Raw genomic sequence first — 288,358 nt, forward strand, 5'->3', positions numbered from 1 at the left:
ATTTCCCAGATGACAGCACTCTCCATGTGGGTGGTTTACCAATTGGGCTCTGAGGCTTTTTTTTCTTTTTTCAACTCCTTACATGGCTCACGTTGAAAATAGCCCTGTTTGTTAGCACAGGGATAAGGGAGGCTGACTGGCAGCCTGCCAATTACCCAAAGAGGAGTGGAATTTCAATCTTTTCCGGCTGTTTTCTTGCAATTCTTCGTTTGGTTGCATTAGTATGCAGTCTTGCATATAATCCCCCTGGCTTTCTAGAAGCGAATGGCAGCAGGGCAAGATGGCTGGAGGAGAGAAGGTTGGGGGTGGGGAGAAGAGCACTTAACCAGATAATGGGAACTGCTTGTCTGCAATGTTATGCTCTTTAGTAAACCTAGCCCACTTTGGATTTTCTTCCTGATTCACTGGGGACCAGAGCTCTCTATGACATCTGGGGACTTGGTGGGGGGACACCAAGTAAGAGTTTAGAAAGGAAAGCAAACTGAGGAGACCGCTTATTGAACTCTAACTGTAAAGTGACTAAGCTGGTTTATTTCAAACCCTGCAATCACAAAACAAACCAACTTCCCCTTTGGGATGGGAACCAGGCCACATTTCAGCTTCCCCACCCGTCGTCCTCGAGCGACTGGAGGAAAGTACAGAACAGAACTGGAGGGGTTAATAGCATACATGTGGAGGTTGCCAATTTGACACCACTTAATGCTGTTTCTTCACCTGCTTTTAATCATTCTGGCTGCTGGCTCTTGTTCTCTTTGTGTAGTTTAAAGTTTTAATAAATGAGAATTGGATTTGTCCTTTTGCCCCGAAGCTGTTTCAAGCCAAGGGAACTATTTCATAAATGTAAATGTAAACCATAGATAGTCCTCAGCCAACATCCCTTGCCTCCCCTGCCTTCCTTCCCTTCACTCCTCCTTGCTTTTCTTTCAGATCTCTTTGTTCTCTTCTACTCTTGCCTCAGTGCTTCTTTTCATACCATCCCTAATATCTACAACAGTCACCCTTTTCCTCTCTTCCAAGCCACTCCCCTCCTCCCTCGACCTCCAGGAAATTGACCCCCTCTCCTTTTTTTAATCATCACATGACTTCCAACAGAAGGCCATACAAATGAGAAAGCTACACACTTTTTTCTCCTTGCCGTAGTTGAGCGTCAAGCCCGAGAGGGATGGGAAGATACCTTTTGGCTGTGCGAAATAGCACCTAGCCCCCTTTAGGGGCTCATGAGATCACCCCTCTAAATGGTCAACTCCTACCTCCAAAGGCAGAAGAAGGCCAGGGCTGAGCTGGGCCTGCCCAAGATGGTGAGGAAGCAGGGAGGGGGGCCATAGACACACCCAGGTCTAGAAGCAGGTTGGTCTAGTGGATAGAGCACAGGCCTGGGAGTCAGAAGGACCTGTGTTCTAATCCCAGCTCCACCACCTGCCTGCCGTGTGACCTTGGGCAAGTCTTTTCACTTCTCTGTGCCTCAGTTACCTCATCTGTAAAAGGGGGATTAAGACTGGAAGCCCCAGGTGGGACAGGGACTGTGTCCAACCTGATTAGCTTATATCTACTCCTGTGCTTTGTACATTTCCTGGCAAATAGTAAGCGCTTAACAAATACCACTAAGGAAAAAAAATAGGTCTGAAATGCTGCTGCAACTATCTGGGTGTTGTCTCTCCTTTCCCCTCCAGAACCTTACCTTCTTCCAACCACCCGACTAGAGTGAGAAGATTGAGAGTCAGGCACTCCAATCCAGATAAGCCAGGGAGAATGGCAAAATAGAAGATGTCTGCCAGAGGTACAGAGAGGATTTGCCAGATGGTCAGACTTTCTGTCTCTGGAGCCTCCATGGAGTTGTTCAGGGATGCACTCCTTCACATTACTGAGAGGCTCTGCTTTCCGATTAGGTTCCCTAAGGGGCGAAGGAGGAAGATTCCCTCCTATCAAGTAAAATCTTCACAATTGGCTTTTAACAATTCCTTTGAGCCTCTCTATCAGCTCTCACCATCTTACACATCAGTAGTCTTCACTCACCACTCCCCAGGCCACACTCTTTGCTCCTCCCAAGATCACCTCATAACTATACCTCCCTCTCTGATCTCTTGCTCACACTTGTTCCACTGGCCTGGAACTCCCTTGCCCTTCCAAAGATTGGCAGACCAAACCCTTCCTCATCTTTAAAACCCTCCTAAAAATGTCACTTCCTCGATTCATTCATAACCCCAAATGGCATGGACCCAACAGCCACCTTTTGCCCTTAGGTATTGAATTTCCATCATCAGCAAGAGAGACTACTTGTTCAATTGTTTCATCCTGACCTAATCATACTTGTTCTCTCTCCTGTTCCCACTATTTGCAAATCATTTCTGTCTGACCATAGACTGTAAGCTCCTTGAAGGCAGGTAAGGTGTACCTTGCTACTGTTGTATTCTACCTAGTCTATACCTAGAAGCAGCTTGGCATAGTGGATAGAGCACGGGCCTGGGAGTCAGAAGGCCATGGGTTCTAATCCAGGATCTGCCATTTGTCTACTCTGTGACCTTGGACAAGTCACTTCACTTCTCTGTGCCTCAGTTACCTCATCTGTAAAATGGGGATTGAGACTGGGAGCTCCATGTGGGACGGGGACTGTGTCCAACCCGATTTGCTTGTATCCACCCCAGGGCTTAGTACAGTGCCTGGCACATAGTAAGTGTTTAACAAATACCATAATAATAACAATAATAATAATAACAATGTTGAGTTGTTGAGTAGAGTGCTTTGCCCTCAATGGGAGCTCCTTGGAAGACAGGAGCCATATTGTCATCATTCGACATGTCAGTGCCTGGGAGTATCGCTCAGGGAATGGACAGTGGAGGCCAAGTCAATGGACCAAGGAGACTGAGAGGCAAGAGATCTGGCTTCCAATTACCCAGTGAACTAGAGCTTCCCTTCCCCTCTCCAGGCTTCATTTTATGGAAAAGACAGAGTAGTAACCACTCACCTGCTCACCGCTCAGTTGGTGAAGCTTCCCAGGGCTATATTTTGCTGTGTAGTAACTCCATAATGGAAGAGCTGTAACAGTGTTGATCGCTGAGAAAGAAAACAAAACAGCCATTGATTTTTTTTTTCTTCACTTTAATCCTGTGAATGATGTCAAAATGGATATTTCAGCATCATAGTCGTTAGTGAACAAGAAAAAGAGAGCTTGCTTGGTGGTAATTGCACAGCGTGTGTTTCCGACACTACCTTTATGTATTTGAGCAGTGAAGAAAACTTTGGGGCAATGTGAGATACTCCTGATCTCACAAAACCCTCCATTTAAAAGCAAAATGACTGGAAGTGAGGGATTCCTCAGGGAGTTGGTGGTTTCTATTACCACAGGGTTACTTTTTCCACAATAAAAAGCAAACCTTCTAACTAGCAGAATTAAACACATTCCACAGGATCCAGCCCAGGATTTCACAAGTAATACTCACGCTCACCACTGAATCTAATCCTATCTGTTGACACCATGAGGCCCCCATGGATAGGGAAGCCAAGGATGTCGACACAAAGTCCTGTATCAGAATGGGATCCCACTCAAACCAGGTTCTTGTGAAATTCCCAAGCAGAGTTCATTCCCCTTCTTTAAGAGGGTAGAGTAGTGTTTTCTCTGTGGGGCACCACAGTGAAAAATGAAGGATAAAATGCTCCCATTTTAACCTTCAAGTGCTGCTTTTCTTGATTATAAAATAATTATTGGATGTTTGACATTAATCACAGTGGTGGATTTGTTAAGCATTTACTCTGTGCCAAGCACTGTACTAAGTGCTGGGGTAGATACAAGATAATCAGGTTGGACATAGTCCCGGGTCCTCATTCATTCATTCAGTCGTATTTATTGAGCGCTTACTATGGGCAGAACACTGTACTAACTGCTTACGAGGCACACAGTTTGAGGGAGGGAGAACAGCTATTTAATCCCCATTAAAGAGAAGTTAAGGTACTCGCCCAAGGTAACACAGCAAGCAGGTGGCAGAGACCAGGTCCTCTGACTCCCAGGTCCATGACCTTTCAACTAGGCCACGCTGCTTCCCAGGAGAAGAAGTTGGTGAGACCACCAGTGTGGTGTTTGTCCAACCCTGTCCACAGCTAATAGAGCAGTAGCTGAAATCAAGGCAGAAAATCAGAGTAGTCCAAATGGTATATGTAGTTTGGGGTCATAAGCATTAGTGAGTTTTTGAAGTACCTCTTGTAGATACTTGTTTCCTTTTCACACTGACAGTATAATATATAGTTATCCTTCATCTTTGAAGAAGGCATCACTGACAATGCTATTCACCTAAGAGTGTGAGCGTGTGACTGAAAAGGCCAATGAGGGACCCACAGTCCTGGCTTCTCTGTGTCTTCACACTGGAGGCTGCCCTTTAAAGTGTTGGCATTCTTAAAGTTCATAACACCTGGCACCATTTTCTCTTTTGTCTCCTTGTCTCTGAAGTTGTTCTTCCAATGGCTCCTTTCTTGATAACAGTATGTCATGCAGCTGACTCCCAGTTTTCAGCTGGGGTGCAGCATTACCTGTGTTTCACTGTATCCTTAAAAAAAAAAAAGGTTTCCTCTGCTTTTCTTGCCTTCAATTTCCCAGTTTCAGCTCTCCATACTGCAGCTGTTACTGTCTCCTGCTGTCATACGTTCTCCTCCCATGTCTCATGTGGCTTAGCTGTGTTAAGGTGATAATACCTACGCTACTAAGAGACTGGACTATGTTCCAGAATTTCATTGTTTGTCACCTTGTTTTGCCATTTGATATTGAGTAAGGCCCGAAAATGACGCTAATGGAATAGCTCAAGGAGTCAAATGTGGCGACTGTGTGTGGTCTGGTTTTCACAGCCATAGACGAGGTTCATTCATTCGTTCACTCTTATTTATTGAGGATTTACTGTGTGCAAAGCACTCTACTAAGCACTTACTAAGAGGTTTGACAGTACTACATATCCCGGCTGGATTATTGTGTCAGCCTTCTCTCTGATCTCCTTTCCTCCTGTCTCTCCCCGCTCCAGTCTATTCTTCATTCCGTTGCCCAGCTCATCTTCCTGCAGAAACGCTTTGGGCATGTCACTCCCCTTCTTAAAAACCTCCAGTGGTTGCCTGTCAACCTTTGCACGAAACAAAAACGTCTCACTCTAGGCTACAGGGCTCTCCATCACCTTGCCCCATCCTACCTCTCCTCCCTTCTCTCTTTCTACTGCCCACCCCGCATGCTCTGCTCCTCTGCCGCCCACCTCCTCACTGTCCCCCATTCTCGCCTATTCCTCCATCGACCCCTGGGCCACGTCCTCCTGCTGTCCTGGAATGCCCTCCCTCCTCACCTCGGCCAAATTAATTCTCTTCCCCTCTTCAAAGCCCTACGGAGAGCTCACCTCCTCCAGGAGGCCTTCCCAGACTGAGCTTCCCCTTTTCCCTCTGCTCCCTCTGCTGCCTCTCTACCCCCCGCTTCACCTCCCCTCAGCTAAGCCCCCTTTCCCCCCCTTTCCCTCTGCTCCTCCCCCTCTCCCTTCCCCTCCTCTCACCACTGTGCTCATCCGCTCATTTGTATATATTTTTATTACCCTATTTATTTTGTTAATGAGATGTACATCCCCTTGATTCTATTTATTGCTATTGTTTTAATGAGATGTACATCTCCTTGTTTCTATTTACTGCTATTGTTTTAATGAGATGTACATCCCCTTGATTCTATTTACTGCTATTGTTTTTGTCTGTCTGTCTCCCCCGATTAGACTGTAAACCCATCAATGGGCAGGGACTGTATCTGTTGCTGATTTGTACATTCCAAGCACTTAGTACAGTGCTCTGCACATAGTAAGCACTCAATAAATACTATTGAATGAATGGATCTTCGCTTTGGTCTGGTGCCCAATATCTTGCTGCCACCACACCCTAACGGTCTCTCCAAGGATGTTCTGGCCACCTTGATTGGGTTTTCTACTTTCTCATTTAGCATTTTGTCATTTGTCACTGTGCTGCCTAGGTGCTGGAATTCTGTGACAGCTTTCTGCTTTGGTTTGTATGTATGGCTCTCCTGGTCCAGGCTAATACATCACCACGGTTCTCTTTAGGCTCATCATCATCATCTCTAAACTGTAAACTCGTCTCTAGACTGGCCTGGTGGATGGAGCACGGGCCTGGGAGTCAGTAGGTCATGGGTTCTAATTCCGACTCCGCCGCTTGTCTGCTGCGTGACCTTGGGCAAGTCACGTCACTTCTCTGTGCCTCAGTTACCTCATCTATAAAATGGGGATTAAGACTATGAGCCCTATCTGGGACAGGGACTGTGTCCAGCCCGATTTGCTTGTATTTCCCCCGGCGCTTAGTACAGTGCCTGACACTTAGTAAGCACTTAGCAAATACCACAGTTATTATTATTATCTACCCCAGTGCTTAGAACAGTGCTTGATATATAGTAAGTGCTTAACAAATACCATAATTATTATCACTATTATTACTCTGAAGGTAGACAGTGATGTGGGTTGAACAATGCTTGGCATATAGGAATCGCTTAACAAATGCCATCATCATTATTGTTATTATTATTATTAGACTGTAAGCTTGTGCTCCAGACTGTAAGGTCGTTGTGGGTAGGCAGTGTGTGTTATACTGTTATATTGTACTCTCCCAAGTGCTTAATACAGTGCTCTGTGCACAGTAAGCACTCAAATAAATACGGTGGACTGACTGACATTATGCCGAGTTGATTCGGTGAGGTGATTTACAATCATCTGCATGTCTCCTTGGATGGAGGTCTCTAGGGCGCAGTCACCTGTATATAACAATTCTTGCATAACATCTTGAGGACTTCAAAGGATGCTCAAAGTCTTTTGAGTTGGGAAATATGACTTGACTCTGGTAAAACACCTATTGCTCCTTACACATCGCTTTTCCCTCCTAAATCCATCAACCCACATCTTTGTCTACATTCAGAGTAGTAATAGTGATAATAATTACAGCATTTGTTAACCACTTACTATATATCAAGCACTGTTCTAAGCACTGGGGTAGATTCAAGATAATCAGGTTGGACACAGTCCCTGTCCCACATAGAGTTCACGATCTAAGTTAGAGGGTGAGGGATTTAATCCCCATTTTACAGATGAGGTTACTAAGGCCCAGAGAAGTTAAGTGACTTGCCCAAAGTCACACAGCAATCAAGGGACAGAGCCGAGATTAGAACCTAAATCCTCTGACTCCTCTGGCCAGTGCTCTGTCCACGTTGCTTCCCTCCTAAAGTCCTCCTAAAAAGCAATCTCCTCTGAGAAGAGTTCCCCAGTGATCCTACTTGCCTGCTCATATCACCTCATCAGTCATCCTTTGAAGTCACAGATAAATCTATTAATTTTTTTATTGAATGACTTTTTTGTTTATATTATTTACATTTACAGTCTATCTCTTTTACCTATTGTTTGTGTTGTTTGTGTTCGACTTCCTACTATTATATTGGGAGGTCCTCAGGGAGCATTTTTTCTGTGGTGGTTGTTAAGTGCTTACTATGTGTCAAACACTGTTCTAAGGGATGGGATAGGTACAAGTTAATTAGATCTAACACAGTCCCTATCCCCCATGAGGCTCACAGTCTAAGTAGGAGGAAGGACAGGTATCTCTGTTTTACAATGAGGAAACTGTGGTACAGAGCAGTTAAGTGACCTGCCCAAGGTCACACGGGAAGCAATTAGGAGAGCAGAGATTAGAACCCAGGTCCTTCTGACTCCCAGGCCTGTGCTCTCTCCACTGGGCCATGCTGCTTTTTTCTTGTCTATTTCTAATATATGTTCTCAACACTAAATTCAAGGTTCTGCCTTACAGTAGGCACTCAATAAATGCTTGTGGTGATGAACTATCTTTCCCAGAGTTTCACGTTATGGCTTGGGTCAGAGGTCACCTCTTCCTGTCCCAGTTTCTGAGACTTTTCCCCAGGAGCACAAGACAGTGGAAAGGTGAGCAGCCTGGGGTGTAGCTTTCTTATTTGGCCATGGACTTGTCCCTTTAAGTGGTAATGTAGAGCAGTCACTTGTGGAATTGTATACCCTTAGGCAGTAATTTGGCTGTTTCTAAAAAATACAGTGTTCAGCACACAGTAAGCACTGAATAAATACCACTGATGATGATGATATTTGCTGCTTCCAGATTTTGGAGGTCACAAGCTTCCAGGGGCTGGGAAGACAAAAGGGATTGGGTAGACAAGCAGAGTGACAGATGAGGATAAATTTCACTATGTTTGATCCCCAGGTTGAACTATACCTCTCTCCCCAAAGGAAATCCTAGCCATTGAGCTTTATATGGTGCCCCTGCACTGAAAACATTTATTTGGGAACTAGAAGGAAGTCTGCCAGTGGGGAATTCATTCATTCATTTGTATTTATTGAGGGCTTACTTTGTGCAGAGCGCTGTACTAAGCACTTGAGAGAGTACAACAATAAACAGACACATTCCCTGCCCACAATGAGGGGGGGGGCAATGAAGAGTCCAGAAAACTCCTTTCAGCTGAAGGAGCTTTTGTTGATTTGAAACTGACACATTTTTTCTTTCCTGGTGTGTCTGTCACCATTTCCTTCCTCCCCTCTCCTGGCTTTTGGACTGTGATCTCTCTCTGAACTCACTGTTACGGACAGCGGTCCATATGTATATTCTTGTATCAGTCTCTAGCGATTAGTACAATGTAAGCTCTTTGAGGTCAGGGGACGTGGCTGTCTCTTTTGTACTCTCCCAAGTACTTAATGCAGTGCTCTGCACACAGTAGGTGTCGAATAAATACTTGGTTGATTGTTCAACAGAAAGGAAGCACCGAGTAGATGCAATAAGTAATAATAATGATTTAAAATTCCACTTGACCTCCAATCCCTTCCTAGCCACTCAGACCATCAATTCTGCCCTCCTCTTCTCTACTTGCTTTCTTGTGTTCCTTAAGGAAGTGGCCCAGTGTCCAAAATTGGATAGCCATTGTGGATTCACACTGCAGCTGCTGTGCCATTTTTCAGTGTCTCTGGCACCTGCACCAAGACATTTCTCAAGGGAAAACAACCACCTCCTTTCTTCTACACACCATTTCCTTTCCTCACTCTCCCTCTTACAGCATATCTATTCCCCCTAACTTTCATTTTTCTCTCTCTTCCCTGTCCTGGGGCTGGGAACCAGAGCAAATCTGTGCTTCTGAGCAGCAGATCCAGGTTTCCAGATTAGTCTAGAATATTCTGATCTTGGAGACCAAGGCTATTCCAGCCACCCTGCATGGGGAGGAGTCCAGATATTGTTTTTGCAGGCCTAGGATGGCCCTTGGGGGTCCCAGTGGCTGGTTCAGATCTTTGTAGTGTGCCTTAGTAGACAGAACATGGTCCTAAGAGTCAAGGGATCTGGGTTCCAGCTTTTGGTTCCATCACTTGCCTGCTGTGTGATCTTGGGGAAGTCACTTATTTGTGCCAGTTTTTTCACCTGTAAAATAGAGATTAAATATCTGTTCTCCCTTCTACTTAGATTGTGCGCCCCATGTGGGAGAGGGTCTGTGAATAACTTGATTATGTTGTATCTACCCCAGTGTTTGGCATATTCTAAGCGCTAAACTAAGATGATGATGAGGGTGATGACTTAGCCTCCTTATTCCTAGGCTGGTTTGATTCCAACCCTGTTCCCAGGGATTTTGGAGGGAATCAGAGAGAGAGAAGAACAGAGAAGTCCTAATTCTGTCTCCATGATACACCCCCCCGCTCCCCGCACCTCTTCATGCTACCATCTCCTCGATGAGTGTTATGGATTGTGGTTCATATCTAGTGCAGCACATTAAGAAGTGCGTGCAAAAGTTTTTATTTTTCTTTTAAATGTAGGGCCCATTTACAGCCTGAGTGACCGCAGCCTAGTGCCACTGCTGTGCCATAGCTCCTTGACTCAGCTGATAGTTACCTTAGAAGCCACTGCAGTCTTCACTGCCCACATTAGCCATCTATTTTTCAAGTTTCCTGCTGAGCATATCTTCCTCACGGAATGCCCAAGGGGGTTCTTTGATCAGAAGTGTTCACTGCCGATGGCGTAACTCCAAAAGGCATTTCTCTACTTGTAGAGCCCTGGACTAGAACCCTGCTCTCCTGAATGCCAGGCCATGCTCTCTCTGTTGGACCACCAGCAGGGCTGAAGCAGTCATTCGTAATGGGAAAACTCATAGATGAGGCTGATCTTGTCCCCTCCGGCGGGCGGTGAAGAATCTGGGTGGCGCTTGTGGGGAGTGAGCGTTGCTGGACGAGGTGAGTTGGACTCGGGATGTAATGCTGTTTGAGGCATGCAGGGCTGGGCTCTGTACATTGTGTGCACACCTCCTCCCCATCACCGCCACTGCTGATCCAGCTGGCCCCCTAGCTGTGCCACCTTGCCATCTGCCTAGCCACTCAGGTACTGGGCCAGTGACCTTGCTCCCCTCCGAGCCCAGCGCTCGTGTTGTTTCTGAGGTGATTGACCTCTTGCTCCCTCCTTTCTCCCTTCTCCCGTCCTCCTCACTGCCTATCACCACAGTCAGGAGCTTGCATAGGAGGAGAAGAAGGGAGGTTCAAGGAGGAGGCAATCAGATGGAGGAGGGACAGGTCCGATGGAGGAAGCCCTGAGACTGGGCTGGCACTTGGTACCTCCCACCTTGTTCACTCAGAGGCAGACTTTGGGTCAGAGTGGGGCAGCCATCAAGGTAGAAATGTTTCTACTTACCCACAGTCTGTTCCCACCAGGCTGGGGTGGGGGGGAGATGAACAATGGGAAAGGTGGAAAGGATTAGAGCCTCCCTGCCTGAGGGGTTTCTATCCCTTTCCGAACAGGTGGGAGGACAGGAAGGGCTGGGAGACCTGGCCTCAACCCCAGCACCCTCTCTCCCATTTTAATTTTGCCCCCAGAGTCACATTATATTGGGTACCTGGCATAACATGGGAGTTCTGTAAAATCTATTTTTAGTTTCACCCCTGATGATTGGGCAAACAATCCCATGCATGGCCACCTGACATAAGTACTTCTGCTCCTTAACCTCCCCCTTTTCCCTTGGTTGAAGCAGGCCCTAAGGAGAAGTGATTTACTAATGCTGGCCATGTATAATTCATATAATCAAGTGAGGCTTTCAACATGAGATTATATGATATTCATTTTGTCATTCTTGGTTAATAGTGATATCTTTTAAAATCCAGGCGCAGAAAGCTATAGGAGAAATGCCATACTGGATCAGACAGTGGTCTACCCACTGTCTCTGATGGCATGATGTTTGCCTTTCCTGCTCTCCAACCACACGGTTAAGGATGCACCTTCTAAGATTCATTCATTCAATCTTATTTATTGAGCGCTTACTGTGTGCAAAGCATTGTACTAAACACTTGGGAGAGTACAGTACAATATCAGGTACATTCCCTGCCCACAAAGAGCTCACAGCTCACAGTCTAGAGGGGGCGAAGTAAGATCCCTAACTTTTCCTTCCAATAACTCACCATGGACCCCTCGGGCTATTGATGTTTTCTGCCTCTGCAACTTCTTGGAGTGATATTTATTAATACGCTTACTATGTGCTAAGCGCTGGGGTAGATATGAGATAATCAGATCGGATACCGTCCCTGTTCCTTTTGGGGCTGACGGTCTAAGAGAGAAGAACAGATATTTTTAATCCCCATTTTACAGATGAGGAAACTGAGGCAAACAGTAGTTAAGTGACCTAAGGTCACACAGAAGGCATAGAAGGGGAGGAGCTGGGAGTCCAACCCAGGTCTCCTGACTGCTCATCTCATGCTCGGCCATGGTTTAGAGAGGTAGATGGGAGGCCGGGATGACCCCCATCCTGCTGCCTGACACCATGGCAGACAAGTCTAGCCCCTCTCTGCCCCTTTTAGATAATTGAGCGGTCATGCCTGTTTTTCACTGAGGATTGTTCACCTGGAGTCATATTGTCCCCGAAGGCCAGCCCCTCCAAATAGCGTTTCACCGACTCCTTGCTATTTTTGAATTTTGACACTTTTTCATTGCTGATTGGATTACATCCTTCTTTTCCTATGTATCCATCCTTGCCCAATTTTATTGTGAGCTACTTGTGGGCCTGTCATTCAGTTGTATTTATTGAGTGCTTACTGTGTGCAGAGCAGTGTACTAAGTGCTTGGGAGAGTACAGTACAATGATAAATACAATTCTGACTGGGACCCTGTCAGAATTTTATGTACGCACAAGTCTCCGTTAAGCCGAGCAGGTTGGCCTAGTGGAAGTCAATCAATCAATCAGTGGTATTTTTTGAATGCTTACTGTGTGCAGAGCACTTTACTAAGTTCTTGGGACAATACAGTACAATAGAGTAGGAGGACACATTCCCTGCCTACAAGGAGCTTACAGTCTACAAGGGGAGACAGACATTAAAATAAATTTATGGAGCTGAACGTAAAAGAATGAGTAGAGAATTCAGGCCTGGGGGTCTGAGGACCTGGGTTCTAATCCCAGATCTTCCTCTTGCCTGATGCGTGACCTTGGGCAAGTCGTTTAACCTTTCTGTGCCTCAGTTTCCTCAGCTGTGAAGCGGGGATTAAATACCTGTCCTCCCTCCTAACTTAGACTGTGAGCCCCATGTGGGACAGGGACTGTGTCCGACCTGATTTATCTTGTGTCTACCCCGTCACTTAGTACGGAATAAGCACTTAACAAATGCCACAGTGATTATTCTCCTTTAACGGCAGCGTTCCGTTCTTGTAGAATTCCGCATTTGTGTTGTAATGCTCACCCATGTCCAATACTGCCTGCCTGCACACAACCTTTTCTTTGGACACTGCGTCACGCGGTATCAAGACCGATGTACATTGTCAGAAGAATGTTCCTTAAATTCTGCTGTTGCTTTCTAGCTAAAATGTGGAATGAAAACTCACGTTCTGGGGGATCTGAGTGTATTTATTCCTGTACTTAATACAGTGCTTGCCTTGCACATGGTAAGCCCTCAATAAATATTACTAAGGATGATAGTAATATGCCAAGCTTTTGCCTCCTGCTCACGTTCTAAATTTATAATGCTCTTTCTTCAGATTTGAGGGCATTGAAAATTAGGGGGAATGGGCTCTTCAAGGATAAGGCACATTTTGGATTGCCTTCCCTCATTTTTTCCTCATTATTTTGAATCTGTTTTTATTGCTTTATTTTAAAAATGGAAAAAAAAACCCTCATTTGCTATGAAGTTAAATAGATGACACATAGAAAACAGGTGTTGTTGTGCTGGATGAGAAGATCTTATTGGCATTTCTACAAGATAACCACATATCTTAATTGTGATTTTGCTTTTTTTGAATCACTCCGAATCATGAGCATAAGATCTTCCATATTACCCTACCTGCTTGAGCCACTCTGGGTCTTTGCTTTTGTATACTGTGTCCTCTAGGAAGGTCATAAAACATAATCTCTCAGATGCCTGAACAAGGTAGCCCCCATTTACTAAGGCTGCTTAGTTCCTTTCTGCCATCCTCGAAACCCTAGAAACCTCAGATTTGGAGGACATGAGGACTAAAGTCAGTTTCTGGCTGGAATCAACATTTCTTGAATTTTGAACTGACAGTCTAGGCACTCAGTCCACATCTTCTTGACTGTCAGGTTGACAAAATACTGATGCAGGTTACCAAGAAAAGCATCACCATCCCTGAACTTACTTGGAAAAAAAGAACAGATCTCCACCTGTCTTGGCTGGCATCAGCAGAAGGGAGAGAGCTGCACCTCATGAGCATTTGAGCATGTTTTTCTCACCTCTTCAAACCCACAAGCCTGGCTTGTGGATAAACACTCTTTATCTCTTAGTCAGATACCATCAAGGGGGAGTTCTAGTTGAAGAGTCTATGTGCTTAATCTAGAATCATGCCTGATTTCCTCTAGACTGTGAGTTTACTGTGGGCAGGGATTGTCTCTATTGCTGCATTGTACTTCCCCAAGCGCTTAGTACAGTGCCCTGCACACAGTAACAATAAATAGGATTGAATGAATTTCCATTTGTCATGAGAAACAGCGTGGCCTAGTGAAAAGAGCACAGGCCTGGAAGTCAGAGGACCTGGGTTCTAATTCCGGTTCTGCCACTTGACTGCTGTGTGACCCTAGGCAAGTCACTTCACTTCTCTGTGCCCCAGTTTCCTCAGCTGTAGAACAAGGATTCAGTGTCTGTTCTTCCTCCTACTTAGAATATGAACCCTAGTTGGGACAGAGACTGTCTCCGACCCGAATGCTTTGTATATACCCCAGCACTTAACTTAGTACAGGACTTGGCACGCAGCGAGCGCTTAACAAATACCACAATTATGACAGACTTGACTGTATTCTAATCGTAGTTCTATTTGGTAAAAAAAAAAAAAGCTTCCAGTGTGGTGTTGCTTCAGCTCAGCCTTAGGCTGCCCATTACAGTTAGCCAGCATTCTTCCCCAACAGATAATCAGTAACCATTTCCAGAGCAAAGATGTCTGAAATTAAAAAAAAAAAAGCTCAAGCAAAGATGTTAATATGGATGAATAAAATGAAGGCTACCACAATTGTTCTTCCAAATGCAGAAAGGGGGGCGGGGGGAAGCTCTTCAGAATGGGTGGGCCCTTCTTTGGGATCAGAGGGTTGATATGCAGAATTCATGGATTTTGATGGAAGCAGGTGTTTGCATGGAGGGGACAAATGAATCCCTATTGTTTTGAAATGATATTGCCCCCTAGTGGCTAGAAACCAGAAAGGTATAACGCTGTAATTATTACCAACTGTTCAGAAAAATCTTTCTTTTGTTCCCAGCTGCAGGCTCACCGGCGGCCGCGCCGTTTCTGAACCGAAGGACAATTCTTTTCTTTTGTTCATCGGATGGTGCCACTGCCTTTAGACCAAAGTGGTTCCTATTGAAAGCCACCCTCTCTGCTGACTCTCTTGGGTGTTTTTTTTTTTTTTTCATTCTGATTCGTTGCCCTTTTTTCCTCTTTTATGGTATTCGTTAAGCCCTTACTATGTGCCAGGCACTGTACTAAGTGCCGGCGTAGGTACAGGCTACTCAGGTGGGACACATGGCTCTCCCAGTCTTCACAGCTCTGTCACTTGTCAGCTGTGTGACTGTGGGCAAGTCACAACTTCTCTGGGCCTCAGTTCCCTCATCTGTAAAATGGGGATTAAGACTGTGAGCCCCATGTGGGACAACCTGATTCCCCCGTGTCTCCCCCAGCGTTTAGAACAGTGCTCTGCCCATAGTAAGCGCTTAACAAATACCAACATTATTATTATTATAGTAAGCGCTTAACAAATACCAACATTATTATTATTATAGTAAGCACTTAACAAATACCAACATTATTATCCCCCTTTTACAGATGAGGGATTAAGACTGCCCCTCATCCTATAACATCTAGTACTGAAAGTAGACATTTCTAGCGGGAACTCTTCCCACCACCCCGAAACACCCTTTCTGGGACATTTTCTTGCATCGGAGTTGTGTTCTGCCGGGTCCCAGCCCCCTTCCAGCCCTGATATCACCCCTTTAACTCTACTCCATATTTACCAAGCCTTCATAACAGTGTAAACCAGAGATGGTGAGGGAGAGGTTTATGTTCCTTGTAGAAAACCCCTCCATGTTTGGGTCTGACACACAGCTCACCGCAGGCATTGTTATTGTGTTCTCAGCTGTGACAGCTCTCTCAAATGAGCTTCCCAGGAGTTCTCTGTACAGATGGACATTTCGTGAATGCTACTCAAGACCCTTGTTTCTCCTTCCCCATGGTTTGCTGTCCTATTTCTCTTTCTAACTGTTCTCATGGGATCAAATATCAATTTCCAAAGTGGATAACCAGACTAAACATTCACTGTACATTGACTCTATATAGGCCCATTTTCCTCACAGGTTGCTTTTACATCCATCTTCTCATTTATTCTTTCCCAACCCTTCGAGCAAGGATGAGGAAGGTCTGTGGTATTTTATAGGTGGGGAAACTGAGGCACAGCAGAGCGTTTACACGATTTACCAATGAGTTACTCAGGGGCAGGGGTGGAAACAAGAAACCCGATTTCTGACTACCGTGCCAGTCCTGTTTCCCCCAGACCCTGACTCGTTGACTTCCCCTCTCGCTCACTGAAATTAAATAAGAAAAACACTCCTTATTGAAGCTCGGAATGCAAAGACATGAATGTTTGCTAATGTTCTGTAGTGATAAATCAAATTGTATTACAGCCCATGAGTGGCCTCCCGCAGACTTTCCCTCTTGTCTGTGGGTTTCACATCGATATCCTGACTTCTGGCCTGATTGAAAAGGTTTGAAAACAGAGATCAAAAAGAGTTTTTTGGAACATTAGCATAAGGCAGATTCATCATCTGAGGTGAGGGTGACCAAATCATATTAGAAAAATAAAGGAGAGAAGCAGCGTGGCTCAGTGGAACGAGCATGGGCTTGGGAGTCAGAGGTCATGGGTTCGAATCCCAGCTCTGCCACTTGTCAGCTCTGTGACTGTGGGCAAGTCACTTAACTTCCCTGTGCCTCAGTTCCCTCATCTGTCAAATGGGGATTAAAACTGTGAGCCTCACGTGGGACAACCTGATTACCCTGTATCTACCCCAGCGCTCAGAACAGTGCTCTGCACATAGTAAGCGCTTAACAATTACCAACATTATTATATTAAAGGAGGACATAGAAGTCCATAATCGAACAATAGCATTTATTGAGCATTTACTCTGTGGGGAGTGCAAAAATAAGCACTTGAGAGTATATAATAGAGTTGGTAGACATGATCCCTGCCCTCGAGGAGCTTACAGTTTAGCTGGGGGGACAGGCGCTAAAATAAATTGATGGTAGGGGGAAGCAACAGAGTTTAAACATATAGACACAAGTGTGATGGGGAGGAGTAGGTGCGATGAGTCCCTAAGGGCTTAGGTGAAGTGGGGGCGGGCAGTTAGAGGATGGGGAGAAGGCTTCCTGGAGATTTTAGTGGGGCTTTGAAGATGGGAAGGTCTGGCGGATATGAAGTGGCAGGGCAAGAGCAAGGAGTCGATGGGGAGATAGATGCGGGATTGAGGCACATTAAGTAGGCTGGTGTTAGAGGAGCAAAACGTATGAGCTGCGGTGGAGTGGGAAAAGAGTGAAGTTAGAGTGCTGACGAGTGCCTTAAGGCCCATGGTGAGGACATTCTGCTTGATGTGGAGATGGTTGGGTAACCACCAGAAGTTTATGAAGTCAGGAGGCACGCACAGAACACTGTTATAGAAAAATGATCTGGGGGGCAGCGGGAAGAATAGACTGGAGGCAGGAAGGTCAGTGAGGAGAAGTGTTCATTGATTTTCTACTCTGAGCAGGGACATACAACTGGACGGAGGGCAGGGGTCCCAGGTACTAAAGCTTGTGGAGGCCCGACCTGCGTGTTCCAGGCCTATGGAGCCAAATTAGACTGCCATAATGCTGTGAACCCAGTTTTGACCCAAGTTTGGATGCCCTTCTGTTGCCCCTACAAAAACAACCTTGACCTCACTCTGAGGGGGCACAGCTCTGCATATGTGGTAATTAATAATAATAATAATAATAATGGTATTTGTTAATTGCTTACTCTGTGCCAAGCACTGTTCTAAGCACTGGGGTAGATACAAGGTATTCAGGTTATCCCAGATGGGGCTCACAGTCTTACTCTCCATTTTACAGATGAGGTCACTGAGGCCCAGAGAAGTTAAGTGACTTGCCTAAAGTCACACAGCTGACAAGCGGAGGAGCCAGGATTAGAACCCACAACCACTGATTCCCAAGCCCATGCTCTTTCCCCTAAACCACGCTGCTTCTCTAATTGAATCGGAATTGGAACTGGGACTCCCAACTCCCAGCAATCCAGAGGCCCAGCAGCAGCCCCTGGAAGTGAGTCCTGGGAGGTTCCCCAATAGCTGGGACCTGGGCCAGATTCAGCTGACAAAGTCAAGGGCCCCAGACGGGTTGGTCAGGCGGGGGTAGGGGCAAAAGTAGAGGCAGAGGCTAGAATGAGGCAGGCTGGATTGGGGCAAGATAGAGATTTCCATCCCATACAGGACTCTCACAGCCCTCTCAGTCCAGTTTATGTCTGCAGGCTCAAAATAGCACCCACCTGCTCAGTCCCCCCTGACACTTCACCACGGCTCTGGCCACCTTCTGCTACATCATTTGGAACAGCTTGTGCCCCTATCTTTAAACCAATGTCCCAAGAATTTGGACTACAGTACTTAAAACCGGGACTGCCCCCACCTGAAGGGAGAGGGGTTTTGTGTCTTTCACTGGGAATGGGGTGCAGATATTGTGTCTTTCCTTGTTTCAATAGAACCGGTAGCAGAAACTAAATAGACCGTAAGCTCCTTGTGGGTAGGGATCGTGTCTTCCAAATCTGTTGTAGTGTACTCTCCCAAGCGCTTAGAACAGTGCTCTGCACATGGCAAGTGCTCCGTAAATTCCACTGATTGACAGATTTACCATCTGAGGGCATCTTAAATTCCAACTGCAGAACCCATTAGGATCACAGCCTAAATTTCACGGTGCCTGCCTGGCCAAGAGACCCCTAAACCTTTCCCTTTTCTTTGATCACCAATCCTCAAATGCAGGATCTCTCCTTCTCCCTCCCCACCTCTCCCTCTCCCTGTTTCCTGTAGTGATGAGGCCTCCCCCAGTGGGGAACTAGCTGGGGTGAAGCAGGAAACTGTCTCTGTCCCATGGATAATCAGAAGGTTTAGATCCCCAAAAGGAAGCCTAAAACATGTCACAATGGAAATTCGTTGTTACAGATTATTCTGTGTGGTAAAACCTCACTTGTCATTGAAGATACCTCCTTAGAAATCACTGGGTTTTAGGAAATCACTTCTTCTGAATCACTGAGTCCATGGGAGAAGGGAGGTTAAGTTCTCAAGGGCTCAGATTATTCCTAAAAATCTTAAAAACTAATTTTTGATCAATGTGTACATCCAGTTCCTGAAATATATGTGAGAGAAAAGAGGTTGGTCACGTATCCTACTTATCTTCTATTCCCCACTTTCTATCTCCTCCTGTTCCCTCACTCCAGTCTTCTTCTGACTCATGGTCTGAATGCTGACCTGCCCAGAAAATACAGAGACACCATTTCCCAGGACACCAGCCACGGAGGGGAGAATGACTCCTAACTCTACCCCTACACCAGCCCCTTGCCCTCCCCCCACCCACACACCCCACCCGCTTCCCAGAGCCAGAGGAATTAGCTCAAGGGCAATGCTTACTATGGCCCAGGACAACTCCCTGGCCCAGTCCAGAGAACAGATTTCCAAGCAAATACTTCCCTTTAGCATTCCTCTTAGGGGTAAATGATTTTCCTTCATTTTTTTCAGGTTTCATAATAATAATTATGGTATTTTTTTAAGCATTTACTCTGTGCCAAGCACTGTTCTAAGCACTAGGATAGATATAAGGTAATCAAGTCAGACACAGTCCGTGTCCCACATGGGGCTCACAGTCTCAATCCCCATTTTCCAGATGAGGTAACTGAGGCACAGATGTTAAGTGACTTGCCCAAATCATTCTCTTCCAGCTGAGGCTTTAAAAGCAGAGCCAGAGTGAATATTGCAGGAGCTCTCTTGCATTAAAATTTTAAAGCACTGATAGAATCAATCAGTGTTATTCATTGAGTGCTTACTGTGTGCAGAGCACTGTTCTAAGCACTTGGGAGAGAACAATACGATAGAGTAGGTAGACATGATCCCTGCCCTCACGGAGCTTTCAGTCTAGAGGAGGCAGACATTATATTACAGATATTATAGATAGGGGAAATGGGAGAGTACTGGGATATGTACACAAGTGCAGTGGGGTTTGGTGTGGGGTAAATATCAGGTGCTTTTTTTTAATACGATGCTTGTTAAGTGCTTACTATGTGCCAGGTTCTATACTAAGCACTGGGGTAGAGATAAACTAATCAGATTGGACACAGTCCATGTCCCACATGGGACTCACAGTAGTAATCCCCATTTTACAGATGAGGTAACCGAGGCACAGAGAAGTTAAGGGGTACAGTTAAAGGTGTAAAGTGATGAAGAAGGGAGAGTAAATAGGAGAAATGAGGGCTTAGTCAGGGGAGGTCTTTTGGAAGAGATGTGATTTTCAGAGGGCTTTAAAGGTGAGGAAAGTGGTGGTCTGTAGGCAATGAAGGGGGAGGGAGTTCCAGGCCAGAGGGAGGATGTGGGCAAGGGGTTCAGGGTGAGATAAATGAGATCAAGTTACAGTGAGTAGGTTGATGTTAGAGGAGTGAAGTGTGTGGGCTGGGTTGTAGTGGATCAGCAAGGAAAGGTATGAGGGGGAGTGTCTCAAAGCTAATTGTAAGGCGTTTTTGATGCAAAGGAGGATGGGCAGCCACTGTAGGTTTTTAAGGAGTGCGAAGATTTGGACTGAGCTCTTAGAAAAATTATCTGGGCAGTGGAATGAAGTATTGACTGGAGAGGGGAGAGACAGAAGGCAGGGAGGTCAGAGAGGAGGCTGATGCAGTAGTCAAGGCGGGTTAGGATAAGTGCTTGAATCATCATGGTAGCAGTTTGGATGGAGAGGGAAGGACAGATTCTAGAGATCTGGGGAAGGTAGAACCAATAGGATTTGGTGACAGACTGAATATGCAGGTTGAACAAGAGATGAGTCAAAGATAATTCCAAGGTTATGGAGGATGGCATTGTCTACTGTGATGGGAAAGTCTGGGGGAGGATAGGGATTGGGTAGGAAGATGAGGAGTTCTATTTTGAACATGTTAAGTTTGAGGAGTCAGTGGGACGTCCAACTCAAGATGTCCTGAAGGCAGGAGGAAATAAGAAACTGCAGGGATGAGAAAGAACAGGGCTGGAGAGGTAGATTTGGGAATCATCCACATAGAGCGGTAGTTGAAGTCGTGGGAACGAATGAGTTCACCAAGGAAGTGGGTGTAGATGGAGAATAAAAGGGACCCATAACTGAGTCATGAGGGACTCCCACAGATAGAGGGTGGGAGGCAGAAGAGGACCCGATGAAAAAGATTGAGAAGGTGAGGCCAGAGAGGTAGGAAAAGAACCAGGAGCGGACAGTGCCAGTGAAGCCAAATGTTAGATAATGTTTCCAGAAGAGGGGAGTAGTTCAGTGTTGAAGGCAGTTAAGAGGTCAAGGAGGATTAGGATGACATAGAGGTCAGTGGTTTTGGCAAGAAGAAGGTCACTGGTGACCTTAGGGCAGTTTCCATGGAGTTGAGGGGGTGGGAACCAGATTGCAGCGGGTCAAGGAGAGAATTGGAGGAGAGAAGGTCAATACAGTGGCTGCAAACAACTCACTCGAGTAGGTTGTAAATGGATGGTAGGAGGGAGGCAGGGCGATAGCTGGATGGTGCCATGGGGTCAAGGGAGAGGTTTTTTTAAATGTAGGGGATACATAGGCATGATTGAAAGCAGTTGGGAAAGAGCCATTAGAAAGTGCCATTTGAAGGTGGCAGTCAGAGAGGAAAGAAGGGAAAAGGCAAGTTTTTTAATAAGGTGCAAAGGGATGGGGTCGGAGGTACAGATGGAGGGGTAGATTTTAAGAGGAGTTAGGAGATCTCTTGACATCCTGTAGAGTTGAAGAGAGGGCAGGAGGAGGGTGGGGCTGGAGAAATTTTAGGGAGATTGTATTTAAGTACTTACTATGTGTCAAACACTATTCTAAGCGCTGGGGTAAGTACAAGTTAATTAGGTCAGGCACAGTCCCTGTTCCACATGGGGCTCAAGGTCTAAGTACGAGGGAGAACAGGTATTTAATCCCCACTTTACAGTTAAGGACTCTGAGGTACCAAAGTTAAGTGACTTGCTCAAGGTCACACAGCAAGCAATTAGGCAGAGCCAGGATTAGAATCCAGTTCTTCTGACTCCTGGGCTCGTGCTCTTTCCACTAGGCTAAACTGCTTCTTTGATTAAATAAGTGCCACGGCCCTTAGAGGCAAGAGATGGGAAAGACAGGGAGATGGGGTTTAAAGAGAGAGTTAAAAGCCTAAAACAGTTTTCACGGGCAATAGACGTGCAAGTCAGTAAGGCTGGAGGCGTATTGTTGCTGGGTGGAGGAGAGGCAGAGTTAAATCAGTGGAGGATGAGGTTGAGGTGAACAAATTCATCCTGATGTCTGGAGTTCCACTAGCAGTGTTCCACAGCTTGAGCCCAGGGAAGCATACTGTGGAGGTGATCCAGGGTGTGGGTTCATTCAGTTGTATTTATTGAGTGTTCACTGTGTGCAGAGCACTGTACTAAGCACTTGGGAGAGTACAATACAACAATAAATAAGACGCATTTCCTCTCCACAATGAGTTTACAGTCTAGAGGTGGGGAGACAGACATCAATACAAATAAATAAATCATCGATCTATACATAAGTGCTATGGAGCTGAGAGGAGGGAAGAATAAAAGGAGCAAGTCCGGGTGACGCAGAAGGGAGTGGAAGAAGAGGAAAAGGGTAGCTTAGTCTGGGAAGGCCTCTTGGAGGAGATGTGCCTTCAATAAGGCTTTGAAGGGGAGGAGAGTAATTGTCTGTTGGCTTTGATGAGGGAGGGCGTTCCAGGCCAGGGGTAGGAGGTGGGCGAGATTGAGGCACAGTGAGAAAGTTAACATTAGAGGAGCGAAGTGTGTGGGCTGGGTTGTAGAAGGAGTAGGTGTATCGAGATCGGTAAGTTCATTTATTTATTTTTTATTATTGATTTATATTGATGTCTGTTTATTTGTATTGCTATCTGTCTCTCCCCAGCCCCCCAGACTGTGAGATCGTTATGGGCGGGGATTGTCACCCTTTATTGTTGTATTGTACAACAATCCAAGCACTTAATACAGTGCTCTGCACACAGTAAGCACTTAATAAATACGATTGAATGAATGAATGAGATGGATGGAGGGTAAGGGAATGAGAGAGTTAAGTTCAGTGAAGAGGCAGAATTGAGGGTTAGTATTTGTGCATCAAGAGAAGGTTGGTAGATAATGTACCTAGGTTCTAATTTCTCTTTCCTGTTCCTTTCCCCCAGATGAATTTTGCAATGAAATCAATTTAAATTTGCCTTTTGGGTATCATACTGCTGAAAGTGATCACCATCTGCATAGTGAGTGAGATCATGAAAAGACCAATAAATGTTAAAAAAACACAATCCCTACCTTAAGGAAGCTTACAGTCTAATGGGGATACAGGCAACACAAACTTATTTACAAATAATTGAAGCAGAAGGGAGAAAGAGATACAGTTTGGTAGTAGCCAGATTATGGAAAAATGAATAAATGGATAAATAAGTGATTAAAACATACATACTAGGGTGGCTGTTGGGATAACCCTATCTTGGGTGGTAGAAAGTTAAACAGTGAATTCTTCCTGTAAGAGGTGAGATGTCAGGAGGATTTTGAAGTTGGGGTGATGTAGAATCTGGTGGATTTGGAAAGGGAGGTAGTTCTGGGTTGGAAGAAAGGTGTGAGTAATGGGCCGGAAGCAAGCAAGTCAAGAATGCGGCACAGTAAGGTCACCTCGGTGGAAGTAAAGAGGGCGAGCTGAGGAGTCATGGGTGAAGGAAGTGGATAAACAACAAGGAGGAAGCTGGTGGGCAACCTTGAAAGATTGGGAATTCTTCTTAATGTTGAATGAAATGGGTAGCCATTAAGGGTTTTTGAGGAGTGCAAAAGGATGTATTGAATGAAGTTTTAGAAAAATCAATCATTGCTATTTACTGAGTGCTTAATGTGTACAGAGCACTGTACTAAGCACTTGGGAGAGCACAGTACAATAGAGTTGGTAGGCATGATCCCTGCCCATATGGAGCTTGTAGTCTATAAGGAGAGACAGACATTAAAATAAATTACAGACAGGGTAAAATGACAGTGTAAGGATATGTACATAAGTTTTGTGGGGCTGGGGTGAATAGCAAAGTGCTTAAAGGGTGCAGACCCAATGCATAGGTGATGCAGAAGGAAGGGCAAATGGGAGAATTGAGGACTTAGTCAAGGAAGGCCCCTTGGAGGAGATGTGATTTTAGTAGGGCTTTCTAAAGACGGGAAGACATGGTCTGTTGGCTATGAAAGAGGAGGGAGTTCCAGGTCAGAGGGAGGTAGACAAGATCGAGGTACAGAGACTAAGTAGGTTAACTTTAGAAGAGCAAAATGTGCGGGGTGGGTTATAGTAGGAGACCAAGTAGGTAAGGTAGGGAGGGGAAGAGCTGGTCACAGGGAGAAAGGGACAGATTCTAGAGATGTTGTGAAGGTAGAACCGACAGGACCTGATGACAGACTGAACATGTAGTTTGAATGAGGGAGATGAGTCAAGAAATAAATGAGCGAGATGATCCAGGTAGAAGAATGTAGAACACACTGAAGAGGGGATGTATGGAACCAAACTGAATTGTCTCCCAGCTGCCAAGTGGGGGTTGGAGTGAGAGAGGGCTCTTGAGCTGGAGCAGAGGGCAGGTGAAAAAGGCAGGGCCTCTGTCAATATTTAGACAGTCAGGGACTTGGCTATTTCTGGACTGGGACGGGGGAGGGAGAGGAGAGAAATGGGTTAATTTTGTTGTTTTAAAGTTATTCTTCTGGGGTTGTCTTCCCTCCTCATGGGCAGGGAATATGTTTTTTGCTGTATTGTGGTACAGTGTTATGCATAAGGTAGGCACTCAGGAAATATTAGTAATAATGATAATAATACTAGCAACTTCTCTGCTTCTGGAATCAAGTGCCTGTTCCAGACTTTGCATTGTCTCAGATGCAGGGAAGCTGAGTTGTGTAAAGGCTCAATAACCGGCAGGAGTAGATTGGTTTTGTCTGTTCCCTTTTTGTGTCAATTTCCACATCAGTGTTCCCAGGGTTCTGCCCACAGATCTTGGAATCGAGCTCTGGCAGAAATTAAATGCTGGTTGAGTTCCACTAGGGGGGTCCTGAAGAGGGGTTTTTTTATGGTATTTGTTAAGTGCTTACCATGTGCCAAGCACTGTTCTAAGCACTGGGGTAGATACAAGCTTATCAGGTTGGACACAGTCCATGTCCCATATGAGGCTCACAGTCTTAATCCCCATTTTAAAGATGAGGTAACTGAGGCCCAGAGAAGTGAAGTGATTTGCCCAAGGTTGCACAGCAGACAAGTGGCAGAGCCAGGATGAGAACTTGGGTCCTTCTTACTTCCAAGCCCATGCTCTATCCACTAAGTCATGTTGCTTCCCCAAGTGCTCCAAAGAAGTCACAGTGACTGGAATTCTGAACAACTGTGTGGTGGCAGCCTTGTACTGTGGGTTTGTCAACAAGGTGAGCTGACCTTTTCCCCCTGGATGGCCTTTAGACCATTAAGATATTTGGTGATGCCAAGGATAATATAGGGAAGGGGGAGGGTGCACTCAGAGGCTCACTGGGCAATTGCCCTGGACTCATCACCCTCAGGATACTCCCCATGGTCACTGGGGTGAACCACTGTGGCCTGGCCAAAAGTCTCTTCTCAGCACTTTCCCTCACCATGGCCCCACCCCAGACTTTTACAATCGCCCTAGTCAACATGGAGTTACAGGCACAAGCCATCCAAGGATGGGGAACAGAAGGTGAACCTTACTTTCCACTGCTCAGGGCCTCACTAGTCCTGTTTAGGGGAGAGTCATTGCCCCAAGCAAAAGTTCCAATGCACTCGACTCCTTTTGCTCATTTAACTGGCCCTCAAAATGCCAAAAGCTCTTTCCCTCTAGATAGTAAACTCCTGTGGACAGGAATGTGTCTACCAGCTGTGTTATATTGTACTCTCCCAAGTGCTTACTACAGTGCTCTGCACACAGTAAGGACTCTATCAATGCCATCGATTGATTGGTAGAAGAGAAGCCTTCATTGCCCTGCCAGGGCTGGATTCTGGAATCCTAATCCTAGGTCAGCAGAGCTCTAAGCTATATTCTACGACCCCTTAAAAGGCACGAAAGAGGAGAAAAAAGGAGGAGGAAATCTGAGGCCTTGGGGAATTACTTATATTCCATTCTGGGGTGTATCTTATCCTGACTGCTCTGAAAAGAAGTTGCTCGGCAAAACTGTCCTCAGCAGCTATTGTCGGCAAGCCCGAGCTGTCCTCACAAGTGGCACTTGGCAGTATAGCTCTTATATTCTGCTACTTAAGTTTGGCCCTAGATCCCACCCAGTCCATTTACCTTGACCTTCATCTCCTTGACATGGAGGCAAAGCCCACGTCACTCCAGGCAGAGCCCACTTCACTCCTGGGTTAGTGTGGGGCAGAAGACCCAGGAAAACAACCAATGGAACCAATTATCATTCATCGAATAAAATAACCTCACTTTTAAAATCCATTTCCTCTGAGCTTGTAATGATTTCCAGAAGGGACCAGAATGTTTTTACCCATAGAGCAGCAAAAGCTATTTTCCTAGTTGTTTTCTCTGTGTACCGACCACTGAATTTAAACCAAAAAATTGACCCTGGAATTTGACTCTTTTCTATACTTTCCGCTCCAATTCTCTCCCACCTGTGAATGCCTTACCCACATCCCCCTGTATATATGCATATATATATATATTCAAATGTACAGTCAATTATTTATTCTGCTCTTTCTATTTGTAAATACTTCTGTTTATCTCCCCTGTTTAGAGTTTAAGCTCCTAGAGGTCAGAAATTGTGCTTAGTATATTGCTCTGCACACAGTAAGTACTCTGTAAATACCACTGATTGATAGATTGATCAATCAATCTATCTTTCTGCCAAACTTTCCCAAGTACTTAGTACAGTGCATTATACTCAAAAATACTGTTACTACTACTTCTACCTTTTGTATCAACCTCCAAGTCTCCTGGCTCCCCTCCAGTGAGAGTGCCTTTAGCAGCTGGGCCCAGTTCAGAAAGAATGCTCAGTAGGGTAATTAAAATTACCCACATCCCTCCTGCATTTGTTTCCATGTTGGTCTCAAAATAAAGGAAAAGCTCAGGAAGGAATACAAATGACTTATATTTGTGCTTAGTATTGTATGACCCCAATATGTGTTATTAAATAAAAACACAACAGGACCGACACTACTTTTCCACTGCATCTCTTTGCTCAAGACCAAAGTTCTCCCTAGGGTCATGATTTTCAAAGAAGCTTGACTAAGTAAGACATCTGCTTTTTACTCAGGCCCCAAAGAAGAGCTCCCATTTTGATGTCCAGCTTTAGCCCTACAATTAGATGGGGGATGGCCTGGGTAGCAGCGCCTTACTGGCTCTTCTGCTAGAAATCAATCCTATCACTGCAGTAGATTCTCTAGAAAACAAAGGCCAAGGAGGAGTGATATTTTGGTACTTACCACCCCCATAGGAAACAGGGCTGTCTCCCATTCAACACTGATGTCATCATTCCCCTGACCTCACTGTCAATTTACAGCCACATTAAAAAGGGTAACATGTGACACATCTTAATGCCAAAAAAATGTTGACTACAATGTACTCACTTCTTTGGATTTTCTCTTTTCTCCAAGATCAGTTCTGTTTCACTACTGTGAGCCCATTGTTGGGTAGGGATTGTCTCTATTTGTTGCTAAATTGTACTTTCCAAGCGCTTAGTACAATGCTCTGCACAGAGTAAGCGCTCAGTAAATACAATTGAATGAATGAATACTGTCATGGCTTTGCAAACATTGTTTTTTTTTACTTGTATTTGGTTCACTGTGGAAGGAATTGTTTATTCTCAGTCATTCATTCAATCGTATTTATTGAGCGCTTACTGTGTGCAGATCACTGTACTAACCACTTACAGTCCTTTTCAAGTGTCACCTTGTCATCCCTGTGTCCTTGATTTGCCCAAACCTTTTTAAAGCAACAGATTTTTTTTTTCTAGCATGGTTGTGGCTTGGTCTTTTTTCAGGCAGGTTCCATTGTTTTCCTTATCTTCCCTATTAGAGTGTAAAATCTGCTAGACTACACACTCCCGGAGGGCAGGGATGGTGTCTTCTAACTCTCTCATGCCCTCCCAAACTCTGCACACGGTAGACACTCGGTACATGCTGTTGATGATAATAGTGATACACTTCTTGAGCCTGAAACCCTCCCGTATGTTTCCCAAGCACCTTGAACAATGCAATGCTCTGCATAAAGTAAGCGCTCAATGAAAACCGCTGATGTTATTGATACAGGCAGTCCCGGAGTTAAGATCTTTCAGTGAGGATGAATGAAACTTTCAGCACTTCTAAATTTACATACTGCTTTGATTTAACAGCACCACACTCCTTTATGTCACTAGTCTTGGAGGTGAGGGTGGTGGTCGAGGTGACATACAGGAGCTTCAGGTAAATGGGGAAACGATTTTAAAAGATGTGCTGGGAGGAGGGAGAGAGGGGGAAAAGTTTAAAGAGAGCAGGGGAAGTAGAGCAGGAGACGCCAGGGTGACGGAAAGGGGAGTCACCTTATCCGCTAGGCAGAGTCACCAGGGAGGGTCCACACGTCCATTTTACAACCGATGAAGTCAAAGTTGGCTACCCTTACCTTGGAACTTTTCTGACTCAAAATAAATACATTAATGAATTGATGTAGCTGTATTATTCATCTAGAATTGAGCACTCAATTCTGGGTAATTTTAGTCAAAATGGCATATCCAACCTTGGTTCAGGAATCAATCTCCTATTTGTACCATTATCTCTATGGGTAAATTGATTCCAATGTTCATTTTTTTATGGTATTTGTTAAGCACTTATTATGTGCCAGGCACTGTACTAAGTTCTGGGTCGATACAAACTAATCAGGTTGGACACAGTCCATGTCCCACCTGAGGCTCACAGTCATAGTCCCCAGTTTACCAAATGAGGTAACTGAGACATAGAGAAGTTGTGACTTGCCTAAGGTCACACAGCAGACAAGTGGTGGGGTCGCATTAGAACCCAGGTCCTTCTGACTTCCCAGGCCTATGCTATATCTACTAAGCCATGCTGCTTCTCTAATTTCATCTACATTTCAACTGATACATAGTTTTCAGGAGTCAATTGTGTCATAAGTCCAAGTATTACAAGGACTTCTCTCTTATTTTTTTTTTTGTTTTCACAATGGGGTCCATATTCAAGGACTTTTAAGTTTCTCCCCTTTGTCCTCTCCTTTCTGTATCTTATATTTAAGATGTCATCAAGAATCAAGAACATTGCACACAGATAGTGTGAGAACTGAATGAAAGGCAGCTATTAAAAGTATAAAGTTACCATCTAAATTAGCTCTGGCTCCCAGGCTCATAGGTTCCATAGGCCTACAGCTCTAGTGCCTGAAAGCAATCATGCTGTGGGCAGGGTGGGAGAGAGGACATTATGTCCCAGAGGAGTGAGGTGGATATTATTACTCTAACCTTACTATTGCTTATATTCTTTCGGTATGTTTGTTTCATGCCCAGTATAGTGCAATGGACACAGTAGGTGTTCAGTAAATACCATTGACTGTCAATTGCCCCCTTATTTAAACATGCAATTCAGTCATCTAATATGCACAAAAAAGTACAGACCCTTTGAAAAAACTGATGTTTCTACCACTGATTTTACCCCTGAACAATTAACTATAACGTCAAAAATACTGAGAAGTTGCTAGTCAGTGATTTTGTAGAGTAAAACAATTTTTTAACGGTAAAGAATTATAGTTTCCCAAACGCTTAGTACAGGCACAGAGTACAGACTCATCAAATACCATTGATTAGCAAACTCTTATGAATGCACTGGAAGGCATTAGAGAGGGACTATTGTCCAGTAAATACTTAAATACTTAGTATGAATATTTCATTCATTCAGTCGTATTTATTGAGCACTTATTGTGTGTAGAGCACTGCACTAAGCGCTTGGAAAAGTACAATACAGCAATAAAGAGTGACAGTCCCTGATCACAACGAGCTCATAGTCTTGGGGGCGGGAAGAGAGAAATGATTGAACCTGAGGTTTGCTCAGGTGATACGTCTGCCTGTAACACATTTGCATGCATTACTGTGGTTTGTTTTACTACTAATAATAATGATGGAATTTGTTAAGCGCTTACTATGTGCCAAGCACTGTTCTAAGTGTTTTAGTCTGTAAACTCCTAGTCAGAGGAGAAGGAAAATAGGGTGATCCCATCCCAGCAGCAGAGCGATGGTAGAAGCCAGTGTAGGATAGAGGAGGGGCAAACCAGGCGGAGAGCTGGAATAGAGTTGTGAATACACATCCACAGGTGCTGAGGATGGGACTACATAAATAAACAAGTACTAGAAGTAGCTTTTGCGTTGATATGATTCGGAGTTTGGGGGATTAATCGGGAGAGCCTTGCTGGAAGAGATGCAATTTTAAGAGGGTTTTGAAGATGGGGAGGGTGGAGGTCTGGAGGGAATTCCAGGCCGACTGGATGTGGATTGGCTGCAGTTAGGATAGGAAGTAAAGGATGAGACTCTTCGAGCAGGACTTTACCGACGATCTCCGAGAAGTGTTTTCTTGTTTCTCCAGCCTGCCCTCTGGGCCTCTCCCCAGAGTATCCGAGCAGTCGTACACCCCAGAACCCTCCTTTGTTTTGTATGCACACGGCAGAGAGCTAGGGCGGGGAGAGGAAAGAATATTCTTTTAAGACGATTTCAAACTGCGATGAAAAATATAGTTGTGCGGGGATAAGGGAGGTGGGGAGACGGAGGAAGTGGGGGGAGGCAAAGGGTTTCTCCCACCACTTCCAAGATGGGGGCTGGACTGTCTGGACTGTACAAAAAGTTGAGACAAAGTACCGAACAGTAATTGCTCTTGTCTTTGGAGCAGACGCCTTCCCTCCTCCTCCTCCTTTCCCTCTTCGTCTTTCTCCTCTCAACCCAGTCTCTAGTTGGCTCCCTTTCTTCATCTCCCTCCTTGAAATTCGGGGATCGCAACTCGGGGTTCTCCTTATCGCCCCCCTCCCCGTTCCACCCGCAGCCTCTCGGGCGGGAGGAGACGGCTCCAGTCCCGAGAGCAGAGACGCAGGGAACGGGGGGGTGGGGGAGAGGAGGCAAGGCAGCAAGCCGGGAGGCAAGGGAGAAGGACAGGGACGGAGTCAGAATCCCCCCCTGGGAATTTTAGGAGAAGGGGTGGGAGGTGGCGCCCACGGAAATTCCCAATCTCCCCCCCCTCCCGCACCACCACCCAGATCCTGGATAATCTAGTCCCAACAGAGGAAATGCTACAATGTTGCAAGCTGACGTAAGGAGTTGAGCAGCCGGAGCGAGCGCGGCGCGGCTCTGTGGGCTTGGATGCCAGGACTCCGCTCTCCGCGTTCTGTCATCGGTGCCCGTGCGGGCGGGGACGGGGGGACGGGGGGACGGGGGGGGTCCGTGGCCGCGCGCGCCCCGCCGGACCGGGGACAAACCCCGCACCAGCCAAGCTCTCGCCTCTCCCCGCCTCGGAAAACTTTGTAGTCTTCATAGCCACCCCCTAAGTCGCTTCTGCAGATGCATTTTCCCCTTGCTATTATTATGTTTTTGTTTTTTTCGAAACACTAGGCACGCATTCTTTTCTTGCCCTCGCGTGCTTGAGGTCCGGGCGAGAGTCTATCATAGCAATCTTTAAATCTGGGGATTTAGTCGTCGTTGCCTAAACAAAACCTATCAATCTATCTAGCTCGCTATCAATCTGCAGATCTAGAATATATTTACATCCCTCCCCCTTTTCCAGGGGGCTGGCGAGGGTACGGAAAGCGGGGGGAAGGTTTGTTTGCTTGTGGGTTTTTTCCCTTGCCCTCCCCCCTTTTGGAGGCGAAGAGGAGCGGCGGCGGCGGGGGTAGCGGAGCAACCCGCCTGCCCGGTGGCAGCAGCAACAGCGGCGGCGGTGGCAGCGGCGGCGGCGACGGCCCCAGCCCCTTGTCCGCCGCTGCCCGGGGACCGAGTTGTTGTTTTCGAAAGCGAGAACTGGAGCTGGAGCAAAGAGCGGCGGCAGCAGCGAACAGCGGCGGCAGCAGCAGCAGCAGCGAACAGCAGCAGCAGCAGCAGCGAAAAGCAGCAGTAGCTGCAAGCTCGCAAGCTAGCTAACATGGCGACTGTGCCTGTCTATTGCATCTGCCGGCTTCCCTACGACGTTACCCGGTTCATGATCGAGTGCGACGCCTGCAAGGACTGGTTCCACGGCAGGTAAGCTCGCCCGGCCCGATCCAGCTCGGCTCGACATGGACCCGGGTTACATAGGGACAGAGAGGGTGGTGGAGGGGAGATAAAGGAGGGGGGCCAGGCAGAGGACGGGGGTGACGGCTCTCTCCCGGGACCTAAGCTTCCTCTCCCGATTTTTTTTGTATTCATTGAATTTATCAATTTATGAATTGCGGTGACGTTTAGTATTTGGACGCTGTCCCCGTCCATCCTTTCTCTTTCGTTCCCTTCTACCCTCTTCTCCGATGCCCACATAAAATAGTAATAAATCAATCATCGGTCCGCGATGCTGGGAGCCCGTTCCGATTAGCAGAGCCCCCTCCTCCTTTCACTCGCTCTCCTCCTTTTCTCTGTCCCCCACCGGGCCCATCTCGGAGAGGAGAAAGGGAGGAGTTATTGTCCGCCCCCCGCTCCGCTGGTGTATTTTTTGGAGAGGGGGGATAGAGTCCGAGGAGCCCCAGCCTCCTCCTTCCCTTCTCTTCCCTTCCCCTACGGGTGGGGCTCCCCTTTGTGCCGGGGGCGGCAGGGTTATTGTCTCTCCCGGGGAGGGGGACGGGTCCGTCCGCCCGGCTTGTCTCCTGGTTTTCCCCTTCTTTCTCCTTCTCCCTGGAAAGGGGTGTCCGGGCGCCCACCGGGACTGTGCGGGGGGTGGAGGGAGGAGTAATAGTTGAGGGGGTGAGGAGGTTGCAGCCCCGAGCCCTGCCGCGCACAAAAGCAAGAGGAGGGAGGCGGGGGGAGGAGGGAGGGAGGGAGGGAGGGAAGGCAGGCAGGCAGGCAGGCAGGCCGGGGAGGTGGGTTGGGAGTGAATAGTGTAAACAGCAGGCCGGCCCGGCTCGGCCCGGCCCTCTGGACTTCGGTCCCTCCCCGAGGGCAGTCAGCGCCTCGGCGGCTCCGGGGAGGGCGACCGGAATCCCATCAGATCGGCGGAGCTCTGCGGGGAAAGTTCGGGGGATTTTTCGTCCGCAGAGGCGGGGAAGAGTGGGTTCCCCCGCACCGCGTCCCGAACGGGCTCGGCCCGGCCTCTGGGCGGCTGACAGCTGCGGGAGTGGCGTGGGACCACCTGGGAGCTCGGGGTCAGGGACGGGGGAGGGGGTACCCCGGCAGGGTGGGTAGCCAATAGTTCGGCTCTTCCTTCCCGCTTCCCCTCCCGTCTCCTCCCCCTGTGAAGTTGCCGTAACTTTCCCCGCGCGGGGTTCGGCGGGGGCGGGAGCTAGACAAGTGCGCTGCGAGCGGGGGGGGGGCGGGAAGGCGGGGACTGAGCGGCGTCGGGGACCCCCCCCCCTTGCCCCCTTTGGAGCCCCTAAGGTGGGGGGAGGGCGCCTTCCCGCCCTCCAGCCCTGCCACTCCGGCCTCCCAGTGCCGGTCCTCGACTTCGGGGAGGGAAGGACGAGGGCACAGTCCGCAGCAGGGACAGTGGGGGGGGGGGGGGCGAGGGTGTGTGTGTTTGGAGGGGTGTGTGTGCGCGTGCATGTGTGGATATGTACTGAAGGACCCCCCCCCCCCAGTGAGGTCTCCTCCCCCTTCCCACCCCGGCAAGCCCCACGCTGTCTCTGCCCAAGGTGCCAAGATTCCCCTCCTCTTTAGGCATCAGAGGGTGCCCCTCTTAGCTCAGACCTCTGCCCAGCTGAATGGGAAACAGCCGAACAAAAACCCCCTTGCCTGTTCCCTACCTCAAGGTCAGGTTCTTGGACGGAATCAAGTCCTGGAAGCCCCTTATGGGCAGGGAACGCGTCTGCTAATTCCGTGGCATTGTATTCTCCCAAGCGCTAGCACCGTGCTCTACACTTGCTCAATAAATACCATTGATTGATTACGATTGGTTCTCAATGTTGTCTGTTGCAGTTCCCTCTTCTCTCCCCAGGGGAGGTGCGGTGTCACCTGGTGGGAGCTGAAATCGAGTAGGTTTTGAAGGGGTGTGCTGGAGTGAGGGGGTGGAGAGGGATTCGATCGTGGGCTCGTAGAGTCGTTTTGGTGTTCTTGTTGGTTTCTCACCTCCTCTCTCATTCCTTTCAGCGGGAGTGAATAATTTCATTATGACACTATGGCTGGGTGGCATTTCTGTAGGTTCGCGGGGTCTGGGCAAAGGGATGGGGTCTCTCTGTGGACCAAGGCTGATCACCCAGGTAGCCTAATAGCCTGGAGCAGGAATCTTCCGGGGGCCAGTCTGAGCTGTGCGTACTCAGGATCAGGGCCCCTTCCTGTCTGACGCTTAGCTTTTTTGTTGTTGTTGTTGCTTGGAGCTTCAGGTTTGCCAAACCCTGGGTTCTTTCCAGAGGAGAGCAGTGAGTGTCAGAGTAGCAAGAGGAGGAAGAGGAAGAGGCGGTGGCAGAGTTCTGTGCCCAAACTGCCCAGACTGGTTCTGTATGCAACTCATTCTGCCATCAGGATGTTGTTTGCTGGGGGATGGTAAGAAAGAAGTGGGGGCCGGAGGTGAGGGAAGAGATGAGAGGGGAAGGGCGTAAACCGGGGTGGCCTATTTAATTTATCCCCTTCCTAAATGGGGAGGGTATTAGGAGTGGTGGGGTTAGGATTGTTGAGGCTCATTCATCACCCTGCCTTCTCCTCCAGCGTTTTGGAGAGAAAAAGCCAAAAGTGCGTGGGTGTGGGTGGGGATTCCCAGTGATTTCACTGCCAGTTTGAGCAGTTAAAATTCTTCTTAATAAATTAGGTCCCTCAATGCAGTTATGAGGCTGGGGAGATAATGACCTTCTTTGTTATCTAACTTCCCAATCCCACCAGTTCTCTATCTCATAACCAGACCGATTAAACTAGGGGAGGGTGGGGGATGAATGGGATTAAACTCTTCATTTGTTACCTAATGTTCGATTGAGCCCTGGCTGGGTTCCCAGGGCAGGCCCGAGATGGTGGCAGAAGTGGTGGGGCCCAGATTCTGAAAGACAGTGGTCAAGGGGAAACTGATCTTTCTTTCCATGAAGGTTTGGGTTTTTTCTTTTAGTTGGATTTGCTGTAGGAGTTTATCCAGAAATTTTGGGTGGTCATAAATGCCTAGTCAAGACCCAATCGTCCTTTTCCCCTGCCTCTGGTTATCTGCAGGGAAGATTACATTCCTATGGTTGTACCTTTTGAAGATCACCCTGAAGTCATAGCCACAGCTGCTGCCCATGCCCTAAATGAGAGGTTTACTTATCCTAAACTCCTTGGGCCACCTGACTGTTTCATCCACTTTCGGGTTCTATTCCACAGACTTCTCGTGTTCGAGGGATCCTAGTTTGAGAAGCTAGATTGGACCGGGGAGGCAAGAGGAAAGGGTTTTTATCTGTGGTTTTTAGGATGATCCTCCAAGGAGCAGTGGGAGGGCATTTTTTGGAAAGAATTCTTCCTTGAGAATCTCATTTCTTTGGGGTGGATTGTTCTGAACCGGTAGGCTCTGGACCTCTTCTTCCCTGCCCCCGCCATAGAGAAAAGGTTTGTTTAGCAAAGAAGAAGCAGTGTGCTTAAAGAAGCAGTGTGGCTCAGTGGAAAGAGCACGGGCTTGGGAGTCAGAGGTCGTGGGTTCTAATTCCACTTCTGCCACTTGTCAGCTGTGTGACTTTGGGCAAGTCACTTAACTTCTCTACGCCTCAGTTCCCTCATCTGTAAAATGGGGATGAGGTCTATGAGCCCTATGTGGGACACCCTGATTACCTTGTACTACCCCAGCACTTAGAACGGTGCTTTGCACATAGTAAGCGCTTAACAAATGCCATCATTATTATTGTTATTTAGCTTTCCCAGGAGATGTGGAAGAGCAGAGGTCTCTTTCCATCCGCCCAGTACAGTGTATTGAGCTCATACTTCCAAAGGTGGGTGTTATCGGTAGATGTAGCTGCTCTGTTAATTCTGGGGCTGCCAAGGTGATGGTAGCTGCATTATAAGGTCTGACCCTACAACCAGTTTGATTTTTCCATAGGATTGATGTGTCGTAACACCACCATTGTTGCATCACCAGCAAGTTTGCAAGGAATGCCAATAAAACTATTATGAGTTGGTCAGATATTCATTGCGTTTCTGCCAGAGGAACGTGAGAGATGGAGACGGCATTCTCATACCTCGCTGGTCTGAGTGGGAGTGACTTGAACTACACTCAGGTTGAATATGGAGATCCAGGGTGTAGTTCGTAGAAGCCACTTCTTAGAATGGCTCCTTCCGTGTCCTCTTCTTTTGGTCTTAGATTTGAATTGGGCCTCGAGGGAGGCGTGTTGTAGCACAAAATATTAGCAACAAATATATAATAAACTTTTGTTGTTTTCCCTCCTCTATGGAAAAAGAGGCAACATCATGAAACCAAATTTGACAAGCAGTATCTACGTGCTTTCAAAATGCTATGTAGTCACTCATTCTTTGACCAAGTTTCTAATTCTCGCTTACTATTAGCTTTCCTTTTTACAATTTAAGTAATTTTTGCTCACCTGTTTGCATCCACCCCTCCTTTAGACCCATTCATATATGTTCACATACTCAGACACACACAGATGTGTTTACACATACACTCTTGTGGACGTAGTCCCATACACTCAGATTTGTACATTCAGACACTTAACAGGCAAGCACACGCACAGACATCCTCATGGCCATGTTCGCAAGTAGAGACCTGTTTATACACACAGTCATACACTCACTGTGCCTATGCATGTGTGCTCATACACATTCATGGTCATAAGATCTGCTAGCTTATTTTCAAATCCTTCTAATACAAAAATACACACACATCCATACCGGGTCCTAATGCAGCATGCCTGGGAGTGCCGACCCAGGGATTTTTGTAGAAAAGAGTTGCTAGGGGATCTAAAGGACCGTTTGAATGTGGGTAGCATTGAAGTCTGGCGAGAGACATTTGTTCCCTCTGTGTCTAGCTGCTGACTGCTTCTCCCCAGAACCTCAGTGCCACTGATATGGTTAAGGCTTTCCAGGGGGTGTCTTTCACTCCTTCTTGTGTGCCCAAGTTTCTTTTCAGGGATTTCACCGAGTGTGGTTGCTACTTGGGTGTGAAGGAGGTACACACTCTTTGGGTTTTCTCTGTGCTCAAGCACTGAATTTGACATGCACATTTGACTCAGGATTGGATGTCATAGCCAGGCATTTATTTATTTTAAAAAACAGTAACAATAACAAAAACATTGGCTAGAATTATATGGAGATGAATTTGTTCAACTAGGAAAACTCAGACAGTAAAATCTGTGAGACCAACTACCTTATTAAAATCACATTGCCACAAATCTCCAAAACCTAGAAAAAAGGGAACAAAAAGATGTGGGGAAATTTGGAGCACCTGAATTAGGTAAGTGTCGGGGTATGCTGGTGCTAAAACCTAATATTTAAAAAAAGTGAGTTTTGGTGATTGGAGAGCCAAAAGGAAATGGGAAGTTTTGAAGGAAAATATGGAAACAGTGGAAGGTAAAATAGGCCCTTTGATGACACTGGCAAGCACTTCCCAAATAAAGTGTTTTTTGAACTAAACATTTTGTTCGGGACACATCTTAAACAGTCAAAACATTTGCATCTGTTGAAAATGTTTGTTTTGCTGTCAAACAGATCCATTCTAGAAACATTTTTTGGAACATTTTGGCAGAGAAACAAACACTTATTTTGAAGCTATATAAGGGTAGCCAACATTGTAGCAAATACTTCCACCTTTCACTTCAAAGGGAAAGTGCTGCCCTGTGGAAACATTCACAATGTTGGTGCAATTACGTCAGCCCAAAGATTTGCAAAGGTGTTTGGCAAAAATGTGTCCAGTGAGAACACAACGAACGAGGAACTTGCTACATAGCGCATACTGGGAGTCTCGTCCATCACTGGGCTGTGAAAGAGGAGAAAGAGATAGATCAGAATGATTAAAACGTTTGATGTAATCACCTTAGCAGAAAGCAGTTGGAAGCCATGCAAACTAGGTGACCATCTGAATGTAGCAGAAAGCAATAGTTTGGGTGCCCTCCCCAGGTTTAGACTATTTCCAGGTCCAGGCCTAACCCGCTTGTCTGTAGTGGGGTAACACCATTTCGGCATTTAATAATACTAATTTACCATTGCTCGAGCCTATAGGTGTGGTTCCTGTGTTTTTCACCCTAATCCCGCTCACCAACTGCTTTGGGTGCTAAAGTGGGAGCACAAACCAAAGTAAGTCTGTACTGGGCAGAGCTCTTCCCAGGTGAGAGTTATTAAGGACCCCAGTCCCTATTTGGTTTTCCCTGTAGCAGCATGACGATTGGTAACCTTTGCGACCCGTGTCCTGGAGATGGAGATGCTGGCTCTCTCTTTCTTATGAATTCTTTACCTCTCTATCAGATGACAATCAATTCCTGAAATGACACACTTGCTGTATGCACACTTATTTTGACTCGTGCATTGGAGCTTTTCATTTCTTTTAACCATACCCAGGCTTAGTGGCTAATTTTAAAGTCTAATAGGATTAAATAGGCCTGGTTCTCATTTATTAGCGAATCCTTAGAATTTTTTAAAAAACAACAAAAACCAAACCAAAACAAGAAAACAAGCCTTTGCTGAGAGCCCAAGGAAAGCTCTCCAGGCTTGCCGCTTTTGGTGTTGTTTTGTGGGTTACAATGTGTAACACGTACTCCCTCTCATCTTCAGGCCACAATGAAATGGGGCATTTCCCTGCCCCCCGAGGGTCCATGTCTTCAGACCAGATGGGCTGAGGAGTTTCAAAGATGCCCGGCGGTATTTTCATTCGACCGCCTCTGGTTTTGTTGGGGCCTCTGTGACGCTGCCCTTCCCGGGGCCCTTTTGTCTGAGGATTTACAGGCACTCATTCACCGACTCTCACCCCTTGCCACTGAAGGGAGTGGGTGGCAGACCTTGCTAGTTTCATTTCCCAGAGGGAGAGGGAGACCGAGAGGCGGGACGGAAGCATGACGTGCTGGTGGGTCACAAAGAGGCCAACTGGTGACGGGGCTAGGGACCGGAGAGAGGTATCTCTTTGAATCAGCAGCCGAGTGGTGCAACAAAATGGCTCTACAGTTGGAAATTAGGATTTATGGGAAAAAGGTCTAAAGGAACTGAAATTATTTTGTTTGAGGAAAGGAAGGCCGGGGTCCTGGGGTAGGGGGAGGGGAGAGAAGCCATGACTGAAAAACTGTTTTCAAGTGCATGAGGGTTATTAAACAGAGGGTGGCGAGCAGCTGTTCTCTACTTCCTTGAAGCCCCAACAAAAGGAAATGAACTGAAATAACAGTAGGAGGTGTTTAGGTTAGACTTCAAAAAGAACTTCCTGACAGGGTTGTCAAGCACTGCGATGAATTACCAAAGGGAAGTGGTCAAATCTCTTATTCTGAAGAGCTTAAGACACCCAGGGAAGCCAATCTTCTCAGGGAAGCGGGAGGACTTTGAATTTGAGTTTGGGGTTTAGAGGTCTTTTTCAGCCCTGAGAGTCCCAAATCTGTTGCCTATAAATACACCTCTGAAAGAGAAAGGTGGATCGATTATCTCAAAATAGCCATTTCTGTGTTGGTGTATATTTACACAAACACACATCGAGCTTAGTCTTGCTTGCTTGCTTTTTGGTTCACTGCCCAGGTATCAAGCTGGCCTTCAGTATTTGTTACCAAGGTGCCAAGGGCTCTGAAATCAGAATGCTGACCTTTAAGTAGAGCAGGCTTGCTACTCCTGTGTGATGGTTTCTTTGCTATTTAGGTTCTGGCATGGGCATTTGCTGGGCATCTCTTGGTGTCTCTGTGATTGTCGGTGAAGGTAGGGATGCTCAAGCATCATGTGAAACCGGGCTTTCCTGTTGGAAGGCCTGGAGTTGGAAGTGCAGGTGCCTGAATGTTATATAACCTCCGGCCCATTAGAGGAAGAAATCTTTTAGAACACCTCCAGCCTCCGGTCTGCACCCTGGTAGAGTGACTGTGCTTAGGGTGGCAATAGCTAATGTGCATGAGACATCTGTATTTCAGACTTTGTTGGTTGATAAAGTACCCTGTGGAGGATGGTAATTTGGGGAAAATGCCTACAACTAATGCTTAGCAACGGCTTTTAAATCACATTTTCGGATCATTGTCATTATCATAATAAAGTTCTATATTACAGCACCTTGCTGAGAAACCACTAGGTGCTGGTCACTTTACAAAGTGAAGCTGTGGTCAGGGTTCCTATTCTGGAAGGAGTTTACAGTCTAAACTGGGTACAGACCAGCCTAGCCTCATCCACATGCAGAGTTAGGCTTTCTAGAGTGACAAAATGTAGTGTTTTACAAGTGGACATTTTTCGGCTCCAGGCATCCTAGAGTGATATCTCTTAGGGGTGAGGGAAAGAATTCTGCCACAGTGCAGGTAAAAAATGACCAGCCTGGCCATTTGAGGCATCTTTAAGCCCCTCTGTTTCTCTAGTGGTGAGACTGTTAAGAGACCATTTTTCCCTTCTCAAAAGGAGTGAGCACAATTTGAACCTCATTTGGAGATGGGGAAAAATGAGGAATTGATGCTAGGCTTGGAACTGGCCTCCAAAGGGGTTTAAAATGATAAATAAAAAGGTCCCTTGTTAATTCTTCCAAATTCATTTCTTCCTGCTCGCGCCTCGCCCCGAAACATTCCACGAGTGTGTTGGCCTTGATGAGCTTGTGTGGCATGGCATGCTTGGGATGTGGGGCTTGGTGACTGTTCCCTGTCAGACTGACTGCAAATTCACTTTGGATTATTGAGAATCGAAATTGAGTTGGGATACCTGGAGCATCCAGCCTCTGCTTGTTCCTGATGAAAAGTTGTAGCTTTCACTGAATGAATGCAGTTGGCTGGGCAAGTGCTGGGGAGGGGAGAGCTAAGGAAGGCCAAGGGAAGGTGCAGCAGTATTGTGTGGTTTACGGGGCAAATACACATGTGAATTTTCCAGGAATTATCACTGTAGGTCCCTGTGTGATTTTATTGCAGAAGGTGGATTGGCGATTGAGAGGATGTAGGTACTCTCTCCTGCTTAACTGGGTCTGTAGTAAACTGACTATCTCTTTTTAGGCTGCTGAAATCACATGCTGCTGTTTGTGTAGCCAGAGTGAGTCAATTTATTAGCAAGTTGGAAACCATGCTCAGTGACACCATGTTAAACCAGCTTCAGCAACAGTTTCAAAGAAGTTAGTCTGTTGACATTCGCATCAGCTTCTTCCCAAGGCCTTCTTTTCCAGGCCATTTTGGGATGGCTCCTCCTTGCCGCCTCACACCTTTGGTATGTGCTCAATGAGAAGTAACACGTTGGCCCTGCCTGCATGGCGAGTTGACGGAATTGCACAGAAATTTCACAAAATCTAAGTGTGTCTTAACAATTCCTGTGCTCTCTTACAAGTGGACTAGGTACCCTCAGGTTCATTCGATACTGGTACGTTCGTCACAGTTTGACTTGATGGGACTCCCAAGTGTCAAAATGAGGTGCTTGTGGTTGGGTGTTCTTGCCATGAAATCGCATCCCTGGGTGGGTCTCCTCATCGGCTGCTGAGTTTGCCCAACTGACAACTGCTTTGAGGAGGTGCTGGCCCCAGGAGCTGATTCCAAGAGGGCAGTTTACCCCACGGCCCAAAGGGTGGGTGGGTAAGAGTGCCATTTTGCCCCTTAAATTCCCTCCTGTCCCTTTGGGTGCAGCCCCTGGCTCCTTCCATGCCCTTCCCTACAGAGCTAATTGTTATGCCCAGGTCTGCTCTGAACTGGGCACTTAGGTTCTAAATAAAGTGCTGTAGAGGGGAGGGCATGTGATGAGCTTGGGGGTGGGAGGGAAAGGGCACAGGGTGTGCCCCTGTGGGGACAGATTGCCCCAACAGTCAGCCGGGCAGGGGGTGGTTGAGGCGGGAGGGAATGCCGATGAGAGGTTCATCCCCTAGAATTCATTTGAGCTTACCGTTAAAACTGATGTGCTCCACACAAGTTCTGGCAAAAATGGGCATTTCCTACAGGAGAAGTACTTTAAAAAATGTGTCTGATCCAGGGAGATATGGCTAAGGATGCATATATTTGGAGTTCAAATGTAATAGTAATAGGAATGACGGTGGCATCTGCTGAATGCAATGCCTAGCACTGTTTGGCAAAGTACAACAGAAGCACAGGGTGCTTTCCCTGTCTACAAGGAGCCCTCACTCTAGTGGGGGATGTGGACCTGAAATGAAAAAATAAAATTGAACATTCAATCAGCTACATAGATGCCAAGTGCAAAGGAAAGACATAAATGCATAAGTTCAACATTTTATGTGTGTGTGCGAGTGTTGCTAAAAGGATCCATGTGTGGCCAACATGTGTCTGAAAAATGATCATTTGTAACATTGGCACGTTTTTTACTTGCAGTGCCTGGTGCCTTTTTTGACTCTGCCTTTTGCTGTCACAGTGTTCTCAAAACCCAGGTTTAAGAGAATCACCCTATTTTTAATAGTATTTGCAGGCATACCCCATGGTATAGCTGGGCTATGTTCCTTGAAAGTATGGTTGAATTGAGAATGACTGTTTCGTGGGGTACATTTTCCCGTAGAATTACCTGTTTTAAATTAGGATCCGTCCCAGAACCTCTGGAAAAATAATACGAAATCCTCTCACGTGCTATATACTGTAATGCAAAACATCTCTAAACTATTGTTCAATCTTTGTTAAAGTAATTCAAAGCCTAGCATGCCATTAACACTAGCATTGCATTTTTCAATGGCAAAATTCAAAAATCTTAAAATCCAAAACAAAACAACCTGCCCTCCCCAGCCCCTAATCCAACCTTAGGTTGAAGCACGTTGCTCAGGATGGTGCCTCTAGACAAGGCGATTGGACTGAGGTGGGGGATGTTACCAGTGACTGCCACGCTGGTCCCCTCGAGCCACTGCCACCCCCCATCCCACCCATCCCGCCCCGATCTGTGGCTGCCTCTGTCCCTGAAATCTCGACACGGGGAGGGAGCAAATGGGAAGGGACGGGTTGGGGCAGCAGCAGTGATTGTCTTGGCGGATGCGAGAGCTAGAATGAAAGGTCCCACACAGCATAGTTCACCCCTAAGGGAGCTTGGAGGAGCCTGAATGCTCTGTAATCACTGTCGTGGTGGAGGTGAATCTGTTGGTAGTAAACTTCAGTGACCTGAACAAGTGTAGTACAGCAGTTAGTGTTATTTATTGACTGCTTACGGCGTGCCGAGTACTGTAGACTCTAGACCATGAGCTCCTCGTGGGCAAGGAACATGTCTACTAACTCTGTTATATTGTACTCTCCCAAGCATTTAGTACAGTGTTCTGTACACAGTAAGCATTCAGTAAATATGACCGAGCACTGTCCAGGGCGCTCGGGAGGGCCCTGTATTGTATTCTACCAATACCGTAGAGTTGGTAGAGGAGCTGTCCATGAGGAGCTCACGGTTTAGAGGGGGAACCAGACATTGAAATAAATTACTAATGGAGAGTGGGTGAGTATAGGAATATATACTTCAGTGCTGTGGGGCTGGCGGGGCTTCGGGGGAGTCGGGGTTAATAAGGGGTACAACTCTGAGTGCATAGGTGATGTAGAAGTGGGGGAGGGTGAATGGGAGAAATGAGAGTCTGGTCAGGGAATGTAACAGGAAAAGCATATCAGGAGGGGCTGGACGGGGCAGGTTGCCGAAGCGTCTTGGAGCATAGAACTGCAGTTCTGTTGAGGTTCCTTTCAAAGCTGACAGTTGCTCCTTTACTCAAAGGAGGCAAAGGGGAATCAGTGAGTAATTCTACCTTCCTTTGGAGGAGCTGGCCATGGCAGCAAAACTGTTCAGATTTGATTAGCTTCCCTGCCAGGGTTAACCAAATTTTTATGCATTATGAGGAATTTTCCAGACCTCTTCGCTGGCTGGGCAACCTTTTATTTCCCTGACTGTTTTCAATCAGTTTGGGTTGTTGTGTCAGAGTGTTAACACACTTTCAAATGGCATGGATTAGCACCTGGGTGAGTCCCTGATTTAGCTTTGACCTGGTTAGAGAGATGCTTTTCGGGTCATGGTTGAGAACTCCTAGAATGGGGAAAGCTTCCTGAGGTCTGTCCTGGGGTTGACTTGCACTTTGGCCCAGTGCTTGGAACATATTTCCTTTCCCCAGCTCCTAGTTCATCTAATTTGTTTTAGCTATTAATCCCAAGAATATGTGGCCTTTTTCTGTCAGCCTTCTCATTTTTCTTGCAGTCCTGGGGAACACCCATAAATTCTGCTTTCCATTGCATATAATTTTTAGATGGCCCTCTCTTTCCTTACTCCAAATTTAGAATTGCCTGAAATGTTTCTGATGTGCTTAATGGGCTGGGCAAAAATCGGATGCTTATCTACTTTTAAAATTCCCGGGCAGGGAATTCCTGGGAAAAGATTGTGTCATAGGGCCCTCAAAAATTCGAAGAAATGTACTTAATGCTGGAAGATATAAAATTCCATTGCACTAGCTGGGATTTATTAAGGTTCCCACTTTTTCCACCTCCTGTGGCTTGTGGAATGGTGGACTGATGTTTTTTGGACTTTGGCATCCCTCAAATTTAAGGGTGATCGAGTGGAAACTCCTTATGGGCAGGGAATGTGTCACTTGCTTTACATTTCCCAAGCAATTAGTACAGTGCATTGCACTTCGTGGGCACTCAAGAAATTCTCTTGCCACTCCTTTACTGTTACTACTCCTACTACATGTTTGACAAAATGTTGATTTTTTTTCCAGAACTCAGGGTTTGTTTGTTTTTTCCTTCCCCACTCCTTACAAGAAACCCAGAGTGACCACTACTGGTGAAAGTTTCAGGCTCTAAGTGGTTGCAGGACTATATTTGTCCAGCTAAACTTTCTGAAAATGCCTTTTATTCATAGAAAAAGCATGTAACTGAGCCCATTGCTTTGGTAGGATTTCTACTGACTTCAGCCAGAACTGAATTGACTGAATGACAATGTGGTAACATTGCACCTTGATGATGGCTTGCCTTCAGGCAAGGAGATAGTTCAAGCGAAGCATTGGGGGACCTCCATTACGAGGCTATACTCAGGACAAGTGAAGTGTGGGGAACTTCCCATGCAGTTTTAATGCTCATGGTAGTCATGTGTCTGAGTGCTGGAAAAGTCCCCAGTGTCTTAAATTGTCTTCGTTAGAAATAACAATGCCAAACAGTGTCTCAGATCCTCGTTTAACCTGCAAGCAAGGCACAATCTTCAGAGCTTGGAATTAGGTTCAGCAAAGAGCACAAAAGTATCATTTTAGGGCTAAGTATGGTATTTAGTATGTATGGTATGGTATTCTAAGTATGGTATTCTCTTTCCCTCTTCAAAACCTTACTTAAAAATCACCTCCTCCAAGAGGCGTTCCCAGACTGAGCTCCTCTTCCCCCTCTACTCCCTCTGCCATCCCCCCTTTACCTCTCCGCAGCTAAAGCCTCATTTTCCCCTTTTCCCTCTGCTCCTCCACCTCTCCCTTCCCATCCCCACAGCACTGTACTCGTCCGCTCAACTGTATATATTTTCGTTACCCTATTTATTTTGTTAATGAATTGTACATCGCCCTGATTCTATTTAGTTGCCATTGTTTTTACGAGATGTTCTTCCTCTTGACGCTGTTTAGTGCCATTGTTCTCGTCTGTCCGTCTCCCCCGATTAGACTGTAAGCCCATCAAACGGCAGGGACTGTCTCTATCTGTTGCCGACTTGTTCATCCCAAGCGCTTAGTACAGTGCTCTGCACATAGTAAGCGCTCAATAAATACTATTGAATGAATGAATGAATATTTACTTGCATAATTCCTCCCCCCACCCCACACTTTTTGAGGAGAAAAGTTTATTTTTCTAAGTAGTGATAGCAGCGCTGCCTGGGAAGAAAGAGGAGAAGGGTCAGAATGCCTTCATGCCACATACAGACTTATCCAGGGGAGGAACTTTTTTTTACTGAGGGTGTGAACTTTAGGGTAGGAAGAGGAGAATGGTGCGTGGGAGGTGAGAAGGTGAATTCATTAGTATTTTTTGTATGCAGTCTTTGAGGGGGACTTGTAGAAGTAAGAGATGTAGGCTCAATTGCCCACACAGCATTCTCTTCTTTCTTCCCTCTTTACCTATTTTTATCTTCCCTTTTTTTCCTCTGGCTCCCCTTATTGCTAGTAATTCTTATATCACCCCCAATTCTATGCTAATAGTGGGCCAGTTATGTGAGTAAATATGGTGCACTGTATTGTGAGAGCACAACATCATCAATCAAAGGTATTTATTGAGCACCTACTGTGTGCAGAGCATTGTACTGAGCACTTGAGTACAATACAGTGGAATTGATAGTCACAATCCCTGCCCCCAAGGAGCTTAAAGGCTACAGTGGAAGATCAATATTGAAGAATCCAATGTAAATATTACAGTAACATTTCTATAGTCCAGACAATATTGGTTCTTAATGAGAACAGTTCCCAAACCTCAGTAACAAAACAAATGTTCTGTGGCAGAATATTATGGTATCATGGTGGAAGGATCCTGATGTGAAACTAAATTCCAACTAAAGCTGAAATGCTAAACATTCAGCAAAAAAGACTCGTCTTCCATTCTACCTTTCTTTATTTGCCTTTGTGGCATTGTCTCTAGGTCTCTGTCTCCTGACTTTGTCAGAGTAAATTGGACTTCTTTTTGATAACAAAAGGACAGCACACCTTCCGATTTCTGTCAATTAAAGTTCCCCAGTCTTTATCTAGTGCAGTGCTTGTGGGAGAAACCCTGATAAATCCCACATAACCCAGACCATCCATTTCCTTACCAAAAGGAGATAAACCATTTGATGACTTCCTGGCCTAGGGATGGTAAATAGGAGACCATGTAGCAGACTTGGGAGGTTTTCTACATAGGCTGTTTCAAGGCATGGCAAAAGTTAGGGCACTGAATGGGCAGCACTGCCCACTGGTTTGGGGTTATTTCCCCATCTCTTGGGTCTTAGCCAGGGTTACTGCCAGGATATTTGCTGCCTTGCATTTCAGGGAGTGTGTCTGTTGTATTGTTACATTGTACTCTCCCAAGCACTTAGTACAGTGCTCTGGGCACAGTAAGCGCTCAGTAAATATGATTGACTAACATCAGGCATCTACTTACTGTAAGCCCTTACAAGGAGCCATGGAAAACAAGTGCTAGCCCCATATTTAAGCTGAGCAGTTGCCAGTAGTTCAACACTAATAACACTACTGATCAGGAGGCAAGGAGACACCAAAGCAAAGGTTGTTTTAGATGCTTTTGCTTGGAAGTTCACATTTCCACCATCATTTTCCAGAGAGGAAGTGATATTATGGCCGGCCTCTCTTTTCTAATGAGGTCATAGCCCAAGTTCGGTGAATGCTGCTGCTGATGAGGAGGAACGGAATGCATTCTCTCTGAGTTCATAGCCTTGGTCATTTCACTGATGGAGCTGTATAATTCCACAATGTATACGTATAACGTATAGAAATACCTTGAAGGTGGAACTATTAATCTATTAAGTCCAAGAAAGTACCCACAAACCTTCCTCATTCAAATCCGGGACCAGAGCACTGAGGTGCATGCTGCCTGAAAAAGGCCAGTTATGACATTTCAGCCACTTTTTAGGGCCAGATGCTCAGTTTTTAATGCCAGGGTCACAGAGTCTGTGGCAGTTTGCCATCCTGGTAAGAACTCTCTTGGGGCTGCAAGTTAGTGCACCTGGAAAATGCCCCAGTGGTTTTCCTCCACCATCCCCTGGCCCTTCTGTTTGTCATTCCCAAAAGGCAAAGGAAGCTTTTGGGATTCAACTGCTCTGTTCTGCTCCCCATGGGCTGGTTACTGGGATTTGGAAGGATTCCCTCTGCCCGCCCCCTCCCTTGGTAGTAAGCACTCAATAAATAGCATCGATGATGGCGAGTCTTTCTGATTTAGCAAGTTCCACACACATAGACTACTCAGGCATTCTATTTGGTTAACTGGCATTTCCCTGGGTTAAAAGGTTCCAACACCAGTAGTAGAATAAAATATTTGATAGATGGAGGAACATACACTTATGCCTGATTGGCACTTGTTCCTAACTTCCATCCTGGGGTTGCCTGTCCCCTGAAATCACCGCTGTAGTTTCCTTTACAGCTCCTCTGTGATGTGCAACCACGAGTCTTTCCTTGTTCATTGACCACTGATTTCTTGGTAGTTCCATGCCTGAAAGCAGTGCTCATGATTACCAGGCCAAGGCAGGTATTGGAGAGGCTCTGGAGAGAGGCAGGTGAGGCAAGAGTCATCCTGCGATACATTTTAGAGTCTGAGGATTTCTGTCCAAAGTGCCATATGACATCATTATGTGATATTGTTTAACCTGTGTGGCACATTTTGTAGTGCAAGGCCGTGACTTCTTGGTGGGTAAAGGTGTGTCCTGTATATGGGAGGGCCATCAGTGGCCACTATAGCTGTGAAATGTGAAACCATTTGTGTGTGTGTGTGTGTGTGTGTGTGTGTGTTTTGCTCTGGCCCAACCCATGTGGGTGTCTTGTTTCATTTTGAAAGAAGCTAATGATAGGATCATTTGCCATTGTGCTACTTTCTGTGTTCCAGTACTTACTTTATTTCAAACTGTACTTCTCTCAACATGGCCACAGCATTGGTCCTCTTCATGGGCTGCAGTTTTGCCAAATCTGGATTGTTTCTAATGTGTTCAAGTTACCTTTAGTGAAGGAAACTTGTTTTCTTTTATCTGTAATAGAACAAGATAATTGTTTTTTTTTTTGCTAAACCCTTTTGAGTTTACATGAATGGTAACACATATTCCTAAAATGAAACAAAGATGTTGAACACCATCATTTCAGTTAATACCCTACCATCATTTGGCAGGGCAGATTATCATCAATGGTATTTATTGAGCGCGTATTGTGTGCAGAGCACTGTCCTAAGTACTTGCGAGAGTACAGCAGAGTTGGTAGACACGTCCCCTGCCCATAATTGTGCTCCAAAAGTGTGATAATGCAGGTCCAGGTCTTGGGGTCATACTTCTGCCCACCTCCACCCCAGTAAGGAAGATCACTCTCCTGAGAACCAAGATTCCAGCCCACAGCAACAGTGTAGGAGAAACGAGCTTGGTTAGATGCTTCTTCTGTCAGCCTCACTTCTGCCTTGAGGGCAGGAAATGTGCCTCCCAAATGCTTAGTACAGTGCTTTGCACACAGTAAGTGCTTAGTACCATCAATTGACCCATTTTTTCACTCAGAGCATTTTCCGATCTGATTGATTGATTATCCATGTAGTAATGCCCAAACCAGGGAATATAACCAAAATGATGCTCAAGAAAATCAACTAGTGCCACTGTATCTGCATACAGCTGGAAGACATGGAAAGAGGGTTTAAAATACCTTGATTTAGTTGTGATGGCTTTTCTTTATGTATTTCAAACAATGAATGGTATTTGAGTGCTTACTATGTGCAAAGCTTTGTACTAAGCGTGCTTGGAAGAGTACAGTACAACAGAATTAAGAGACACGTTCCCTACCCATAATGAGCTTATAGTCATTCACCCATTCAGCAGTTTCATCCCAGTGTTCTTGTACTCTTTCATGTGTTGTATTTCTTCCTCCAGCTTTCACAATTGGTAAATAGTTTTTGTCTTTCAGACTAAAAGCTCCATGAAGGCCAGGAATATGTCTTGCTACTGTTGTACTCTTGCAAGAGCTTAGTACAGTGCCCAGCACTTACATGTGCAGTAAATGGCATTGATTAGTTTGAGAGGAAGAATGTCCCCCCCTTCAGTTGTGACCCTAGATTTAGGGGCTTAGAATTTGGACCTCTGACTGGTTCCCATGCAAAGGATGCATTGCTGTTCATTATGGATCCTCTATTTCTTTACTGATTATCAATCAGTAGTACTTGTTGAGCACCTATTGTGTACAGAGCACCGTATTAACCACTTTGGGAGAATATAACAAAAAGTGAGACACATTCCCTGCCCTCAAGGCATATAGGAATCTATCAACTCAAATTTATTATTTTCCATTACTTATTTTAACTGGCAACACAAAGGCTATCTTTTGCTTTCCAGGCTACCAGCTTCAGCAGTGGCTGATGAATGCTTTACTGATTATAATGGTCCTTGGATCCGGGGGCAACTTCTCGAAGATTACAGTTTTAAAAACAACAAACAAAGGAATATGACAAGGGGAGAAAATTATTTCCTGGATCTTGTAGGAGAAGGGCATGGAGATTATAATTTTATATTTGGGGTTGGGGTAATGGTCAAAAAATTAACCAAAATATCGTTATAGTCGATTCTATATAATCACACATTATCAATCAGTAGTATTTACTGAGTGTCTGTTGGGTGCAGGGTACTATATTAGGCGCTTGGGAGAAGACAGTAAAAATAATAGACACGGTTAACTCAAGGAGCTCAAGTTAATCTAGGGGGAGACAGACACTAAATTATATTACAGATCAGAGGAAGTAATAAAGATACTATACATAAGGGGAGCATTGTGGGTGTTTAAGTGCTGACATGGGAGTTGGGGGTTATAAAGTGGGGAGATTAGGAATTGATTGGGGAAGACCTCTTAATAATTATTATAATTAATAATAATCAGCATGGCCTAGTGGCAAGAGCACGGTCTTGGGAGTCAGAAGACATGGGTTCTAATCCCGGCCCTGCCACTTGTCTGCTGTGTGACCTTGGGCAAGTCACTTAACTTCTTTGTGCCTGTTACCTAATCTGTAAAATGGAGTTTAAGACTTTGAGCCCCATGTGGGATAGGGACTGTGTTCAACCTGATTACCTTCTATCTACCCCAGTGCTTAGAACAGTGCTTGGCACATAGTAAGCGCTTAACAAATACCATGATTACTATTATTAGAAGAGAATGGATAAGTAGGCGGGAGAGAGCTGATTGAGTGCCTTAAATTGAGTGCCAGGAATTTCTGCTTCATGCCAGGACCAGCATGGTGGCCATTTGGATGGAGAGCTTAGGGATGGATTCTGGATATGTTGTGGAGGAAGAACCAACAGGATTTAATGATACTCTGAACATGGGGGTTGGAAAAGGTTTTAGTGATAATGCCACAGTTATAGGCTTGTGAGATGAGGAGGAGGGTGGCATTGTTAGCTGTGATGGGAAAGTTATGTGCAAGAGAGGATTTGGGTGGAAAGGTGAGTTCAGATGTAGATATGTTGACTTTGATGTGCCAGGGGGCCATCTGTACAGAGATTTCCTGAAGGCAAGAGAGAATGGGAGATTGTAGAAATGGAGAGAGTGGTCAGGGCTAATGGAAGTAAATTTAGGAGTCAGTCGCATAGGAGTGGTAGTTGAAGCTGTGGGAGGAGATGTGTTCACCAAAGGAGTGAGTGTTGATTGATAATAGTAGGGGACCCAGAGCAGAGCCTTGCGGGACACCCACAGTTAGAGGCTATGAGGGAGAGGAAGAGCAAGTGAAAGTGAAAGCATCAGACAGATGTAGGAGGAGAATCAGGAGGGAAATGTGTTAGGGGAAAAAAAAAGTTAAATAGTCTTTCCAGGAGGAGGGGCTGGTTCACAGTGTTAAAGGCAGCCAAGAGATTAAGGAGGATTGGGATAAAGTCGGTTAGATTTGGGGAGAAGTAGAGCATTGGTGACCTTGGAGAGAGTGGTGAAGAGGGTAGAAACCCGACTGCAAGGGGTTCAAAAAGGAAGTTGGAGTCAGTGATCGTATGCAACCTGTTGGAGAAGCTTGGATGGGAATGCAGGCAGGGAGATGGGGTGGTATCTGAATGTGCAGTGGAGTCCAGAAAAGGCTGTGGCTCTAGAGCTTCAATACTTGGCTCACTGTCGCCAGATCTGGGTTGGAGGGGTGGGGGGCAGGCGGAGAGGCAGGTGGGTAGCTGGTTCCTTCTCATGTGACTTTGGGGTGGGGGTGAGAGGTATGGCTTGAGTCCAGCTTCCATTTACATTCAGTCCTAGCTTCCATATAAAGACCAGAAATTAAACATCAGTGTCCTTAATGTCCTCTTCCTCTCCCTCTCAGCAGGAGGCAAAAGGTAGAGCCCCAATCTTGACTCCCCCTCAGGTCCCTTTCAAGCAGCAAGGGGTGGAGCAGGTTATCCCTGGTAGACCACTCTACCCAAAAAGTTGTGGAGTTGGCATCACTGCAAGGTCATTTCACATGCATAGACGTAGCTCCATATTCTCCTTCTCCTCCTCCTCATGAGTATTTATTGAGCATCTACATTGTGCATTGTGGGAAATTACAAAAGAAGAATAAGCTATGGTCTCTGCCCTCAAAGAACTTTAAAGGCCATGGGGGAGACAACTAAACACCAAGACACTATTAGGTAAAAGAACAAGAGAATAAATGAATCAAATGTGAGAAAATTGAGAGATATATGTAGCTGTTTTTCAGATCTGCAGATGATGCTACTGATTTGGAACTTTAAAAAAAAATCAGTATGTGCTAGAGTAGCTGACAAGATAAATGTGCGACTGATCGTCCCTTCCATGTGACAAGCATTTAAAGATTGTCCTTTGGGGCACTGCTGCAGTTGCTACTCACTATTCCAAGTGCTGTTTTGGTTTCTCCCTCTTGGTTTCAAGATCTTCCTAAAGCCTATGTTCTCCCATTTCTAACTGCTCTATGCCAGTCTAATCTGTCTTCTGCCTCTGTCCCACCTGTCCATGGCTGGTCCACATCATTTGAGGTTTCATTTTACTGTGACTTCTCAGTATTTCTTTCTTCTACCCAGTTTATGGTAACTTTATTTTCAGCTCACTTTAGGGGAGCTGTTTGGATACAGTCTGCTGTTGTCCATATTTTCCTCGCGTTACCTACACAGTGAAGGTAAGTTGTTACGAGCACTGCTTCAATATTTGTAGATTGATGGTGTTCCAGGACCACATTGCTCTGTGTCTTGTTTGCATTGCTACCTTATCATCTGATAGGAAGTAAAGAGAAACGAAGTGACCCTTTCCTAGCCCACAAAGAGCTCACACTCTAAAATGGCAATAATCTTAACACACTCTTCACCATGGAAAATGAGGGCCTTCAAAGGTAAACAGAAGTTGTATACAAAGAATAAAGAACCTGTCATCATGTGAGACAACAGCCTTTATTTCAACCTTTGAGGAACACCCCCCTCCACCCCCACAGTTAGAACCGTGAAGAATGGTGAGGAACTAGTGGCATACTTTTTTTTCTGTTTACAAAGCACTGTACTAAGCACTTGGGAGAGTAAAATATAACAGTATAATGGACGCATTCCTTGCCCACAACGAGCTTACAGTCTAGAGGGAGAGACAAATTGTCACGCGCCCCCAGCTCTTACCTGCCAGGACCTTCCTGGACTCGGGGAGCCTCGGTGATATGTCAAGTCACACCTCTGATCACTAAGGTTACTGTGGAAAGGTTTTTTACGTAGTTTTAGCAATGCGCAAGGGAGTGACACACAAACACACTCCATCAAGGGTCCAATACCAGTCTGCTGGTCAAAGGAACCCGTTCTGTCGATGCTTCTTCTTTCTGCTTCCAAGTGCTGTTGCCTTCTGCTGCTTTCAAGTGCTGCTCCTACCTCTTCTCCGTGCTTCAGTGCTGCTTCTGTGTGGGCCTCTGTACTGCTTCCAGCATGTCCCCTTGCAATGCAAAACGACCACCTTTTATCTGCCTTAGGCGTCGCAGCTGGGGCTCTTCGTGGCAGTCATGGATTGGTCAAGTCCCGCTACCGGGTAGAGCAGGGAGAGAAAGCCACGCCTCCCTCCGTGTTCTGCCCCCACAGGCCAGCAATCACCTGCCTCAGGTAAAGCCCATCAGTGCCTTCATGAGTCTCTTCCTTGTTGTTGTTTGCGGGATCCCAAACAGTAATAAGGCAGCTTGTTGTGGGCTCACCAAATAAAGAAATTACAGTTGCGTACATAAGTGCGGTGGGGCTGGGAGGGGGGTTGAATAAAGGGAGCAATTCAGGCGACACAGAAGGGAATGGAAGAATAGGAAAAGAGTGCTTAGTCCCAGAAGACCTCTTGGAGGAGATGGGCCTTCAGTAAGACTTTGAAACTGGGGAGAGTCATTGTCTGTCAGATACGAAGAGGGAGAGCATTTCAGGCCAGAGGCAGGACATGGGTGAGAGAGGTTGGCTATGCAATAGATGAGATCGAGGTGTAGTGAGTAGGTTAACATTAAAGGAGTGAAATGTGTGGGCTAGGTTGTAGTAGGAGAGTAGCAAGGTGAGGTAGGGGAGGGGGGCAAGGTGATTGAGTGCTTTAAAGCCTATGGTAAGGAGTTTCTGTTTGATGTGGAGGTGGATGAGCAACCACTGGAGGTTCTTGATGAGTGGGGAATCATGGACTGAGTGTTTTTGTAGAAGAATGATCTGGGCAACAGAGTAAAGTATGGACTGGAGTGGAAAGAGACAGGAGGCAGCTAGGGCAGCAAGGAGGCTGATTCAGTAATGAAGGCGGGATAGGATAAATGCTTGGATTAACGTGGTAGCACTGGCATTTGTTAAGCTCTTACTACGTGCCAGGCACTCTTCTAAGTGCTGGGGTAGATAAAAGATAATCAGGTTGGACACAGTCCCTGTCCCACATGGGGCGCACAGTCTTAATCCCCATTTTACAGATGAGGAACCTGAAGCACAGAGAAGTGAAGTGACTTGCTCAAGGCCACACAGAAGACAAGTGCCAGAGCCGGGATTAGAACCCATGTCCTCTGATTCCCAGGCTCATGCTCTTTCCCCTAGGCCAGGCTGCTTCTCTAGAAAACAAAGAGCATAGTTTTGCTCATATTAAACTATGGTACCTGGACTCCTGTAATACCGCATGCAGTTCTGGTCACTGCGTCGTACAGCTGGAGAAAGTGCAGAGAAGAGCAGCCAATATAATCAGAGGAATGGAGTAGTTCTATGAGGATAGGCTGGAGAGATTAAGACATTTTTAGTCTGGAAAGTTGAAGGTTAAGAAGGGACATGATTGAAGTTTACAAAATCATGAAGGGTATGGAAAGGGCAAGGACAGAATTTTACAAAATCCTACAACACCAGGCCTAGGGATAGTTAGGGAAAGTTGAAGTTGTTAGGTTCACAACAAACCAAGGGAAAAACTACTTCTTGCAGCAGGTGACAAACATATGGAAATCATTGCCACAGGAAATTATGAGGGTGAAAAATATAGCTTCATAAAGGATTTTTGAAATTGCAAAGATATAATTGTATAATTAACAGTGTTTGGTGCTCTCAGGAGGAAAAAGGAATTATATCAATTGGAGGTACTATTATATGCCCTAGTTCCCTTTTTTTTGGTAATGATTTTTCAGTATTTGATTTGTTTATTTTGTTTGAGGTGAGTATTTGCCCACTAGGCAGCAGAGCCTGATGGAAAGAGCCTAGAATTGGGAGTCAGGAGACCCAAGGTCTAATCTCAGCTCTGTCACAGGCATGTTGTGTGACCTTGGGCAAGTCACTGAATTGCTCTGTGCCTGTTAGAGTTTGCATTTCAGTGTAGCTTTGCAAGGCAAAATGTGAGAAAAACAGGTGACAGCATGCTAGCCAAGAAATTCTATGGGACTGTCAAAAACCTCAAAGACAGGTGCAATATTTATTTTTATCATATTTTCCCAAGAGTCTGGTGGAGTGTTCTTCATACTTTTGGAACACTGTCATGGGCAGGGAATGTGTCTACCAACTCAGTTATATTGTACTCTCCCAGGTGCTTAGTACAGTGCTCTGCACACACCATAAGCACTCAAATACCATTGATTGATTGGTGACTCTGCATACCTTCCTTCTTGGTTCAGAAAAGACTAAATAGATCACTTCACTGCTGCAAATAACACAAACCTCTTAGCCAGCTTGATGGGCTCTGTTTAGATCTTCCTGCTCCATACCATTTGATCAAATCTTATGTCCATAGTATGGCATCAGAAAAAAACAGTGTTCTGTCCACCAGTTATCACCTTGAAGTAATCAATTTTCTTCTAAGCCTCTATTGAGGACTCTTATGAACTTCCTACAGATCTCTAAGATGGGTAGTATGCCTTGCCGACTAGGTGATCTTTGCCTACTAGATGTTCACAGTGTGAAGTTCAAAACTCAGATGTTGCAGAGCTATGAAGGCGACAAATCCTGGCCACTCCCAAAAGAGAGCATCTTGGGCACACTTTAAAGCAAATCAACAGAGGTCAGAAGCATATTACAAACAGTAGATAGCTGAAACTAAAGATTGGCTACCTAGGTGTAAATGGAACTTCTCTCCCAAAGCATTTCCTCCTCCTACCTCTCCTCCCACTGTTAACAACACACCTTCCTCTGTGTCTCAGAAGTTCGCCATCTTGGTTTCATCTTTGACTCCTCTCATTCTTCTATTTCCACATTGTTATAAATTAATCGTATTTATTGAGCCCCTGTTGTGTGCAGAGCACTGTACTAAGGGCTTGGGAGAGTACAGTATAACAGAGTTGATAGACATGTTCCCTGCTCATGAGGAGTTTACAGTTTAGAAGAGTTGTTCTCTGAAGGCTTGTGGTTCTTCCTCTGCAATATTTCACTGCTCTGCCCCTTTATCTCCATCCTTACCAGCTCCACTCAGGTTCACGACTTCATCTCTTCCAAGCTTGTTACTGCAACAGCTATCTTACTGGTCTCTCCTCTTCAATCTATCCTTTCAACAGCTGCTCAACTGTTGAAGATGACTTGTTCAAACGTTCAAAACACCTCTCTCACATCCTCAAAAAAGTCTAATGCCTACCCATTATTCTCTGTGAGGAAAGCAAGCTCCTAACCATTAGCATCAAGGCTCCCTACCTATCGATCAGTGGAATTTATGTATTAATTGTGTGCAGAGGACTGTACTAAGTCCTTGGGAGAGTGCAAGAATTGGTAGACATAGTCCTTGCTCACCAGTAGCTTCTTCATTCTCTTTTCCCACTACACTTCAGATCACATTCTTCACTTCTCCTAAGGTAAATTTCTAAGTGCAACTCTGCATATATGACCCATAGTTCATCTTTTCCTCTTGCCTGGGACTCTCCTCCCCCACCCCCAATTTGCTTAACCATAGCCCTCTCCACCTTCAGAACGTCTCTGAAAAGTAATCTCATCCAAGAGGCATTCCCTCACTAATCATTTGCATCTTTGGTCTTACTCTTTTACCTATTGTATGTTTCAATTTCTATTTATTTATCTCCCTCACTAGATTATAAACTGATCAAGGGACACTGATTGCAGATGATTAAATTAATTTTTTATTGAGTGGTACAAAATCCACAGTACATATCAGGGTACTCTGGGGGTAAAACTGATTTCAAGTGCCAAGCTAATGTTATTGGGGATTGGCCCATACCAACATTACTGTTATCTCACCTCAGAACCTGTCTCAGACACCCTGACATCAGCATGTCCTACTCATTGCTGGATAGCATTTTGAGGTTTTCCGGTTCCCACTTTTGTCCTCCATCTCCTCTGAATTTTACAGTTGAGGGAAGTAATATCAGGGATTGTCACTCTTTATTGCTGTGTTGTACCTTCCCACGGGCTTAGTACAGTGCTCTGCACATAATAAGTGCTCAATAAATACAATTGAATGAAATTAGCTAGGGAATCAGTGGGGTAAGGGATGCTCTGAGAGAGGAAAAAGAGGGAGCCAGAAGGCCCAGGTTTAGTCCTTACTGAAAGCCAATACACCCAAATTGTTTTTGCAGCAGATAGCTCAGAGGAAGTGAATCAAATTACGGTGACCACATAAGATGTTTTAGACCAAATTGATAAACTAGAGACAAACAAATAATCAGGATGGGTTGATATCCTTTAGAGAATCCTGAAGAAACTTGGAGGGGAGGTTACAGAACCACTGGCAAGAGCATCTAACTGATCTTTAATGTTCTTGTATTTGTGGACATAAGATCAAAAATGATGCCAGAATCCAGCTCAGGATTCTGTCTTGGACCATGGCAGCAGAAAGCTTGGAAGAATCAAGTGAAGATTGCTCTCCTCTTTCCCCTCTATCAAATTCCCAATTTTACCTGTAATACATTAATGTTTATCCAAATCCTGCTCGAATCTGCTATTTTCTTCCTGCACAATGTGCTGGGATAACAGATGACCACCAATTGTGTGAAGAAGTGTTTTATTTGTTTTGAATCTAGCACCTTCAAGCTTCAATGGGTGCCCCCCTCCTCCTGGAGTTCGGGGGTTTAATGAACAACAATTCCCTGTTTGCCCTGTCCATGCACTTCGTAATTTTATCGATTTCAGTCATGTTAGTCTGCGCCTCGAGGGCCCAGCCACTCTATTCATGACATTTGGAACTTTGTTTTATTGTTCCTGTTAAGCAATTATGTCAATACTAATGCAGACCAGTTAGTATATTTTGTAACACTAGAGCCTTCCTTGTTTGAGCCATTTGTACAGATTCCTCTTATTAAATCCTTGCAAAGAGGCATAGAGAAACTGCCAGTTTGTTTTGGAAGACACTAGTGATTTTGAAGGTTAGTGATGTAAAAATTAACCAAGTTGAAAGGTGACTTAGAGAACATACTGTGTTGCCTGTTCCAGATATGATTGAAAAACATCAGATGTAGTTTGCTTGTGCTAATTAGAGCTGTTAATAGATACGCTGTTGTTCTTACATGATTCTGATTTTTATTTCTGGAATTTTAAATAGACTCTTCCCCACCCTGCCCCATCTTCCACCCCCTTTTAAACATGGTGGAGGTTGGGACAACCATATAGCAACTCCAAAATCATGATGAGCCACACTCCTCTTCAGTTTTCACTATTTCCAAGTTTTCCTAATCCTGCAACACTAAATTCTTATCACTGTTTGAAAAACAGCATGCAGTCAGTTCATTAGAATGTCAGGTGCAGATATCTGAATTAAATTAGAAGTAGAGACTAATTATTGTTCTCTTTGTAATTCACCTATGAATTAGACACAGTAAATTTGTTCTTTATAGGAACATTGTGTCACTTAATGTGTCTGAATTAGTCAAGATGCTTGGATGCAAAGCTATAGAATATTATTAGTGCAAATACTAAGAAACTACACTGAATCCAGAACACAGATGGCAATTAGGAAGTGGTAGATGTCCTCTAGGAACAGAAACTGTAGGGATTTTACCAATATGTACATCCATTTCTCTTAGAATAATGCTCTACATGCAGCAAACGGCTCAATAAGTACCATTGATTGACTGATTATAATGCAAGCATTACACTGATGCAAAACCTTGCATTAAGGAAAACTCGTGCTCATAGTACTCACTTGTTCCAATGCTATGCATATGGGCACGAACAGTTTCCTTACTAATGCAGCACACTGAGCCCTTAACAGGTTTGTTTCAACAAACTAGTTCTGTAATCATGGTCTGACCAAAATGATGGAAATGAATATATTGATTGTAAAATTGTACAGATTATTTACCATGGCTTGAGGCAATGAACTCATACTCTTCTTTACCTCCTATCCTCATATGTTCTTGTAGAGGATTCTATTTCCCATAGAAATTACTGTAAGTAATGGAAAAGATTTTAATCCTCTTGGTGTTCAATAGCTTGAACTGGATAGTTTGGTTGTTAACTTGCGGCATATTAGAATTTTAGCATTAATTAGTGACCTAATTTTACCCAGCATTTTTCTTGCTACAAAAAAATCTATGACTCTAAAAGGGAGTTTTTTTTTTATGAAGCTTATGTCGTAGATTTGGTTGCCTGTTTGGCAGTGATGTGGTGTAGGAGATAAATGACGGCATTCTGCGTTTTCTGAGAATGCATCAGAAGATTTAGCATACATATTGTTATTGATTCCAGTGGCAACAACAAATCAGTATTTGGAGTTCTAGGGCATGGTCTCCCTCCTACTGGGACTGTGAGTCCCATAGGGGACAGGAACTGTGTCCAACCTGATTATCTCATATCTACCCCAGTGCTTAGTAGGGTGCTTGGCTCATAGGAAGCTCTTAATGAATACCATGGTGATTTCTATTATTATTATTGTTATTATTATTAACTCACCTATAATCACCTAGACTTAGACTGGGCTAAGGTAGCACAAGATGTTTAACAGGATGTCCAAAAGGCCAAGAGTCAACGAATCAAAGGTATTTATTGAACACTTACTGTTCTAAGAGTTTGGGAGAGTACAATAAAACAGTTGGTAGACACCTTCCCTGCCCATGAGGAATTTACAATGTAAATGGGGAGACAGACATTAAAATAAATTATGCGTACGTTCACAAGTGCTGTGGAGCTAAGGGTAGGGTGAATATCAAGTGCTTACAGGGCACAGAGCCAAGTGCATAGGCAATGCAGAAGACAGAGGGAGTAGGGATAATGAGGACTTAGTCGGGGAAAGCCCCTTGGAGGAGAAGATAGTTTGATTTTTCTTTCCCATTTTATTTAACACATGCAGAGCTGCATACGTGAATAACCACTCAAGGGGAATTCAGTAAATGTTCATCGATGGGGATTTTATATTCATATTTTATAAGATGGAAAGATAGAGTCAGTTCCCCTAGAATGCGAGGGTTACGTTTTGGATGAACCCTGTGTTCAAAGAAGGGTTGTAGTAGAGTACTCATGCTATGACCCACATCATGTACGTTCACTTGGCCTTTTCTTCTGAGTCTGCATTGGCGTACCCAGGCAGACTTGCGTTGCCGGAAGAGCTTCCCTTAATTCTCCCATTGTGTCCTAGCCAAAATATATAGTGAAAACATGTGTTCTAGGAGAACTGACTGTACTTCTCCTAAAGGACTGAGGCAGTTGGTTTTCTGGGGGAGTGAGTTCCTAAATTGCCTTTTTAGGTCTGGGTGTTGTGGAAAAACTGTAGAGTGTGTGCCAGGAACAAAAAGAATTACATGGAAGAGCAAATATATTCAGTCGATTGTTGTGCCTCTAATGGTCATTGAACAACTATGTTTGAGCCCTACTGAGGTACTAAAATCTATTCAGAGTTGGATATCTTCATGAAATCAAATTTGGTTGACGGAGATACAAGAGACATGTCGTTAATTTAGGCAGGCCTTCCTGTTCGGAACTGACGCAGCTATTTTTTTCATGCAACATTATTCATTATTTTTATCTTCAATCTCTTTTCAAAAGCCTTTTGAGGCTCCAAGCTCTCCCCTTTTTGTGTCAATGAAAGAACATTTGTTTTTCCACAGGAGACCAGTTGCAGGATCGATTGAAGCAGTACTTTGGACTCTCATCACTCCCTTTTGCCTGTTGTTTTTTCCAAACCCGAGACTAGCATCCTGATTGGAGTACAGTGAGAAGCATAAGCTTTTCATGATCGAACCTGATTGATTCTTTTTCTCATCCAGGAGGGGTGTTTTAGGTGGGTCAGTTTGGTGGCTCTTGGAATGTGGGGCAATAGTGAGGAGGCAGGAGGAACCCTTGGGTGGGAGCTGCTAGAGGGAGGGAGGGGGAGAGAGAGAGAGAGGGGTCAGAAGTAGCCAGTGCTTCTTGTACTTTTATGGGAAAGTTCCTCAAAGATGAACCTGGTTGCAAGCATGGGAAACTACACGGAGAGGATCTCAAAGGAATTTAAACATTAGCCTGTGCCTCATAGCTGCCTTGGGGCTGAGGTTAGGGTTGGAGTTCTGTTTGGTTGAGAGTGTTTAAGCTTTTTTTTTTTGTGGCATTTGTTAAGCTCTTACTGTGAGCCAGGCACTGAACTAAGCACTTGGGAATAGATACAAGCTAATCAGGTTGGACACATTCCCTGTCTCACATGAGGCTCATAGTCTTAATCCCCATTTTACAGATGAGGTAACTGAGGCACAAAGGAGTGGAGCGATTTGCCCAAGGTCACATAGCAGACAAGTGGCAGAGCTGGGATTAGAACCCAGGTCCTTCTGATTCCCAAGCCCGAATTCTATCCGTTAGGCCAAGTTGCTTCCCTTATCCAGAGCTAGACAGCTCCTAGGCAACTCTAGAAGTAACACCCAACATCCTGATTTCTAATTCACTGCTTTGCTTCTTAGATGCAAACTTCCTTAAGGATAGGTACTATGGTTTTCTCCGTGCCCTATAAACTCCTGGAACCCCTAGTGTAGTGCCAGGCATGGTGGGGGGCAGCGGGACCCTCAGAAGTGAATTTGGGTAAATGCCTCTTGCAGACAGGTTCCAAGAAAATCTCAATCCCCAGTCTCCCTAGACTCCGTCATAATTATGATGTGCGGGTGGCTAGAAGTCCAGTACCAGTGCTGTGATTTGGATCTTCACTTGGAGTTCAACTCCTTCCTTACCTCAGATTGGTCCTTGTAGCCAAAGGCTATCATTCGGGCTTGGAGGCCCATGCCAGTCTCTACGGTTGTTTCATTAGGGCTCTTGGTTTGTTCCTAGTTCATTCGAATTCTATTTCAGTGGAAGACAACCTGGGGTTAGTTTAGGAAGGATAAAATCCTGAGCAGTTTTGGACTGATACCCAGCTGGTTCAACAGGAGGAACCCTGAATCCACCAAAATCCAAACATCTCTTAGAATCTGGGTGGTTGTCATGGGGGAGGACATCATTCTGACTCCGAGAGCATTTTGTGTTGGGAATCTGTGTTTACTATGTTTTTGCTCTATTTTTCTCTGGATGTAGTTAGTGCCAATAACCGTATTCACGAGCTGCTCAAACCCTTCCGGACATGCTGTTTTGATGCAGAGCAACACCATAAGCCTTGAAGGATTTGCTTTAAGCTTCAGGATGCTCCGGAAAATTATACTCTTTGGGTAATGTTGGTGCGTTACTTGGATTTTTATTTGCCCCCAAACGTCAATGGAAATCAACCTGAACAAAAATGATAATTACCATTTTTTGCATTTTGAATGAGCTTCATTAGTAATTAATTTACATGAGCAGCACCAGGGACACACAGATGCGGCTTTTGCAGGCCACAGCTGCTTTGCTCCCTCTCTTGTCCATCTGCCTCCTCAGCTGCCTCAGCCTCTATCTTTGTTGCATCGCTTTCCTGCTCCCACTACTTGAATTCAAAATGATCCATTTCAAACACCCGACAGATTTTGTTCTGGCCCTTCCAGCCCCAGGTTCAGGGAGGCTGCAAAAAAGACTATGCAAATATAAACTCCATGAGGTCAGGGGTAGCATCTTGTCCGTCCACCATAACTATCTCAGTGCTTAGCAAAGGGCTTTGCATGCAGTGGGCAGTACATACTACTGGCTTGAGATGTCCTTTCAGACCGAAGGGATTCAATCTCAATTTCATTCATACAGTGTTTATACTGGGGGATCAAGACATCTTCAAGCCTTGAGAGTCTAGGGGCTAAACAAGGAAAAACAGTAAAGGAACTCATAGAAAACATTCAGATTGAAAGGTTAGTCAGTATTTGGAAAGTGCACTGAACATAGATGGAAGAGGTCCTCTATAAATAAAAAGTCTTATGATTTTCCCCTTCTTCCCCCCCCACCCCCCCACAATTAGAATGCCCTACTTCTAGTGCTTTTCCACAATAACACTTGAAATCCTGGAAGCATTCTTTCACTTTGTGATAGCGCTTAGGTTTTGGCATGCATGCACTATGAATACACTATCATATGTGTGTGCTGTGTGTTGGGCACACGTGGGGCTACTTTATAGCAGAATACACAGCTGCTACATTTTGCGTTAATGATGGTGTTTATTAAGCACATATGGTGTGCCAATCACTGTGCTAAGTGCTGGGATAGAAACAAGCAAATCAGTGAAATTAGTTACCTTTAAAATAGATATAGAACCTCCAGGATATCATGGCCTTGAATAATGTTATAGAGTAACATTCTCTAGGAAAGTGTGCCCCAGGTTAAATTATATGTACTGATGTTTCTGGACTTCGACCAGCATCACGTCAATATGCAAAACTTTTGGAGAGGACAATTTTTTAATATATACATATGTTGATATTTAATTAAGTTCATAATTTTTTATTGTTGGTAACATATTTACATTAGTAAGAGTCCAAGAGTCCATTTTTTGACTCTTGGGAACTCATTAATGCACTTTTACATGATTTTCTATGAAAAATTATACTTTCAGTGCTCTTTTATTTATCCATTCTATTTTAATGGAACCAATTAAGAGACCTAACAAGGTTTTTCAGTATTTTTTATGGTATTTGTTAAGCTCTTACTATATGTCAAGCACTGTTCTAAGTACTAGGGTAGGTACAAGTTAATGGTTAGATTCAGTTCCTTTCCTGCATTGGGGCTCACAGTCTAAGTAGGAGGGCAAACAGGCACCCCCATTTTACTTGCTATTTGAGATGATAGTTTTCACCTATAAATATAAACTAAAAACTTGTTGAACACCAAAACTTCTCTGGACTTTGTCCTTGTCAATAATATGAAGAACCATAGTTGGTTTCCTTTTCAGGGTTTCTGTGGCTTTATTAGTACTCAGACTGGCCAGTTTTCCGTATAGTGTGGCATTTAAAAGAGATAGAAAGCGTGTTTTCAGGTGGGCTAAAATAGACCATTGTTGGTGGGAAAACTGTCTTGTTTATATACTGTTTGGCTTTCCAAACTGAATGTGACTAATTTCAGGAACACTAAAACATTACTGCCCATCTGTGGGTTTCGTTTTCTGATGATGACTTTCTTCGAACCCTAAAAAGCCATCGGATTCCAGATAGCACTGATTTTTTTTAGCAATTAAAAATAAGAATTCAGTAACAAGTGCTACAATAGAGACAAACTCTTTTTTTTAGTCATATTTGTTTTTTGTTAAGCGTTTACTATGTGCCAGCCACTGTACTAAGCAGTGAGGTAGGTACAGATAATTTAGTTGGACACAGTCACCCTACACATAGGGCTCACAGTCTTAATCCCCATTTTACAAGTGAGGTAACAAACACAGAGAAGTGAAGTGACCTGCCCAAGGTCACACAGCAGACAAATGTTGGAGCTGGGTTTAGAACCCAGGTCTTCTGACTCCCAGGCCTGGGCTCTTTTCACTTGGCCACTCTGCTTCTCATTCTCAAGGAACTGAAAACTCAAGGGCTAGGGATGTTAAGAATTTGAGACCAGTGATTAATTGAATCCTTTTTGCTGCCTGTGCAACTTTATGTTGCTAGGTTCAAGCACTGAAAGGTGGTGCAGAGACACAAGTTGAAATGGTGTCATTTATGTAGTAGAGAAACTTCCCAGTCCCTAGTGTGTACATATGGAGAGGGTGGAGAGAGGGGAGAGAAGGGACCTTGGAGAGTGGGTCCTTTACGCCTCTCTAAAACACTCAGTATTGAGCTTCCCTTCTGAAGCCGGAGAATACTGTTGATCCAGGTACTTATCCTATCCCGTTCTGATTATTGCATCAGCCTCCTCATTGACCTCCCTGCTTTCTGTCTCTTTCCCTACTCCAGTCTTTACTTCACTCTGCTGCCTCGTTCATTTTTCTAAAAAAAGTTCAGTTTATGTCTCTCCACTCAAGGACCGTCAGTGGTTGCCCATCCACCTCCGTATGAAACAGAAACTCCTTACCCACTGGCTTTAAGGCATTCAATCAACTCGCTCCCTCCTACCTCACCTCCCTGATTTCCTACTACAATCCATCCCACATGTTTCACTCCCCTATTGCCAGTCTACTCACTGTACCTCAATCTCGTCTAGCTCGCAAACCCAGCCCTCATTTCCCCTACTACCTCTCCCTTCTGCGTTACTTATGCACTTGGATCTGTACCCTTTAAGGACTTGATATTTGCCCACCCTCAGCCTCACAACACTTACGTATATATATGTAATTTATTTAAATGTCTGTCTCCCTTTCTAGACTGTAAACTCCTTGTGGGCAGGGAATGTGTCTATCTGTTGTATTATACTCTCCCAAGTGCTGAGTACAGTGCTATCCAGTAAGCCCTCAATAAGTACCGTTGATTGATTGATTAATGAATCACTTTGTTGCCCAGTGAGGGAAAATCAACTCCCAAATGAAAGCAGTAAAGTGGCAATGACCCACATCTCCATAAGATGGTGAGATTTCTTGGCCTGAGCCATTTTGTGGAACCAATCAAAGGAGTAAGTCAAATACCTTTATGATATAGCATGTGCTAAATTGATAACAAATGTATGTATGTGTGTGTGATCTTACCCTGCAGTGCCATTCAGGGGTGAGAGCTCCACACCTGAGCTGAGGATAAAGCTCATCTTAGTCTGCCAAGGTGTCAGGCTATGAAACCTTGACACTCTATCTTCAGTTCTCGGCACAGAACAGAAACCTGCTTGCTTATCGGAAGCATAATTCTTCAAGTGCTTTAAAGCCCTCAGGAAGACCACTCTACTCAGAGCACATTGAACACAGCAAGAGCTGTACATGTAAAACTGTAAAGGTTGTCTGGCAATGTTGATACGGCTGAGAGTGAGATTTAGAATACAACTTGGATCCTTAAGTCGGTTTCAGACCCTGTCAATAACACAATAGCTGTCTTTTGGGGGGTTTCTGAAATCTGTAAGTGAGACTGACTTGGAAAAACGGGATGCCTCATTTCAATTCTGCTCTGCCCTACAGTTGTGAGAGTAGGGCAGAGACTTCTGAGGGGACTAAGTGCCAGATTGGGAAGGGGGCTAGAGTGCAGAAGGAATGGAAGGAATTTTAATAGGGAGCAAGTTTTTTCATGATCTCCTTTCAGGCTCACAAGTTGAAAGGTCAAAATGACAAGTTTTACTTTTTCCTGTCCCAAGTTGTTTTCTGTTTCAGGTATTCTGGTTTGATTCGTCCTCTTCCTCTCCTGGAACTTTGAAACCACGTGAGACTCAAGCGAAAACCTCTTTTATCCCTTTGAGGGCATTCATGATTTCTCATATTTAGTCTCCCAACTCCAATCTGTGGCAGTTTAATCCCCATTCTTTCATGAAAGTGAACAGGCAGGCATAAAACCCTCACATCTGCCAACTCAGCTTTTTGAACATTCCGACACTGTGGTCTTAAGGGAATCAAAGAAGGAGTTTCAAAAGGGTGAATTCAAATTGTGGGCATGAGGCATTTCCTCCAGTTCTGTCCCCGAAGCTGGGTTTACTTACAGAAAACCTTTCAAAACCCCACCATCATAGGAATGAAAATGTCTTGTGCTGTTGGAAAGATTATTCAGTGATAGGGCTACAGAGCACTTTGTTCCTACTCTCGTGCTCTTGAGTGGGAGAAAAGCAAAGGATTAGATAGTTGCAGGTGAATTGGCTACTAGCCATCTTAGTGCTCAGCTACTTACCCCCTCTTTAGGAAGGTGCAAGTGGCTGGTTGTCTCTCTTGGTACCTGCAGGAATTGGGTTCAGAAGGAGCTGCTCCTACAACTGCTTAGTTCACGGAGCTTGATAATATAGTGATATCCCGTTATCACTTCCATGCATTTTGGTGAGGCCAGAGCAATTCCAGCATGTCATTTAAAGCTTGGTGTATTATGATTCTGACCCTGTTCATTTTAACACGGGGCACAGGTTGGCTCCCCATTTGGAGTTGAGAGTTGTAGCCTGGTCTGAAAAATAGGAGGGCCCATGAGGAAGTCCACTGGAAAAGGTAGCATGTGTACTTTGGAACTGTGTGGATGGGTGGAATCTGGACCTCATTGACTACAGCTGGGTGAATGTGTTCCCCATAATAACCAGACTTTAGCATTTTTACTTAGATGTCTTGTTTCTCTCTATGAGACTAAATTAACTTTTAATTCTGTATTCCAGGATTTATGAGAGTGCATGAAAGCTGACCTGAGATATGACAGGATTTATTGTTTCCCTGACGATAGCTTAATAACTTTGTAAATGTGGTATCCTTGTTGAAAGAGCTTTCCTCTGGAAATTCTTATTAACTGTTCCAAATAACGTTGCCCTCGAGCAAGTTTTCCTAGTTCTAAGATAGCAGTGCAGTGGAAGGACTGTTTAAGCACCCCCCGCCACCCCCAAAGAAAAACAAAATAACCCTCTTTAACAAAAGCAGAATGTTTACATTAGATGTTTTAGGAAAATGCCAACTTTACCCTTACCAGAAGTAATCAGGATTGCACATTGAAGGGCTCCAAGAATCCAGGTGTGTGAACAATCAAACATATTCATTGTGTTTGAGACATTTAATCTATATTTCAAAATGTAACATGATTACATTTTTACAATTCTCTGGTAAATGGAAATCTGCTACAGAAATTGCTTGCTGTAAGTGTTTGTCACTTTGCAGGCTTCTGAATCAGTTATAGCAAATAGCAATTTAGTGCAGAGAGGACCAACATCCATAACAATATGTAATCTTGCCAACATCATTCCGTTACTTGTGACAGCTCACGTTACCAGGTATTTTAGGTTGTACTTGAAAATGTGCCTCTGGAATTCAAAGTAATGTCTCATTAAGAAATATTTAGGTATTTGTGTGCCAATGTGGAGGGAGAGAATTTCAGGGATCCAAGAGCAGCAATTTTGGAGGCATTAGCAATAATGTGTGAAGAGTTAAGAATTGTAGCAGGTTAACACAGTGTGTGCTTTAGATTGTAATAAAGTTAATGTATTCTTGATTTTCCAAGATGTTTTGGTTTACTGCAAAAAATGCAAAGGAAATAAACTGGGTTTGGATTGAAATATGGAATGTTTTGCATTGTTTTTTTAGCCAAACAATTCCTCCCCTCCCCCAAAGAAAAACAAAATCCCAAACCTCAGGCACCAGGCAGCACTATCACTTATTCAAATAAAAATTTCAGAGAGGAATTTTGTCCTGTGACAATTAGTTGGGTTTGGGCATGAATCACGGTGAAATGGAAATTCACAGGTGTTTTGAGGAATTGGAGTATTACCCCTTATTTGATTCCTCTTTTTAGCAGTCAGCCAGCACTTTACCACCTAAATCCCCCAGCTCTCCTTTGTGGTAGCTAAATTGTAGTGTCTGACTAGTCCGCAGATGAGGACCATGAGACATTGGAAGGTTAAGTGTTTTGCCCAAAGTCATAGAGGAAATGAGAGGAAGAGCTGAGATTAGAGCTCCGATTTTCTGACTTGACTCCTTGAATATGACACTTCATTATTTAAGTCAATGTATTTGTAACATAAGATATCGTTTTGAACACTTTACAGTGGTGGTAACGAGTCATTTGGGAAATTTTTTGCTAAAATTTCATAACAAATATACATCTTCATTTTGAGCCCTCTGATTCTGTAGAATGCAAGTCGGATTGCCTAGAATATATGCCCTCCCTTTAAATTGCTACTGCCCTAACCCTTTGTGGAAAAAGTTATTTACATGCTCTCCCTGATTTTTCTATAGCACTAATCTTTGAGGGGTTTGGAGTTCTTTCTCAATTGTGTTTCGTGGGTCATCAACTACATCATTTCTGTGGGTGGCTGGAAGTGGGGAAAGGTAGAGACTCCTTGTTGACCTCCCAGCTTCCTGTCTCCGCCTCCTCACCCCCCAGCCCATATTTCACTCTGCTGCCTGGATCATTTTTCTACAAAAATGTTCAGGACATGTCACCCACTCCTCAAAAAACTCCAGTGGTTGCCCATCCACCTCTGCATTAATCAAAAACTCCTCACCACTGGCTTTAAAGCACCCCACCACCTTGACCCCTCTTACCTCACCTTGCCTCTCCTCTTCTACAACCCAGCCCCCACACTTCACTCTTCTAGTGCTAACCTTCTCACTGTGTCTCAGCCTTGCCTGTCTTGCCGCCGACCCCTAACCCACGTCTTGCCTCTGGCCTGGAGCGCCCTCCCTCCTCAGATCCACCAGACAATTACTCACCCCCGCTTCAAAGCCTTATTGAAGGCACATCTCCTCCAAGAGGCTTTACCAGACTAAGCTCCACTTTTCCTCATCTCCCACTCCCTTCTGCGTTACCCTAACTTGCTCCCTTTGCTCTTCCCCCTCCTGGCCCCATAGCACTTATGTACATATCTGTAATTTTATTTATTTGTATTGATGTCTGTCCCCTCTCTCCCCCACCCCCCCAGATTGTAAACTCGTTGTGGGCAGGGAATGTGACTGTTTACTGCTGTATTGTACTTTCCCAAGCACTTAGTACAGTGCTGTGCACACAGTAAGTGCTCAATAAATATGATTGAATAAATGAATGAATGACTGAGACAGCTCCATTTTGCAGACGGGGAAAATTGAGACACAGAACAGTTCTCTGAGGCTCTCCCAAGGCTCTGCAGCAGAGCCAGTGTCCTTTTGTTGCATAGTTCTGGTCTTGGCCCACTAGGTTGGACAGCAGCTCACAAGCCAATCAAACTGAGACTCCTCTCATGTTGAGAGGTATGAGATTTTGGCCTAACCAACTTTTGATTATCCCTGATGCCAAGTGAGAATGAAAATCCCAAAGTTGCATTTTAGACAATATGTAGTTTCAGTCCCCTACCTTCTGCTCATGATAAGCAAAGGGAACTGGGTTGAGTGTCTTCAGGGTTTTTTTTTTTTTTTTTTGCTTGTCTTCCATATGATGGAGGGGCTTATGAGCAGGGACTTAGCCAAAAGAACAATTGGGTTTGGGCATTTCCAGCGCTTGGGGCACAGTAAGGATTGTATGACCTGGTTTTGCCTTAACATTAAGTTGGGGGTGGGGAGGGCTGTTGGATCATCTGTTGATTTTGTAGGGCACTACTAACTAGCTGGTTGGAGAGATGTTCTGTGTTGGGAAAGGGAGGGATGATGACTGGGGTAGACCTTGTGCCCCTACCACCCATATATGTACCCTTTTCTTTATCTCAAATGTATAACTCCAGAGTAGCAGGGGAGGGGATAACCTTTTATGCCCCTAATGATGTGGTAAGTGGTAAGAGGGTGAAGCCAATGGGCTGGACAGTCAATCAGTGATATTTATTGAGTACTTACTTTGTGCAGAGTACTTGGGAGAGAGTATAACACAATAGAGTAAGTAGACATGATTTCTGCCCACAGGGAATTTACAGAGTAGAGGAGGAGACATATGATAAAATAAATTACAGATAGGGAAAATGGGAGAGAATGTACACTATCCCACATCATTCAGCAGAAGATTCCATGATGACAAGCAGTGTGGCCCTGTGAAAAGAGCACAGGCCTGAGAGTCAGAGGACCTAAATTGTAATCCTGGCTCTGCCACTTGTCTGCTGGGTGACCTTAGGCAAGTTATTTAACTTTTCTGTGCCTCAGTTTCCTCAGCTGGAAAATGGAGATTAAACCCTTCTCCCTCCTATTTAGACTGGGAGCCCAGTTTGGGGCAGGGACTGTGTCCAACATGATTATTTTGTGTCTGCCTCAGCACTTAGGACAGTGCTCGGCACATAGTAAGTGCTTTATACGTACCATAATATTTATTGTTTGCCAGGAAATGTGGTAGCATCATCACAAGCGCAGGATGGATTAGGATTATGGAATGCTTAGCTTCTATCTCAGCAGTTTAGATCCCTGTGTCAGACGTAGTTATCTGTTATCTACCCCAGAACTTAGTACATAGTAAGCACTTAACAAATATTATTATTTTTTATTAACTTGGCGAATGTGAGACATTTATTGATTTGGGTCTCAGTTTATCTGTTTGTTATGTGGAGACAGTGAAGCCCCTTTGTCATGCTTACCTGGGTTAGAAAAAAGGAAAAGAAATCCCAAACAGTTGTTTTTACTCATTCGATTTACCTAGGACTTTGTAGCCCTGGTCTAAAAGATGCCAGAAGAAAAACATACCAGTTTCTTTAATCTGCCTAATTTGTTGGGAATCAGTGCTGGTAAACATGCTGGGAGCTCTTCAGATGAAAAGACTCTAATTAATCATAAATACAATCTGTTATTTTAAGGCTCTCCCTAAACAGATATGGGGTGGTTGTTGTTTTTTGGGCAAGGGGGAGCCAATTATATTTCACGAGTGCATGCATGTTATATAAAATACAACTGCTATTTACTCATTTTGAAGCTCAGTGTATTTTAACGCCTTGTTCTCATCTCTCCAACCACTGACCACTTGCTCACGCCCTCCCATCTGCCAGAAACCCTTCCCCTTCACATCCGGCAGACCATTGTTCTCCCCATCTTCAAGGTCTTCTTGAAATCATCAAGAGGCATCTCCCGATTAATCTCTCATCTCCACCCTCTATATCCTCCCCTCCATCTGCCACTTCACTTCTCCATCACCTAAGTGCTTCAGTAGTCCCTCCCACCCCTTAGTATTTATGTACATCTCTGTATATTCTTCGGCTTTCCCCCCACCTGTAATTTGTTGTAGCATCTGTCTCCCCTGCTAGACTGTAAACTCCTTGAGGGCAGGAATCCTGCTACTCACTTTATTGTAGCCACCCAGCGGTTTAGTACAGTGCTCTGCCCAGAATGAACGTCAGTAAATATTATCGATTGGCCTTGATCTTAGTCTTTATTTCTCTGGCACTTACAAACCTACTTGGAAGTCACTGTGGATGCTCACACTCCTCTCTCCCAGCTAATTTGGCCATCAGGCACATTGAAATGGTGGGAGTTATTACAATGACTTCACACTTCACAATACCACAAAGTGACAGTAGTGAGCACAGAAGCATGAGGTACAGAAGGTTGGGGAGGAAATGGGTCAGTCAGCAAGAAGACATGCACAGAGGGTTCAAAACAAGGAGGTGAAGCTGAGTGATATTTGATTTTTCTCCGTGTGTCACCTGCTCATTAAGGGCCCTGGTATCGGCTTGCTTATCACATGGCATAAAATCAGCTGCATTGTCCGGGGGCCAAGCTGATACCACTGGCAGTCTCCGAGGCAGCAATGATTTGTGCAGGTGTTTTTACCAGCTTATTAGTTGGTTTCATTCACACCATCTGGTTGTACTGTTTTAGGGGGAAAAATATTTGCAGTGTTTTTAAAGATCAGCATCCATCATAAAGTGGCCCATTGGTTTGTCTTTAAATTACTCGGGCTGCAGATCGGGTTCTTCCCTGAAATAATTAGCCTCTTTCATGTACTTTCATGACACAGCCTGGAAACATTAGGGTCACCCTGCCCAAGATGAGAGTCATCTCTATTGCTAGTCAATTATCATCTAGCTGTCTGGCACAGCTCTCACCTAGCTCCTGTTGAATTAAAAAAAAAGGGAAAGAAAACCTTTTTTTAAAAAAATTATATATATATGTGTGTGCATTAATATATACTGTGTGTGTATATGTGTGTGTATAAGCTATTGTTCCCCTTCCCCCCAGCAATCCCTGACCATGATCCCTCCTTGGGGCTCCTAAACCCCAACCCTTGGCTCCCTGGAGTCAGGGATCAATCAGTCATATTTCTTGAGCGCTTACTGTACATAGAGAACTGTATCAAGCACTTGTGAGAGTACAGTATAATATAGCAGAGTTGGTAGACATGTTCTCTTCCCAAAAAAAGGTGTGGTTGGGAATTGCCAAAGCCTGGGGAAAGATGCAAGGATGGACAACACCTGGATCCCAGAAGCTCCTGGGATCAGTCAGACAATCGCATTTATTAAGCACTTACTGTGTGCAGAGTACTTTACTAAGCGCTTGGGAGAGTACAGTAAAACAGACACATTCCCTGCCCACAACAAGCTCATAGTCTAGACGGGGAGATGGACATTAATATAAATAAGTTGCAGATATGTACATAAGTGCTGGGAGGCTGGGAGGGAGGCAATAAAGTAAGCATGTCAGGGAGACACAGAGGGGAGTGGGAGAAGAGGAAAGAAGGGTTTAGTCAGGGAAGGCCTCTTGGAGGAGATGTGCCTTCAATAATAATAATAATTATGGTGTTAAGCGCTTACTATGTGCAGAGCACTGTACTAAGCGCTTGGAGTGTACAATTCGGCAACAGATAGAGACAATCCATGCCCAACAACGGGCTCACAGGCCAAACGGGGGAGACAGACAACAACCCCCCCCACTTAATAATAATAATAATAATAATAATGGTGATAGCATTTGTTAAGTGCTTACTATGTGCCAAGCACTGTTCTAAGCGCTGGGGGGATACACGGTAATCAGTTTGTGGGGCTCACAGTCTTAATCCCCATTTTACAGATGAAGTAACTGAGGCACAGAGAAGTTAAGTGGCTTGCCCAAGGTCACACAGCGGACAGTTGGCGGAGCCAGGATTAGAAGGCTTTGAAGGTGGGGAGAGTAATTGTCTGTCATATATGAGGCGGGAGAGTGGGGTTGAGAGGTTGACAGCGAGATAGATGAGAACGAGGTCCAGTGAGAAGGTTAGAATTAGAGGGGTGAAGTAGGCGGGCTGGGTTGTAGTAAGAGAGTAGCAAGCTGAGGTAAGAGGAGGCAAGGTGAGTGAGTGCTTTAAAGCCAATGGTGAGGAGTTTCTGTTGGATGTGGACGTGGATGGGTAACCACTGGAGGTTCTTGAGTGGGGAAACGTGGCTTGAACGATTTTGTAGAAAAATGACCTGGGCAGCAGAGTGTAGTATGGACTGGAGTGGGGAGAGACAGGAGGTAGGGAGGTCAGCAAAGATACTGATACAATAATCAAGGTGGGATAGGATAAGTGATTGGATTAATGTGATAGTTTGGAGAGGAAAGGGTGGATTTTAGTGATGTTGTGAAGGTCAAGTGTTACCTGGACCCTGTTCTTTCCCCTGAAACCTGGGGAAAGAAAAGGAAAGGCAGAGCCAGGGGCTGAGGGAAGAAATGGGGTTGGAAGGATCCTAACACCCAAATCCCTGATCCTTGCTCCTTTTGCCCTGTTTCTCCCCTGCTTCTTTGACTACAGGGGGAGTGTGTTTCTGATGGTCATCCTGTCAGCTGCCAAAATGGCCTTCAAATGAAAATGGTACAGTTTGCCCCCAGCCCCTCCCCTCACTGGTCACCCAATTGATTGGGCTAATTGAACCCTTCTGCTGGGAACGGTAAATATTGGGTGGCCTTCTTGAACTCAGAGGTACTCTTCCTCATGTTTTCTCAATTTCCTCAGCTGTAATAATGGGAATAACACCTCTACTTTTGGGCTAGATAACCCTTACAGTAGAATCTTGCCATCAACCGTGTCATTTTTGAACATGAAGGACAGCTGAACAGACTGGTGATCATTCTAGGAGGTACTTCGGATGTAAAAGAAATGATATCCTTTATTTCAGTGTTGGGTTAGGTGAGCAAATGGACTATTTCCCACATGCCTTAAGGGTTAGTTTGTTTCCATCTGGCTCCACACAGAAGTACTCCTGGGGTCTTTTCTGGGGAAAAAAACAAGTCTCTAACAACTATTCACATTCCTTTTAATCACCAGGATGGGGACAATGGTTGCTCTCAGGAAGATTAGTCATCCTACTCCCCTGAGCATGAGATGTTTAACAGATTTAGGTTCTTAAGCACTTCTGTTTAGCAGGCCTGAAGGAAGATACACACACATACACGCACGCATGTGTGCGCATATATATATATATATATATATATATATATATATATATATATATATATATATATCCCCCACTGTAAGCTTATTGTGGGCAGGGAATGTCTCTATTTATTGTTATATTGTACTCTCCCAAGTGCGTAGTACAGTACTCTGCACACAGTTAAGTGCTCAATAAATATGAATGAATGAATATATATCTATAGGTAGATAGCTAGATATGAATATCTATCTCTCTATGTATATCTATGATAGATAGATATACATATGTGCCCACAGGGTAATTTAGTACTTTACAGAGTAGGATGGAGTCTGTGGGGAACCACATCGCCCCCCACTTCCCTTGCCTTTAATTCACATTTTATGAAGCAAACTATGTCCCTGAGATTGATTAATGGTGATATTAAAAATAAAGGAAGAAATCTAATCTATATTTTGGGCATATCCAGAAACCCTCTTTCCTTATGTTTTTATATTATCAGTCAGTTGTGTTCTTTATTACTTTTAATAACATATCTTTAGATTTATTTAGTACAAGGGCTGTGGTGCATTTTTAGGATACAGTTTTGGAATTGCTTTGCAGTGTTCTGGACACAATTCTCAATCAGTGGTATGCATTGAGCACCTTGTGCAGAGCACTGTACTTAGCACTTGCGAGAGTACAGTGCAACAGAATTAGCAGTCACATTCCCTGTCCAGAATGAGTTTACAGTCTAGAGTCAGTAAATACCATTGATTGATTTTCTCTGAAGGTGTCTAGCTTGAACGTGACTTTTTGGCGACTTTGAGCCTGTTAAAAATCAGAGCTTTAGAAAAGGTTCGGTTTCTGGACATCGGATCTGTCAGGGAAGTTAAATGTCTTCATAGTGGCTGGTCCTAAACCTGGGGAACCAATTAGTCAAACAAGAGCGACTATAATCAGCTTTTTATCTCTTGGGAAGTAGGCTCTGGCTATTTGGAAAGGGAAAATATCTTTAGAAGCCTTTTTTCACCTTCTCCCTTCCCATGTTGCATTTCCCTTCTGGATTTTCTCCCTCCAGCAGCCGATCTCTGGCAGAAATGAAAGCCTCCATTGTGACATGATTCTTGCATTGTCAAGAAGAGAGAAGGAGCTACCTCTGCAGGAGAAGCAGCACGTGACCCCAGCCAAGAGGCAGCCATTAACAAGTAGTTTGGGATGGCTGTCAGGAATTCAGAGACCTGTCAGTGACAAACCTATCCAGTCAAGAGTGGGTAAACTCTTTCAGTAGGCTAAGATGTGGTAATAAATAAAGGGAGTTGGTTTGCAATTACTTGCTTGTCACTGAATCTGCTTCTCACAGCTAAACATCGGCATTTTTTTCCCCGCCTGAGCCATGAGAGTGCCTGAAAAGAATGATTAAGTCCAGAAAGTATTTAGATTGCAAATAAAATCAAGTTCCATTCTGAGTCTTTCTCTTCAACTCCTATTTTATTCTCATGCCTGGTATAAATATTGGACTTAAAAGATATATAAAGAGGATCCGGGGAAGAAAAGGGTGCATTGTAAATTAGAAATCTTGAGGCATTGCTCATTTATTGAACTTGCTTTTTCCAGAAATATCTGGAACAAGAAGAAGGCCTCTCAGAATTTCCACTGTCTCCCTTTCATTTTCAAGGACCTGGAAAATCATCAGCTATCTGAATATCTACCGATGAAACAGGTGCCTGGGAGTCACTTCAGAAAGGTTGAGCAGATAGGGTTAAGCAAAATAGGAGAAAATCATCATTGTGATGAGGCCTTCAGTTTCTAGAGCATTTTTCTTGCAAAATGTCCATCGGATTGTACGTAGTCTCTCATGTCTTTACACAGAATCCTTGCACATTTGGGAACTGGGCATATTTCCCTGAATTTTACAGCTGGAAGGGCTGAAAGGGAGGTTAAGGAGTTTGCTCAGATCTAGAACCCAGGACTCTAAATTCCCACAGCCCTTAGAAATTTTTTAATGGTATTTATTAATAAGGGTAATAATAATGAGGATAGTACTTGTCAAGTGCCTACTGTGTGCCAAGCACTGTTCAAAACGCTGGGATAGATACCAGTTAATCAGACTGGACACAGTCCCTGTCCCATATGGGGCTCACAGTCCAAGTAGGAGGGAGTAGGATTTAATCCCCATTTTACAGATGGGGTAACCGAGACCCAGAGAAGTGAAGTAACTTGCCCAAAGTCACTCAGCAGACAAGTGGAGAGCCGGGATTAGAACCCAAGTCCTCTGACTCCCAGGCCTGTGCTCTTTCCATAGTTCACACTTCTTCTCAGATGTCCTGAATCCAAATTGAGGATGAAATTTGGGAACTTTGTGTTCTTGTGTTTTTAGAGGGGAGGTTGGGGTAAAGTCTAGAATGTTGATGAGAAAATAGCTTGTTAATTCATATGTTCATCAGTGACATCCCTGCTTGCTTAGTGATTCAGGGACAAGACACATTGAGGAGAAGCTGTTGAGAGGAAATGCTGAAGTTCCAAATCAATCAAGCCATCAATCAGTAGCGTTGATTGAGTACCTACTATGTATAATGCACTCTGCTAAGCACTTGGGGAAGTACAATAGAATTAATAGACATAATCCCTGCTCTCAAGCACCATGCAATTTAGTGGTGGTCAGAGTCTAAAACAAATGACAGATAGGAGTAAGCAGTAGAGTTCAAGCAAAGTAGCATGGCCTAGTGGAAAGAGCATGGGCCTGGGAGTCAGATGACCTGGGTTCTGATCCTGGCTTTGCTACTTGCCTCCTGTGACCTTGGGCAGTCACTTAACTTCTCTGTCCCTCAGTTTCCTTATGTGGATTCAGTGGGGATTGGGGATTCAAGGGGGATTGAATGGGGATTCAATACCTATTCTCCCTCCTACTTAGATTATGAGCCCCCGGTGGGACAGAGGCTTATCCAACCTGATTATCTTTGAATCTGTCCCAGCACTTAGTGCAGCACTTGGCACAAACTAGCGATTAACAAGTACCATTAAAAAAAATGTAACTCTGAGAGGCAAAGTGACTAGGCATTTTTAGGAAGCATTTACTCAGAAAGAGATCAGGCCAGTGTAGCGACTGTTTTTTAATAGCACCAGACAGGTTTTCCATTGTATTTTATTCCCATTACCATTCTGGGTATAGCAGAGTATGACCTTTGGCTTTCTTTTTCCTTCTTTTTTTGACTTCATTGTAAATGAACTGAAAAGCTCAGGAGTGAGGCACAACCTATGATAGGACAGAACATTGATTTTTACACACTGGAATTATGAATTCACGGGAATACACTATGGGATCTGGCAGACTGTGGGTAAGGGCCAAAGGTCTATTTGGCTTCTAACACTTGAGAGGGTTTTTATTTATCTTTCCCTTCCCCCTTTCTCTTCCAGAAGAGTTAGTGCACAGGTCCCAGACAAAAAGCTGTTCCCCTGGTTTTAAGACCCCGGGCAGATTCCTGTTGACAAATCCTTCTCCATCCCAGCTCTTAATACTGCGTGCACATTAACTCTATGATATCCACTTGTTATAATAAAAGCATTTAATTAGAGAAGCCAAAATTTGGAAGAGTGGAAGTGAATGGCTAATTAATGGTCAAACTACATGTAGGGCTTTGGATTCTTTTAGTAGTTGCTAGTATGTTAGGAAAACCTTATAAAACACTGAAATTGGGCTAACACAGTCCTGACTCATTCACTTTGAGGGCCTCTTCAAATGGAGTCATGCTAAGAAAGCTTGGCTATTCCTTGTTGACTCGGGCTACTCATCATCATTCAAACAGACATTCAAATAGGGAAACACTGTGGCGTTGTGGAAAGAGCACAGGCCTAGGAGTCAGAGGAGCTGGGTTCTAATCTTGGCTCTTTCACTCTCCTTTATTTTTTTTTATGATATTTGCTAAGCGCTTACTGTGTACCGAGCACCATACTAAGCACTGGGGTTAGATAATAATAATAATAATGACATCTGTTAAGCGCTTACTATGTGCAAAGCACTGTTCTAAGCGCTGGGGAGGAGACAAGGTGGTCAGGTTGTCTCACGTGGTGCTCATAGTCTTAATCCCCATTTTACAGATGAGGTAACTGAGGCACAGAGAAGTTAAGTGACTTGCCCAGAGTCACACAGCTGACAAGCAGCTGAACCTGAATTTGAACCCATGACTTCTGACTCCCAAGCCTGTGCTCTTTCCACTAGGCCACGCTAAGCGAATCAGGTTGGACACAGTCCCTGTCACACACAGGGCTTACAGTCTTAATCCCTGTTTCACAGATGAGGTAACTGAGGCACAGAGAAGTGATTTGCCCAAGGTCAAACAGCAGACATGTGGCAGACCCAGGTCTTTCTGACTCCCAGGCCTGTGCTCTATCCAGTAGGCCATGCTGCTTCTCCTGCTGTGTGGCCTTGGGCAAGTCATTTAACTACTCTATGCCTCATCTGTAAAATGGGGGTTCAATACCTGTTCTCCTTCCCACTTAGACTGTGAGCCCCATGAAGGACAGTAACTACATCCAACCCGATTAACTTTTATCTACTCCAGCACTTAGAACAGTGCTCCGAACATAGTAAGCACTTAACAAATTCCACTATCATTATTATTATTATTATTGTTATTATTGTTAATACTGTTCTGGCCATCAACCAATTTAAATATTTTGGTGATGGCAGTGATTGTGTCTGTGGCCTGAAGCTTTTTAAAGCAATGTATGCAATTTCAAAATGCAGCAAATAGAAACTGTCCAGAAGGGAAATATATCTTCCTAACCTGATTAATAGTACTTTGAAAGGATGACTGGGGTTTGCTTTTTCACCCACGAGACAGATAGGTGCCATTTTGTACATAAACGGGAGGCTAGATTCCAGACACTCCCTTTCCAGTCATCTTAATGGACTTGTCACTTGCAAAGCAGAAGAAAGGGTGAGTTGTTTAGATGATTAGAAGCCTCGTAACATAAAAAAAGCTGCTTGTTTTTAGATCATCAGTCCATGTCCAACTGTCATTGAAAAGAGTTGAGAGCTGATAGGAAAGTTGGATTGGTAGGAGATTCAGCCCTCTCTGGTGAGGAGAGAATATAAGGGGCGCAGAGATGGCTTGAAAGACCCACCTCTGTTTTACAGTGTCTCTTGAAAGTGTTGCTGTTCAGAGGGCCTGGAGGTGGACAGGAGCAGAGTAGCCTATTTCCCTTTTCCCAGAGAGAGAGAAAACAAGTTAAGGCATCTTCAGCCCGATGGAAGGGGGGAGAACGAATCAACTGTCCAGTAAATCTAGGACTGTATGGACAGTTAATCCAATCATTCTGGCCATCAACTCTGCTTTCTGCTTGTGTGTTGTAAGTTGGGCTGCTTACATAGACTTGAGTTCTCTTTCTTCTTTTGGCCCGGACTGTATAAGTCTACCTTAAGGCTTTCAGCTTTAGAATACTCTCGTGCTGGTTCTGAGTGCTTTTGTGAAGGTTAGAAGATACACTAAAGATTTTAGGTTGCATTACTCTGCTTGAACCTTTTTCCCTTTGGAAGGTTTTAAACAATGTCTTGGTTGAGATTTAACTGATCATTTTTCTAGAATATCTGTTACATCTCAGGCTTTAGAGGCCTACAGTTTTCACCAGTTTATTCTGGTTTCACCTAAGAATGGCTAGTAAAAGACACAGATAGCAAGAAGCTGGTTTCAGTATTGCCTTTCTCCAGTTTATCTGGTGTATTTTGGTTCTATAAAGACACATCGCCAACTCCTGTAGCAGGGCACTGCCTTGTCCAAAATGTGGCTTCTTGTTGAGCCCAGCCAGGTTGGTAGTAGCAGGCTGCCATAGACTGAAATGTCTCTAGTTTCCCGTGTTCTGTACAGAGTTCAGTAATTGCTGGTTTCTGACTGACTGACTGAAGATACAGTATGTCATTTAGTCTCCCAGATGGCAAGATATAATCTTGGAGCCTGGAAATTCAAATTCAGCAATAAAAACCCAAATACAAGATCAGTTCTTAACAGGGCTATGGGATACACCATTTTTGGCACTCATATACTTTTGTAAATGGATCTAGGCTCCTCAAAACAAAATGTATTTTCTAGTTTCTGTCTCTGAGTGAAATTCAAGGAACCTAACATTTCCTACAACCTTGGACCCTGGATGAGTTAACAGGCCAAAAATAGCCCCCTTCCTTCCAACTCAGAGAATGTAATGATCCAATGAGACCTGTCTGAACTAGGCAGATTCCAGCATTCCTACCTCCTCTGCAACAGTTACTTTAGGGTGGAGGTGGTCCCCAAAGCTCTTTCAAGTACCAATGGAGCTGCAGGGGACTGAGTCTCTCTAGCTGGATGTCCTGCCAAAACCCCAAAATCAACATGTCTAGAACTCAACTTATCTTTCTTCCCCAAATCTCTCCTTCTTGTGACTTTCCCATCACGGTTGAAAACAACACCATCCTCCCTGTTTCACAGTACCACACTTCTGCATTATCCTCTCCATCCAAACTGCTACAATGCTGATCCAAGTATTTTACCGTATCCTGCCTTGACTACTGCGTAAGCCTCCTCGTTGACCTCCCTGCCTCCTGTGTCTCCCTCAAGTCCTTACTTCATGCTGCTGCCCAGATCATTTTTCTAAAAAAGCAGTTCAGTCCGCCTCTCTCCACTTTTCAAGAACCCCAAGTAGTTGTCCATCCACTGCTGCATAAAATAGCAACCCCTTACTATCAACTTTAAAGCACTCAATCAGCTCTTCCCCACCTGCTTTACCTCACTGATTTCCTACTACAACCCAGTCTGCACACTTCACTCCTCTAATGTCAACTTAATTTCTGTACCTCGATCTCATCTGTCTCACCACTCTCCCCTTATCCACATCCTCCACCTGGACTGTAACTCCCTGCACCTCCATATTCATCAGACAGCCATTTGCCCCACCTTCAAAACCTTATTAAAGTCACATCTCCTCCAGGAGGCTTTACCTAAGTCAACATCTCCCCTACCTTCTGCATTGCCTATGCTCTTGGATCAAATGCCCTTTAAGCATTTGGTATTTACCCTACCAATAACCCCACAGTACATATCCTTATTCTCTCCCACTTCCTCTGTCTATTATTTAATATCTCTCTGTCCAAACTGCAAGCTTCTTGAGGCCAGGGATCTTGTCTACCAACTCTATTGTATTGCACTCTCCCAAGCACTTAGTACAGTCCTCTGAACACAGTAAGCACTCATTAAAAATAATTGATTTATCGATTGATTGATTGTTACAGGACAAACTCATCAGAGATGCAGTCCCCTCGTAAAAGAGGAAAACTGCTAGTTCCTTCAGCACCTGGGATGACAACTGCACAGGAAGCTGTTTTCCCATCTCATGAAAGAGAATGCTTTAAATGAGAATAACTGCTCTTTGTAGTTTCTCCTTGGAATTCATTCCTGCCAAAATTTGAGTGTAAGCAGTGATTACTGATCAAAATGGCATTCTTTGTAGCATAGAGATCCATTTCTCAAAGCAATCAAATTACTGTCCTCATTGATGAAGGGGGCAAAGGGAGGAAGAGGAAACAGAAGGACTAGGAAAAGGGTTTTGTATAGGCTCTTGCTCTGTGCCAGCACTGCCCGATGGAAGTTAGGAAGGGAGTTGGCAATTAGAGAGGTTGGAGATGTAAGTGAGAGAAGCTGCCACCGAAATGTTAACTCTGCTAGGCTACACTTTTGCTCCTAAGTCTCATTCATTCATTCAGTAGTATTTATTGAGCGCTTACTATGTGCAGAGCACTGTACACTTGTCAGCTGTGTGACTATGGGCAAGTCACTTATCTTCTCCGTGCCTCAGTTACCTCATCTGTAAAATGGGGATTAAGACTGTGAGCCTCATGTGGGACAACCTGATGACCCCAGCGCTTAGAACAGTGCTCTGCACATAGTAAGCGCTTAACAAATACCAACATTATTATTATTACTGCTAAGTGCTTGGAATGTACAAATCAGTAACAGATAGAGACAGTCCCTGCCCTTTGACGGGCTTACAGTCTAATCGGGGGAGACAGACAAGAACAATGGCAATACAGAGAGTCAAGGGGAAGAACATCTCATTAAAACAATAGCAAATAAATAGAATCAGGGTGATGTACATCTCATTAAACAAAATAAATAGGGTGGTGAAGATATATATAGTTGCGTGGATGAGTACAGTGCTGAGGGGATGGGACGGGAGAAGGGGAGGAGCAGAGGGATAGGAAGGAGGCCACATTTATTTTTCTGTATTTAGGTTTTCCTATGGTCTGAGTCACAACAGTGAGCAAAGACCAGTATTGAACAAAACAGATATCTAAGGATGTGGATTTGCTGTGTAATTAGGAAGATGAGACCATTTATCATTTCTGAGAGATGTGGAGACAGAGGTGATTGTAATTTCTTTGAACTTTCAAACCTTGTCTGGTATGAATATCCAACAGTTTGGGTAGAGTTGCATTACAGGCAATATTTATTTCTGTTTCAAATCTTCTGGGCAGGCATGATTGGCTGACAAAATAATGATAATAATTTTTTTTAAATTTTCTCTAGTGGTCCTTAATGCTGCAGGGACATTGGGCTGGTCCTTGTCTTTGAAGAGATAAATAACACCAGCTTTTAGGCTCAACTTCATTTAAAACACACAAAAAGAAACTGAAGGTATTGGCAGATTGTATTTCACAATGACTGGTTAGGATGGAGATGCAATTTTTAAAGAAGCCTGCGTAAGGTTGATCTGGACCAGAATGAATGCAAATTCAAAGGGTGTTTGAATGGAGTGTATTTTTTAAGATGGTTTCCTTTTGAAATATTCTCTTCCTTGTATAGCTAAATTACTTTGTGTCTATCATCCCTGATAAGTCCTTGAGGGTATGGATGGTGTCTTCTATAGCTATTGTATTCTCCTAAGTGCTTAGTGCAGTGCTCTGAACACAATAGGAGCTCTATAAATACCATTAATTGATTGATAGTGCTCAGTTTGAATTCTTATGATTTAAGAAGAATATTCTTCAGTGGGTGGAAAATACCACAGACTAGATTTTAGTTTTAGCTAAAAATATTAGGACATGTTTTGAATTGTTTTACATATAATATATATGTATACACACACACACATATATTTTCCTTTTTCCCTCAGACTACATTTAAAATTTTTTAAAATGACTCCTTGGAAGTTTTTTTTAAAAAAGTGCTTTCTTCCTTACCCCATCAAACCCCCCACACCTCTGATTGTTGCCCACGGCGATGGATGGCTTAAACAGGCACAGGTTTTGGACTTAATTCTTCCTTTTTAAAAGGAGAAAGGCACATGATACATTCAGAGGAAAACAAGGATATTTGATGAAGGGGAATTGTTTTGCCAGTAGTGTGGACTCAAGTTAAAAGAGCGAGGGCTCTTGGTAGTTAACTGAAGATGAGTCAGGACTTGTGAGGGTGGCAGTGAGATTGTGGCAGCAAGGTATAGCTGTGTCCTGTAAACCTTCCCATTCAGACCCCCCAAGACGTTTTACTGTGACCAGCTAGAGTCGTTTTACACATTTTCCATCTGCTACCTCTGAAGTGTTGTCAGACTTCGTTTTGAACATATTCCAACTTGGATTTCTTGTGAGGATGGAGCCTATTATTCTTTGGCTCTAATGATGCCTGTTAATTGATCTTGCATCTTTATCTGGGGAGCAGTCATTTTGATGCAAAATTTTAAGTGGCAACAGCCCCCTGTGATCCATGTGATTATTGCACTGTTTACATTTCCATGTTGCTTCCTGTTGTTCCCATCTGCAAGGCTGGACAGACATGTAGGCAAAATGTTTTTTTTTCTGTATCTTGGGGGGTCTAGGGACCGTTTTTGGGGTAGGTTTTTTTTTTTGTTTGTTTAGTCTGATCTTGGCTATTTAAAAATTAGAGAAGAGAAGCTTTTTTAAACATACAAAAGAAGCTTTAAAGGTGCTGTTAGGTAGATCTCATAAAAATAGAGGCTTTTATAAAGTGAAGAGGTTTTTTAATTTTAGAACTATAGTGGGGCCCTCTTTGTAATTTTTATATTTTATAGTGTATAGTGTCCTTTATTTTGGGGCATGCATTTCTCTTGAGTATGTTGAGGAAGTGTCCATGCCAAAGGCCATCAGTTAAGCAAGTTTTCTCATAATGGCAAATAAGTGCCAACATGTCATTAGAAGTACACATGCTTAGACAGCGTGGCTAAGTGGAAAGAGCATGCTTTGGAGTCAGGGCTCATGAGTTCGAATCCCAGCTCTGCCACTTGTCGGCTGTGTGACTGTGGGCAAGTCACTTAACTTCTCTGTGCCTCAGTTCCCTCATCTGTAAAATGGGGATTAAGACTGTGAGCCCCACGTGGGACAACCTGATTCCCCTATGTCTACCCCAGCGCTTAGAACAGTGCTCGGCACATAGTAAGCGCTTAACAAATACCAACATTATTATTATTATTATTAGACCAGTAATCAAGCACGTAATGTGTGCAGAGCATTGTACTAAATGCTTGGGAGAGTGCAATACAGCAGAGTTGATAAGCACCTTATCTACCTGCAAGGAGTTTAAAGCCTAGAGGGGGAGACAGACAATAATATGAATACATTATGGATTTGTAGGTAAGTGCTGGGAGGCTGAGAGGTGGGGGTGAGTAAAAGGTGCAAATCCAAGGGTGATACAGAAGGGAGTGGGAGAAGAGGAAATGAGGGTTTAGTGAGGAAAGTCCTCTTGGAGGAGATGGACTTTTGAAATGGTTTTGAAGGTGGGGATGGTGATCGTCTGTTGGATATAAAGAGGGAGGGTATCCCAGGTCAAAGGTAGGATGTGGGTGAGAGGTGGACGATGAGATAGATGAGATCGAGGTACAGTGAGTAGGTTGGCATTAGAGGACTGAAGTGTGCAGGCTGGGATGTAGTAGGAAATCAGGGAGGTAAGGTAGGAGTGGGCAAGGTGATTGAGTATTTAAAAGCAGTAGTAAGGAGTTTCTGTTTGATGTGGAGGTGGATGGGCAACCACTGGCAGTTCTTGAGTGGAGAAACATGGATTTAATGTTTTTGTGGAAAAATGATTTGGACAGCAAAGTGAAGTATGGACTGGAATGGGGAGAGACAGGAGGCAGGGAGGTCAGCAAGGATGCTGATGGAGTAATCAAGGAGGGATAGGATAAATGCTTGGATTAACATGGACATGGTAGCAGGTTGGATGGGGAGGAAAGGGTGGATTTTAGCGATGTTGTGAAGATTCAACTGACAGGATTTGGTGACAGAATGAATATGTGGGTTGAATGAGAGCTATGAGTCAATGATAACCAAGGTTAAGGGCTTGTGAGACAGGGAAGATAGTGAAGGGAAAGTCATGGGGAGGCCAGGGTTTGGGCGGGGAAAATAAGAAGTTCTGTTTCGGATATGTTAATTTTGAGGTGTCACTGGGACACTAGGACATAGAGATATCCTAAAGTCACGAAGAGGTGTGAGACTGAAGAAAAGGAGAGAGATCAGGGATGGAGATGTAGATTTGGGAATCATCTGCATGGAGATGGTAGTTGAAGCCATGGGAGCAAATGAGTTCTCCAAGGGAGTGGTTATAGATAGAGAATGGAAGGGGATCCAGAACTGTGCCTTGAGGGACTCCCACATGTAGGGGGTGGGAAGCAGAGAAGGAGCCTGCAAAAGAGACTGAGAATGAGTGGCCAGAGAGAGAAGAGGAGAACCAGGAGAAAACTGTCAGAAAAGCCAAGGTTGGGTAATGTTTCCAGGACCAAGAAATGGTTGACAGTGTCAAAGGCAGTTGAGAGGTCTAGGGGGACTGGAATAGAGTAGAGGCTTTTGGATTTGGCAAGAAGGAGATCATTAGTGACATTTTAGAAGGCAGTTTCTGTGGAGTAAAGGGGGTGGAAGTCAGATTGGAGGGGATCAAGGAGAGAATTGGAGGAGATTAACTAGGCACAGCAGATGTAGGCAATTTGCTCAAGGAGTTTGGAGAGGAATGGTAGGAGGAAGATGGGACGGTACCTGGAGAAGGCTGTGGGGTCTAGGGAGAGTTTTTTTTAGAATAGAGGAGACATGGGCATGTGTGAAATAATAATAATGATAATAATGTTGGTATTTGTTAAGCGCTTACTATGTGCAGAGCACTGTTCTAAGCGCTGGGGTAGACACAGGGGAATCAGGTTGTCCCACGTGGGGCTCACAGTCTTAATCCCCATTTTACAGATGAGGTAACTGAGGCACAGAGAAGTTAAGTGACTTGCCCACAGTCACACAGCTGACAAATGGCAGAGCTGGGATTCGAACTCATGACCTCTGATTCCAAAGCCCGTGCTCTTTCCACTGAACCACGCTGCTTCTCTAAGCAATGGAGAAGTCATTGGGGAGTGAAGTAAATGCAGTTTTCAGTAAATACAGTTCCAGAAAATACAGTTTTCCAGTGATTGTGCAGTCAGTTCTGTAAGTGTTCCTCAGAGAAACTCCTGTGAGGGTGTAAACTCCTTGTAGGCAGGGAATGTGTCTTGTGCTTCTGTTGTAATTGTCCATAGAGCATGGGCCTGGGATTCAGAAGGTCCAGGGTTCTAATCCTGGATCCATCACATGTCTGCTCCGTGGCCTTGGGCAAGTCGCTTAGCTTCTCTGTGTCTCAGTTCCTTCATCTGGAAAAAAATGGAGATTAAGAGTGTGAGCCCGATGTAGGACAGGGACTGTGTCCAACCTGATTAACTTGTATCTACCTCAGTGCTTAGAACAGTGCTTGGCGTATAATGGTACTTATTAAGTGCTTACTATTATTATGAGCTTAGTACTCATAATACTCAGGCACTCAATAAATGCCATTAGTGCAACTAAAAGAAACCTGCACCAACATTGGGATAATGTTCAAAAATGATAGAAAAAGGGTGTGAGAGAAAAGCTAAGATTTTCTTGATGTTTGGAGAAAAATATAAGGATGTGGGATAAACTAAGAATTAAGTATGAGTGCATGTGTTACTCCAGGCGAAGAGTTGTAGTGTACCCCCTTATAAACAGTAATATCTTACTCCCATTGACTTTCAATAGATTGCTACAGGGTTAAATGGAACTTAGGAAGATGTGGAATAATTGACACCCCAGTGCACACGTCTCTCCATTCACTTGTCAGCTGTGTGACTGTGGGCAAGTCACTTAAGTCACTCTAGGCTTCAAGGCTCTACATCACCTTGCCCCTTCCTACCTCTCCTCCCTTCTCTCTTTCTACTGCCCACCCCGCACGCTCCGCTCCTCTGCCGCCCACCTCCTCACAGTCCCTCGGTCTCGCCTATCCCGCCGTCGACCCCTGGGCCACGTCCTCCCGCGATCCTGGAATGCCCTCCCTCCTCACCTCCGCCAAACCGATTCTCTTCCCCTCTTCAAAACCCTACTTAAAACTCACCTCCTCCAAGAGGCCTTCCCAGACTGAGCTCCTCTTCTCCCTCTACCACCCCCCTTCACCTCTCCGCAGCTTAACCCTCTTTTCCCCCCATTTCCCTCTGCTCCTCCCCCTCTCCCTTCCCATCCCCTCAGCACTGTACTCGTCTGCTCAACTGTATATATTTTCATTACCCTATTTATTTTGTTAATGAAATGTACATCGCCTTGATTCTATTTAGTTGCCATTGTTTTTACAAGATGTTCTTCCCCTTGACTCTATTTATTGCCATTGTTCTTGTCTGTCCGTCTCCCCCGATTAGACTGTAAGCCCGTCAAACGGCAGGGATTGTCTCTATCTGTTGCCGACTTGTTCATTCCAAGCGCTTAGTACAGTGCTCTGCACATAGTAAGCGCTCAATAAATACTATTGAATGAATGAATGAACTTAACTTCTCTGTGTCTCAGTTACCTCATCTGTAAAATGGGGATTAACTGTGAGCTTCACATGGGACAACCTGATTACCCTGTATCTACCCCAGCGCTTAGAACAGTGCTCTGCACATAGTAAGCGCTTAACAAATACCAACATTATTACTTATCTCAACTTACTTAACTTGCTATGGTTAGCTCATTTGTTGCAAATTTCTGTATCCTTCCATTTCCTTGGTGTAGAAGTCAAGACAAGATAGGAGCTAGACATACAAAGCAACAAGAAAGTTCCTAAGCGTTTTTTTTTTTCAACCAGGAAAAAAGGACTTTTCTTGTTCTTAGTTGTGAACTCTTTCTGCAAATTGTCTGGAAATGTCTACACATGAGAGAGTTTATTTTCCAGTAGTAGAAGGGTCTGAGGAGCAGGTTGAGTGGAAGTACAAATCACTGAAAATTGGAGCAAAATCTCCTCACCATTGGCTTCAAAGCTCTCCATCACCTTGCCCCCTCCTACCTCACCTCCCTTCTCTCCTTCTACAACCCAGCCTGCACACTCCGCTTATCTGCTGCTAACCTCCTCACTGTGCCTTGTTCTCACCTGTCCTGCCGTCGACCCCTGGCCCGGGTCCTACCTCTGGCCTGGAATGCCCTCCCTCCTCACATCCGCCAAACTGGCTCTCTTCACCACTTCAAAGCCCTACTGAGAGCTCACTTCCTCCAGGAGGCCTTCCCAGACTAAGACCTCCTTTTCCTCTGCTCCTCCTCCCCTCCCCATCACCCCTACTCCCTCCCTCCCTCTGCTCTATACCCTTCCCCTCCCCACAGCACGTGTGTATATTTGTACATATTTACTATTCTATTTATTTTATTAATGATGGGTATATATATCTATAATTCTATTTATTTTGATGCTATAGATGCCTGTCTACTTGTTTTGTTGTCTGTCTCCCCCCTTCTACACTGTGAGCCCCTTGTTGGGTAGGGATTGTCTCTATCTGTTGTCGAATTGTACTTTCCAAACACTTAGTACAGTGCTCTGCACACAGTAAGCACTCAGTAAATATGATTGAATGAATGAATGGTGCAAAGGAGATGGCAATTTTAACCTCACTCATGGAGTTTGGAGAAGAATAGTAGGAGGGAGGTGGGGTGGTAACTGGAGAGAGTTGTGGGGTCAAAGGAGGGTTTTTTAAGGATGGGAAGACATGGACATGTTTGAAAGCAGTGGGGAAGAAGCTATTGGAGAGCAAACAGTTGAAAATGGTGCTTGGGGAGGGGACAAGTGCTTTGATAAGCAGCAAAAGGATGGGTCAGATGCGCAGGTGGAGGGGGAGGATTGAGAGAGGGCATGAGATCTCTTCTTGAGATACTACCGGGAAAGATGGGAGAATTGAATAAAGGGCAGTAGGAGGGAGGGATGGGAGAGGAGCAGGGGAGATTTTAGGGAGATCATGCCTGATAATTTCAATTTTCTCAATAAAGTAGGTAGCCAGGTCATTAGGGGAAAGAGATGGGGGAGGTGGGGGAACATGGGAACAGAGGATTTGAAGAAGAAGTTAAAGAACAATTAGTGAGGGCAATGGGCATGGTTATCAATAAAGATGGAGAAATCGTTTTACTGGGCAGAGGAGAGTGCAGAGTTAAAGCACACAAAGATAAACTTAAAGTGGACAAGGTTGGCCTGCTATCTAGATTTCCACCAGCAGCACTCTGTGGCTTGTATGCAAGAACAAAGGAGGCGGACTGTGGTGGTGAACCAGGGCTGTGGGTTAGTGGCATGAAAATGATGAAGGGATAGGGGAGTGAGTTGAGTTCAATAGAGAGGGTGGTGTTAAAGATATCGATTTGGACATTAGGGGAAGGTAGTTTGGATATGGAGGCTAAATGGGTCATGACTTCTCTACCTCCTGTCTCTCCCCACTCCAGTCTGTTCTTCACTCTGCTGCCCGGCTCGTTTTTCTAAAAAAAGTTTAGTTCATTAGCTCACCACTCCTAAAGAACCTCCAGTGGTTACCCATCCACTTCCACATCAAACAGAAAGTCCTTATCAATCAGCTTGCTCCTTCCTACCTTACTTCACTCATCTCCTACTATAATCCAGCCTTCACACTTCACTCCTCCAGCTCCAGCTTGCTCATTGTGCCCCCATCTCATCGTTGACCTCTTTTTTAAATCCTTTCTTAGGCCTGGAACTTCCTCCCCCTCCTTATATGTCACATCACCACTTTCCCCACCTTTAAAGCCTTACTAAGGTCATATCTTCTCCAAGAGACCTTCCCCAATTAAACTCTTTTCCCCAGTTCCCTCTCTGCATTGTTTATGCGCTTGGATCTGTGACTGTTTGGCATTTGATATTTGCCCCCCTCCCCCCCAGTCCCACAACATTTAAGTACATATCTATAAATGATTCATTATAAAGTATTTATTCATGTTAATATCTATCTGCCCCTCTAGACTGTAAGCTTGTTGTGGGCAAGGAAGGTGTTTACTAAATCTGAGGTATTGAATTCTCCCAAGTGCTTAGTAAGGGCTCTGCTCACAGTAAGCATTCAATAAATACCATTGATTGTTTGATAAATCACCCAGAATCTAGCAGAGCATCAGGCTCTGGAGAGTTCTAACTGAATGTTTGTGGTGGGGAAGTGCTGTGTGGGATTCTTGCAGTGCACTTGCTTCTGTTGAAATGTGGACTGGCTAGGCACGTCAGCTGTCATGCTTTTTAGGAAATTTAATCGCTGACTTTTCCCAGGTTGCAGCTACCCTTTTAAGAACAAAGCCAGAAAGACGTTGCATTAAGGTGGTGTGAATCAGGGTACTTGTGGACAGAAAGAGAGAAATAAAGAATGGGGGATCATTACAAATCCCTGTTCTGGAGAAAGAAGAAAGAAGGCAGAACATGAAAGGAGTCCCCAGTGGATCACTCCCAGAAGCTGTTTGTGGGTGAAGTGGATCGTTTTAAGTTGCTTTAGGTCACACTATATGAATTCAGATTGGAATATTTTATTTCCATTTCAAACCTTTAATAATTGCCCCTCAAATCTTGATGAAATTTGGGCCCCAAAATATCCCTTCTGGTGCCCTCAGCCAGGAGGTCCTTTGCAGGTCTGGAAGGTGAGGCTATCTGGAGAGTCACGTAATGTCAAATCACTTCAATGCTCTCCCACCCTCTCTCTCCCACCATCTCTCTTTCATCCTTTCTACTCCCTCTGTCCCTCCTCCCCACCCCCCACCCCAAAGAACAAATAACTGTGAATTACTGAGATTTAGAATCACACTAGTTGAGAACAGAAATGAAATATTAACTTATCTGTGGTGGAATTGGCCTTCCCAAGGGGTCAGGGATCTTATGTATTGCCATTGTTCTGTGGAGCTAGTTGATAGCCATTATAGCTAATTTACCACTGAGCCATTACAATCAAAGAGAACAGTGTTCTGGAGAAAAGGGATGAGATTCCAAGGAAAGCTAGGAAATGGAACTCACCATGTGATCTTTCAGGATGAGGCTTGAAGCTTGTAGTCATTCTGGCTAGGGAGAAATAAGAAGTGGGCCCTGAGCTCTGAGACCTTCCAGAATCTGACTGAATCATTATGCTGGGTTTCCTTCTCCCTTGTCTCAATCCTGAGGATACTACTTTCTAGCAAAAATGTTGAGAGGAAGGAACTAGGAGGGACTGATTAGCCTCTACATTTTGGTAATCGGAGTGGATTCAGATTGTGTGTTTTAATTGCCTTGAATTTAGACACCCGTGCTTCTGCTTCTTCACTAGGTTAAAGAACAGTAGGAACAGTGACTTGGGACTCATTTGCTGTTGAGCGGTGATGATTATTTAAGAATTCTAAACCTTGTGGCAATGTTGCTTATTTTGAACTTCTCATTCTGAGCATTCATGTGATACTTTTACCCCAAGATCTCAAAGTAGCAGGTTCTTATCTTTCTCCCTTTGACTGCACTAAAAACATGAAGTTTGGGTGTGGTTAGGAGATGACGAATGCAGAGAGTTATGAATATTTGGCCTTGTGTGATTTACCTAAACATGCTTATTCCAATACTCTAGTAATTCCAGTACTTTCCCCCACCTACACTATAAGTCGTCCCCCCCCCCCCCCCGCAGACTGTATGCTCCTTGTGGGCAGGGAGCATGTCTAACTCTGTTATATTGTACTCTCCCAAGCACTTAGTACAGTGATCTGGACATAGTAAGTGCTCAATAAATGATTGATTGATTGATCTGCCTCTTCCTCACTACCCAAAGAGCCACAACCCTAGTTCAAGCACCTGTCAAAGCACGGGTAGAATACTGTATTAGTCTTTACACTGATTTCCCAGCCTCCCTCCCTGAAACATTGCTCAACACACATCTTTCCTCTCCTCAAAATAGCCTGGTAGCTACCCATCTCTGTGCATTAAACAAAAGCTCCTTACTATTGGTCGACTGGTATGAGAAGCAGCGTGGCTCAGTGGAAAGAGCCCGGGCTTGGGAGTCAGAGGTCGTGGGTTCGAATCCCGGCTCCGCCACTTATCGGCTGTGTGACTATGGGCAAGTCACTTCACTTCTCTGGGCCTCAGTTACCTCGTCTGTAAAATGGGGATGGAGACTGTGAGCCCCACGTGGGACAACCTGATCACCCTGTATCTCCCCCAGCGCTTAGAACAGTGCTCAGCACATAGTAAGCGCTTAACAAATACCAACATTATTATTATTATTATTATTGTATTATACTCTCCCAAGTGCTTAGTACAATGCTCTGCATGCAGTAAGCTCTCAATAAATACAATTGATGGGCTTCAGGGCTCTCCACCAGCTTTCTCCATCTTACATATTGTCTCCCTGCACCTGTATCTCTGTAGCTGGAACTCTTTGTTCTCTCAAGCTCATCTACTAACTCCACTTGGCTCTAGACTGTTCCACCTCTGATCCGGCCTGAAATTCTCCTCCCACTCCAAATCCAGCAGACTACAACTCCCCAAAATCATCAGAGCCCTCCAAAATCCCACTTCCTTCAAGAAACTTTCCCCAATTAATTCCCAACACTTCCAAATTGCATTAACCCAACAGTCTTCTTTAGCACTTATGTACTTAAACCATCTTCTACATTTAGGTATGTATATAGACAATTGTACCTTCAATTATTTATTCAGCTAATTCACCCTGTTGCTACTACCTGTTATATTATCATTCTTTCTCTTGCTCCCCCAATTTGTAAGTAATTTGTGTCTGCCAGTCTCCTCCATTAGATAGTAAGCCCCACTGAGTAAGGTCTGAATCATTTGCTCTTGGATTTAGACCTTTGGTTAACTAAAATGAAAGGATGTGTAATATGAGTCCTTACAAGGGTATCCACTTTGTGCAGAAATTGAGGTGCCCTCCCCACCCCCAGCTACTCTTTAGATGGTAAACTCGGTAAATTCTCTGTGGGGTAGGGCTCGGGTGTGATTCACTGTCCTGTGCCCATCTCCTTGTACTGCCCTTAGAACAGAGTAAATGCTTAATAAATGTCCGAAACAAGCACCACGTTAAACAGTTGCCATTCTTCTTGATTTGGCATTCCTAGACCTGTCTAATCACCCTGAAAAATGTATTTTTGTTTTTGAGGTATCCTGTTCTAAACATACTTATCTGAAACTACCAAGCCGCAGGCATCTTTGATTGTGAAATTACATTAAATCAGTACTAGAGCCAAGCTTGACTCTCTGGTTGCTGGAAGCAGGTTTTCCATCCTATGGACCTTTCATTCATGAAACAATAACATTTTTGTTTCGGTTGGGAAAGGGAAATGCCGCACATAACACTTTCTTCTTCTGAATAAGCGATGAGTCAAATGGCACCCTCCCAGCAACTTTCAGATCAAATAGAGAGCACCTGCCTCCCAAACGGTACTTTTTTCTAATTCACTGTAAAGACTAGCATTGTCCATTTCAGGCAAGAGGGAGCAGTCGTATTGATCAACACCTTCTGGTCCCAGTTTTGTGACTGATATGTTGGTGGACTAGTACACCGAACAGAACCTGCCTATCTCCTCTTTGTGGACTGATGAATTCAAATTTGCAGATAGGGTTGAGTTGCCAGTAGAAGCTGACCCCTGTTATGGGGAGAATGTAGAAGCAGAGAGTCCTAAAAGAGAAAGAAATGATTCATTTGTTCAGTTGTATTTATTGAGCACTTACTGTGTGCAAAGCAGTGTAATAATAATAATTATTATTATTATTATTATATTTGTTAAGCATTTACTATGTGCCAAGCACTGTTCTAAGTGCTGGGGTAGATACAAGCTAATCATGTCATCCCACGTGGGGCTCGCAGTCTTAATCCCTATTTTACAGATGATGTAACTGAGGCTCAGAAAAGTTAAGTGGTCTGCCCAAGATCACACAGCAGACAAATGGTGGAGCCAGGATTAGAACCCATGTCCTCTGACCCCCAAGCCCATGCTCTTTCCACTAAGCCATGCTGCCTAAGTGCTTCGGAGAGTACAGTATAACAATGAACAGACACATTCCTTGTCCACAATGAGCTTAGAGTCTAGAGGATGATAATTGTGGTATTTAAGTGCTTGCTATGTGCTAGGCATTGTACTAAGCGCCAGGGTGGATACAAGCAAATCGGTTTGGACACAGTCCCTGTCCCACATGGGGCTCACAGTCTCAATCCCCATTTTAGAGATGAAGTGACTGAGGCACAGGGAAGTGAAATGACTTGCCCAAGGTCATACAGAAGACAAGTAGTCGAGCTGGATTTAGAACGCATGACCTTCTGACTCCCAGGCCTATACTTTATCCACTATTTTGAAGATGAGTCAAGGTATGTTAGTGTCAGTAGACCAACTAAATGCTCAGTATTCTAGAAATCATTTCAGATAACAATAATTTCCACTAACTGGAGTCCCAGTAATTTATTTTCATGGAAAAATCAGCTCACTTTCAAGCAAACCCAAATTCTTATCAAATATCACCTAAATCAGTCATAACTAAGGAAAAAACCTACTATTTTGATGTTTACAGGTTCTTTTCTTGGGACAGAAGCAGCATGGCTTAGTGGATAGAGTGTTGGCCTGGGAGTCAGAAGGACCTGGGTTCTAATCCTGGATCCGCCCACTTGCATGCTGTGGCATTTAGGGCAAGTCACTTTGCTTCAGTTACCTCATTTGTAGAAGAAGGATTAAAACTGTGAGCCCCACGTGGGACATGGACTGCGTCCAACCTGATTAGCCTGTATCTACTCCAGTGCTAAGTACGGTACCTGGCATATAGTAAGTGCTTAACAAATACCATATAAAAAGGAAAACATAAATGAGAAATGCCTGTAAAAAAGTGGTGCATGTATTTCATTTTAGCCAACTAATTTGAACGATGGTATTTATTAAGGATTTATTCTGGGCCAAAGCGCTGTGCAAGATGCTGGGGTAGGTACAAGATAGGATCTAATCCCTGTCCCACAGGGGGCTCACAATTTAAGAGGGAGGGAGTGGAGTTATTTCATCCCCATTTTACAGACGAGGAGACTGAGGTGCAGAAAGGTTCAGTGACTTGTCCATGGTCCCACAGCAGGACAGGGCAAAATTCCTGACTCCCATTCCTGTATTCGCTCCACCAATAATCATAATGATGGTATTCATTCATTCATTCAGTTGTATTTATTGAGAGTGCTTACTGTGTGCAGAGCACTGTACTAAGCACCTGGGAGAGTACAACACAATGTTAACAGACACATTCCCTGCCCACAACAAGCTTAGACTAAAGGGAATTGATTAAGCCCTTCCTATATGCTAAACTCTGGGGCAGAGTCAAGATAAACAGATTGGGCTCAGTCTCTGTCACACGTGAGCCTCCCAGTTTGAGAGAGAGGCAGGGTCCCACATAGAGCTCACAGTCTCATCCCCATTTAACAGCTGAGGAAAGTGAGGCAGAGAGAGGTTAAGTGATTTGCCTAAGGTAAGATAGCAAGCCAGTGGGGAGCTGGGGCTAGGTCCCTTAACTCCCAGGCCCATGCTCTTTGCACTGAGCCATTCTGCCTCAGGCTGCAAATATGTGATAATGAGCATATTTCTGAGCTTTTTAGTGAAACTTCAATCAGCAGTCAGAAGAGCACTATCTGGGTTTCAGCATTAGTGATTTTTAAAGGGTAATCTTTAGCATAGAATGTCGTGTCTCTATTAATGTCTGTCTCCCCCCTAGACTGTAAGCTCGTTGTGGGCAGGGAATGTATCTGTTTATTGTTACATTGTACTCTCCTTAGTACAGTGCTATGCACACAGTAAGCGCTCGATAAATACGATTGAATGAATGAATGAGTCATGGTTCTCCAGGAAGTCACTGCCACAAATAAAGAGGCAGTGGGGATGTGCTTGCTCACCCTACTAGGAATAGACTCCCTTAAATTGAGTTGAAGTTGAATTCTGTTATCATCATTATTCTGATGGGAGGCAAAACAAGCATTCTGGGGAGTATTGGGGCTCACCCAAATGTCTGGGCCTTCTCAAAAACTGAGACAAACATCAACTGTGTCTGTGGGTAAAGTTGCTGGGATTTACAGATGATCTCATCACCCAGTTAAAGACTACAGTTGGTGGATTCTCACACCCACACCCCACCCAGACTAAAGGGGCAGCTGTCTCGATTTCTTCTACCGCTGCAGAATATTTAGGGTGAGTTCATTTTGGTCTTTGTGAGTTTGGGTGTTGAGGCAGAGCTGTGGCAGATGTAGAATTACTTTTATCCTGCCCATTAACACACGTGGGCTTCTTCCTCTTCTTAACTTTGCAGCCTACTCTGAATTATCCAGGGGCTGATTATCCAGCTTCTGGGTAATCCACATGCTTGCTGTCTCCACTTTTGCTCCTCCGCTGCCTGTCCGGCAGTCAGTCTTTCTGCCTGTTACCTGCTCTGGCTGCATGCTGTCACAAAGTCCTCCTGGCGTCCTTTAATTGGTCAGCAACAGTCTCAGAGCAGAAGAGCTCCCTTTCTAACAGGTTTATGCCTTGACAGAGTGGGGAGATGATGCCCGGGAGCCATCTGCACTGACGGCAGCCCCGGGTGGTGTTTTAATAGCCGTTAGTCTGTTGCCTTTCCTTAAAACGCCACTGACACTCAGCTAAATGGTGGCTCTTTCAACTGCAGCTGGAGAATCTCCTCCCAACAGAGAGCTGTGTGTGTTCACCAAGAAAAGGGGACACATGTTTTTGAACAGAGAGAGGGCAAGTGGACTGCCTAGCAACTCACACGCTCCGATAAGCATACCAGGCTAGCGTCAAGGAACATTGTACATCTGGCTGCTAGTTTACTGGGATGGGCCTTTCTGCTTCTGTAAATCGCGAACAAGATGAGAGTCACTGATGCTAAAAAGAAAGTATGCAAGGACCAAACAAAAGAAAAAGTTCTGACATTCTGGTAGACTTAAGGTGTGTTTTGCTGCTAGATTCCAGTGATGAGTGTAGTGGCAGAAGTAAATGAGTTGGCCTTTGTCGAGAGCAGTCATCTTTATTGCAGATGACTGTTCTATTCTAACTGTTCTATTTACAGAGATTCCAAGCAGAGGAGGGTCTCTGTAGCATTCATTCATTCATTCATTCATTCAATAGTATTTATTGAGCGCTTACTATGTGCAGAACACTGTACTAAGCGCTTGGGATGAACTAGTCGGCAACAGATAGAGACGGTCCCTGCCGTTTGACGGGCTTACAGTCTAATCGGGGGAGACGGACAGACAAGAACAATGGCAATAAATAGAGTCAAGGGGAAGAACATCTCGTAAAAACAATGGCAACTAAATAGAATCAAGGCGATGTATAATTCATTAACAAAATAAATAGGGTAATGGAAATATATACAGTTGAGCGGACGAGTACAGTGCTGTGGGGATGGGAAGGGAGAGGTGGAGGAGCAGAGGGAAAAGGGGAAAAAGAGGGTTTAGCTGCGGAGAGGTAAAGGGGGGGTGGCAGAGGGAGTAGAGGGAGAAGAAGAGCTCAGTCTGGGAAGGCCTCTTGGAGGAGGTGAGTTTTAAGTAGGGTTTTGAAGAGGGGAAGAGAATCAGTTTGGCGGAGGTGAGGAGGGAGGGCGTTCCAGGACCGCGGGAGGACGTGGCCTGGGGGTCGACGGCGGGATAGGCGAGACCGAGGGACGGTGAGGAGGTGGGTGGCAGAGGAGCAGAGCGTGCGGGGTGGGTGGTAGAAAGAGAGAAGGGAGGAGAGGTAGGAAGGGGCAAGGTGATGTAGAGCCTTGAAGCCTAGAGTGAAGAGTTTTTGTTTGGAGCGGAGGTTTATAGGCAACCACTGGAGTTGTTTAAGAAGGGGAGTGACATGCCCAGATCGTTTCTGCAGGAAGATGAGCCGGGCAGCGGAGTGAAGAATAGACTGGAGTGGGGCGAGAGAGGAGGAAGGGAGATCAGAGAGAAGGCTGACACAGTAGTCTAGCCGGGATATAACAAGAGCCTGTAGCAGTAAGGTGGCCGTTTGGGTGGAGAGGAAAGAGCGGATCTTGGCGATATTGTAGAGGTGAAACCGGCAGGTCTCGGTAACGGATAGGATGTGTGGGGTGAACGAGAGAGACGAGTCAAGGATGACACCGAGATAGCGGGCCTGAGAGATGGGAAGGATGGTCGTGCCATCCACGGTGATAGAGAAGTCTGGGAGAGGACCGGGTTTGGGAGGGAAGATGAGGAGCTCAGTCTTGCTCATGTTGAGTTTTAGGTGGCGGACCGACATCCAGGTGGAGACGTCCTGGAGGCAGGAGGAGATGCGAGCCTGAAGGGAGGGGGAGAGGACAGGGGCGGAGATGTAGATCTGCGTGTCATCTGCGTAGAGATGGTAGTCAAAGCCGTGAGAGCGAGTTCACCGAGGGAGTGAGTGTAAATGGAGAACAGAAGAGGGCCAAGAACTGACCCTTGAGGAACTCCAACAGTTAAAGGATGGGAGGGGGAGGAGGCGCCAGCGAAGGAGACCGAGAATGACCGGCCAGAGAGGTAAGAGGAGAACCAGGAGAGGACGGAGTCCGTGAAGCCAAGGTGAGATAAGTTATGGAGGAGGAGGGGATGGTCGACAGTGTCAAAGGCAGCAGAGAGGTCAAGGAGGATTAGAATGGAGTAGGAGCCATTGGATTTGGCAAGAAGGAGGTCATGGGTGACTTTAGAGAGAGCAGTCTCGGTAGAGTGGAGGGGACGGAAGCCAGATTGGAGGGGGTCTAGGAGATAATGGGAGTTAAGGAATTCTAAGCATTGATTGTAGATGACTCGTTCTAGGATTTTGGAAAGGAAGGGTAGTAGGGAGATAGGGCGATAACTGGAGGGGGAAGTGGGGTCAAGAGCGGGTTTTTTTAGGATGGGGGAGACATGGGCATGTTTGAAGGCAGCGGGGAAGGAGCCATTGGAGATTGAGTGGTTAAAAATAGAAGTTAAGGAAGGGAGGAGGGCAGGGGCGATGGTTTTAATAAGGTGAGAGGGAATGGGGTCCAAGGCGCAGGTGTGGACAGACTCTGAACAAAAGGTAAAACATATCCCATGGCTACAGAAACTCTTTTATCTAAACCTGCTGGCACTTAGAACCTTCATTCTTATCACTCAGAACAAGACACATTCCCATTTCCTTTAAGCAGCTAAACCTACTTTGTTGTGCCACAGTTTCTCTTGCATTGTTAGTCAGTTAGCAAGATAGTTAGTGGTGGTATAGCCTAGAAAATATGTAGGTGGGCCATCTTCCTGAACATTTGAAGACAAACTGAATAGCTTGCTTAGTTATCGGGCCTTCCAACTCTGAAATCCTCTCTCTGTGGTCATATCACCTCCACGGTAGTCCTTACGCAGGCACTTCAGGCAAGGAGTTAGTGGTTTTCAAGTTGTTAAGATTGCAAGTCAACCGGGGTAGGGGCTAGGTCTAATTCTGTGATTTGTGATTTGTTCCTTCCTGGCACTTGGTGAATGTTTGATTGGGCAAATTATGTCAGTAAGGTGAGAAATTTGAGCCCTGGCTGTATGTTCAGTAAATCGCTGTTCCACTGCACTCAATGGTACTTGATTGGCCTGAGAAAATGCTCTTTTCTAAGGGACCCCATCAAGCCAGAAGGTAGCCTTTTCATCCAGAAAGATGTGGTCCAACAGTCATAAAATATCCATCGATCAATGGTATTTGAGTGCTTACTGTGTGCAGAGCCCTGTACTAAGTACTTGGGAAAGTACAGTACAACAGAGTTGGTAGACATGTTTCTTGTCCACAACAAACTCACAGCCTAGAGAGGGAGACAGACACTAAAATAAGCAAATATATATTCTGTGGGACTTGGGGCAGGGGGAATATCAAGGGCTTAAGGATATAGAAGCAAGTGCAAAGACAACAAGGAAAGGAGAGGGAGTAGGGAAATGAGGGCTCAGTCGGGGAAAACTCTTGATGGAGATGTGATTTGTAATGAGGCTTTGAATAACAATAGTGGTATTTGTTAAGCACTTCCTATGTGCAAAGAACTGTTCTAAGTGTTTGAAGATGGGGAGAGTGGTGGTCTGTCGGAAATGAGGGAGGAGGGAACTCCAGGCTAGGAGGAGAATGTGGACAAGGGGATGACGATGAGGTTAGATGAATGAGACTGAGGTAGGGTGAATGCTTTGGCGTTAGAGGTGCTAAGTGAGCAGGCTGGGTTGTAGTAGGAAATTAGCAAGGCAAGGTTGGTATTTTGTTAAGCGCTTACTATGTGCAGAGCACTGTTCTAAGTGCTGGGGTAGATACAGGGTCATCAGGTTGTCCCACGTGAGGCTCACAGTCTTAATCCCCATTTTACAGATGAGGGAACTGAGGCACAGAGAAGTGAAGTGACTTGCCCAAAGTCACACAGCTGACAAGTGACAGAGCCGGGATTCGAACTCATGACCTCTGACTCCCAAGCCCGTGCTCTTTCCACTGAGCCACGCAAGGTAATAATGTTGGTATTTGTTAAGTGCTTACTATGTGCAGAGCACTGTTCTAAGCGCTGGGGTAGATAGAGGTAGGATGGGGAGAGCTGATTGAGTGCTTTACACTGATGGTAAGGAGTTTCTGTTTGACACAAAGGTGGTTGGGCAATCTGAAGAGATGATGATGATGATGGTATTTGTTGAGCGCTTACTATGTGCCAAGCTCTGTTCTAAGTGCTGGGGTAGATACAAGGTAATCAGGTTGTCCCACGTGGGGGTCACAGTCTTAATCCCCATTTTACAGATGAGGTAACTGAGGTACAGAGAAGTTAAGTGACTTGCCCAAAGTCACACAGCTGGTAAGTGGCAGAGCTGGCATTATAGCTCCCAAGCCCGTGCTCTAGATGTGGACTGAAGGTATTTTTTTTTTTTTAGAAAAAATGATCCAGTCAGCAGAGTGAAATAAGGACTGGAGTTGGAAGAGGCAGAAGACAGGGAGATGAGCAAGAAGGCTGATGTGTTAGCAAAGGCAGGATATGATAAGTACTTGGATCAGCATAGTGGCAGTGTGGATGGAGAGGAAAAGGCAGTTTTAGTGATGTTGTGAAGGTAGAACCTACAGGATTTGGGGTATGGTTATGCGTGTTGAATGAGAGAGAGATGAGTTGAGGATAATGCCAAACGTACAGGTATGTAACATAGGGGGGATTATGGTGTTATCTGTAGTGATGGGAAAGACAAGGGAAGGACAAGGTTTGAGAGGGAAGATGAGGTACTCATTTGTCCTTGGGGAACTAGGAAAATTCCAGTGTGTGGACTCTTCTCTGCAGGCTACTGTTGAAGTGTAGTTCGTGCATTATGACTTGTTTTAGGATTAGGTATCATCCATTCTTTTGATACTGAGGTCATCTCCACAGAGTCTTAATGCTCTCATAATATCCCGACTGTATTATTGTGTCAGCCTCTTCTCTTATCTCCCTTCCTCCTGTCTCTCCCCACTCCAGTCTATTCTTCATTCCGCTGCCTGGATCATCTTCCTACAGAAATCCTCTGGGAATGTCAGTCCCCTCCTCAAAAACCTCCAGTGGTTGCCTATCAACCTTTGCACGAAGCAAAAACTCCTCACTCTTGGCTTCAAAGCTCTCCATCACCTTGCCCCCTCCTACCTCACCTCCCTTCTGTCTTTCTGCTGCCCACCCTGTACACTCTGCTCCTCTGCCGCTCACCTCATTGTCCCCCCGTTCATGCCTATCCCGCCATCGACCCCTGGCCCACGTCCTACCGCTGTCCTGGAATGCCCTCCCTCCTCATATCCGCCAAACTCTCTTCTCCTCTTTAAAGCCCTACTGAGAGCTCACCTCCTCCAGGAGGCCTTCCCAGACTGAGCCCCCCTTTCCTTCTGCACCCCCTCCCTTCCCCCCCACCATCTGCTCCTCCCCCTCTCCCTTCCCCTCCCCTCAGCACTGTGCTCATTTGTATATATTATTTATTACCCTATTTATTTTGTTAATGAGGTGTAATAATAATAATGTTGGTATTTGTTAAGCGCTTACTATGTGCCGAGCACTGTTCTAAGCGCTGGGGTAGACACAGGGGAATCAGGATGTCCCACGTGGGGCTCACAGTCTTAATCCCCATTTTACAGATGAGGTAACTGAGGCACAGAGAAGTTAAGTGACTTGCCCACAGTCACACAGCTGACAAGTGGCAGAGCTGGGATTCGAACTCGTGACCTCTGACTCCAAAGCCCATTCTCTTTCCACTGAGCCACGCTGCTTCTCTCCTTGTATATCTCCTTGATTCTGTTTTGCTTTGTTCTGTTTTGCTTTGCTGTCTGTCTCCCCCGTTTAGACTGTAAGCCCGTCATTGGGCAGGGATTGTCTCTATCTGTTGCCGAATTGTACATTCCAAGCGCTTAGTACAGTGCTCTGCACAGAGTAAGCGCTCAATAAATACTATTGAATGAATGAATGAATAAATGAATGGCTAACCCCTTCCTGTCACCTCAAGCTTAAACATGTCCAAAACGGAACTCCTTATCTCCCCTCCAAAACTCTGTCCTCCCCATGACTTTCTCATCACTGTTAGACAGCACCACCATCTTTCCTGTCATACAAACCCATAACCTTGGAGTTATCCTTGACCCCTCTTTCTCACTCAACCCACATATTCAATCTATCACTAAATCTTGTTGGTTCAACCTTCACAACATCACTAAAATCTTCCCCTTCTTCTCCATCCAAATTGCTACCACATTATTCCAAGCATTTATCCTATCCTGCCTTGATTTCTGTTTCAGCCTCCTTGTTGACCTCCCTGCCTCCTGTTTCTTTTCACTCCAGTCTGTTGCCTGGATCATTTTTCTACAAAAACGTTCAGTCCGTGTTTCCCCACTCTTCAAGAACCTCCAGTGGTTGCCCATCCACCTATGCATCAAACAGAAACTCCTTACTGTCGGCTTTAAAGCACTCAATCATTTTGCCCCCTCCTATCTTACCTCATTTCTCTCCTACTACAACCCAGCCCACACACTCGGGCTCCTCTAATGCCAACCTACTAATTGTACCTCGATCTTGTCTATCTCGCTGCTGACATCCTGGTTCTGGCCTGGAGTGCCCTCCCTCTTTATATCTGACAGACGATTACTCTCCCTACCTTCAAAGCTTTAATTGAAGGACCATCTCCTCCAAGAGACCTTCCCTGACTAAGCCCTCATTTCCTTTTTTCCCCACTCTCTTCTGCGTCACTCTGACTTGCTCTCTTTATTCACTGCCCCACATCCTCAGCCCCATAGCACTTATGTCTTGTCTTATGCCATCGAGTCATCTCCGACCAATAGCGACACCATGGATGCATCTCTCCCAGAAGGCCCCACCTCCATTTGCAATTGTTCTAGTAGCGTATCCATAGAGTTTTCTTGGTAAAAATACGGAAGTGGTTTACCATTGCCTCCTTCTGCACAGTAAACTTGCGTCTCTGCCCTCTACTCTCTCCCATGCCGCTGCTGCCCAGCCCAGGTGAGTTTTGACTTGTAGCAGATTGCCTCCCATTCGCTAGCCACTGCCCAAGCTAGGAATGGAATGGGTATCCCTCTGCTTGACTCTACCTCCTGTAGTCGAGAATGGTAGAGTACTGGAAACTCTCCAGGTGCGACCCTGAAAGGGGCAGTACTTATGCACATATCCGTAATTCATTTATATTAATGTCTGTCTTCCCCCAGACTGTTTTTCATGGGCAGGAAATGTGCCTGTTATTGTTGTCGTACCCTCCCAAAGTGCTCTGTACAGTGCTCTGCACACAGTAAACGCTCATTAAATGTGATCGATTGATTGGTATGAGTAGAAGCACTTGTCATCTTTGACTTGCTTCTGGGCTCCAATGGCTGATCACATCTTTTTACAATGGTTCATTCTCTTCTTTTCTTCCTGTTCGTGATGGTTCTTGAAGTTGTGCTTGTCCTAGGAAGTGCTGGAATGGAGGGCAACAGAATCCACTAGATTGAATCACCCTGTGGGCAGGGATTTTGCATACTATTGTACTCTCCCAAGTGCTTAGTACAGTGCTCTGCTCACAGTAAGCATTCAGTAGGTGTCATTGATTGAAATGGTGGAAGACAAGTGGTTGAACCTCTATGCCGAGTCTGGCTACAGACCCCCATCCATGTGTTTACAGTGACACAGCTATTTCTGGAATTCTTCACCACAGACCAAGCCCATAACAAGTGCTCCCATGAATGCTCTGCTCAGCTCCTTGGAGTTGTTTTTGTGTGAGTAGATTGAACTGCAGATGAAAGCTGACAGAATCCTGTTTAGGTGTATGATGTCATGAGCACAATTGCCAAGAGCCCATGTCCTGACCTTCTCACAAGAAAACAAAATATGATGAGGCTTCTATTTCAGCATTTTATGTGAAGTGGCTTCTTTGTTGCAGGATAAGTTTTCAAAGTGTGTGCAAATTTTGAGCCACTTGACTTGTATAGCAGTGAAAGAGTTGTGTGCCGAAGTCAGCAGAAATCTTTGAAACCTGAACTGTGATTGTTTTTTAAATCAAATCATAGCACTTAACATTTTTTTTAAAAAGTAGTTAAACATTGTGCCATTGACTCCACCACCTGCACCCCATCCAATCCTATAGTGGCTCTTTTGTGTTCTAGTGGCTAGGATGAGGGTGACCCTGTCTTCTGCTTAACCAGAGTGCAATTCTGTCAGGGGATGAACTCCTTGATATGAGATATATAATCCCTGTGGAATGAGGGTGAAGAAAAGGCATGTTTTAAAATAACAAATATGTGAATTGGGTCAAATCTTTCAGGAAATGAGGGCATGTCCTGGGTAAGTCCATGCTTGTGTTATTTGGAGGGAGAAAAAAAGTGGGATTCTTCAATTAAGTTGTTTTCATTTCAGTCTTATTTGCCAATGAGAATAGTTTAATCTTGGATAAGAAAAAGCCTGTAGCAATATGCCAGGCAGTTTTTACTCATTATAACCTAACCTAATGCTGTGTGACCTAGCACCTTCCATAAGAGGATAGTCAATCAGTGATATTTATGGAGTGCTACAATTCTCTGGAAAAGACACTAATGCTAGGAAAAGCCCAGGGAAAATGTGGAAGAAGCAGACCAGCAGCTAGATGGATAGAGACCATAACAACGATAATGGAAGAACCATTAAAAAGGTTGTGGATTATGGTAGAGGACAGGACATTTTGGAGAAAGTATATCCATGCAGTTGCTAGGAATCAGAAATGACTCAACGGCACTTAATAATAATAATAATAATAATTCTGAGTACAGTGCTCTGGGGAGAGTGTACTGGGGTGAGTGCAATACAATAGAGTAGATAGACACGATCCCTGCCCACAAGGAGCTTATTTGGCAACCAAGAACTGATTCATCTTCACAGTGCCTCAGGGGGGAGAAGATCATCATCATTAAGTATTAATCGCTCACTGTGTGCAGAACACTATGTCTCTCTTCCTTAGACTGTGGATGGATAGAGACCATAACAACGATAATGGAAGAACCATTAAAAAGGTTGTGGATTATGGTAGAGGACAGGACATTTTGGAGAAAGTATATCCATGCAGTTGCTATGAATCAGAAATGACTCAATGGCACTTAATAATAATAATAATAATAATAATTCTGAGTACAGTGCTCTGGGGAGAGTGTACTGGGGTGAGTGCAATACAATAGAGTAGATAGACACGATCCCTGCCCACAAGGAGCTTATTTGGCAACCAAGAACTGATTCATCTTCACAGTGCCTCAGGTGGGAAAAGATCATCATCATTAAGTATTAATCGCTCACTGTGTGCAGAGCACTATGTCTCTCTTCCTTAGACTGTGAGCCCCCATGTGGGGAAAGGGACTGAATCTGATCTGATTATATTGTATGCACCCCAATCATTGGCACAGTGCTTAGCATGTAGTAAACACATTATTATTATTAGTAGTAGTAGTAAACAATTATTATTTTTATTATAATTACTGAATAGTTCCAATATCCCTGCTGTCATGGAGCTTACAAATTAAAGGGGGAGATAAGAAGATGCAAATTGCAAACATCAAAGAGAATAAGAGTAAGCATAGATACAATGATACGATCAAAAGTAGATTATTTATAAATAAATAAAACAAATCAATATGTACCTGAGTACTAAAGGTGGCTGTTGAGATGACATGAGTAGGAAGGTGGAAATTAATCTTGGGTGGCTTTTGGAGGAGGTGACTTTATAGGAGTGCTTTGAAGATGGGGAGGGATGTGATTTGGTGGATTTGAAGGGTGAGAGAGTTCCAGGTAGGGCAAAAAAACATAATCAATGGGTCGGAGGCGGGAGAGTCGGAGGATAGAAGGTGAGAACGCCCTTAACTCCTACCTCTGCCCTTTACATACGTATCTTTATTCTCTATTGCTTCCCATTACCCATCCTCTAGGCTGTAAGATTGTTGTGGGCAGGGAATGTGACTGCCAATTCTGCTATATTGTACTCTCCCAAGTGCTTAGTACAGTGCTCTGCACATAGTAAGGGCTTAAAAAATGCAATTGATTCATTCATTCAATAGTATTTATTGAGTGCTTACTATGTGCAGAGCACTGTACTAAGCGCTTGGAATGAACAAGTCGGCAACAGATAGAGACAGTCCCTGCCGTTTGACGGGCTTACAGTCTAATCGACGGGCTTACAGTCTAATGATTATTGGGAAGTTATCTTGGTGTCTGCCTCCACCACTAGATTGTAAGCTTCTTGAAGTTTACAATCCTGGCTCTGCCACCTGTCCGCTGTGTGACTGTGGGCAAGTCACTTCATTTCCCAGTGCCTCAGTGACCTCATCTGTAAAATGGGGATGAAGACTGTGAGTCTCACGTGGGACAACCTGATTACCCTGTATCTCCCCCAGCGCTTAGAACAGTGCTCTGCACATAGTAAGCGCTTAACAAATACCAACATTATTATTATTATTATTGAAGGCAGGGATCCTGTCTTCCAACTCTATTATACTTTCCCAAGCAATCAACCAATGGTATTTATTGAGCAGTATCTGTGTGCAGAGCACTGTACTAAGCACTTGGGAGAGTACAATATAACAGACACATTTCCTGCTCACTTGGGAGAGTGCAATATAACAAACACATTTCCTGCCCACAACAAAGCACTCAGGATAGTGGTCTACATAGAGTAGGCAGTCAGTAAATACTATTAATAATAATAATAACAATAATGTTATTTCTTAAGCACTCACTATGTGCCAGGCTCTGTACTAAGTGCTGGGGTGGGTATAAGTCGATTGGGTTGGACACAATCCCTGTCCCACATGGGGCTCACAGTCTCAATCCCCATTTTACAGATGGGGAAACCAAGGCACGGAGAAGTTAAATGACTTAATTGATTGTTAGCTTGGCAAGACCAAAGAGTGCAAGTTGGGGGAGAGCAGGAGAAGAGAAGGGAGAGGAAAGACCAAGGCAGCTGGTGGCAAGCAGGCCAACGATGGAGATACTTGCTAAAGAAGAATTAAGTACTTTCTTAAAGAAGCAGCATGGCCTAGTGGAAAAAGCACGGGCCTAGGAGTCAGTGGATCTGGGTTCTAATTCAAGTTCCACCACTTGTCTGCTGAGTGACCTTGGGAAAGGCAGTTAACTTCTCTGTGCTTTACTTCCCTCATCTGTAAAATGGGGATTCAATACTTATTCTCCCTCCTACTTAGACTGTGAGCTCCATGTGGGATGTGATTATCTCACATCTACTCCAGAGCTTAGTACAGTGCTTAGACATACAGTAAGCACTTTACCAATGCCATTATTGTTATTTTTATCATTATTACTAATAATAATTATTATTATTGATGATAATAAAGACCACCTATTGAATTGAAAAAGAGTCTAGGAACCAATTCATGAGTTTCCACTCTACTAGATTAGAACCCTAGTGGATAGAGCATGGGCCCGGGAGTCAGAAGGACCTGGGTTCTAATCCCCGCTCCACCACTTGACTGCTGTGTGACCTTAGATAAGTCACTGCACTTCCTCTGTGCTTGTTAACTCATCTGTAAAATGGAGATTAATACTGTGAGTCTCATGTGGGACAAGGACTGTATCCGACCCGATTTGCTTGTATCCACCCCAGTGCTGATTACTATCATCTCTATGCAGATGACACACAAATCTTGATTCTATTTATTTGCTATTGTTTTAATGAGATATTCATCCCTTGAGTCTATTTATTGCTATTGTTCTTGTCTGTCTGTCTCCCCCGATTAGACTGTAAGCCCGTCATAGGGCAGGGACTGTCTCTATCTGTTACCAATTTGTTCATTCCAAGCGCTTAGTACAGTGCTCAATAAATACTATTGAATGAATATTGAATGAATCTCCTCCCCTGTTCTCTCCCCCCTCTTCAGGCTCGTATCTCCTCCTGCCTCCAGGACGTCTCCACCTGGATGTCTGCCCGCCACCTAAAACTCAACATGTCCAAAACTGAGCTCCTTATCTTCCCTCCCAAGCCCTGTCCTCTTCCCGACTTCCCTGTCATTGTGGATGGTATGACCATCCTTCCCGTCTCTCAAGCCTGCAACCTTGGTGTCATCTTTGACTCAGCTCTCTCATTCACCCCACACATCCAATCCGTCACCACTGCCTGCCGGTCTCACCTTTACAATATCGCCAAGATCCGCCCGTTCCTTTCCATCCAAACGGCTATCTTACTGGTACAGGCTCTCAAAATATCCTGGCTGGATTATTGTGTCAGCCTTCTCTCTGATCTCCCTTCCTTCTGTCTCTCCCCGCTCCAGTCTATTCTTCATTCCGCTGCCCGGCTCATCTTCCTGCAGAAATGGTCTGGGCATGTCACTCCCCTCCTTAAAATCCTCCAGTGGTTGCCTATAAACCTCCGCACGAAACAAAAACTTCTCACCCTGGGCTTCAAGGCTCTCCACCACCTTGCCCCCTCCTACCTCTCCTCCCTTCTCTCTTTCTATTGCCCACCCTGCACGCTCTGCTTCTCTGCCGCTCACCTCCTCACCGTCCCCCGTTCACGCCTATCCCGCCGTCGACCCCTGGGCCACATCCTCTCACTGTCCTGGAATGCCTTCCCTCCTCACCTCTGCCAAACTAACTCTTTTCCCCTCTTCAAAGCCCTGCTGAGAGCTCACCTCCAACAAGAGGCCTTCCCAGACTGAGTGTCCCCTTTTCCCTCTGCTCCCTCTGCTACCTCTCTGCCCCCCCTTCACCTCCCCTCAGCTAAGTCCCCTTTCCCCCCCATTTCCCTCTGCTCCTCCCCCTCTTCCTTCCCCTCCCCTCAGCACTATGCTCATTTGTATATATTTGTATTACCCTATTTATTTTGTTAATGAGGTGTACATCCCCTTGATTCTATTTATTGCGATTAAATTGTCTTGTTTTTGTCCATCTGTCTCCCCCGATTAGACTGTAAGCCCGTCGATGGGCAGGAATTGTCTCTATCTGTTGCTGACTTGTACATTCCAAGCGCTTAGTACAGTGCTCTGCACATAGTAAGCGCTCAATAAATACTACTGAATCAATACAGTGCCTGACACATAATAAATGCTTAAATACTACAATTATTATTACTATTATCATTAGGTTTCTAATCAAAGTAGCAAAACTAAGGTTGGGGGTAGGCAGGCTTGATGATCTGTCATCACATGGTTTGTAGTAGCACTTCTGTGATTCCAGAGTGGTCTTGGATCATATTGGTTTGGCTTTCCACACTGTCATCCTCTGAGGTAGGCAGTAGCACCATCTCCCCTTGTATTACAGACAAGACGATCCAAACCCTATGATGAGGGTGACCTGTTAGGAGGTCTGAGAGCAACTTCGTGGGAGATCAGAAATAGAACCTAGAATCCTTCCCCACCTCTCTGACCCAGGTTTGCCCTGTGAATCATACAGCCTATTATTTGGGCTATACCAAAAATGGCATGGCCAAGCTCGCTGTGCTTGGAGAGTTGGCCTTTCCCTCCAGAGACCAAGACCAGGCACTGAATCATTTAGCCAAGTTCAACTTGGGTTCCAGAATGAATTACTTAGGAGTGCACAGGGAGGGAAATTTGGACCTGACATTAATGTTTTTGTTGTGTACAAGTCAGAGGGTACTTGAGAAATACTCGGCTAAATGAGCGGCAGTTCACAAAGGAGGTGAGCCCAAATGTTGAATAATTAATTTTTAATAGGTTGAATTTAGAACCCTTATCTATAGGACATGAAGTTTTCCTTATAATCTGAATAACAAAAAAATCGTCCAGTGATGGGCAGATTTTTTCATTATTCTAAAGTCATAGTGAAGAGATGGGCAGCGATGGAATCTTTTGCAAAGAAGCAGCGTGGCTCAGTGGCAAGAGCCCGGGCTTGGGAGTCAGAGGTCATGGGTTCGAATCCCGGCTTCACCACTTGTCAGCTGTGTGAGTGTGGGTAAGTCACTTCACTTCTCTGTGCCTCAGTTACCTCATCTGTATAATGGGGATTAACTGTGAGCCTCCTATGGGACAACCTGATGACCCTGTATCTACCCCAGCGCTTAGAACAGTGCTCTGCACATAGTAAGCGCTTAACAAATACCAACATTATTAAAGTACAAACTCATTTAAAAGAAAAATAGCCCCATTAAGCTGATACTGCCAGTCAAGGCTCAGAATTTACAAATCCAGTTGCAGCATTAATGGTATATATTGGGAACATACGGTGTGCAGAACACCATGCTAGGTGCTTGGGAAGATATCAAAAAAGTAAATCATAATCCCTACCCTCAAGGAGCTTGAAATCCAGTAGCAGAGGAGTGAGCATAATTGACCTCACTTTATACTCATATACTATACTCATCTTTATCTCATGTTCTCTTTGGGTATTTTTCTGACCCCTGAAATGGAGAGGTTCATCATTTGTTTATTTGCTTCAAGGTTAGTGTAAATGTGGACCATCGCACTAAGCAATGCACTCTTGTATTTATGGTGCTTTGCACTTATACCCTAGATTCAAATCCTCTCCCCTCCCAACTGGGCCCATTCCTTAATACACTAAAGTGGGCATTTTTTTCAAAGCGTGAAGAGATGAAGCTGCATAGCAGAGTGGCTAGAGCATGGGTCTGGGAGCCACTTGTCTGCTGTGTGACCATGGGCAAGGCACTTCATTTCTCTGTGCCTCAATTACCTCATCTGTAAAATGGGGATTGAGCCTGTGAGTCCCATGTGGGACAGGGACTATATCCAACCTGATTTGCTTTTATCCACCCCAGCACTTAATAGAGTGCCTGGCACATGGTAAACTCTTAACAAATACGACAGTTATCATTATTATGATTATTATGAAGCTTTCCAGAAATCTGGAGAGAGGGTTTCTGAATTTGAAATGCAATAGATTACTAATATTAATTTTGTTGGTATTTTTACCAGGCAGTGGTGTTTTTAACCCACTCAAAATGCCTCTGTTGGTACCTGGAAAAAAAAAAAACTTGCCTAATTGACTCATTTTCTTGTTAACACCTCCCACCCTACTTTTTTCCCCCTTTGTTGAATTTCTTTGTTACTTATCTGACAGTGAAACAAGCCCTGTATTTCCTGTTCTCTGTCAACTAGCACTTGCATCAGGCTGCACTCAAGCAGGTCAGAAGCTCAGCACTTTAAGAAAAAACATACCTCCATGTGTTAAGGCTTTTTTTTAATTGTTAGACTAATTAGTGTTGTGTAACAGACAGGCCAACCTCGATTTGTTTATGCTGATGACTCAAAAGGATTTTCTCCCATCAGTGTTCCTGAATCAATGGGTGCTTTTTGACCCCTCTGCAACTTTCCATTGTAGGTGAAGGATGGTGCCTTTCCTTTTTCCTCTTGCTGCCTTTTTAGGTGCTTTTGAGCTCTAGTTGCCATTTGTTGGGATTAGCCTGTGTGTGTGTGTGTGTGTGAGTGTGTGGGTGAGTGTGTGTGTGTGTGTGTGTGTTTTGAGGGTGAGGAGAGAGAGGGCATCCAGGTGGCTGATCATTTGCCCCACGTGGGACAATCTGCTTTCCTTGTATCTACACAGTGCTTAGAACTGTGCTTGGCACATAGTAAGCGCTTAACAAATACAATTATTATTAGCTTGGCTCAGTGGAAAAGGCCCAGGCTTGGGAGTCAGAGGTCATGGGTTCAAATCCAGGCTCAGCCGCTTGTCAGTTGTGTGACTTTGGGCAAATCACTTCACTTCTCTGTGCCTCAGTTACCTCATCTGTAAAATGGGGATGAAGACTGTGAGCCCCACGTGGGGCAACCTGATCACCTTATATCCTCTCCAGCGCTTAGAATACTGCTTTGCACAAAGTAAGCACTTAAATGCCGTCATTATTATTATTTGCCATTTTAACCTGGGCAGGAGTCTGCTGATGACTGAGTAAGCCTGATAACAGATAATCTAAATTAAATTAAGTCTAAATATGAAATGATCATCAGAATTTCTTGAACACTTAGTGTGTGCAGTGCATGGTATTAAGCTCTTAGGAAAGCACTCTAGAAGAATGGGTCCCTCTCTCTAGAAGTTGAGGATCTAATGGGGAATAGAGGCAGATGCAAATTGTAAAGGTACAGTGGGAACAAGAGTAAAAGCAGAGATATAGCTTGATAAAAACAAAAGTAAACCAAAAAAATGACTAAATAAATGGAATAAGTAAAGTAAACTGGAGTTTTGAAATCCTTTAAGACTTCAGAAAGTGAAATGAACCCAATCACAGAACCCAATCACCCAATCCCTTTTAGGGATGAAAAGTCGTGGAGGATATGGTAGAAAGTGTTTTTATGTAAGAGAAAAGTTTCAGGACACTGGACAATTGGAAGTTTTGATCTCAGTCACTTAATATTTGATGATATGTTAGGCACAGTGCTTTGCACACAGATTGACTGACTGACTGACTGACTGGGGGTTGCTACTATCCATGCACCATCAGGTTCTGGACTGTAGATAGTTCTCCTGTCTCCATTGGCACCAGGGGAAGGGGCAGATTTCTGTCTCCTCCAGCTCCTGGGCCAGAGCATCTCTCCCAACTGCAGTCTCAGAAGGAAATGTTTTCCAAACCTAGACCTATCCTGGGGTAGACAGATGTACAATAATACCTTTCTTTGAACTAGTTTTGCAGACAGAAATACTTCTCTTGGGGAGGCTTTTCCATAGTGGTCAAGGGGGCTCACGGTCTACTGTGGTTACCATGAATGAAAAATGAAAGGCTTGGGTCCATTCTCCAGCTCCAGTTTATCCTCAATCCAATTCCCGTTTTTTAGGCAGGTCAGTGGGGATGGAAGAAGCCATTAATCAGTCAGTGGTGTTTATTGAAAACTTACTCTGTGCAGATCATTGTACTAAGCACCCAAGACACTACAGTGGAATTACTAAACATAATCCCTGCCCTCAGTAAGTTTACAATCTAATAGGGAAGAGTGACACTGGATTTACAGATAGGAAGAGGGGAAGGGGAGCTATCAAATGAGTTAGTAAATAAGTAATAAAGGAATGTAAGATATCAGTAATTTTTGAGTGCTTACTACGTGCAGAGCACTGTGCTAAGCACTTGCTAAGCACCTGGTCCTCTCCCAGACTTCCCTATCACCATGGATGGCACGACCATCCTTCCCGTCTCTCGGGCCCGCAGTCTTGGTGTCATCCTTGACTCGTCTCTCTCGTTCACCCCACACATCCTATCCGTTACCAAGACCTGCCGGTTTCACTTAATACTGTTGGTATTTGTTAAGCGCTTACTAGGTGCCGAGCACTGTTCTAAGTGCTGGGGGAGATACAGGGTAATCAGGTTGTCCCACGTGGGGCTCACACACTTTTAATCCCTATTCTACAGATGAGGGAACTGAGGCACAGAGAAGTTAAGTGACTTGCCCACAGTCACACAGCTGACAAGTGGCAGAGCCGGGAGTCGAACTCATGACCTCTGACTCCGAAGCCCAGGCTCTTTCCACTGAGCCACGCTGCTTCTCTTGCCAAGATCCGCCCTTTCCTCTCCACCCAAACGGCTACCTTACTGCTACGGGCTCTCGTTATATCCCGGCTAGACTACTGTATCAGCCTTCTCTCTGATCTCCCTTCCTCCTCTCTCGCCCCACTCCAGTCTATTCTTCACTCCGCTGCCCGGCTCATCTTCCTGCAGAAACGATCTGGGCATGTCACTCCCCTTCTTAAACACCTCCAGTGGTTGCCTATCAGCCTCCGCTCCAAACAAAAACTCCTCACTCTTGGCTTCAAGGCTCTACGTCACCTTGCGCCTTCCTAACTCTCCTCCCTTCTCTCTTTCTACTGCCCACCCCACACGCTCCGCTCCTCTGCCGCCCACCTCCTCACCGTTCCTCGGTCTCGCCTGTCCCGCCGTCGACCCTGGGCCACGTCCTCCCGCGGTCCTGGAACGCCCTCCCTCCTCACCTCCGCCAAACTAATTCTCTTCCCCTCTTCAAAACCCTACTTAAAACTCACCTCCTCCAAGAGGCCTTCCCAGACTGAGCTCCCCATCTCCCTCTACTCCCTCTACTGCCCCCCCTTTACCTCTCTGCAGCTTAACACTCTTTTCCCCCCATTTCCCTCTGCTCCTCCCCCTCTCCCTTCCCATCCCCTCAGCACTGTACTCATCTGCTCAACTGTATATATTTTCATTACCCTATTTATTTTGTTAATGAAATGTACATCGCCTTGATTCTATTTAGTTGCCATTGTTTTTACGAGATGTTCTTCCCCTTGACTCTATTTATTGCCATTGTTCTTGTCTGTCCGTCTCCCCCGATTAGACTGTAAGCCCGTCAAGCGGCAGGGACTGTCTCTATCTGTTGCCGACTTGTTCATTCCAAGCGCTTAGTACAGTGCTCTGCACATAGTAAGCGCTCAATAAATACTATTAAATACTATTGAATGAACTTGGAAGAGTACAGAACGACAGAGTTAGTAGACATGTTCCCTGCCACAAGGAACTCATACCTAGAGGGGGAGATGGACTCTGCACACAGTAATCGCTTAATAAATACGATTGGATGAATTGAATGAATTCATGTAAATACATATATTGTAAATATCATAAGTGCTCTGGCACGGAGGGTGGGGTGATAAAGGACGCAAATTTAACTGCAAGGGTGATGCAGAAGAGGAAATGAGGGCATAGTCAAGGAAGGCCTCTTGGAAGAGATGTGATTTAATAAGGCTTTGAAGGTATCTGTAATTTATCGTGGTTGTTACCGACAGTACTCACCAAAATCCTTTCTGTGTACACATGTACCTATTCTGACTCTATCGCTTCTTTCCACATGTAATTTATTTTAGTGTCAGTCTTTCTCACTAGATTCTAAGCTTCTTGAGGCCAGAGGTCATGTACTCTCCCAAATGCTTATTTCATTGTTTTGTACCCAGTAGGTGTTCAATAAGTGCTACTGATTGATAGATTGATTCGAAAGAGCACAGCTTTGTGAATCAGGAGACCTGGTTTCTAGTCTAGCCTGCTACAGGTGGAACTAAGCAGCATGAAAGGCAGCATGGCATAGTGGATAGAGCATGGGCCTGGGAGTCAGAAGGTCATGGGTCTAATCCTGACTCTGCTGCTTGTCTGCTGTGTGACCTTGGGCAAGTCACTTCACTTCTCTGGGCCTCAGTTACCTCATCTGTAAAATGGGGATTAAGACTGTGAGCCCCACGTGGGACAGGGACTCTGTCCAACTCGATTTGCTTGTATCCACCCCACTGCTTAGTACGGTGCTTGGCACATAGTAAGCGCTTAACAAATACCATCATAATGATTATTGTTATTATTATTAACTAAATGTGGGCAAGGATTGCTTGTGCACTTCATAACGTGCTGCACCCCTGCCTGTTCTAGAAAAGTTCTACATAAGAAGTAATTTATAATTGGAATAGTTTTTTTTTTAATGGTATTTGTTAAGTGCTTACTATGTGCCAGGCACTATGCTAAGCACTGGGGTGGATACAAGCAAATCGGGTTGGCAACCGTCCCTGTCCCGCGTGGGGCTCACAGTCTTCATCTCCATCTTCATCTCCATTGATTACCATTGAACTGAAGCACAGAGAAGTGAAATGACTTGCCCAAGGTCACACAGCGGACAAGTGGCGGAGCCGGGATTAGAACCCATGACCTTCTGACTCCCAGGCCCTTGCTCTATCCACTGCATCATGCTGCTTCCTCCAAGTCCCACCCAGTGTTATGTCCAATTGCTGCAGAAGAGACAATTCCACCCCACCCATTCTTCCCCTCGCCCTGCGTTGTCTCCCCAGTTTGATGCTCTGAACTTCTACTCTTACTACTGGTGCCCAAGCCGACCAGTAACAGCTGGTTTACCTTTGTTGGAAAACAAAGGAGGGAAGTGCGCGCAGGGAGTGTGTGGACAACTAGGGAGCTGGTTCATTCAAAGCTGGCAGAGATCCCCTGCCATTTCTGTCCTGTTCTGATTTTATTCTAGCCTTGGCTGAAATGAAGAAACCCCCACTCAGCCACTCCCCTCTCCCACCTGCCCCTACTCTTCCCCACCACTTTCCAATCCAGCTGCTCCAGTGTCTCCACCCTCAGCCCCCACCCACGTAGTTCTCACCTCTGGTCTCAGTGGTCCCCTACCATTAGAGCCACGGCCATTGTAACCCCTACCTATAGCCCATCCCAAGTGCAGGCAGGTCGATCGATGAATCGATCAGTGGTATTCATTGAGCACTTACTGTGTGCAGAGCACTCTACTAAGGGCTTGGGAGAGTACAACCTCCTTCCTTCAACCCTGTGCCACATATAGCATCCATCCCGCTCAAATCAATCACGTCTGGTGTGGCACGGCCTCCCAGTTTCCACTTGGTGTCTCTCCTCTCCTTCCCGGCCACAGCCGTGGGAGTGGAGCCTGGGGCAGATAGGGGTAGGATGGTGACAGTTGCTGTTGCCATGGACATGGCTACCAGTGCCATCACACTGCCCCCTCCTCTCCTTTCCCTTTCCCTTCATGGCTGAGGACGGGGCTGTGACTGGGCAGTGGGCAGGAGTGGAGCAGCATAAACAATCCAAAAAACTAGAGCTTGAAGGTGAGGAGACAGGGGTAACAGGGGAGGAGGGCTGAGTTCAGGGTAGAGGGGAGCAGAAAATCTCATCGTAACAGGGAACAGGAATAAACAAGGGGAGGGGAGCCATGGGGAGGGAATTGCATACAGGTCACGGTCGTCATATCGATATTGGCTCTGAATTGGAACCTAACAAATTACAGGTAAGTTTATGGAAAACACACCCTCCATGATACACCCATGTTTTTGAGAAACCCACCACAGTAAGTATCATGAGGCACGTCTGTACTCAGTTTGAGGAAAATGGATTCATTCACATCCACTTACCATTAAATTTATGACGACTTGGGGCAGACCTGTTAGAAAAAGTCACTTCCCATGGTAAACTCCTTGAGGGCAGGACCCCTTCTTCTCTATGTGTTGGAGCCTGGACCTGGGAGTCAGAGGAGCTGGATTCTAATCCTGGTCCTGCCACATGCCTGCTTTGTGACCTTGCGCAAGTCACTTAACTTCTCTGTGCCTCAGTTTCCTCATCTGTAAAAAAAATGGGAGTTCAGTACCTGTTCTCCCTCCTACTTAGACTGTGAGCCTCATGTGAGACAGGGACTCTGTCCAGCCTGATTATCTTGGCACACAGTAAGTGCTCAACAAATACATTTATCATTTATTCATTTATTGAGCACTTATTGTGTTCAGAGTACTATACCAAGTATGCTTGGGAGAGTTCAATAGAGTTGGTGGACATGATCCCTGTCCTCAACGAGCTCACAATGTAGAGGAGGAGCTTACAGTCTTTGTATTAGTATGGCTCCAGGTGCTCCTGGGGTGCTTGACAAATATTAATTGATACTCTTGATAAATTTTATGATGTTGATTGATAAAGGAGAGATTTGGGATCTTGTTCAAGAGAAAGTGGAAGGTTGTTGGAAATAATGGGCTTGCGTGAAGGGATCCAGAAGTGGAATATAGGAATGTATTTGTCCCTAGATGGCAGCAAAATCTCAGAGGGGACTGGAGATACACCAGTTCTCCTATAACACATTAAGGAAAACTCACCTTAATATTCATCTGTTCCAACAAAGCATGCAGAAGCAGTTTTTTGCTAGATGGAACTCAGAGCCCAAATAGGTTCACAGTATCGGAAGATCATTCCTTAATTCCCTAAATGCAATTTATCCAAAACCCACAGTGAAAACATGCATTATGACAGATTTGAGTGTACAGGGTGGAGAAATGTAAGCCAACTCGTCCTCTTACTGGCCAAGACCCTTCGTTTCTCTGAACCTCCCTGTCCCTACCTATAAAGTAGTCATTTTCTTCTTGAAGGAAAATCTGATAAAAATATAAAGCACATTGCAAGCTAGAGAGGCACTGGGTAAATGCTCATTTCTGTCTGTAGGCCAAGGTGTGTGGTTGTAGTTTCACCTTGAAATTGATATTAGTCCTCTTTTTAGCACTCTACATATAGGTCATCAGGTGAAAACTGATTTACTAATGAAAAGGAGGGCCAGGATCATGTGTACTAATTCTGTTGTATTCTTCAGAGAGGTTAGTACAGTGCTGTGCAGTAGGTGCCCAATAAATACTATTGATTGATTGGAAGAGTGTCTGTTTTAATAGTATGGTCCAGTGGAAAGAGCATGGTCTAGAAGTCAGGAGCTGGATTCTATTCCCAGCACTGCCATTTGCCTGCTGGTTGACCTTGGGCAAGTCATTTTACTTCTCTGTGCTTCCATTTCTTCATCTATAAAGTGAGAATTCAGTGTCTGTTCTCTTTCCTACTTAGACTGTGAGTTCCTCGTGAGACGGCCTGTCTGCGACCTGATTCACTTGTATCTACTTTCATTCAATAGTATTTATTGAGCACTTACTATGTGCAGAGCACTGTACTAGGCGCTTGGAATGTACAATTCAGCAACAGATAGAGACAATTTCTGCCCAATGATGGGCTTGGCACATAGTAAGCACTAAAAAATACCACAATTATGTATTATTGGTGTTGTAGTTATGTTTCCCTTGAGCTGACTCAGGTTTGAATATTATAAATGATGCTGGACATATTTGCCAGGACATCCCCTATAGATAACTCAAGCCCTCATCAACTTTGCTTTTTCACATCCTGTTGTCTGCATGTTCCCCTTGCATGTTCCAGTGTGTATGTTGGGTTCTGCATATCTGGGCATTTCAAAGTGAGGCGCTGCACAGAGAATCAGGACTCAGAACTGTTTCCTGTGGGTTTGTATTTTCAGGAAATCCCATTTCAGCTCCATTTCCCTTTAAGACCGATTGAACCTCAGCTTGTTGGGTCCGGGGAAGAGAAATCATTTGCCTTTCCAAGTTTGACCCATCAACGTGCAGAGGATTTCTAAGGGTAGTCTGCCTGTACCAGCAGGGGTATTTCTCATAGAACACTCAGCTTGCACCAAATCAGTTGCTCTGGTAAGTTTGACTGGGCTTTGTGGTTCATGTTTCCTCCCTAGGGAGATGAGCTGCATGTCTGCAAGCAGAATACCACAGTGGAACAACACTGAGCCATTTGGAGGGGAGACAGCTAACCACAGAGTCTTATACCTCTAAGAAAATGAAATGTACAGTTGAAGCAAGGGTGAATGTTAGGAACACCATGACATAAAGAGTCATACAAAATGACCTGTGGTGTCTTCCCAGTCTTAACCAGCTTCTATTTTTGTTTTAAAAGTGTTTGAAGTAGCAGCTGTTGGCCCTTATTTTCAAGGTGGTTTGACCTTCGTGTTCGCCCCCTTTCTGTAAGAGCTATCCACAGTTGGGTTGGGGTTTAGGGGAAAGGAGCATTGATGTGGTAGTTAGTCACTTGGAACTGGATTTAGGGCACTCAGTTCCTTTCCAAAAGGGACCCTGAATTTCCATAAGGGAATGGGAATGTTGGGTCAATTCTGGAATTAGGTAGATATACTTTTCCTCCAAGTATTTTGGTCTACCTTGCTGTCATACGCAACCATTATCCTATTTGTCTAGAGGAGGAATTGAGGCTCCGAGATAGTTGCATTGGTGAAGTCATACTCCAGGTCACTAGCAGAGTTGGAAAAGAACCTCCTGGCCTTTGCTGCCTCTCCAAACTCTCAGTCCCTTCAAGTTTCTTTGCCATTTGCAGTTGGTTGGTGGCCACCTCATTGAAGAGGCCATGCCTAATAGTCATTTTTCCCAGTGTTGGGATGTCTGTACGGTCCATTTGAAATTAGTATGCTGGGAAGCCAAGTCCCTCTAATCATATGTTGGGTGGGCTAATGGGTCAAATGAACAATTGTTTAAAAACCGTATCCAGTGTGCCTTTCTCCCAGGCCTTGTTTTATCCAGCTAACTATGCAAGGACTGTTGGTGTGAAACCTATTTGACTTATTTCTACTTTTCATTTCAGTGCTCTTTGTAATTAGACAGCTTGTTCTAATAAAATGATGTCTGAGAAGCAACAGCTGTGTTCAGTACATGTGGTGTGATATTTAAGGTGTTATATAAACAAACACAATGTAATCTTTTTAGCTGAAGAACATCTATTTAGGGAGAATTGCAAGCATGTGATAATGTCTTTTCTTCTTTATCCCAAAGAGTTTATTATATCTAATGATAGTGTAAGTTGTAGTAAGAAAGGAGCTGCTGCCGGATTCATTCTGTCCTATGTCGTCGTTCATAATTGGGACCTATATTTTTTAACCCTTCAGAAAGGCACTATAGTAGCACAAATGGAGTTCCTGTTTATAAGCTGCACCTGCAGTTTCTTGCAGTGCATGTTGTATACAATGAATAATTTACAATTGAGCTAAGTGACCTTGTATGGTAGTCAAGAATCCATTCTCCCTTTGATGTCTTATCACCATCCGTTAGCAGTCTCATTATTAGACCTGATCTGGGACTGTACATTTATTTGAAAAAGTAAATGTAGACCTGGTCCTTATTCTCTAGTGTAGAGATTACCATCCATTTTTGCATCCATTGCCACTAATTGGTGAAATGGGGGGATATTGAGTCTCTACAGTCCTTTTCCTTCCTCTTAACACGAGTACAATACCATGTTTCATGACCATTTAGGTTAGAATCCTCCCCACCACCCCCTTCCCCAATTACAGTAAACTGCCCATAGCCATAGTTAGATATCTGGGGTTGGTAAAATTTGCTTGGCACATAGTAAGAGCTTAACAAATACCATTATTATTATTAAAATGGAAACTTATTAAAATGAAGAGCTAGTTTTGAGGGGTGTGAAATGTAGAGGCAGTGTGGCTTAGTGGAAAGAGCATGGGCTTGGGAGCAAGAGGTCATGAGTTCTAATCCTGGCTCCACCACTTATCAGCTGGGTGACTTTGGGCAAATCACTTAACTTCTCTGTGCCTCAGTTACCTGATCTGTCAGATGGGGATTAAGACTGTGAGCCCCACGTGGGACAACCTGATTACCTTGTATCTACCCCAGCGCTTAGAAAAGTGCTTGGCACATAGTAAGCACTTAACAAATACCATTATTAGTATTATAGTAACTGGCCCCCTTGATAATATCAGAGTCGATATCAAACTGCAAGCATGATAAAAGTCGACATATTGACAATGGAGGGCCTCACCCAAAGCACAGATCCTCTCCAGTGAACAATCTGTGTGGCTTTTTAATTAATTCATTCAGTTGTATTTATTGAGCACTTACTGTGTGCAGAGCACTGTACTAAGCGCTTGGAAAGTACAATTCAGCAACAGAGACAATCCTTGCCCACAATGGGCTCACATTCTAGAAGGGGGGAGACAGACATCAAAACAAGTAAATAGGCATCAATAGCATCAATATAAATAAATAGAATTATAGATATATACACATCATTAATATAAATAAATAGAATTATACATATGTACATATATACACAAGTGCTGTGGGGTGGGGAGTGGGTTAGAGCAAGGGAAGCGAGTTGGGATGATGGGGAGGGGAGGGAGAGCAAAGGAAAAGGGGTCTGCTTAGTCTGGGAAGGCCTCCTGGAGGTGAGCTTCAGTAGGGCTCTGAAGGGGGGGAAGTGTGATTGGTGGATTTGAGGATGGAGGTCATTCCAGGCCAGAGGTAGGAGATGGGCCAGGGGTCGATGGCGGGACAGGCGAGAACGAGGCACAGTGAGAAGGTTAGTACCAGAGGAGCAGAGTGTGCGGGCTGGGCTGTAGAAGGCGAGAAGGGAGGTGAGGTAATAAGGAACAAGGTGATGGAGAGCTTTGAAGCCAATAGTGAGGAGTTTTTTGCTTGATACGGAGGTTGATAGGCAACCACTGGAGATTTTTGAGGAGGTGGGGTGACTTGCCCAGAACGTTTCTGTAGAAAGGTAATCCGGGCAGGAGAGTAAAATGTAGACTGAAGTGGGGAGAGACAGGAGGTTGGGATATCAGAAAGGAAGTAAAGCCTGATCACGTACAAACAAGGTAGGTAGGGAGCAGCCTCTTGGACAGGATTTGGGTACAACAGCTGAACAGTGGCCAGCCAGCATGCTAGAGATATGGGGGGGACACCTGTAGTTTTAGTGAAGTGTGTCCTTGAATCTTTAGGGAGGCAGTATTTCCTCAAGAGCTAATGGCTACTGGCTTCCTTCCTCTTTGCAGGTCCCCCACTTCTGCTTTTGAAACAGACCTACTGGAGTCAATGAATCATGCTTTGGTCATCTCTCAGTCCCTCCCTTTCCCTTCTGTCCCTGTTGCTTTGGTGTGGTGACTGCTGGACCTCATATTTAGATTACTCTTTTTTCAAGACTGGCAAGGCTCAGAGAAGCCATGGCAGTCATTTGAACAGAAGAACACAGCCAGTGCCTTAATGGGTTATACAGATGATTCATCCAACCCACTAGTCTGTCTTCACAACTCTCGCAAGAGGATATTTGGAGGAACCATATGATGGTTCCCTTCCTTGACATCCATCCTAATGTTTTAGGATGCACATTTAATGTCCCCACCTTTTCACTCTGCATCTCTAACTTTCCCTCTAGTAACCCATTTTGGGCCACCAATTCTTGAGTTCATCCAAGCCTTTCAGAACTTCTTCTGGATTCCATGTGCTTATGACCTAATGCATGAAGAGGTTCTTCCTCCTGTTTGTTTTGAACCTGCTGCCCTCAAGCTTCAGCAGGTGTCCCCGTCTCCTGGTGTGGGATTTGGTGTCTATACCAGTCTTGATGTTGTAGACTTCCAATCATTTCCCTTCTCAGCCTTTGTCTTTCTAGATTGAAGAGATCTATTGCTTTTCATCTCTCCTCATTTAAAAGCTTCTAAAGACTCCCCTATTCTGTCAGGACATAGGGTGAGCCATAGAAGGAGGAAATGACTGTGGGCGCTGTATGCAATTTAATGTTTTTCTGATTTTCTAGACAAAAAGGAGTGAAAGGGTCTAGGCTACCAGGACTGGGAAATCTGGGATCTCTTTCACTGTTGAGTTTCTGCTAATGGAGACAAATGCTCTTTCCCTCATCCTCCCTCTGGCCTGGAACTCCCTTCCCCTTCATAGAAGCAGCGTGGCTCAGTGGAAAAGAGCCCAGGCTTGGGAGTCAGAGGTCATGGGTTCGAATACCGGCTCTGCCACTTGTCAGCTGTGTGACTGTGGGCAAGTCACTTAACTTCTCTATGCTTCAGTTACCTCATCTGTAAAATGGTGATTAACTGTGAGCCTCAACTGGGACAACCTGATTACCCTGTATCTATCCAGCACTGAGAACAGTGCTCTGCACATAGTAAGCACTTAACAGATACTGACATTATTATTATTGTTATTACTATTCAAAAGACCATCATTCTCCCCACCATCAAAGCCTTATTAAAATCACATTCCTTACAAGAGGCCTTCCCTGACTAATCTCTCATTTCCCCTAATCCCTCTCCCTTCCATTGCACTTGGCTTTGTACCCTCTAAGCACTTGATGTTCACCCCACCCTCAGCCCCACAGCACTTACGCACAAAGCTCTAATTTATTTTAATGTCTGTCTGCTCCTTTAGACTGTAAGCTCCTAATGGGCAGGGACTGTGTCTACCATCTCTGTATATTGTACTTTCCCAAGTGCTTAGTACAGTGCTCTGCACATAGTAACCTCTCAACAAATACCACTGATTGAAGATTGATTGAAGACAAATCATTTTAACCTGTCTTTCCTTCAGTTTTCTCATCAGCACTGATGGGGAGTTTGTGAGTGTTATCTGTGGTAATGATGAACAGGCATAGCCTGGGTGACTGAAAACTAAATAGAATCCGGATATCTTATTTTAGGTAATAACTTCACCCTTCTTCTCTGTCCCCAATATTTTACTAGAGCAAAATGGAGTAATTTGAAATTTCCCTCCTTTCTCTTGTCTCCCACCCTTTGAGGGAAAAACTAACAAGCCTGGAAGTAGCCAAAGCATGACCTGGTATGAAATCCAGCAGTTGAAAGATCCACTAATTAGGCTTTCATTTCCTGGTCCGTTCCTCTTAAGCACAGTCCTATCCTTGGCCTTCTTTGGTTCCAAAGGCAGATTTCTCAGGGATCTGTCCACTGTTTCTGTCAATCAACCAGTGGATAGGGGCCAGGGGGAGCGATGGTGATGGGCTAAGGGGATGCTCTTTAGCACATACAGCTTTCTCTTCATGGGGATGTGTTGGCATGAGTGACTATATCACCGTTCAGGACAGTCATTTCCAGTGACAGTGCTAATCACACTGCATGGTGTATATTGCTGGAACTCAGTCTTCGGATGGAAGCACGTCCGTTCAGCCACATGGTCACTCTTACAGACTTGCCCATCCTGGAAGAAAGCCCTATTGGTAACTGAGGTGACGGAGTCTCCTGTCAAAATGATGACCCTGAGCCTCAGTCCCATCATGAAGAATTCAAGACTGAGGCCTAGCACAAAGGAATTGATGAGAGTGATTGAGGTTTCTGCAGTGTCACATGAACTCTCTCATCTCTGCCGGTCATGTTCTCGCTGGGGCATAGGGTGTAGTGAGCGAGTAGGTGGTTGGGGGTGAGGTTGCTTAAGACATTGGGGGCCAGGCATGGAGAGAGGACAGTCAGAGAAATGCTTTCAGGCAATGTATTCAAGTCAAAGGCTAGAACCATTGGATATAGACCAGCTTCTTATAATTGCACCATAAAGAACAGAAGATTATGTCACCTTCCTGGAGGATGGAAAAGTAGTGGCAGGAGACTGGCAGGAGAGGCTGCAGGGTCCTCAAGGAACTATTCTAAAACCTGAAATTCTTTAGCCGGTTCTGCAGTAAGTGATTTCTCAGTAATCGGTTACTTCCACAAAAAGGAAGAGTAAAATGCTGGGTGAGTCTGAGAACCTGACTGCCAGCTATAGAGAGGGTCTTAGAATCTGAGATCTCACCCAAAGAATCAAATCACTTCCGCTGCTATGGGCTGGGTTGTCGGTGTTTTCCTCTGTGCCGAATGGATGCAGTTACAGAGCAGCACTACAGGGTGAGGGTGTGAACCGAGAAGCCAAATTGCTTGTTCAGGTTTGAAGAGGAACTACAGGAGTCTTGGCTTTGGCAGAATTTCTGAATTCATGTTTTATTTTTTGCGTTTTCAAAAGCGGAAGTGTGTCTCCACTAGTCAGAAATAATTGCGGTGTTGCGTTACGAAGAAACTGAGGTGAGGTCAGGCAGGCTTCTTTTGGAGCAGTTGAGTTAGGCGAAGTGGCTGAGGCCTGTTGTATCATCCAGCTCCCATAGTAAGCAGCCATTTACATTACCTAGGTGACCGTCTTTAGGAAATACCTACATGCTGATGTGGCCCCCTCAGAAGTTCTAAACCTCATTTTCTCCTTTGAAAAGCTACCTCCACATACAGTATGACCTCATTATAATGAACTTGAATTTTGGAGGGCCTCTTTGATATTGGACCTTCTTTGTTCAGAGGCCTTTGAGAAATATTAAATGGCACAGTCAATTGCCAAGAACAGTGGAAAATGCTCATTCCAAGTTTATTTTGTTAGCGAGGCATTTATTACAATGAGGTTCACCATAGTGCTACTACTAATGCCATTTATAAAGCACTTTATATGTGCCGAAGGACTGTGCTAAACTCTGGGCTAGACAACAGACCGTTGTAGGCAGGGAGTGCTTAGAACAGTGCTCCGCATATAGTAAGCACTCAATAAATACAATTCAATCAATTAATCATATGTATTGAGCACTTATAATTAATTGGTTGATAAATTAATCATATGTATTGAGCACTTATAATTGATTGGTTGATCAGCTTGAACCTGGTCCCTGTTCCACACTGGGCTTCTACTCTAAGAAATGGAGCAAGTGAGCAAGTATTTTATCCCCACTTTTTACAGATGAGGAAACTGAGGCTCAGAAAAGTTAAGTGACTTTTTTTGGTATTTGTTAAGGGTTTACTATGTGCCAGGTGCTGTTCTAAGTGCTGGGTAGATACAGGGTAATCACGTTGGATGCAGTCCCACATGGGGCTTACAGTCTCAATCCTCATTTTATAGATGAGGTAACTGAAGCACAGAGAAGTGAAGTGACTTGACCGAGGTCACTTAGCAGGCAACCGGAGAAGCTGGGACCAGGTCTCCCAACCTTGTCCTCTTTCCACTAGGCCCTGTTGCCTCTCATCATTCCCAGCAACCAGTGTAGAAGTGTAAAAGTACTGTTCCTGAGGATTAGGATTTTCAAGATAGAGATTGGAGATTGATCTGTTGGAACATAGCAGTGTAGAAAGTCACACCCTCATAGAGACTGACTAACTGTTGTCTGGATGTGATTTAGAGCAAAAGAAATCCTAAAAACATTTACAGTGGGCCTCTCTCCCCGCTAACTCTCCAGCTTCGCTCCCTTCTCCCTCTCAACCCAAGCCTCCCTTTGACCTTTCCAGTGTTACATTACACTCTTTGCCCCCTGCTGGTCAGCTCATGAAATATCATTGGACTCATGTACTTCTCAGACAAGCCGCGTGGGCGAGTGGATAGAACGGGGGTTTGGGAGTCAGAAGACCTGGGTTCTAATTCTGGCTCTGCCACTTAGCTGCTGAGTGATCTTGGGTAAGTCACTTAGCTTCTCTGGGCCTCAGTTTCCTCGTGTAAAATGGGGATTAAGATTGTGAGCCCTATGTGGGACATGGACCGTGTACAATCTCCTTAACTTGTATCTACCCCAGCGCTTAGTACAGTGGCTGGCACATCATAGGCACTCAACAAATACCATTTTAGAAAAAACAAGCTGTGGTATTCTTGACATGCTTCTGAGCAGCCACATCCACGTCAGTGGTTGCCCATGCTAACAGACACATGCCAGAAAATACCTTCGACTTGCATATGTCCCCTAGAAGCTAGAGCAAAGGAGAGAGCCAGGAGGTTGCCTTGTGTACCCGTGGACCTTTCTGTAGTTCAAGGGTGACTTTGAGCTGGTTAGGCAATTCTTTGTCTCTCAGGCTACCCAGCAGGAAGGTTGAGTAACTACTCAGTAAGGTCAATGCTGTATCATATTCTGGGAAGGGAGCTAAGTTTGGTTCAAGTGTTCTAGAGAGTGATGGGGCATTGCAGAACCAAGTGAGTGGGTTTGGCTGAAAATGTCACTCCCCTGTCAGGTGGGATGAAAAGGAGAAAAAGCAATTTGATCACAAGGCTGAAACAATGCGGGGAAAGCAGCAGACTGTGGAGGAGCAAATGGACTTCCTTTCCGGGGCTGAGAAATCCTTGTTTTCCTTGCTCTTTCTCAGGATAATGAGAGGATCCTGAAAATGTGGTGTTCCATCAAAAGACTAAGGGACTAGAATGTCCTCTTTTGCAGAGAAGACATAAGGGAGTTTTTCAGAGAATTGGTTGTACTGTGTATAAAACAAGAGTGACCTGCATGGAAACAGTGCGTCTTGGCTTTGCATTCCTCCTAGTGAATGGAAATTTTGGTTATTTTCTGATTTTTGCTTTTATTGTAGGATGACCTTTAATTCTCTCCTCAGGCCCCCTGTTCCTCCCCCTCCCCTATCTCTCACCCCCAACGATCTGGCCACCTACTTCATCACGAAAATTAACACAATCAGGTCTGAGCTCCCCAAAGTCACCCCTCCTCCTTCTGCCTCCCCCCCACCCGCCCCGACCCTCTCGCATACTTTCCCATCTTTCCCTGCAGTATCCTCAGAGGAGATCTCCTCTCTCCTTGCAAGTGCCACCCCCTCCACCTGTGCTTCGGACCCCATTCCCACTCACCTTATAAAAACCATCACCCCTTCCCTCCTCCCCTCCTTAACTTCTGTCTTTAACTGCTCACTCTCCAATGGCTTCTTCCCCTCTGCCTTCAAACATGCCCATGTCTCCCCCATCCTAAAAAAACCCTCTGTCGACCCCACTTCCCCTTCCACTTATCACCCTATCTCCCTTCTACCCTTCCACTCAGTGGAAAGAGCACGGGCTTGGGAGTCAGAGGTCATGAGTTCGAATCCCGGCTCTGCCACTTAGCTGTGTGACTGTGGGCAAGTCACTTAACTTCTCTGTGCCTCAGTTACCTCTGTAAAATGGGGATTAACTGTGAGCCTCACGTGGGACAACCTGATTACCCTGTATCTACCCCAGTGCTTAGAACAGTGCTTGGCACATCGTAAGCGCTTAACAAATACCAACATTATTATTATTATTCCTTTACAAGCTCCTAGAACTAGTCATCTACACTCACTGCCTAGAATTCCTGAACTCCAATTCTCTCCTGGACCCCCTCCAATCTGGCTTCTGTCCCCTCTACTCTACTGAGACTGCTCTCTCAAAGGTCACCCATGACCTCCTTCTTGCCAAATCCAATGGCTCCTACTCTATCCTAATCCTCCTTGACCTCTCAACTGCCTTTGACACTGTAGACCATTCCCTTCTCCTCCATACCTTATCTCACCTTGGCTTCATGGACTCCGTCCTCTCCTGGTTCTCCTCTTATCTTTCTGGCCATTCATTCTCAGTCTTCTTCGCAGGCTTCTCCTCCCCCTCCCATCTTCTAACTGTAGGAGTTCCTCAAGGGTCAGTTCTTGGCCCTCTTCTGTTCTCCATCTACACTCACTCCCTTGGTGAACTCATTCGCTCTCATGACTTCAACTATCATCTCTATGCAGATAACACACAGATCTACATCTCTGCCCCGTCCTCTCCCCCTCCCTTCAGGCTCGTATCTCCTCCTGCCTCCAGGACGTCTCTACCTGGATGTCTGCCTGCCACCTAAAACTCAACATGTCCAAAACTGAGCTCCTTATCTTCCCTCCCAAGCCCTGTCCTCTTCCTGACTTCCCTATCACTGTGAATGGTACCGACCATCCTTCCCGTCTCTCAAGCCCGCAGTCTCGGTGTCATCTTTGACTCGGCTCTCTCCTTTGCCCCACACATCCAATCCGTCACCAAGACCTGCCGGTGTCACCTTTATAATATCGCCAAGATCCGCCCTTTCCTCTCCACTCAAACGGCTATCTTACTGGTACAGGCTCTTATAATATCCTGGCTGGATTATTGTGTCAGCCTTCTGTCTGATCTCCCTTCCTCCTGTCTCTCCCCTCTCCAGTCTATTCTTCATTCCGCCGCCCGGCTCATCTTCCTGCAGGAATGCTCTGGGCATGTCACTCCCCTTCTTAAAAACCTCCAGTGGTTGCCTATCAACCTCTGCATGAAACAAAAACTTATCACTCTAGGCTTCAAGGCTCTCCATCACCTTGCCCCCTCCTACCTCTCCTCGCTCCTCTCTTTCTACTCCCCACCCCATAGGCTCCGCTTCTCTGCCGCCCACCTCCTCACTGTCCCCCGTTCTCGCTTATCCCACCGTCGACCCCTGGTCCACGTCCTCTCGCTGTCCTGGAATGCCCTCCCTCCTCACTTCTGCCAAACTAATTCTCTTCACCTCTTCAAAGCCCTACTGAGAGCTCACCTCCTCCAGGAGGCCTTCCCAGACTGAGCTTCCCCTTTCTCCATCTGCATCCCCTGCTGTCTCACTGCCCCCCCTTCACCTCCCCTCAGCTAAGCCCCCTTTTCCCCCCCCTTCCCTCTGCTCCTCCCCCCTCCCATCCCCTCCCCTCAGCACTATGCTCGTCCGCTCATTTGTATATATTTTTATTACCCTATTTATTTTGTTAATGAGATGTACATCCCCTTGATTCTATTTACTGCTATTGTTTTTGTCTGTCTTTCTCCCCTTATTAGACTGTAAGCCCATCAGTGGGCAGGGATTGTCTCTATCTGTTGCCGAATTGTACATTCCAAGCACTTAGTACAGTCCTCTGCACATAGTAAGCACTCAATAAAGACTATTGAATGAATGAATGAATGAAGTTATAAGCAACATGAGGCTGAAGCTGGCAGTGCTTGTCACTAAAGCAAAAGACAGGGACTCCAGTTCTTGGTAATAGATCCTGGAGCTATGGAAGCAGCATGGCCCAATGGAAAGAGCATGGGCCTGTGTCAGAGGACCTGGGTTCTAATCCCGGCTCTGTAATTAGTGTGCTGTGTGAGCTTGGGCAAGTCATTTCACTTCGCTGTACCTCAGTTTCCTTAACTGTAAAATGGAGATTCAATACCTGTCCTACTTGGACTGTTAGTCCCATGAGGGATAGGGACTATGCTTGACATGATAATAATAATAATAATAATGTTGGTATTTGTTAAGCGCTTACTATGTGCCAAGCACTGTTCTAAGCGCTGGGGTAGACACAGGGGAATCGGGTTGTCCCACGTGAGGCTCACAGTTAATCCCCATTTTACAGATGAGGGAACTGAGGCCCAGAGAAGTTAAGTGACTTGCCCACAGTCACACAGCTGCCAAGTGGCAGAGCCGGGATTCGAACTTATGACCTCTGACTCCCAAGCCCGTGCTCTGATTAACTTGTATCTACCCCCATGCTTAGAACAGTGCTTGTCACATAATAAGTGCTTAACAAATGCCATAATAATGATAATAGATCTGACATCTAGCCTTAATTTGCTTCCATTAATGTGCTGTGTGACTTTGGACAGCTGTTTGCTCTTTGTGTGCCTCAACTTCCCTCAAGACTTGCAAACATCATACCCATTTCCTAATTTCCTACTTATGATCAGCAAAACACTTTGCAAGTCCCAGGCAAAAAGGGGCTGTCGATATGCCTAGCACTATAGAACATAGGTAGTGCCTGTAGAGAAAATGCAGATTTAGCATCACAAAATTCCTCTAAAACAGTCACTTGGGACCAACATCATTTCAAGGCATTTTCAACCTAGAAAAACCCAGGGATATTTAAAGTATCAGCATGCTCGGGGTGACCATGGAAAATAAAGGAAAACTGTAAATTTTCTAGCAGACCTATAAGTACCAATACTGCAGTCTAAGTCATGTTTTGGCTGAAAGTTGGACACAAGCTTAAGTAGTTTGAAATTTTGCTGGTCACTGGGCAACATGTACTTGTAATCTGCCTCTTTTCCTATTGCCATTCCTCCCCGTTACCTTTGCAGAAGTTTGTGTTTCTGGGATCACTGTTCATAAGGAGAAGATATTGTTCCTTGAAGACTGGGGCTGTAAAAACCCTCATCCTGGTTGCAAATTTTAAAATACAGCTCTGCCTTTCTGTTGTCTTCTTTGATTGCTAATATTATTTAGGATTTAGGGGTGTATGTGCGTGTGTGTCAGTGTGTGTGTGTGCTCACATGCGTGTGTGTGTATGGGCATACATTTGTACACATAACCTTCTTATTCTAAGTGCAGTTTACCCACAGGTGTGGGAGAAGCCATAAAGGCCAGCCCAGGACCAACAGTCCCATCCACACCATGCACAGCCAAAGACAGCCCTGTGTTATGCTGATGAATTTGCTGTTTTCAGTTTCTAGTGCATGTTTTCATATTTGCCTCTTGGTTGAATGATCCTCTTGAAACTTCTGCTTGCAAAGAGCCCCATCTTCTTTGATTGTAGCAGATTAAGCTGATCTGTCTGCCTCGCCCAACATTCAGCTGTTACGCTGCATTGTCTGAAGCTCTACAGCTCTTCACGACAGCCTTAAACCATTTCCTCTACCTCCTTATTTTTGGTTGCCCCGTCTCAGCTCCCATGCCGCAGTTTGTTTGGATCTCGTATTGTTGTCAATTCTCCAAACATGTCCTGTGTTGAGGTGAACAGTCTGACTCTGTTCCAGCTCTAGTGTCATCCAACCTTCTGTTTGGTTGTGAGACCTGGACCCATCACATGCCAGATCTGGCTTCTTGAGTAGTTCCCTCAGCATCACCTGTGTACCATGCTCAACAACAAGGGGGACAACAAGACTCAGTTGTAACACGAGTAAACAGAATGAAGTTGGGCAGTAGGATTCTGCTTAACTGTGGGTGGCAAATGAGATGTGATCGAAATGTCCATGTTCTGAGGGCTCTTGTCCTGTGATGGTAGCTTATGTAGCCACCTTCTCTGCAAGAGGCTCAAAGAAACCTGACCCAAGTACAGTTCGTCAACTGCAGAGGCAACGAGCAGGACAATGAGAAACTTGGAGGAAGAACAGATCCACCCGCCTTGGTCACAAGGCACACAAGCTATTCCAGATGTTCCCAGCTTCCCTGAGAACTAAAAACTCGGTGGCAGCACGTCTTTGCTCTCTTGCTTCAAAACAAAACCAAAGAAAAACAATTCCTCCATACTGGAAGAAAGGACACATTCAGGATTCTCAGAGGAGGTGAAAATCTTAAAATCATAAAAATACAGCAGGACCTTGCTTTTTATAGCTCCTGAAACTCCAGATCTCACTCTGGTAGGGACTGGAATTGGAGCCACAGGGGCTTCTGGGACCTGCACCTCTTCTGAAAGTATCCTTGCCACCTTGGAGGTGGCATGGGCGTGGTAGAGTGCTGCCAGGTGCCAAGATAGGCAGCACAGGTTTTCAGATGCTTGAAAATCTCATATGGTCATTTGTTCTTAAGTTACCTGGAATTGATGCATCAGGAATTCTGGAGTGCCCAGCCTTGACCTGTATTCCTCCATCACTGTTCCCTGTCTGCAATCACAGGAGAGCTCTTGGGACTTAAGGAGCTGCACCAGGAACTCGGGTAACCTCCAACTTTCTCCCTCAAAGGAGGCAGTGACATCTCAGGAAGCCAGCAGCTAAGCCTGCTGCTTCTCTAAGGTCCCCTGTTGTTCATGGAAGTAGCACAGGCAGGAGAAAAGGCTTGTGGAGGGAGAGGTGGGTGATGGGGGTGGTTCCTGGATTGCCAGTGTAGAGTTCTTGCTCCTGAGAACTTCCATAAAAACTAGGATCCAGAAGGTCCAGTTTTCTGTTTTTCCGGGTTGGGCACAGTTCCTAGTTTTCCAGAGGATTGCAATCCTCTTGTATTTGTCACTGCCAATGCCAGATGGTCTCACTAGAAGCCAAAAGCCTGGGATTCAAGGGAATGTGTTTTTAAAAGTGTTGTTAGTGGTTGGCAGGGTAGAGCAGAGGGAAGCTTGACTCTAGAGCATTACTTTCACCCAAACCACTAGACCCTCCTCAAGTCATGCGTGGCTGAAGGAATAGTGCTACCCATCAATCACTGCTGTCATTATTTTCCTTCTGCAGATCATTGGAGATCAGAATGCTATTTGAAAAAGGTCCCTTAAATTCACGGTGGGGTGCAAGGCACTGTAACAGGAAATAAACCAGATGGAAGCAGCACCCCACCCCTCCCTCTCAAAGCATTTACCCAGCTTCCCAGTCCCGTGGGCTTTAGTCTTGTGCTTGAGGGATTGATTCTCACACCAAGTCGAAGCTGTAGTAGTTAACCTGCTGTCCCTAAGTACTATCTCACTCTCCATCCTCCTCAGAGATAAGGGAGTGCTGGATGCCCACAGTTTCCAGCTGTTCAGTTGGGGTGAATGTAGAGGCCGAGGCACACTCATATGGAACCTAATCCCCTCCTGTACTAAATTTGTCAAATTTAATCCAGCAGCATAAGGAATTTTTTCTGGCCTTTTTTTTTTGTTGTGTTTTTGTTTTTTGTTTTTATAGAATCTGGGATCCATGATACTTTGCGGGCCATTGTTTCTCATTTTCCTTTTTTTAATTAGCCTGGGCCACTTAATGGCTGAGGCTTGCATAGGGCAAAATAAATGTCTATTTAAAAAATTAGAAAATCCATATTTCTCAGAGGCACAAACATTTTCAGCCTTGTCTTCAACTGAACAAGAGGGAGGTTTGCAGCTAATGCTTTTTGTTGCAGGTTAGCAAGGAATGTCAGAAATTCATTCAGATGAGGCCCTGAGGCTATTTTTTTTTTTCCTGTGAGATTGTGTCCTCAAACAGGACTTCTGATTGTCCTAGGACCATACCTGATTGACAGCTGCTGCTTAGAGGAGCTGATTTCTTGCTCTTTTCTGCTAAGGATTTGTAAGGTTTTGCAGCTTCTATGTTTGATCTGTGCAGCAGTACCATATGGGAACAAGAAAACCCCTTGGGGAAGCATTGTGTTGTTAAACAGAAAACATCTCTGGACATAGCCCCATTGTTTGAAACTAGAGGAAAGAGCAGAAGCCACAGCAGCAGCTTTAGTAACCTGCTTCAACCTCCTACTTTGCCTATTCTCTCCCAATCGGAGGAGGCGGGAGCAGAGCCGCTCCCATTCCTACCCCACTCCCAGTCTTTCTTGGGCTCCAGGTACCCAGCGTGGCAGTGGGGTAAGTGGACAAGGATGGAAAAGGATCAGTGGGATCAAGAAGCCTGAAATTCAGCTTGCCACCCTGGCAGACATCCTTACACCAAGGTTCCTGAAGCAGATTGAGGTGGAGTTAGTAGTGACGGCTGCCAGACACAATACTTTTGTCTGCACGGAGCAACCCTTGCTAATTATAGCTTGGTGTTGATGGGTAGGCTTGTCTTTGGCAGATTTGGGTCAAAGTCTAATTTTTCCACTGGAAAGATTCTTTCAAAAACTATTCATGCTTCATGCAAACTCAGCCGATATGTTTTCTTATTGCTTAGAAATTGTTTAACAGACCAGACTGGTAGTGATTGTGTTTTTATCTTTAGGTTCATTCTTGGGTTTTTAAATCACCAACCTGCTAACCCAGGGAGCTTTGGAGGGCTTTTGGTGAGGAGATGGAGTATTTCAGGGTCACTAGAAGTTCTCTCTGTTAATGCTGCTTCATTTGCTCACTACTCTGATGCTTTTCAACCCTTTCTTTATTTTTTGAGAGTACCCTGCAGGTTGTATGAAGCCTTGCTCTGTGCCCTTGGAAGCCCCCAAGTGAGAGTGAGGGAGGGAGACGAGGCAGATAGCAAACCTTCAAAATACATGGTTCTTTATGTTGAAGAGAGCCAGCAGTTCTCTTGTAAAGCAGACAAGAAGGCCATCAGCTTGGCCATGTCCTCCCTTAATAAAGCAAACCCCATAGTATTTTACTTAAAGAGCTTTCAGGAGGTATTACCTGGGGTACTGTGAAGTACCCCGAGTATTATCAGTTGAAAGCAAAGCACTAGCATTGATATCCCCCTCCTTTCTACTTGGAGGAGAGGCTAAATGGATACGTAGGGATTTCTGAACCCAGAGGACCAAAATGGGGGTCAGTCTGTACTGCTTTGGTTGCACTCTGGAGTTAAGCCCTATCCCTCAGAATTGAGAAACATCTGTAGACTGCCTGAAATGGGGGTTGGCTACCACAGGTTGGAAATCAGCTGTACCTGCCGAGGGAGGGGTGAGACAATGAGAGACAGGCACTAGCCCAACCCTCCTGCAGTGACTTGGTGAGGAGTCTATCAGTCACCATGTCTGGTTCCCACACGAAATAAACTTTCTGGTTTCACTGGGGTCCTGCTCTGCCTCCTGAGACTGTCGGGCGGAGTTTAGGCCAAAAGAGGTGAATTGAGATTCTGCTTCTCCCTCACCAACCAAGTAAGAGTGATGGTGCCTCAACTTGGGACAGGGACAATAGCACCTCTCATTTTTGGCACAGCATTGTTTTTTGTTTAATCTTGGACTCGTTGTTCTCTGGTAATTTAGCTTTGCTCTTCCCCCAGCACCACATCCTACCTCTGCATCCCGTTCACAGAACAGCCTTGCAGCAGCAGCCCTATTGTTGCATATGTTTTAACATACGCACTTGTCTCAGTGGGTGTTCCGAGCATCTGCTGCAAGGCAACCCATCGTCTTGGCAGCCGCTCGGGCTGTGAACTCTTTGTCCTCCCCGCTAGGTCCCCTTACCTTCCTGCATGCCAAACTGGAAGAGAGCTGACATGTCTCCGAGGCTGGGCCAGCCAAGCTCTTGGTGCCACCGGTCCTCCCACCTCTTTGGCAACTGGGGTTCCCATGCCAGTGGGCAGCTGAGGCAGTGGTGAATAGGTCGCCCTGTTCCCTGGGAGCTGCATTCAGTGGTGGAGAGGCGTTCTCTGGCTCTGTGGGAGGCAGCATTTGTCTCCTTTGAATCAGGCACTGTGATGGATGTGGCATGGAAGCAGAGAATTTCTAATGAAACGTCCATTACCCTTTGTGCCTCCGAGAGACCGGCCTGCACAAAATAGGCCAACAGGCTTCTGGGGACCAGCTCTCTCAGCTCAGTAGACAAGCAGGATGCCCATCCAGACTCAGTCCTGGGCCAGGGATGGTTTCTCTTTTGAATTGAGCCCTCCCTAATTAACCCTGCTGAAACTCATGTGGCAGAAAACAAAGTCACTGCCTTCAGCCCTCAGACAGCTGTCTGTTCTCCCCTTTCAAGTCAGGAGTCACAAAGCAGGGTGAGTGATCCAGTGTCTGTTTTTCAATATTCCAGCTGTGTTGGTGTAGAAGAGGAGGAGGCACCAGATATTGACATTTATCATTGTCCAAACTGCGAGAAAACTCACGGGAAGTCTACGTGTAAGTACACCCCCCTGTTATCTCTTTGCCTATCCTAAGTAGATTGTTTAATTGTAAAACCCCCATAATTGAAGCAGTTTTCTCTAATTTAAGTTTCTCGCAAGGTTCTTGGCAAACCAGTGCTTCGGTTCATCCAGTGACTGCATGCACATTTATGCCTGTTTCTACAGAATATTATTTCTGTGCGGTTCTAATCACATCGTACTGAGGGGCCTGATCTTTGAGCAACTGTGTGTGTTAGCTCTGGCCATTCTGGCTCAGTATGCAGACTTTCCCAAATGTTAAAGGGTTAAGACTCCAGAACCGAGTTCTCTGAACTCTAATTATCCTAATATCCTAACCCCCAGATGGTGGTCTTTAAAAGCTTGGGATCTTTTTGTCCCGGGAAAACTAATTAACAAATCATTTTCATTACTGCTTTTAAGTCGACAAAGCAAAAAACATTTGTAGCAATTGATTAAATGGACCATTTTCAAGCCACTTATTCTAAGTGCTGCATCCTAGGAACCAGGCAAGCTCTGATAGACTTTCAGGGATTCGAAAAGCTTTTAATCCATGTTTTCTTCCTTCAGGATTTGAAAAGGGTGTGGGATTCTCATGTTCTCATTTGTGTATTTTTTTTTCTATTTATTAAACACCCACCTGGGCATGTCTAGCAAATGAAACAGCCAATTGAATTCAGGCTGTTGCTTAAGTTAATTGCTCTCTGTTAGAGCAGCTTGGGTGGGTTAAGTCACTTGAAAAGACCCGCAGTATTAATAAAGAGCTTGAGTTAAATTGGGGGGTTAAAGACTGATCCGGGGAGTAGATTGAGATTAAAATCAAACTAATATTGAAGTTGAAGCAAAAAATCTCTCCTACTTTTGCCTCAGATGATTTTCACTACAGGGTCTTAGCCACAACAAAGACTGAAAATAATAGACTGAGTTGCTAACTTGCAGAGGGACGGACAATGTCCCTTTAAGAGAATTACAAGTGTAAAATGCCAATTCTGCCAAGAATGAATTGAAATACTTAACTTACAGCACTGTGTATAGCTTCTTGGTTTATCCTTATTTAACAAGATCTGCCTATGGCAATATGTCTGTCACAGTCATTGTCAAAGGAGAGAAAAAATACAGGTCGCATACCATAAACATTGTGATTGCAGTATTCTTCAGAACATATGCTGTTCAGCAGGATTGAAAATGTGTAGCTCCATTATCACTTTCCGACAGAATGGGGAGGGGAGATTTTTCCACAAGTGTTTTAGCTGGCTTGCTTAGCATTTTGACCTTAAAATGCAGTCATTAGTATAAACTGATATCCTTCTGTTAATTTTTTTGATCAGTTATTGTATTAACACTTGGAGCTATTTCCAAAGCAGCCAGGTACCCCTGTGATACATGTGTTAGAAGTCGATTTATTTCTGGTTGCAGTTTCTCAAAATGCTCCACAAATTCCAAGAAGCCTCTCTGAAAGTAAATAAATGTTCTAGGATCTTATGGTAACACAAGGAATTTAAAATTGGCTGTAGTAATATCAACACAGAAAAGATATTTTCCAGCCAATGTATACTCTGTATTTAAAGAGCCATTCAAAGTCTGCTCTGTTTGCAACCCTTTGATTTTTTTTAATAGGGTGAGGATGGTTATGGAAATCCACTCATTTTGCTTTTTTGTAGGCTATTAGAGCTGTGTTAAAAAAAGTTCAGTTATTTAAAGTGTCAATTGTAAATGAAAAATGAACATGCTCTTCTAGATCAGATCATTTCCAGCCAAGATGTACTTGCTAGGTTAACAAAGAGAGGCTCATATCCTGATTTTCTTTGTTACGCAATTTTTGCAGAATTTTAAAAATATACTTTTGGCTCCTACCTTCTCTGATATATGTCTTCCAGATGTGTAATTAAAAAGCAATTTTCCTCTTTCTTTTATTTTCACTTCACCAGAGTGGCTTGGTGACTCCCGTTTCACACAGCCATTTTTCTTGTGGCATGAAATCTAAAGTCATTTTGTCTTTTCCAAGTCTGGAGAAGGCCTGGGCAGAAATGATAGAATTAGAATGGCTTTCCTGTAATGAGAAAATGTGAGGTGTGCCGGACTGACTCACTTGATATGTATAGTTTCCTTGTATGTCTGGATAGACAAATGTTTAACTAGCCAGTCAGGGTGAGCTGCAATTTAGGCTGAGCAAGTAGAAGAAGTAGAATGCAGGTACCATTCATTGTACCCCCCCGTGTCGCTCTGAGGGGGAGGATGGACTGGATTAAAAAAAAATGAAATGGGAGCTTTTGGGTTCTTATTTACAAAGCTGGTAGAAACATAAAGCTTGGTGTTATTTGTGATCATAAAGGTGAGAAACTTAAGTGCTTTGTGGCCACGGAAATTGGCCTGAAACATTTCCATATCCCTTCTGGGACTCACCGTATTGTGCAAGGCAAAATCTGGAATAGACACAGGTAACCTCCACCATGCATGCCTCTGGCTGCAGAAGATGCACTTATTCCCATGTCACCTACTGTGGCTTCTTGCAGTTCACCCCACAACTTCTGGGTTTTGAGCTGCTGCTACCTAGTTCTTTGTGACAGCTCTGGGTGCCCCTTTCTCTTCCCCTCTCTCAATCCACAGCTTCCTTTTATTGTCCTTTTGTACTATGGTAGGGAAACTTGGGTGGGTAGTAGGGGAACTGTAAGTTTTAGCCTGAAACTGGATTCAGCAAAGGTGGCTGAATCAGGCCTGAAGCCCCAGTATGCTCCCTATACCTGCTGCCCATATCTCCCCAGAGATGTCAGATCACCCCTGGGGGATGCTTTCCCACAGAGATAGTTATGGCTTTGTAGAAGGATATTTTAAGTAATTCTGTTAAGGAGAAGAGTTACTGCCCAGGTAAATCTCAAGGGGAACACAATAGGTGCCATTGGGTAGACACTTAGATAAAGAACACACCCTTCTGAAGAAGATGGGGGCTCTGAGAAGCAGAAGTAGAGCTCAGGAAAAGGTGACGTTTTTGGTGGAGGCTATTGAGGAGGGATCCCCTCTCAGGGTCGCACCTGGAGAGTTTCCAGTACTTCTCACCTGGCGAATTCCAGTACTCTACCAGCCTCAACTACGGGAGAGAGAGTCAAGAAGAGGCCTGTCCATTCCATTACATTCCTAGCTTGGGCAGTGGCTAGTGAGTGAAAGGCAATCTGCTACAAGTCAAAACTCACCTGTGCTGGGCTGTAGCGGCATGGGAGGGAGTCAAGGGCAGAGACTCAAGTTTACTGCGTGGAAGGAGGCAATGGTAAACCACTTCTGGATTTTTACCAAGAAAACGCTATGGATACGCTACCAGAGCGATTGTTGTTGGAGGCTGGGTGTTCTGGGAGAGATGTGTCGGCTGTGGGTCAGAGACAACTTGACGGCATAAGACAAATTAAGGAAGGAAGTCATGGCTCAGTAGTGCATCTTTCCCCTTCCACTCATGACTTTCTATCTCTTTCCTCTTTTGTTCAATCACTCAATGGTATTTGTTGAGTGCTTATTATGTGCAGAGCACTGTACTAAGTGCTTGGGCCAGTGCAATACAATGGACTTGGTAGATGTGCTCCCTGCCCACAAGGAGCTGACAGCCTAGAGGATGGGACAGACTTGAAAATAAATTACAGATAGGAGAAATGGCAGACTGTAAGGCTATGAACATAAGTGCTAGTGGACTGGGGTGGGATGAATATCGAAGTGCTTAAGGGGTGCACACCCAAGAGCATAGGCAATGCAGAGAGGAGAACGAATAGGGGGTGAAATGAGGAAGGCCTCTTGGAGTAGCTATGATTTTATTAAGGCTTTGGAGGTGATGAGAGTGGTGGTCTGTTGCATATGAAGAGGGAGGGAGGATATGAAGACGGAGGGAGGATATGAAGAGGGAGGGAGGATATGAAGAGGGAGGGAGTTCCAGGCCAGAGAGACGATGCGGGCAGCCAAGAAGCAGCATGGCCTCGTGGAAGAACCATAGGCCTGGGAGTCAAAGGACCTAAATTATAATCCCTGCTCCACTATTTGTCTGCTCCGGCAAGTCACTTAACTTCTTGGTGCCTCATTTTCCTCAACAGGGATTGAATACCTGTTCTCCCTCCTACTTAGACTGTGAGCCCCATGAGGGACAGGGACTGTGTCCAACCTAATTAACATGTGTTTACCCCAGTGCTTCGAACAGTGTTTGCACTTAGCACTAAACAAGTACCATAAAAAAGGAAATGTTGGCAAGATAGACAAGATTGAGTTACAATGAGTAGGTTGGGGTCGGAGGAGGAAACTGCACCACCTGGAGTGTAGTAGGAGATCAGCAAGGTAAGATAGGAAAGGGAGAGCCGATTACCTCCTTAAAGCCAATGGTGAGGAGTTTGTTTGGTCTCTCTCTATTCACAGTCAAGGTAGGATGTGGAGAGAAACCAGAAAAATGATGGAAAGGTGTATATGACAAATCAGGCTCAGTTATATTTATGATGGGAGCAAAGCTTTGGGTTGATTCTTATGTTCTAGTTCAAGGGAAAGCAAACATCAAGACCAACGTACTAGGAGGGCTCAGAAATCAACAACATGGGCAGTTGACTCACAGTGGCAGTCTCTACTTCAGAACAAACAGCACTTTTAACAACTCTGACACTGTGGTTTGGTTTTGCTAGAGTGTAACAGAGAGAACTTCACAACAGTGCCAGTTTACCAAGGAGTCATGTCTACCCCTCCCCCCGGCTATTTCCCATAGAGAAGGAGGCAGGCAGTTATGGGAGCGCTTGCTAACTTGTCCCTGTTATAAACAGTCCTTGTCCTCCCGCACAATTGGATTCCTGCATTTTGGGGCCATGGTGATGGAGACCTTTAAGACAGAAAAACATTGGCCCTGAACTTGGTGAAGAGAGTTGTGGCTATTCAGTAGGAGCAAAGATCGAACAAAAGACATTGGTTTAATTTGGCTATGCTTATGATGGTCTACCTCGTCAGCTGTTAGGCTTCGAGAATGTGGGTTGGAGCAGAGTGTTGTGATGTGTGTTTTTCTCGTTAACCAGCATTTGAGCCTGGCTCCTTTCCCAAGGCAAGCTCCCCAGTCTGATTCCACATTAGCCTTTACTGTTTGCCTTCATTACAGGGGTTTAGCTGGGAGCATGTCTTCCTGTATTGGAACATTATGCAGTTAGAGTAGCAGGGACACAGAATAGCCTTTTCATAATTTCTTTACTGTAAATTGGGTCATGAGAAAAATAGCATCTTAGGTTTATAATAAAGATGATGCATGTAGTCTCAGGGAAGCACAGAATGTTATCCAGAGCTGGTGTCGATATTCAACTGGAGATGGCTATGCCAGTCAGCAATTATCCTTCTGCTTGTCCTTCTGCTGCAAAGTGAAGTGCACTCAGCTGGGAGAGGATTGTGTCATTGGCCTACAGCAATTAAAAAAAAATGATATTCAAACCATGGGGTTGAAGTACTGGGATTCACTTTACCTCTGCTTGCAGTTGTCCCCGATCTTTGGTTATGGAAGGGGTAGAGCTGGTCTGAACAATTCTTCAGACTTCTTCATTTTCCTCTGGCCACACCATCCTTGTTAACCTTATGTCCTTCTCATCTCAACCTTTTGCTCTTCTTTGTTGGAAAGACCCACAGTCAGTGAGAGTGGGTGAGCGACACGTCGATTTGGAGATGCAGAATCATCATGGCATCAGGGCCACTTGAGCGGCATGCTGGGTGTGGGGGTTGGGGGATAGGAGGTGTGATAGATACTAGAATTGTAAAGCTTAAAAGCATCTCAAGGAGGTTATGTGGTCCATTCCCCTGTTTACAGGTGGAATTGCACCTCAGCCATTTAGGAAGAAGAGTATCTGCCTTAATCTTATTGTTCTCCTGAGAAGAAGTATTTTAAAAATGGTATTTGCTAAGTGCTTACTACATGCCAGGCATTTTACTAAGCACTGGGGTAGATGCAAACTAATCAGTTTGGACACAGTCCCTCTCCCACATAATAATAATAAATTAATTAATTAGTAATTATGGTATTTGTTAAGTGCTTACTACATGTCGAGCACTCTTCTAAGTGCTGGGGTAGATACAAGTAATCAGGTTGTCCCAAGTGGAGCTCACAGTCTTAATCCCCATTTTACAGATGAGGTACCTGAGACACAGAGAAGTGAAGTGACTTGCCCAAGGTCACACAGCAGACATGTGCAGAGTTGGTATTAGAACCCAGGTCCTTCTGACTTGCAGGCCCATGCTCTATTACTAGGACACACTGATTCTGGATAAATATCTTGTGTGACCTCTTCCAAAAATTAAACAAGCTTTATGTTCCCCTCTGTATAAATCCTGAATCCCTCTTCTTGTAGTTTACCTACAAGTTAGCTACAAGTTTATTTAATTTCCTCATGCCATGTCATTATTGGAGATGGAGAACAATTGGTCACCTTCTTTTGTGTAAAAATTTAACTCTCTTTATTCCTGCGGGGTAACTTCCTAACTGTACCTCACTCTCGACTTGCCTATCTTTGACCCCTTGTGCATTCCCTTCCTCTTGCCTGGAAGTCCTGCTCTCTTCAAGTCCACAGCACTCCCCATTGTCAGAGCCTTCCTGATAATTCACCTCCTTCAGGAGGCATTCCCCAACTAATCCCCAACTCTCTGGTTTTATACTATCCCAAAAGCCACCCATAGCACTCATATGTGTATCAGCTTATTTCTTTTATTCATTCATTTTCCCACACTTGACCCATTAAATCTGCTGTTTTTCCCCTCCAGTTCCTTTTCCTCTCCAGTTCCTACTGTCTCTGTGCAATTTGCATCTGCCTGTCTCCTCAATTAGATTGTAAGCTCTTCAAGGGCAGGGACTATATATTCTTCCTTTATTGTACTCTCTGAAGGGCCTGGTACAATGTTGTGCACACCATAAGTGCTCAACAAATACTCTTGAAATGAATGAGTTCTTATTAAACTACCTCTGTGTCATTTCATCTCCAGCCCAAATAATCTCAATTCCTTTTGCCTTTTATTATGATCCTATCCTGGAGTTCTTTGCTTATTTTTCACTGCCCGTTTCTGGATTGCCCACATTGTCCATATCCTCTTTATAAAATGTGTCAAGCCTAAAGCTCCTCATAGTAGTTTAACAGGTCTAATGCTAAGCATGCTGGGAGAACAAAACCCTAAGCAAAGCAGTTTCACTTGCTGACTCCTGGTCACCTTATGATCCTTCCTGAACCCTCTACGTTTCCTTTCTTTAAATGTATTCTTCATCTTGCATCCAATAGTTTGCTTTTCAGGTGAGTTGTGGCCCCCAAATACTTCATAACTAAATCTTTCAGTTCAGCATTAACCTAACTTTTGTGGTTCATTCCAGGCTGGTAGCGGCATTCTGCCTGTTTAAAATTTCCTAGAAGAGTCCTTTGGGAACATAGTGTCTCCTTCGCTAGACCGTAAGCTCCTTAAGGGTAGAAATTGTGTCTTCTAACTATTTTGTATTCTTCAAAAGACTTAGGGCAGTGCTCTGCACAGAGTAAGGCATTCAGTAAATGTGATTGATTTGGTTAATAAGATTTTCTCTTTCCCTTTCCTTAAATGTTGCTAGAGAATTGCTGTTGCTTGTTTATGATGCAGCAGTAGAGCCTGGAAGTGGAGTGGGGAGGGATGCTTCAATGAAGAGTGAAATGCTTTATGTTTATATACATATTGTTTTTCAAAGCTTTATGATTGCTTTCTGGTGGTTCATTTTGTTGTTGTTATTCTCTTCTACAACAAGTGTGTTTTCTCTCCTTCAGTGAAAAAGAAAAGAAGTTGGCACAAACATGACACTGGGCAGGTGACTGATGTCAAACCTGTGCAGAATGGGAGTCAGATTTTCATTAAAGAGCTACGAAGTCGGACTTTTCCCAGGTAGGTGGGCTGGCCTTGGGGCCAAATGAGGAATGAAGTGACCAGAATTTTAGAAGCCTGCAATTTGACCAAAAAGACAGGAAAAAAAGGCATCAAAGAGGGAGAGGGGAGGGAGAGATTGAGGCTTTCCTTGTTGTGGGCAGGTACCCTGAAACTGACTAGCCCACCTAGTGGGGTATATCTGGTCACTTTCATGTTGGGGACCATGTAAAGTTTAAAGAAGTGTGTAGGTAAATGTTCTGGGGATGACCCCCATCTAGACTGTAAACTCCTTGAGGGTAGGGATTGTATCTGCCAACTCTGTAGACTCCTTGTGGGCAGGGAGTGTGTCTGGTATACTGTTATATTATACTTTCCATGCTTAGTACAGTGCTCTGAACACAGTAAGTGTTCAATAAATAGCATCTAGCATATGGGGATTAAGACTGAGAGTCCCATGTGGGACAACCTAATAACCTTGTATCTCCCCCAGCGCTTAGAACAGTGCTTGGCACATAGTAAGTGCTTAACAAATGCCATCATTATTATTATTATTACCATGGATTGATTGATTGATTGACCAACCCCAGCTATTTTATGTATTTTATGAATGAATTTTTAAATTTACAGAAGGCCTGCCGTCCAGGAGCAATCTTTAGTTTCCAGATTCTATTTTTGTTAGTGGGAAGATTTTTTTTTTTTTACTTCGGATTTATTTCGCACATTTTTTACCCTCTCCACTTTGGGTGAGCAGTCAAGAGTTTAAGGATAGTCAAACAAACTCTGTTACTTGTGGTTAGAACATTAGAATTTTGCATCAGCAGTGTATGCCACCATAGAAGAATTTTGCGTGTAATGTTGAGATATTTGTTTGTGGAAAATTGCATTCGGTCCATGTGACTTTGAAAGAGTTTACATTTAGCAACTTCCAGTTGAGGCTGCAGCATCAATACACTTGACAGAAACATCTACGTATATGAATTTATCTGGGCTTGGAGAGCGAGTCACCAGCACTTTTAGGTTGGCAGGGTGGTGAAAGCTACTAGAGCTGAAGGGGTATCAGCATGAATTATATTCAGTAGATTGTTGGCTATCATGACAGCCATCACAAAAACAGCAGACTGTTAATCAAATTGTTACTCTCAGCAGAGTAGGGTCTAAACTCTTGTTCCACCGAGGCTCCGTGAGATTGGTTTCAATCTCAGGTTAGAATCTGTGAGCCAAAACAGTCTCTGCTGTATTCAATAAATGAAGGGGATGGAATTGATAGAGATTGCTTTTCTCTGGGCCAGTTTTTGAATGCTTGTGCCATAGCCGAGAATTGAGAGGGAGTCCTTTTACATAGTTTGCCATCTTGTGCCTGGTGTGAATGATGTCTCCATGCCATATCATCCTCTGTTGTTGTGCTAAGTCCACATTATGCTGAAACAGTTTCAATATGGTTTCCTGTATTGAGATCCTGAGAGGCTCAAGAAGCTAAACCAACAAGTTTCAACTGCCAACACAGCTCATGGAGTTGACTTGGATTGAGTCAGCAGCCACTTGTAAAATACTTTAATTCTTTTGTCCTGAGCATCTAAAGACTTGAGAGCTGTTCCACTGGGAAAGGCAGCAAATGAGAACTACTTGGTCAGGTGGTCTTGGGATTAAGCAGAAATGTAACATGGCCTAAATTTGGACGGGCCCATTCCGAATAGCACACCAGTTAGGCTGCCATAAGAGAAAACAGGGCAGTTCCTATAAAATTGAAGTACAACAGCACAAGAAAGGACAATCTTTCTGGGTGCCCAATGTGACCGGGATTGTGGATCAAGCATTGGTCTTTACAGCCACACATGCACTCAGAGGTGTCTTTCTTCTAATACAAAGGACAACTACATATAGGCTGCTGTATGTGCCACGGCCCACAGTGGAATAGTTATTACAGATGAAACATTGCGTTCAACAGTCACTTAGCATGAAAACAGAAACAGAAACAGAAGTCCTATTGAGGAGGTAAAGCCAAGCTGGAGACTGACACTTGATAGTCACTTTTTGTGAATGGGGCTCAACCTTTTGTGTGTTAAGTGGTTTCCTGGTTTGGTGTGCACAGAAAATTTCCCTGCATTAACAATGAGCATTGTCCATTGAAGACACTTTCAACATCCTGAACTGAACCTGAAGTTCTGTTTGTCAACTGATGTTTAGTTTCTGACCGGAGCTTTGGAGGTTTCTTTGTGCAATATCTTCATATTTTTCCATTTCAAAGCAAACGGAGCAATAGAAAAACTTGTGAGTAAAGACTGTTTGAATTTCGGGGACTGTGAACCCCGAAATAAGCACCCTGCTTAAAAGGTCACTCCTTGTTCTGACTTAACCTGGATTGACCAGAAATGAAGGCCTCAATTTGGCAGCCTCAAACTCAGGATCTGAAATGCAGTGCCCTATTTCTCCCTCAACTGCCACTTCATCATTTCCATGTCACCTGAGCACTTGAGTTCTCCTCCTTTTCCTCCTCTTCAGAGGACTTATGTTCATATCTTTAAATGCTGTTGCTTTAGCGGCTGTCTCCCCTGCTAGATTTTAAGCTCCTCGAAGGCAGGGATTATGCTTATTAACTCTATTGTATTCTCCCAAGCACTCAGTACAGTGCTGTGCACAGAATAATTGCTTAATAAATACAGTTGATTGATCGATAGTAAGCAGATCGGTCTTCATGGTTCCAGGTTTTCTGAGTGGCCCAAGTCAAAGTACAGTAGTAGCCACTTTTCCCACCCTGGTCCACTGCCTCAAGCTCTAACGGCTGCTGATAGCCTAACCTGTATTCAGGGTTAGTTTGGTCTTTGCCTACAAGGTGCAAGTACGTTTTGTGAAATTAATTTGTCAGTAGAAAAAGCATTTGGGGGCCAGGATCTGCTGGAGATGGACCAAACTTTCAGCTTTTAATGTTAGTAGAGATTTGGCCATGCAGATAAAATTAATATTTTTGGAGTCATGAGCCTTCCCTGGGAACCCTGCCGTTATCACACCTCCCTTATTGACAGGAAACATTTCAGGCTTTTTTTATACTCCAGTCCTGTGCCCTTACTCAACAAAATATCCTGGCGATTCCCAGGGCACTTCCCAGAGTACAGTGGATTTGTGGTGGGGCAAGAGGGGGAATGCACCGGCTCCTCAGGCTCCATCTTCCTCAATGTCATCTGTGTTTATTCAACCCTATTTTGTGCACTAAGCAGTGAGCTGGAATTATAAGGTGAGTGTGAAATGATGTCAATTGCCCTCATGGAACTTCCAATCTAATGTGGATAGCGTAATGGTGACCAGTGCATACAAAATAAATGCATCAAGCTACTGATTACAAATGTGTAGTACAGTATATTGCATATAGTGGGCACTGGATAAATACCATTGGTCTTACTACATAGCTGTCCTTTGAGTTAGAAGGTGATGGGGAGCTTTTATCAGTATGGGTGGATATCATTGACAAGACCAGTGAATGGCTGACAGTCTTTTCTTCATCATGCGCAAGTAAGTCTTGCCCTGTGCTGCACTGTTGCATTTATTACCCACAGTGCCAATCAATCAATCGTATTTATTGAGTGCTTACTGTGTACAGAACACTGTACTAAGCACTTGGGAGAGTGCAGTATAACAGTAAAACAGACACATTCCTTGCCCACAGTGAGCTTACAGTTGAGAGCAGGGAGACAGACATTAATGTAAATCAATAAATTATGGATATAAGTGTTGTGGGGCTAAGGGAGAGGTGGTGGATAAAGGGAGCAGATCAGAGCAACGTAGAAGGGAGTGAGAGAAAAGGAAATGAGGGCCAGTCGGGTAAGGCCTTTTGGAGGAGATGTGCCTTCAATAAGGCTTTGAAGGTAGGGAGAATAATTGTCTGTCCAATATGAAGAGAGGGGGCATTCCTGGCCAGAGGCAGGATGTGGGTGAGAGTTCTATAGCAAGATAGGTGAGATTGAGATACAGTGAGTAGGTTGGTATTAGAGGAGTGAAGTGTGTGGGCTGGGTTGTAGTAGGAGAGTAGTAAGGTGAGGTAGGAGGGGTCAAGGTGATTGAGTGCTTTAAAGCCGATGGTAAGGAGTTTCTGTTTGATGCGGAGGTGGATGGGAAACCACTGAAGGTTCTTGAGGAGTGGGGCAACCTAGACTGAATGTTTTTGTAAAAAAATGATCCGAGCAGCAGAGTGAAGTATGGACTCAAGTAGGGTGAGACAGGAGGCCGAGAGGTCAGCAAGGAGGTTGATACAATAATTAAGGCAGAATAGGATAAGTGCTTGGATTAACATGGTAGTAGTCTGGATGGAGAGGAAAGGGCAGATTTTAATGATGTTGTGAAGGTTGAACTGACGGGAGTTAGTGATAGATTGAATATGTGTGTTGAATGAGAGAGAAGAGTCAAGGATAATGACAAGGTTATGGGCTTGTGAGGCATAGGATGGTGGGACTGTGTACAGTGATGGGAAAGTCAGGGGGAGGGCAGGGTTTGGGTGGAAAGATAAGGAGTTCTGTTTTGGAGTTGTTAAATTTGAGCTATTGATGGGTCATCAAAGTAGAGATGTCTTGAAGGCAGGAGGAAATGCGAGACTGCAGAGACGGAGGGAAATCAGGGCTGAAGATGTTGACTTGGGAATCATCCTCATAGAGGTGTGGTTGAAGCCATGGGAGTGAATGAGTTCTTCAAGGGTGTGTGTGAAAATGGAGAATAAAAGAGGATCCAGAATTGAACCTTCCACAGTTAGGAGGTGGGAGATGGAGGAGGAGCCCTTGAAAGAGACTGAGAATGAGCAAAGAGATAGGAGAATCAGAGAGAAGCAGAAGTTGGATAATGTTTTCAGGAGAAGAGGGTGGTCGACAGCATCCAAGGCAGCTGAGAGGTCGAGGAGGATTAGGGTGGAGTAGAGGCCATTGGATTTGGCAAGAAGGAGCTCATCAGTGCTCAGGGTCATTTTCATTTTTCCCTCTTGGTGTTTGGATCTTCCCAAAACCTCTGCCCTGAGATGGTCAGCATACCGTAGATCAGTTGTGTGGGTATTTTGCTGTTGTGCATTCTCCTCATTCATCCTGTCCAGTGTAGGTGTGATATGACGAGGATTGCTTCGAAGCTGATGGTTTGGCTGTGTTTCAGGACCTCTTTGTTTGTGATCCTGCCTTCTCCACCTGTATGGCATGTAGGTAGCATTTTTGGAACTGCCACATGCTAAGGAAACAGTAACTGAAGTGAGTAGGGTAGAATGGGGAGTAGTAAGGGAATTAATTTGTGTATCTTGTAGTAGTAGTAGCTATCTTAAGGATAGACTCCTGAGCAAATTAGGAGGGACACAGGAGGTGGTTTTCACACTAAAAATACCATTTCTGTGAGTTCATCCTAATGTTTTCCTGCCTTTCCATGCCGAATTTCAACACATATTACTAGTAGTAACCACTGCCCTAATATTATCAGGCTAATGAATGCACCTGTTCATCAGATTGTTAAGATACAGGTGGAATTTGTGACAGCCTTTCAATTTACCAATAGTCTTTCCCCCAAGGAGTTCCAGAAATGCTCTCCTAAGACTTTCTTGGGTGACCATTACCTCTTTTCAAACTCACTTCTTGAAACCTTCTTAGCTGTAGGATCGGGTGAATAATAAGTTTGTCCTTTCCTGCTACGTTAATTCACCCTGTGTTAACTTTCTCACGGCCCTCTTTGAGAATATTTCCTTGTCACCCTTCCTTGAGCCCTCCTTGAAAAAAAGGGAATGATGAAAATTCTGCACCTAGAATAACCTCTTCTTGGACACTTCACCAAATATAGCTTGGTCACAACCACCAAAAAATGAACTTGCCTCAATCTTATTTGCTGAACCAACATTACCATGGTTACTGGATTTCTTCAGAGACGATCAGGAAATTCTCCTCAGGCCATCAGATAAAAGTAAGAGGAGCTTCAACTGTCATCCAGGTGTAAGGTCTTCACCTCCAATTAGGCTGAATTAAAGACCCTTTTTCTTGGTTAGTGATTTGATGGTGGTGTAAACTCGTTTCCCCTGATAGTTCTCAACTCTCCTGGCTGTAGTTTAGAAAAACACTCAGTAGAGGGCAGCCAAGTATTAGTCATAGCTCTTTTTTGAGTTTCTTTCTCAACTACTCTGGCACCTATTCTCTCAGGCTTGTGAGACCTTCCCCCCAACACCCCCCCCCCCCAAATTCTCTTCTCTGTGTTAATGGGAACCACATGCACACTTCTAGAGGACACTCCCTTTGGATTATTACACTTTCTTAAAACAATAGGACCCTGGGAACAAGAAAGTTGCTTTGGAGCCTTCCAGAATCTTCCCATGTGTTTTAATTCAGTCCATTCAGAAAATGGATGTTGCTTTGCTTTGCCCTTTTGAAAGGTCCTTTTAGTCAGTTTTGGTGAGCTAGCCCTCTGAAATGAATTGACCTCTCTGATCACCTTCTTGAGCTTAGTGGTACCCAGCTGTAATAGTAATATCTCTTCATTGATTATGGCTAGACAATTTAACACTTGTGCATTAACAAAAAAAGTGACCCAGTCTCAAAAATAGGTACGTAAAGGTATGTTCTGCTTTCCCAATCCCTTAAGGAAATGTGTACCTTTCCAGACAAGCACTTGAATAATTTTTAACCAATCTCGCTTCAATTTGTTCTGGAGATTTGCAGCACTGAAAATACACTCTAGTAATGTATTGTTTCGCAGCATTTGTTCTTCCTGTTTGTTGCTCAGCTTTGAAATAAGTCACTCTCTTTCACTGTGTGATTAGGAAGATGTACGCTCTGAGAACATATTCAATAGTGTTTCCCTTTCTAGTGCTGAAGATGTGGTGGTGAAGGTGACTGGAAATCAACTCACGACAGAATACATGGAAGAAAATGGATTCACAGAACCCATCCTGGTTCCCAAGAAAGATGGCTTGGGCTTAGCTGTTCCAGCCCCTACATTTTATGTCAGTGATGTTGAAAACTATGTTGGTATGTATTGCATTTACTGATACCATAATGCCTGATTGTCTGGTCAGCACACACACACACACACACACACACACGTGTGTGTGTACCATGATTTTACATGTACCATGATTTTTTTAGTCAGAAGGAACAGACTAGAATTGTTAGATTCCCTTTATGTATTTCCAACTGAAAATAAGCACCAACTCATCTTTTTGGCACTCTTGGTCGTTTTTGTGAAGTGTAAATGATCCAAATTTTGTTTTTGTTCTGGGTGCAAGTCAGTTTGCTGAGGAACTCTTATTTCATGCTGCACTAAAGTCAGAAATAAGCTTTTTTTCTGATTGCTGAAATTTGAGTCACATGTGGTGTAATATTGCCTGAGAACGTTTTAAGCATGAACATGAGCTAAGGTGATGGAGAATCCACTGAAATGCATCCAAAGAAAATACAGCTTTCCTAGAAATAGCTTTAGGGCATCAAAAGGATGAAACTTGAATAGGTAATTGGAGCCTACTAAATGTGTTCAGAGAAAAAGGGAAAACTGGGGGCAGGGGCAGTAGTGGGGCATGGGGAATAATCTTGTGCTGGATCTAGATTGCATTTTTTAAAATTTCAATAAATACAGAGTCATACTTTCGCCAAAGAAAAATTGCTCTTTCTGTTGTCCTGGGAAAAAGCCAGTTGGGGTTTCCTTCAGGATTTAGAAGGTGTTGAAATTTAGAAGAAGGAGAATGCAGACCTGTCCCTCTAAATTGATCTCCTGTGAGTTGGTGTTGAAGATCAACACTTAATGATGTCTGTTATTCACTTTTTACTATTGTTCATGTATTGTCACATCTGTGCATCCTGAGTAGTTTTTCAAAAAGGGTTATGTTTTTAAAAAGGGAAATAGTAGAATGTAGCAAGAATTCTCTTCAGTACTTCATTTAAAAAATCTGGTAGGGCAAAATGTACAGATTCAGACTATGATAGTGATGGTGGAGTGGGGTGGGGAGAGGGTGGGCAGGGCCTCCAGGGGGTGGGGCTAGAAAAAGTTACAAAGGTGTAGAGAAAGCGGGAGAGAAAGAGGGCAAGAGGGAAAAGAAACAGGGAGAAAGTGTAAATGAGAAGGAAAAGAGGAGAAAGAAAATAGGGGAGGGAGGGGGAAAGGAGAATAATAGGGAAGAAGAGGGGCGGGAAAATGGGTGAAAAGAGACAGGAAAAAGATGGGCGGAGAAATTGCCTCCTTTCCCACTGCTGCCACCACTGCTGTCTTACACCCCCCACTTTGCCACTACCTAGCTTAAAAAAAAGCAAACTGCCATGCCAGTGGTTGCAGCAGCAGGTGATAATGGTAGCCATGTCAGAACTGACCCTTCCAGGTAGATGATGGGAGTTTCTGGTGCAACAACTTGACATGTATAGCATAGTGGATAGAGCCCGGGCCTGGATGTCAGAAGGTCATGGGTTCTAATGCCGGCTCTGCCACTTGTCTGCTGTGTGACGTTGAACAAGTCACTTCACTTCCCTGTGCCTCAGTTCCCTCATCTGTAAAATGGGGAATGAGACTGTGAGCCCCTTGTGGGACAGGGACTATGTCCAACCCAATTTGCTTGTATCCACCCCAGCGTTAAGTACAGTGCCTGGCACAGTATTAGCGCTTAACAAATACCATTTTTATTATTGTTATTATTATTATCGTCTTTCTGGCCATTCCTGAAACTTCCATCAATGGCCGCACGAGCCAGTTCAGCCATGGAGGTGATGACAGCTGAAGCAACAGCTGCTATTGCTGCCACTGAAGAGGAGCCAGAAGAGTCTGTTCCTTCACTTCTTTTTTCTGCTGCCCTACCGTTACCCTCACTACTGAAGCTCTGGAGGGTCTCAGGACCATAGTAATGGGGGATGAGGGTAGGACAAGGAGGGGACCTCCAGTGCTGCCTTACAAAGGGACTTAGACTTGACCAGAATTTTTGGGACATTCAGAAAGTGCAACACTGGGCCCATTTGTCATAGCTCAAAAGGTACTTCATATGATGTGCAGAAGTAGAGAATAGCAGGTGATCTTCCCATTAGTGCCCCCACCTCCCGCTTCAGACCTGAAACACCCTTTATTGCAGTCCCTGGACGGAGACTACTGGACAGAGGCTCACTCCTCCTTTGGAGCATATTTCCCCCTAGACACAACATCAGAACTTCGTCTCCCTTTCAACTCTTCGGCTTTTTTCCTCTTTTGCATCCTGGTATCGTGTACTCCCTCCATCACTCTGAGGGCTGCAGAGCTCCCCATTCAGGGTTCCTTGTAGCATGGTGAAGTCCAGGAAAAAACATTTTGAGGGTTATTTTCCTCATCATTTTGGGGCCTGTTTTCCTCAGTGTAAGTTTCCTTTAAACTCATTTTTACTGGTTACTCTTGACAAGAGCCCCATATATTAACTTCATAGAATCACAGCTGAAAGAGGCCCAAAATATACCTGACCTCAGCCAGGTCAATGTCTGAACCATCCAGAAAATATGACTGGCTATTTTAAAGGTTGACTGTTATTATTGTGCCCATTTTCCTGTTGAAGAGACTAAGGCAAGAGAGATTAAATAACTTGAAAAAATTGACTTCGTCCTACCATACCAATATACACATGCCCAAATTGGTTTATTTCATGTAAGCGATACGGGTTGCTTAATTTATATATTTTTTCCTAGGGAACACAGGAGGCCAGAAACTTTATTTTTTGTCCTGTTGATCCTGTCAGTGAGAGAGTCAGATTTAAAAAGTAGAGCCATAGAATCCTCTGTTGCTCAACTAAATCTTAGTACTTCTCTTTTGAAGCAAACACATTCTTGGCTTTTGGGGGGAAAGAATGCTGGTGACCACATCAGGCGGGGCAATGCTCCCCTTCTGAATGCAGTTTCAGTCTTGACTCCATTGGCCCAGGCCTCCCAAATAGAGAAGTAGCTAATCTTTTTCTTGTCTGGATCCCATAGGACCAGAGAGGAGCGTAGATGTCACTGATGTCACCAAACAGAAAGACTGTAAGATGAAGCTAAAGGAATTTGTTGATTATTACTACAGCACGAACAGGAAGAGAGTCCTGAATGTCACCAACTTGGAGTTTTCGGACACAAGGTAAGAGAGAATTGACATTTAGAAATGCATTTTTGAAGGAAATGTGTTTTATTTTCTCTGGCAATCTTCTGTTGGCTGTTTCTTCATTTAAAAAAGAAAAGACACAAAAAGGACGATCAGTGGGGAGTTTAACCAGGGGCCATTTTCTGCTGGACTATGCCACGTCTATCTGGAACCCTGTGAACTGTGCCAATCACATCTTGTTTTGGTTGTATCGCTTGTCTATTTATAAGTGCATTGCCAACCAGGAACCTTCTTCCTTTTCTTTTATAGAAAATTCTTCCTGATTATAGCAAATTGACATATTCTTTGGAGAGAAATTACTGTCAGAAATTGCTTAATTTTTTTTCCAGTTCCTACCATGAAACCTCACAGCAGTATGAGCTAGATGATCAACCTCTCCAAATCATTCACACCCATTCTAGCTTAAGAGTTTCAATGAAGAGACATCACTTGTAATGATAAGTGTTTAATTGGTTCCTCTTTATCTGTCATGTCCAGACTGGGGCATAACACTAGCCACAGTGTACATATTGTTTGGACCCAGAATAATGTAACTATAATCTCAAATACTTCACATGAGTCGACAGACTAATAAAGGTGGAAAAAGAGTGACTGGATATACGCTCAGGCCAAGCTGCTGAAATTATAATGATAAAAAGGGCAAGATTAAGGAAATGCCCAGGTAGTTCTCCTTAGGGCATGAAGCCCAAGGAGAATCAGTTAGACTCACTTGAGTGTGGAAGTTAGAGATAGCTCCATCATGCAATCTTTGGTTGTGCTCCACTCTATTTGATTGATTGAATATTTAGTAAGTGCTTGCTCGGTAGTACATGATGGACCCAAAACACTTGTATTTTGGGAGAGGTTTTAAAAACATAATATATTTGATTGACTTAGAGGGAGGGTAGGCCAAATCCAATTGGAATTGCGACTTGAATTTCAATATAGTAAAATGAGAGGAGGAAATCTTCCCCCTTCTTCCTATAGCCTGGTGAGCACAGTCAATCCAGGAAGTCTCAGGATGGGCCCTTAGACTTTGAAGAGTAGGTGGTGGTTAGCACCAAATAATTTTATTTTGGCCAAGGACACTAAAGTCTCCCAACTCCTTTCCCGTTCCCTGGTCAGCCTTCTTGCTGATTTTCATGCCTTCTGTCTCTCTCCCCACTTCAGTGCATACTTCATCCTGCTCCCTGGATCATTTTTCTTCAAAACCATTCAGTCCATGTTTCCCCAGCCCTGAAGAACCTCCAGTTGTTGCCCATCCACCTCCACATACATCAAACAGGAACTCCTTACCCTTGGCTTTAAAGCACTCAATCCCTTTTCCCCTTTCTACCTTACCTCTCTGATTTCTTACAGCAAACCAGCCCACACACGTCACTCCTCTAATGCCAACCTACTCACTGTACCTCGATCTCATCTATCTCGCTCCGATGCCTCGCCCACATCCTGCCTCGGGTTTGGAACTCCGTCCCCCTTCATATTCAAAAGACTATCACTCTCCACCTTCAAAGTCATATTTAAAGCACATCACCTCCAAGAGGCTTTCCTGACTAAGCCCTTATTTCCTCTTCTCCCACTCCCTTCTGTATCACGCTTACACTTGGATTTGCATCCTTTATTCACCCCCACCATCTGCCCCGTGGCTCTTAAGCACATATCCATAATTTACTTATTTATATTAATGTCTGTTTCCCCCTCCTGACTGTAAGCTCCTTGTGGACAGGGAACATGTCTTCCAGCTCTTGTTATATTGCACTCTCCCAAGTGCTTAGTACAGTGCTTTGCACACAGCGCTCAGTAAATGCAATTGATTGACTGATTGGTACTGTGTCTTGCTCCAGGGATGGCTTGGGCCTGAAGTCTCTTTCTGTCTCTAGATGCCCACCATCCCCCACCTGCATTCAGCCAGAGGCCAAAGGAAGCTGGAACACCTAATGGGGACTCCAGCCTAGCCCAGGTGCAGCTTACCTTGTATTATGTGACTTGAGCATGGCCTATGGAGGACCTGGTCAAATGCAGGCCTCTGATTGGTGGCATTCCAATTAATTTGAAACTCCAGGCTGGTTTATGGAGTAAATCCTACCTGAATTGGGATTTTAAGGGCAAGCATTGAGAGTGAGTCGGGAATGGATTTGCGATATTCTGATACAAAATGTAACCAAACTAATTTGGGAGATTTGCCTTCCTGATCTCCTGGGTAATCATTGCATCTGCGGAAGGAATGATTTCTGCAATAAAGACCTTTTTATCAGCATTCCATGGCCATGGCTAAGCTGGAATAGAAAAATAAACACTGGGTGTTGCAAAAAGAATTCTGTCTTTCCAAGAAAAAAAAGAAATTTTAATTAATAGAGTCTGAAATAAGGTCAAAGGATAATTGCGACTCCCTTTCTATTCATAGGTTTGAGATTGGTGCTTACTTGTATTTATTGTTTTAGTGGTGTCTGTCCGTTTCCACATAAAGAATCGACCACAATTTCAGAGTTCGATGATTATGAGTATTTTCAAATAGGGATTTTATAGCTTTTCTTTTTTCCAGAGACAATAATAATGAGAAATCTTTATTCTTAGTGATAGTTGAAACTGCCATTCATATGCTGCTGAGTTCATGATTTGCTACAAAATATTTTACATCTTAACAATGACATTTTAATTGAATAAAAGGTTCTCCCTTTCCTTGCTCATTTTAATTGGAAATATATTAACCAGATTTGACATTAAACAGAAATGGCACATTGTAACTGGGTTCCTTTCATTTCAGCTGGAAGAACAGATGCTTTCGTTTAAGAGACATTGAAAAAGGCCCCATGTTGTGGAAGAAAAAATATTTATTCCCAGTCCCACATTGGTTCAAAACCAAACATTAACTTAGTCCAAGAAGGAAATTGTTGCCTTGCAAGTCTCCAAGAGAGCAGATAACTAGAGCGTTGATTCTCTATCAAAAGACCTAAGGATCTAATCCTCAACTTGGGCACCTTCCTCTGAATGACTTTTCTAAAACATGACTTCCTTTCCCTCTCACTAGAATGTCCAGTTTTGTGGAGCCTCCTGAGATCGTTAAAAAGCTCTCTTGGGTGGAAAATTATTGGCCGGATGATGCCTTGCTGGCCAAACCCAAAGTGAACAAGTACTGCCTGATCTGCGTGAAGGACAGTTACACTGACTTCCATATAGACTCTGGAGGGGCCTCAGCCTGGTACCATGTTCTGAAAGTAAGAGTTCGGTTCTCTGTTCTTGTCAAACTTGTCCTACGCTTCTGGATGCACTTCTCGAATAATCCAAGTTTTCTTTTTAAAATTCCCTCTCCTCCTGCCCTTATCGTTGTGGGCAGGGAGATGTGTCTACCAACTCCGTTGAATTGTATGCTCCTGAGTGCTCAGTACAGTGCTCTGCACACTGTAAGTGCTCAATAAATGCCATTAATTGCCCAATTAGCGAGCTCAGAATTGGGTCCTGGCTTTTGAAGTTGTTGGATTAAAAATGTGAGCTCTTTCTCTGTTTCATTAAGATATTTAGTTGTCCACTGTGTTAGAAGAAGACACCAGTGATGGTGAATTTCTTCTCTGAGTGCACACGAAAAGGCTGATCCTTGTTGTGCACATTAAATGGATTCCTCATGTTCTCCCAGGCCAAAGATCATTCAGAGTATCTTCCAAAGACATAAACCGACAGTTCTTCTTGTTTGCCGGTGAGCCAATCAGTGGTGCTTATTGAATGCCCACTTTTGGTAAAGCACTGCTGCTAGATGTGACAAAGGAGAAAACACAGCCCTTGACCTCTAGGTGTTGTCAGTCTAACTGGGAGTCAGCATTATAGTAACTCATTGAATGCAAGTGCAATTCAAACGCAAGTGACTCCAAATTAAACACATGTGTACAGGGAGATCTTTACAGGTGCTGGGCAATTATTGGAGTGATTGAAGGGCTTGGAGCGAGGTAGGGTTAATCACTGGAATGGTTCATGGACATGCTCAGCACCTTTAATTGTACCTTTTCTAATTCAGGGAGAAAAGATCTTTTATCTCATCAAACCAGCCTCAGCAAATATTTCTCTCTATGAGCGTTGGCAATCTGCAGCGAACCACAGTGAGATGTTTTTTGCAGACCAGGTGGATAAATGCTACAAGTGCATGGTTAAACAAGGACAAACTCTCTTCATTCCATCAGGTAAGTCATCCACAGGGGACATTTCCCTGAGGCCTAAAATGAAAATAAAGTGTCTATTTTGACTTCATTCATGCTGCCTTGTTGTTTAGGATTCTCTTGTTTTGGGGTTGATCCTTCAGTCTCACGGTACACCATGAACCTGCTCTGCTGTCATTCACATGCTCTATACGTGTCATTTGCATACCACACACATGCTGCATATGGTCTTATCATATGTGGGAGTAGTTAAGACAGGGCAGGCATAGTGCTGGTCTTTTTAGGTTAAGCAGTGGAAAAAGTTGGGTCATACCTTTTGCCAGGTCCTTTTTTTTTTTTTTGACCAAACAAGGGGAGGGCAGAAAAAATTCACTTTAAAGGGTATTTCTGTATCTACTCTGCTTTCTAAATTGAACTGGGAACAGTTTAGGTGCGGAGATACTCTAGCTCATAATTTTTTTCATTTCCTTGGGCACACTTAATATTCTCCCTCAGAGAACCTCAAAGGGCCAGGTGAGCGTTACCATCTCCCACTGGGAAATTAGTCATGACCCCCTGCTGACAGGCCTGTGAGATTTGGGCCTTCCTGAGCACTGACCTCTCTTCTCTGGGAATGCAGTTGGGGTGTTTCTGGGGGCCCTCTTGTGCTGCTGCTGCCTCTAGAGATGGGGCGGACAGACATACACATACCTCTTTTCCTCTTTTGTAGGTTGGATATATGCAACACTAACCCCTGTAGACTGCTTGGCATTTGCAGGACATTTCCTACACAGCCTGAGTGTTGAAATGCAGATGAGGTATTGTGCTTAAAAAGTATTTGATGTTTCTCCCCACTTCCTTGAATGTCCTGTCTTTGACTCCCTTTCCAAAAGGAAGCTTGGTATTCTGAAAACTCTGAAGTTTGGTAGCTTTTAGTTTCCTTTGGCAACATTTAAACAGGTACTTCCATCTGACACCCCCTAGGAGTAATAATGTAATATTTCCCCCTATTCTGACACTCACATTCATTGATATCCATCGCCAATGGTCAGATTAAAATGGTATCCAGGTAGCTGTTGATTCAAGGGCAATGGCTTTTTAAGGCCTTCATTAGAAAGGGATGAAGCTGTGCTATTGCAGACATTGATAGTTTTTGATTTTCTCTTTGATTTTTTCAGAGATAAGAAATTGAGTCATTCCCTCACCCAAGAATTAACATTGATGTCTCATAACTACACCACGATGCATTTTGTCTGCCAGCCAGCATGAGTTCTTTCTGAAATGTGAAGCAACTGAATCAATTTAACCCACAGCTTTCATTACATGTTGTTTTAACATTGTACTTAAGGTTCAAGCATAGTTGACAAGAAATCCAAATATGAAAAGTAAAGTCATAAAACATTTGCATTTATATGTCTTGCTGCTCTGTTGTTTTAGTGCTGATTGCCTGGTTTTGGCTTGGATGTTTTGTTTTTATTATTTAATGTTGCCTGTGATTCATTATACTGAAGTGCATTTTGCTTTGGATCACAGAGCATATGAAGTGGAAAGAAGACTGAAAATTGGCAGTCTCACTCAGTTTCCAAACTTTGAAACTGCATGTTGGTATATGGGAAAGCATCTGCTAGAGACATTCAAAGGTAGAGAACTATTCCTTTGTTTTTCAAACTCTGCTCGTGCTGTGTGTGGTAACTGCTAAGGATGCAGTTCCCATTCTTTGCTGTCACTACAGAATGCAGAAAATCTGCAGGTCAGGAGGTGCAGATTCTCGTCTTTCACCCTCTTTGACCTATAACCAATCATGGCTGCCAACTCCATGGGAGCAACTGGACTGTAGGATGAAGCCTATGATTTTGCTCCAGTAGTGCTTAAACCCAACCCCTCTCTGATGCCTTTTTGTGTGCACACTTTCAGGGTACTCTGCAAGTACCTCCCCGCCACACCGATTGCCTGAGAAGGTGGTCGGCTGGTCACTGACATTTTAAAATGAGTGGTGGGCACATATGGAGCCAGGGGATGTGAAAACTGGTGGCGGAGGAAGAGTGTAGGGAGCACAAGCATTTTCTGAGTGGAAATGATAGTTTTGCCATGGGTATAAGTTGGACGGTAGTTAGTTGAGGAGAAAACGTGAAAGTCGTTACAGGAGTAGTTAAATTAACTGAAAGAGTTTAGTGTTAAGTTACAAGAGTGTTGAAGATGGATGCTCACATATGCTAGAGTTGGCTAATGGATGCTGGGAAATGAATCAGGGAAAGCTTGTTGGAGGAGGTGGGATTTTAAAAAGGCGTTGAATGTGGTGAGAGCTGTGGTCTGTTGGATTTGGGAAGAGAGGGTGTTCCAGGCTGGGAGAATAGCCTAAGTGAGGGGATGGGGTGGAAGAGTCAAGAGCAAGGAATGACTGCAGTGTTAGCTCGAGAGAAACAATGGGAGCGAGTTAGGGAAAGGTGGGGAAGAGAGCAGGTAGCTATGGTGTAATGAGTTGGTGAGGAACCTTGATACCGATTGGGAGGAGTTTGTGTTTGATGTGGAGAGACCCAAGAAGCCAGTGGCGGGTTTTGAAGAGAGGAGATATTTGAGTTGAAAAACACTTGAAGAAGATGATCCATGCAGCAGTGGGGTATGTAGATTTGGAGGGTTGGGGAGAGTCTGGGTGGAGGGAGACCAGGGCTGATGGCTGATGCCGTAGTGCAGCTGTGATATAACCAGAACTTGTTGCAGGTTTGGTGCAGAGGAAGGAGCAAATCTGAGAGATATGTAGCAAGAACCAGCTGGATTTGGCAGTAGACTGAATGTGAGAGTTGAAAGACAGAGAGTAGTTGAGGGTGACCAACTGGGACAGTTTCGGGGAGGAGGGTGGTGTTATTGACTAAGATGGGAAAGTTAGCTGGAGGAGTGGGTTTAGAGAGAAAGATGAGTAGTTCTGTTTCAGACATGTTGAGTTCAAGGTACCAGTGGCACATCCAAGTGGGGTTGTTCTGGAGATGAGAGGAGATTGTGGGATTGTAGATCAGATGGGAGGTAAGGGCTAGAGAGCAGGGAGTGGAGACCTGTCAGTGAGCAGAATCTTTTTCTACTTTGTAAAATTTTGCTGCCCTTCTCTCCCTCAGCTGAAAATCAAGGCCCGGTGCCTGTGTTACCTATCAAATCCCTGAACAGTAGAGAGAGGGGAAAAATATATTTTGGGTGGCAATTTGGGCTACAAGGGCATCACCATTATCTTCTAGGCCCTGTCAAACTTTGAGAACTTTGCCTCAGAACCTGGTACCCGGGTTTTCAGTCATTTCCTATCTACTCTCAATTTGTTATAATTTCAAAACCTGAGTTTCTCCTAGTAGTTAAACCGGGTTATTCAATCTGGAGCCTTTCAACATTGAGGCAAGTTTAGGTTCGGTCTGGTTTTTCTACCTTTATTGATAAATGCTTTTTCTGTGATAACTTTACAAAGAATTTTGATCAGATAGACATGGAGGGGTCAGGAAAGAAATAAAAACCAAGTAGGGAGCATAAGAAGTCTACTTGCAATCAGCAGCGTGGAATCAAAATCTGAGGGGCAGAAGAAGTTTATAATTTTCCATGTGCCAGGGAAGAAGAAACAGCTGGTAGATTAAAAGCAAAATCATTTTTTTCAAGTGCTGATTTAGGTGGTGTTTTGCTCAGTGATAGCAGATTAAGGAGATATGTTCCCTGCAATTCCCTGCTTACTGTCTAAGACAGAAAACACTGATGTGGACAGACATAAGGGACACACAGAGAACTTAACCAATGTTGAGAGAACATATAAAAAAGAAAATAAAGAATTGGGGAAAAGTGTTTTCTTAAAGGGTGGTAAGTGAAAAGAGGAGCCATGGGAGTTTTATGTAGAATCAGGGTGGCATTTAGGAAACACTTGCATTCTATGAATTATTATTATTACTGTTATTATTGTTATTATGTTTATTTGTTAAGCCCTTATTATGTGTCAAGCAGTGTTCTAAGATCTGGGGTAGATACAAGTTAGTCAGGTCAGATGTAGTCCCATGACCAGCTATTGCATCCCCATTTTATAAATGAAGAAACTGAGGTTCAGGGAAATTAAGTGACTTGGCCAAGGTCACACAGCAGGCAACTGGCAGAGCCAGAATTAGAACCCAGGTCCTCTGACTCTCAGGCCTGTGCTCTTTCCACTAGGCCACACACTACTTCCTATTGGTCACGGAAGGATTTATAAGGTAAGGTTTCAGAAGCCATCTAAATGATGGACTGGAGAGAGCGTGATGATCTGGGAGAGGACTGATGCTACAAAAATAAGTGTAACGTCTTTTGCTACTATTTACTCCTTGCTGACCAGCAGACTAGTGCTGGAAGTAAGAGAGGCAGTGTGGTCTAGTGGATAAGAGCATGGGCCTGGAAGTCAGAAGGACCTGAGTTCTAATCCCGGCTCTGCCACTTATCTGTTGTGTGACTCCGGGAAAGTCATTTAACTTCTCTGTGCCTCAGTTACCTGATCTGTAAAATGGGGATTAATGCTGTGAGCACCTTGTGGGACCTGGACTGTGTCCAACCTGATGATCTTGTATCTACCCCAGTGCTTAGTTCAGTGCCTGGCACATAGTAAGCACTTAATATACCATAAAAAAAAGTAATCCAGAATCCTCCGCAACTCAGCCCCAATCTAAGAAAACTCCCAGAGTGGGTGTTTTGGAATACCAGGGGGTCGGTGCCTAAGTGGAGCTGAGCCAGGGAGGGGCCGTGTGTGACCCGACCCCGCTCCCAACCCCTGCTCTCTCTAGGGTTTCCAGAAGAAGGAACCTCCCGTTTTACTATGCCCCGAGGCCCTTAGCTATAGCATCTTCCACAGTGGCTGACTGGCCACCATCCTACTCCCAGAGCCCTCTTGTGTTCTGCTTGCATTCAGGCAGGGGCTGTCAGCATTCTGGTTCAAATTGTATTTTCCTTTTTACTTTAAACACTGCAGCAGTCCTCTTGGAATTCTGTAGTCAGAGGCTCTGATGACTGAAACTAACAAAGTGTTTCCTTTTCATAGGTTTGCACAAATCTGGCCAGCAGCCACCACCTCATTTAGTTCAAGGAGCTAAAATTCTCAATGGTGCTTTCAGGTCTTGGACTAAAAAACAGGTAAGGAAAGATCTTTATTCTGAATCTTATTGGTGGGTGAAGTAGAGATAGCAGTTAATGAAGACAGTGAACTAGACCTGGGAAAAAGAGCCCTGGAAAAAGGGAATCTGGACACTAGTTAACATCCACTAGGTTATTTTTCACATTATGTTCAAGAAGATCTCCTTTGGAAAGGATGTAGCTTTTGGCTGGGATCTTTAGAAAAATCTTATATGCTGAAAAATATCAAGTGGATAAATATTAAAGCAGCTTCAATGAGGAAATAGTGAATATGGGGCAAATTTCATAATGAAATGCTTTGGTTTTAGCAATAGGAAAGTTTGCCATTTGGTAGCAAAGTGACTTCGGTATTTGAAGGAAAGAAAAGTTCAAATGCTACTGTCAGCCAATCATATTTATTGAGGGCTTACTGTGTGCAGAGCACTGTACTAACCACGTGGGAGAATGCAGTACAACAATTAACAGACACATTCCCTGCCCACAGTGAGTTGCCAACCTGTTGTTGATTATGTTTTATTGTAAATCTGGAAATGCAGAGGAGGCTTTCCTAATAAAAGTATTTGGAACCACAAAGAGTTTTTAAAAAAAAATGAAAGAAACCTAAACCTTAGATGTAGCTGAAGTTGAATAGTTTTAATCATGATTATTAGCCATGGGTAATATGTTTCAGTGAAGGCAAACCTAGGGCTCGGGCAAGATACAATACTAAAGTTGGGTCTCTATTTGCAAAATATATGGATAATTCAGGTGCAAACCCCATTTAGCCTCACGAGATCCATCTAGCCTGGCGGATAGAGCATGGCCTGGGCTCTAATTCCGGCTCTCCCATTTTTCTGCTGTGTGACCTTGGGCAAGTAACTTAACTTCTCTGCACCTCAGTTATCTCATCTGTAAAATGGGAAATTAAGATTGTGAGCCTCATGTGGGACAGGGACTGTGTCCAACCTGATAAGCTCGTATCTACCCCAGTGCTTAATACAGTGCTTAACAAATGTAGGTGCTTAACAAATGGCATAAAAAAAATTATTTGGCTATTTAACGTGTTTTGCCCTCAAACGTGTGGATACATTTTTGAGACTGGCCTCACCATAAGCTTATTTAGAATCAAGTAGAGTGGGTGAGGCAAGCCTTCTGGAATTAAATTCACTTCCTCAGGCCCATCATCACACTTGCAAGTCTGGCTGTGAGGAAGAAGGGCAGTCCACTGAGCAGGTGGATTTACTGTCACTGGTTAGTTACAAAGGGCAGTGTCTGTACCTACTTGGCTAGTGGAAAATTTTAATGGAATCAACTTTGCAGTAGGGGATGAGGAGAAATATGATGGATGCTCATTTGACATTGATGGCCAGTGAGCAAATCAGGTGGGCAGCCCCTTTAGGTGCCCAAGAGGAACCAAAAGAACAGGGCTGGCATCTGGCAGAGGTTGAAGTAGAATGGGGTCCAGGAATGCAGGTCCATTTTTGTCCCTTGTAGGTAACCGTGGAACCCAGACAAGGGAAGGAAAAAAGGGAAGGGAAATCCCTGCTGTGTCTTGAGGGAGATTGGTCCATCAGGATAGTGTCTATGATGGGAAAACCCAGATGCCAGTTTTGATAGGGAGAATGAACTGTCCCATCCATGCTGGTAGCCAGGGGATTACTGCATTACCACTTCAGAAGCTCTCAGCAGATGTTCTACTCTCTTGCCTTTCAGTGAAGTTGTAGGAAAGGGGAAGCATCAAAGGGAAGAACATATGGAGGGGAGGAAAGGGAAGAGATGCTAAGCTGGTAAAATCACAGCTTAATAATCGGCGGTACTCATCCACAGAAACTTTTTCTGTCTGCAGATCCCTGTGTGTTTTACCCTTCTCACTAACCTCTTGTGTTTCTACTTTATGGATTGGGAGTTGAAAGGGAGAGGAGCATGTCTACAGTCACACTAAGTCACAGCTCCCAGACCAGACATATTTCCTGTAGAAAATTCCAGTTTTGGTCTGAAGTCACACAGAGCAAACATAGCATTTAGTGCAATTTGATGTTAGTGAGCATCAAGCTGAGAAGACTTAGTTCTGCATTTTTGCTTGACTGAGACAGCAGAATTAGGGAACTTTCTTCCGACAATGCGAGCCTATCAGGATTCAGTGCAACATGGTGTCGGAAGAAATGGTCGTATGTATGCATGTGGCATTGGATACAGTGAGTACTACAAGATGAGTTTTTTTTAAATACAGTGTCCTGCTTGTTCCATGAGAACTGGGTGTAAATGCTTAGTACAGTGCTCTGCACAAAGTAAATATTCAATAAATACAGTTGAAATTATCTATTTGGAGCCATGTACCGCCAGTCTCACATGGTAATTATAATAATTAGGGTACTTGTTAAGAGTTTACTATGTGTCAGGTACCGTACTAAGCGCTGGGGTGGGTACAAGCAAATAAGGTTGGACACAGTCCCTGTCCTACATGGGGCTCACAGTCTCAATCCCCATTTTACAGAGGAGGTAACTGAGGCCCAGTGAAGTGACTTGCCCAAGGTCACACATCAGACAAGTAGTGGAGCCAGGATTAGAGTTCATAACCTTCTGACTCCCAGGCCCGTGCTCCAGGAAAGCCCTGGGACATTAAATGTCAGCTTACGTGCTGGAAGTTTTACCCACCTGATCCTGGCTCCCTCACCATGCTGGGCACGCACTATGGGATTGTAGGATCAGAAGAGTCCCAGAGCCAAGAGAGACTGGATGTTGGGTAATGGGAGTGGAACAAAGCTGTGGCGTGGCCTAGAGCAAGAGCACAGGCCTGAGAGTCAGAGGACCTGAGTTCTAATCCCAGCTCTGCCACTTGCCTGCTGTGTGACTGGGCAAGTCACTTCACTTCTCTATACCTCAGTTGTCCCATCTGTCAAGTGGGGATTAAAACTGTGAGCCCCATGTGGGACTTGGACAGTGTCCAATCTGGTTACCTTGTATCTAGCCCAGCACGTAGAACAGTGCCTGGCACATAGTAAGTACTTAACAAATACCATAAAAACAAAACAAAATGTCCCTGTGCCTTAGCTGCAAAATGGGGATTCGGTGCCTGTTCTCCCTCCTGCTTAACCCCATATGGGACAGGGACTGTCCAACCTGAATAACTTGTGTTTACCCCAAGGTTTAGTCCAGTGCTTGGCACATAGTAAGCACTTAACAAATATCACCATTATTATTATCATCATCATCATTATTAATAATTCTTAGGAGCATCCCCAGACCTTTAATCATTAATGGAATCCTTGAAATCTTTCTGACTGTCCCCTGTCAAGATGGCATATGTGAGCAGTGAAGCTTAGCAAGTCAGACCAAAGTTCCCCATTCCCCAGGGCTTTCTCCAGCTATATTTCTCAGGGTAAAACTATTGATTTTATAAGAAGTTAAATGAACTCTCAGGAGAAAACTAACTCACATTGGTTTGTCCACTATTTTTTGCGCTCCCATGGTTTAAGTGGAGGTGGAAATAGACAAATGCTTTGATTGCTTTGGAATCAAGTGCCATGCTTGAAAGTAATAGAGAAAATCTTCTATTGTAGGCATTGGCAGATCATGAAGATGAGCTCCCAGAGCATTGCAAGCCAGCACAACTTATTAAGGACCTTGCCAAAGAAATAAGATTAAGTGAGGTTTGTGTTCTTTCCAGATTATTAACTGTGCCGTCTAGTCTTAATAAATGATGTGATTTCTTCACACATGGGAATTTACACTCGCTCTTTCCCAGGGAAAAAAGAAAAAAAAAGTCAGCAGGGAGGTGCCTTGAAAGGAGCAACAAAAATGTGTCTAGGGATTCCTGAGCCCATGGCAGTACTGTAGTTCATAGTCTCACATCCAATGCTGCCTCACCTCTACATTTATTTTGAAGGCCTCAAATACCAGATCAGAGGTTCTCAGCATAGCTGCCACCCCCTCAGCATGGCTCTGAGGAATAACCTGGCCTCAGAGTCCACATACGATCCCCAGGAACGCACCACAGGTTCTGGGGAGCATTCCCCTGTGGTTTCAGAGATGAATGAATTGCAAATCCTGTTCTGGGCTCTTGCTGAACCTTGGTACCTCCTGTGCTGACTCCAGCCTCTGTTGCCCTCCAGCTAAAAGCCTGGGTTCCAGACTTCTTGCCTCCCTCTACCCTGCCTCCAGTAAGAAGAAACCCCCCAGTACCAGCCAGTCAGGAGATTCTCAGGGAAGCAGATTTACCCCCAGTTTTCCTGGAGCCTGGGTCTCCAGTAAATGTGACCTGGCTCAGATTACTCTCCCAGCCCCAGCATCCAAACTGCTCCCCACACCCCCACCTCCTGGAGTTTCTCATATCCCTTTTCCTAGAGTTTATGCTTTTGCTAAAGAAACCTAATTACCTTGTATCTGCCCCAACTGCTTAGCACAGCATTTGGCACATAGTAAGCACTTTACAAGTATCCTTGTAAAACAAAAAACAAAGAGAAACATGAGACTGGTAGAATGTCTGCTTCCATGAGAAGCAGGATACAGTGGGTGCCTAATGCCCACTTAACCCACCCTTCTGGGTTCAGTCCCATGGGATTTACCAGCAAATTTGACCAACGATCAGATCCCGCCTGGAAGAACCAACCAGGGGAGGGGCAGATCATAAAGAAATATTAAGTGAAAGAATCTGAACACATTTATTAAGTGCTTACTGGGTGCAGAGCACTGTACTAAGCTCTGGAAAAGAATGCAAAGATGGGAATTAGACACAGTCCCTGTCCCTTGGGGGACTCACAATCTAAAAATAAAAAGGGCAAGAGGGAACTGGTGAGAGACACATAAGGAGAGCCGAAACAAGACACTAAGCGAACATAAAGACCAAAAGCAAAGATCAGTATGGTACCGTGGCTAGAGGAGCAGAATTTCAAACTCTTCATGGCTCAGAGTCCACAGTCACAACCGTGGCCACAGTGACTGCTCCAGTAGCAGCCGCCACAACCTTCTCCAGGTTTTGTGGAAGCGGCACCAGGCTGTGGCTACTTTTTCCTCTTCCTGCCCAGGTAGTGCAAGGCAGATTGGGATGGAGCCTCTTCGGTGATGTGGAGGAGAGCCAGTGCAGGATCCTGGAAAGGCACTGTAGCGGTCGATAGAGGAGGATGCTGAGGGCCCTGGGAACTATGATGGGTGGGGAGGGCGACAGGTACCCAGGTGAGTCGTTGGCCATTTACTGAAGAGAGAGAGAGGTCTGTGCAGCTGCTGGTCCATAGGCTCAGCCAGGAGCAGAGCCCTGAGAGCTATGATGAGGGGTGACAAGCTTCTGGAGGAGTCGTGCGACCATCTGGTGGAGAGAAAGGTCCGGTTAATGTTCAGTAGTGGCTTAAATCCACGCTGCAGGCATCAAAGTTTTCCTGGAAGTCTTTCATTTGTCATGGGAGCCGTAGATTAGCGAACTGTGGACCTATCGTGTGCCTCTGCCACTAGACAGGTTGAGGTACTTTTCTCTTTAAATGATTCATAAACCAGCCCAACCAGCTCCTTCTGAGCTGTTTTGTTAAAAGGTTTGGTCGTGAGGGGAGGTTGAAAATGTTGAGCCACTTTTTGAAGTTTCATGTCTTTTCCTTTTTCCTGAGCATCTGGGGAAGAGCAGTATAAAGAAGAGGAGGTAAAGCAGAGAGCCTAGATAATCAACAAACTGGAACTGCAAGACCTGGAATAATGGAGAGTTGACTTGACCTTGAGGGGGGAAAAAATCAAATCAAAGTCCAAAGAAGTTAGGGCAGCTTTGAGAGACCATTTTTAGATTGGAAACAAACACAGCAGATGTTGTTCCTTCTAAGTGATTACCAACAGATGGAAGAGCTGTGAGAATAGGAGAAGCTAAACCTGTGAGGGACAGGGGCTGGAGTTGGGGCAGGCGCAGGGAGGGTGCTGTACCAGCAAGCCGGTTGTCAATTTGTTTGTCTTGTGGTTATTTCTCTCCCCTTCTCAGAATGCATCTAAAGTCAGTAAACCTGAAGTGAGTGCCAATGTCACCCCCGAGGAAACCTGTCCAATGAAGAAGGAGGAACCCCCATCTCCCATCCAAATCCCCCCACCTCCACCTCCAGGAGAAAAAGCCACTAAAAAAAAGACTCCTAAGACTGTAAAAATGCCCAAGCCACCCAAGCCCCCCAAGCCCCCCAAGCCCCCCAAACCTCCCAAACCCCCCAAGCCTCCTAAGGTGCAGAAGGTCAAGGAAGGAGGCAAGAAGAAAGGGAAGAAAACCAAGGAGAGTGCTCCTCCCACCATTCCCAACCTCGACCTGCTGGAGGCACACACAAAGGAGGCATTGACGAAGATCGAGACACCAAAGAAGGGGAAGGTATGTCTTTGAACTACTGGTTCTGAAACATTTCTGCTGTTTCCAGCTTTGTTCTTTCTTCCATTTATTTATTCATGCTCTCATTCGTTCATTTAGTGGTTTTGATTGACTACCTACTGTAACCAAAACACTGTACTAAGCACTGGGAAAAATACAAAGATTGAAATCAGACAAACAGCTCACAATCTAGGAATAAGCAGGGAGAAGGAGGTTGGTGATAGACACATAAGGAGAATATTAAAATGATGAAGACAAAAATTATAAAAAGATGAGGACAGCCATAAATGCAGTGAGAGCTACTGAACATTGCAACTCAAAGAACAGTTTCAGGGGACTCACTACTCAGGCAAGGCTATATAGAATTATTATTATTATTATTATTATTATTATTATGGTATTTGTTAAACACTATGTGCCACTGTACTAAGCGCTGGGATGGATACAAGCAAATTGGGTTGGGCTGTGAGCCTGTTGTTGGTGAGGAATTGTCTCTGTTGCCAAATTGTACTTTCCAAGTGCTTAGTACAGTGCTCTGCACGCAGTAAGTGCTCAATGAATACGATTGATTGAATGAATGAATGAATGAATGAATATAGAATGGAATAGAATACAATCCTAATATCACAACTGCCGTAGCCTGCCCAACATTCTAACTTTAGCTTCCACACTGGAGTAAGGCAAGATGGGTGTCTGTGGCATATCCAGGGATGGGTTATAGAAAGTAAATAGTCAGTGCCTCTCATCCCTTGAAGTTATTTGTCCCCTCTCCTTACTTTCTATACAGATTTCTTGATTCTATCTCATTAATTCTCTTAGGGATGAGGCTCTGAGCCCAGTATGACCTTCCCTATTGTACACAGATGGGAGACTGAGGCCCAGGGAGGTTATGACATACTCAAGGTCACCCAGTATCTGCAGGGTCAGCAAGACAGAGCTTGAATCTCCTGGTTAGGTTGGACAATTATAGCCCTCTCGGATACTGATTCTCACGTGATGCTGAACGACACTAGGCATGCAGTGTAACATGTAGGTCTCACTTTCTGGGCGTCTGCCCAAACCTTAGAATGGTTCTCCAGGACGTCCGCTGACCTCCCCAGCTTGCTACAGAGCCCTCGCTTTCCCCTCCCAGGGCTCCGTTAACATGGCCATGTTTCCAAGCTATGGAACTTAGTGGCAGGACCTCTGGTGGAGGGAGGTTGGGTGCTTAAAATACTGAACATTAAACGCATCCAGTGTCAAATAGTACTGGCAGGGGACTAAACAACTCAATACATCTGCTGATAGTCCTCCTTCCCAGCATTGTCATCTGAGAGTGGAATCAGAATTGGCCTATCAGCAGAGGTCTTTCAAGTTCTGGGGATATACGATTGACTTCTCAGGATACATCAGAATGATGGTAACACACTAGAATGGTGCTATTATGCCCCTGTGTCTATGCCAGACTTGCTTGTTGAGTGACTGACATTCCCTTATTTCAGAAACTTACTTTATGTCACAACTTGCCAATACTGAATGATTGGAGAGGGACAACAGAAGCAAGACACATGTCTTCTGCCCTTAAAGAGCTCACATTCAAAAGTGGGGAGACAGACACAAATTACTTACAAGTAGCATGTGTAGGAAGATATAATAGGAAGCAGTATTTGAGTGCTTACTGTTTTCAGAGCACTGTGCTAAGCACTTGGTACAGTCTAGTCTAAGTACAGTAGCCTAGGTAGACACTGTGTCCCACCTGATCATTCATTCATTCATTCAATCATATTTATTGAGCACTTACTGTGTGCAGAGCACTATACTAAGCGCTTAGTAGTAGCTTGATTAGCTTGTATCTACCCCAGCACTTAGTACAGTGCCTAGTGAGTGCATAACAAATACAATTAAAAAATACCATTGATTGATAGTGGGGAGAAAGCCCATTGAGTGTTTTAAAGCTGAAGGTGAAAAGCTTTTGCTTGATGCAGAGTTGGATGGGCAACCACTAAAGATTCTTGAGGAGTGGAGAAACATGCACAGAAACATTTTTTAGAAAAATATGGGCAGCTGAGTGATGAATAGACTGGAGAGGGAAGAGGCTGGAGGTAGGGGAGGTTAGTGAGGAGGTTGATGGAAAAATTGAGATGCAATATTACAAGTTAGAGAAGAAGGGACAGATGCTGGATATGTGCAGCAGGGCCGAGGAAGCGTTTTTTTTTTTAGGATAGGCGATATGTGAATGTTTGAAAGTCAAAAGAAAGGAGTCGTTGGAGTGTGGGCAGTTGGGGAGGGAAAAATGGTGGGTGCAGTTTTATAATTTGCAAAAGGATGGGTTGGAGAGTGGATAGAGGGGGTAGATTTCAAAATGGAGGTAGAAGATCTTTTGAGAGACACTGGGGAAGGATGAAAGAGTGGATGGGGGGATAAGAGAGAGCAGGAACTGAGGAAGTGAGGGGAAACTTTCGGGGAGTTCATACTTGATGTTTTAAATTTTGTCAATGAGGTAGTTGGCAAGGTCACTTGGGGCAAGAGGTGGGGTGAAGTTGGGACACTGAGGTCTTAAGAAGGTTGTTGAAATTCAGGAATAGTTGGAGAAATATTTAGAATGGAGAGATATGTGCCAAGTGATGCTTCAAGAAGGTGATCCATGTAGCAGCGTGGAGTACAGATTGGAACGGGAAGAGACAGGAGGCAGGGACACCAGTGAGGGGACTGATACAGTAATTTAACGAGGATATGATAAAAACTGTAATGTTGTTTGGTCTTAAGACAAATTTGGATTCAGGTAGTGCATGTTGGACTATTTTCTTTAATAGTCTTTTCAGAAGTCCTTTGGCTAGAATCTTGCCAGCAATGATAATCAGGGAGATTCCTCTGTAGTTTCCACAATTATTATTATTGTCATTATAAGCACTTACTATGTGCCAAGCACTGTTGTAAGCACTGGGGTAGATACAAGATAATCAGGTTGGACACAGTTCCTGTCCCACAATGGGATTCACAGTCTTAATCACCATTTTACAGATGAGGTAACTGAAGCACAGAGAAATGAAGCAACTTGCTCAAGCTCACCTAGCAGATAAGTAGTGGAGCCAGGATTAGAACCCAGGTCCTTCTGACTCCCAGGCCCATGTTCTATCAGTCAGTTTACTCTCCTTTCTGCTACCACTCCTGTTGAGGTGTAATGTAGAGAACAGAGACCACAGTTTGTTCCAAGTCTGCCACCTTTAATTCTACTCCCTCCCAGGAGGGCTCAAGCCATGGTTCCAGCCACTGAGCTGAGCCTGGGCCTGGGCCATTTACTTATGGCCGGGGTTTTAGCATATCCTTCCATTTGCATAAGCCTGCCCCTGGCTGTCACAGTCAGCTCTCCTTGTCCCTCCCAGAGATGCTCCCACAGAAGCAAGCCCTCGGTCCTGTCTGTCAGATTCTGTGGCTTCTCATTGGCAGTGAGTAGGAAGTTGGCATCCCTTGTTCTCCAGTAGTCCCTGCTCCTTCCTCTTAGTCCCTCCTCTAACGGTCTATTGGTCTCCACCTTGTGGCCCGATCCACCATTTTGGAATCCTGTGGCCTGGTGGGAAGGGAAGCATTACCCAGATGTTGGGGGAAGCACGAGGAGCTAGGGTCACTCCCCAACTGTCAAAGAGTGGAGGTTGGAGGTGTCCCGAAGTGGCTTCAGGAGCTGCTGCGGGTTGCCCTTGGCCCGGGGGTCCCACTGTGACACCTCAGTTTGGGGTGTGTGTGTTTGTGAGGGGGTGGCAGTCCTGGCCTCTGGAGCCAGTCAGCCAGCAGAGCACTGGTAGTGGGGAGGAGGCTCTGAATGCGGGCACAAAGACACCTGCTGCACACCGTGGAGTTGCCCTGAAGAGCGCCACAGGTGAGAGGGGATGGTGGAGAGGGAGGGGAGGGGCGGTGTTAGCAGGTTGGAGCCTCCTCTGTGCATTGCAAGGCCATCTTGGACTGTGGGGGCAACAACATGGCTTAAATCTCTTTATCCACATCTCAGCAGAGTTCAACTCAGGCAGCCGTTTGGAGTCAGGGAAGGGAAGGAGCAGTGGGGAAAACTGCCAAGGCAGCAAAGGCTGTTTGTGCAGGACTCCATATTAGAAGTAGCCCAGGGCTTTTATCTCTGCCCCAGAGCCTGAGCCTGAAGAGGGAGAGGTTCACACTGTCTTCTTAAAGATGGTGCGTATTGTAACATCTGTTGACATGTTGTGACATTTCTTCACTTGATCCAGAGGTTGAAAAATGAGTAGCCATCTGATTGAAGACTGCAAGCTCCTTATGGGTAGGGTTTCATTCAGTCGTATTTATTGAGTGCTTACTGTGTTCAGAGCACTGTACTAAGCTCTTGGGAAAGTACAATGCAACAACGATCTCACAGTCTAGAGTGGGGGAGACACATAGTATAAATAAATACAATTACAGATATGTACATAAGTGCTTTGGGGCTGGGACGGGGGAAGAGCAAAGCCTCCACACCTCCCCTGAATGTCAGAGATTCAGATGGGGCAAGTGAATGATGATGATATTTCCTAAGGGGTTACTTTGTCCCAAGTACTGTACTAAGAGCTGGAGTAGATACAAGATAATCAGATCAAGTCTGCCAACTCTATTGTATTGTGCTCATTAAGTGCTCAATAATCAAACATGGATTGATCTGAGAGATAAGGTCCTCTCTGTGCTTGTAGATTTCTGCAGGAATGCCCCCAGATGCATTGGTTTGTCCATTTCTCGTGGTTTTGATGGCAGAGGTTACTTCTTCAAAAGAAGGGGCTAAGGTCATATCTTCCCTTTCTGGGTGATTTTCTTTGTTTTGTTCAGCCTTTTCCTCAGTGGTGGATAACGTTTCAGCACTGCATTGGAGGGGTTTTGCCACCTGTGGAAGATTCCTTTTTTGTCCATGATTGGTGGGGCGTGGGAGGGTCTGTCTTCATTCAGCAGTGTTGTAGTAATGTGTATGAGACCATTCAAAAAAGGTAAAAGATTTGGAATATGCCCTTGAGAAGTTTCCAGTCTGAGGGAGAAAAAAGACATGAAAAGAGGAATGTATAGGTACTTAAGAATATGTAAGCATAGATAAAATTAACAAGTGGAAATATTAATCCATGGTACTTATTGAGTGCTGACTGTGTGCAGTGCACTGTACTAAGTGCTTGGGAAAGTGCAGTAAAACAGAGTTAGTGGACACATTCCCTGCCTGCAGTGAGTTTAGAGTATAGAGGAATAAATGACAAAGTTATGAAAGGTTGATTACATAAAAACTGAGATAGCTGAAGAGATGGTACCATCATAATAATTAGAAGATTAATCAGCCACATAAGGGCTAATATAAAGGACTTTGAAAAAGGGGAGAGATATGGTTTGGTAAAGTTGAAGACAGAGGTATTCCAGGCAAGGGGAGTGGCATGAGCAGTGGGTTGAATGTGAAACTGTTGAGCGTAGGCCAGGGTTCAGAGGTTTGCATGGGAGTAGCAAAGAATACAGGCTGTGAGAAGAGAGCAAATAGGAAAGAGGAAGCCAATTGATGTAGAGCTTTGAAGCCAGTAGTCAGAAAGTTTGTGTTTCTTGAGGCGTAACGCTGCAATTGGAGGTTTTTGTGAGCTGATGGCTATTTCAGAAACATGATTAACGCAGCTATATGTAGGTTAGAGAGAGAAGACACCATCCAGACAGGAAGTTATTAGATCTTAAACCGGTGTAGGTGAAGGGGCAGGTGAAAGGGCTGGAGAAGGTTTAGTGGAAAGAGCATGGGCCTGGGAGTCAGTGAGCCTGGGTTCTAATCCCTGATCTGCCACTTGCCTACTCTGTGACCTCAGGCAAGTCACTTAACTTCACTGTGTCTCAATTTCCTTATCTGTAAAAAAGGGATTCATTACCTATTCTCCTTCCTATTTAGACTGTCACAGGGATTGTGTCCAACCAAATTATCTTATTCATTCATTCAATAGTGTTTATTGAGCTCTTACTATGTGCAGAGCTCTTATATCTACCCAAGTGGTTAGACAATGCCTGGCACGTAGAAAGCACTTAACAAATACCATTAATAGTATTATTAAGTATGTGAAATATTATGGAGAAAAAAATGACATGAGAAGACACTACATCCTTTCCTGCTTAAGATTGTGTGATCTTTCTCTCTCTCTGTCTCTGTCTCTCTCTCCCTCCCCCTCGCCCTCTCTCCCTCTCTCCATCTTTCTTTACAGGCTGCAAAGAATGTTTTAAGTGTTCCTAGTAAGGAAGTTGTTAATAAACAGAGTGAAGTGGAAAGATTTGAAATTCGAGAGCAGAACAAGAGCAAAACAGAAGCCAAGTGGAAATACAAGGTAAAGTTGGCTTGTACTTTGTCAAAAGAAAACTAGAATATTTGAGTGGTATGTTCTGATCCATAATTTTAGGCTGCTACTGTCTGTAAAAATGAATTAAGTCCTTTCAGTGTGTTCCTCTCTCAAGTTAGGAAGAGTGACTGAACCAAAAGATAATTGAAAGCAAGTATTGTATTCTCCAGAAAAAGTGCTGCTTGAACTATATACTATCCTTGTATATTGCATGCAAACTCGAAGGGTGTAGGGAGACTAGAATTCATTGACTTGGCAAACAACTCTCCTGATAGATTGTTTTTAGATCTATAGTGTGGGCAGTTGTTCAAGGAATCTCATTATTTTGGGGTCTCTCAAGGATCAATTCTGGGTTCCCTTTCTATTCTCCATCTACACCCACTCATTTGGAAAACTTATTCGCTCCCACGACGATTCCCATATCTACATCTCCAACCCTGACTGCCCTCATCTGCACTGTTTCCTCCTGCCTTCAGCACTTCTCTAAGTGACTGTCCCACCAGCACCTCAAAATGAACATGTCCAAAACAGGACTCCTCATTTTCTCACACAAACTCTGTTCTCCCCATGACTTTCCCATCATTGTAGACAGCACCACCATCCTCCCTGTCTTACAAACCTGTGACCTGGGCATTATCCCCTACTCATCTCTCTCACATTTAGCATATTTGGTCTGTCACGAAATTCTTTCAATTCTACCTTTCCAACATCTCTAGAATCCTCCCTTTCCTCTCCATCACAAACTGCTACCACACTGATCCCAGCACTTAACATATCCCACTTTGCCTACTTCCTCAGCCTCCATGCTGATCTCTCTGCCTCCTGTCTCTCTCCTATCCAGTCCTTACTTCACTCTGCTTCCTGGATCTTTTTTCTGAAAAAAAGTTCCATCCGTATCTCCCCAACGCCTCAAAAACCTGCAGTGGTTGCCCATGCACCTCCCCATCAAGCAGAGACCTTTGGCTTAAAGGCACTCAATCAACTCTCTCCTTTCCTCCTTACTTCTCTGATCTCCCCCTACATTGAGGTCCACATGCTCCACTTCTCTAACACCAACATACTCTCTGTATCTTGATCTTGTTGATTATGCTGCGAGCATCTTCCCTCTGGCCTGGAATCCTTTCCCACTTCATATCCGACACCTGTTGATTCTGCTGCGAGCATCTTCCCTCTGGCCTGGAATCCTTTCCCACTTCATATCCGACAGGCCACCACTCTCAGGCACTGACTCTGATCTGATTCTCTTGGGTCTCCCCTGGCCTTTCACAGTGCTTGGCTTATGGTCACTAAGCACTTAAGAAGTACCATAATTATATCTGTTTTCATCCCACTTTCAAACGTCCCCATGAATGTTTCATTCATTCATTCAATAGTATTTATTGAGTGCTTAGTATGTGCAGAGCACTGTACTAAGCATTTGGAATGTACAATTCAATCCGATCTGTCATTTCCCAGAGAGGTATTGGCAGAGCCTATTGTAGATCTTACTGAAAGAGAACGTTTTTTATGATATTCAGCATAACTTCTCCATTTCTTACTTTCATGCCATTATTTTAAGTTTCATGAAAATTGCTTGGGGTCAGTTTGGTTGTCATTGAATTGGCTGGTTCTAGGAGATGATACTCAGTTTTCATTTGGCAGATCTATTTCCCTCAGAGACGGGGGACTAACTAGAAAATAAAAAGCCAGTACATTTAACTGACTCAGTAGAGACAGTTCCACAAATGTCATGAATCCCCCCTCCTTATACACACCTTCTTTGACTATTGATGGAAGATATCCAATCTTGCAGCCAATTGAAATCCAGGCAATTCAGTCTTGCAAAGCTTGAATAAAAACAGTATCCAGAGCCATGAAAGATATACAGTGCTAAGACCCGAAATAGGTTAAATCAGTCTGTGGATAACTAAGACTTCTAATGAAAATATGACCCTCCCACCCTAGCACAGATCTGTCCCTTCTTCTGGTTATTGAGACACTGCTGAGTGTGAGTTGGGTTTGGGGAATATTTCTAGACTTGAAGTAGCTCTCAGGACATGGCTTGGCTTAACTGAATCTGTCCTCTCCTGGTTCTCCTCCTATCTCTCTGGCCGCTCATCCTCAGTCTCTTTCGTGGGCTCCTCCTCTGCCTCCTACCCCCTAACTGTGGGAGTACCTCAAGGTTTAGTTCTGGGTTACCTTCTGTTCCAAGTCTACACTCACTCACCTGAAGAACTCATTTGCTCCCATGGCTCCAACTATCTATGCAGATGATTCCCCAATCTACATCTTCTGCCCTGATCTCTCTCCTTCTCTGAAGTCTCTCATTTCCTCCTGTCTTTAAGACCTCTCTACCTGGATGTCCCGCCGACACCTCAAATTTAACATGTCCAAAACAAAACTCCTCATTTTCCCACCCAAACCCTGTCTTTTATGTGACTTTCCTGCCACTGTAGACAGCACCAGCATCCTTCCTGTCTCACAAGCTGCTAACTTTGGCATTATCCTCAACTCATCTCTCTCATTCAACCCACATATTCAATCTATCACCAAATCCTGTTGGTTCAGCCTTCATAACATCACTAAAATCTGCCCTTTCCTCTCCTTGCAGATTTCTACCACGTTTATCCAAGCACTTATCCTATCTCACCTTGATTACTGCAGCAGCCTTCTTGCTGCCCTCCCTGCCTCCTGTCTCTCCCCACTCCATACTTCACTCTGCTGCCCAGATCATTTTTCTACAAAAACGGTTCAGTCCAGGATTCCCCACTCCTCAAGAACCTCCAGTGATTGGTTGCCTTACCACCTCTGAATCAAACTTAAACTCCTTACCATCAGCTTTAAAGCACTCAATCACCCTGTCTCCTCCTACCATACCTCACTGCTCTCCGACTGCAACCCAGTCTGCCCACTTCGCTCCTTTCACTGTACCTCTGTTTCATCAGTCTTGCCACCAACCTCTCACTCACATGCTGCCTCTGTCCTGGAATGCCCTCCCTCTTCATAATGATGGTATTTAAGTGCTTACTATGTGCCAGGCACTGTACTAAGCGCTGGGGTGGATAGAGCAAATCAAGTTGGACACAGTCCTTGTCAGGGCTGACAGTCTCAATCCCTATTTTACAGAGAAGGTAACTGAGGCACAGAGAAGTGAAGTGACTTGCCCAAAGTCACACAGCAGACAAGTGGTGGAGCTGGGATAATAATGATAATAATGATGGAATTTGTTAAGCACTTACTATGTGCGAAGCACTGTTCTAAGTGCCGGGGTGGTACAAGGTAATCAGGTTGTCCCACATGGGGCTCACAGTCTTAATGCCCATTTTACAGATGAGGTACCTGAGGCACAGAGAAATGAAGTGACTTGCCCAAAGTCATAAAGCTGACAAGTGGCGGAGCCGGGATTAGAACCCATGACCTAGGACTCCCAGGCCCATGTTCTATCCACTACTCCATGCTGACATGGAGAATTTATGCTGAATATCATAAAAACGTTCTCTTTCAGTAAGATCTACAATAGGCTCTGCCAATACCTCTCTGGGAAATGATAAATGGGATCGCATTGTATTTTCCAAGCGCTTAGTACAGTGCTCTGCACATAGTAAGCACTCAAGAAATACTATTGAATGAATGAATGAATGAATCATCCGTGTGGACGTTTGAAAGTGGGTTGAAAACAGATACAATTATGGTACTTCTTAAATGCTTAGTGACCATGAGCCAAGCACTGACAATTACTCTCCACACCTTCAAAGCTTTATTGAAGGCTCATCTCCTTCATGAGGACTTCCCCGACTAAGCCCTCATTTCTTCTTCTTCCACTCCCGTCTGTGTCACCCTTACACTTGGATTAGTTCCTTTTATTCACCCCTTCCTCAGCCCTACAGCAGGGATGAACATATCCCATAATTAATTTGTTTATATTAGGGTCTGTCTCCCCCTCTAGAATGTAAGCTCATTTATTCATTCAATCGTATTTGAGCACTTATTGTGAGCAAAGCATTGTAGTAAGCACTTGGGACAGTACAGTACAATAGAGTTGGTAGATGCAATCCCTACCCGCAAGGAACTTCCTTTCATTTGATTTAGCCATGACAGTTCTTTACCCATCTTCATTATCCTTCTGTGTTCAAACTAAACATAATCCAGTGACCTCTAACAGTATCGTTTCTGGATTTCCTTCTTCTCTAACCTTTTTCATATCCTTATTCTACTGTGTCTAGCTCTCTCTCTTGGGCCTGAGAAATTAGTTTGAAGACATTTAGTCCTGCACTTTCCCCAAGGAGCAGTTTGGCCTCTAACAGAGCTGAGTAGTTATTTTACCAAATTTGGGCCTTCAGTGTTTTGGCCACCTGCCCTTTCATCCCTGAGAAAACGATTAAGCCTACGACATAAATGCAGCAACAGTTTTTCTGGTAAAGCCCCAGTGACCAAGTTGGAGCACTGCCTCTAAGTCCTACAGTAATAGCCCTGGTTATAAAGCCTCGTATTTCATTGTTTTGGTTGAAGATTTGTGAGTGCATGACAGCTAATCATGCAAGCGACTTTCTTGCTGACCAGTCTCCAGCTGGGCAGGGTGAAGATGCAGCGGCAGTAGTGGCAGGAGGCCCCAGTCACCTGCTGCCTGGGAGAAATGAGGCCCAGGACCTCCTACTCGGGTCCTTCTCCAGCCAAGCAGGGTACAATTGCAGGAGCAGTATGCATTCCCAACTTTAAGAATGTTGGATGCTTATGATTGTTGTGACTTGTTGGACTCTGAGCAATGAGAAGCCTGAAACTCTCCTTCTTAGTCACAGTGTTCCGGCACTCATTTTGTATTCATCACTGTCCTGAGCTTTTTAGGTTGTATTTTTGCTTTTTATTATTTCAGTCTTTCCCTTTGGGTCCATCACCAACTTCTCCAAACCTCAGTCTTAGACTGTGAGTCCCTTGCAGGCCAAACACTAAGTCTGGTGCTCTGCAGCCAGTAGGTGCTCGACAGATGCTATTGATTGATTGATCCTGGTAGGCATACAGTGTGAAATTATTGAAGAATGAATGAATGGGCCATCTGAAAGTTGGGTCCGGCTGTGAACGTCGAACTAGCCCAGTACTGGGCAGTATAGGAAGGAACGCGAGGAAGGGGTGGGAGCTCTTAGGGGTCACAGGTATACAGAGAGGGTAGGCGCAGGTGGAAGCGTGTCCCTTTGTGTTAGGACAAGTTGTTAATAGTCTCACATTTCTGCTTTGCCTTACATCTAGTGCCCAATAATTGGTATCATGCTTGTTCAGGTGATTGGATTTTTCCCAAGTGCCCTCAAACCCTTTTTGGGTGGTCTTCGCTTGCCCGTGTGAAAACTGCTATTGTGGTATTTGAAGCTTTGTTCATGAAGTTTTCGAGCAAGTGAACTGCTCATTTTGACTGCCACACATTTCGGAGCTGGAAAAGGTGGGGTGAGAGGGGGGCACGAGTGCTTCATCTGGCGGTTCTGAAGTCTCTTCCCCACCCCATAAATGACATTAAATCTCACAGTTTGTTCATTAATCTGAAAATGGCATTGATTTGGACTGCTTTGTCATGTTTCTGTTTCTGTGCTTTTCAGAACAGCAAACCTGATTCGTTATTAAAAATGGAAGAAGAACAGAAGTTGGAAAAAAATTATTTATCAGGAAATAAGGACAATAAATTTACCTTTTCCTTCACCAACAAAAAACTGCTGGGGTATGTAAAAATGTGTTAGTTACGGGAATATTAGTGAACCTAAACATCTATCTTCACTATGCTTTCTCAGAAAGGATGATTAAAACTTTAGTCCAGCTATCAAGTGCTTAGTACAGTGCTCTGCACACAGTAAGCACTCAGTAAATATGATTAAATGAATTAAAAATTTAAACTTTGGTCATATATAAAGTGCTTTACAACTGCATGAAAATCATGTGTTGATTTAATAAGATAGGTCATTTTATGAATTTACAGCACTGTGGTAGTTGTGATTTTTGGCATGTACAGCCTATGTACAGTCTTTGCGTTTGTTTTAGAGTGGGGATTGTATTGGTTGCAACCTCCCAGTGCCAAAAGTTTTAAAATTTGCTTCAGGCAAAATTGATATCCTGGCCAAAAATCATTTTCTTTAATACTCTGAAGTGAAAATTTGCATTTTGAAGTTATGCAAGTGAAAAAAGGTAAATGTTTATTGATTTATTTTTAAAATCAATGTTTGCATGCATTTGTTTACAATAGCTTTGTGATTTACTATGACTGTTTCCTACATATTATTCTAACACTGTGGTGAGTTTGCTTGGTTCTTTGTTTTTCTGCGAAAAGTGAAGCAATGAAGTTAGAAAATCATGCTTTTAACATGTCAGGATTAACATAACAGTCCATCTAATGGTTTGATAGTCTCCTAATGTGGCTTGAAGCTTGGTGCCTTGTATTTTGGTGGAGTTATTAAAAATGCAGCCTATTTCAATGACATGACTTGTATATGGCTCTAGTATGTCCATAATAGATTTGTTTACTTATATGTGAAATAAATATTCAAATACCCATGCACTCATGCTTAGACATAAGCACCGTACCTTATGAAAAACAGTCTACTTAATTCATATGTATTATGATTCTTTAGTACTATAAAAATGACACTGTTTTCCCCCTTCACACTCTTCATTTTCCCAACCTCACCTCCTAGCTATACTTGATTCTTAACTGTCTTTTGTCACTGTCCCATTACATACATCCCTCTCCCTGTAAAGAACTCCCTTCCCCCTCAATTCCTGTAAACCATATCCCTCTCATCTCAAAAAGATATCTCTTCCAGAAGGGATTTCCTGATTTAATAATAATAGTAATAATTATGGTATTTGTTAAGTGCTTACTATTTCCCAGGCACTGTACTAATTGCTGGAGTGGATACAAACAAATCGGGTTGGACATAGTCCCTGTCCCACGTGGGGCTCACAATCTTAGTCTGCATTTGACAGTTGAGGGAACTGAGGCACAAAGAAGTGAAGTGACTTGCCCAAGGTCACACAGGAGGCAAGTGGCAGATCCGGGATTAGAACCCTCTGATTCCCAGATCCATCCTGTAGCCACTATGCCATGCTGCTTCTCGATAAAGGAAATTAACATCTTGAGTCTGGCACCTTAGATCACATGGCCATCCTGACACCTACTGATTTATCCCCACTTCCCTGATCAGGTCATCCCATTAGAAACACTTCTGTGTAAGTCAGTTTATTTTTTCCACTTTATTATCATCAGTGGTATTTATTAAGAAGGAGTGTGGTCTAGTGAATAAAGCGCAGGCCAGGGAGTCAGAAGGACCTGGGTTCTAATTCCGGCTTTTCTGCTTGTTTGATGTGTGACCTTGGGCAAGTCACTTAACTTCTCTATGCTTCACTTAGCACAACTGTAAAATGGAGATTGAGTGTGAGCCCCATGTGGGACAGGGACCGTGTCCAACCGATTTGCTTGTATCCATCCCAGTGCTTAGTTCAGTGCCTGGCACAAAGTAAACACTTAACAAATGCCACAATTATTATTACTATTATTATACTTGTTAATGCATGCTTAGCCTCATTCATTCATTCTGTCATATTTATTGAGGGCTTACTGTGTGCAAAGCACTGAACTAAGCAATAGGGAGAGTACAGTATTACATGGGAGAGTGCAATATAACAATAAGCACATTCTCTGCTCACCATGAGCTTACGGTCTAGAGGAGGAGACAGACATTAATATAAATAATTTATAATATATAATTTATACTTATTTATATATTGAGTTCCTTTTTTGGTTTACTTTTGGTTTTACCAGTTGAGTCTGTTTTCGTCTACTTCTACTTTTAAAAAGTCCTAGTAAAGTGCTCTGCACATAATAGGTTCGGTAAATACTTCATCATTTTCTGCCTATCTAAACAGAACATTATGAGCAAACAGTACACTGTATAAGTTCCTTGTGGATTGAAAATGTGTCTGTCCCTTCTGTTGTACTCTCTCACGTGCTTTAGCATGGTGCATCGATAGGCACTCAGTAAATGCCATTACAGCTACTACTAGGTGTTCAATAAGTGCTTGGTGATGATCCCTACAGTATTGGATGGTAAGACCTGCATTCTATTTTCTAGACATTTTATTGGCATGTTTATTTTTCATAAAAATTCTATTACCATGTACCCTTGTAGTTAGGCAGACCTACAGGCTCTGCAAAGCAAAACTCATGCCCAACACAAACCAAATGATGCCAATAAAATGTCTAGAAATGTAGACATCTAGTACCGTTCTCATGACTACTAATCACTTATCGAGCTCCTACAGTGCATGACCCGGTAGTAGGTGCTGTGTTGAATACTGACCTCTGTGCTCATTTTCAGCCCAGTTTAATCAGACCTCTTTTTGTGTAGTTGAAAGAAAAAATAAATGACCCTCAATTTTCTCCTTGCACTTGTACCATCTAAAAAATTATCTGACTCACTAAACAAGTGTCAATGAGTAATGGAGGGACAGGAGAACTCAGAAAAGCAGTGGAATGGGTCAGCCGAATTGCTAGTTGACCTCCCCTTGCTTCTAAATGGGGCTATGGAAACTCTGAGAGTATTTCCTTCATATTTCTTTTTTCCAGGAAGTCAAACAGATCTACACTATAATTGGCAATCTTCTTGTGTGTGTTTAAATCTCAATGAATTCTTCATAGGGTGGTGGTGGGAGAGTGAAGAGGGGAGGCTCTGTATTACCATGTGCAGCATAGGTTCCTGTTGTAGACCATGAAATTGTTTGTTGTTTGGAAACATTATAGTATTTGATTATTTTTTATCCTTTGTTGGAACAGTTCCAAGGGAATTAAAACCCACATGAGTCCTGGACTATTTGGTTCCTTACAAAATTTCAAAGACAAAACAAAGCCAGTACGGGATGAATATGAATATGTCTCAGATGATGGAGAACTGAAAATCGATGAATTTCCAATTAGAAGGAAGAAAAATACTACAAAAAGAGATTTGTCCTGTACGTCTATTCTTCTGTTTCTATAATCTGAACAGTTCTATCATATGATAAAATAATGTCAATGTAAATCCAGAATATTCTTACCAATATACAAATATATCTTATTTTATCTAATTAAATTCAGAGTTAGTGTATCATTATAGTCTTATCCTGTCTTCAGTCAGTGAAACATCTATTCTGTATCCATGGAAAACCTAATGATTTGACTTTTTTCATCTTTAGTTCTATCAGATAAGAAAGAAACTTTACAGCACACTCCAGTTAAGAAGCCAAAGGTCGAATCAGTGTTGTACAAGGTAGGCGAGGAATTCTCATATGTGAATACACCTCTCAAAAATTGTGACCAGGGAAGGAGGAAGGCAAGTTGGGCAGTTACCCCTGACCCCATGCAAAGTGGAGACCCACATATTGGACAGGGCCAGTCCTGCTACCAAGATGTTTTAGAATGATCAGGGTGGGGTTACTTTCTACTGTGCCATTGATATGTAGTAGTGTATCCTCAGTGTGCAAGAAACTGCACCTCTTCACCTCATTCAGCCATCCCCATCCCCTCCTTAGCATTTCCCAGACTGGAAACACCCCTCTCACAAGAACCAATCTACTCTTCTCAGGCCCCACAACAGAACTCAGTCCTGGGCTGCATCTCACTCTTCAGCCAGCCTTTGTCCTCACACAGTAAACTGACTAGCAACATTGTGCCAGCATCTCAAATGGCACTATCACTGGCCACTATCTCTCTAGGCATCCGAATGCATAATTGGTCATTGAAACAGTTCTCTTCTCTCCCCTGTTAGGTCAGTTTGTTCCCCCAAATGCATTTGCATTTGTCCACGTGGCAGTTTGATTTCTAGGTCTTGTAATATCATTTCTCTGCCCTCATGTGTTTTAGTGGTTTCTCCCAGTTTGGCATCATTGTCACATTCCCATTAATTGCCTTTTATTTCCATTTGTCAGCCCATTAATTAAACTGTGAAACCAGATTGCCCAAATTCTGGGCTAGCACTGCTAGGGTTAGCTTTTTTTGTGTGTGTTTGGGGAGAGAAGTCCCCAGATCTTTTTTGCCCAAGTCTAAGGAGCTGACTAAGGAGAAGCACCTTTTCTTTGTCTCCTTTTGGAACACTGCTCTTGAATGAAAGGGAAGCCACCCAGTTTTCTCTCTGCATCAATAGCTCCCGATGTCTCCAAACCAGGACATAAACTCAGGAAGCTTCTTTGAGCATGGAAAGAAGTCGGGACATTCAGTTCCCCACATTGTTGGCATTCTCCTTTCCAGTCAGACAGTATGGCTTCTGGAAGGTTTGTGTTCTGGTTTGGAGACATAGGGAGCTGTCGATAACAGCGAGGAAATTCCTTCAGCAACACTGTTATTCTTCTGGGTCACTTTTACACTTGGAGCTCAACTACACAACACTAATATTAAACCACAAAGTAGCTATGTTAATACTAAAGTTAAAGCTTTCACATCTATTGTTGGGTTTGAAAACTCTTTTTTCATTGCTCAGTTATTTTCCAGAGAGAAAACAAGATTTTCCTTTCTGCAAAATAGTCACCCTGGAGAGTTGCAGTTCACTAACAGTGCTTTTGTTTGCTTTGGGGCCGTTTGTGGGTCTTTCCCTTGTTCTAATAGAGTGATGACTCATCGGATGAGGACTCTCTCCATATCGACACAGAGGCAAAGCCAGGCCGCAATTCCAAAGTAAAGAAGGAGAGTGGGAGTTCAGCGGGAATTCTCGATCTTTTACAGGCGAGCAAAGAAGTGGGCGGATTAGAGTATAACACAAACAGGTAGGCCGTGGTAATTTACACATTCTCAATCCTCCCACATCTCCATAGTACATTCTGGCAACCCAGAGTTCCTTTAGAGTGTACAGTTAAATACAGTTGCGTTTGTAATTTAGATGTTGATTTACTTGCCAGCACAATGCATTTTTCACATGGTATACCCTGGGGAAGAACAGCTGGAGAAAGGTGGCCGTGGTAGAATAATTGCTAAGTACAGACTATCCCCAGTGTGCATAGTAAAGTTGTATTTATGACAGTGATAGAACAATAGGATAGCAGATTCATTTGAATAGACTAGTCAGCTAGAGCAGCTTTGGGTTTTTTTTTCCTCTAATCAAGTTTGATAAGGCTCCTGTATTATTATTATTATTATCATTATTATATCTGTTAAGCACTTACTATGTGTCAAGCACTCTTCTAAGCACTGGGAGATATACAAGCTAGTCAGGTTGGTCACAATTCCTGTCCCACATGGGGCTTCCAGTCTAAGTAGGAGGGAGTACAGGCACTGAAACCTCATTTTACAAATGAGGAAAATGAGGCCCAGTGAAGTTGTGGTTTGCTCAAAGTCACACAGCAGGCATCTTGTAGAACTGAGATTAGAACCCACACCCTCTGAGTCCCAGTCCTGTCTTCTTTCCATGCTGTTCCTCCTGATTATTGAAGCTTTGGGGTTACCACATTAACTAAACCTGAAAATGGCTGACATTTGGGAATGTTGATTTCATAGATCACAAGCAAATTCAAGCTGCTTGTACGTTATGTGCAGTAAATATTTGACTCAGTCATAAAAAGGGAGAAAGCATAATGTGCTGATAAAATCAAAATCCTGCAGTTAAAATAGTAATGAAAAATGGTGTAAACTGAATGGAATCTTCTAAGTTGTAGGTGGCATGGCCAGAAACTGGAAATAAAAAACGGAACTTCAAAGGAAGCTGCATTTGTATTCCAAGGAAGCCACTGACCAGAATCTGTGGATTGCATAAATAATTACAGATTGTACTGTAAAATCTAATGAAACAATTCTAGAGACAACACTCCAGACCAGGATAACCTTTTAAGGGTCACCTATCCTTGCCTTTTATATCTTTGTTGTATACCCTGGCTGCTCCAGTCAGCTGGAAATGAGAAATTAAAGAAAGTCCTTCCTTTCTGGTCCTTGCTTTCCAACGCTTAGAACAGTGCTTGGCACATAGTAAGCGCTTAACAAATATCATAATTATTATTATCACCTACCCTCTTCAATTCTTTGCCCCTGTTGCTTTATATTTCCCTGAATGGCAGGGCTTTCCCAGTTAGCCTTGCCTTCTGCCTTCAGAGTTTATCAGGTGTAGAAGTGCAGTCATTATTCTGGGAGGTATATAAGCGCAAAAGCTAAACCATTTCGTGTTCAGCCAGAATGAAGAAGAAGGGTGGCATCTGTCTTAATACTTCCATTGGGGAGTTCAGTTAGACATGGTGCAGCCTGGGGGAACCTTGAACGGTCGACTTCCATTGCATACTCTGATCTGACATGTCCTTCCACTGACTTAGCTCAGGGAAGTGGGGGACTTCTGGGGAAGTGGGGTTCCCCTGTCCCATATCTCCTGGCTAACCTGGAGAAGAGTGTGAAGTTCTGAGCACACTCAACTGTGTACAGAGTCTGCATATTTAAACTCGGATTTTTCTTTACCACTCTTTCACTATCTACCCCCCTGGAACTTCCATTTCTGAACCCCTTCTAAATGCCAAGACTTTGTACATCAAATAGTGTACAGACTAGTTCCAGGCAAAAGGAGGGCAGTAAGCAGGGTAAGCCATTTATTTTTCTGTGTGTTCTTTCCCTGGCCATACTCAGAAAAGGGGATTTCTCTGAAAGTGAAGTTCCCCTGCACATGTGGTGTAGTGTTGGCTTGGTTCTTTTTTTTAGATTTTTATTACTTTTTTTTTTATCCCACTCCTTCACTTTCTGTGAGAATCTGCATCCATATTGTTTCTTTCTTGTGATCAGAGTGCCGATTTACGATGAGAACAGTCATTGGCCATAAAGGGTGGTGGCCAGACACGGAGTGGACATCCCAGCACTGGGTGAGGTTGTACAACCTGAGGAAGGCCGGCTCAAGGAGACGGGTGCGGGAATGGCAACTGTGGCGGGTAATTTCGCAGTCAGTCAGATGGTCACTGGGGATCTGGCCTTGCCGATCAGCCCATAGGGAGAAATTGACTTCCTGGCGATGCTGTGCTGCCCTCTAAAACCACCCGGGTCCGCGGAGGCCCTGCCCTTGTGCGCCTGCCGTCTTCCGCCTCTGGTCTGGCCGGTTGGATGAAGAATAACTTTACACTTGTGTTGCTGCTGCTCTTGTTTTATTTTTCCATGTCTTCCTTTTGGGATTTTCACCTGGTTTTCTCAAGAAAGTGGTAAAGTTCTGCCAACTCTTGCTAAGCTACTCTGAATGTCATACTCAATGATTACTTTTGAAACCAATGAGGACACAACGGTGTCTGTCACTGATGAGGTCCCAGTATCTCTGTTCTGTGACCACAGACCACGCTTCTTCTCCTTGCCAACCGTCTTGTAGTGAGTGCTGCTGGGCATAGACGGACCGGACGAGAGAGTGCAGATGGCTCAGCACAAACCCACTCAACTGCATATCTGGTTGGTGGTAGGACATATCTTTGTAGGACACCTCGTTTCCCTCTTAACCACTGGTGTTGGAGCAGTGTTCATCTTGAATGGTAAGAGGGCAGAAAGGCTACACTGCTGTATTTTCGTGGGCACAGTGTGCAGATGCTCTCTTAAGACACTCACACCTCTGGGTAAAGTCTTGTTGTTAGGAATGTCATCTGCAAATCTAAGGACAACTACGGCTCTTCCGTTAATCAGTAACATTAAGTGCTCACAATGTACAAAGCATTGAACTGAATTTTGGGAAAAATACATGGACACAGATTCAGGCATGGTCCCTGTTCACAAGGGATTTTTTTAAAGTGGCATTTAAGTACGTACTATGTGCCACGCTCTGTGCGAAGTGCTGTGGTAGCTGCAAGATACTCAGGTTGGACACAGTTCTTGTCTCACAGCCAGCTCACACTATACATAGGGAGTAGGATTTAATCCCCATTTTGCAGATGAGGAAACTGAGGCCCAGAGAGGTTAAATGAATTGCCCAAGGTCACACAGCAGGCAAGTGGTAGAGCCGGGATTAGAACTCAGGTTCTCTGACTCCCAGGCCCGTGCTTTTCCCACTAGGCCACTTTGCTTTGATTGATTCAAAGTCTAAAGGGGCAGGAGCGGAGGAAAGATCTATTGTGAAAAAAACAAACAAGCTAAATCCAACAACACAAATAGTGCAACAGAGAAAATTAACAGTTGGTTACTGCTAGGCAGAAGAAGCCCTCCACTTCCTCAACTCTCCAGGTAGGATTGACCTTGGTCCAAACCACCACAGCCTTCCCATCATTCCACATATTACTCAAGTGCCTTCCATCAGCCCTCTGTTCCTTACTGTCAACTTACTGTGTAGCTATAGAGGACAGTGAGGTGTTTAGATGGTGGCCAATTAGTATGTTTATTAGGAGACAGGGAACCTAAAACAGTATAAGCAGGTCAGGAAGCAGTGTGAAAAGAAAGCTCTACGAAGGGAGCTATGGAAATGGTTCCATGAAAATAGAGCTGACTTCGTTCTAAGCGATCATCGTGTCAGTCTAATTTTCATATATAGACTGATTCTGAGGCAACTTGGCTTTCCTAGAGAACAGGAGGCAGGATGAGGGAAGAGGCAGGGAGTATCTCAAGATAGACAGGAGGGACTGGCCTCTTCCCAGGACGCTCCCCCATCCCAGGTCAATGAGATGTTACCCATCCTACCTTCCCCGTCTGCTGGCATCTCAGTCTTGCTTACACAAACTTTCTCTCCTTTGCTCAGGCTACAGCTGTCTGTAAAAATTTTCAAAACGAAATGTCTATTTCAGCAAAAATATTTAAGAGCTCTGAATTTTTCAGTGTATAGTTTCTTTTGTTTTCCCTCCCACCTGCTCTTCCAGGCCACCGGTTGGGAGGGGTAGGAACAGAGGGAAGGAAGAGGGGATCTGCTGGCCTGAGGAGAGGGGCGAGGGTGCTTGGCCTGGTGTGGGGAGAAGCAGACTGTACCCCCTCGGCTCTCCTGCTTGCAGCAAGTTCTGAGGAATCAGTTTCCTGCTGGGGAGTGGGGAAGGAATGGTCAAACTTCCTGGTCCCCATCCCTCAGGAGAAGGCTCCTCCTCAGGGGTAAGGGCAGCCGCATAATATGATGGTACCTCCTTGCGTTGTTGGAAACAACATCCCAGGCGGAGAAGAGGGGAAACTTCTCCCAGGGGAGAAGAGGAAGGAGAACTCTGCTTCTCTTGGACAGCAGCTCCTCTCAGATTTAATTTAAGCACATTTCTCTGGGGGAGAAAGAGAATTGCACTGCTGCCCCAGCCCTCCAGACCTCTCAACATAGCCCCTTAGCCTTCTGGGTGGCTGGCAACTACTAATTTTGCCAGTTGCCCCTTTTACCTGCCTGATCTGAGACGCTGGTTCCCTTTCTTTTCCACACTGGGAGTGTCTTCTGGGATTACAGGATCATTCTCACCCTATTTTTCTGGAAGCAGGAGAACCAGGAGGAAGCATTCTACCCCCACCACCCCCCAACTCCATTCTCCCTCCCCCGCCACCTAGAGCACTTGGTCCTCTTCCCAGTTCAGACCCTCCCCTGGAAGCTGGTTTGGGAACTGGGGATCAGACGCTGAAATTGAGTGTGTGTGGGGGCTGGGGACAGAGTCAGGGAATGAGCTGGGAGCAGGCCGGGTACATACAACTTGTCAAATCAAAAATCAAACTCCTCTGCCTAGTGTTACTTGAGTCTAAAATGTTGACCAAACACCTTTAATTTCAATCAATCAATCATTTTTTGAGCACTTATCATGTGCAGAGCACTTGGGAGAGTAGAGTATAACAGAGTTGGTAGATACATTCCCTGACCACCACGAGGAACTCAAATCAAGCACGTGCACACAGCCATCAGGCATCTGTGAAAATATGGATTTTTTTGCAGGCCAGCCGTTCACCTGGGAACATTTATTCATTTACTTACTAGGTCTGTGTGAATTCAAAAGTCAACCTGGTTGCAAAGAAAATGAGCTACTCATGATACCAAACATCATTTTCCCAGGATGCCTTGAGTACACTTATCCTAACTCCACTTGGAAAAATCACAAAACTTGAGGGAAAATCTGGTACTAACCTGATTCTTATCCGAGACATCTAACTAATGCACATTCTCCAGTCGAAAGCACTGGGCTGGAATTTTCTACGACCACCTTGTGAGGCTCTTTGTGTCATTCTGGCCGTTGCCAAGTTTCTGCAGGTCTCTGTCTTCCAGCCCTTGGAGGTATGATCATTCAACTCCATGTTTCAGGAATGATTTGGGCCCTTTTTTCATCTCCGCTCATCTTTTCTATTCCATTTGGCTCAAGGCAATTTTGTGGCCAAGAACTGCCCCATACCGCCTCATTTGATTAGAGAGGAACATTTGATTCATTTTGTTTTTTATTTTACAGCAAGCATGAGGCTGGTATTAATTACTTCACTGACAATCAGTGCCGGAGTGAGCAGTGCCAAGCACCCTGCTGTTGCAGGCATAGTCTTCACAGCTTTCTGGGAAAGACAATAGTGTGAGGTTGGGCATTTGGCCTTTCAGCCAAAGTTCAGGTGAAAAAAACAAACTCATCCTGATCCTTAGTACAATCTGGTTCAGCCATTTGTAATGGGTAGAGAAGGTGAAACAGTTCTGAAGGTTTGCGGCTTTGCTTGCAATGCAGCTCCCTCCTGAAACGAGGAAGACAGAAATGTTTTTGTGAGGTACAAAGAATCTGCAAGAATCTTAACTCCTGGCTTTTTCACTCTGATCCCCGACTCTGCTGAGAGTCTTTGTGGTTTCTGAAATCAAAGTCCAAACAGCAGTAATAAATAGCTTGGTATGAAATCCAGTACTGTGTGTGGTTGGTAGCTTGGTGGGAATATGTCATATCACTCCCTGTTCTTAAATAAACAGTTGGGTTCTGGCAATATGGATTAAGATCTTGATTGAAAATAGCTCTTACTAAATGAAATGACTGTATTTCATTTCATAAATTACTATTTTTTATGAGATATATTTACAGGCAGCCATAACATGCTTTAGTTTAGTGGGAAAGAAACATGATAGGAACATTTTTAGTGTTTTGCAATACGAATGTGGGTTCTGGGAGATTTTCTGCCAGGTATTAGCTGTTTTATTTGGTTTGGTTTTCTTAAACAAGAAACCACAAAAGAAGCCATCTTTACCTTGGACATTACCTATGTCAATATCCAGTAATGTCCTGTAGTTGCGCTTATTGTCATATGAAACTTTGCAGTTTAAATTTTGAGCTCCCCTTCCCAGCCCACCTTTCCATCTTGATCAGAGTTTTGCAGAGCACATTTTATTGTTCCATGCTGTGACAAAGATTACTTCCGTGCCTCCTTTTTTTCTATTATTTTTTTTTAAACCACCAAGTGGGAGATTTCCTTTAGCTGTGAAGTTTGCAGTGGCTGAACCAAATTTTACTAAATTTTGCTATGTTTTCCAGATGAAGATTCTGTGTGAGCTGACAATTTTCAGTGCAGTCCCACTTTCGGTTGCTGAGATGTAAGCAGCTGAAAATCACCAGATGCTTATTACACAGTGAACAATTATTGAAGTAAGCTAACTCCCCTGTGATTCCAAGGGTGACAACTTTCCATGTCCTAGAATGGTGCTTTTTACACTTAAAAGGTTACAAAAACAAAGATCTGCCTCCGAAGTCAGAAAATGCTTAAATGAAACCTCTTTTCTAAAACATAAAACCAGACTCTCCCAAACAACTGCTCCACCTCATTCGCTATCCAAGCTTTCTCCCCTTGACCCAGAGTAAACAGAAAGATAAACTAGTTAATCGCAAGCAGTGGGGAGAGATCATTTCACTGTCTCATTCCTTAACATCTTTGCATTGTTCTTCCAGCAGTACCTGGGAGCTGCCTGGTCCACTTAAATCTGAGGGTCCAAGTTTGGAAGATAGTTTAGCAGGCTGATGTATTGGACTTAATAAATCTTGTTCACGAGCTTAACCAGGGAAAGTTAAGACTTACAAACAATGGGGGGATAAAAATCATTTATAGAGCAGTAGTAAGACGATACAGCTTTCAAAAGCATAATGATTGTTTCCTGTTTCTTGTCTTTATTCTATATATTTGAGAAAGCAACACCAGAAAAGGAGTCCTGCAGGTCTGCAGATAAATACCCTAATGAGAAACACTTTGCCTTCTACTTACTCGCCTGTCTTTTAAAAAGGTCTTTACACACACACTTTCGGTCTGTGGTTTGACTTTGCTTTTTGATCAGATTCCACAATTTATTTGCTGAGGCTCGAGTTGCTTAAGGCGGTTCCTTTCTTAATTCTACCATTTGGTGTTTAGGGTCAGTTTTTGATGGTCTATTTCCACTGTTTTAAGGATTCACTGTTTGAGAAAACAGTGGAAGAAAATGGGAAGAAAATATGGTAATTTATTCTATACTGTGTGCTGTCCCTCTAATATTGAGGAAACAAGTTAAAGACCTTAGTGTAATTGGAGGATTAAAGTATTAATTTGATAAGCATTAATTGAGCCCCCAGTTGCTAAAATTGGGTTATCTTATTCTCAGAATGACAGCTGAATAAAAGTGGGTTCTGTAGTGTTTGAGCACATACTTTAGGTACATGTGGATTCCAGACTGCAGTATTTAAGTCATTCAATCAATCAGCATTTATTGAGTTTTTATTGTATGCAGAGCACTTTGCTAAGCACCTTGGAGAATACAGTATAACAGAGTTAGTAGACATGTTCCCTGTCCACAATGAGCTTACACTTTAGAGGGGAAGACTGACAGCTATGTAAATAAATTGTTATGGATATGTACCTAAGTGCTATGCGGCTGAGGAAGGGGTGAATAAAGAATACAAATCCTAGTTCAAGGGAAACACGGAAGGGAGTTGGAGAGGAGGAAATGAGTGCTTAGTCAGGGATAGCCGCTTGGAGGAGTTATGCCTTCAAATAAGGCTTGGAAGATGGGGTAGTGAACATCTGTCTGATATGAGAAGGAAGGGCCCTTTGGGCCAGAGACAGGAAGTTGGTGAGGGTTCAGAGGTGAGATAGACAAAATTGAGGTACAGTGAGTAGGTTGGCATTTGAGGGGTGAAGCCTGCAGACTGGGTTGTAGTAGGAAATCAGGGAGGTAAGGTAGGAATGGGCAAGGTGATTGAGTGCTTTAAAGCCAGTGGTAAGGAGTTTCTGTTTGATGTGGAGGTGGATGGGCAACCACTGGATGCTCTTGAAGAGTGAGGAAACATGGACCCAGTGGTTTTGTAGAAAAATGATCCGTGTAGCAGAGTGAAGTATGGAATGGAGTGGGGAGAGAGAGGAGGCAGGGAAGTCAGTAAGGAGGATGATGCAGCAATCAAGGAGGAGTAGGATAAATATGTGGATTAACGAGGTAGCAGTTTGGATGGAGTGGAAAGGACAGATGTCAGCGATGTGAAGGTTAAACCAACTGGATTTGGTGACTGAGTATGTGGGTTGAGTGAGAGAAATGAGTCAAGGATAACACCAAAGTTATGGGTTTGTGAGACAGGAAGGATGGTGGTACTGTCTACTGTCTACGGAGAAGCAGCGTGGCTCAGCGGAAAGAGCCCGGACTTGGGAGTCAGAGGTCATGGGTTCGAATCCCGGCTCTGCCACTTGTCAAGCTGTGTGACTGTGGGCAAGTCACTTCACTTCTCTGTGCCTCAGTTCCCTCATCTGGAAAATGGGGATGAAGACTGTGAGCCCCACGTGGGACATCCTGATTCCCCTGTGTCTACCCCAGCGCTTAGAACAGTGCTTGGCACATAGTAAGCACTTAACAAATACCAACATTATTATTATTATTATTACAGTGATGGGAAAGTCAAGGGGAGGATAGGGTTTGGGTGGGAATATGAAGAGTTCTGTTTTGGACAGATTTTAAAAAGTGAGACAAAATAGTGTGTATCCTGCTTATTTAAATTGATCAAAGGAAGGCTCAGTCTATCTTCCATTATTCATGGGGATAAGGGCAGGGAAAGCATGGTTGTTGGAAATCCATAGATAATCCACATAACTCAATTTAGTTAGTTTCAATTACTTCTTCCAGAGCTGCTGACAAAGAAGAAAATGGGCTGATATGGTTTTCATCTTTTTGCCATTCCCTTGCCCACCCTCTGGGGGAGCTGCTAACAGACCCTCCAATGGCCAAAATGTGGGGAGCTGGAGGGAGCAGGAGAAGCATTAGGGTCTGGCATAAACTGAAGCTGAAAAATGAGCCTCTGAATAATTAAGAGTCATTTGTATTAGCTATTACACATTAAAGAAGCATTAGCATTTTATTTGTTCATTGGTCCCAATGTTCCATATTTGATGCTTGGCTTGAGTTTTGGAGTGTGAGAAATTTCTCTGCCTGGAATATCTGCTGTTGGAGAAGTCAACTGGGGAATGAAAGAAAAGTTGACTTTGGCGTTTTAGGGACTATTTTTGCCTGGTATGTTTGTGCCATCTCCCATTGCCTTGATGGGAAGTGGGGTGCTGGTTGTATTTAGCCCTATTATTTTGCTACCCCTTAGGATGATGTTGCTCTTTTGAACTAATGCCACATACCACATTTCAGCAAAGGGAGGTCAGGTACAAAAATTGGCCGCATGTACGAGTGACCACATTTGAACATGTTGTCCTTTAGTGGCTGGCAGGGTTCGTGCTTTCAGGATTGGTGGCTTCAGTTGTGGGTTTTCATTTTATCTTATGGTATCTGTTAGGCGCTTACTTTCTGTCAAGCTCTGTTCTAAGCCCTGGGGTAGATACAAGTTCTTCAGATTGGGATCCAGTCCCGGTTCCACAAGGGCCTCACAATCAGAGTAGGAGAAACAGGTAAGGCATTTTACAGGTGAGAAAACCGAAGTCCAGAGAAATTAAGTGACATGCCCAAGGTCACATAGCAGGCAGTTGGCAGATCCTGGTCCTCTGACTCCCAGGCCCATGCTCTTTCCACTAGAACATGCTACTTAAAAGGACTGTTCTGTCTCTGTGAGGTATTCTCACCATATTCACCTTTGCCTTCATTATTCTCTAGGGCAAGTGTGACTTCCTTAGGAGGCAGATCAAAGCCAGATGAAAGGAGGAACAGTTAAGACAATCAGAACTTTATATATTAGGGAAAGAACACCAGGATGACAATATAGTAATAGCTTCTATCTTCCCCAGGACTTAATACAGTGCCTGGCACATAGTAAGTGCTTAACAAATTCCATTTTTTTTTTAAAAAAAAGCAAGGCTTTGTTATTGGGCATGCTGGGGGAACAGAAGATCAATCAATCAATTGTATTTATTGAGCACTTGCTGTGTGCAGAGCACTGAACTAAGCATTTGGGAAGGTACAATATATCAATATAACAGGCACATCCCCTGACCACGATGAGCTTACAGTCTGAGGATGGTTTTCATTGAGCACTTGGGGGAGTACAATAGAGCAGAATGTGCAGACACATTCCCTGCCAATAGCAAGCGTACACGCTAGAGGGGAAGATGCCAGTTTGTGCAAAATGCCAGGTATCTAACAGGGCTGACCAGTGAGGAGTTTTGTGTAATCACATCATGAGTTTGAAAAATGTTCCTCTGGAAATTCCTGGAAGGTCACTGTGAGGGGTGGGAGAAGACTCTTTGCTAATCACATGAGAAGAGGGTAACCATGCTAGTACTGTTTGCTTCCAGAAGAGCAAGCCCAGCCAGGACTCTGAACAGACTGAGCTGAAGTGATTTGCTGATAGATAGAGAGTTTATTAAAATGCCTCAAGGGAGAGGCATACCAGGGGTAATTCAAATATTGTAAATTCTTTCTCAACAAGGAGTCAGCCAAGACTGCCCTTGTTTGGGGAATAGCCAGAGTGCTGGTTAGTAGAGCTTTCCTGTCAGTAAAACAATTTACTCTATGATTTGTTTTGGAGCATCAGATCAGTTAGCATTACTGGTACTACAAGTTTCAGTTAGTACTGTTACTTTTGATATTTTGGATTTAAATGGGAACCTATAGTAGAAAAGGCTCAGTTTCCCCATAGCCATGTTAGAACCCATCAAGGTGGCACAACTCATTTTCCAGATCGCACCTGAACTAAGGTTCCCAATTTTCTTTCCTCCTAACAAGCTTTTGGGGCATCTGACAGTTTTACCCAACCCCTTTCAGTATTTAGAGGCAAGAGCATTCCCTCTTTGTTCACATCCCAGTACCGAGCTCTGGAAGCAGTGAAGAGGAGAATTCCTGGCTCTACAGCATGCCTGGTACCTTGATAAAGCTCTGGAGGCACCAGCAATGTCAGTCAGTGGTATTTATTGAGTGATTACCATGTTCAGAGCACTGTGCTTGGTAGTATACAATACAACATGATCCCTGCTCTCAAGGAACTGACAGCCTGCAGGAGGAGAGAGACATTAAAAGAAATTACAGTTCTGGTAGCAGCAGAGTATAAGGATATGCACATTGCTATGGGGGTGGAGTGAGTATCTAAGTGCTTAAGGGGTACATGGCCAAGTGCATCAGTGATTCAGAAGGGAGAGAGAATAGGATGGGGAGTATTTTGTTCCCCTCACCCCTACCCCTGGATGCCAAAAACTGGACATTTAACTTTGTGGTGATCTGCAGGGAGCAAAGAGCAGCAGAAGGCGCCGGCACAGCTGTGTTGTTTGTCTATGGGTTCAGTGGGTTATTTGTATTTCTAGTGCTGTGTTCCTGAACTGGGTGGCATTGTTTGAGAAGCTGTTGTTTTTTTGTGTTGCCTTCCAATTAGACATTTGAAATGATTCAGAGTCCACTATAAGTGGAAGGAATGATCTAAATTCTCCAGAAAACATTTGTTGATTTGGTTCCAGATATTCAGGATGAAAATGTCTGTCACTCCCTTTAACCTTTTCAATAGTTGTTTTCTCTAGGTGAATTCTCAGAAGAGCAGATGGTCTTGGCAGTAGGAGTGCACATTACCAAATAATGATGGAGATAGAGGTGGACGTCAAAGGGTTTATTTTGTGTGTGCGCTCTCTCTCAAGAAAAAATGCAGGCCCTTTACCCTCTAGGCGTTATCTCTGTGAGGTCTCAGCTTACTCTCCTGCAGAGAGAGTCTCATCTGGCTGCCTGCCTCATCCACCAGCTTGGGTGGTGTGATGTCATGAAAGGCAGGCAGATTAATCATGAAACTAAAGCATTTGAGGTTTCTGAATTTCCAGCTTGTTTCATCTCAAACTTGGATCTGCCTTGCAGCGCTCAGTCCTTGATTTCGTAATTGGTAGCAATTGATTTCGTGTATGGTGTACCGGCATTGTAATGAGGACATTAATCAAAACACCAGGCCTCCTCTGGCCAGCCTTGGAGACAGTGGGCTATTTATTCTGCTGGGTTGCTTTGGCAATTAGCTGAAAGTGCATTATCTTTTCCTGTGTTCCCCTCAGCCAGCCACCTGCCTCCCCCAGCACGCAGGAAGCCATTCAGGGAATGTTGTCTATGGCAAACCTCCAGTCCTCAGACTCCTGCCTGCAGACTTCATGGAGTGCCAGCCAAGCAAAGAACAACTCCATCTCAGCCCAGAATTCCAAGAAGAATGGAGGTGGCAGTAACAAAAATGCGGGCAAGCGGCTCATGAAGAAAAGCACAAAAAACAGCATTGACATCGAAGACTACGATGAGGACCAAGATCACCTGGATGCCTGCTTTAAAGACTCGGATTATGGTGAGTGTCGAGAACCTAGAGCCCTTGGCCTAGTTTCCTGGGCATGGGGGAATGTCAAGCACAGACTGATGTGCTTTGTGACAGGGCTGGGGAGGGGATGACTCTATCTGAGTGCAGTCTGGTCAGAAGCACAGTGTGGGTTTGTCCTTCCCTAAAACCTTCAGTTTCCCAAGACCCCGAGTCATCCCTTCAGCCACCTGTAGCACTTAAGAACTCATTTACACCCTCCTTCATGCATATATGTCTGCTCAATTTATAAATGTAGTAAATAGTTTTATGATTGTCTCGCACATTAGAGTGTAAGCTCCTTGTGGGCAGGGAACATGTCACTTCATTATTCTGTACTTCCCAAGGCCCTAGTAAAGTGCAGGGCTCCAAAGTAAGCGTTCAGTAAATATTGCTACTATTACTACTGCTACTCCAACCCAAGCAGGAAAAAAATGACCTGGACACCAAGCCATGGTCCCCCCACTTATATTTGGTACAGAGAAATATACTGACCTGCAGAGTGGAAAATTCAGAAGGTCACTACTTCTCTCTTCATTAATCATTAGCGGTTAGCACAGATCTTGGGAGAAGCCCACTGGGATCACCTCCTCCTCAGCATAGGGTTATTAGCAGAAGTCAGTACAGTATTGTATTGAAGAGATTGCAGAATATTCTGCAAGACCTTGACTAGTGCCATCAGAATTTTCACAGGTAGTTAAAGCCAAACAAAAGTTCCTGATGTTTAATTAGTAAGACCTAGTTGACAGTTCAGCCAACGGGCGGGCGTTTCAGAGGCTTTGCTTTGCCAGTCTGTGAAGCGCTGTGCCATAGAAGGCAGGGAGGGGAAAAGAGACATGGTGGGAGGAGGAGGGTCCACTCCAGGGAGCAGAACTGCCTCATTCTCTGGGTCCTCATTTCCCTGAGTGCCTTGCTGTACTCTGACTCCCCCAAAAGCCTCTTTTCCTTGGGCATTTGCCCAAGATGAGGCCTCTACTACTGAGAGGACATTATGCTGTTTTCTTTGAGATGTAAGCCAAGCACAGTTCTCGAGACCTGGACCAGGGTGCCAGAGGTTGGTGTGCATAAAAGTTGAGTCGGAGGAGTTAAGATTCACTAAAGCTTCAAGATGACAATAAGTATCTTCACTGCTTTCCTTTCCTTCTCTCCCCTCCCTCTCCCCTGAACAATTTCTTCTCGTTTCACCTCTAAGTTTAACAAGTTGTTCATTTTTAGAATCTGTTTGGAATGCAATATTTTTGAATGTCATCTAATAGTGTTCTGAGTCTGCAGCTTTCTGCCAGAAGGGTTTAGGTGCCTCTGTGTTGTGGAGAAGAGTTATTGGAGCAGCATTACTATATTTTGGGAGGAGTTTCTGAATAGTCAAAAGGCTATTCAGTCCTTTAGCCTTTACTGGTGATTTTATATCTGAGGATGAAAGTGTCACCCTCTCCATTTTATTGATGGAACTGATCAAAATGATCCAGAGCCCAGCCTGGAAAAAGCAAAATCAAACAAAAATACTCTGTAACTGCTGGTTCCCCACCTGATGTATTCTCTTCAGGACCATACTCATTCAGCCTGACAGACCATGTTCTCCTATTAGACATAATTAGACCAGGTAAAACAACCGAGAGGAAAGGGAAAAGTAGTCCAGGATGGCAGTACATTGGTCTTGGGAAACATATACATTCCTGGGCAATGAAATGAAAATGTAACTCCAAAATTATGGCTGCCAGCTACAACAGCTTAAAATACACATTATTTCTGTCTTGAATTAATATCTGGTTTCACTATTTGGTATACAGAAATATATTGAAGTGCAAATTGGAATATTCTGAAGATTAATGAAAGCAAGACTTATTTCCATTTACAAAATGTTGTGTCCCCCAAAGATTTTATGTTGGTTGAGAGTTTGCAATTACAGCACCTGTAGGCATATCAGTCAAGCTAAATTATATTAGAAATCTTGTGAAAGTATAATTCATAGACACGATCTGCAGATGACACTGTGAAAATGGATAGGGATATGTTTTAAACACTGGAATTCATGTTAATTATGTATTTATGCTACTGCTTAATGCGTTTCCTTTCTTGTACGCAGTCTTGGTTTACAAAGACTGGATTTATTCTGCATCTGGTCAGCAGATTTTTGGTTCAGTGGCTGAATTATGCAGTTACTTTAAGGCTATATATTGGTTTAGCAAACAGAAACTGAAAGCAAAATGAAATGCACATTTTTAGAACCATATCAGGTAGACTCAATATAGGGACGATTGAACAAACTCAAACAATATGTGGCCGTTTACCTCAGGCGGCTCTGAACTGTTTGGTGGGGGGGGGAGCAGCTATGTGGGAAAGGGCCTCTTACCGCTAACAGCAAAGAAAATCATTTTCAGAGAGCCTGTAAACAGCAACCAGCTCTTCCCTCCTTCTCTCGCCTCCTATCTCCTTGTCCAGGGATCCATTTACTGAGGGAAAATCAGATGGATGTGTTTTTATAGAGGGAATGGGTTCTAACAAGGGGCCCAGATGGGGTTACCTCATATTGGATCTGTCTGGAAGAAGAATGCTATATTTTAGCTCCCTGAAAGACTTATGTATAGGTAGAATAACAACAACTGTGTTATATGTTAAGCACTAACTCCGTGCCAAGCACCGTACTAAGTACCAAAGTGGATACAAAGTTGTTCGGATCGGACACAGTCCCCTCCCCAGATGGGGCTCACAGTCCAAGTAGGAGGGAGAACAGACATTGAATCCCCATTTTACTAATGAGGAAACTGAGGCACGGAGATGCCAAGCAATAATGTTGGTATTTGTTAAGCACTTACTATGTGCCGAGCACTGTTCTAAGCGCTGGGGTAGACACAGGGGAATCAGGTTGTCCCACGTGGGGCTCACAGTCTTAATCCCCATTTTACAGATGAGGGAACTGAGGCACAGAGAAGTTAAGTGACTTGCCCACAGTGACACAGCTGACAAGTGGCAGAGCTGGGATTCGAACTCATGACTCTGACTCCAAAGCCTGTGCTCTTTCCACTGAGCCACGCTGCTTCTCTGCTTTGTGACTTACCCAAAGTCACCTAGCAGGCAAGTGGTGGAGCCAGGATTAGAACCCAGGTCCCCTGACTCCCAGGACTATGCTCTCTCTACTAGGCCACGCCGCTACTACAGAAGTGGAACTGGTGGAGAACAACTGCTCCAACTAGGAAGAGAAGGCTGAAAGATGCCTTTACAGTAGATTGATTCCAAGTCACTTGGACCATGATAGTCACCCAAGAGTTCTGAAGGAACCTGAATGGGAAATTGTAACACTCTAGGCAAGAGTGTGTAACTTATTTTTATAAAAAATCACTGTACCTGAAGACTGTTGGGTTGCATATATACCTGCCATATATAAAAAGAGGCCAATAGGAATTCTAAACCTATAAGTTCACTCTATACTTGGAAAAGTAGATGTGCTAAGTGACCATTTAGTAGAATGTGACCTGTTGGGAGAAAGACAAGATGATTTCTGTAAGGGAAAATCATGCCTTGCCTCAAGCTCTTGGAATTCTTTTGAAGGGGTCAAAAAACATTTATAAAAGGGACTTGGGAGACATAATATATTCATATTTTCAGAAGACCTTTGACAGGAGCTTGAAAATAACAAGTAATCAGAATTGGAAGAAAAGTTCTGTCATGAATAGCAAACTTGCTTAAAGAGAGGAACAAAGGTCGTTTATAAATAAACACTCTTCAGAATGGAGATGTGTAACTAGGGGACTCCCTAGGAATCTCTTAGGACTGGATTTGTTTAACATCATCAAAGAGGATCCAGATGAGGCAGTGTCACAATATAATGTCCAAGTTTGCAGATGGCACTAAGCTCTCCCAAGTGGTGACTGTAGACTGTAGACTGTAAGCCCGTTGTGGGCAGGGATTGTCGCTCTTTATTGCTTTATTATACTTTCCAAATGCTTAGTATAGTGATCTGTACACAGTAAGCGCTCAGTAAATACAATTGAATGAATGAGTGAATGAAATGTCATGAGGATGGGGATAAGCTTCAGGAAGGACCTGCTGAAAAATGGCAGATGAGCTTCAGTGTGAGCAAGTGTAAGGTAATGAACCTGGGGGAAAAATATTTCGAACTACATGATGGTGGGCCCAGAGCTCTCAGTCATGACTTAGGGAAGAGATCCTGTAGTCGTCACTGATTATTTTTAAAACTCATCCATCTAATGTATGGCAGTAGTCAAATGGCCAGTTGAATTTTGGGCATTATTTGGAAAGGGAGAAAAAACAAAATTCAAGCCCCAGTTTTGTCAGTAAATGAAATCATGGTTCACCTGCACCTGGAATACATTGTGCAGTTCTGGTTGCAGTTTCTTAGGAAGGATATAATTGAGCTGGAGAAGGTGCAGAAAAGGGCAGCCAAGATAATCAGGGAAATGGAGAAGCTTCTTTATGAAGCTTTTGTCTGTCAGGGATGGCATAGACTGAGAGAGGATGGGTTGGAGGAGTACAAAATCTTGAAGAGTGTGGGCAGGGTGAATTTGAGATGATTCACTGTTGGGACAGAATCCCACAACAGCACAACTAGGGAGCACCCACTGAAGCTTGATGGTGGTACGTTCAAAAAAGATACATGCAGGTGATAAGCATATGGAATTGGTTACCAGAGGAAGTCGTGCCAGCAGAAAATTTCAGCAAATCTGACAGAGAGATGTGGATAAATTCAGGGGGCATGTGCTTCATACTGAGTTACTAGAGGGAAAGTTAGGAATGCTAGATGGTGCATCCCTAAACATTAGGTGCACTGACAAGGACAGCAACCATCAGACAGGCCTTCCAAATTTCTTGTTACCACTATCAGAGGCAGATTATTGGGCTGTATGGACTAATGGCATTGCATATGTTATAAAATATACCGGGATTGCAAAGTGAGAGATTTTCCACTGGGGATGGGAGTTGGAGTACTTGTTCCCATGTGGTTTGGTACTCGATGGATTTGTGTGTTGAGTTTGATTTGTGTGGCATTTTCAAGGCACTCTACTGATTGATTGGCCAGTAACCTCAGTTGACGTGGTTGGCCAGAGAATCAAGTTACAATGTGAAACCCAGGAATAATGTGGTGGTGCTTATTATTAGCCTCACAGCCATCCAGACTAGCCCAAATAGAACAGCTGCCATCTTCATTAGCCCCACAGAAGCCATTGTTCAATGGGACCCACGAATTTCCTTCCCAAGCTTCCTGAGAATTCCCTGCCTTGCTAGAGAACTATGCTTTTAGAGCTTCCTGTACCTCATGGTGGGTAGGGATCTTTCACTTTCCAGGATTGAATATCTGGCTTCTTGGGTCACGGAATCCTGGCTCCCATCCTATCAAGATGAGACATGATGTTTGGGGAGTAGTACAGTTCTGATTCTAGACTGTGAGCCAATTGTGGGGTAGGGATGGTCTCTATTTGTTGCCAAATTGTACTTTCCAAGCGCTTAGTACAATGCTGTGCACACAGTAAGCACTCAATAAATACGATTGCATGAATGAATGAATGAATCTCTAAACTTCCTGGCTAATTTTGTCTCCAGATAGATTTTCATTCTGAAATCAGCAACCTACCTTGGTTTTGGGCTTGGTTTCTCATTGGATAGGTTTATTAAAATGGAGGTTTTCAGCATGTTTCCAAAGTTAAAGAACCATCAGCAAGGTTCCTTGACTTTAATAAAGTTGTGTGAACTTGATTATCCATATTACATTATCTCTTCTTGCTGCTATTACTAACAATGGTGTGAGGTTTTTTTATAGTGATGTGTTTTATTTGTTGCTCCTCACAATGGCACTCAGAGGTAGATGGTATTGCTTTTTCCACTTTACAAAGGTCCAGAGTGCACAGTGAGTTAGTCACCAAGTGAGGAACAGAATCATAGCTCCTGGTTTCCAATCTATGACAAAGGCAGGAAGCCAAGCATCCTTCTATAAGAGTAAAGGTGGCACCCAGTTTTCCTGTAGCTGCTTCTTTCAATGACTGAGGTGGTGTTGTCTTTTCCTGTGTTTAGTTTACCCCTCCCTCGAATCAGATGAAGATAATCCGGTATTCAAATCACGATCGAAGAAAAGAAAAAGTTCAGATGATGCCCCCTATAGCCCAACAGGTAACTTTTGATGTTTGGACTCGACAGATATTCTCTAAGAGTTCTCCAAAATGGAAGTCCTCTGGTAGCCCTGTTTTGCCCCTGACACGACTCCTTAGAATTCCCACTGTGGGCAGAAATGAACCATTTTGTTGTGACCATAATTGAAGTTTACCTCCAGAATGGCCCACAGAATGGGGCACATTGGTGAATATGGTATCATCCTCCATGTCTGTCATAGTGCCATTTTGAAATGTAGTGCCATCATAGAATGTTCACATTTTACATGGATCATAAAGCATGTTTGCTTTGGAAACAGTAGACCAGGACTAGTAGATACTAAGTGAAATTTGCTGGCTCTCTCCTCAGGATAGAGACTGGGAGAAGGGAAAATGACTCCAAGGCTAGTAGCATGAACTGTTGGGTCTGTGCACAGAGTGCTTTAATAATAATAATGATGGTATTTGTTAAGCACTTACTATGTGCAAAACACTGTTTTAGAATAAAGCCATTGAGTTTGAGTAGTTGTAATAATAATAATAATAATTATAGTATTTGTTAAGCACTTATATTGTGCCAGGCACTGTACTAAGCGCTAGGGTGGATACAAGCAAATTGCAGTGGACACAGTCCCCGTCCTGCACAGGGCTCACAGTCTTAATCCCCATTTTACAGATGAGGTAACTGAGGCACAGAGAAGTGAAGTGACTTACCCAAGGCCATGCAGCATACAAATGCAGAGCTGGGATTAGAACCCATGACTTTCTGACTCCCAGGACCGTGCTCTATCCACTACACCGTGCTGCAATGACTTGACAATGACCAGACCCGTTGTCATAGAACCTTGCCTTTTCACTCAGGAGGGCTCTGTTTTACTGACAAATAAGATTGGGAGGGGCTGGGGACTCTTCCTCCTTGAAATACACTCCAGCCTACTGAGAGCAAGTCTATGAATTCATGCCTCTCACTTTTTACTAGTTGGATCCAGTGAAGAACTTGATTCTTCGATCCCTTTCTCTCAGCTCCTTCTCCAACCATGCTCTCACTGAGGCTTGAGGGTCCTGCCTGGCCTTTGTGAGAGAAATTGGGGTCTGAGGAGTAAGAGGCTTTTTAGCAGATGGAGAAGGAAGTGCAAACAGGCTGAGGGGAAAGTCTGTTAGCATGTGTAACAAGTTGATAGGCTGCACCAAAAAGACTAGCAGAATTTGCCACCCAGCTGTAAGGCTAATCATTTATTTCATATTTAGCAAGGGTTGGACCATCGGTACCTCGGCAAGACAGGCCAGTGCGAGAGGGGACAAGAGTGGCCTCCATTGAAACTGGGTTGGCAGCAGCAGCAGCCAAGTTATCCCAACAGGTAAGATGCCTTCGATCTCATACATGTCCTCTGTGGGATCACCCAGAAGAATAGTAACAGAGATAGGTTTTCAACACACAAGATTTAGCTTTTTCTGGCTTTTCATTCCATGTATATTCTGTCGTATGCTGAGCAGCTTTAGTTACAGTTGATTGCCAGGATCGACAGAGGGAAGAAATGCAGGAGATCCAGTAGCTGAAGGTGTGCGACCACATGGTTAAAGTTTATGAGTCTACTTTACAAGGCTTTTGAGCATTTTTTTGACAAGTGGTATTCCAGACTCTAAACATCACTTGGTAAATGGGGAAAGTCAAAATTTTTGAGATGTTTCCCATTTCTCAAATTTAACCTGGTAGGAAATGGCGAACAGACAACTTCTCAGAATCAAGAATTAAGCTGAAAGCATGTTCTAAAGACACTCTTGAGGAGTGAATCACATTTAAAATGCAGCAGTTCCATTTTAGAACAAGATGATATTGCACAATGGTTCCTGGGTCCATATCAGGAGAGTAGTTTGAAGAAGCTAGGCAGACCCATCAATGCTTTCTAAAAAATAAAAACCCTGAAATTTTAATTAATGGTAATATATGACTAGATGGCCAGGAAGTGACTACAGCAATATGGATTTTTTATTAAAATGTACCTCACATAATTAGTGTACCATGAAACAGTGGAGTTGATCACAGGTTAAATTGGACACTCCTGGCTCCTGAGGTATGAGTTTGGTTCCCTTTGCCCATCTCTACTTGAGAAAAGACAAGTGTTAAGAACTATATGCACCCATTTATGTCAGTAAATATTAGTTTTGTTTACAAAAGTCTCCACCTTTTATTCTTTACCTAAAGAATGGATGATTACTTAGAAATTAGTTGGCTTCTGTAGAACCTGGCTTTTAAAATGAAAGAGCTGAGAAATTCCATGTTTTTCCCCCATAATCAAACATAAAGACTGCTAGATCACAGGGGCAACATAAGGTCCATAACTCTGTGTTAGCAATGGTGTGCACAAAACCTCCAGGGGCCATCAAAGAAGGCAGGTTTATTGCCTTCCTTAACTGCTCTTCGGCTGGGCAGTGGAAAGCAATCCCTTTAGCTTGGCTTGGAGAAAAGGTGTCTGTCTGTGCTAGCCCCATTCCCTGTTTATCAGCCCAATCAGGCTGGGCAATAATGTGATTCCAACATGCTATAACTGCAGCGTTAATAAGCCATGGCGACTGGTTCTTCCAGAAGGGTGATGGAAGATGATGTGCTTTATTCAAAGGAGGAACAAAAGGGAAGGAAGAAGAAGACTGCCAAAAAGAAGCTGGCTCCCAACAACACCAATAAAGTCTCCCAGGAAAGCAGCTCCCCAGAGCCCAAGCTAGAGTCCCATCCCAGCAGCCTAACTGATCATGAGTACACTGCAGGAGCAAGCACATTTGGAGTTGCCCAGGTCAATCGAGGCTCTCAGCCTATGGCCCCTGGAGTTTTCCTCACACAGAGGAGGCCGTCCTCGTCATCCCAGAACAATGCAGCTGCCAAAGGTACAGTGAGTTCACGTACTGCTGAAACTCGGTTTTGTAATACGATGGAGCATGTACAGGACTTGAGTGCTCAGAACTCTCCTGCAACAGGTGGTTTATTGGTGAAAAGGTTACATTCCTCCACCCTTTCTCCCTTCCCTCCATCTGCCTCTCCCCGATCCCTTTTCTCCACCTCTGAAAAAGTGCTGAACAGCTTCTGATCCTGAGTTGGGAAAAGGCCATTGGGGTTATCTCCTGAGTGGGGAAGGAGGAGGGTGGAAAGCAGACCCCTGAGGATGTGTCCTTAATACGCAGAGCCCTATGGAGGGTAAAGAATCAACACCAGTTCCTGTCTAAAGGACTTTGAAAGGGAGATATTTGATTGGTTTTTCAGGGAGATCGCATCCTATCAGTACTTATACTCTCTTCTACCTTTGCCTCGGCTCTCTTTCCTCTAAGCACTTGACTCAAGAATTAAGTAGTATTCGTCAACTGGCTATATATTAAAAAAAACACATCATATGAATAAAAGACCAATACCTTGCCCAAAATAGTTAGCATATTTATCTCCATCACATTTGATGGCTCTCTGAAAATACATAAAATTGTAGAGGAATCCTTTTTTCCTTTTCCTTAATTAGCAGTTTGCAGTTTCATTAGCAGCATTTTGGGTCCCCTTTGTAGCAAATAGTGGCACTCAAAACAGGCTGTTTTCAACAATTATTTCTTCAGTTCCTTTGATAGTACAGTTATAGGCCACTTTTCACCTGACAACTCTGTCAAGTAACACTTTTGGAATTAAAGAGGAGAAAAAAGGCTAAGGAGAAATTGAAAAGAACTGCCACTACCTTGAGTAGTGGTTTAGTTCGAGCTTTTCTGTCTTAGACATGTTGCATTTCCAGGACAATGCTATTGAATGCAATGGAAATATGTGAGAGAGGTGCATTTTTACACAAGGAATCCAATGCTTACCTGGAAAGCTGAAGTCAGGTCACTAGCAATGAACATGTTTATATAAGTTTTACCCTTTCTAAAATACATTTTGTTGGAAAAATATCATACGATTTACAACAGGAAGATGATCACAGCTCCAAATATGTGAAGAAACAGTGATCTACTCGTTGACACTATCCACTGGGGAATGGAAGTTCTTAAGAAAGCCCTTATTTCATTAGTGCTCTAATTCAGGTGCTTGAGTAATAACAGTTAATTTTACCAAAGAGAATCGAAGTGAGGAATGGGACTGCCTGAATAAAGGGCATTAGCATGAGTGATGCTAACAGTAGCAATTGGATTTATTAGCCCTAAAGATCCAGGAGTTGTCATTAGGAATTCAGGAAAATATATGTGCCTGCTGATTTGCCTGTGCCCTCTTCTCAACCAGCCCTGAATGATATTCAGTCCGATAAACAGGGCTTCATGTGAGAGAGGGACAGTTCTTTCAGTCAGTCAACCAGTCAATGATATTTATTGAGCACTTACAGTCTGCATGTAGAACACTGTATTAAATGTTTGGGAAAATACAGTAGCGCAGGTAGATCTGATCCCTGCTCTCAAGGAGTTTACAACCTAGCAGGGGTTACAGACATTAAAATGAATTGTAGGTAGGGGGAGCAATTCAGTATAAGGATAATTACTTAAGTGCTTAGGGGGTAGGACTAAGTGCATAGGTGACAGATTGGGGAGGGAAAATAGGATGGGGAGATGAGGGGTTAGTGAGAGAAGGATTCCTGGGGGAGATGAGATTTTGGTAGAGCTTTGAAGATGGAAAGAATAGTGGTGTACGAGCTGTGAAGGGGGAGTGAGTTCCAGATAGGAGGGAGAGCATAAGCAAGGGATCGATGGTGAGAAAGATGAGAGCCAAGGCACAGCTTGAAGGCCAAAGGAACAGGAAAGAGGTACACACAGGCCCTGCCTCAGTGGACCTAGTGGAATGATTCTTCTCAGCAGGTCAGAGAAGGAGCTGAATGTAAAAGTGGATGGGAGTGTAATGTCCTGTGCTTAAGGTGTTCAGGGAGAGGTGTTGGAGCATTGGGAACATATTTCCATCTCTCCTGAGTTTGCCCTCAGTGAACTGGCTTTCAGTTTCAAGGTACAAGGAGTGGGGATAAGCGGAAATTCCTCTACTTATCCTGCTTGAGTGCTCTGTCCCACATCTTGCAATGTACCTCTCAGCGGGAGGAAAGCTGAGTTTTGTTAAGGAAATATGCTCCTTCTGATGATTATTGGAGAGGAGAGTTTGTGGTTCATTATGCCTTTTTTGTGGAGATTTTAAACCCTCTTGGTCCCAAGCCTCCTACACATGCCCAGGCTGAAACCCAGCACAGATTCAGCACTGAATATGTCTAATGAAAAGTTGAAAGTATCAGAGAAGAAGAAGAAAGAAATTCAAACCCTTCCCTTCATGGCTTCCGATGAAGTTCCAGGCCAGGTCAGGCTTCTTGGAATTTAGAAGAAAGATACTATTGGTCCATGATGTTGATGATGGTGAGGAGGGAAGGAGAGGTGGAGAAAGCTAGTTTTGAGGTACATAAAGAAAATTAATAACCTTGTAAATAGCCTCTCACCAGGGCAAGTTAAAGATTGGTATCTCTACCTTCTCCCCACCACCCCAACCCCAACACACACACATACACACACACACATACACACTCTCACACTAGCACACTAATGAATGGGAAAGATGCTGATAACGGTTAGCATAAACTCTCTCCCCACAGTGTCCTGCCTGGAGCATGCTGCTGCCTGGGCGGTCTGTATTATTAAAAAAAAAAAGTCAGAGAAAAGGGCATATGAACCTAGAAGAGAGGGGAGTTGGGTGAAAGTGATTCTGGGGAATTGCCTTGTTGGGCCCCCTTCATTTATAGGTTTCCCCACACAATTTAGGGACTACTCGGTTAGAACTGACAGCCAAGCAGCCCGTTATTGGGCAGGGATTGTCTCTATCTGTTGCTGAATTGTACATTCCAAGCACTTAGTACAGTGCTCTGTACATAGTAAGTGCTCAATAAATACTATTGAATGAATCCACTCCCTGAAGAGAAGTACCACTTTTCCCAGACAAATAGAAAAGCATGTTGATTTTATTCATTTTGTTCCCAATAGACTTCCTGTAGGGATTGGTGGGGTGGGAGGCTGGAGGGGTTGGGGGGAAATGGTGAGCTGTACTTACTAGAAAAACTGGGTTACATTTAATTTAACTGGTGTTTCACTGATGGATTAGGGCTCATCATGTTGTCATAGCACATCCCACTAGATGGTAACACAATAAATAATGAGCATTGCTGTGCTTAAAACAATACTACCCAGCTCCCAGTTACACATGGAAAAGTAAAGTCACCGGGGATTTGGCTGCTCTACTGCTCAGGGGCTGTTTGATGTGTCTCAAGCTAATTGACTTCTTCATCAGAAGGTAAACAGTGCCAGTCAGGGCGTGCAGCTGAGATGTTAGTTACACTTCAGTTGACTCAAGAAACCACAGTAAAGATGCTCATGCCTTGGACAGAGAAGCCCAGGCAGCATAAACAAACACCACCTGCAATTTTATCCATGAATACATTTCAACTGTAACCTTTTACAAGCCCGCCTACACAGCTAGCAAAGAGGGGCCTGTGATTATATTCATGACATTTAGAATGCTTTGGAAGCAGACTCTTGTCTTGTTTCTGTTTCAAATTAGCTTTTCAGGGCCAGAGTAAGCTACTGTAAAACAGCAGGGTGTCCCTAATCTTAGAAGTTAGGGTAGTGCAATTTGGATATCCAGATCTAACAAGCACTAAGAAGCCTCTTCTGTCAACAGAGAAAACAACAAACACACTTGGCTATGCAGTGATACGATACTTAAGTGTTGTTCTCTACTACATTAGGACAGACACTCATCCTCATTAGACCCATTCCTCTGACAAATCCTTGCTCTCTGGGTATGAATTAATGTGAGAAAGAAATTGCAGTTGTGGAGTTCAGTACTGGTTTTGGTGTAGGAAGCACAATTCAGACAAGGCATTTTGGGGAAAGTCCCTTCCATCTGAAGTTGTACAAAATAAGACGGGAGTAAGTCCCAGCCAAAGTTACATCTTAGACATGGAGGAGAGGCTTTGAAGTCACACCAGCACTATTCGTCTTCCCTTGTTGTGGGCCTAGGCGCCTTGTGAGGAAAGAGCCACTTGTTCAGTGCCAGTTTTGGAGCAGCTGATGAAAGACGTCCCTGTTGTAGGAGAAAAATGACAACTGTGTCCTCTTCTCACCAATGACTCTCCTCCTCCCCTCAACTCCCCACAGAGCAAGTGTAATTTAGAACTTCCCTAACCAGCTGTGCATATTGCCAAGTTTTGTGATGCACCAGCACAGTCAGGAGCATCCTCCATAAATAAATGCATGAAAATTCTCTCATGGATCAGCCTCTCCTGATGTTTGCCCACATGGATGAATGAAGATCCATGGGCATTCCTGGCTTTCAAGTAGTAGTAGCATTGACACTTACCTAGCATTACAGTGTGCAAAGTGATATTTGTTTAATAATAATAACAATAATAATAATAATGTTGGTATTTGTTAAGCGCTTACTATGTGCAGAGCACTGTTCTAAGTGCTGGGGTAGATACAGGGTGATCAGGTTGTCCCACGTGGGGCTCACAGTTTTTTAATCCCCATTTTACAGCTGAGGTAACTGAGGCACAGAGAAGTTAAGTGACTTGCCCAAAGTCACACAACTGACAAGTTGCAGAGCCTGGATTCAAACCCATGACCTCTGACTCCCAAGCCCGGGCTCTTTCCACTGAGCCACGCTGCTTCTCTTTAGCATGTACTATGTGCCAAACACTGTACTAAGCACTGGAGTAGCTACAAGATGATCATATCAGACACAGTCTCTGCCCCACAAAGGGCTCACAGTCTAAGGGTTAGGGAGGACAGGTATTGAATCTCCATTTTACAAATGAGGAAACTGAGGCCCAATGAAGTGAAATGGCATGCCCAAGGTCACACATAGATGGCAAGCGGCAGATTCCTCTGACTCCCAGGTCCGTGCTCTTTGCTGTAGTCCATGCGGCTGCTTTAATTAATGAGAACTGGAGAGAAAGGCCAGTGTCAGGAGAGGACTCTGGCCCACAGGATGTTTGCAAGCTCAAGGAAGGGGGACGGGAAGAATTTCAGGGACAAAAAAAACACAGTAAGAATAAGAAGCGTAGCAGGATATTACTGCTGGTAGGGAATAGTCCCAGTGCTCGTAATGGCTCCAGGCTGGGAAATCCTAGCTCGCACAGATCAAGACCTTCTCAGCATTCCAAATGCTGTACAGAGCTTCCCCCAGCCCGTTCTTCTCCCACAAAGGTAGATTCTCCTCTGTGAGGGCAGACAGGTAGGGAGAGTGCCACAGTTCACTCCTAGTCTCTCTACAATCTGGGTGGCTAAAATCACCATCAGGATAGGTAGGAAAGGGGACTTCTGGCTTGGGTTCCTGGGAGAGGTGGGAAAGGGGTTTGTGGATTTGGAAATGGTCCATTTCTCAGGACTGCCATGTTGATGCACCACTTGCGTTGGGAGATGCCTGGTCAGTTAAACCCCTCCAAAGGTGAGCTCTTTTGGGCTGCTCGATAGGTTGCTTGAATCATTTGCTGCTGACTTTCTTTATTTCAATCTATTTTCAGGAAAACGCACGAAAAAAGGCATGGCGACAGCCAAACAGAGGCTTGGGAAGATTTTGAAAATACATCGGAATGGGAAATTACTTCTTTAATAGTTGGGAACCTGGGACTTTCTCCGAAGCTCAGGACTTCTTGAGCTGACACTAATTCTTCAACTCTTGGAGGACTTGAGTGTTATTGTGCATCATCCTAGGGACAATACCAGTTAACTTTTTGTCACCACTTTAATAATTGTTTTTAACTTTCAGCAGTTAAAGTGTACAGAATACTGCTATAAATATTTTTTCATAGAGATGTCCTTTCTCAAATTGCTGAGAGTGACTAGTTCGCAAAAATTTAATCCAAGAAATTGAGGATCATTCCAATTTTAGGAAAGTATCCCTTGAACTTGTTCATAAGTGCAAAACTGGTTTTAAGAGAATGCACATTGTTTCAATTACCCTTCCTTTAAGAAAGAACGAGTGTACCAACTCTAAAAGGTATCTGGTCAAGTAGCATATACAATGAGGTCTGAGTTTGAAAAATTCCGTACCCAACAGAGGTAAAAAAATGACTAAAAGAGGTCTCCTCTTTTTCTTTCCAAATTGTTTTTTTTTTCAGATGCTATAAAGAATGCAGAGAGCACTCTACTTAATTTATAAGTTCATTTTGCATTGTCCTTTCCTGTTACTAGATTTGCTAACAGGAGTGAGTGAAGAGTTGTAACTGCACAAGAGCACTTCTCGCCTCTCAAAAACTAATTTTGAGAGGACCGTGGAGTCTAGGGATGGTGTTTGTTTATGCACAGGGGCATTGGTGCGTGGGCATTTCACCAGCCCACATAGAGTATGGAGGGCTTATCTGTAGTTTGTGTTTGTAGCTAAGGCTTTTGTGTTCCCCTGAGCTCAGAGGCCAGGTTTCTTGCCAACTGACACACGTGCTAGACTAGAAGTGAGTTTGCCCAGTCCTCCTCTCTCGTGGGGGTTGCAGTCTCACGAAAACTCGTGTTTGGGAAAACTCGTGCTGTAGTACTTGCCATGTGCTACGCGGCACGCCTTGTCCAAACAGGCTCCCGCTGGGGGAAGATTGTTTCCTGATTCTTTAATCGGGTTCTAGCCAAGAGGCAGTCAGAACCCACCTTCTGGCAGAACTTTGTGTACTGAAATCAGTGCTCAGTGGGCAGTGAGGGGCTCACTCTGCCTGCACTTCACTGCAGGATAGGAAGTCCACTCTCACAACTGGCTCTTATCAAAGCACTTCTTAGCGGTTATGTTTGCTTAAGCTCTGGGAACTAGGGCTAAGTGTTTGAAATGGGAATGTTGAGCTTATTGACAATTTGACTGGATACTTTTGTCTTTTAACTCTTTTAGTGTTTGGTGTTGAGTGCATTTATTTTACATTAAATTGCTTGCCTGCACATAAACACTGAGGAGTTAAATTTGTTTCTCAGGCAATCCCCTATTTTAATTTTCAATGTGTTTACTAAGGCATATTTTTCATAGAATGTAGCTTGTAAATAGCTTTTTAAATAACTTCTTTTTTATAAGAGTAAAGTATCTTTAGAAATTTCTTTCTATAGAATACTTCATTAACATTTATACAAGTTTTTGCTGAGTATGATAAACCGTTGTATTTTAGTTTGATTCTACAATTTTTTTTCCTTTGGGAATTCGGTGTTGCCTGAAAAACAAGCCAAGTTTGTGCAGCCTTATACTATGTCTTAGACAGAATCAGATAGTACAAAAAAATCTATTTAAGACACATTTTGAAGGTAAATCTTCAATTTTAATACCAGCTCTTTGTTTTAATTCTTGTATTATGAGGGGGATACAGTTATTTTACTAGCACCTTGTGAAGTGTTTCTGTGTTTTGTGATGATGTAATTTATTAATGTTTGTAGCTTTTTATATTTGTACATTTCTTATGAGCTTTGTTTATATACCATTTACCTGGATGTAATGTCCATAAAAAAACAGCTACAGGAAACAACTGAGGCCTTATTAACTAACATTTATACTGTTATAGTGGGACATAGGTTATGAATGCTAGAAGTCTATGAAAGTTAGTTAAAAAGGGCCCCAGACTTATGCAGAACAGGTTTTTTTAAGCTTCCCTTGACACTGTTCTTGTTGAGCATTTATATAATATAATCCAGTTATCATTGCTGTTTTTTTATTATTATTTTCGCAACATGTACATTTCTAACAAAGTTTATTGTGGCTATTACAGTGTTTTATTTACCAATTCATATCAAATGTTCTTGTATCAAGTTCATGAAATCTAAGTAAACTTAGATCAAAGTTTAAAAAAGTAAAATATTTCAGGTTTTTTACAGAACAATGTTTTTGTAGTTTTCTACTAACTTGGCCCATATCACTATAAGTATCTAGACTCTTACTTTAAAGGAGAATTCCCTCCCACCCCCCACCAATTACACACATGCAGACACACTCCCCCTCACGTGATCCTTTGGGTCTCTTGTTTTATTCTCCCATAGCAGCTGCCACGGCAGTCTGCACTGGAGAGTTCCTGTGGCTGAACTTTCAACTCTCTAAGAATAAAAACGTAAGTGGGCTTTGAGATTTGCCACAGGGTTCAAAGCCCATTTTGGAGTGGTTTTGTTCTGGCAGCAGCAGAACTACACTGACAGCAGAGGTGGCATGTGGGAGGCCAGCTACACTATTAATAGTGGCTCTGACGCGGGATCATTTTCTTAAGCACTGATTCTAAGAGAGGGGCCATAGTTCCCAAATCTTATCCTAGTTTCAGAGGAATTCAGGAGTTCCAATTGGAATCACTTAGGTGTTTCTCCTAGCACAGAAACTGTAAGGAAGAAGAGGTAAAGAAAAAAAATACATGGCATGGTGATCCTAGAGGGGGGAAAATAGTCTCATTTCTTATCTTAAAAAGCACTTGTTATTATAATCTGATGCTCTTTAAATTTCAGCTGTCTGTCTCTGGCTAATTTTCTCCTGATCAAGGGAGAGCTTGGGAAAAGGCATTGTTTTTTTAATTGATGTTCTTACCCATAAAGACTTAGAACTCATTTAGTCTCCCGATTCTGCATTTTCATGTCCTACCTCTCCATTCCTGTTTTCAGCCTCTCAGATTTCAGATGCTACAGTGACAACTACTGGTGAAAAACCAAAATCCATTTCTTGGCGCATATAGCTGCTCAGAGTATGCCCCACAAGCAAGGTTGACAGTTTGGTGGCCTCCTCCGTTCATGGTAAATATTAATTAAGATGGGCATGTTTCTGAGAGGTGCTGTGAGAAATTGAAGCCACTGTGTTCCAGGAGTTGAGATAAGTTAAGAGTCAAGTTCCATTTATGTGACCTGAAGGAGAGCTATGGGAGTTGAAGGCATAAAGGAGACTTCCTAGTGACATTTTTGAAACTTATCTATTAGGACATTCTTTGAAAAGTTGGATGTGAAAATTCCATCTACAAGAAAATTGGGGTGGGAGCCATGTCTTTTTCATTAAGCTGTCCATACAGATACTACAGTCTCATTGACTCATTAACTTAAAGTCTTGTTAATGAAACCCAGTTTTCCATAAAGCCCAGGGGATTTAGAGTTTAGGAGACAGCTTTTCACGAATGGGGAGAAGCTGACTGACAGGAACTTAAGTGACTAGCCCCAGGTCACCAGTGGAGTGAGTGGGCTCCCCTTTACTTAGATGCTCTGCCTAGATTACATTACTAAAGCCATCTCATCCCTGTCTCTTAATCTGAATCTTAATCTTTCTTGGTAGAGGGTCCAATTCCAAATGTAGTGAATTGTATATTCTTCAAGGGCAGGGACTCTATTATGTTCTTCCTCCATGGGTTTTTTTTTGCATAAAAGGCTGACTGAAAGTACGGGGCTTGTATTTTGCTGCTGCTGGACACCTAAAAAGATTGGACGTTGCCAGGGTGAAAGTTAGATTTACCCTTGTTTTATATTCTTGCTTTTTCAGGTTGAGGCAAATTGAAGGTTCCTGGTGTAACAGTGATGGGCAGCGTTAGTCCCGTGATACAATTTGGGCACATTGCAAAGACTTCAATCACTGGGACAGGAGATATCAGTGGCTGTCTTGACCACAGTGTATTAAGATGGCACTGGCAGTCATCGGCTGCTGGCCAGATATTCTGTTTCACAGCCATAAACTCCATTTGCCACCTCAGCCTACTGTCCTACCTCACTTGCAGTTTGTTAAAGGGGGATTTGGGCAAGAGCTTGGGGACACAGTATATCACTAGAAAAACAATGCATCACATTTCGTGCGGCATACCCCAAAGCAAAAGTTTTATGCAAATAGGTGATTTGGGATATTGGTTACTGAATAGACAGCACCTAAGCTAATCAAATGGAGACTCTTATTGAGCAAAATCAAACTTCCTCACAGAGGCTTAACAGAGCTCGGGCCTGGATACTCCTTCGGGAAAGTTGTCTTCAGAAGTTGGTATGCAAGATTCCTTGACAGGTTGGCAGACTTTGCTCTACTAAATTTTAATCAGGCAAAGAACCCATAAAGTGGAGCTTTACAAAACCACCTGAATGTGTCTCTGCAAACTTTAAATTATGAAGTCGCTGGGCCTTCCAAGCAGGGGATGATGCCAGGGAAGAAGGAGGTGGGCTTTCTGTGGATCACGGGAGGAAGGAACCCAGGCTGATGGCGTGCGCACACAAGCAGGTGCACACACACTTTCCTCCTTAATGGCAGATACCACATCCTGCTTCTAGGGCAGTGGCCTCGGTCAATCAATTGATTGACTATCACCTATGATCCATTCTAAACAAGAAATGATGAGGTAGAGCGATCACAATTGAGGTCCTAGAATGCAGTCAGCCACTAAGGACCATGGGAATGCTATCATGACATAATAATTATAATGAAGGTATATGTTAAGAGCTTACTATGTGCCAAGCACTGTTCTAAGCTCTGGGATAGATACAAGGTTATCAGGTTATCCCACGTGGGGCTCACAGACTTAATCCCCACTTTACAGGTGAGGTAACTGAGATACAGAAGTTAAGTGACTTGCCCAAAGTCACACAGCTGATAAGTGGCGGAGCCGGAATTAGAACCCACGACCTCTGAGTCCCAAGCCCGTGCTCTTGCCACTAGGCCATGCTGCTTCTCTAAACTCACTGGAGGAGATTGAATGGCAGAAGACTACTTGAGCAGGTCAATCAATCCATCAGTTAAAAATATTATGTGTTGATTGATCAGTCAATAGAGCAATAATATTTATTGTGCACCTACTACATGCTGATCATTCACTCAATATCATTAACTGAGCACCTACTATGTGCAGAGTACTGGACTAAGGGCTTGGGAGAATACAATAGAATTATTGGACATAATCCTTGCTCTCAAAGCATGTACAATCTAACAGGGAAGGCAGATGCTAAACTACCTTGTGAACAAGGAACGTATCTATCAACTCTGTTATACTCTCCCAAGCATTTATTACAGTGCTCGGCACATAGCACTCAATAAATGCAATTGATGGATAAATACCAAGTAGGAGGAGAAGGAAATGGGGATATGTGTTTGTCATGTCCTATGCTGTCAAGTCGTTTGTGACCCATAGCGACTCCAGGGACACATCGCTCCCAGAATGCCCCACCTCCATCTGCAATCGTTCAGGTAGTGTGGCCAGAGAGCTTTCTTGGTAAAAATACATAAGTGGTTTACCATTGCCTTCTTCCACGCAGTAAACTTGAGTCTCCACCTTCGACTCTTTCCCATGCTGCTGCTGCCCAGCCCAGGTGAGTTTTGACTTGTAGCAGTTTGCCTTCTGCTCGTTAGCCACTGGCCAAAGTAGGAATGGAATGACTATGTCTCCACTTGACTCTCCCTCCCATAGCCGAGACTGATAGAGTACTGGAAACTCTCCAGGTGCTATCCTGAGAGGGGATATGTATGTGAATGAGTCCTTAAGTAATAGGCTATGTAAAGTGGGTAATTAAGTGTTATGGGTGGTTGTGAGTACAGTAGTCCTTGGGAGATGTGCTGAGGTGGGAGTTGGGGGTAGCTAACCTGAAGATATAAGAGAGTAAATGGAGTAGACCTCTTGAAGGAAATGTGACTTAAGAAGAGTCTTGAAGATGGGGAGAGCAATTGTCTGTGAAGTTTGAGAGGGGAGGGAGCTCCAAGGAATTGGGGATAGCATGAGCAAGAGGTTGATGTAGGGAAATGTGAAAACAAGGCACAGTGAGTAAGTGGGCTTGAGGGAAACAGAGAGTGCAAGCAGGGTTGTAGTGGAAAGAAGGTGTGAGTACATGGGAGAGAGAAAGCTGATTGAATGCCTCAAATACAGCAAATGGTCAGGAGTTTCTGGTTGATGCAGAGAGGAATAGGTAATCATTTAAATTTTTTGAGGAGTGGGGAGATGTGTGCACATTGTCATTTTAGAAAAGAGATCCAAGCAGCAGAGTGAAGTATGGACTGAAGATAGAGGGAAGACTGGAAGCAGGAAAACCAGTGAAAAGGCTGATGCGGTAGTTAAACTAGGATATGACAAGCGTCTGGGTCATGGTGGTGGTTTGGATGGAGTTGGGGCAGATCATGGAAATGTTGTGGAGAAAAACCAACATGAATTGGTGGCAGACTGAGGGAGCAGTAAAGGATAATGCCATGGTTATGGGCTTGAGAGGTGGGGCAGATGATGGCCTTGTCAACTGTGAAAGGAAAGTTACAAGGAGGAGAGTGATTGGGAGGGAAGATCAGTTTTGGACATATAGAACTTGAGGCAGGACATTCGCATAGGTTCTGGAGGTAGGAGGAAATGTGAGTTTGCTGAAGAGAGAGAGCTTGAGGCTAGTATGGTAAATTTGGGTACAACACAAAGATGGTACTTGAAGTTATGGGAGGGAATGAGCTCCCCAAGAGAATGAGTATAAAGTGAAAAGAGAAGGGAACTTTGAGGGGCACCCTTAGTTAGGGAATGAAAGCCAGAAGATGAGACAGCAAAAAAGACTCAGAAAGATTGGCCAAAGAGGTAAGGAGAATCAGGAGAAAACTGTCAGAGAAACAAGGTTAGTTTTTCTAGAAGGGAGTGGTCACAGTGTTGAAGGCAGGTGAGAGGTTCAGGAGAATTAGATTAGACTATATTGTGGACAATGTATAGGTCAATACATAATCCTAGGAATTTTTCTTGTCTTGGGCCTTTAGAGCCTTTGTTTATTTACATTTGGGTTTGATTCTGGCTGCTTTTGCCAACCAAGGCTTAAAAAAAACCTAATAGGGGTTGAATATTGTTTTATGGTATTTGTTAAGCACTTACTATGTGCCAGGCACATAGTAGATACAAGGGTAGATACAAGCTAATCAGGTTGGACACAGTAAATGTTCCACATGGGGGCTCATAGTCATTTTGCAGATGAGGTAACTGAGGCCCAGAAAAGTAAGGTGGTAGCATACAAGTGGCAGAGCTGGGATTAGAACCCAGGTCCTTCTGACTCCCAGGCCCATGCTCTATCCACTAGCCCACATTTGCTTCCAAGAGGGCAGTAAAGTAGTTGGGGGAAAAGGAGAATAGATCTTAGAGGCCAAGAACATAGGGCTGACAAATACGATGACCATAGAGGATCCAGAAGCTTAGGTCGTTTAAACCATTACTGTTGTTTGACATTCCTGGTGTCTTTGTGGTTATCCATCAATCAGTCATATTTATTGAGCACTCACTGTGTGCAGACCACTGTACCAAGTGCTTGGGCGAGTACAACACAACAGAGTTAGTAGACATGTCCCTTGCAAACAAGGAGCTTACAGTCTAGAGGGGAGACAAACATTAATATAAATAAATTATGGATCTGAACATAAGTGCTGTGGGGCTGAGGGTGGGTTGAATAAAGGGTCCAAATACAAGTACAAGGTGATGCAGAATTGAGTGGGAAATGAGGGCTAAATCAGTCAAGTCTTCTTGGAGATGTGATTTTTAAAAGCCTGTCAAACTAGAGGTGCAAGGTGATGCAGAATTGAGTGGGAAATGAGGACTAAATCAGGGAAGTCTTCTTGGAGGAGATGTGATTTTAAAAAGCCTGTCAAACTAGAGTTTGGGAGTCAGGCAGCGGCCACTGGGCTTTCTGAAAAATCAGATGGAGAAAGGGTGAAGAGCCCGGTGGGAGGTGGGAGGCAGTGTGGTATGATGAAAAGAGAATAGTTCTGGTACCTGGGTTCTAGTCCCAGCTCTCCCACTGGTCTACTGTGTGACCTTGGACAAGTCACCTAACCTCTCTTCCCCTCAGTTTCTTTATCTATAAAATACCTGCTTTTCCCTGCCTCACAGGGATGCCGTGAGGATAAAACAATGGGATAAGTAAAGTGGAAGGGCTCTGGGAATAAAAATGCTATATAAAATTGAGGCACTATTTATGTACAGGTTAATAGGCCCAAGAGTTTGAGGAGGAGGCAGTAGTGGTATTTATTGAGAGCCTGGGTGCAATACATTGTACTAAGCACTTGAGTACAAAATAAGCAAATGACACATTCCCTGCCCAAAAGGAGCTGACACTCTAATGGGGAGACAGACATAAAAATATTTACAGAATAATTAAGAGAAATAACTGAGTTTTCTGGGGAAATGTTCCATTCCTTTGGTCTCTGAAAAGAGACACCGGCACAGGGCTAATCCCTAACAAAACCAGTGTCTGATCACCACACAACCTGATTACTTCTCCCGATTCTCTGTGACCTTTGACACATAACCTCATCATGCCTCACTGTCCCCATCTCCAAAATGAGGGTGAAAGATGAACACTTATTTAACTGCCACCCAGAAATGTGTGGGATTCTTGTCTTTGGCTTTGTTTCATTTCTGTGAGCTTGCTTCCTCCCCCTGTGTAACAGAAGGGCGTCAACCAATCAAAACACTGACGCCCAAGGAACTTTTTTCATAAATGTGCCAAGGTACAGCAGTGTACTTCCTCTGAAACTTGCCTTTGGGATGATCCTCTCCCTCACACCCTTTACTAGATGACTCCATAAGAACGGTACAGGAGGATGATTAAACAGTGTGGTGGAAACGGTTTTAAGTGAATGAACGCATTCTATGATGCAGGATAATAAAAACAAGAAGGAAGAATACTGGCCTGGAATTCTATTGGTTTTTCCACTGATTTATTGTGCAACTTGGACAAATCAATTTTCAGAGCCTGAGTTTTCCTTTCAGTAATATGGAAATCATAATCCCATCCCTGCTTACCACTTGGAGATGGTGAGAACCAGTGAGCTGTGCTACAGTTCTTTGAGTTCTCCCAAGGAAACTATATTTCCTCCAGGTGGTATAATTGAGCCTAAAATTCCCAGCTGAGGTTCCCAAGGACTCAGCGACCCACCTTCTCTGCTAAGTGAGAAAAGTAGCAAGTTCCCTCTACTCTCTTCCTTAGATTTCATGTGAATCTAATGTTTACTTCAAATGGAAAAATCACTGCCCAGTTAGCCACAGTCTACACTACTAACTTCTCTGGAGATACCCTGATTTTTTTAAAGCTGTTTCAAGGAGATGTTGCAGAGAATTATTTTTCTCAGATTTCTTGCAGACAGCAAATCATGTCCTCAAGTGCGCACTCTGTATGCGATCTGATGAAATGTCCTTGTGCACATCTCCTCGCTCAAAAGCTTCCACAAGTTGTCCATTCCCCTCCGCATCAAGCAGAAGAGCCTGGCCATCGGTTTTAAAGCACTCAATCAGCTCTGTCCTTCCAACCTATCCTCACACTTCTATTACACCCCAGCTTGCAGGCTTCAATCCTCCCAAGCCGACTACTCACTGTTTTGTTTTCTTCTCTCTCACCATGAACCTCTTGCTCACTCCTGTCTGGAACGCCCTTTGCCTTCAGAAGTGGCAGACTACTACTCTACCCACCCACAAAGTTCTTCTGTCCTCACATCTCCAGGGAGCCTTACCTGATGAATCTATCTCCCTACCCTATTCTCCCCCCTGCCCTTTCAGCACTCCTACTCCACCAAAACAGTTGGGGATTCACACTCCCTCCCCACCACTCCTGTAGTCCCTATGTAACATATCTTTAAACTCTGTTGCTTGGCACAGAATAAGTGCTCAATAAATGCTATTGATTGCAGGGGGAGGATTCATGCAAACCCCTCATGCATACACTTAAGTCTCACAAGTGTCACATCCCACAGTGATATGGTAGGCCAAGCCAGAAATAAGAAGCCTCTCTATGGAGTAAAATAGGGTTTTTACTAGGTCCATCCTTGTTCAACCCATTCTATGTGGTCAGGTTAGAGGATGTAAATTGGTTTCAGGATAACCTTCCTGTCTTTTAATAATTAATATTAATTCTGCCACTTTTAAAGTGCTCATTTTGTGCCAAGCACTGTTCTAAGCACTGGGATAAATACAAGTTAATCAGGTTGGATACAGTGCCTGGGGCTCACAGTTTTAATCCCCATTTTACAGATGAGGCAACTGAGGCACAGAGAAGTGAAGTAATTTCCCCAATGTCACACAGCAGACATGTTGCAGAGTTAGGATTAGAATCCAGATCCTCTGACTCCCAGGCCTGTGATCTTTCCACTAGACCATGCTGCTTTTCTCTTCTGGGAAACACTTTCACTTCAACAGGCTGAGAGTACCATTAGAAGTCTTTGACACATTCATTCAGATGCTCTAAGTTGAAAGCCGTGCTCTGGAAGCATTATTATTATTATTATAGTCTAGAGGGGATCTAACAGTAAGCAGTCAGGTAAATAGCATTGATTGATGCGAGGATAGACAAATAAGAAAACGAAACCAAAGAAGGCAGGTGTGTCTTTATCAAGACTAGAATGTGGCAGCAACATGACATCAAGATCCAGACCAAAGTAAATGTCTACAGAGTAATTTTAGGATCCAACTTTTTTTTATAGCTTTGGCACCTACCACAGATACCACATCTGACTTCTAAGAGCAGTTACACCAACATCACCTCTGAGCAGTACTTGACATCAAATGGGGAGTCAGGATTACAATAAGGCCCTAGAACACCACCACTGAAGCAAGCTGTCACTATACACTTAGCTGGTGGATCATGTGAGGGGAATGGATGACAGCGGGATAGCCTGATAGCTCACTCTAGAATAATTGTTCTAGAGTGAGCTAAACTGGGATCACTGTAGACAAGATGGAGAGAAGAAACTTTTTAAAGACACAGTGAAGTAAAATCTCAAATGTGGCATATCAGTGGACAGTTGGGAGATGCAGCAAATGACAGGTTAACCATGGAAGGCCACAATTATAAATAGGGGGATTGGCTTAGAGCAGAGGCTTTGGAGAAGATTGCATCATCAAGAGGGAGAAACAAAATGGCAGGTACTTTTGGTAATGAAGGCAACTCAATCAATGGTAATTATTGAGCACTTTCAGTGTGCAGGGCACTGTATTAAGCACTTTGGAAAATACAATATAACAGAATTGGCAGATATGATCCCTGCGCACAAGGAGCTCATGGTCTACAGGGGGAAACATTAAAATAAGTTACAGGTAGAGTAATGTGCAGAATGGAGCAATATATCCACACAATGTTAAAGGGATTGTTGCACACATCTGTCTTAATTAGCCATACCGACAAGCACTGATAAAAATTTCACCATCTGTAGCATCATCTTTGTACTTGACAGGCAGAGGGAAGCAGCATGGCGTAGTGAATAGAGCATGGGCCTGGGAGTCAGAAGGTCATAGGTTCTAGTCCCGGCTCTGCCACTTGTCTGCTGGGTGACCTTGGGCAAGTCGCTTCACTTCTCTGTGCTTCAGTTACCTCATCTGTAAAATGGGGATTTGAGACTGTTGGCCCCACGTGGCACGGGGACTGTGTCCAACCCAATTTGCTTGAATCCACCCCAGCGCTTAGAACAGTTCCTGACATATAGTAAGCACTTAACAAATAGCACTATTATTATTATTAGAGGTATAATCCTCCCCGTGCTGCAGGCAGCCTTTCCCTGCCATGTAAGAAGGATAATTAGGCTCATTATCTCGTTGATTCTGTGCTTCCTTCCCTAAGAAAGCACTGAATTAGGTATTTGTTTGTTCACCTGGATGAGACGCCCCAAGTACATTGTGTGACTTGGGGCTGGGAATCCATAACGTGCGTTTGTAATTTTTGGTTTTGAAGAGAGGTTGAATTGTGACCGACCACTAGATGGCGCCTTTCTCCTTCACTAGACTCACACTTACGCTCTCCCTGCAGTATTGAATTCCAAGCCCAAGTAAAGCTGAAGTTCATGAAAAACAGGCTATGTGGAGAGTCAGGCTGTTTTTCAAAGGAAATTAGTTGTGATTTTCTAATCAGACCAGCCTCTGCTTCCTCCGCTCGCCCACCACACACACTACCCTGTCTCTGAAGTGTTTAAATTTTTTGACTATGAAAGTTAACAGAGCTTTTTTTTGGCAGGAAATCCCCTAAATATTTTAATTATACAATTCTAGAATATATCACAGTTAAATATAATATTTAAAACCAAAAATTCGCTATCACAATGTTATTAATGAAACTTAGAGAGCCATATTCCCCCACTCCCCTTAGTTAACACTTCCTTATGTTCTGGTCCCACCTTAGGTTCTGTTCACCAGCTGCCTAAACCTTCACCACCTTCAGTCGGCCTATCTACAGCAGATATAAAATGTCACTGGTTATGGGAAAACTGGATATGCTCTGAGCTAATACACAAAACCATTTTTGCATGTTTGTCTCCATTAGACTCTAGTTTCCCCAAAAGACATGCTCTCTCAAGTTTAGTGATAAGTTAAGTAACTTCTATGGGCTGGATTTTCTGGGCAGGCTATCCCATCTTTTCAATATTTCTCGCAGAATTGAAAGTGATTTCTGATACCAGCAACCTGACAAGAGTTGGCATCCAGTCTCTGGCTCTTCCACATTGGGGCAGCAGCAGGACAGAAGAATGCATAAAAAGAAGGAGTTTCACCCACTCGTCGAAACTTCCGAGAACACAATGTGGGGGGCAGAGGAGTTGTTCAGATTTCACTGGATTCTTTAGGATCAAATCAGCTCTCTTCCTCAATTAATCACCTTCTGGGTTGATTTGGTTTCTTCCTGTTTGGTGATCTAAGCCATCATGATGACCCAGTGCACATCCACACAAACAGATTTCTCAGACATGGGAAATGTTTTGCTTTTTTTTGTTGGATGTTACACCCAACTATCTTAAGCTACTGGAGCTGGAAGGGACCTCAAGAGTTAATTTTGTCAATTTCCCTGCCTCCAGGCTGTACTACCCATGGATTTTCTGAGGCTGCTTGTTGCTAGTCTAACCCTAAAGATCTTCTGGAATGGAGACTCCAAAAATCATTCCAGGAGCCTATGCTGGTGTTAATGATCTTGCTAGTTAAGATGTTCTTCCTAAACTTAACTCGGGGGTTGGCAGGATTTTAGTGCAGAAGAGGTGAACAAAATGAAATCTTGAACCAGTGGGTGCACAAAGAGCCAATCATACAAATTAAACACACAATAACGTGCCTTCACTGTGAATCTAACAGTTTTAAATGCCTCATTCCCTAATCCTGTTCCCCATCCCCTCACTCGGGGACAGTTGAGCAGGATTACCGCTCCATCCACACTGCTGGCTGAGGTTCTAGGGGACTCCACATGACACAACAACATAAAGTCACACTGGGCATAGCACAAAGTGACAATTGCATTGTGCCCAGTGGCAGGGATGAGGGCAGAGAGGGGACAGAGACGGAGGGGTGAAAAAAGCAGAGGAGAAGAAGGCAGGACAGGAGAAGAGAGGGCAAGGGAGGGGAGGGGAAGAGAAAGGAAGGGAGGAAAGGGAGGGTAAGGGAAGCAAGAGGAGATGGGTGAGGTGGAGTGATGGGCCAGCACAGGCAGAGGTTAATGCCTTTTCTCTTCCCTCCCCTTTTTCTTCTTCTCCTCTGCTTTAAGGTTGCTTTAAGCCTGTTTGCTCTTGTTCAGCTTTCCATGGGCATGGAGAACGTCACAGAAAACAAGTGATCGGGTTCCCTCATTAAATCATCTCTCAGCCTTCTTTTCTTCAACTGAACAATACCAACTCAGTGTGTCAGGGGGTAAAGACAAGTCCATCCCATCTTATCTTGCCATTAAAGTCCTGTTTAAGGACCCAAGTTTTGGAATGCAACCAAAATATATATTCCAAATTTCATTTGGCCCTATCCAATTTTGTCTCCTCTGCCAGGGGAGAAAGGGTCTAGTGTCATGATGAAGATGCATCTGATGGTGAAGAGCAGGAAGAGTCTGGATGTCAGTCCTGGGTGGGAAAGCATACTTTTCAGTATTTTTTTAGCAGTCTTACTGGCATGAAGCCTTTTAAATGGCCTGATTTCTTTGCGGCCTAAAGCCTTTGGTAATTTGCAGAGTTAATGTGTGTGTGTCTGTGTGTGTGTGCGCGTGCAATAAGGCATACAGTAATAAATTATACAGAGAAGAGGGACTAACCGTCTAAAGACTAACCATTTCTTACATTTTTTTAGTCATTTTAAAGGTGATAATGGTGATTTGGTTTAAATATCCCAATTCCAAAATAGCAGGGCAGGTCAATTTATTTTCAAAAATCAAGGCTAACTTTTCTGCCCAAGATTTAAGAAAATGAATTCTTCCATTCCGTGACCCCTAGAGTACTCACTTTCCTTGAGAGGTAAGCCTGAGAAAATAGAGTTAATGGAGGAAATGGCCTATTTCCACTAGAGCAATTATCAGCTGAAGCCACCACCAGCACCTGCACATAACCTGGATGAGTCAGAGTCTCGCCTTCAGAAAAGACCAGGAGAGTTCAAAATGTCATCTGAACTCATTCTTGATTTGCTGCTCAAATACCAAATAGACGATTATTTTTACAGATTGCTTTCCTGGCTGTTTTTAACTGTGCACACAAGAGAGCATGATCTGGGAGTTGAATAGCTTAGCAATCAGACAGATGGCATGGAAGTCACCATTGTGTTTAGGACAACGACAGGGAAGTCTTTCCTGCCCCGAGCTCTGTCATGGGTGCACGAACACACACACACACACACACACACACACACACACACACACACACACACACACCTGGTCTCTGGTAAGTGCTGGGTTCAATCCCTTTACTGAAACCTAGAATGTAAGTGAGACCAGCAGGGCCTCTTGCTCTATGAGCTGAAAGCATTTGCAGAATGCATAGGAGGGTTCTTTTGGCTCTGCCCAGAATAGACTGAATTTATTTTTACAAACATTAAAGGTTAGCTTCATTTATGTGCTGCCAGAAGGCTTGGCCTGTGATCTGAGCTTTTATTCAAGACTTTTATTTACTTACTTAGATTAGGCTAAATGAGTGATCTTCCTCTCCGCTTGGTGATCTCGATCTACTGTCTCCCAGTCAATAAGAATTACTAATACTATACTGAAAGCTATAATGTTTTCCTGTTACAAAAATGATACAAAATTCTAAATTTACTGAAGCTACATGAGTCATTGGATTTGAATGTTGGAAATGGTTCATTTTATGGTTCAAAAGCAAGAGAGACAGCAATTAAATACTTCTATTTTTTGCTTAGGTGCTGTATTACAATTGAAGTCAGTGGGCTGGTTTGCAGGAAAAATGAGCACTCTTTAGACTTCCAGGCAAATTAGAAAAGCACCCCTATCACAACATTTTCCAAGCTTGGAAAAAGATCACTCTTAACTTTACTATTTCGCCTAAATGGGTGGGAAAACCTTCAGGCTGGGTTCTGTTTCAGGCTCTGCCACTAACTAGAGGCCAAATAGAGGACAGTAGGTCTCCATTTGGGTAATGACATGGGATTACTTAACCAGGTCCCAACATGTAGGGTTCCCTTTTGGTTGTCAAGGGCAAAGACTCTTCTCCCAGTCAGAATGCAATGATTGGAATTTCTTTCACGCATAATAGAGGGACTCTCTGCCATTTGGCCTCAGGGCATATAAATGCACTTTCAAGAATGACACTGTCAAAAATATTGGGAAGTCACTTTGATATGTAAAAGTTGTTGTATGTCAAATGCCTCAAAAGCCACCAAACCCACAGCATACACGCTTATTGATGCCAACCTTTAAAGATGGATCTTCTTTATGCCTTGACAATCAGCATATTAAGGCTTTGACTCAAAGGAGAATTCTAGAGGTAGTCTTCTAAATAAATTCCTTCACAGTTACTTCTTCCTTGAAGGTGGAACTGGGGAGAGCCTCCTCAAGGAGGGCAGGGATTGTGTCTACCTACTCTGTTGTATTCTATCAAGTGCTTAGTACAGTGCTCTGCACACAGTAAGTGCTCAAAGAGCACCATTGAGAGCAGAGGGGTTAAGTGGCTAGAACACTGGGTTGGTAGCAAGGGTCCCAGGCTTTAGCCCTAGTTCTGTCTTTGACCGTTTGTAAGAAGAGATTGTTTCTATTGCCGAATCGTACTTCCCAAGTGCTTAATACAGTGCTCCGCACACAGTAAGTACTCAATACATACAAGTGAATGAATAAATGAATGAACTTGTATAAATTGATATTTTATAAGTAACTTCACCTGGCTAAGATAGCCCTGCAACTTATGCCCTGACTTTGAGGGCCTCACTTTGATTGAAGCAGGTAAGGGCAGCGCCACATTTGCTACTCAAAAGAACATACCAAGTTATTCTGTTCCATGACCTTAAGCTGCTTCTCTATCCACAATCAACCGTCCCGCAAGGCATGATATTGCTCATAAGGGAATTGGTGAAGAGAAGGCTAATTCCCCCACTGTATCACTATCAAGCATAAGTCGTACTGCTGATGTAGAAGGGATTGTTGGTCACAGGTTAGTCTTTCCAGTCACCACAGATGAAGTTCACTCTCAGTAATGCCGTTATTATTACTCTTTTCATCAAGGAGTGACACATAGCCTTATGTGGTAAGCGCTATTCTAAAAGCTGGGGGTAGATCCAGAATACTCAGATCAGTCACAGCCCCAGTCCCACATGGGGGTTCACAACCTAAGAGGTGGAGGGAGCAGGTATTTTATTGTCATTGTACAGAATGGGGAAAAACACAGGGAAGTTGACTACTCAAGATCATTCAATCAATCAGTGGTACTTATTGAGCACTTGCTGTGTGCAAAACACTGTATTCAGCATTTGGGAGAGTATAACAGAGTTAGTTGACATGCTCCCTGCCCCCAAGGAGCTTACAGTCTGGATCACAAGTCTAGACCCAAGGTCACACAGCAGGGCAGTGGGAGAGCTGAGATTTAGAATCCAGGTCTCCTGATGCCTAGCCCCATGCCCTTTTCACCAGGCCACATTGCTTCTCCCTCTATATTCCCATAGAAATATTGATCTGTCTCTCAAACAAGAGTCCCACTTCTCTAGGTCTGCTCCGATGCACTCTGCACATGCATCAGGACATGCATAGGGCACAGGCTCCCTTATATGCTAGAGGTGATGAATGCAGTCTCAGCAGCAAAGGTTGGGGGTTCTATTCTTACCTCTTCTGGCTGCTGCTTGTCTGTTTCCTACAGGCCTCCCTGGGAGGACTCCAAGATTCCCAGGAAGAAGTGGAACAACAGGAGTATGTAAAAAGAGAAACTATTTCTTACCACGGTGGCCTCCAACTGTCAGCTGTGGTGAGTAAGATGGTGGCAGTGTCAGGGGCTGGCCTATACTCTTTATCTCTTCTTGATACTGCTCTTTCATTTATTTCTGGGTTCCCAAGGAAGGCTAGAACTCTGGGGAATGAGTACTGATGGCAGGAACTGAGTGCTATTTCTACCTGCTCCTGCTGTTACTTCTCTCCACCACAAAACCAGCTAAGCTCCTGTGAGTATTTCTGAGTGTGTATGAGATAGAGTGAGGGTGTTTGTGTGGGAGTTTAGTGAATGTGAGTTAATTATGTGTATATTTGTCTTCCACTCTAGCTTGTGACCTACTTGAGGGATTTTACTTTTTCTTAATATATCTCAAGAACTTAGTGTCTTTCTGCACAATGAAGGCAATCAGTAACTGCAATGTGTCTACCAACTGTGTTTGTACCGTACTTTCCCAAGCACTTAGTAGAGTGCTCTGCACCCAAACGGCTACCTTACTGCTACGGGCTCTCGTTATATCCCGGCTAGACTACTGTGTCAGCCTTCTCTCTGACCTCCCTTCCTCCTCTCTCGCCCCGCCAGTCTATTCTTCACTCCGCTGCCCGGCTCATCTTCCTGCAGAAACGATCTGGGCATGTCACTCCCCTTCTTAAACAACTCCAGTGGTTGCCTATCAACCTCCGCTCCAAACAAAAACTCCTCACTCTAGGCTTCAAGGCTCTCCATCACCTTGCCCCTTCCTACCTCTCCTCCCTTCTCTCTTTCTACCGCCCACCCCGCACGCTCCGCTCCTCTGCCGCCCACCTCCTCACCGTCCCTCGGTCTCGCCTATCCCGCCGTCGACCCCTGGGCCACGTCCTCCCGCGGTCCTGGAACGCCCTCCCTCCTCACCTCCGCCAAACTGATTCTCTTCCCCTCTTCAAAACCCTACTTAAAACTCACCTCCTCCAAGAGGCCTTCCCAGACTGAGCTCCCCTTCTCCCTCTACTCCCTCTACCACCCCCCCTTCACCTCTCCGCAGCTAAACCCTCTTTTCCCCCTTTCCCTCTGCTCCTCCCCCTCTCCCTTCCCATCCCCTCAGCACTGTACTCGTCCGCTCAACTGTATATATTTTCATTACCCTATTTATTTTGTTAATGAAGTGTACATCGCCTCGATTCTATTTAGTTGCCATTGTTTTTACGAGATGTTCTTCCCCTTGACTCTATTTATTGCCATCGTTCTTGTCTGTCCGTCTCCCCCGATTAGACTGTAAGCCCGTCAAACGGCAGGGACTGTCTCTATCTGTTGCCGACTTGTTCATTCCAAGCGCTTAGTACAGTGCTCTGCACATAGTAAGCGCTCAATAAATACTATTGAATGAATGAATGAACAGTACTCAATAAATACCACTGATCAATCAATTTATTTATTTAGCAATTACTATGTGCAGAGCACTGCACAATACAACAGAGTTGGTAGACATGTACCCTGTCCACATAGAGCTTACAATCTAGAGGGGTCAAATAATAGATAATCAGATAAAAAAACTCACAGTCTCAGCGGTGGGGAGAGTTGGTATCTTCTCCCCATTTTACAGATGACAAAACCTTGAAGGACTACCATATCACTTTCCTGAAGCAGTATGGCTTAGTGGAAAGAGCACAGGCTTAGAGTTAGAGGTTGTGGGTTCTAATCCCAGCTCCGCCATTTATCAGCTGTGTGACTTTGGGCAAGTTCCTTAACTTTTCTGTGCCTCAGTGACCTCATCTGTAAAATGGGGATTAAGACTGTGAGTCCCTTGTGGGACAATCTGATTACCTTGTATCTACCCTAGTGCTTAGAACAGTGCTTGCCACATAGTGAGTGCTTAACAAATGCCATAATAATAATTATTATTATAGTAAGTGCTTAACAAATGCCATCATTATTAATATTAATTGATTAATATTATTATATTATTATTAATAATGATAATAACAGAAGCCCAGGGAGTTTAAGTGACTTGTCTAAGGCTACTGAGAAGTCTAGGAGCAAAGCTGAAATTTTAAAAAACCAGGGTCTCCTGACTTCCAGTTCTGTATTTTCCAAACCTCAAACTTCCACCCAGTCCTGTCCCAAAGCTCCAGTTTAAAGGTGGGTTGAGGAGAGTCTTCTCACTCTTGGTGTGATCTTCTTCAGTGGGATGCTGTCATCCGTCGCTGGGGACAGGTTCTTTCGGAATCGGCGCGGCGAGAGAGAGAGAGAGGCTGGGGATGGAAAACCTGAGTTTTGTATAGAATTTATTCCGTGGGGCGAATTGAATTAATTAATTATTTAGATGCGACAATTAGCCTTCCCTTTTGGGGGAAATATGGTGTTAAAGCTTCCCCTTTGGAAGGAATATGGTGTTAGAGCTTCCCTAACAGGAGGAATACACTGGTATGTTACTCACATGTGAGCAAACACCAGGGCCCGCCCAGGCAGAGCTCATTTATGATTTACTCACAATGTGGTGAGGCGGCTAGTTCCCGCCATGTGTGCACCCGCTCAGGAGGAACCCACTTAGGCGTTAAACCCACTTGCATGGTAAAAACCCACTTATACGTTAGACCCACTTGTACGTTAAAACCCACTTATGCATTAAGTTCACGTATGCGCTACTTGCACGTGGTGAGGCGGCTAGCTCTCACCCTGTTCACGTCCCACTGGGGAGGCACCCACTTAGACATCAAATCCACTTATGTGCTACTTGCATTTGGTGAGGCGGCTAGCTCCCACCCTGTTCACGTCCCACTGGGGAGGCACCCCCTTAGACATCAAATCCATTTAAATGTTACGTACCCATGGTGAAGCATCTGGCTTCCAACCCCACAAGCGCTCAGCAGGACGGGACACTCACCCATCCCATGGTTCCTCACTTGGTGCAGGCAGAGTGGCCTTCTCACGCTTTGGATAGAGGCGACCTGCAGCCAGCTGCTGCAAGTCCAGTTCCTCTGCACAGAAGGTTAGAGGCGGCAGGTATTTATCACCTGTGCCCTTAGGCCATTCCAGCTTCCGGCCTCAGTTTATCCAATCTCTGCCTTCCCCCCTCCTCCATTCCTAATTTGATTGGCGGGGGGCGAGGGGCACCTTCTGTATTCCCAGCTTGGACTGTCAATCTGGCAGTTTCGGTTGTGGGGGCGGTGTCCCACCCTCACTTCTAAGTTCCGACTGCTGTCTCAGGAGGTCACAAGATAGCATTTGACCTTGAGATGGTCGGTACCCCAGGGTCACCTTGGGACAGATGCATGGATATGTCTTGCCCTTTGGTCTTTAGACTCCTAGCCCTGGGTTGTTTCCATTACGTCATGCTGCTTCACTGTCAATACAAATCAATCAATAGTATTTATTAAGTATCTTCAGTGTGCAGAGCACCATACTAAGCACTTGGGAAAGTACAATAAAAGTATGTGACATATTCTCTAATAACAAGAATATTTATGATGTTTATTAAATGCTTTGGTTCAGAGTACTGAGTTTAGGACTGGGTAGGTATAAGTAATCAGCTTGGGCACACACACACAGTCTCTGCCCACTCATTTCCACTCTCTAAGAGTTAGTAAGAACAGGTCTCATTTGCAGAGAGGTTAAGTAATTTGCCCAAGGTCACCCAGCAAGTCACCAGTAGGGTGAGGACTAGAACCCAGGTCTCCCAAGAGAAGCAGCGTGGCTCAGTGGATAGAGCACGGGCTTTGGAGTCAGAGGTCATGAGTTCGAATCCCGGCTCTGCCACTTGGCAGCTGTGTGACTGTGGGCAAATCACTTAACTTCTCTGTGCCTCAGTTACCTCGTCTGTAAAATGGGGATTAAGACTGTGAGGCCCACGTGGGACAACCTGATTCCCCTGTGTCTACCCCAGCGCTTAGAACAGTGCTCTGCACATAGTAAGCGCTTAACAAATACAAACATTATTAAGATGCCCAAATGCTTGCACTTTCCATTACACCTTACTGCCTTCCTGTCCTCGAAGAATTTATAATCTAATGGCAATAAAGAAAGAAGCCAATCTTTTCGAGTGGAAGCTTTGAGAGGATTGCAAAAGAAGGTGGCTAGAGCAGAACCAGTATCAGGCACTGCAAACTACAAACATGATAGCACAACAATGGACATTATTTGTGGGGGAACAATTATGGTTGGGATTGTGGGACTGAATATCAGCTCTTTGTGTCTATTAGTAATAGTTCATTCAATAGTATTTATTGAGCACTTACTATGTGCAGAGCCCTGTACTAAGCGCTTGGAATGTACAAATCGGTAACAAGTAGAGACAGTCCCTGCCCTATGATGGGTTTACAGTCTAATCGACGGGCTTACAGTCTAATAGTATTTATTAAGTGCTTACTGTGTGCAGAGCACTGTACTAAGTGTTGGGAAAGAGTGAATAGGTGGTAATTAGACACAAACCCTCGCCCCTCAAGGGGCTCACAGTCTATAAGGCAAGGAAGAACAGGTTCCTTCTCCCCGCTTTACAGATGAGGAAACGGGCTGAAGCAGTATGACCAGATGGTTAGAGCATTGGCCTGAGAGTCAAAGGGCCTGGGTTCCAATCCTGACCCTACCACTTGTCTGCTATGTGACATTGGGTAAGTCACTTAACTGTGCCTCAGTTACCTCATCTGTAAAATGGGGATTAAGACCGTGAGCCCCATGTGGGACAGTTACTGTGTCCAACCTGATAAACTTGAATCTATCCTAGTGCTTAGTGCAGTGCCTGGCACATAGTAAGCACTTAACAAATACCAATTAAAAAAAAGTGACTTGCCCTGGGCCTTCTGCCTCCTAGGTCCACACTCTTTCCAGTAGCTCTTCCCCACTATAAGAGGCCTTATCTCTCACAGGTAGCTCTGTTTCTGGTGGAAAGGGAGGAGAATATACCAATTTACTCCCTTGCTTTTATGTGCCCTCTGCTTCCCTGTGCACCACCCCTAGAGCCCTGTCTAGGTATAATATTTAGAATCCATCCATGTCCACCTCTCACCCACCCCTGCCTAATTTGTTATTTTGCTGCTCCAGGTACAGGCTCCTGTGGGTTGGGTCAATGCTGGGGTCAGCAGAAAGGGCAGTGGGTGGCCATCTGCTTCTTCCGGCCCTCGGAATAGGACTGTGTTGGCAGCCACAGCAAAGGCCAATGCCAGTCTTTATAACTCCCCAGGGGTAAAAGCAAAAAAAAAATCTTTTCCATCTGCCCAGGCCCTAGGTTGGCATCTCCTGTAGGCTGTTAGCTTCTTTTGGGCAGGGAACGTGTCTACCAACTCTGTTGTATTGTCCTTTCCCAAGTGTTTAGTATAGTGCTCTGCACACAGTGAGCACACAATGAATAGCATTAATTGGTATTTTCACCCATCAGTAAACTTCACCATCAGTACAAAAGCCAGTGAGATTTTATATGTACAAATATATATCATATATGAGTATATACATACCCACACAGTTATCCTTTAGCATGAAAGTTCTGTACTTGAAGAACCTTGCATTAAGAAAAAAGTGCTGTGGTACCCATGCCTTGACTGATGATGCACAACTGTTTCTTCTAATTACTGTGGTATTTGTTAAGCGCTTACTGTGTGCCAGGCACTGTACTTTCTTCTACCATCTCATCTTATTCTCTTCTGACAGACACGTGTGGTCGGAAGAGCCTTTGCCAATTCTGCAGAAGTGTTCTATGTGAAATGCATAGTGAACCTGGCTGTCCACTATGGTCACTCAAATCATTTTGTTGATGTGTGTGAACATGTTTTTTAATTATCTTCTATCCCTCTAGACTGTAAGCTCCCTGTAGACTGTAACCTCCCTCTAGACTGTAAGCACATTATGGGCAGGGAACGTATCTGCTAATTCTGTTATATTGTACTCAGTTCTAAGTGCTTAGCACAGTGCTCTGCACAGAATAAGCACTCAGTAAATATGATAAATAAATACGATTGACTGTTTGGGCAAAATAAAAGCACTAGGTTATTATGATTATTTTTGACGGGCAGGAAAATGAGCATCCTTTTCAGTGTCCTCCCTCCATAAACCAAAAGCACTGGTGCATCCTCATGTGGGAGAAAAGGACTGTGGGGCTAAGTGTTTGGAGGGCCACCTACTGCCAAGAAACACACACAGATACATGTCTGTGCATAGTAATATGTGTGTACAGTGTGTACATCCACAGTCATCATTTGTAGATTCAGCTTCAAAAATAAACACTGTAATCATTTCCATTTGGTTTTTATTTGGGGTTTGCTGTTTAAATGTTGAACACTGCATGTGGAGTTTGGGTGGTGTTTATTTGGGTATGAGGCACTTAGATGCAAAACAAAGTCAGGAGCAGAGGCAAAGGCAAGAGGATACCATGTCGGCCTGGACACTGCCTGATCCTCATTAAGTGATTTATAAAGGGAAAATTCATGTGTCCCTTGAAATGAAAGACCCAGAAGTGAATATTTAAAAATACTAACATTTCTAACAGTTCAGAGCTGGTGAGAAGCATAATGAAGTAGTTAACTATTTAGGATTGCTTCATTCTCCTTCTCTTTTGGGCAGATGAGTTAAATCACCCTTTGAAGTCATTTTCCTTATTTTGGCCCAGATCAACCTTCACCCTCAACTATGCTGTCTCTCTTTTTTTAATGGTATTTGTTAATAATAATGTTGGTGTTTGTTAAGCGCTTACTATGTGCAAAGCACTGTTCTGAGTGCTGGGGTAGATACAAGGTAATCAGGTTGTCCCTCGGGAGGCTCACAGTTAATCCCCATTTTACAGATGAGGTAACTGAGGCACCGAGAAGTTAAGTGACTTGCCCACAGTCACACAGCTGACAAGTGGCAGAGCCGGGATTTGAACCCATGACCTCTGACTCCCAAGCCCAGGCTCTTTCCACTGAGCCACGCTGCTTCTCATTAAGCACTTACTATGTGCCAGACACTGTTCTAAGCACTGTGGTAGATACAAGCTAATCAGGTTGGACACAGTCCCTGTCCCACATCTGACTCTCAGTCTTAATCCCTATTTTACAGATGAGGTAACCAAAGCACAGAGAAGTGAATTGACTTGCTCAAGGTCACACGGCAGGCAAGTGGCAGAGACGGAATTAGAACCCAGGTCCTTCTGACTCCCAGGCCCATGCTGTATTCACTGGGTCATGCTGCTTTCTCTCTTCCATCAGTCAATTACTGGTATTAATTAGGGAAGCAGCATGGCATAGTGGACAGAGCATGGGCATGGAAGTTAGAAAATCATGGGTTCTAATCCTGGCTCTGCCACTTGGCTGCTGTGTGACCTTGGGCAAGTCATTTCATTTCTCTGTGCCTCAGTTACCTCATCTGTAGAATGGGGATTATGACTGTGAGACCCATGTGGAATAGGGACTGCGTCCAACCCGATTTGCTTGTATCCACCTAGCGCATAGTACAGTGTCTGGCACACAGTAAACACTTAACAAATACCAAATTAGTATTATTAATGGAGTGCTTGGGAGAATACAGTACAAGCTTGCTGTGAGCAGGAATCATTTCTACCAACTCTGTTATATTGTACTCTCCCAAGTGCTTAGTACAGTGCTCTGTTCACAGTAAGCACTCAATAAATATGATTGATAAATTAGTAGACATGATGCCTGCCTGGAAGTATCTTATGATCTAGCTCTTCCACATTTAAAGCGACTACCTCCAGTTTGTTGGTTGCTCTCATCACCACCATGTTGGTTGCTCTCATCACCACCATTCTCCATCCCACTCACCCTACACTCCTATGGCTCTATCTTTGGTCAGTAAGCTATCTAAAATTGATCTGCTTAGAAAATTCCCCTACCCCAGCATAAGATGTGAAATAGATACTTTCAAGACAGGATTTACTTAAAAACTATCCCTCCCTCCCTTTGCCACCTAATGCACCGTGAAATGTCACGGGTTTCCTATTTAATTGTCATTACATTGTTTCCTCGTTTTAATAAATGTCGTATGCCAGTCTGGAAGCTGGAGACCAGTTCAATATCAGCCCTGTCTTTGGAGGTCTCTTGCTAGGCTTGGTTATATTTGAAAAGTAAGGCCATGTTGCAAAAGCACACATTTCACATTCCCAGCCTGAGATTTCTGTAGCAGGGTTTATCTGAGAGTGATGACAGTGCAAAACATCTGCTGGACAACACATTTGTGTTATTTCCTCTCATTTTGGTTACACCCTGAAATTCTGAGACAATTACCAGAAAAGATTAGTGTAAAAGGAAAGACTCTGCTCCCCATGCTGCAAAAACGATCTTGAAATCCCAGAGTTTCTGCTGGTTGCTAGAACAGTGAAATCCTTATCAGACACTTCCAGGGGATTATGGAATGTAAACTACATTGTGAGCTCCTTGAGGGCAGGGATTGTCTCTATCAATTGTATTGTAATCAGTTCCTGCCCTCTCTAACCCCCCCTTCAACTCTCTCATCTTTCCCAAGTGTCTCTCAAGAGCTCTTCTGCCTCCTCTTGAAATCTACCCCCATCCCATCCCAACTTACTAAAACAGTTGGGCCCACTTTTCTTCCTTCCCAACTGCCTTCTATAACTGCTCACTCTCCTATGACTCCTATCCCTTGACTTTCAGACACACTCACATATCTCCCATCCTAAAAAAAAACAACCTCCCTCCACTCTATTGTACATCTCCAGATTCTGTCCCTTCCTCTCAATCCAAACTGCTATCACTCTGGTCCAAACAATTGTAAGATCCCCTCTCAATTTTTCCATCAGCGTCATCACAAAACTCCCTACCTCCATTGTCTTCCCTCTCGAGTCCATACTTCATTCATTCATTCAATTGTATTTATTGAGCCCTTACTGTGTGCAGAGCACTGTACTAAGCGCTTGGAAAGTACAATTCAGCAACAGAGACAAGCCTTGCCCACAACAGGCTCACAGTCTACAAGCGGGGAGACAGATACCAGAACAAGTAAGCAGGCATCAATAGCATCAATAAGTAAATAGAATTATAGGTATATACACATCAAAACAACTGCCCATATCATTTTTCTAAAAAAATCATCCTGTGCATGTTTCCCCCATTCCACCAAAATCTCCAATGGTTGCTCATCCATCTCCGCGTGGCGCAGTGGAAAGAGCACGGGCTTTGGAGTCAGGGCTCATGAGTTCGAATCCCGGCTCGGCCACTTGTCAGCTGTGTGACTGTGGGTAAGTCACTTAACTTCTCTGTGCCTCAGTTCCCTCATCTGTAAAATGGGGATTAAGACTGTGAGCCCCACGTGGGACAACCTGATTCCCCTGTGTTTACCCCAGCGCTTAGAACAGTGCTCTGCACATAGTAAGCGCTTAACAAATACCAACATTATTATCTCCAAACCAAGTAGAAACTCTTTACCATAAGCTTTAAAACACTCTACAACTCTCTCCCCACTATCTAGCCTAGCTCCTCTCCTATTACAACCCAACCTGTACATTTCACTCTTGAAATACCAATCTACTCACCATACCTCACTCTCATTGCTTTCACCATCGACCCCTTGCTCATACCCTCCCTTCTGCCTCAAATTCCCCTTCTTTGTATCCAACAGATCACCACTCCCACAATTTTCAAAGGCCTACTAAAATCACACCCTTTTCAGGAAGCCTTCCCTGACTCATCTCTCATTGCTCCACCCTCCACCATTACCTATGGACTTGAATCCAATCCTCCTAAGCACTTAGGTGCCTTTCCCTCTCATCTCTGACCTAGACATTTGTGGAGGTACCGTTAAAGTCTGTTGTCTTCCATATCTGTAATTTGTTTTAGTCACTGTCTCCCCTGCTAGACAGTAAGCTCTTTGAGGGCAGCGACAGTGTCTACCTATGCTATTATACTCTCCCAAAGGTGAATTACAGTGCTCTGAACAGTGTAAGCATTCCATTAAAGAACACTGATTTATAAATTAAATTTATTTTAAATTTGTAAAGTGCCTATACTTCCTCTGATAAATTCTGGGATATATACTCATGGATTCCTCTTTCACTCTTCCAGCAGTCAGTGAGGAACTACAACATCATGCTGAAGGGATCAGTAGCACCATGGCTTAGTGGATAGAGAACGGGCCTGGGAGGCAAAAGGTCTTGGGTCCTAATCCTGGCTCTGCCATTTGTCTGCTGTGTGACCTTGGGCAAGTCATTTAACTTATCTGTGCCTCAGTTACCTCATCTGTAAAATCGGGATTAAGACTGTGAGCTCCAAGTGGGGACTGTGTCCAACTTGATTAGCTTGTATCTACCCCAGCACTTAAAACAGTGCTTAGCATATAGAAAACATTGAACAAATATCATGAAAAAGTACCCTAGAGAAGTCTAACCTGGCTGATTGCTGATGCCTGGGATGAGAGAAGAAATGACTTCCTGAGCTCCCTAGGAGTGACAGCAGGCACTCACTGAATGTACCTTGTTTTCTCTTAGTTACTCTCACTGAGTTCTCTTGACAATAATTAGGCTTCTCTCTGTGTTCCTTTCTCGTCTTCTTGCCCTGGGTGGCCTGTGGTTTAAGCAGCAGCACATGAAGTGGAGGGAGGACCAGGTAGACCTTTCTTTAATGTGCTTGGTTGTGTTTTCCCTAATTAGGACACCTAATGATTAATCAAAATATCAAGATTGAAGATGTGACAAGATGATACCCCCAAGATATGATACACTTCTGATGCATCAAGACATTTTTCCAACTCAGTTACAGATGACCGTCATCGAAAGTCTTGGAGACATTCATCTGAGAGTTATTGCCTGCTGGTGACTGTACTCTGGAAGCACACACCCAAGAAATCATGCAGGTGACCCATGAACCACTTTTCATTCAGTCATATTTGTTCATTCAATCATATTTATTGAGCACCTGGGAGAGTACAATATAGCAATAAACAGACTCATTCCCTGACCACAACGAGTTTACAGCTTAAAGGGGGGGACAGACATTAATATAAATAAATAAATTACAGATATGTACATAAGTGCTGTGGGGCTGGGAGGGGGGATCAATGAAGGGAGCAAGTCAGGGCGATGCAGAAGGGAGAGGGAGAAGGAAGTCAGGGAAGGGCTTAGTCAGGGAAGGCCTCTTGGAGGAGATGTGCCTTCAGTAAGCCTTTGAAGGGGAGGGAGAGTAATTGTCTGTCAGATATGAGGAGGGAGGACATTCCAGGGCAGAGGCAGGACGTGGGTGAGAGGTTGGTAGTGAGATAGACGCGATTGGCCAAGTACTGTGGATTAACAACAAATTTAAGGAAGACTGGGATTAGATGCCAGCCTGCCTCATGGCAACCTTAAACACAAATGAAGATTTGCAACACAAAATTTAATATTGTCACCAAAATTTGCTACCTAAATAGTATACACATGTGAGTGTTGTGTGTGTATATAGATATTCATGCACTCACATCCAGTCCTTGTAGAATCCCACATTAAGGAAAACTTGCAGTAAAATTGTCACCTTGTGTTTGATGCTGTGCACATGTGCATAACCATTTCCCTAATTCTGCCTTCACCTTTTAGTTGAAATGCCTAGTGAAAACTAGCTGTCTAGAGGGGCTGATTTATGTATTTAAATAGAGCTATATCTATAGGTACGTAAATAAATAAAATGAAGGACAACTATATATCTTTCATTTTAAAAGATTGTGCTTCTGACTGTGAGGGCTGACCTATATATACAAATGTGGCTGAAAAAACCAGTGCAAGATTGGTAATCTTTCCATATTGCTCATCCTAAGTAAGTCCTACTGAAAGCTCAACTCCTCCAGGAGGTCTTCCCAGACTGAGTCCCCCCTTTTCTTCTGCTCCTCCTCCCCTCCTCATCGCCTCAACTCCCTCCTTCTGCTCTACTCTCCTCCCCGCCCCACAGCACTTGCATATATATGTTCATATTTATTATTCTATTTTATTAATGATGTGTATATATCTATAATTCTATTATTTATTTTGATTATATTGATGCCTGTCTACTTGTTTTGTTTTGTTAACTGTCTCCCCCTTCTAGGCTGTGAGCTCGTTGTTGGGTAGGGATTGTCTCTATCTGTTGCCAAATTGTACTTTCCAACCGCTTAGTACAGTGCTCTGCACACAGTAAGTGCTCAATATATTGAATGAATGTGTGAATAAGGACACTGATTGAATGAATAAGGACAGAGCCAAGAAGCAGTGTGGTCTAATGGATAGAGCATGGACGTGGGAGTCAGAAGGACCTGAGTTGTAGTCCCGGCTCTGCCTTTTGTCTGCTGTGTGATCTTAGGCAAGTCACTTCATTTCTCTGGGCCTCAGTTCCCCCATCTGTGAAATGGGGATTAAGACTGTGAGCCCCATTTGGGATGGGGATTGTGTCCCTGTCAGTGCTTAGAACAGTGCCTGGCCCATAGCACTTAACAAACACCATAAAAAAGATCATATTTATTGAGCAGCTACTGTGTGCGAAAGCACTGTAACTAAGCACTTTGGGAGATTACAATATAACAGATTTGGTAGACATGTTCCCTTCCCACAAGGAGTTTACAGTCTAGAACGATCCTTGTTGCATTTGTGCCTCTGCCACTCTCACCAAGTCTCTCCCTGTTACTTCCAGCTGTGAGAGAAGAAATTGGTTTTTTCTTCACCTTGCTCATCTTTCCCGTGTCACCTGTTCTCAACTTGCCCATGTGTGTGGCTCAGTGGAAAGAGCCTGGGCTTGGGAGTCAGAGGTCATGCATTCTAATCTCGGTTCCGCCGCTTGCCAGCTGTGTGACTGTGGGCAAGTCACTTAACTTCTCTGTGCCTCAGTTACCTCATCTGTAAAATGGGGATTAAGACTGTGAGCCTCAAGTGGGACAACCTGATTACCCTGTATACCCCAGCGTTTAGAACAGTGCTCTGCACATAGTAAGCGCTTAACAAGTACCAACATTATTATAATTGGGAGAATAAAGAAAAAAAAGTTTATCCAACAACAGCTGCCAGTGACATGAAGTTCTGGACCTACCTGTTACCGAATTTACTTTCCAAGTGCTTAGTACAGTGCTCTGCACACAGTAAGGGCTCAATAAATATGATTGAATGAATATTATGAAAGGCACATCCAGGTTTTTCTAGAAGCCTCATCACTGTCACCTGCAAGCCATTCTCGATGCACCAAATGGCAAGACAAGTTCAATGGCAAGACAAGTTCACTCTCAATGACGTCCTGGAATGCAGTCAGTTCACCAGGACTGAAGAAATATTTATTACAACACAACCTCATCGGGCGAGACATGAGAGGAGAATTCAGTGTGCCCAAGCAGGCTATGGAAAGAGACTATGTGAGAGTTGGCAGGACAGGACAAACATTTTAAAAACTGCAGCGGTAGGCTGCTGGGAGGCACCTGCAACAATCTATCAATCTATAGTACTTATTGGGGGCCTACTTCTGTTCAAAGCAATAGCAGTAAAAAAAAAAAATTGGTCCCTGCCCTTGAGGTAGACAGACCAGGCTGATGAATACTAACCTGAAAGGGGTAAGAGGGGTTTCAATCAGTGAATCAATGATATTTATTGAGCATGGATTGTATGGGGAGCACTGTATAAGGCACTTAAGAGACTTAGGGATACCTTCCTGCTCTCAAGGGGCTTACTTCTAATGGGGGTGGCAGGTAGACATGGAAAAATAATGGGGTTGGGAGGAAGAACAAGATCCTTCAAACCTTAGGTAAGTTCTTCAGTCTTGAATGCTTGGATAATTCACATAAAAATAGGATTTTCTCTGCCTGAATAGGTCAGATTGACTTTGGTTATGCAACCTGATGATAGACAGCAGGAAAGCCCATGAGTGATGACAGAGGTCAAATGAAGCATGAAGTCTGGATCAGTCAATGGTATTTATTGTGCCCCTACTGAGTGCAAGGTACTGTACTAAGCTCTTGGGAGATTTCAACAGAAGCAAGACACGTATTCCCTGCCCTCAAGGAATTTACAATATGATGGGGGAAGACAAACAGGCAAAAATGATTTACAATAGTGGGAGAAGAATGAGGAGGAGGAAAAACAAAGTATAACAGATAGTAGTACAAATATGTCAGGATGAAATATAACAGGATAAAATAACTAAATAACTGAGCATATAAATAAATCAACATATGAACCTAAGTGCTCAAGATGGGAATTAAATACATCAATGCCAAAGTGGCCCCTGGATTGATGTGACTTCAGTGCTGTTAATTAATCAGCGAAGGCCTCCTGGATCTATGTTTGAAGAGACGACATAAAACGGTGATGTCCCAGGCACCAGAAAAAGAACCTTCCTAATAGAGAAAGAGAAGCCCTTCCCTCTTATAAAGAATGTATTAGGGGTGAATACTCTCTGGGGAGAAATCTTATCCTGTTGACTTTGGGTATGCATGAGTACCAAGCCTGCTTGCTGGTCAGCTCCCCGAGGACATTAGCAAACCAGTTTGGGGCTCTGATGGTTTACCCTGTAATTGCACTTCGTAGCCAGCTGAGGGCGTGCTTAATTTACAAAAATAAAAAGTAAATGACCAAAAGGAAAACAATCTGTTCTGTTTGAAATAAGCATTCCCGATAGGTTTGTGGTTTGCTGATGTACATCTACAAAGTAGATGGTTTTGTTCTTCTAAATTAGTGCAAGGGTTTGTGGGACAGGGACTGGTTCTGCCCTACTTATCTAGAATCTACTCCTACCCTTAGAACAGTGCTTGGCACGTGATAAGTGCTTAAAAAATGCTATGATTATTATCATCCTCATTATCATCATTATTCCTAACCAGCCCCAAGTAGATTGAGAATCAATTGCTCTGGGTTGGTAGGAACTTGAGTTCTCTCACTCAGGAAATATCAGCATTTCAATCAATCAATCAGTCATTTATACTTATTTGAGCACTTACTATGCACAGAACACTGTATAAGTGCTGGGGAGAGTACAATACAATAGAATTAGCAGACACTTTCCCTGCCCATCGCAGCGTGGCCTACTGGAGAAATCGTGGTCCTGGGAGGCAGAAGGGCCCAAGTTGTAATCCTGACACCTCCACTTGTCTGCTGTGTGACATTGAGCAAATCACTTCACTTCTCTGTGCCTCAGTTACCTTATCTGTAAAATGGGGCTTAAGACTGTGAGCCCTATGTGGGACAGGGACTGTGTCGAATCTGCTTAACTTGTATCTATCCCAGTGCTTAGTACAGTGCCTGGCACATAGTAAGCACTTAACAAATACCATAAAAAAACCAAAAAAACAAAAAAAGAGTTTACATCTAGAGGGGGAGACAGGCACTAATAAGTAATTTCAAATGAACTGAGGGCTTTCTGTGAAGATGAAACTCTCCAAAGGATCCATTCACATGTCACTAAAAAGGCAATCTCTACATAGCAGAAAAAATAAAGAATCTCTCCAGCTCTTGTATCTATCTTAGTACAGAGCTTGGTACATAGTAACCACTTAACAAACACCACTATTATTATTATTATCATTATAATTAGCTCCAGTCAACTCAGAAAGAATATCCTAACCTCATTTTAACCATTAGTTTGAGCCCCATTGCCTTTCAATTAGTATAGGTCTGAGGCCATGCATGGAGGAGAGAAGAAATCTCTAAATGTCTTGGGGAGGTCATTAAAGAGTTCAACACTGTTGCAATTACTTTTGAAGCAACAGCATGAATAAGGCCAAGTGTTGTCTTCTGTAGTAACAGGGACTGATTCTGAAGAAGGTTAGTGGATCCAGAAAGACAAGTCACCTTTCTGAGACAAATACAGATAGCAGGAAATTATCCCATTCTCTCCTACTCATTAGACACAGTCACAGCTCGGCAAACCAATTTACCTGAGGTTTGCACCCAGCAGCACAAGTGCAGTATTTTTTAAGCATCTTAACTGAAGCAATGAGGCTAAGACAAATACTGGGCCAAGAGCTGCAAGCAACAGGCATGTCGGTACAACAAAAGGTCAGCTCTTGTGTGTGCACAATGTAGCCAGGAGTAATTTGACTTTTCGGTCATACATTTACTCAAAGGTGAATTTCACCATCAGTGGCTTCTTCTTTGAATATGAAAGATAACTCTCATGCTCTCTCTCTCTCTCTCTAAATATATACATATATCTCTATATATGTGTGTATATATATAAACACAGCATGCAGAGCACTGACAGGACTTTTGCAACTTTTAAGGCCTTCTCTCTAGACTCCTGAACTCACAAAGAAGTTTGTCTTCCACGTTCTGCATTAGCTCAGCAGATGAAAGAAGGCAGAACCGTTTGAATTTTCCTGTGTTCTATATGGAGCCAGAGGCGGGGGGTGGGGGGGATGGGGACTGGGGAGGTGGGGGGGACTGAGCAATGGCTGAAGGTAAAGGGGAAATACCAAGGCAGCAAGAGGTGTGATACTCCCTTTTCTCCAGCATCCTTTGATGCCAAGCCAGGGCCAAAAGGCCAGTTGCCACACTCTTACACTGGTTGTAGAGGGAAGGCTTCTTGGAGGTACAGGGCCCCATTGTGCCGAACTGTTAGTACTGTCCTTCCCATGGCTCTGGCCCAGGCCCTCAGAAATTCCAATGAATCGAATAAAACATAGTCCCTGCTCTCAGAGTGTTTATACTATAAGGGAGCAACACTACTACACAGAACATAGAAACATTCAACTTTTACTAACAGTGAAACAGGAATAATATCACGAAGTAACAAAACGCTGCACAGAGCAAACGTATTTTGTTCCCCGCAAGCTTTATTTTTTTGGCCCACTGACTTTTAGTTCTAAAATCAGACAGTAGTGCTGGTCTGAGGGGAAACTTCAGCCTTGAAAAGGGATCTCTGGGAGGTGGGGAGCAGTTAGGGGGAGGAAAGCAAAGGATGCAAGTTGAAAAGAATGGTTCAGAAAATGTTGGAAATAATCAGTTATTTCTGGGAAGTTTTCAAAACAGAACATTCTGAAATGGAAATGAATGGAGAGGTATTATGACTCATTCAGGACAGTATTAAAGTTTTAAGCCTCTAAGGCATTAAGAAGTTGAGCTCTTGGATTAATCCAGTTTGTGACCAGGACATGTGGAAAGGGTGTATTCCATGAGGAGCTGTGTCCATTCTTCAGTATCAGAACAGAAACCTTAAACCTTTCCCTGATCAGAACAGAGTTAGTTGTCCAAGGATGGTATCCAGCCAGAAGAAAAATAAGGTTCAGATATTCATGAAAATAATTGGGGCCAAGCAGCTTTTTCTCCAGCTTATCTAGGTGATTGATTATCTAGGTGATTATCTGGTATACTGTACTCTCTGAAGCATTTACTACAATGCTTCACATGCAGTAAGTGCTCAATAAATACAAATAATTCCTTGCTTGCTTTAGGTATGTATATCTAGGCTGAGACAAAAGTCCCAATCTCCACTACATGTCTTACTCATCCCCCCAGCTTTAACATTTATGTCTCACCCCCTCATAAATTACTTCCAAAGCGACTGTCTATTGTGTTGTGCCATGTAGTACAATAACATAGAAAAGTGGCCAGGGTCCAAAACTTACTGTCAGTAAAAATAAAAAATGGTTACAAAGATCACTGTTTATGTAAAAATATAAAACCACATGATTCTACAGGCTTTGCTCCTTTATGTTATATAGGGTCTAACATGCAGTCTTTCTTTCTGGTAAGAAAGCTGAGTTTCAGAGTGGCTAAGTGACTCATCTCAGGACGCACAGTGACTAAATGCCAAAAGGGTGGATTAAAATTTAGAACTGCTGATCCCCATTGTAGTTTCTTCCCCTTTAGACTGCAAGCTCCATCTCCTCCAAGAGGCCTTCCCTGACTAAGTCCTCCTTTCCTCTTCTCCCACTCCCTTCTGCGTTGCCCTGACTTACTCCCTTTATTTATCCCCCACTCCCAGCCCCACAGCATTCATTTACAGATCTATAATTTATTTACTTATACTAATGTCTATCTCCCTCTCTAGACTGTAAGCTCGTTGTGGGCAGGGAATGTGTTTATTGTTATATTGTACTCTCCTAAGTGCTCATTAGAGTGCTCTGCACTTAGGAAGCACTCAATATCTGTAAAAATGGGGATTAAGACTGTGAGCCCCATGTAGGACAGGGACTGTGTCCAACCTGATTAGCTTGTATCTACCCAAGTTCTTTGAACACTGCTTGACACATAGTAAGTGCTTATCAAATACTATTACTAAAGAAGCAGCATGGATATAGTGGATAGAGCACAGGCCTGGGAGTCAGCAGGACCTGGGTTCTAATGCTGGCTGTGCCACCTGTCTGCTGTGTGACCTTCTCTGTGCCTCACTTACCTCATCTGTAAAATTCAGATTAAGAGTGTGAGCCCCATGTGGGACAGGGACAGTGTCCAATCTGATTAACTTGTATCTACCCCAGTGTTTAGAACAGTGTTTGGCCAATAGTAAGAACTTAACATACCTTAATAATGATAATTATTAATAAATATGACTGAATGAATTGAATGAATGGCAAGAAATAAGTCTCCCAACTCTATTATATTATTCTCTTCCAAGCGCCTAGGACAGTGCTGTCCAGAGTAAGCACTCAATAAATACAATTGATTGATTCCTTGGGATAAAAGAATGAGCTTGTCTCATCAATATCATTGAAAACTTTATTGAGCACCTATGAGTGCGTAACTGGTCCAGTACTATAGTGACCAGAGCTAAGAGGAAAACGGTTCCTGTCCTCAAAGCATATAGAGTCAGCTGCTTGTGGTTATATAACTCTCACCCACTGCCTCTCCTAGTATAAAGGCAGAGTGACCAAAACCATGACATCTCCCAATCTGTTGTAGGAGAATGCTGCTGGGAATGGAAGTCAGCTGGAAGCAATCTGCAATTATTCTGAACCAGCACCTGTTCAAAACACCTCCAGAAGTAGTCAGCTCCTTCTAGCTATACCAACTTCCTGGGCCAGATTTGTTTTTCTTTTCCTCTTAACCTGGATGGCTAAAGAGTTTGGGGAATGTGCCTGGGAGCTTTCTAAAGTTCATTTCAAGAAGGTGGGGAGCAAGGGAAGAAAATGTGCCCCCAAAACAAAGGATCTAGAATTAACTAAGTGGCAGAAGGTCCTGGGTTGCCTCATTTTGAGTCCCTGGAAGCCAAACCTAGTGAAATGATCTTGTGCTTCTGGGAAAACTTTCTGATCTAAGCAGGAAGCGGGGGTAGATTTCAGGCACGTGGTGAGTCAGCGTAGAGCTAGGCCTGGAACCCGGGTTTGGGAAACCTTCAGTCTCCTACTACAACCACGAGATGATCCTATAATTTCAGGGCCTGCTGCTCAAAATTGTCCTCAGCAATTGTGTGTGGGAAATGGGTAATTAAAGAGCTGCCCCAGCACTGAGTTTGGAAAAATGAAGGTTGGGAATCAAGGCGGCGGCATTTGAGGTTGAGCGATGGCTGTGAGCAGGACTCTTCTACCCCAAGTTGAGTGATGTGGAAAAACCCAGAGCCTCCAACATGAAGGCAGTGAAGAGGGAGACTTAATGGTTTGTTTGCATTTGAGACAAGCACTCTTGCGTGCCCCCTTTTACTCTGATGCATAAGCAGTTTCAGTTGCAAGCCTCTTTCAATCTGCCTATTCATTGCTGTTCTCTATCTTTAGTAAGATTTGCTGTTCTGAGGGAGTCCCTAGAATCATAATACCTGGTTTTACCGTTGCCCTTCCCTGGGCCTTTGGTAAGATCCTTGAAGGCAGGGAATATGGGTCTTGATTTTGTTGGACTCTTCCAAGCACTTAGTACAGTGCTTTGCATTCAGTAGTCACTCAATAAATACCATTGATTGATAGATTACTTAATCTTTCTTGCTTCAATTTGTCACTCCCTAGAATAGAAAATTTTGCTATTCCTCATCTTTTAAGGTAAATGTTCATTGAAATGAAAAAAAAAACTTCAAATAAGTTTGGCGTTAGGGAGCCAATGAAGCCAGGATGGTGTAGTGGATAGAGCATGGGTCTGGAGTCAGAAGGTCAAGGGTTCTAGTCCCGGCTCTGCCACTTGTCTGCTGTGTGACCTTGGGCAAATCACTTCACTTTTCTGTGCCTCAGTTACCTCATCAGACTGTAAGCCCGTCAAAGGGCAGGGACTGTATCTGTTACGGATTTGTACATTCCAAGCGCTTAGTACAGTGCTCTGCACATAGTAAGCGCTCAATAAATACTATTGAATGAATGAATGAATGAATGAAAATGGGAATTGAGACTGTGAGCCCCACTTGGGACAGGGACTGTATCCAACCCAATTTGTATCCGCCACAATTCTTAGAACAATGCCTGGCCCATAATAAGGGCTTAACAAATACCATAATTATTATTAATTATTATCCTGTACAAGGATAACATTTGTGTTGGAATAACATCCAATTGGCTGCTCTTTCTGTAGGTTGTGTAGCTTCAAACTTATGAAACCAGAAACAGGACAAATAGGAAGGATAGCCCTAATTATTGCAGAGGCTGGATAAGGTTTCCAGATGGAACTAATTGGATGTGTGTCAAAGTTGTTAAGTTTGATAAGTGTCTTTTCCATTTTAAATGGCTTTCTTATCTCACTTGGTCTGTAGCTGATTGCCAGATTTCAACACTGGCATTACAAATGCCCATCAACAAAAGGCTTTCATCAGCTTATTATGGGATGACATTTTGGGTCAAAGTAGGCTGGTTGTCCCACTGTGCTAAAGAGCTGATTGATGTTCTTTTATTTTTCACCTTTCTGTCTCCCCAGTTTATGTTCCTGTAGAAGGAACATGTAGTCTCACAGATTCCAACTCAGCAATCCATCTTGCTCCTCTCTTCCTGGATTTTTCAGTGGCTTTAATAGGGGGCACATGTCCATGTTGATTATCTAACTAATCTTTCCCTTTCTTCAGGAGCAGCTGCATGGCCTAGCTGAAAGAAAACGGGCCCCCGGTGTCAGAGGACCTGAGTTCTAATCCTGGCTCTGCCACTTGCCTGCTGTGTGACCTTGGGAAACTCACTTGCCTTCTCTGTGCCTCAATATCCTCTTCAGTAAAATGGGGTTCAATATGTGTTCTTCCTCTTAAAATGAAAGCTCCATGTGGGACAGTAACTGTGTCCAATTTGCATATCAATCGATGGTATTTATGGAGTGCTTACTGTGTGCAGAGTACCCTACTGAGCACTCAGGAGAGTGCAATATAACCGAGTTGGTAGACATGTCCCCTGTCCAAAATAAGTTTACAGTCTAGTGAGGGATATAGATATTAAAATAAATTAGAGGTATGCACATAACTGTTGTGGGGCTGAGGGTAGGATGAATAAAGGTACAAATATAAGTGTAAGGGAGAGGGAGTAGTGGAGATGAGGGTTTAGCTGGGGAAGGACTCTTGGAGGAGATGTGATTTTTTAATAAGGCTTGGGAGGTGGGGTGAGTGATCATCTGTCAGATAGTCTCCCACTCCCTTCTGGGTTGCTCTGACTTGCTCCCTTTGCTCTTCCCCCCTCCCACAGCACAGCACTTATATATATCTGTAATTTTATTTATTTATATTGATGTCTTTTTATTTGTATTGACGTCTGTCTCCTCCCCCTAGACTGTGAACTCATTGTGAATGGGGATTGTCTCTACTGCTGTATTGTACTTTCCCAAGCACTTAGTTCAGTGCTCTGCACACAGTAAGTGCTCAATAAATCCGATTGAATGAAAGAATATGAAGGGGGAGAAAGTTCCAGGCCAGAGGCAGAATGTGTGCGAGGGATCAGCATCACAATAGATGCTATTAAGGTACAGTGAGTAGGTTGGGGTTAGAGGAGTGAGCATGTAAGCTGGTTGTAGTAGGAAATCAGAGAGGTGAGGTAGGAGGGAGCGAGGTGACTGAGTGCTTCCAAACCGACGGTAAGGAGTTTCTGTTTGAGGTGGAGGAAGATGGGCAACAACTGGAGGTTCTTGAGGAGTGAGGAAACGTGAACTGAACGTTTTCTTAGAAAAATGATCTGAGCAGCAGACTGATGTATGGACTGGAGTGGGAAGAGATGGGAGGCAGGGAGGTCAGCAAGGAGGCTGATGCAGTAGTCAAAGGGATAAGATAAGCGCTTGTATCAGTTTGGTAGCAGTTAGGATGGAGAGCAAAGGGCAGATTTTAGTAATTTTGTGAAGGTAGAACAGACAGGAATTGGTGACAGACTGAAGAGGGGTTTGTGAGAAAGGAAGGGGTGTGGTGCTGTCTACAATGATGAGAAAGTCAGGGGAAGGACAGGGTTTAGGTGGGAAAATGAGGAATTCTGTTTTGGACATGTTAAGTTTGAGGTGTTGCTGGGACATCCAAGTAGAGATGTCCTGAAGGAAGGAGGAAATATGAGACTACAGAGAAGGAACAGTGTTTGGCACAAAGTAAGTACTTAATAAATACAGTTGTCATTATTACTAGCTCCATGCTTGCAGATGACTGATTCTGGACCTAACCAATCCAAATTTTGCAAGCTGATAAGGGCACCCCACACTTAAAATTTCCATCTGTTGACAGTCTGCATCAGAAGCCAGAAGGACAGAATCCAAACTGCGGGTTTCAGTTTTAATGCAAAATGTAATTTCCCTAAAGTCAGTGAGCACATGTTCAGCTGCATGGCTATTAAGCTTGACCTATGAAGTGAGTCCCAAAGAGACAAGTATACTAGGGTGACCAGTAGCCCCACTCATTTTCTGCACTGATATGGAAGCAGAAGTATTTTTTTTAAGGTGTAGAAGACATTTATCGTGGTAGGATAGATGACTGCGAGTGAAATACAGTCAGGAGCCTCAAGTATCTGATAGTTCCATGGTGTAGTGTGTGCTTGGAAAAGAGTAAAGCGGGCAAATGAATGACAAAAAGGCCTGAATCATCCTCCTCCCAGCTGGTTAAGCACAGGATATTGGCCAGTGTGTCATCACATCATTAGCAAGCAGAGTCTCCGGTGCTTTCCTCAGGGCTGTGAAGAGCATTAGCTGTGAACTTACTGAAGCAGCAAGAAATAATAGTTTTCTTATGTTCATTTACATTTTGAAAATCTGTATTGGTCTGGGGAAAAACCCAGAGATAGGCTGTTGTCATTATATAGTAAGAAAAAACATAGGAACTGTTAGCTTTGGAAATAGAGCAAGGGTTCCAGCCAATTACACAGTCTTTCCAGCAGGTAGTGTCCAGTGTCAGAAAATGGTGAAAAGAAAATGAAAGAATTAAAGCTCCTTGCCAGACAGACTCCAGTTTCTAAGTTCTTATACATACTTGCCTTTGCTTTAGGATTAACATGTTGTCATTATTTCCCAGGATACATTGACATGATGCCTCACCTTTTCTATTTCTCTATTGTTCAGAATAAATACACTGTGTTGATTTGTTCAGAATATTTACTCTGTAAATATAAGTTAATACAAGGATAGCCCAACTCCAAATAATAATACAGAGAAATCACAAAACTGACCTTCCTTACGCCCCAGGAAGTAGGACCTGAAGATCATTTAGTTCACATCTCTGACTCCAAACAGGACTGAGCTTAGCCAATCCTAGTCAGGAGAAAAATCTCTTTTTATAGATCTCTTCTAGAGGAACAGATCCTACAGTCTCTGTCACCCTTTTCCAATGTTCAATTCTTGCTGTCAGGAAAAAACTTTTTTATACTGTATCTAAGTCTTGCAGCCACAGTAATTGTCCATTTCTTCTTCCTAGATCCTCAGTGTAGATGATTCCCTGTAGGGTTTAGAAAAGAGGAGAATTCTGCTCACTAGAATTTTATATAATATCTAATTTGAGGATGTGGCCCATAATTTTCCCCCACCTTTGTTTATGTAACTGCTAAGATCATGCAAGGCTCCTAATCTCTCTGCATGTACTTACACACACACACACACACACACACGCATGCACGCACGCACGCACGCACACAGTTTTTCAGACCAACTCTCCCTTCCCAACTCTATTTCCTGTAGTTGAGAGCCAGTAGCAGCATGTTGGATTGAGAGAGGTCATGGTTGGGCTCAAGTGTCATCAAGCAGCGTGGCGCAGTGGAAAGAGCACGGGCTTTGGAGTCAGGGCTCATGAGTTCGAATCCCAGCTCTGCCACTTGTCAGCTGTGTGACTGTGGGCAAGTCACTTAACTTCTCTGTGCCTCAGTTCCCTCATCTGTAAAATGGGGATTAAGACTGTGAGCCCCACGTGGGATAACCTGATTTCCCTGTGTTTACCCCAGCGCTTAGAACAGTGCTCTGCACATAGTAAGCGCTTAACAAATACCAACATTATTATTAGTTCTCAGAACCCAACCCAATTATAGGTGAAGCTAGAATTAACAGGAGTTTATATATATATATATATATTTATAAAGCATTACTCCCAGAGTCACAACAATTTGGTGCCTGTGGAATGGTGACCCATTCTCTGTCATCCTGGGTGGATGCCTTGGAGTAGAGAAGCAGCGTGGCTCAGTGGAAAGAGCACGGGCTTGGGAGTCAGATTTCATGAGTTTGAATCCCGGCTCTGCCACTTGTCAGTTGTGTGACTATGGGCAAGTCACTTCACTTCTCTGGGCCTCAGTTCCCTCATCTGTGAAATGGGGATTAACTGTGAGCTTCACATGGGACAACCTGATTACCCTGTATCTCCCCCAGCGCTTAGAACAGTGCTCGGCACATAGTAAGCACTTAACAAATACCGACATTATTATTATTATTAGGGATAAACTAATTGGCTCTAACCCTTGTTCTGTCTCTCCCAGTGGCTGTGTTTGCAATGATGGAGGTCTCTTGGGTAAAGGGAAGGATAACCGGCCCTGAGATGACAGAGCTGGGGGTGTGGGGCGACCTGACTGGGCTGCCCCCCATGGCTCCTACTTGGTCCCCTCTGGCCGGGGGTTGCTGGTTATCCAGGGCATCCTCCAGCAGGGGAGCTCCGCAATAGTATTGCCTGAGCATGTGCTGGGCGCAGAGCCCCATCTTTGCAGCCTGGCAGCAGCAAGCATTAGAAAGAAAAGGTGCACAGTCTCTGCCCTTGAAGAGCTTATGGTTGAGGAGTCATAGAGATGAACATGGCTGGCCCTCCCTCGGGTGGGGTGGTGCCCATGCTTTTCTGGACCCATCAAGGGAGGTCTAGCCCAGGAGAGAGAGAGAGACAGACAGACAGACATGGTATTAGTAGGAGTAGAGAAGGGGAAATGGCCTGGCCTAATGGAAAGAACCCAGACTTGGGAGTTAGAGGACCTGGGTTCTAAACCCCGCTCCACCACTTGCCTCCGTGTGACCTTGGGCAAGTTACTTAGCTTCTCTGTACCTCAATTTCCTCAACTGTAGAGTGGGGATTCAATACCTGTTCTCCTTCCTACTTAGACTGTGAGCTCCATGTGGGACAGAGGCTGTTTGATCTGATTATGTCATATCTACCCAAGAGTTTATAGTACAGTGCTTGACACATAGTAAACATTATATAATAATACAATAAGAATAAGAAGAAAGGAGGATCATGGAGGGGGATCGTTTATACCATGTTTTGGGGGAGGAGTTTGCAAAGTTAAAATTCCTTTCAAGGGTTGTCTTTGAAGATTCTCCCCCAACCTCAAGTGGCCATTCTATGGGGAAAGACCCTGAGAAACAATTTTAGCTTTTGCCGCAAAATTTGGAAAGCTGCAACTTCTCCTTCTCAGGTTTACCATTCTTATTGGCAGACAAGGAGAATATGTCACTATTTCCTGAGCAACAACTAGTCAGGGACTGGTTCCTATATCCCAATATCACCTGGAATAGAACAGATTAAATCTTGGATCTGGCATGTGCGCACCACCGCCCCCCCTCTCCCCACCACAAACAGACTTTCATTCATTCATTCATTCATTCATTCATTCAATAGTATTTATTGAGCGCTTACTATGTGCAGAGCACTGTACTAAGCGCTTGGGATGAACAAGTCGGCAACAGATAGAGACAGTCCCTGCCCTTTGACGGGCTTACAGTCTATTCGTAAGTGCAATCACCTGTACTATGGCACCTTCCCTTTCCTTACCTCATGCTAGATGGCAACAGAAGACCCTTGGGACAGGTTCTCTTTTCTGCACTGATATTAAATTTAAAGAGCGGAGAACTGAAAGTAATTGGGTTCTTGTACCCTTACATTAAGGTTCTGAAGCAGTGACTTTCACTTTTACCCATTCTTGGCGCTATGTAGTTTTATCCATTTGATGCTGTTTTTGATTTTTCTCAGTATAAAGGAGTTCTCTTTGAAGGCCCTATTCATTTCGTCAAATTTTCACTGACTCTCAAATCTGAAAGTGCTTCTTGCAGGCACGGCTTACACTGTATGATGCAATAGATGCTGCCTTGTTCCCTGAAGGTGCCTGGGGAGTTTATATTGAGAGCTGAATGATGTCCAGCATCTGTTCTGAGTTTGAGTCTCTCAGGGCCAGTGGAAGGGCTCAAGAAAGCCCTTTGTTAATATGGGGCATATTCATTCAATAGCATATCTTCTTAAATCCTCAATGAGGTGTTGGAGGTGGGGGAGAGGTGGGTAGAATTTCTGGCTCCTGTTAGGAAAGCAATTGGTTGTGTTGAGTGTTTTATGCTTCCTGCTGGTGTATGACTCTGTGTGTGTGTGTGTACACCCCCCTTATATATATATATATATATCTTAATCCCTATTTTACAGATGAGGTACCTGAGGCACAGAGATATGAAGTGACTTGCCCAAGGTCACACAGTAGACAAGTGGAAGACCTGGGATTAGAACCCAGGTCCTTCTTACTCCCAGGCCCGTGCTCTATCCACTATATCCATGCTGCTTCTCTTATATATGTATGTGTGGGTATATATATGTATATATATATATATATACATATATATATATATATACATATATATATATATATACATATATATACATACATATAGTAACATTGTACACACATGTGTGTGACTAACAGGAAGAGAAGTTATGATTTGTCCCGGTTCCTTTGGCTGAAGCTTTCTGGTATGACAGTGTCAACCAAAGCATTTATTTTTAGACCAAGTTTCCACTAGCAAAGTGGAAAATTGAAAGTGATAATTGGATTAATTCACTTTGACTCAATTTTTTGATCAAGGTAAATCATATTTTTGGCCAGATTATCTAGAAAATTACGTTAATTCTTAGTTCCTCTTTGCCTGTAGAAATATAGCTCTGGTTCTCTCCAGTCCCCAACTAATAGCCAGGCCTCATCTGCAGTTAGCAATGCCATTCGTCCTGTTCTATTCTGGAGAGTCCAGCTTTCATCCAATCCATCACTTGCCCACTACAGATTTGGCATCGGGTAGTCCAGGGTTTTAATTTTAAGCACCCAGCCTCCCTCTGCCTCAGCTCCTGCTACTGATTTCTGCAGTTTTGGAAGCTCCACCCATTTTCACAGAGAACTGGGAGGGGAATGCACACACACTGGAGCAAGTTGCAGGTCAGGTGCTCCACCAGAGAAATGCTCTAAGTCTGGGTGACTTTGGATGGAGTTCCACAAAATGGCACATATGACATGATTGCATTATGCTGCGTGCCCTCTGTAAGCATGTGATGTCCCGTGTATCTGTCCCATATCTATGAAGGCCACCAGTAGCTGTCTAAACTGCTGTTTTCACTGAAATCAAACTTCCACATATATGAAAAAATGGCATGAATAGGATTTTGATCTCTGTGATGCTGAGGAGAGGAGCCCATTTTTGGGTAGGGATTGTCTCTATCTGCTACCGAATTGTACTTTCCAAGCTCTTAGTACAGTGCTCTGCACATAGTAAGTGCTCAATAAATACGATTGAATTGAATCAATTGAACTGAAAACCAGTGTGGGAAATAACCATTAACTGCTTCCATCCTGCCATCAGCCCGTGCCTAGGCCAGAATGTGCAGGTTTGTGGGTCAGTTACGATCTAGTTAATGGAAAGAAGCCATGCTGCATTTAGTACTTTTACTTGGAGAAATAATTACTCATTAATTGGTTGCTAACAGGGAGCTTGCTGTATTTGGAAAAATAAAAGTGCTTGCGATTTTACTTTTATGGTGACCAGCAACTGGAAACACTTCATAAATCTGTTGCTTTATAAACAAAGGATGCCATTACCAAGGAGGTAATTTCTGTAAGGATTATATGTGGTGAAACTGTCAGTTGCTCCCAATAAATGATCACTAATAAAAGTTTTGTTCCTACCGTTTCTCCATTTCCACCAATGAGAACCTTTCCAATAGGGACAGTTGGTCCAGGCCCGTGTAAATCTCCCAGACATTATATTCATCTCAAACTGCTCCTCTCTCCAGCTGAATTAGAGAAGGCATGCTGGTTATTTAAAACAATGGCAGGTTGCCATTTTGACATAGAAATGATGTTATTTCCATTAACATCTGACATGGATTTGTAGTACCAAAACAGTCGAATTCACAGCATTTGTGTAAACATTTTGAAGTTGCTCTTGGTGCATTATGAGATTGTCTGCTTCTCTTCTACTCTTAAAAGTATAATAATTGTAATTAATTATATTGCCTTCTGGTTTTAACGTCAAATAAAGCTGCAGTGTCGGGCCAAAATATAGGCCAATGTTATTTCAAAATTTAAATAACTCTTTCCCCCCTGCTAACTGTATTTACCAAACATTTAAATCCATCATTCTCTTGTCCAATGAGTGTGAAGAACACTAATAACAAAAAGGCCCCAACTTTATGATTCCCTTAAACTACTGTATTCTACACATATAAACATATCACATTTAAAGAGTGATTAGTTCTTGTTTTAAAGGCATCAGGGTCTTATTTCATACTGAAATTCACCATATCAGTAGCTGACTCCCCATCATGTTAATAGCCGACACTCAATTGATATGATGAGAATCTCCACTTTAGAAGGAGGGTTGTAAATTAAGCCAGCCCCTGACCACTGCTTTGAAGGCCTTATCTGGAGATTTGGAGGGAACCTTATGGCTTTTTGTCTGAGGCTCAGTTAGGAAATCTTTTCCCATTCTCTCCATTAGGTTAGTAGCAGTATGGCTTCTCTGACTCCATCTGTGGACAGGGGAATCATGTAAAATGGCAGCTGTCTGGGATGACTCGGAGGCAGGAAGCCAGACCAGATGGATGATCCCTGCACTTTTCAAGATTCCAAAATTCAGTCAGGAAATGTGCATGGGACCAAGAAAAAAAATATCTATTGGGTTGTTCTCAAGTCAAAGCCAAAATAAAAGGCACAAATCTTGAATGAGGGAGGCGCTAGTTTTAAAAAGAAAGAGCAATGAAGCTGCGGAGTCAGGTGGCATTTAAGCACGTACTGCATGCTAAGCACTGTACTAAGCCCTGGGGTAGATACCAAATCATCAGATCTCACGTGGGGCTCACACTGTAAGTAGGAGGGAGAACAGGTAATAATAATAATGTTGGTATTTGTTAAGTGTTTACTATGTGCAGAACACTGTTCTAAGCGCTGGGGTAGATACAGGGTGATCAGGTTGTCCCACGTGGGGCTCACAGTTTTAATCCCCATTTTACAGATGAGGAAACTGGGGCACAGAGAAGTTAAGTGACTTGCCCACAGTCACACAGCTGACAAGTGGCAGAGATGGGATTCAAACCCACGACCTCTGACTCCCAAGCCCATGCTCTTTCCACTGAGCCACGCTGCTTCTCATATTGCATCTCCATTTTACAGATGAGGGAACTGAAGCCCAGAGATGGTAAGTGTCTTTCCCAAGGTCACACAGCAGGCAAAAGGCAGAGGTAGAAGTATAAGTGAAATCCTCTGAATCCCAAACCCATGTTTTACCCCCTAGGCCATGCTGCTTCTCACTCAGTCACAACCCCAATTTCTAACCTGAGCCATGGATTTAATGATTCTGAATTTAGGCACATGAGTTCTCAGGCTGGTGCTGCAGGAGATAGTGGGTGTGTGAATTATTCTGGTGCCCTTCAGCTGAGCATTTTTCTAACTTGATCTCCTTGATTTTGGCAAGGGGTGTCTCTTGGTGGCCTTTCAATGTGGATAGCTAGAGATTAGGAGACTAGACAATAACAGAACTTTTAGAGAAATGAACAATTAAGCAATATGTTTGAAACTCGGGGAAGCCTAACTGTACACAAGAGATACAGATCATTATGGTCTGGGAAATGATGCACATTTTAGGATTATCTAAATATGTACTTTATACTATTTACATGACTGATCAGGATGGTTCCTGAATTTTTCTCCAGCAAGGAGGAAAAAAACCCCAAAACATCCAGGGCCAAGTCAGTCAATCAGGTGTATTTATTGAGCATTTGCTGTATTGTAGAGCACTGTACTAAGTGCTAGGGAGAGTACAGTACAACTGAGTTGGGAGACACGTTCCCTGCCCACAGTGAACTTATAGTCTAGAGGACTGTCTTTCATGGTCTGTGGGCACTTTATTTCTGCTGCTGAATTCATTTTCCCTAGGCCACCACTGGCCACATGGGGCCCTGGATTGGGCCAGGATTGCTGCACACCATCCTACCAGACTTCCCCTTCTGCAGCTGTGCTACCCATAAATACAGGATTTCTTACCTATCTTCATAATCGCCAACAGTATTTACTGAGTGCCTTCATTATGCAGAGCCAAAACTAGGCACTATGGGGAATGAAAAAAGAAGAGGATATAATTCCTGCCTTTAAAGAGCTGCTCATTTTAAAACAAGGGTAGCACCTGACCAGTAGGCTGTAAACTCAGGGGACTAAAGCAAACGGACTAATTTGCTGAGTGACTGTGTAGTGGATAGAGCACAGGCCTGAGAGTCAAAAAGTCACCAATTCTAATCCCGGCTCTGCCAGTAGCTGCTGTGTGATCTAGGGCAAGTCATTTCACTTCTCTTTGCCCAAGTTACCTCATCTGTAAAATGGGGATTAAGACTGTGAGCCCCATGTGGGATAGGGACTGTGTCCAACCTGATTTGCTTGTATACACACCAGTGCTTAGTACAGTGCCTGGCACACAGTAAGTGCTTAACAAGTGCCATTATTATTATTACTTACCCTTTCTGGGCTTCAGTTCTGCATATGAACTAAGGAATGAATGGAAGAGTGGCCAAAGTTCCCTAGTCCTGCAGTGATTAGTGATATGTCAATGTATATGGGGAGGTAAAGAGGAAAAAGATGTTGAGGATCTGTGTATACAAAGCGTGCAAATGGTACGAAGAGCGTAATTTAGACCTTCTTTGTGGAAAGAAGACAAAGGGAGTTTCCCCACTGGTATTAACTTTCAAAACGTTTTATTGGAAATAATGGGAAGCTGTATCCTTATCTGTTAGGAATGGACCAGTACCAATTCCGGTACTGGAAATGACAGGGAGGGAGGGAAACGTGTGGAAGGGACAGGATCGTCTGGCCCCATCTGTTTGAATCACAAGCAAGTGATTTTACAGGCATGGAGTCATGTTTTCATAGCTAATAAATTCCATTCCCAACCTGGTGAGCACATAGTTGGATCTCTCAGGCAATATCCAATATGCTGTAAGCTTACAGGTCCCTGATGTCAGAGTCTAACTGGTACATTCTGGATGTCAAATCTGCATCTTGTTTGCAGATAGCAGAATGCTATTCTCTGGACTCCACTTCTAAAACCGAGTTTTCAACAGGCTAGCAGCTGTGTACCTGTGAGGCTGTTGATTGAGGACATGCCACTTACCTTTGGGGGCCTAGGTAAGTGCAATATGCCTACTATCTCAGAGCTACCGGTTATGGAACTAGAACTGCGCTTCAAACCTTCAGATTTTACTTCCAAATCTACCCCGGGTAGAACTCAAGGGGAGGGCACACTTCAAAGTTTTCAGACAGGCCCTTGAAAGACTGGGGAGGTCCAGGATTCTGCAGAGCTCTCCCACCAGCCCTGAAGCCAGATTGGAGTTTCTTGTGTGCCCCAAGGATCCTGGGAATGTTAGCCTGCTGGATTTTGCATTTACAAAGGGTTGTCTGAGAAGTATTATTATTTAGAGCAATTTTTAGATCTCCTTGCTTGTAAAACCTTTGCTTAACCTCGAAACATTACTGCTTCTCTGTACCGATTCTAGCAAGCTTTTGACATTGTTTCCTGAGTTTCAATGGGACATAACCCCGTGTCTGGAAATCAGTAAAACAGAGGATGTGGAGGATGCCAAGGCTATGGATGTGGACTCTTCCTTCTGGCTCCAAGAGATTATCAATGGGGGATTATCATGGCAGAGCTCCAGAAAAAATGATTGGGTGTTTTTTCTCATTGGCCCTAGGTCAGAGGAGAGGGTCTAGTTAAAAATAGATGTTGACATCGTCTCCCTGACATCTGATCTTTGACTCTTGACTACCATCTCAGCCATGAAAACTCACACTAAATATACCCTGTTTTGGATCATGCCTGTTTACTCTCTCCTTGCTTTTCTTTTACCCCAGACTTTTTGGGTCCTTTATTGATCAGACTAGTTTCCATTTCTCTTCCTTCCTTTATGTTGTTTACTTCTATTCATACCAAAGTTATAAGATTATTTGACTGCAAAAATGCTTTCAGTAAATGTACACATGCTCCAATGCACAGAGCAATTCACCACCTGGAGTAGTCCATCACATTTCAGGGCCTAAATAAGTTCATAAACTCACTACAACTTGACAGCAGGAAAAAAAAATTGCAGAATCCCAAAGGGAATCTCTTGCAAGGTTGACACAATTTACAGTAAAGAAATTTGCAAATTGCTCCTGTAAAAGTGGACTGAGGAAGAGCTTCATTGTGTTGCTGAATAGCGGGCTGGTCTTTCTAATTACGGAGGAATAGGATGCAGTCTGTATTTTTGCTGCCAAATCCTAATGGCTCGGAAAGAAGGGGTTTTACAGTGGAAACCTTGAATGAGCCTGAACAACCATTCTTTAAAACACATTGATCCAATAAAATGATCTGGAACTGGAGAAGTTTGGAAAATTCTGTGGTGGGGGAGAAATCTTCCTTTTTAAATAAAAAAAGATACACAACTATTCCAAACAATAGCCCAAGTAGTATTGTCAATGGAAAAAAAATCCAAGAAACATTTTGTTCTCTGGTTTTCCGAGCTCTGTCCTGCTGATCTGTATGAGGGGAGAGATGTCTGTGGGATGACTTCAAACTGACCGGGAGCAGGTCCTGCAGCATGAATTGGTTTGGGCCAGGATTTAAACGAGCATCTGAAGTCAGATACTTTGATGTGTAGATCGGGATGGGCCAGTGATAGATTAATGAGAGTCATTAGGCAATGCTCCCATTACCATGAATGATGACTTACATCTAAATCCAGCCTCCGATGACACCCCTTAATTAGTAAACACATAAGGTTTGTTTTGCCTGCTTGTGTTGAATTCCGGGAACATCAATTTCAACTTAAGTGGTCCAGTTGCCATAACATGTGGGATAATGTAATCCAGCAATGCACTAAAAGGCTGTGATTCCATCAAGAGGCCTTGGTGGTGTCAGACCCCTGGAGAGTGAAGTGGAGGGTTTGTCAGTGTCAGCCCCATCAACAAGTGGATTACTTGCCCTTCCGAGGGGTCTTTGAAAACCACTCACCAGTAGCCCACCCCTGTCTGGGCCCAGCCAGTCCAAGAAAAATACCGGTGTTGTGTTTGCCCTTGTTATATTATCTTTTTCTCAGGGATCACTTCTTCATTCTCTGTGTTGGAAAGAAGCACTTTAAAAGACCACCTCCACTCCAGGAAAACCATTCCAATATGAACTCAAATCTGAGTGCTCAAGTCTGAATCATTTACTTGGTCGGGTCTCTGAACTTTTTTGGGTATGACTGAAGAGTTGCAGGGAGGTTTTGGGGAGAGGGGAGTCATGGACAAGGATGCTTCCACTGTAGTTTGTATTAGAAATTTTATTATTAAGGTATCTAATGGCTAATTGGTTCCATCTAGAAAAGTTTCTGAGACCAACAAACGCAAGAAGTATGGGGTTTCAGGATCTGTGTTTCTTGCTAGTGGCTTGGGTCCCAAAGTCAAGTTCTGCCTTCCTCTAGAGAACATTGCCATGATGAAACTGAACATGGTTGCTTAGAATAATATGAAAATCTGCATCTTCCAACAGGTCGCCAAAGGAAAATACACCAGAGCTGACAATTCTAACCAGAGTGGCTGCACAGACCAATTCTGAACTCAAACTCCTCTTGAGTGCATAATTTGCCTGTTTCGATTACAAATCGAAATTTGAGAGAGAGCTGAGAAGCAGCGTGGCTCAGTGGAAAGAGCATGGGCTTTGGAGTCAGGGCTCATGAGTTCGAATCCCAGCTCTGCCACTTGTCGGCTGTGTGACTGTGGGCAAGTCACTTAACTTCTCTGTGCCTCAGTTCCCTCATCTGTAAAATGGGGATTAAGACTGTGAGCCCCACGTGGGACAACCTGATTCCCCTATGTCTACCCCAGCGCTTAGAACAGTGCTCAGCACATAGTAAGCGCTTAACAAATACCAACATTATTAAATCTGTTTCTCATCCCATAGTTACTGTGTAACGCATAGTGCACTTGGCAACCAGATTTGTGCTCCAAAGTAATATTAGCAGTGGGTTTGAAGCTTGTGTTTGAGGACCATAGATACCATTGAAAATATTTCCTTACTGACCTAGTGGAATTAATAAAAACCACCAGTCTTCTGCTTCCGCCATTTAGGCAGAAGGCTCACCCCCATTTATACCTATCACCCCCTTGCCTCATTTTCCCTGACTTTAAAAGAGGGTACATAATAACCTGTTACCTCCCAGCTTCTCCATTTTCATTCCTTTGGTAATAAGACTATATGGAGTGTAACGAAAGAAATGAGTATTGTTTACAGCAAATTGACTGGTTTGCAAACATCCTAACAAGGCTGCAAAACATGGCTTTATGTCCATTAGCCCAAAGGACTGCTACAAATCTGCATGTCATATAGCAGCTACAGTAACTTCAATGGATCATGTTCCAGATGGGTAGGGAGAAAGTTGGTGGTTAGGGGGAGAAGGAGCTACTAAACCCACCAAGACTAGCAGTCAGGTGTTATGGCATTTGGTTCCCATTACTGATTGCCAAGATAGTTGTATATCAACCTTGTAAACAAGTACTCACCCTTCTCATGCCAACTAGCCCTGCCCCCAGAGGACACAAAAACAGTAAAAGTCTATACCACCTGCCTGGTTGAAAGCACTTCTTGGGAAACCAGGCAAGGAAGCTACTTGCAAAGCTACCTGGTGGATTCTTTTACCTACAGACCTGTCCCAAGGCCTTTCTGTCAATCCTCAGAACTGGTCCTAAGATTGTATTTAGTGAATGCCTACTCTGTGTTTCGCTCTTGCCATAATCAAGGCGTACACTGTGTTAAAGGCAAATTCCCCACCTTCAAGTAGTTTACAGTCAATCAATCGATGGTATTTACTGAACGCTTAGTGTGTGCAGAGCACTGTACTAAGTGCTTGGGAGAAGACAGTTCAACAGAATTGGTAGACACATTCCCTGCCCTCAAAGAGCTCACAGTCTAGAGGGGGAGACAGACATTAAATAAATTAGGTATATATACACAAGTGCTGTGGAGTTGAGGGTGGGTTGAATATCAAGTGCCTTAAAGTGTACAGATCCCAGTGCAAAGGTGATGCAGAAGAGAGAGGGAGTAGGGGTAAGAGAGAGCTTAATCGTGCAAGGCCTCTTGGAAGAGATGTAACCTTAATAAGGCTTTGAAGGTGGGGAGAGTGGTGGTCTGGCATATATGGAGGGGGAGGGTGGTCATGTGAAAGGGGATGACGGCACGATAGACAAGAGTGGGCCACAGTGAGCAAGCTGGGGCTAGAGGACCAAAGTAGGCAGATTGAGCTTAATAAAAATTCAGTGAGGGAAAGTCTGAAGAATGAATGTGATGTTTTCTGGTAGAGTTATCAACTTTCAAGGTCTGGAGCTCTAATCATCCTTAGTACCACTCTTTTTTTTTACTTCAGTTACACCTCTTGGTGAGAAAAGAGGATACTCTGGTAAACAAAGTTTAGGTATTCTCGTTCTGGGCAGTAGAAAAGGGAAGCCATGGGGTATGGAAATGGCTTACATCATAGAATAGGCTACTGAGTGTGTTCTAAAGCAAAACCCAGTCATATCTCCCTGAGCCAAAGCTGAGTACAGCAATCCCCTTGAACACATTCACAAACAGAATCTCACCATTTTGCTTAATTCTCCTCTTGCAGAAATGCAAATCTCTAACCAATCTCAAGGAGTTACATGAGACTTGCTTTAGGAAAGATATATTAGCAGGAGAAAAGAATCCTACTGTAAGCTTCATCACTGTGTGGGCTTCTAAGTGAAGCAAGAAGTAACTTAGGACTTTTCAGGAATTAAAGTGCTTCCATTGTATGGGACCTTTGTTTGTTAAATTCCAGTGATTCTTCCTTGTCACTTTTGATAATGACTACAGATTCTCTCAAAGAAAACTGTCATGGCTAAATGTACCCTACCCACTTAAGAGAATATAAGCTATTAACAGGCTTGTTATCTTCTGAAAGTTTCAAACTGAAATTGTTCCTCATCCACTCTTCACCATAAGCAGTGATGAAAACTTTTCAGTATATGCTTGCAAAAAAAAAAAATGCTGCAGCTTCAGACCATCTGCAAAGTTTAAACATTCACGAGATGAAGGAACTTTTCTGCACTTGAGGACAAAGGAAAATGGGGTTTTTAAAAATTTGAAAGCATTAAATGAGCCAAACTACCACTTTGTACTCAGCTGTTTTCAGCGGCTCTCATCTGTCATTTTTGTATCTATAACCACAATGCTAATTCCTTAGTTTAGATTCTTTTTGAATCAACATAATTTAAATGAGATGAGGTGGATTAAGAAAGCACAATATCTTTTGTACAAGAGACCCTTCCTCGCTAAGTCCGCTAGTCTCTAGTAGCCAGGAAAGATCCCTAGACAATTTTGAAAAGGTAGAAGGAGGTTGGGTCAGAACTTGCCTCATGGGATCCTGGACCTGTGTAGTATGGCCTCGTATCTCTAACAAGCCGTTACCTTGGCTGTGACAAATCCGTGCTTCACAAAGTAGTAACTGTAAAAAACACTGCATCTAGACTGTAAGTTCATTGTGGGCAGAGAATGTGTCTGTTTTGTTATATTTTGTCTAAGTTGTTGTACTCTCCCAAGTACTTAGTACAGAGTTTAGCAAAGAGTAAGCGCTCAATAAATACAGCTGAATGAATGAATTTGCACTAGAAATCTCATGCAGATTTGTGCTCCAAATTGATATTTGCAGAGCTGTAGTTTACTGTTGAGTTTCTGAAGTATGGTCAAGGAGTACTTAGTTATAGGGACAAAGCTTCAACTAAGTTGTGAGGATGCTTTTTATGAAATAAAAAACTGACAGAACTGCTACTCCCAGAAGAATGTAGGGCAAAGACAAGGGTCACCCACACGATGCACAAACTTTGTCACTTGTCTTTGAATAGTGTGTTGTCAATCAAGCAATCACATTTATTGAGCACTTATTGTGTGCAGAACACTGTACCAAGTGCATGGGAGAGTACAAAATAACAGACTTAGTAGGCATGTTCCCTGCCCACAAGAAGCTCACAGTCTGTGGTGGAAGGCAGACATTAAAATAAATTACAGATATGAACATAAGTGCTGTGGAGCTCAGGAAGGGGTGAATAAAGGATACAAATCCACATGAAAGGGTGACAAAGAAGGGAGAGGGAGTTGGGGAAGTGAGGGTTTAGTCAGGGAAGGTCTAGGAGGAGATGTGCTTTTAATAAGGCTTCCAAGGTGGGGAGAGTGATCGTCTGTGGCATGCCAAGTGGGAGGGAGTTCCAGGCCAGAGGCAGGACATTGGCAAGGGGTCACTGATGAGATAGGTAAGTCGAGGTACAGTGAGTAGGTTGGCTTAGGGGAGTGAAGTGAGTGGACCAGGTTGCAGTAGGAAATCAATGAGGTAAGACAGGAGGGGGAAAAGGTGATTAAGTGCTTTAAAGCCAATGGTAAGGAGTTTTTGTTTGAAGTATTTGACTTTCTATTTGTGTCATCCCCTAACTCCCTTCTCCTCAGATTATGTGATTGTCCATCCAGCTGTGTTGCAATATCACTCCTCTTCTGTGAATGAATGACCCTGTAACCAATTATTGAATGATTGAGCACTGACAGTTGGCTCAGCATATTAAGTGTCTGATGATGCGACAGTGCAAGACCTGGAAAACTGCTGCAAATATGTGGGCAACATCCATTAACTGCTAATTCCAGAAACCCTCAAAAAACTCCTATCCATCTTTGCCTCCTATTCAGTTCTTGACCATTCTCCTCTCCTGGCTTGGAGAGGTATGTCTTAAGTCACTTACGTGCATGTATAAATGTACTTCAGTGAGGAGGAAGAAGAGGCTGATGTTGCTTCTGAAAATGATGATAATGACAGTGAGAACCTATCCATAGGCGTTTGGGTGACCGAAAAACCGAGAAGAGTGATGCATGATCGACACTCCCTTCTGCGTTGTTTGCTCTCCATCCACTGGGGTTCTGGAGTCTGCAGGGAGTGGCCTGAGGTCTGGGGACATTTTCATCTCCTCCATGCAAGACCACAGAAGCCAAACACATACAGTGTTGGGAAGGTTGACAGATTAAACCAGGACAGCTAGGATTGGAGTAAATAGATGAAAAATTGCACTGCTATTTGTATAATCTTTTTCTTATGTCTCTGCCATCAGTCCGTCAATCAATTAATGGTATTTATTGAGTGCTTACTGTGTGTAGACCACTGTACTAAGCACTTGGGAGAGTACAATGTAACAGAGTCGAGAGTCACGTTCCCAGCCTGTAAAGGAGCTTGCAGTCTAAAACTATCCTCCCTACAGTTCAACTGTGAGTCTCATTTGGATTAGGGACTCTATCTGATTAAATGTCCATGTGTTCTCCCCAGTGTTTATCTCAGAGCTCTGCACATGCATTGCATAATTTGATTAGACTGTAAGCCCGTCAAACGGCAGGAACTGTCTCTATCTGTTGCCGACTTGTTCATTCCAAGCACTTAGTACAGTGCTCTGCACATAGTAAGCGCTCAGTAAATACTATTGAATGAATAAATATTAGTATGGATGTTCGTCTTGATTGACGGAATTTAGTTGAGTGTCTTGCAATTAGAGAGAGCAGGTTTCTTGTGAGAACTTTAGGAGAGATCCTGGAAGAAGTGCGTTTAGTAATTTCCCAAAGACGGAGGCCCAGTATCTCTGAAAAGAGTGAGTTCCATAGCCCAGACTCTCCATGGCCCAGACTCTCGGCCAGAGTCTGGGCCTACTTTAGCCTGAACTAAATTCAATCTGGAAAGGGCTATTTCTAGATGGGGACTGTGTCATGGGATTAAATGCTAAGAGATTTACATGATATTTGTATTGTAGCCCCTATTACTTAAAAGTTTTTGTCAGTACAGGTGTCTTGATTGTTATGACAACCTCTCCAATGCTAAAAATCACATACATGGGTGTATCTAAATAACAAGGAATACCTTTTTAGAACTGATCTCATTGGAAAAAGTTTGAAACAGACCCAAAATCACATTGGCTAGGAATGAAAAGCACTTAGCATTGTAAATTTTTTAATTTGCTTGAATAAGTGTTAGCCTAGTGTGGTGAAGCACCATTACAAATTGCTTGAATCTGTGAGTAATGAACAGGAAAGGGAAGAAATGACAGATAAATCATGATTACACTGTGGTTTATCTAATGAGGATGAGATCTCTAAATTCAGATCCTCTGCTAAGATAGGATGACCTCTCTCTTTTTTTTTTAACTTGGAAGATATTCAGTCATATTTCTAATACCCTGCCTTTAATTTGAACATTTCAAAAAGATTGTTTTGTTTTTCAATAGGGAAAGCAGTGTGGTTAAACAGATTTCTAGTGATTTAAAAAAACTAAATAATGATCACTTACAGGAAGTAATACCATAAGCTTTAAACATTTTCATGCTGTTACTGGCCAGAAAATAAATTCAATTCTGAAGGGCTGGTTAAGTGTTTCTCATTCATATTTATAAATTTTCATCAAGATGAAGCATTAGAGCTCAGCTGAGTTCCTCCACCACAGGCAACATGCAAGTTCTCTAGTTTCTGCGTGGCGCCAAGGCTCCATTGAGCAATATTCTATTCTTGGACAACCTCCCCCAGGTCTCACTGGTTTACCCTGTATTCTGAAAACCCATGCCTCCCCTCAGAGGCTCTAGGCAAGCATGTGACAAGCATCATGGCCTAGTGAAAAGAGCACAGGCCTAGTGGAAAAGCACAGACTTGAGAGTCAGAGGACCCGACTGATCCTGACTCTGCCGATTGCTTGTTGTTTGACATTGAGCAAGTCACTTAACTTTCTGTCCCTCAGTTTCCTCAACTCTAAAATTAAATTTTCCTCCCTCCAATTTAGACTGTGGAGCCCCATGTAGAACAGGCACTGTGTCCAACCTGATAAACTTGTACCTACCCCAGTGCTTAGAAAAGTGCTTGACAGAGTAAGTGCTTAACAAATATCATTAAAAACAAAAACCTAAAATATCAATAACTGCCTTCCATTATTTGGACAGAAGGAAAGCCTAGGATTCATCCACACACAAGAAACAATGACCAGTAACCTTCCCCAGTTGGTCCTTAACATTCAAGGGCAATATTTTATAGGATGATTTTGGTTCATATTCTAAATGTTGAATGGATATTAGAACATTTTTTGAAGATGAAATGATCAATCACTCGTATTTATTGAGCACTTACTGTGTGCAGAGCTCTGTAGTAAGCACTTGGGAATGTAAGAGTTGGTAGTAACATACCCTATCCATAATGAGCTAATTCTAGAGTGGGAGACAGACATTAATGTAAACAAATGAATTATGGATATATATACATTTGTGCTATGGGATGTGGGGAGGATAAAGGGTGCAAATGAGTGCAAGAGCGATGCAGAAGGGAGTGGGAGGAGAGGAAATGAGGGCCAGCAAGGCCTAGTGGACAGAGCGTGGGCCTGGGAGTCAGAAGGATCTGGGTTCTAATTCAGCTTTGCCACGAAGCTGCTATGTGACCTCAGGCAAGTCACTTCACTTCTCTGTGCCTCAGTTACTTCATCTGTAAAATGGGGATTAAGATTGTGAACCCCATGTGGGACAGGGACTGTGTTAAACCTGATTGGCTTGTATCCACCCCAAAACTTAATACAGTGCATGGCACATAAGTGCTTATTAAATACCACAATTACTATTATTATTATTATTGTTCATTCATTCATTCAATCATATTTATTCATTCATTCAATAGTATTTATTGAGCGCTTACTATGTGCAGAGCACTGTACTAAGCGCTTGGAATGAACAAGTCAGCAACAGACAGAGACAGTCCCTGTCGTTTGACGGGCTTACAGTCTAATCGGGGGAGGCAGACAGACAAGAACAATGGCAATAAATAGAGTCAAGGGGAAGAACATCTCGTAAAAACAATGGCAACTAAATAGAATCAAGGCGATGTACAATTCATTAACAAAATAAATAGGGTAATGAAAATATATACAGTTGAGCAGACGAGTCCAGTGCTGAGGGGATGGGAAGGGAGAGGGGGAGGAGCAGAGGGAAATGGGGGGAAAAGAGGGTTAAGCTGCGGAGAGGTGAAGGGGGGGTGGTAGAGGGAGTAGAGGGAGAAGGGGAGCTCAGTCTGGGAAGGCCTCTTGGAGGAGGTGAGTTTTAAGTAGGGTTTTGAAGAGGGGAAGAGAATCAGTTTGGCGGAGGTGAGGAGGGAGGGCGTTCCAGGACCGTGGGAGGACGTGGCCCAGGGGTCGACGGCAGGATAGGTGAGACCGAGGGACGGTGAGGAGGTGGGCGGCAGAGGAGTGGAGCGTGCGGGGTGGGCGGTAGAAAGAGAGAAGGGAAGAGAGGTAGGAAGGGGCAAGGTGATGTAGAGCCTTGAAGCCTAGAGTGAGGAGTTTTTGTTTGGAGCGGAGGTTGATAGGCAACCATTGGAGGTGTTTAAGAAGGAGAGTGACATGCCCAGATCGTTTCTGCAGGAAGATGAGCTGGGCAGCGGAGTGAAGAATAGACTGGAGCGGGGCGAGAGAGGAGGAAGGGAGGTCAGAGAGAAGGCTGACACAGTAGTCTAGCCGGGATATAACGAGAGCCCGTAATAGTAAGGTAGCCGTTTGGGTGGAGAGGAAAGGGCGGATCTTGGCGATATTGTAGAGGTGAAACCGGCAGGTCTTGGTAACGGATAGGATGTGTGGGGTGAACGAGAGGGACGAGTCAAGGACGACACCGAGATTGCGGGCCTGAGAGACGGGAAGGATGGTCGTGCCATCCACGGTGATAGAGAAGTCTGGGAGAGGACCGGGTTTGGGAGGGAAGATGAGGAGCTCAGTCTTGCTCATGTTGAGTTTTAGGTGGCGGGCCAACATCCAGATGGAGACATCCTGGAGGCAGGAGGAGATGCGAGCCTGAAGGGAGGGGGAGAGGACAGGGGCGGAGATGTAGATCTGCGTGTCATCTGCATAGAGATGGTAGTCAAAGCTGTGAGAGCGAATGAGTTCACCAAGGGAGTGAGTGTAAATGGAGAACAGAAGAGGGCCAAGAACTGACCCTTGAGGAACTCCAACAGTTAAAGGATGGGAGGGGGAGGAGGCGCCAACGAAGGAGACCGAGAATGACCGGCCAGAGAGATAAGAGGAGAACCAGGAGAGGACGGAGTCCGTGAAGCCAAGGTGAGATAAGGTATGGAGGAGGAGGGGATGGTCGACAGTGTCAAAGGCAGCAGAGAGGTCAAGGAGGATTCGAATGGAGTAGGAGCCATTGGATTTTGCAAGAAGGAGGTCACGGGTGACCTTAGAGAGAGCAGTCTCGGTAGAGTGGAGGGGACGGAAGCCAGATTGGAGGGGTTCCAGGAGAGAATGGGAGTTAAGGAATTCTAAGCAGCGATTGTAGACGACTTCTTCTAGGATTTTGGAAAGGAAGGGTAGTAGGGAGATAGGGCGATAACTGGAGGGGGAAGTGGGGTCAAGAGCGGGTTTTTTTAGGATGGGGGAGACGTGGGCATGTTTGAAGGCAGAGGGGAAGGAGCCATTGGAGATTGAGTGGTTAAAAATAGAAGTTAAGGAAGGGAGGAGGGCAGGGGCTATGGTTTTAATAAGGTGAGAGGGAATGGGGTCCGAGGCGCAGGTGGAGGGGGTGGCACTTGCGAGGAAGGAAGAGATCTCCTCTGAGGATATCGCAGGGAAGGATGGAAAAGTAGGGGAGAGGGTTGGTGGGGGGGAGGGGAGAGGCGGAGGAGTCACTTTGGGGAGCTCAGACCTGACTGTGTTGATTTTTGTGATGAAATAGGTGGCCAGATCATTGGGGGTGAGAGATGGGGGGAAGGGGAGGAACAGGGGGCCTAAGGAGAGAGTTAAAGGTCCGGAACAATTGGCGGGGGTGACGGGCATGGGTGTTGATGAGGGAGGAGAAGAAGTTTTGCCTGGTAGAGGAGAGGGCAGAGTTAAGGCAGGAAAGGATAAATTTGCAGTGTGTGAGGTCGGCGTGGTGCTTGGACTTTCGCCAGCAGCGCTCAGCAGCTCGAGCATAGGAGCGTAGGAGGCAGACAGAGGAGGTGATCCAGGGCTGTGGGTTAATGGAGCGAGAGCGGCGGAGGGAAAGGGGGGCGAGAGACTTGAGGTGAGTAGAGAGGGTGGAGTTGAGAGCGGAGACCTGATCATTGAGAGTGAGAAGTGAGGACAGGGTGGCAAGGTGAGGAGAGATGCTTTTGGAAAGACGGATGGGATCAAGAGAGTGGAGGTCTCTGTGGGGCAGTAGCGAAGATTTGCAGGGGGAGTGTGAGAGATGAGGCAGTTGAGAAGGTTATGGTCAGAGAGAGGGATTTCAGAGTTGGTGAGGGAGGAGATAGTGCAGCGGTAGGAGATGACGAGATCGAGGGTGTGACCGAGTCGGTGAATGGGCATGGTATGGTGGAGGAGGAGGTCGGCAGAGTCGAGGAGGGAAAGCAGGTGGGCGACAGAGGAGTCATCGGGTACATCCATATGGATGTTGAAGTCTCCGAGGATCAGAGTGGGCAGAGAGAAGGAGAGAAGGAAGGTGAGAAAGGGGTCTAGGTGGTTGAAGAAGTCGGAGGTGGGACCAGGAGGCCGGTAGATGACAGCGAGAAGTATCTGGAGGGGGTGGTAGAGGTGAATGATATGGGCTTCGCAGGAGGGGAAGGAGAGGGAGGGGGGAGGAGGGATAGTGCTGAAGCGGCAACGGGGTGAGAGGAGGAAGCCGACGCCTCCTCCCTTTCCAGTGAGTCTGGGGGAGTGGGAGAAGGAGAGGCCTCTGCTGGAGAGAGCAGCGGCAGAGACCGTGTCTTCGGGAGTGAGCCACGTTTCTGAAAGGGCAAGGAGGAGGAGAGAGCGGGAAAGGAGGAGGTCATGGATGAAAGGTAGTTTACCTGTAATGGAGCGGGGGTTCCAGAGGCCACACTTGAAATAGCTGTGGGTGCAAGGGGGAGAGGGGGGGAGAGTGGGGGGAGGGGAGGGTTTGGATGGGAAGGAGGTGGCGGGGCCCTGGACGGAGAGAGGGGGATGAGGGGTAGCGGTGGGACAGGAGGACTGGGATGGGGCATGGGTCGGGAAGAGGGAAGGGGGGAGGGGGTGGGGAGGGGGTTTGGTGGCGGGGAGAGTAGGGGGAGGGGGAAGAGGGGTAGCACTGGTAAAGTGGGTTTCTAGGGCGGGGGAGGGGAGGGGGGGAGGAGGCAGAGGAGAGAGTGGGAAAGAGCTGAGTGAGAGAGGGGAAGGGGAAGGGGAGGATAGGAAGGGGCGGGAGGGAGGAGGGGGGGAGGAGGGACATGGTGAGGCCAGAGAGGTGGGTGGCAGCACTGACAACAATAAACAGTAACAAACGAAATCGATAATATAGCAACATGATACAGTATGATACAATACAGTAGTGTTAATAAGCGGGCGATGACCAGGGTCGGGGGTAGGCTCGATTAAGGGCCGACCTGATCAAACTCAAAGTCAGGCGGCTGGAGAGGCCAGAGAGGTGGGTGGCAGCACTGACCACAATAAACCACAAATAAATAAATAACCACCCCCCCCTTCCCCACCTACGCCCCATCCCAGTCCTCCTGTCCCACCACTACCCCTCATCTCCTTCTCCCCGTCCAGGGCCCCGCCACCTCCTTCCCATCCAAACCCTCCCCTCCCCCGCCCTTTCCCCCCTACCCCCTTGCACCCACAAGCGAAATCGCTAATATAGCAACATGGTACAGTAAGATACAATACAATAGTGTTAATAAACAGGCGATGACCAGGGTCGGGGGACGACCCGACCCTACCCGATCAGACTCAAAGTCAAGCGGCTAGCGGCCGAGAGAGTCCCAGAGCTCATGACCAAATGTCCCTGAGGCGGCGGGGGGGGGCCCTGGGTTTGTCTGGGGTGGGTTGCGGCCGTAGGCAGCAGCTGAGGTAAGGTAACACGGTGAGAACAAGGACATCGTCGCCCGGGGCGGGGGCGGGGGAGATGAATCACCTCAAGGGGGAAGAGGGAGTGAGGCCTTCCCAAAATGCCCGCCTCAGGCAGAGTGGGGGGGGGGGGGCGGTTGGGGAGCACAATGTCCCCGGGCCCGAGCAGGGGGACACAATGTCCCCAGAGGACACAATGTCCCTAGGGCCAAGCAGAGGAGCACAATGTCCCCAGGGCCGAGAAGGGGAACGCAATGTCCCCGGGCCCAAGCGGTGGGAGGGTGGAATGGGAGCTGGTGGCTGGGGGTCTGTGGGGGTGAAGATCCTTAGTGTCGGAGTTCCCGAGCGGGGGTGCGGAGGTCCAGTTTGGGAAAGGATGGGGTGGGTGCGGGTCCGGGCAGTCCAAGGCTCAGCTCCCCGGGGGAGGCAGAGGAGGCGCAGATGAGTCGGCGAGCAGTAGGCAAAGGGGGGGGCTTGTCGGGAATCGGGGCGGGGCGGGCTGAGGCTGCGCCTCAGGGGAGCAGAGATCCCGAGTCCATGTGGTAATGGCTCCAAGGTTCCGGGCGATGACAAGGCTCAGCTTCCCGGGAGAGAGGGGCGGTCCCGGCGTGGATGAGTCGGCGGTCGGTGGCCAAAAAGCAGCTAAAGTCGGCGGTCGGTGGCCAAAAAGGCTGCTAAAGAGCTAGCCTGGAAATGGGGGGCAGGCAGTCCAAGGAACCGCCGCCTGGGAGGAGAGCTCCCGAGTCCATGTGGTGGCCGATTCGGTTGGGAAGAGGGGGACCAGAGGTCTAAGACTCACCCCCAGGGGAGCAGAGATCCCGAGCCCACGTGGTAATGGCTCCAAGGCTCCAGGCGATGACAAGGCTCAGCTTCCCGGGAGAGAGGGGCGGTCTTGGCGTGGATGAGTCGGCCGTCAGTGGCCAAAAAGCTGCTAAAGTCGGCAGTCGGTGGTATTGAGCACTTATTGTGTGCAGAGCACTCTACTAAGCCCTTAGAAAGTACAATACAGCAGCAGCAACAGAGCAGTCCCTGCCCACAGTGGGCTCACAGTCTAGAGCAGTGGAGACAGACATTATTGCCTCTTTAAGGAGATGTGCCTTCAGTAAGACTTTGAAGGTGGGGAGTGTGTTCAGATATGAAGAGGGAGGGCATTCACATAATGACTGTGGATGTCAGAGATAGATCAGTCATATGAAGGACATGCTAATGTACTTATAATAATCTGCTACTGATTGAGAGTAATTGCAGTTTCTCCAGCCAACTTGGAAAAAATTAGCTCTACGGTTTCTTACTCAGTTGGATTAGAAGTGATGGGCAAATTGAACCTAATGTTCCAACAGTACCAGGCACTCGAGGCCTTTACCATTTTAGTCCTGTGTTTTTGAACAAACTGGATATCATACATCATCATCATCATAATGATTGTGGTTATGATATTTGCTAACAAATGATGGTATTTGTTTAGCTCTTACTATGTGCCAAGCACTGTATATCTACTCTGGGGTAGATAAAGACAGTAAGGTCATACACAGTTACTGTCCCACGTGGTGCTCAAAGTCTAAAGGGGAGAAAGAACAGGCATTTAATTATCATTTCTAATGAGGAAACTGAGGCACCAAGAAGTTAAGTGACTTTTCTCAAGGTCACACAGGAAGCAAGTGATGGAACTAGGATTAGAACCCAGGTGTTCTGAATCTCAGGCCCAAGGTCTTTCCACTAGTTCATGTGTTTTCAAGAATCATATTCACAGATACTGTATTAAAAAAAATAAAAATAGAAAATAAGATTTCAAATTTTTTTCTGGAAGAGAAAAGTTATAACGTTCAAATTAAATGTGATGTAAAAAAGAGTGGAAGGTAGAGATCAAATCTGATTTTTTGGACATTTTGCTAGGAAAGGAAGCATTTATGTGAATAGGAAGATTCATGACAGCTGTTGGAAACACCACTTCACTACCAATCAGTGATTTTTTTTGAGCACTTACTGTGTGCAGAGCACTGTACTAAATTCTTGGGAGAGTATACTATAGAGTTGCTAGACACAATCCCTGCCCACAGGGAGCTTACAGTCTGCCTATGGGTTAGCCCATGGATGCTGGTTATGATTAGTGAATCAGATTCTCCAGGAGTGGAAAATACCTCTTGAGAATGAGAGACCCACACTTTAGAAGTACTCTCTTAGGCCCCTAAATTTCTGATCTGTGCCCTAAAATAGTTCAGTTTAATGACCCCTTAGTGATCCAAACTGCTAGTCAATCCTGGTGATTCCTTAATTTACACTCCAGGAGAATCAGGCTTTCTGTACTTAGTCTTTCAGTAGTAAAGAAGGCAAACACTATTAAATCTCCACAGTATGCTTCACAACAAATGGATCAATTGATTAATAGTATTTTTTGAAAGCTATGTACAGAGCACTTGACATTGTACTAAGCACTTTATCAATCCATATCAATATTCATTTTTATATCTGTACCATGGTAAAATCTTTTAGGAGTCTATTCACTGAAGGAAAAGACCAGTTGGGCTGTATGTATTGAATTAGACAAATATGTAGTAACTTTAATATTTAACATATTATATTATTTGAGAAGCCAACAGATGAGTGGAGCTGGTATGGCATCAAGCTCCGGATGAAATGGAAGAGATATAGAGTGGGGTGGACTATGCAACGTTGCACATGGTAGTTAGATTTGGGCCCATCATAGACCTCTCATTTAGTTCTGGGGCAGTTTCATTAGCATCATCTATGAGCCATTCTCAACATCTAATCTCAGGATTTCCCTTTTTAGATGCCGTGGAATCGTTTCCAGTTCATAGCGACTTTATGGATGTAGTCTCTCCAGAATGTCCTATCTTCTGCCATAAACTGGAACCATATCTGTTGTCATTTTGGTAAGTGTATCCGTAGAGTTTTCTTGGTAAAAATATAGAAGTGGTTTACCACTGCCTTTTTCTGTCCAGTAAAAACTTAAGTCTCTGCCATTGTCTTTGATCAACATTTTGATCATTTGATCGTCCTCCTTTGGCTCTTTCCCATGCCACTGCTGCCCAGCACGGGTGAATCATCTTTGTCTGCTGCTTCGGCTTAGACCTTTCCATTATGGGTAACTCTGACAAGAGACTATCTCTCAATGGCATAACTCTAAGCATCATTGGCATACACAGACTCTCCTGCCGTGATAAGACATTGATTCATAGGAGAGAATCTCAGGATAGCATCATCAGAACCAGAATCCTAGCACACAGTCCATTTACAAGCACTGCGACATTGCTTGTTGCAGCATAGCTTCAGTAATCAGGATGTATGTATGCAAAGAATAGATTACAACGGGCCACGTAATAAGAATGGATGACAGCAAAATACCCAAGTAACTCCTTTAAAAAAGTTGAACTGGAGTGCATCTGAACAGAGGAGGCAGAATGGATATTTTAAGGGTAAAATGAAGAACAATCCCACATGATGGGACAGACCAGCATACAGACAAGGCCATCATGCCTTAGCATTATCCTCGATTCTTCTCTTTCATGCAACTCACATCTCAATCTGTTGCCAAGTCCTGCGGGTTCTACTTTCACGACATGCCTAGAATCTGCCCTTTCCTCTCTATCCAAACTGCTACCATGCTGATTCAAGCACTTATTACATCCCTCATTTCCTCTACTTCTCCTTTCTGCATCACCACGTGCTTGGATCTGTACCTTTAGTTACATGGTGCTCACCCCACCTTCAGCCCCACAGAACTAACGTGCATATTGGTAATTTATTTTAATGTCTGTCTTCCCCTGTTGTCTGTAAGCTTCTTTTGGGCAGAGAACTGTCAACTGTTGTATTGTACTCTCACCAGTGCTTAGTACACTGCTCAGCACATAGTAATTGCTGAAAAAAATACCACTGACTGATTAATTGATGGACGACTGCATCAGCCTTCTTGCTGACCTCCCTGCTTCCTGTCTCTCCCCATTCCAGTCTTTACTTCACTCTGCTGCCCAGATCATTTTTCTAAAAAAAAATTTAGTCCATGTCTCCCCCCTCCTCAAAAACATCTAGTGATTGGCCATCCACCTCCGCATCAAGCAGAAACTCCTTACCACTGGCTTAAAAGTATTCAATCAGCTCTCCCACTCCTACCTCACCTTGCTGATTTCCTACTACAACCCACCCTGTACTCTTCACTCCCTACTGCCAACCTACTTACTGTACCTCTATCTCACCATCGACCCCTTGCCCATGTTTTCCCTCTGGCCTGAAACTCTCTCCCCCTTCGTATATGATAGACCTCCAGTCTCCCCACCTTCAAAGCCTAACTAAAATCACATATCTTTCAAGAGGCCTTGCCTGACTAAGCCCACATTTCCCCTATTCCTCCCTTCTATGTTGCCTAGGCACTTGGATCTGTAGCCAGGAGCACTTGATGTTTGCCCCACCCTCAGCCCCTCAGCACTATGTACATATCCATAATGCATTTTAATGCCTGTCTCCCTCTCTAGACTGTAAGCTCCCTGTGGACAGGCAATGTGTCTACCAACTAAGTGCTTAGTATAGTGCTTTGCACAAAGTAAGTGTTCATTAAATACCGAATGATTTGATCATGAGAAAAATCTGAGGACAATCAGTATACAAAATGCCATCTTTCAATTGGAGTTAGCAGATACCATCACAGCTTAATGGCCAAGGTAACCAGTTAAGCAATTATAATGCTGAGTTCATAGCACTTTTCTGATTTTTAAAAATGTCTTTCCCTCTTTTCATCATCGTCACAGTTTTTGGGGTTATCCTCTCTACAGAAAGTTGTATTGAATGCCAAATACTTGTCAAAGAAATGATTTTTTATTATATTACAAGATCACAACAGTACCCAGATTGTCCATAAAATGATGTTTCTAATTTTTTATAAGCTAATGTAGGCTTAGCTTGAAGGCTACATTTAAATGTCACTGAGGGTAAATGTTGTTTCTCCTTGCCCACGTTGGAGTTAATGAACCTTTCAAGGCAACCCCAATACATCATGATGCTCACTTGGTCAATTTTTGTAACCCAAAATACACACTACCATATTCCATCTAACAGCCAGGAGCCTGAAAGCAGGCATGGAACATCTTGTTTGGATCTCTTTTTCATAAAGCCCTCTGAGAATTCAGGGCTGTCGAGGTGTAAAAAGTGACAGGGAGAGCTACATTCACTCAAATCCATTTATCTGAATAGAGTAAACCATGGGTTAATTCCTTTAGTGAATGAAAGCAAATACTTTGTTTTACAGGGAATGGCCAGGAGAGAATCAAATAGAGATGAGGCTCTTCTAGAATTGAATGGGTGGATCAGGAGTAAGGAGAGATGAGGTTTCTACAATAAAAAATCTGGACAAAAGTTCTGTAGTAATTTTGTTTGCTTAAGTGTCACTGACATTGTCTATAGAGAACCAACTCCGATGTTTTCAATGGAGCTTTTGTGGTTGATCGTGACTGAAGCACATTCAGTGGCGGTGGTGTTGACAATCTCTGCTCAGTGTTCCCTTTCCAGGATAGGCATAATAGCTTGCAAACCTGCCACATAGAATAGAAAAACAGTGGTCTGCTACAACCAAAAGAGTTTTGACTTTATGTGTTGATCTTTCGTATTACTCAGTATCAATAAGATTGCCTGTACTCAATAAGAATAGCACTGCATCCAGTGTGTACTGAGCTTTTTATAATTTTATCTTAACAACCTTGATCTCTTGAATGAGCAGGGGAAAAAAATAAATCTGTCACAAAGATGCACACAAAGTATTTTTTTTTATTCATGCTCAACTAACAGTGAAAAAAGAGCTTGTTAACTATTATGTTAAGCAATACAGTTATGTCTCTTTCTATCTGTGTAAGTAGATATCCTGAGGCATCAGAACTTTGACTCCAAGCCAAAAATCATTTGTTTCAAATTGCTTGTGACAGGACTCATTGTCTGCATAATAAAAAGGGGGTTAATAGAAAGTCTACCTTTTCACCTGTAGGATGGGCTCCTCTTTCTGAGAGATTGTGGTGTTCAGACACCAATTCTAGATGGTCTATAGAATCCTCCCCTCAATTTGGAAAGCTGCTGTTTTTAAGGACAATGGTGACATCCTCCATGATTCGGGAAACTTTGGCCAGCTTGCATCCCTGAATGCATCCATACAGCTGCTCCTTGAGCAACTTGTTGTTCTTCATATCCTCTGGACTGTGTGTTCCTTGTGGGCAGGGAATGTGTCTGCCAACTCTGTTATATTGTAGTCAGTCAATCATATTTATTGAGCTCTTACTGTGTGCAGAGCACTATATTAAATGCTTGGGAGAGTACAATATAATATTTATTGAGCACTTACTGTATGCACAGCACTGTACTAACAATATTGTACTCTCCCAAGTGCTTAGTACACTGTTCTGCACACAGTAAGCACTCAATAAATACCATTGATTGATTGGTATCTTCACCGTAATAATAATAACTGTGGTATTATGCAGTCACCGTGTGCCAAGCACTGTATTAAGCACTGGGTTAGATACAAGATAATTAGGTCCCCCATGGCTCTCTCTTTCCAAGAGGGAGAACAAGTTAATTCATTCATTCAATAGTATTTATTGAGCGCTTACTATGTGCAGAGCACTGTACTAAGCGCTTGGAATGAACAAGTCTGAAAGTATTTTGTCGACATGAACAAGTATTGAGTCCCCATTTTGCCGATGAGGGAACTGAGGCACAGAGAAGTTAAATGAGTTGCCCAAGGTCACACAGCAGGTACCTGGCAGAGCCAGGATTAGATTCCAGGTCTTCTGACTCCCAGGCCCATGCTCTTTTCACGAGGCCAATCAATCATATTTTTTGAGTGTTTACTGTGTGTAGATCACTGTACTCATTGCTTGGGAGAATAGGTAGACATACTCTCTGCCCACAACAAACTTACAGTCTAAAAGGAGAGACAGAAAGTAGATAGATAAATTATGGATATGTAAATAAGTGTTGTGCAACTGGGGCGGGAGGGTGAATTAAGGGAGCAAATCGAGGTGACACAGAAGGGAGTGGGAGAAGAGGAAATGAGGGCTTAGTTAGGGAAGGCCTCTTGGAGATGCGCCTTCAGTAAGGCTTTAAAGGCGGGAGTGATTGTCTGTCAGGTATGAAGAGGGAGTGTTCCAGACCACTGTGAAATGCCATTTCTTGAAACATCCCCTTGCCATGGTACAGTGCAGAGCAAGTTGTCTGCTTCCAAGAGACGTCTCCTTTCAGAAATACAGAAACAAGATGTAATGAAAAGTGTCAGGGGTAAAATGAAAATGTGACAAAGAACACATATAATGTGATCATTATAGGTATGTGCTTTGTGGTGTAGGGTACAATCTTTAATAAATTGGTCTTTTTGTATCCTTCCCTCTTAGTCATCTAGTTGCCCTAATTAAATCATGTATATATTACAGAGAAGGAAGATCTCAGGTCAATGGACTACTGTCTTCCACCACTGCTTCTCAAAGAAGAAGAATAAAGGTTATTTTACTTTCTTCCATAGATATTCAGCATTTGGTTTCCCTTTGGCCTGCCTCAATACTGTTTTCTCTGGTCTTATACAAATGGCCATACTTGCTTGAATGTCTCTAAACAGCTCCTCACCCCTCATCCTGTGTGTGTCAACCTCAGCTCTAAAGCCAATTGAATGAATAAAAAGGACCTTAGAGGATTAAGAGGAGGAATCAGTAAGCCACCTGATGAGAATTTCTCCTTTAAGGCTTTCTGTGTTTGGATCTTTTACTCTATTGAAGATCATAGGCTCAAATGTTTCTCCTAGGTTTTGCTTATAGTCTTTTGTAACAGTAAAGCTGACCCTGGGTGGCTCTAAATTCAGTTTTCAAACTGATTAGCTTTTACTTAAATCCAGCTCAACCGTCCTAAACAATGAAAAGGACCTGTGCAGGTTGCTCTTCAAGCCAGTCATAACGCTGACCCTCAAGACCGGGATTGTTCCTCTTTTAGCAACAATGTGGAATGAAAACACAAAGTATCTGACTTAGTTTCAGGTTTGTCTGGTTGGACTAGATTCCCATCTTCTTGCACACCTCGGGCATCCCTTCTGTATTCAGAACTCTTTTTGTAATGAGAGAGATAGGTAAATGGGAAAGAGAAAGGAACGGGTCAAGGGGCCGACTCAAGATTAGGGCTGGGCCAAGGTAATATGACTGACGGTACATTATGGGGAGGATCCACTTGCCTCCTGGCTTATTTACAATGAGCTCTCTGGGATGAGGAGTTCAGTCAGTTTTTTGTTGGGTTCAGGGGCCAAACTGTTCAGACCATCTAAATGTTAAGTCCTTTAGGTGAGAATTCTTAGTGCAGAGGAGCACCATTGGAGAAACCTTCATTAGCAAAAAATAGCTTCAAACTTTTTTTCTTATATCATTGGTTTGAATATGCTCCTCTTTCATCTTCTTGCATTATAAACTTGGGTGGCGGTTTGACTGAATGACTAGCACATATTTGCCCTAATTGTAAAACTGGAGTCATACTTTTGAGGCCTCAACTCTCACTTTTAAATGAAATAACGTGGGTGAGGTGGTTGGGTTTTCCTTTAAAGATGAAGTGTTGTTTAATTCAAACTGCAGTGGACTCTCAATTTTCTTTAGTAAAGGGGGAAAGGGATGGATAATTATTTGTAGATAATCTAAAAATCTTATTTTAAGTAATAAATTAAGTCCTCTCCTCCTTTGTATCCAAATTTCTTACATGAGGAAAGGACGAGTCTATCTTCAGGGAGAGGTGCCATTGTAAAAAACCATGTGGGACAGGGACTGTGTTCAGCTTAATGTCTTTGTATCTACACAAGTGCTCAGCACTTAATGAGCATTTACTAAATGCCATAATAATAACAGAGAAGTTAACTGACTTGCTCAAGGTCACACAGCAGACATGTGGGAGAGCTGGGATTGGAACCCAGATCCTTCTGACTCCTAGGCCCATCCTCTATCTCTCTGCTCCCCCTCTAGATTTATAAGGTCATTATGGACAGGGAACGGGTCTGCTAATTTCTCTACTGTACTAATAATAATGATGGCATTTGCTAAGTGCTTACTATATGCAAAGCACTGTTCTAAACTCTGGAGAGGATACAAGGTGATCCCACATGGGACTCACAGTCTTAATCCCCATTTTACAGATGAAGTAACTGAGGCACAGAGAAGTGAAGTGACTTTGCCCAAAGTCACACAGCTGACAAGCAGCTGATCTGGGATTTGAACCCATGACCTCTGACTCCCAAGCTCATGCTCTTTCCAATTTGTACTCTCCCAAGGGCTTAGAACAGTGCTCTGCATATAGTGAGCACTTAATGAATTGCATTGATTGATTGCTAAGTTCACTACAAACAAGATTCATTCATTCAATAGTGTTTATTGAGCGCTTACTATGTGCAGAGCACTGTACTAAGCGCTTGGGATGAACAAGTCGGCAACAGATAGAGACAGTCCCTGCCGTTTGACGGGCTTACAGTCTAATCGGGGGAGACGGACAGACGAGAACAATGGCACTAAACAGCGTCAAGAGGAAGAGCATCTCGTAAAAACAATGGCAACTAGATAGAATCAAGGCGATGTACAATTCATTAACAAAATAAATAGGGTAACGAAAATATATACAGTTGAGCGGACGAGTACAGTGCTGTGGGGATGGGAAGGGAGAGGTGG

The 288,358-nt window shown here is 44.1% G+C and overlaps 1 protein-coding gene and 1 non-coding gene across 2 annotated transcripts; one reads left to right on the forward strand and one right to left on the reverse strand.

Moving 5' to 3' along the window:
* Positions 1–31,192: 31,192 nt before the first annotated feature.
* Positions 31,193–218,915, forward strand: PHF2 (PHD finger protein 2). Its single transcript, XM_029051015.2, has 22 exons — positions 31,193–31,949; positions 137,878–137,963; positions 145,723–145,837; positions 152,627–152,787; positions 155,728–155,869; positions 158,901–159,087; positions 159,879–160,041; positions 160,727–160,814; positions 161,530–161,636; positions 165,020–165,111; positions 168,651–168,740; positions 171,044–171,415; positions 177,595–177,714; positions 183,288–183,406; positions 186,512–186,687; positions 186,910–186,983; positions 188,315–188,472; positions 201,008–201,285; positions 207,316–207,411; positions 208,638–208,747; positions 210,008–210,269; positions 215,894–218,915. Exons 1-22 carry the CDS (start codon positions 31,852–31,854, stop codon positions 215,980–215,982), a joined length of 3,183 nt encoding a protein of 1,060 aa, XP_028906848.1. The 5' UTR covers positions 31,193–31,851; the 3' UTR covers positions 215,983–218,915.
* LOC114806953 lies at positions 104,715–104,852 on the reverse strand. The gene has a single exon (XR_003755006.1). It is a non-coding gene; the product is annotated as a small nucleolar RNA SNORA7 (small nucleolar RNA).
* Positions 218,916–288,358: the final 69,443 nt, after the last annotated feature.

The sequence above is a fragment of the Ornithorhynchus anatinus genome, chromosome X1, assembly GCF_004115215.2.
Source record: "Ornithorhynchus anatinus isolate Pmale09 chromosome X1, mOrnAna1.pri.v4, whole genome shotgun sequence".
Lineage (NCBI taxonomy): Eukaryota > Metazoa > Chordata > Mammalia > Monotremata > Ornithorhynchidae > Ornithorhynchus > Ornithorhynchus anatinus.

Bases quoted from the DNA above. Each gene is read 5' to 3' on its own strand.
- PHF2 (XM_029051015.2), top strand. From the start codon at position 31,852: ATGGCGACTGTGCCTGTCTATTGCATCTGCCGGCTTCCCTACGACGTT. The intron at 152,788-155,727 runs GTATGTATTGCA...TGGATCCCATAG, and splicing joins TGATGTTGAAAACTATGTTG to GACCAGAGAGGAGCGTAGAT. The intron at 208,748-210,007 runs GTAAGATGCCTT...CTTTATTCAAAG, and splicing joins CAGCCAAGTTATCCCAACAG to GAGGAACAAAAGGGAAGGAA.